The 288,358-nt window shown below is 43.2% G+C and overlaps 9 protein-coding genes, 1 long non-coding RNA gene and 1 pseudogene across 12 annotated transcripts; 8 read left to right on the top strand and 3 right to left on the bottom strand.

Moving 5' to 3' along the window:
- The first annotated feature begins 7,693 nt into the window (after positions 1-7,693).
- LOC124016377 (mitochondrial import receptor subunit TOM20 homolog) lies at positions 7,694-13,302 on the top strand. The gene is made up of 5 exons (XM_046331939.1): positions 7,694-8,010; positions 9,052-9,098; positions 9,699-9,780; positions 10,112-10,254; positions 12,415-13,302. The coding sequence occupies exons 1-5, from the start codon at positions 7,887-7,889 to the stop codon at positions 12,460-12,462; spliced, it is 444 nt and encodes a 147-aa protein (XP_046187895.1). The 5' UTR covers positions 7,694-7,886; the 3' UTR covers positions 12,463-13,302.
- A 6,274-nt stretch (positions 13,303-19,576) lies between these two features.
- On the top strand, positions 19,577-29,647 carry LOC124016339 (annotated as a pseudogene).
- A 25,585-nt stretch (positions 29,648-55,232) lies between these two features.
- On the top strand, positions 55,233-101,597 carry LOC124016498 (complement C3-like). 2 transcript variants are annotated; one of them, XM_046332067.1, is made up of 41 exons: positions 55,233-55,365; positions 58,658-58,853; positions 62,510-62,678; positions 63,158-63,228; positions 63,424-63,512; positions 63,602-63,684; positions 66,505-66,592; positions 66,759-66,861; positions 67,019-67,139; positions 67,246-67,361; positions 67,554-67,706; positions 67,840-68,049; positions 68,382-68,576; positions 68,817-68,972; positions 70,496-70,625; positions 73,445-73,513; positions 73,824-74,018; positions 74,197-74,314; positions 74,433-74,512; positions 74,594-74,733; positions 74,911-75,123; positions 76,357-76,417; positions 77,972-78,058; positions 78,430-78,633; positions 79,033-79,108; positions 79,702-79,861; positions 80,135-80,236; positions 80,423-80,573; positions 91,055-91,218; positions 91,479-91,637; positions 91,945-92,004; positions 92,338-92,428; positions 92,643-92,691; positions 92,865-92,952; positions 95,535-95,624; positions 95,756-95,861; positions 96,188-96,277; positions 96,699-96,782; positions 96,943-97,026; positions 98,128-98,263; positions 101,270-101,597. In XM_046332067.1, the coding sequence occupies exons 1-41, from the start codon at positions 55,295-55,297 to the stop codon at positions 101,418-101,420; spliced, it is 4,959 nt and encodes a 1,652-aa protein (XP_046188023.1). In that variant the 5' UTR covers positions 55,233-55,294; the 3' UTR covers positions 101,421-101,597. The 2 variants fall into 2 exon arrangements, 1 of the variants encoding a protein (XP_046188023.1); XR_006835357.1 differs by lacking the exons at positions 92,643-92,691; positions 92,865-92,952; positions 96,188-96,277; ... (2 more) ...; positions 98,128-98,263; positions 101,270-101,597.
- A 2,454-nt stretch (positions 101,598-104,051) lies between these two features.
- Positions 104,052-178,864, bottom strand: LOC124016387 (nidogen-1-like). Its single transcript, XM_046331949.1, has 20 exons — positions 178,553-178,864; positions 157,713-158,015; positions 157,060-157,292; positions 156,241-156,764; positions 150,264-150,404; positions 149,780-150,031; positions 147,652-147,852; positions 145,853-146,086; positions 139,249-139,386; positions 138,326-138,454; positions 137,832-137,975; positions 123,656-123,784; positions 120,835-121,071; positions 120,213-120,385; positions 119,149-119,275; positions 114,137-114,308; positions 112,214-112,371; positions 111,251-111,374; positions 109,065-109,177; positions 104,052-104,672 (listed from the first exon to the last, which is right to left on the bottom strand). Exons 1-20 carry the CDS (start codon positions 178,754-178,756, stop codon positions 104,554-104,556), a joined length of 3,855 nt encoding a protein of 1,284 aa, XP_046187905.1. The 5' UTR covers positions 178,757-178,864; the 3' UTR covers positions 104,052-104,553.
- A 16,874-nt stretch (positions 178,865-195,738) lies between these two features.
- LOC124016326 (cytochrome P450 2D14-like) lies at positions 195,739-200,979 on the top strand. Its single transcript, XM_046331880.1, has 9 exons — positions 195,739-196,008; positions 197,531-197,693; positions 197,942-198,094; positions 198,462-198,622; positions 198,916-199,089; positions 199,475-199,613; positions 199,807-199,994; positions 200,146-200,287; positions 200,435-200,979. Exons 1-9 carry the CDS (start codon positions 195,847-195,849, stop codon positions 200,650-200,652), a joined length of 1,500 nt encoding a protein of 499 aa, XP_046187836.1. The 5' UTR covers positions 195,739-195,846; the 3' UTR covers positions 200,653-200,979.
- Positions 200,980-202,380: 1,401 nt separating this feature from the next.
- LOC124016327 lies at positions 202,381-204,852 on the top strand. Its single transcript, XR_006835342.1, has 3 exons — positions 202,381-202,800; positions 203,209-203,609; positions 203,771-204,852. It is a non-coding gene; the product is annotated as an uncharacterized LOC124016327 (long non-coding RNA).
- Positions 204,853-220,984: 16,132 nt separating this feature from the next.
- LOC124015288 (G protein-coupled receptor 137Ba-like) lies at positions 220,985-227,913 on the top strand. Its single transcript, XM_046330427.1, has 7 exons — positions 220,985-221,737; positions 224,026-224,075; positions 224,183-224,405; positions 225,157-225,306; positions 225,486-225,614; positions 225,984-226,105; positions 226,868-227,913. The coding sequence occupies exons 1-7, from the start codon at positions 221,279-221,281 to the stop codon at positions 226,977-226,979; spliced, it is 1,245 nt and encodes a 414-aa protein (XP_046186383.1). The 5' UTR covers positions 220,985-221,278; the 3' UTR covers positions 226,980-227,913.
- Positions 227,914-228,355: 442 nt separating this feature from the next.
- LOC124015287 (ERO1-like protein beta) lies at positions 228,356-260,362 on the bottom strand. 2 transcript variants are annotated; one of them, XM_046330425.1, is made up of 16 exons: positions 259,836-260,362; positions 256,807-256,926; positions 252,281-252,364; positions 248,702-248,743; positions 241,137-241,219; positions 240,890-240,963; positions 239,869-239,989; positions 238,174-238,220; positions 237,629-237,643; positions 237,481-237,507; positions 236,496-236,588; positions 235,834-236,080; positions 235,431-235,500; positions 232,164-232,250; positions 230,996-231,129; positions 228,356-230,610 (listed from the first exon to the last, which is right to left on the bottom strand). In XM_046330425.1, the coding sequence occupies exons 1-16, from the start codon at positions 260,001-260,003 to the stop codon at positions 230,550-230,552; spliced, it is 1,473 nt and encodes a 490-aa protein (XP_046186381.1). In that variant the 5' UTR covers positions 260,004-260,362; the 3' UTR covers positions 228,356-230,549. The 2 variants fall into 2 exon arrangements, with proteins under 2 accessions (XP_046186381.1, XP_046186382.1); XM_046330426.1 differs by lacking the exon at positions 259,836-260,362 and adding an exon at positions 258,664-258,948.
- A 3,764-nt stretch (positions 260,363-264,126) lies between these two features.
- LOC124015336 (BTB/POZ domain-containing protein 3-like) lies at positions 264,127-267,963 on the top strand. Its single transcript, XM_046330520.1, is given in 5 exon segments — positions 264,127-265,386; positions 265,584-265,674; positions 265,981-266,099; positions 266,314-267,008; positions 267,011-267,963. Coding segments are annotated over 5 exon segments (1,389 nt in total). The 5' UTR covers positions 264,127-265,237; the 3' UTR covers positions 267,346-267,963.
- LOC124015337 (ESF1 homolog) lies at positions 267,784-278,794 on the bottom strand. Its single transcript, XM_046330521.1, is given in 14 exon segments — positions 267,784-268,901; positions 269,206-269,349; positions 269,502-269,587; positions 269,712-269,802; positions 269,879-270,006; positions 270,224-270,372; positions 270,613-270,788; positions 271,224-271,338; positions 272,860-273,012; positions 273,106-273,215; positions 273,330-273,362; positions 273,365-273,451; positions 273,571-273,896; positions 278,723-278,794. Coding segments are annotated over 13 exon segments (1,713 nt in total). The 5' UTR covers positions 273,781-273,896; positions 278,723-278,794; the 3' UTR covers positions 267,784-268,670.
- A 124-nt stretch (positions 278,795-278,918) lies between these two features.
- On the top strand, positions 278,919-288,039 carry LOC124015335 (arginine-hydroxylase NDUFAF5, mitochondrial-like). The gene is made up of 11 exons (XM_046330519.1): positions 278,919-279,495; positions 279,597-279,637; positions 279,774-279,837; positions 280,268-280,315; positions 280,530-280,633; positions 280,762-280,801; positions 281,001-281,198; positions 281,369-281,429; positions 281,606-281,689; positions 287,422-287,504; positions 287,591-288,039. The coding sequence occupies exons 1-11, from the start codon at positions 278,929-278,931 to the stop codon at positions 287,675-287,677; spliced, it is 1,377 nt and encodes a 458-aa protein (XP_046186475.1). The 5' UTR covers positions 278,919-278,928; the 3' UTR covers positions 287,678-288,039.
- The last annotated feature ends 319 nt before the right edge of the window (positions 288,040-288,358 follow it).

Below are 288,358 nucleotides of genomic sequence, written 5' to 3'. Positions count from 1 at the left end.
ACCTCGACTAACCGGTGTCCCCTCACATTGACTCTGTACTGGTACACCCTGTATATAGCCTCGCCATTGTTATTTTACTGCTGCTGTTTAATTATATTATACTTACATTTTTTATTTTACTTTTTACTTCTTAAAGCATGGTTGGTTAAGGGCTTGTAAGTAAGCATTTCATTGTCAGGTTTATACCTGTTGTATTCATGTGACAAGTAAAATTTTATTTTATTTTTGATATGATATGCATGTAAATATTAAATCCAACTATTTCCCAGAAATCTAAAAGCATTGGATTGATGGAGGCATGGGCTAGAGCAGGTGTATAAAACAAATGTGGCCCTGGGGGAGGTCATTGAGGTGAGGGGGGCCGCATTTAAAATGTATTATATTACCCTTACCGCCGGAAAAAATTGTCTATGCATCGCTTTTTTTCATTTTTGATGCTCCCTGACTGTCTAGCTTTCATTTTGATGACTGTTAGCAAACTAAACAGAGTGAAGAGTCTATAAAATGTTAGTCCATTATCTTTTCTACCCAGTTTTGAATCGGTTTTAGTCATTTCAATGTCGATTGAAACCCCCGCAAAGTAAAAACAAAAACAAAAAAACAGGGTATTTTACTCAAGCCAATCCCGGGATAGATTGAATGGGTTTACATTTTTCAAACATACATTCCATCTGAAATGCCCCTTCTTTTTTTTCTCCTCCCCGGACGGCGCACATGTGATGTGGGAATCGGTGGCCCGGTCATCTGGAATCCACCGAAGCTCCCCTTTAAGTCTGGGTTAACCACCAGAGCCCTCCTTTAATGCGATGGTAAATCATTGCCATGTGCTAACGGGAGGTCGGAGGGCACGGAAAATGTTAACTCACTTGAGGCGGCCATGAGGAAAGGATAGAGAGGTGGAGTGAGGGAGGGAGGGAGTGATAGGGGTGACTGTCTGAGAACTGTTTTGTGGAGGAGGGGATGTAAGTGGAAGGGGAATGAGGTTGAGGGGGCAGGGCTTTTCTGGGATGTAGAAGTCAACCAATGTAGAAGTCAACCAATGTAGAAGTCAACCAATATTGTGACAGTCAAATGAAAGGTGTCAAGATCAAAAGAGAGGCGGAGCAGTCCAATTGTTTGCTTTCTTTCTTTTGCGCACTCACTGGCTGGTGGTGCCCCTTTCAAAAAGGTCACTGTCCTAACCTTAAAGTAGGTCTACCTCCTTGGTATGTACTCTATACCTCTTAAGCTCTCTCTATTTTTCTTCTCCCACTTTTTCACAGGAGTGCCATTATGCTCCCATAAGGCCTCTTTTCTTTTCTTCCCCACTGATCCCGATAAATCCGGGAGGGAGGTTAGGGGGTCAGACTCCGACATTCCTGAGCCCCTGGTTAACCCCTCTTCTACCCCCCTCCCCCTACCACTTCATTGCTGCATATCCCAAGCTACAGTATGACTGGGATATTACACATGGTAGACATATACATTAATTTCTATTGGCCACATATGTAACCTGATGACCCATTTCTATCGGCCATAGGTGGACGCTATTGCTCACATATCACTCTGAATCGAATCATGTTTACACTATTCTGAATCATACTTATGGGTACGTTAAAAATGACCTTGCATGCTGAAGGGTGGGGGCGGGGGTGCATGACACGGCTCCGAAATATCCTTTTGCAACCTTATACTACAAACCAGTGGCGGATTTAGGATTTAGGTATAGGCGACATGGGCAGGTGACATGGGCAGCTGCCCAAATGGTGACATTTGCGCAATCGGTTTTCAATTGCTCATTTGCACGTCACGTCAATGATATCATGTCACCGTGTGGGACTGTGGGTCAATTAACCTTGTCGGAGTGGGCGCCCTGATTCTAGATTGTGAGCTGGGCAGGTCTGGGAAGGTCTCCCACTCAGAAGTACGAGATGGGGAGGGGGGGCGAGGGTAGGTTGACCTCAGGTCTCCCCACTGGAAGCCCGAGGTAGGGGGAGCAGGGGAGTCTATCAAATAGTGGACCTCTAACCTTATACAGTACCAATGCAGTTAATAAAATCAGTCACACTACGAAATACTGTGAATAATATATAGTTTCACAGACATATTGTAGCTTTTTTCTGGTTAGTTGCAAAATCGTTAAGAATAATATAAAACCAATCTGCACACCACCAAGGTGAATTGATTTAGTCTTGACAGTGTTGGGGGATGGGTAATGTTTTGATGCTCGAGTGCCAAATCAACACATTTGTTTCTTTTTGATATTTAGTGAGTCTAATTTTTGTATGTATTTTTATATTTATATAGTTTTAAATGTTATGATGAATTATTTGTGTTGTTCCAAATGTCTGCTTAGAAATTACAGTTAGTGCAGAATGATGCTTTTTTTTTGGTGGGGGGGGGGGGGGCTGAATTCCTGTCACCAGGAAATGGTAAGGTAAACAACATTATATGAACCCAAGCAATATGGCCGCTTCCGTCACTACACAGCCACAACCGTGTTTACATTTTTCCCCCTGCCACTGAATCCCACAGAAATAAAATGTGAAAAACAATTGCTGGGGAATCCAAACAACAGCTTGGCCTGTGTGTTGAGAAAGCCCAGAGGTCCGTCATCATTTCCTGAATAGAGCCCCTCTTTATAACACCCCTCTAGCACTCCTCCCCCTCCTTTCTCCTGGTACAGTGTGCTTAACTAAAGGCAGCGTGTCTGGCTACATCATTGACGACGGGAAACTCCGCTAAAAGCTCACAGACAACCTCATTAAGGTTGAGGAGTGCAGAGATTTGCTGCATGTCACTGCACGGTGGGTATCCCATGACGACGCTAAGGCCCACTCTGGTTTTAAATATTAATCTCCTGATCCGGCTGCTTGTTTGTTTAGTTTTACCCACCTCCAGGCAGGCTGGGACAAGCCACCTTTTCAACCAGACTGCTACCTGCCAAGCTACCCGGCACACTTCCTCCTCTTGTGCCCAAATTATCTCCTTTGTTTGATGCCTTCTCGACACATAGAGAAGGAGAACATTTGTGGACAAACAATTTGTGGATGTTGACCTATACTCAGTATTCTCACCACAAAGCAAAGCAGATCTGGCGGATGACCAAACAACAACAAAAATAATATGTTCAACCACTAAGACAAAAATAACACTCTCGCTACATCATATAGCGACAACACGATAGCTATACTTCAAAGACGAGTGGGACCTCCGAGGCCAATTGGTATGCTGAGAGAAGAGCCTCCATGTAAATGGATGTCTATCTCTTTCAAAGAGGGTCTAATCATCAGAGACATCTAAGGCGGAGGCGTCACACTGAGCTGCCATCCCCAGCCATCTGGACAGACAGCGGACGCTGCCAAGGCCTTCCTACGGGCGTGCTCGGCCTGGCAGCCGTGATGGCAGAGAGACGATATAGCTAGCTAGCTTGCTAACCAGGCTACAGCAGACAGGGACGCTATAGGTAGCTAGCACTACTAACCAGATGACGCAGAATAGGGCTAGGGGTAGATGTATGTTGCCACCCAAGAGCAGATCTAGGAACAACTTACCAGGACTCAATCTTTGATCTGACCATAGGAGATGGTTCTCTTAAGCATAGATCAGTGCTAACAAGAACTCTCTCCCTATAGCTCCTGCAGCATGCTGTTATGGAATTGAGAGCCAAGAAAACAAACAAACATACACAGATTAACACTGAAAGTAGGTTTATAGGTTGAGATGTGCCTGATGGCAATTCCCCAAGTGTAAGAATGTGTATTTTGTACTAAACTGCAGCAATGACAGAAAAACATCTGCTGTATACAATTAATACAATCCTGTAGAGTTAGCGATACTAACTTCCAAAGCCTTGTTTTGTCCACTCTTAAACTTGCCACTGGGCAAAAACGGGTTGAATCAACGTTGTTTTCAAGTCATTTCAATCAACAACAAAAAGTCATTGTGATGATGTTGAATGAAGATGGAAAACTGATTGGATTTGAAAAAAAGTCATCTACTTAAGGGAATTTCATATTTTTTTCCACCCAACTTTTGTTGATTTCATGGTTAGTTGACAACTCAACCAAATGTAAATCGAAACTAGACATTGAACTAACGTCTGTGCCCAGTGGGTTGTGTGTATTGATATAACTTATTCATAGAATACTACTTTTTTAGTGTCATTCACCCATTACTTCGGCTGAAAGTTATCTTGTGTGTGTTAGTGTTTGAGTGAGCGAGTGTGTGTGTGTGTGTGTGTGTGGTGGTGCTGTGAATGTTGTGCTGGAGCAGCAGCTACCCCTATTGACAGCTGAAGGGTGATGGACTGTCTGCCTCGGCTCAGCAACCTCTTCTCTCTCTCACCATGCCAAATAGAGGGAGCTATCTTCCACTCTTTTATCAAAAACCTCTATTCCCCCTTGGCTCCATAACAGCTCAAACCCTAAACTATGTCTCAAGTTCTACAACCAAATGATAATCCAGGAGCTAACTCAGAATATAAAGGTCATTCTAAAATGCTAAATAGCCTGACAGCTAACTCTTGGTCCTGGATCTAACTCGGCTAACTTTTGGAGATAAAATGGTAGCCAACTTTCACTGGCCAGAACTCTGTTGCACTCATATCCGCCCAGAGATTCCACTCACCCAGAAGGGTGGAGGGAAAGGGAAGGAAACTGGCTGGAGCTGTAGCCAGCCGCCTCCGCCAGCGCTTACTTTCCCCTTACTGAACCCAGAGGGAGGGAGTGGTGATTTCAACATGGAGGACTAGTTGGAGCACTGCAGGGAGGGAGAAATGGTTCACTTACAGCCGCCGATAAAAACCTCCACCGCCTATGCCGATGCCAAGAGCTGAAGAGAGAGCTAGCTAATGGGGTCCTGGGGCGCAACGCCATGCTAACACAAGTGGTCCTCTTTACCTCTCTCTCTCTCCCTTCCTTCCTTCCTCTCTCTCACTTTCCTTTCCTTTTCAGTCAGCCCTCTCTCCCCCATTCAGACAACCTAAACAGAAAAGTCTCTCTCTTCCCCACTTGGCTCAGAGAGTTGGCAAGCCTGCCATCCTCCCTCCTCCCTCCATTCCTGGTTCCACTATGTGTTTCTCCCTTGAAAACACATCTAATGACATAGCCTTTGGAATGGGGAGAGCACAGGGTTCATGGAAAATACAGGGTAGGCCTGCCATTTCCAGTTTTATGGGACGTTCCTGGGCCACGATTCAAAACGTTCTATATTTTATTCCAAGAGGATTTTTTTCAGTTCCTGTCTCCTGGCCTGTCTCTCTGCTGCTGGAGCCAGGGCTGCCAAGACACACAGAAAAGCAGCTGCAGCCAGGGTAAAAATAATTACTTCTCTGTTGGTCCCTGCAAGCTTTCCTTCACTGGAGCCCTTGTGCAAATCTCCACTCAAAAACACTTGCTTGGTGTGTGTGTGTGTGTCTGCCTTATTCAGCTGCTCTGAAATAAAAAATACATACAAATCCTGTCATGTTTGAACAGCTTTCTCTCCCCCTCTCGACAACCCCCACCCCTCCCCCCACAGCTTTCCCCCCCACAGCTTTCTCTCCCCCTCTCTTCGCCACTTTGGGGAATACCAACAGTGTTGCCATAGTTACCTCTCTGGTCTGAAACCATGGTAACAGTGGAGTACGTGCACCATTCCAAGGAAGATGACAGGGCAGGAGAGGATAAATGCTTTTGCACTCACATACGCAAGTCGCCGTGCCAGGTTTTACAGTAAATGTGCAGAGTCAGCATGGGTGTGAATGTCATATAGCTATGAGCTCACCGTGCAGCATCATGCACACTGATTGGATTAGGAGCCCAAGCATGCTAATTACCTAGCCTTTATGGAGCATGCTTAATTAATTGAATACTGCTATGTGCACAGTCAATAAAGGTCCACAGTGAGGCTCGTATTCTGCACAATAAGCAACTGCAGGGTGTCTCCTGTCTTACTGCCAACCTTAGCACACCCAGGAGAACAGTAAAAGTTATACCCATATAAATGGTTTTAAGAGAGATATGTAGGAATCAGTCGGTAAAGCATCCCCATTGGTTGGTTCTCTTTATAAACCCTAAAGTCTTACATAATTCTACTATGTGATTGACAGATAGTTTTGCAATAAGCATTATTTGTACAACATCCCTAAACATGTGTGTGTGTGTGTGTCATGGTCTTTCTGTCCAAACCTCCAACCCACATTGACATAAGGACATGAGATCTGTCTGAGTCCCAGCAAATGACAAGAGTACTTGTTTCCTAGGGAATTGCTACAGACATGTATAATGTGGCCTGGGGTGACGGCATGGATTAGGAGACCTCCGAACACACAAGCACTGGGATCACATACAGTAGGGCTTCCAAAGCAGCTTCCAGGAACGATTGAGTAATGGTAATAATAACCCACCGCCGCGAGACGATGAGCCTCTGGCTAAGCCGCGACACGTCAAGCCCGGGCACTGGCGGAGCTAGATGTCCCTGAGGGGTGAATTCTTTGCCAAACCCTCAGCCAGCTGCATGCCAGGTGCGAGCTGCTAAGCCACTGGCGAGAGAGACGACAGGGCAGATGGGTAATCCTCCTACCATGTAAATTGTTCACAGACAAGTGTACACATGCACGCACATACACACACATGCCAGTGGAGGCTGCTGAGGGAAGGACGGCTCACTCCATTCTGGCCATTATTATGAATCATCCTCCCCTCAGCAGCCTCCACTGATACATGCACACACACACGTATGTATGAAGAAGTACACATGCAATGCATGCTCACATACACACACACACATAGAGACATAAGTACGGGTATGAAGGTGTACACATGCTTGTTCAAACACACACTTGTACAAACACACATGCACGCACATAACCACACACCCACAGTTTAACTGGAAACCCCCTCAAAAGCACACACCCTCTTCCAAAATCCTGTCAACTGGCGACGTGTGGTCAATGACGCCAATCTCTGAGGTTCAGTTATTCCTTTAGTAAACTGTAACAACAACAACCAGCCACAGAAATGGTGCAGGGGTGCAGAACGACTCAGTTGCCATTTAAAGGCAAAGGTGCACGCAATACCAGACACAGTCTGGTGATGATATAATCCATGTAAGGATGTGCATGCCTGATGGTTTGTATTGCTGCAGGTCTGAGCATGTGCCCTCAGAAGCCTAATAGTCAAGGTGGTATATTTTTGCAGCTGCCTGGCTTTGCACATGTAATGCAGCTGACCATCTGTTCTGTTGAGCAGCACTTCTAGGGATTAGCTATCATCTGGGAGATGAAAAGTGCAAACTAAGGCCAGACAGGCATAGGAGCAACTGGCATCATTTTCGTAAATGAATTGGTCATAGTGAAAGCAAAATTGTACATGTTGTTTTACTAGTCTAAATGATTGTGCCACACCATGTAGCCTACTGTTCAATATTTCACTTGGCCATTGTTTGCTGCTGTGTAGTCTACCCCAGATTAGTCAAAATACCTATAGTCGCAGCTGAATTGTTTCTATTTTTCTTACTCTGGAGAAAATACTGTTTAATTGTATCAAATGTAATCATTAGCCTGCTGCTTCTTTTTTAAATGAATTGCTACTGCTCCCTTGTGGCACTTACATTTCAATGCGACCCAATACTACTTACATTGATTTAAAGAAATCCTAACCCCCCCCATCTGGGTTCAACATACAACAGTTTATATTCAATCAAATGCATACGCTATCGGAGATACCATGTGATTGGGAATTAAATGTGTATTATTTTCGATCAGGCGATCAATGCGGACACCCTAGCTGTCAACTAGTCAGCGGTCCTACTGGTCCTTTTTGCTGCGAACTTGCGACTGTGTGAGGTCATGTACCACCTTTGATATAAGCCAAAATTGAAATATTATCTTTCTTAACATAGAAATATCAACCATTTCGGAAGTGATGATGGGCGGTAAATCGAGCACGATAGCCGCCGGTGTTTGCGGGGCTCTGTTCGTTGGCTACTGCATCTACTTCGACAGGAAAAGACGGAGTGACCCCAACTTCAAGAACAGGCTGCGAGAACGTGAGTGTTGTCCACGTCTTTTGCAACCCGCTCCGGTCTCTGTTTGGGAGACCTGAGGTGCAACTAAATGCCCGAGCCAGGCCGAACTCGTTTAACTATTCCCAATTGGCGAAGTATAGAAGCTTGCATGTTTTACGTTAATGGTTGGTGCACTAGATCTGATTCATTGTCAGCGCACTGCTAACCCCCAAAGTCCTGCACCTAACTAGCGCATAGCAACTCAACTCTGTTCTCTTATAGTTAGCAGAGAAACGCTCAACTCTACCTCCTTTATCATGTATTAATGTACTTCCTACTCACTCACAACAAGCGTTCTGTTAAGTTGAATTCAGACATGGAAAGCTGCACCTACCCTGATTCATTCATTGATGGTGTGTTTTGAGCTGTTATGTAACCTAAAACCAACCATTCTAGGCTACTAGCCATATCAGACATAGAGCTTGCCAAGCAGCCAAAATCCATCTTTCATACTGTAGTCCAGCTACAATTGTAGTCTAGTTAATGTGGGACTGGAATGTGATCTGTATAGGATTTTTATTGTGACATGCTTCCATATGTGTATTCTAATCGGCTAGACTACAATTGTAGCTGGACTACAGTATGAAAGATGGATTTTGGCTGTCAGCTGGCCACAATGCTTTATACACCTGCTTTACTGCAATTGAATGAGCCATGTTCCTCTGTTAGCCTTTTTTAAATTTACCTTCCACTCTGGTAGTTAATCGCTCTATCAGAAAAAAAAGAACTAGGATTGTTTGGCTAGTTGTCACTTGCTATTTAGCAGCTACACAAGTATTTCCTGATTCTGACCTGGGTAAACCACTTTATCAAGGGAAGGTGTTTGGATTATTTTGGAGCTTTGTTCAAAGCCGAAGTTGTACTTCAGGGTGTCAATTGAGGATGTCAATGGGACTTCCTTACTGTTCCTAATCATAGTCTTGCATTGTAGGATTGCCTGAGAAACTAAGTTGTCTAAGTACAAACAGGAGCAATCCCCAAAGCTATTTATATTAACAGTGATTGTGTTTACCTCTGCCCCAGGGAGGAGAAATCAGGCGGCTGCAAAACAAGGGACAGGACTGTCAAAGGTGAGTAAAATCCCCTCAAGGTACTATGTCTATTCTTCCCCAATGGAACACACGTCTAAAGAAGTCATGTCTAGTACACTTCAGATGATGCCTTGTGGAAAATAATCTCCAATGACCTCAAGTGGAATAAACAGGATATCTTCACTGGCATGTATTGGGACACGGCAAGGTGATGGCTGGGTATGACTGATTTGAGGTCTGTAAAAGTGGTATCGAATTTCAGTCAACACAACTGTATCGCTCCCCAATGGAAACAGACCTACTTGACGACACTCTTCTCTCCAAAATCTGTTACTTAAGGCCCACATACTTGACTCGTACAATGATAGTTCTGTGCCGAACAAGCCATTGTTTTCCAATGGAGGAAGTGCAAACCCAGCAAGAACTGCTGTGCTGAGCTAGGCGGTGCGTTAAGAGTTCACTTAAATTGAACTCTTACCTTACACCTGACGAAGCCTCGGCGGATTGCCCCGACTCATGTGAATAGGCATTTTATTCTTCCTGGAGCATAGGCCATCGACAAGAGCTTTTCCACCTGTCTATGTTTTAGTTATTTCTTGACCAATGAAAAGAAAAGTGTGTGTTGTGGAACTCTTGCAGCTCCCAGACCTGAAGGATGCTGAGGCGGTTCAGAAGTTCTTCCTGGAGGAGATTCAGCTGGGAGAGGAGCTGTTGGCTCAAGGTAAACCAGTCTTGCTTACATTGACATCACTTAGGCTGTGTGTGACTCTCTATTCCCCATATAGGTCTGCTAGTGCACTTTTACCAAGCGATGACCCAATATAGTGCACAACTTTTTACCAAGCGATGACTGCATATTCCCCATATAGTGCACTACTTTGGACCAAAGCATTGACATCCTCCCTCACTACTTTCGACCAGTGCAATGACACCTTGTGCCCCATAATGCACTACCTAATTTACTTTTGACCAGAGTAACGACACTGTTCTTCATATAATGTACTGCTCGTTTTGTCAATCTGAACCTCTTTGCGCTTGGTATTCCGGTATAGGAGATTACGAGAACGGCATCGAGCACCTGACCAACGCCATCGCCGTGTGCGGCCAGCCCCAGCAACTTCTCCAGGTGCTGCAGCAGACTCTCCCTCCGCCAGTCTTCCAGATGCTACTCACCAAACTGCCCACCATCAGCCAGGTACAGTCCTTTTCTCTACTTCAAGGTCATTTAGCAAACACTCCTACCCTGGGCTGCTTACAGTAAGTGCATACAAGCAAGGAAGCTAATGTATCTAAAATATAGTCAGAACTGCAATCCTATTCAAAACTGAGCTTGTGTAACAACCCCAACACTAACCATCAGCCAGGTATAGTGCCTCTCATACATCTCAGGGTCATTTGCAGTTGCAGGTTCTGAAAAGTTATGTTGCGCTGTGCTATTAGCATAACCATTGCCACAATGTGTGCAACACAGTCTGCTACAGTTTTTGACCAAATAACTTTTTAGTGCCTGCATCTGCAGCGGGTATGCTTCTATTCAGAGCAATTTACAGTAAGTGTATTCAAGCAAGAAAGCTGAAACCAACTAGGGCTGGCCGATATGGCCTAAAAATTGTATCTTTATTTCTAAACATTGGTGAGTCACAATATACCTTGATTTTATTTTTTAAACATTTTCCCTAAGCTTTGTTGCACAGTTAGGTCAATACACCTCATTTCAAACAGTCAGCAATTATCTTAACTGAATTCAGTGCTTGTAAAATTATAACTAAGCTAAATATGATCTTTCCACAACCATAAGACTGACTAATAATTTAATTATTTGATTAATAGTTTAACCTACTTAAAAAATAATATATATAATTGATCTATCTTTCATGTCTGTCTATGAAATTGCATTTATTTATTTCTTACATATTTAACCAGAACCATGCACCATGACCAACTTCTTGTAGCAGGCATAATAGAACATTTAACATGGGTCTCGCAAAATCACTCCAGCACATTTACATTTACGTCATTTAGCAGACGCTCTTATCCAGAGCGACTTACAAACAAACCCACGTGCTAGTGAGTAGCCAGCTAATGTTTATTTCAAGTCTAAATAACTTTAATCTATTTGCTAGCCAACAAAGGTAGAACAGTTGAACTTATTTAGATATCGAAATCAAGTGGCCTACCTGGATAAACCAATGCTTATTTCTCAGAATGAGAATAAGTTGCCAATTCCTAATGTATTTTTATGCACATTTATAAAAACACAGACTACACAGCTAGCACACAAGTCTGTGGCTAAAATGCTGCTAGCGGTACTGCGCGTGACAGACTGAGCATGAATTTTCCACCATCATATTCATTGATACTCATTTTAGTAGGGTCTGCTCTGTACTACATTGAGAGTTGACCCATAGAAAGGTTAAGTTCTCGTCTATTTCAGTAAAAGTGTCTTAGCGTTTCGGTGTTCCTATGACTGGTTCTGTTGGACCAAACCTCAAATGCTGCAAACAGCGAGTTTTAACTTCCTCTATGACAACAAGCAGTTTCTTTCGTCTTTGTTGTGAGGGGCTTGGTGTCTGTGTGCTAGTGGGAAGGTGCACAAGGAGCGAAGGAGATGAGACCAAAAAGACGTAAGCTCATCAAAATAATATAAACTTAGATTCATGCGATACAGTCATCTGAACATTTAGGAAAAACAAATTTACATCTCGCCCAGCCCTAAAAACCAGTTGTATTATATGCTAGACAGAAGTACAATCTGATTTTAAAAAACAAAAAAATGGCCACGTGTTTAACAGATGTTATTGTGGGTGTAGCGAAATGCTTATATAAAAAATACTGCAACGTTGCCTAGGGGATAGAAGCACGGCTGCCCACTATCGGCACCATTTTTTTTTCAAGAATGAGTTTAGGTAACAAACATGTCTGAGACTGAAACACAGCTCATGACTTTGGTGGCGCTGTATGTGCCTCCAGGTACAGATCCAGCATACTGATTTCACCTATCAAACCTTGTCAAAAATTACAATGGTCTTTCTAACATGATGAAAGGCACCCACCACACTGTTTAACAATCTTCAGTCCTTTCAGGGGCTGTTGTCTCAACCATAGAGTAGGAGTGCTGATTTTAGTGCCAGTTTTTACCTTGAGTAAGAACATGGACAGAGGGGACCTGAGCCTGTATTCATAAAACATCTGAGTAGGAGAAGATGCTTTTTTAATATGGGCCCTGATCCTAGATCAGCATTTCTATTCTGACTCTTTTATGATTATGGCCCGAGATCAACAACGAAGTGGAAACTGGACACATTTTGCATGTTTATGGCTTTAGAATTTGATGTTATTTCCCTCTTCCCTGCAGCGTATTGTGAGCGCACAAGGTAGCTTGAATGAAGAGGACTTAGAATGAGGATCGTCGCTGGAAATTTCCCCTCGGAACCCTCCTATAACGGCGTGCCCCTAGATGCTGATCTTGGGTCAGTTTTGTATTTCCCCCACTAATCGTTAAGGTTAGGATTGGGGAGGGGAAGGTGATCCTAGATCGGTACCTAGGGGAAAGTTAATCCCGGTGCTCCTATAACCAATTTTTTTAGACAAGTCAGGATAAGAGGTTTTTTGGAGGGTATTGAACATTCTTTCGCTGATGTCCAAATGAAAGAAACATGAACCCGTCCCCCACACGTGTGTTACTATTGGTCGCATCAAATTACCATATCGTGATTTACGGCAACCAATCAAAAATGGCCATCGGACAGCATTTTTATTGGATTCATACGCAGTTAGAAAAATACATTGTTTTGCTTCTCTTAGTGGTCGGCCTCTGGAAGGTGTAGCAAAGCATTTCTCAGCATTTACAATATCATCCCTGCAACCACTCCCACATTTACACAGCTCTGGGACCATATGTATTAAGCGTCTTGAGTAGGAGTGCTGATCTAGGATCAGGTCCCCCCCCCTGCCCATGCATTCTTATACATTGTGATCTAAAAGGGAAATGGATCCTAAAAAAGCATTCCTACTTGATACATATAGCCCCTGTATTAAAACCTATTTCTACAAACTTCTTAGATCACATGTAGGAACAAGGAAATTGAACGACTGTCTCAATGTTGTTGCTTCATTGTATTTTAAGTTATTGTTTTGATTTCAGTCCGACATGCAGATACTTTAGAAAGTGGTTGAATGTTCTGTTAGGTCATTAAGAGGTTGTTCCTCTTTGTAAGAAATCAAAATAAAAAGGTAAATGACACTTGCTTCTAAAACTTTATTTAGTCTCTCAGATGTTAATGTCCTGAATAGTTAATGAATGTTTTCCCTACCTTTAGGTGGGACCATAGACGTACAGTTGGAAGTTTTTACATACCGTAGCCAAGTACATTTAAACGGTTTTTCACAATTCCTGACATTTTTTATCCTAGTAAAAATTCCCTGTCTTAGTCAGTTAGGATCACCACTTTATTTTAAGAATGTGAAATGTCAAAATAGTCTTCTTTCATAACATTCCCAGTGGGTCAGAAGTTTACATGCACTCAATTAGTATTTAGGAGCATTGCCTTAAACATTTTAAACTTGGGTCAAATGTTAGAGGTAGCTTTTCAACAGGCTTCCCACAATAAGTTGGGTGAATTTTGGCCCATTCCTCCTGACAGAGCTGGTGTAACGGAGTCAGGTTTGTAGGCCTCCTTGCTCGCACATGCCTTTTCAGTTCAGCCCACAAATCTTTTATAGGATTGAGGTCAGAGCTTTGTGATGGCCACTCCAATACCTTGACTTTGTTGTCCTTTGTAAGTCGCTCTGGATAAGAGCGTCTGCTAAATGACTTAAATGTAATGTAAATGTTAAGCCATTTTGCCACAACTTTGGAAGTATGCTTAGGGTCATTGTCCATATTGAAGACCCATTTGCGACCAATATTTAACTGATGTCTTGATGTTGCTTCAAATTATCCACATATTTTTCCTACCTCATGATGCCATCTATTTTGTGAAGTGCACCAGTCCCTCCTGCAGCAAAGCACCCTCACAACATGATGCTGCCACCCCTGTGCTTCACGGTTGGGATGAGGTTCTTTGGCTTGCAAGCCTCCCACTTTTTCCTCCAAACATAACGATGGTCATTATGGCCAAACAGTTGTATTACACCAGAGGACATTTCTCCAAAAAGTACAATCTTTGTCCCCATGTGCAGTTGGGGAAAGTTGGGGCGGCAGCGTAGCCTAGTGGTTAGAGCGTTGGACTAGTAACCGGAAGGTTGCGAGTTCAAACCCCCGAGCTGTCGTTCTGCCCCTGAACAGGCAGTTAACCAACCCACTGTTCCCAGGCCGTCATTGAAAATAAGAATATGTTCTTAACTGACTTGCCTGGTTAAATAAAGGTAAAATAAAAATTAAATTAAATAGTCTGGCTTTTTTTATGGCAGTTTTGGAGAAGTGCCTTCTTCCTTGCTGAGGGGCCTTTCAGGTTATGTTGATATAGGACTTTTACTGTACCTGCTTCCTCCAGCATCTTCAAGGTCCTTTGTTGTTCTGGGATTGATTTGCACTTTTTGCACCAAAGTACGTTCATCTCTAGGAGACCGAACGCGTCTCCTTCCTGAGTGGTATGACGGCTGCGTGGTCCCATGGTGTCTATACTTGCGTGCTATTGTTTGTACAGATGAACGTGGTACCTTCAGGTGTTTGGAAATTGCTCCCAAGGATGAACCAGACTTGTAGAGAGAGGTCTACAATTTTTTTGGAGGTCTTGGCTGATTTTCTTTTGAATTTCCCATGATGTCAAGGAAAGAGGCACAGAGTTTGAAGGTAGGCCTTGAAATACATCCACAGGTACACTTCCAATTGACTCAAATGATGATCAGAAGCTTCTAAAGCCACACACTTTTCTGGAATTTTCCAAGCTGTTTAAAGGTACAGTCAACTTTAGTGTATGTAAACTTCAGGCCCACTGGAATTGTGATACAGTGAAATAATCTCTAAAAAATGGAATACATTTTTTAAAAACAGAATTTCACTCAGTTGGCAAATACAGAAGATTCTAGCAAGGGTACAACGACTCAGGCCCTCAAGCTCTCTAGTCCTGTTGGTTTTTCCAGGTAATACCTCCCCATCATTTTGGAAAGGAAAGCTAAAATGTGTGTTTCTTAGTGGGGTAGGTAGGAACTCCGTTTCACATGATTTCAGAACCTTTTCTCTACTGAATATGGCCTTGGTTTCCTGGAAAACAAAAAGTCAGCTGGGCTGCAGCGTTAAAAGACCCGAGCTGTGCATCCTTGCCTTGGACTTATGGGCTTACCTTAGGAGCAGGAACAAAGAACAGTGTGTCAACTACTGGCGCAGCTTGGAACAATGCAGATAACGATCCGGAGCTGGATGTAGACTCCTTTGGAAACAAGCTGCCTGATACTGATCCCACTACATAGTCCAAGGACTGTTTGTGTAGACCATACAACGGAATGCCTACTTACAAGCCCTTAAACAATGCAGTTAAGAAAATACCTATAAAAAAAAGGTAAGAGATAAAAATATCAAAATTAAAGAGCAGCTGTAAATAACAATAGCGGGGCTATATACAGGGGGTACCGGTACAATGTCAATGTGCGGGGGCACTGTTGTCGAGGTAATATGTACATGTAGGTAGAGTTATTAAAGTGACTATGCACAGATAACAGAGTATCAGCACCGTTCCAGAGGGGGGGGCAATGTAATTAGTCCGGGTGGCCATTTGATTAGCTGTTCAGGAGTCTTATGGCTTGGGGGTAGAAACTATTTTGGCGTCTCTTGGTCCTAGACTTGGCACTCCGGTGCTGTGCGGTAGCAGAGAGACTCTATGACTAGGGTGGCTGGAGTCTGACAATCTTTAAGCGCCTTCCTCTGACACCGCCTGGTATAGATGTCCTGGATGGCAGGAAGCTTGGCCCCGGAGATGTACTGGGCCGTACACGCTACCCTCCGTAGTGCCTTGCGGTCAGAGGCCAAGCACTTGCCATACCAGGCAGTGATGCAACCCACCAGGATGCTCTCGATAGTGCAGCTGTAAAACCTTTTGAGGTTATGAGAACTCGTGCCAAATATTTTCAGTCTCCTGAGGGGGAATAGGTTTTGTCGTGCCCTCTTCACGACTGTCTTGGTGTGCTTGGACCATGTTTGTTGGTGATGTGGACACCAAGGAACTTGACGTTCTCAACCTGCTCCACTACAGCCCTGTTGATGAGAATGCTCGGTCCTCCTTTTTCTGTAGTCCACAATCAGCTCATTTGTCTTGATCACATTGAGGGAGAGGTTGTGCTTGCACCACACGGTCAGGTCTCTGATCTCTTACCTATAGGCTGTCTCATTCTTGTTGGTGATCAGGCTGTTGTCACTGTTGTCATCATCAAACTTAATGGTGTTGGGAGTCGTGCCTGGCCGTGCAGTCATGAGTGAACAGGGAGTACAGGAGGGGCCTAAACACGCAACCCTGAGGGTCCCACGTGTTGAGGATCAGCATTGCGGATGTGTTGTTACCTACCCTTACCACCTAGGGGTGGCCCATCAGGAAGTCCAGGATCCAGTTGCAGAGGGAGGTGTTCAGTCCCAGGGTCCTTAGCTTAGTGATGAGCTTTGTGGGCACTATGCTGTTGAAAGCTGAGATGTAGTCCATGAGCAGCATTCTCACAGATGTTCATTTTGTCCAGGTGTGAGAGGGCAGTGTGGCGTGCAATTGAGATTGCATCATCTGTGAATCTGTTGGTGTGGTATGCAAATTGGAGTGGGTCAAGGGTTTCTGGGATAATGGTGTTGATGTGAGCTATGACCAGCCTTTCAAAGCATTTCATGGCTACGGATGTGAGTGCTACGGGTCGGAAGTCATTTAGGCAGATTACCTTCATGTTCTTGGGCACAGGGACTATGGTGGTCTGCTTGAAACATGTTGGTATTACAGACTTCGACAGGGAGAGGTTGAAAACGTTAGTGAAGCCAGTTGGTCAGCGCATGCTCGGAGTACACATCCTGGTAATCCGTCTGGCCCTGTGGCCTTGTGAAGGTTGACCTGAAAGTCTTACTTACATCATCTAACTCACAAATAAGCACTCACATTGTCTGATGATGGGTATGAGAATAATCTAATACAGTGAATGGAGTACTTACCACGTCGCTCCACGGACCTCCCGATCGCGGCCGATTACGACAGAGCCTGGGTGCGAACCCAGAGTCTCTGGTGGCACAGCCCTTAACCACTGCTCCACCCGGGAGGCCCTAGTACGTGTAATATTTACACATGTAATATTTATTGCTACAAAGACAGCTTGCTGCTCTTGTGATGTCTTCATAAGCATTTCCTGAACCTCCAGAGGTAACACACTAAGGTAGGCTATCCAGTGTCAATGAGCTGCTAACCTAATTGTTTGCGAAAAAAACAGAAGCAATTTACTGAACAAAAATATAAACGCAACATGAAACAATTAACGTTTTCGCTGAGTTACAGTTCATATAAATGATATCAGTCAATTGAAATACATAAATTAGGCCCTACTCTACAGATTTCACGACTGAATACAGATATGCATCTGTTGGTCACAGGGGCGTGGATCAGAATACCAGTCTACATCCCGTGTGGCCTCGTAACACAACACATCTCCTTCGAATAGAGTTGATTAGGCTGTTAATTGTGGCCTGTGGAATGTTGTCCCACTCCTCTTAAAATAGCTGTGCTAAATATGACCTGGAGCACGCTGTCGTACACGTAGATCCAGAGCATCCCAAACATGTTAAATGGGTGACATGTCTGGTGAGTATGCAGGCCATGGAAGAACAGACATTTTCAGCTTCCAGGAAGTCTGTACGGAGCCTTACACTGTGAACACTGTTCACAATGTTGACATCAGCAAACTGCTCTCCCGCACGATGCCGTACACGTGGTCTGCGGTTGTGTGGCCGGTTGGATCTGCTGCCAAATTCTTTAAAACGACATTGAAGGTGGCTTATGGTAGAGATATTAACATTAAATTCTCTGGCAACAGCTCTGGATATTCCTGCAGTCAGCATGCCAATTGCAAGCTCCCTCAACCTGAGACATCTGTGGCATTGTATTGTAGCAAATCTGCACATTTTAGGGTGGCCTTTTATTGTCCCCAGCACAAGGTGCACCTGTGTCAAATCATATTATTGGTCACATACACATATTTAGCAGATGTTATTGTGGGTGTAGCGAAATGCTTGTTCCTAGCTCCAACAGTGCAGTAGTATAATAATTCACGTCAATATACACAAATCTAAAAAATAATGGAATTAAGAAATATATAAAATATTAGATTGAGCAATGTCAGTGGCTCATATGAGATGATTAAAGCAGTATGTAAACATTATTAAAGTGGCCATTGATTCCAAGTCTATATAGGGTAGCAGCCTCTTAGGAGCAGGGTTGCGTAACCGGGTGGAAGATGGCTAGTAATGGCTATTTAACAGGCTGATGGCCTTGAGATGGATGTTTTCAGTCTCTCGGTTCCAGCTTTGATGAACCTGTACTGACGTCGCCTTCTGGATGATAGCGGGGTGAACAGGCAGTGGCTCGGGTGGTTGTTGTCCTTGATGATCTTTCTGGCCTTCCTGTGACATCGGGTGCTGTAGATGTCCTGGTGGGCAGGTAGTTTGCCCCCGGTGATGCGTTGGGCAGACCACACACAGCACCCTCTGGAGAGACCTGTAGTTGCGGTCGGTGCAGTTGCCATACCAGGCGGTGATATAGCCCAACAGGATGCTCTCCATTGTGCATCTGTAAACGTTTGAGGGTTTTAGGGGCCAAGCAAAATTTCCTCAACCTCCTGAGGTTGATGAGGAGCTGTAGCGCCTTCTTCACCACACTGTCTGTGTGGGTGGACCATTTCAGATCATCAGTGATGTGTACGTCGAGGAACTTGAGGCTTTCCAACTTTCCGTTGATGTTGATAAGGTCATGCTCCCTCTGCTGTTTCCTGAAGTCCACGATCATCTCCTTTGTTTTGTTGAGGTTGCGTGAGAGGTTATTTTCCTGGCACCTCTCCCAAGGCCCTCACTTCCTCCCTGTAGGCTGTCTTGTCATTTTTGGTAATCAGGCCCACTACTGTTGGGTTGTCTGCTAACTTGATGATTGAGTTGGAGGTGTGCATGGCCATGTAGTCATGGGTGAACAGGGAGTACAGGAGGGGGCTGGGCACGCACCCTTGTGGGTCCCCTGTGTTGAGGATCAGCATCTGGGCTTGCAGCCTTGCGGGGGTTAATACGCTTAAATGTCTTACTCAAGTTGGCCACGGAGAAGGAGGGCCCACAGTCCTTGGGCGTCGGTGGCATCCTCAAAGCAGGCGAAAGTGTTTAGCTTGTCGGGAAGCAAGACGTCTGTGTCCGCGACGTGGTTGGTTTTCCTTTTGTAGTCGAGGATTGTCTGTAGACCCTGCCACATACTTCTGTGTAATGATCATGCTGTTTAATTATGTTCTTGATTGCCACACTTGTCAGGTGGATGGATTATTTTGGCAAAAGAGAAATGCTCAAAAGCAGGGATGTAAACAAATTTGTGCACAATATGAAATAAATACTTTTGTGCATATGGAACATTTCTGGGATCTTTTATTTCAGCTCATGAAACATTGGACCAACACTTTAGATGTTGCGTAAAAAAAATGTTACGTGTAATACAGTGTGCGTTTCCCAAACTACCTTGTATTTTCAACAATGTACAAATTGAACATAATTATTAACGTTAGATAGATGCGGATACTCGTGGAATGGCGACTAACCTCTCTCCAGAAAGTGTATTTTTCATGGTCAGTTCACGTCAATGTTCTCGATGGTCGATTCCAGCTGCTTTGAATGATGAGACAGTCTTATACAAACGTGCTTTTATCATGGAAATAATTCGTCAAATAATTTGTACTGGAAGTTATAATGAAAACATCTCATTAGAACTATGTGTTGATGCCCCAAAAAATGTTTTACTCCATGAAGATCTGTCCTTCACCTAATTATGTCCTACCATGCACAACGCAATTGTAAATTTTCCTAGCTATTACATATGGGTGGGCTTTCATCCAGTGATCTAAATATAGATGCATTGATTGTTACCTGGTTATAACGATGATGGCTATTTAAATAATGACACTAAAATAACGTTTTATTGCCGATAACTTAATCATTAATAATCTATCAAACTTGTACGGCAAACGTGTGCATCATCATATTCAGTTATTTCCAGTCGGGGTTTGTGAGCTGTGATTATTTATGCTGCTGCGAAATATGACAACAACTCTCTGATTAAGGTAACTTTCAAACACATATTTGGAAATAACATTATATCCATTCTGTGGACACGTGGTCCTCGTGTTTCATCGGCAGTGAAGATGTTTGTTGTAGCTAATCGCACTATAGTAGCCAATCAAATAAAGCTAAACAACATTGCAGTTTCTTGGGAGTTGACATGACAGCAAGTATTTTAGCTAGCTAACGTTATTACCTAATGCTTTCTTAAATAGCACTGTCAAAGTACAGCAAGTGAGTACAGAAGGCTTTACCTGTTCATTATTTTTCATTGCACATATATAGGTATACGTATACCCAACGTTATAGATTCAGTGAGTTCAATGAGAGTCCCTGGCCAGACACGACCCACCCACCATGGACGAGTGCCTTCCATCAGACGCAGTGGGCAGACGTGTGGCTTGTGACGGGGAGCGTGGCACGGTGCGGTTTGTTGGCACAGTACCACCAACTGCGGGTAAGCTATCTAGCTTACAGACGGCTTGGAATATCGATATAATAGGCAAAATAACACACGCGTTATCCACAGTGTGTGTGGCAGCACCGTTTGAGAGAAATGCACAATTATTCTTGGTCATGCACTATAACCAAGTACTTATTCAATGCCTGTACTTAGCAAGTCCTCTGTGCTTAGGGTTGTGGCTTGGTGTGGAGTGGGACAACCCTGATCGAGGCAAGCACAATGGAAGCCATGAAGGTGTCCACTACTTCACGTGCAGGTAAAATAAACCATATCTAGTATCTCCATGATGGTAGCATGACATAGGTGTCATCCTAATTACTGTTAACCCATATGTAAAATCTTCTGTAATTTGGTCAGCTGCGTGATTAATTTCTGTGCTCATTCGTGTTAGAAATTGAAATTCTGGCAAAAATGAAGTCTCCACCCTCCAAAAAGGAAACAGGAAACAGACTTTTGGTTTGGAACGTGGCCGTTATGTGTTTTTGCTGCTCTCAGACCAAGATTCTCTCCCCCTCCACTCCACCTAAGGCACCCGAAGGGAGGCTCTTTCGTCCGGCCCATGAAGGCCAGCTTCGGGGGTGGACTACCTGACGGCCATCAGGCGGCGTTACGAGATGGAGGTCCAGCAGGTCTTGGGAGAGGAGATCCAGATCTCCATGAGGACGGTGGAGATGGTGGGCTTCGAGGCCATCTCGGAGAAACAGAAGTAAGGGGACAACAAGGCTTTGGAGCCTGAGAGTGAGAGGGTATTTTTTTAGGCTTAATCTGATTTAGGGAATCTGTCCCAAAGTGGGCTTGTTTGTACAGTCAACTTCGTATGTACTGTTTGTAATACTTAAGGAGTATTGTTAAAGCATGCCACCTATACCAGAGGATGCCAGTATCAGGTCCCAAAAAGAGGTTTCTAACCTAAAGGCTATTCCCTGGTTAAATAAATAAATATTAAGTTAAGAATGTTATAAAAAGTAGGCTAATGCACTTTAATTGGGACTGTTGAACTGCACCACTCTCCAACAGATTTGCACTTCTGATGTGCAGTCATCTGTACTTATTCAGTGAAAAGCATTGTTATCATCTGTACTTCTCCACGGGGTGGAAAACCTCACTGATGTTGCACTGAGGTTGCGTGAGGTTTCCAGCCTGGGCCCTGCAAACGAAATCCAAAACACCACTCCCCGTATCCTTTCATTGCGTAGCTTTTAATTAGTTAATAAGTGCCCATGTCAAAAAAATACAACTATAGTTCATTTTAATTATTTATTTTTAAACCCATTTTTCTCCCAAATTTTGTGGTATCCAATTGTCTCATCGCTGCAACTCCCGTACGGACTCGGGAGAGGCGAAGGTCGAGAGCCGTGCTTCCTCTGAAACACAACCCAGCCAAGCTGTGCTGTTTCTTAACACAATGCCCGCTTAACCCAGAAGCTAGCCACACAGACGTGTCGGAGGAAACACCATACACCTGGCGACCCCGTCAGAGTGCAAGCGCCCGGCCCTCCACTGGAATCGCTAGAGCGCAATGGGACAAGGACATCTCTGCCGGCCAAACGCTCCCCTAACCCGGACAACGCTAGGCCAATTGTGCGCCGTCCCATGGGTCTCCCAGTCGCGTGACAGAGCCAGGATCCAGGCCACAGAGGCCTGCTGTGACAGAGCCAGGATCTCTAGTGGCACTGCTAGCAACTGCGATGCAGCGCCTTAGACCACTGCGCCACTCGGGAGGCCACAAAATGTTAATGTTAATAATACTTGAGTGCACTTCTCTGACCTGGACTTACTGTGATATGTAGCTACATTACACCATGTTTGTGTCCCAAATGGCACCCCTTTTCCCTATATAGTGCGCTACTTTTGACTAGGGCTCTGATCAAAAGTAGTGCACTTTAGTGAATGTGTGTGTTATTTGGGATACAGCCCCATGTCCTGTTAGTAAATGTACGGTCCACCCACCCAATTGATTTAGCTTGGGGGAAGCATTGATTGGACATTTACCTGATGGTGCGCTACTACTGCATCCTTAATGGTCACTGTCAGACGTGCTGATGTTGGACCTGTGTGGGAACCTCCTGTGCTGCTGGGACGACGTGATGGCCATCACGGAGCAGATGGAGGAACTCAAAGAGCTTCAGCTCAGGTAGATCACACTGAATAATGGTGTGTGTGTGTGTTTTTGTGCCCGACTTTTCTCAAACTCTGATCCCCTCACTGACGTGTCTCTCTCTCGTCCTCTGTCCCCTCAGCCACAACAGACTGCATGTGCCCTCCAACCCTACGGTGCGACCTCGGGCCTTCCCCTGCCTCAGGGTCCTCTCCCTCTCACCAACTGTGCCCTCACGTGGCCTCAGGTGACAGCCACCACCCTGTACCCTTCCCTTAGGCATTATGGGTCTCTTTCTCAATGCATATTTCCTCAATTCCTTGTATCCTCTATGCTTACATCCTCAAAACTCATTGGAGAAGAAGGTTGGAGGGAAAGAACCTTGGACCTTATCCACCTATATATGGTTGAGAAGGAGGCAAGGATTGAGGATGTGAGGATTGAGGAAAGATTCATTCAGATCAATCCCATCTGAAGAAAATCAAATTTTGCAGGCTGATTTTATTTTGAAAGGTGTTTTTATACCAGTTAATACGGTAATAGATCATTAAGTTGCAGTGCGCGATATGTTAATTAACGAGCTGGTGCAAACCTGTTGGAAGGCCTAATGAAATGAGAAAAACTTCTCTATATGCTGTCTCTTTATATTTATCTCCTCTCCCTTTGGTGTTGGTCTGTTAGCTGCTTGAGTGCCCCCCCCCCCCCATGTGGCCACTGCTGGAAGAGCTCTACGTCTCTGAGAATGACATAACTGAACTGCAGAGGTAAGGTTTTAGCCGTTTTGGGTCTCCCTTCCAATTTATTTTTTATTTTTTTCTAAAACAACATATAGAACTGACTTGTATTTCCGGCTCTTTCGCGCAGGCCAAACAATGTCTTACAGTCCTTGGCAGTTTTGGATCTCTCAACAAACCCTTTGGTTAATGGAACCGTACTGAGTATTGCTAAACTGCAGAGGTAAGAGCGAGCTTAACCCTACCGACACAGACACTTGTCTTATGACAAATGACACAGCCCTGTCGTTAGCTTCGACTTGTGCATTGACAGTTCTTGGGAGTACTTCACTTTCATGAGCAATAATCAACAAAACCTTTTTTGGGGATACATACTATCCTAGTAAATTAGTATTTCGTTATTTGCTTAACATTAGCATTTCAATGAATAAGCATTTATAACATTTATAATAACTTATGTAGCATTTATCATGGAATTTACAATAAAGTGTAACCTTTTTACATCCATGATTTTCATGAATTTCAGACTGGAGAATCTAAATACTGGTCTAAATCTAAAGACTGGTTTGTCGACCTTGAGGTTTGATGATGCACTGCCTGGTAAAGTTTACATCCACACTTCTTTTTTTTATTTTTATACTTTATATTTTTGTGTGTTTGTTATTGGAAGTCAAGTTGAATGAACATATCAGTCGAGATATTTGGTGAAGATGTCAGAGCATGCATATAGATATGTGTTTTGATGACCGGTATTTCACAATGTGTAAAACTGTAAGAGCGAAAGATCGTCATTTAGTATACTGGTATTTTTTTTAATGTCTTCTGAAGGTTGCAAAACAGCTATGTTTCCTGCCCTGAAAATTCTCACAGTCAATAGCAACAACATTTCAGAGGTGAATATTGTCTGTGAGTGGAGATGAAACGGTATGAACATTTCATATCACGATTGTGACAAATTATCACGGTTATCAGTATTATTATCACGGTATTGTTCAAATGTGCTGGAAATGTTCCAAAAGTACTGATACACACACACTGAAATCATTTCACCAAGTTTTATATTAAAAAGCAACAAACAACAAATAAAATTAGCAGCACTATGCACTTTGTGTACATAAGCATTAAAATAATAACATTAACATTAAAGATGACACCATGTGGCCATGAGAAGTAAAATTTTACCTCGTGCAGGTTTAAATGAACACAACCTCAAGTAAGCAAATCAAATGTGCATATAAAAGCAACACAAGTAAAGCAATGTGCATGTAAGAGCAATACAGCCATATGCAAACAAATCCAATGTGCAGGTGTTGACATTAAAATAACAACACACAATATATAAACCAATCAAGTGAACAGCACTGATTGTATGTCCGTTCTCTCCTTCATACAGAAATAAGGTGCTGCTGGCCTAACATCCTGTATGTATGCATCTTTGCTGACTTGAGAATGAAATGTAAAAATGTCAGCATATTTACTTTGTCCGGTTAAAGTAGTGATCTGTGAGGGGAGACAATGTGCCCACTGGCACTGAACACTCTCTGATTACACGCTGGTTGCTGGGATGCACAAAAGCTTCCTGGCAACCCTGTCAAGGTGAGACAGCTCTGATGCATGGCCCCTCCACCACACCAGTGGATCCTCTTCTGCTGGAATGGGTGGCAAAGACGGGTAGACCTTGATCTCTTCTTTTACTTTTGGGATGGTCGGAATCTGACCCCCTTTACCTCATCAAGGCAACAGATAGGTGATCTTTCTCAGCAACCCAGCCAGGCCTTTCCCCTCCGATGCCACTGTGGGGGTGGAGGTGCTGCTGGTGCTTTGTGGTTCTTCCCTGACTTGTGCAGCTGCCAGCTTCAAGGCCTCCTGGACACAGCTGTCAGTGTCAATTTTTGCAGCCTCAGGCTCATCTAAAAAGCTCATTTTGAAGCGTGGGTCAACGAAACAAACAATATATAATAATATAATAATATATGCCATTTCAAACCATGTGCATGACTCTCTCTTTGCCTTCTCTGTGTATCTGTTGTTAAACTTCTTCGGGATCGGTGTCCCTTCCACGGGACGGTTGAGCTAACGTAGGCTAATGCAATTAGCATGAGGTTGTAAGTAACAAGAACATTTCCCAGGACATAGACATATCTGATATTGGCAGTGTCTAATTTTGAACATGAAGTTATTAATAAACAAATTAGGCACATTTGGGCAGTCTTGATATAACATTTTAAACAGAAATAGTGGTTCATTGGATCAGTCTAAAATGTTGCACATACACCGCTGCCACCTAGTGGCCAACATCTAAATTGCACCTGGGCTGGAATAATACATTATGGCCTTTCGCTTGCATTTCAAAAATGGCACAAAAAAATACACAAAATAATGTTTGTTTTTTCCTTCTTTGTATTATCTTTTACCAGCTCAATTGTGGTGTTCTCCATTCTTTTCACATTTCCATAAACTTCAAAGTGATTCCTTTCAAATGGTATCAAGAATATGCATCTCCTTGCTTCTGGGCCTTAGCTACAGGCAGTTAGACTTGGGTATGTCACTTTAGGCAAAAATGAAAAAAAGGGTACGTTCTTCTCTCATTACCCTTTTCATCTCCTTTGTCAGGGATGGCTCTGTATCCTTTTCCACCAGAACATCATGGGTGATGTGGTCCAGGGTAGGCTTGATGGCTGACAGTGTCTCTGAGCAATTGCTCCATGACGCATGCCGGTATCCTTGGACATCAGTTGCCATGTTCCTCTTTCACCAGCCAGTGTCGCACAGACTGGCTGCTGTTGGCTAAAGAAACGCTCAAGCATCTTGTGTGTAGATCCCCTTCGGGTCACCACATCATGGATCAGAGCCTTCTGTGGCACGTTGAGGGCAGCTTGCTTTTCTCTCAGTTCTCTCCTTCTCTTCCGGCTCCGTGAGAAGCCTTGGATGAGATGACGGCACTCCTTGACTGCGGTGTCAACTCTTTGAATTGTCAGAGCCTTTGAGATGGCCAGGTTCAAATGATTGCCAAAGCACCCAAGCCACGGATCTGGGAACTCTTCAAAAGCCTTGATCATGTTTGTTGTGTTGTCTGTGGTTATGCAGACCAGGTCTTTCTTGTTGACCCCCCCCCCCCCCACTCTTCCAGCATATTCTCAAAAAACTCTCTGTTGTGAGCCGAGTGATCTTCTGGGAAGAACTGTTTTTCCAGGCAGTTTGATTCCAGTTGCCAGTCTGGGGTGATGTAATGGATAGTGAAGCTGATGTAGGGTTGAACCACCCCCTGCTTTCATTGGTCCAGAGGTCAGTAGTTGTAGCAAGCCATGTGCCTTGAGCCAAACTTTTTCCAACATCAGCTTTAACCTGGTTGTACAGGTTTGGGATTTCAGTCTTGGAAAATAATATTTGTGATGGCACTTTGTAGTGAGGCACAGCAACCGCCATCAGCCTCAGAAAGCCAGGCCTCTCAACAATTTGAAATGGCCTCATGTCCTTTGCAATGTAATAATGAAAGGGCTGCAGTGAGGTCTAGGGCATTTTTAAAAATGTGGATGCATAAGCAGCCTGCCTTTTTAAATGCTTGCTTCAGTGTCTGTGTCACAACTGTAGATGAGGGACCAGTAGCATCACTGGGTTTTTGCCTGCTGCACGCCCACTCTGTCAACAAGGGAATAGCAAATGTAGTGTTATTATTACTACATTATAATTATTATTATTCACCCTCTCTCACACACACACACACACACACACACACACACACACACACACACACACACACACACACACACACACACCACACACACACACACACACACACACACACACACACACACACACACACACACACACACACACACACACAACACACACAACCTCTCTCACACACACACACAACACTCACACACACACACACACACACACACACACACACACACACACACACACACACACACACACACACACACACACACACACACACACACACACACACACAGTCTGTCTTCTGTGTTGCATTTGCGTATATGCAAAGACCCCATGCACAATTGACATAAATACAGGAGTCTTGTATATGAGTCTATAGTGTTTTTCCTGTTGGAACACTTTTACAACCAAGTCGACGACTGCCGGATTTTAAATGAACAAAATGTTGTTTGGGTGACTAAACTACATAACACGGTGCAATGGACGAATAGTGTGCAGACACACGACGCATACAGCAGCAGAACAACTGGTAGTGTTTTTCCAAGAGTAGGTAACACTGAAATCTTCAGTTTACATTATTTACATGCTATTAGCAAGTTAGACAGACAAACCATGACATTCTCCCCCATTCCAAAGTCCCCACATCATGCATTGAGCTGAACGTTCACTTACCTTGCATTCGCTCTAAAGGGGCGGTGGTCACGAAGATGACTCAAGAGATTAAGCACTCTTGTAAAAACCAAAATACGACCACACTTCAGAGCTCTATCACTGCCTTCCGCCATGTTTTGACATAAAACTAAACGCACGTTGCATGCTGCGCCTGTGTCAGACTTGCTAACTTTGGTTGATGCGGGACAGTATTTACCGTGAGTTTTTCAAACCTCGGTTTTAATGATAATTCACATTTCAAATGGTCATCCTAACCGTCGGGGATTTTACCGTGGTTTATCGTGAAACCGTTAACCGTTTCATCCCGATCTGTGAGTAAGGTCTCTCTTCTAAGAGAGATTTTATTTTAATGAAATGTATCTCGATATATGAATGATGAATTACTAAACTAACGTTAGTCTGCAAAAAGTTAATACTTGTTCTGTAAAGATAGATAGTAGGGGGATGAATAAAAGTATTCGCATATAACTCAATCCTTTATCTCCCCTCTCTAAACCCTACACATACACTCCCTTGTGCTTACACACAAACACACTGACACTGCAATACATACAACGATAAAAATCACACATTCGCAGACATGCACTCTTACAATCTCATTCACTCACTGACACACTCATTGACACACACACTCAGTGGTCGGTAATAAACGAGCTAGAGAAGCTGCAGAGCCCCCCGCTGAGCCGGGAGAACCCCCTGCTGAGCAAGGAGAGGAACTCCGGCACAGCCATGCAGCTGCTCATCGCCAGGGTGGGCCCGGCTGAAGTCCCTCAACAGGGGGACGGTGAGGCCCGTCCTCCATTTAACAATACCGCGTGTTGATTAAGCTCCATTTTAATACACCCGGGTTTGAAAGACGGACACAGCTTACAGTCGATCCACACATGGCCGACATGCAATTTATACTGGTGCATTAATGGTCAGCCAATGCGCGCAAGCGTAAAGTGATCGCTGTGGTAGATCCAGCTATATGCCTCCATCCCAAATGAATGGAACAAATATGCACCTAAGAAAACCAGGAAATTAGACCGTGCTTACTGTATCTTAATTCGATATTTGAGGTGTATAGTAGCTGGGACGTGGTTTCATCTAGACATTGTGAAATGTACCTTTTTTAAAGCTATACATGTTTCCTTCTCGTATCTCCTCTTATGAATCCATCAGTGTTTGCGGATGCGCTTGCTGAAATCCTCCATTCTCTTTCCCTGTTAGCTGTAGGTCCTGCCTGAGGACAGGAGGGGGGCGGAGCTGGACTACTGCAAGATGTTCGGGCTAGAGTGGCTGGCATCCGGGGGACACCGAGACCCCCAGCAGAACCGCCCCAGTGCTGAATTCACCGCACAGCACCCCCGCTATCAGAGTCTCATACAGAGTGAGTCACGAGTGTTTACATTCCTCCCGAGGAATTCTTCCGTTTCCGTGGCATAACGTTTGGCCGGAGCAAGGAGTTTGGGTAGCCAGGCAACCGGATTGGAAGTTTAAGCGATATTCCGAAATCCATGAGATAAATGTACAGCACTAAAACCTGGACGAAAACACAGCGCAATATCTATTCAGCCAGAGGAGACCAATCGATGTAGGAGAAGGAAACACTTGGGTTGTGTTCATTTGGCACGAAACGAAAGAGAACTGTTCAAAACTAAGTGAAACGGGAAGAGAACATCTGAACTTGTCCAATAAGAGACCCTAGTGTCATGTGCCCCTTAGTGCACACTTGGGTTGTGTTCTATGTGAACAATTTGTGTATTTGTATTTATTAGGATTGTATCAACAGCTTACATCATAAATAAAACAATCGTGTAATAAACTATTACAAAATGACTCTTATTACTCTCATTCAATGAGGTACCGGGCAAATGAGAACTAAGCCCATGAGGGGTGGAGTTTCCCCATCCCTGAGCTATGATACCTTTCATAGCTTGGCCTTGAGTGAGTTAGCAGCAGTTAAGGTGGTGTCAAATTGACCTACAACTTTCCAGCAAATACAGCTCTGAATATGTGGCTATGATCCTACACTAGGGCTGACTCCAGTTTGGTCGATAGGCTGTTGGTCGACCAAGATGGGTTTTTTGTTGTTGTCGCAAATAGACCCCCCCCCTCCCATGCTTCATGAGACACCTGTATGATTCGTGCCCGTCTCAGTGGACTAATTCTTTGAGGAGGCCACAGGGATGCCCCGGTCCAAGAAGAAAGGGAGTGTGGCAGAGATGCACAAAGCACATCTCTGTCTAGAATGCGCTCTCTCCAACCATTTTGTGCACGTTCATTGTTTCATAACTTCATTGTGTGAATTGTTTGCCCTTTGATGTTAGTGTCTAATCGATTCCCCATTTACAGATCACCAGTAGTAGCCTACATTTACCATTAATTCCCATCATTTCTGATCTACAATGTTTCCTTAGTTTACTGTAATTTCTGTTGCATTCAATATATTATTTTTTTTACGTTTACCGTTCTCTATCAGAGTGGACACATTGTTTGCAGACCTCAACCTATACTACACTTGTAAGAAACACGTTTTGGTTTATTTAATTCCATATATGACTTTTGTCAATTTTATTGTCTTTTGTTTGGAGTGCTTCTGTCAATGTTAAGGATGCGCACCTGATTACGCATATAGAAGTAAGCCCACTAAAATATAAAAGGTTCCTGGAGGCACCTTTAGGGGTTCCTCAGATTGCCACACCGGTAGAACCCCTAAAGCTGCTTCCAGGAACCTTTTTAAACAGGTTCCTCAAATAACCTTATGTCCCATGTATTCTATTATTAATAATGATACAAATAACATTAAGTGGCAAACTTGTAAAGTCACAAATACATTTTATTGACTTTAAAAGTCACAGAAATATCCCTTGCAGACATCACAGGAATCTCTAGTCTCTCATATCTCGCACTACAGCCAAAGGTTTGCCATTCATACAATATTTGTTGATAATTTATCCCCTCGTCAATTCCCAGAAGGTGTCTGAATGAACAGCATTGTTCTTTTCACTGATGCTGCATACTCAATATTAGAAGGGACATGCATCCCCATGGAGATGTCTTCCTGCTCTTCAGTGAGTAGCTCCTCTCCATCCAGGAAGAGTTGGATGTGGCTCTCATCCGCAAAGGGTTTTCCCCTCTATTCTTATGGTAGATGATGGGAACTTTACACACTGGAAGAAGAATAAAAAATGTAAGTTACTGAAGTCATATTTCAAACAATAAGTTAATTGAGCACAGCATACCTTACACAGTACAACTAACTTGGCATGTATTTATTTGTCTGCTGGGAAATGCAAAGCTGGTCTGAGATGTACAGGCCACTTGGATTGTCTTTGAAGAGGTAGGGGAGGAGCAAAATGGCTGCATTGACCTTCACACCTTCAATTGGAGGGTGTTTAATAAAACATCTGGATTAGAATCAATAGATTTAGAACGGCTGCGTACTGTTAAGGGTACGTTTCACATGCAGTAAGAGTGGAGAGGAAAAAAAACAAACCTTAGTGAGCCTCCTCTGTGTGTGAGAGAAGTGCCGTCTTGTAGAGATTTGGCAACTCCACGGCCACACCCCTCTCCGTTTCTGCAATGACTTTGTCGACCATTGTGCCGAATCCTGACAGAACGTTCCTGTCCACATCCGTACTGAATTTGCTTCTTATCTCTGAGAACCTGAAAGTCACTTTGTTTATAATGCATCGTCAATGTATCTCGGATTCAGATTACAGTACTTGGCTATGTTACATTAGCTGTGCTTTGTGCCATTTATTTTTATTAGACTTTACAGTGGCTGACAAATGGAGTGCCGGGTACTGTTTTAAGATGTCCTTGGTGCCTTTGTTGTTTCATATATAGTTTCCGTTTTCAGTCCTTTTCATTTTGTCTTGTAGAGAACATATGTTTGTTATTTTTTTTGGCACTCCTGCATCTTTTCAACGTGGAACCTCCGACATGAAGGAATCCTCTCCGGTCTCGATATGAAACAAATCTAATATAAAATATTGATACATGCAATATCAAACGCAAAGTTCGCATTCACAAAGCATCTGAGTTCTGATCTAGGATCAGGTTCCCCCACCATTACAATATTATTTATGATCTTTAAAAAAAAAACGATCTGGGATCAGCGGTTCGACTGAATATGGGCCATTCTTTGTATGCAGATACCTTGGCTATTTTGGTCGGGGCTTTTTTTTCCCCCCTTGCCTCTTTTTCCCCCCTTGCCTCTCCAAACTTCTGCATTTCCTGTACTTGTGCAACTTGAGCAAGTGGCTGCCTTTCTTCTTTGTATTTATTCTTTATCAGGCCATGCCATGACTCCTTAAATAAATAAAAATACAATATAAATATAGGACAAAACATACATCACAATAAGAGAGACAACACTACATAAAGAAATACCTAAGTGTTAGAGGAAATTGTAGTTAAGATGATTAATTATGTATACATTATTGATTAGAACCATTTATTCTAATACTATTATGTTATGATATGAAAAGTAAAAGTTATTGGTTAAGCTGTTACTGAAAATATAAGCAGAACTAATTTGATTGTCTGTGCCTCTTGGGAAGGTCAAGGGGGAGAAAAAGCTTTTCAGACAAGATAAGAATGTTTGGGTTTTGTTCCATTGGTGAGAGAAAAGTATATATTTTAGACAGGTTGTAATGTCTGGTTTATGAGGGGAGTAGAAAGCATCTCCGGACCTAAACAAAAAAACAACGGGGCTATCTTGGGAAACTGATGATGTCATTTTGAGTTTATAACCTATGGAAATCTGTGTATGTAGTTAGTACTCTCTGGAATTAAACACTCTTTAACCTGGCTTTTAAGACTGGTCTCGATCTACTTCATGCATAATTAATGAACTTACAATTTATTAATGAATTAGAAATTAGTGTTAATTGGTTTTGGCAATTAAAGCATAAAGGAATTTAGAATTCCTCTATCACTAAGACAACAACATAGCAAGGTAGCAATACATGACAACACAGCATGGTAGCAACACAACATAACAACAACATGGTAGCAACACAACATGGTAGAAGCACATAACATGGTACAAACATTGTTGGGCACAGACAATAGCACAAAGCAGCCACAACTGTCAGTAAGAGTGTCCATGATTGAGTCTTTGAATGAAGAGATTGAGATAAAACTGTCCAGTATGAGTGTTTGTTTGCAGCTCGTTCCAGTCACTAGCTGCAGCGAACTGAAAAAAGGAGGGGACCCAGGGATGTGTGTGGTTTGGAGACAATTAACAGATTGTGACTGGCAGATTGCGTTTTGTATGTGGAGGATGAGTGCTGCAGTAGATATCTCAGATGGGGGGAGTGAGGCCTAAGAGGGTTTTATAAATAAGCATCAACCAGTGGGTCTTGCGACGGGTATACAGAGATGACGAGTTTACAAGGGAGTATAGAGTGCAGTGATGTGTCCTATAAGGAGCATTGGTGGCAAATCTGATGGCCGAATGTAAAGAACATCTAGCCTCTCGAGAGCACCCTTACCTGCCAATCTATAAATTATGTCTCCGTAATCTAGCATGAGTAGGATGGTCATCTGAATCAGGGTTAGTTTGGCAGCTGGGGTGAAAGGGGAGCAATTACAATAGAGTATTCTCAAGTCTAGATGTAACTTTAGCCTGCAGCTTTGATATGTGCTGAGAGAAGGACAGCGCACCATATAGCCATACTCCCAAGTACTTGTATGAGGTGACTACCTCAAGCTCGAAACCCTCACAGGTAGTAAACTCTCCACCTGTGGGATGAGGGGACTTCTTCTTACCAAACCACATTACCTTTGTTTTGGAGGTGTTCAGAACCAGGTTAAGGATGGAGAATTACATTTATTTATTCAGTTAAGAACAAATTATTATTTACAATGACGGCCTAGGAACAGTGGGTTAACTGCCTTGTTCAGGGGCAGAACGACAGATCTAGCAACCTTTCGGTTACTGGCCCAACGCTCGAACCACTAGGCTACCTGCCACTCCTGAAAGCTTGCTGGACACAAAGATAGCTTTGTTGTCGAGCATTTAACACAAACATCCAGGGAGGTGCCAGCTGAGTGTCATCTGTATATAAATGGATGAGAGAGCTTCCTACTGCCTGAGCTATGTTGTTGATGTAAATTGAGAAGAACGTGGGGCCTAGGATCGAGCCTTGGGGTACTCCCTTGGTGACAGGCAGTGGCTGGGACAGCAGATTTTCTGACTTAGCAAACTAGCCCAAAGACCCCTCAGCGACACCAATAATCCTTAGCCGCCCCACAGGAATGGAATGGTCTACCACATCAAACGCTTTGGCCAAGTCAATAAAAATACCAGCACCGTATTGCTTAGAATCAAGGGCAAAGATGACATCATTGGGGACCTTTATGGTTGCAGTGACACATCCACATCCTGAGCGGAAACCAGATTGCATAACCGAGAGAATACTATAGACATCAAGAAAGCCAGTCAGTTGATTATTGACAAGTTTTTCCAGCTTCCAGGAGTTGTGTACAAATCCTTGTGAAATGGGGCTGTGCATTATCATGCTGAAACATTACATTTAACATTTACATTTAAGTCATTTAGCAGACACTCTCATCCAGAGTGACTTACAAATTGGTGCATTCACCTTATGACATCCAGTGGAACAACCACTTTACAATAGTGCATCTAAATATTTTAAGGGGGGTTTAGAATTGAGAAGGATTACTTTATCCTATCCTAGGTATTCCTTAAAGAGGTGGGGTTTCAGGTGTCTCCGGAAGGTGGTGATTGACTCCGCTGTCCTGGCGTCGTGAGGGAGTTTGTTCCACCATTGGGGAGCCAGAGCATCAGCGTGGAACAGTTTTCACTGAGCTGAGTTTCCCCCAGGGAACTGTACTTCCTCAGTGGTAGGGAGGCGAGGAGCAGGCCAGAGGTCGATGAACGCAGTGCCCTTATTTGGGTGTAGGGCCTGATCAGAGCCTGGAGGTACTGAGGTGCCGTTCCCCTCACAGCTCCGTAGGCAAGCACCATGGTCTTGTAGCGGATGCGAGCTTCAACTGGAAGCCAGTGGAGAGAGCGGAGGAGTCTGGGGTGACGTGAGAGAACTTGGGAAGGTTGAACACTAGACGGGCTGAAGCGTTCTGGAACGTTGTGGGTGAGTTGTAGGGGTTTAATGGCACAGGCAGGGAGCCCAGCCAACAGCGAGTTGCAGTAATCCAGACGGGAGATGACAAGTGCCTGGATTATGAAACATGAGGTGATGGCGGCAGAGTGGCACGACAATGGCCTCAGGATCTCGTCACGGTATCTCGATAAAATGCAATTGTGTTCATTGTCCGTAGCTTATGCCGGCCCATACCATAACCCTACAACCACCATGGGGTACTCTGTTCACAACGTTGACATCAGCAAAATGCTCGCACACAACGCCATGCACGCTGTCTGCCATCTACCCGGGACAATTGGAACCCGGATTCATCCGTGAAGAGCACACTTCTTCAACATGCCAGTGGCCATCGAAGGTGAGCATTTGCCCACTGAAGTTGGTTACAGTATCAAACTGCAGTCAGGTCAAGACCCTGGCGAGGACGACGAGCACGCAGATTAACTTCGCTGAGATGGTTTCTTCTTCGGTTGTGCAAACCCACAATTTCATCAGCTGTCCAGGTGGCTGGTCTCAAACAATACTGCGGCTTATAGTAGAGAAATTAACATTCAATTCTCTGGCAAAAGCTCTGGTGGAAATTCCTGGTCAGGATAACAATCTTACACTCGCACAAAACGTGAGATATCTGTGGCATTGTGATGTGACAAAACTGCAAATTTTAGAGTAGCCTTTAGAGTAGCCAGCTCAATCTGTGTAATGATCATGCTGTTTAATAAGCTTATTGATATGCCACACCTGTCAGGTGGATATTCCATAATGATATTCAATAGGCTACATTTGTTGGTACAGACGATGAGAAATGATGACGTAATTTACTTTTGTACTGTTATCCAGCACCTAAGAAATGTGCACTACACCATGAATTGGAGGGGGATTGTAGTGTGTGTGTGTGTGTGTGTGTGTGTGTGTGTGTGTGTGTGTGTGTGTGTGTGTGTGTGTGTGTGTGTGTGTGTGTGTGTGTGTGTGTGTGTGTGTGTGTGTGTGTGTGTGTGTGTGTGTCCCATAAAATCCTCCTATTGTCCCGCATTTGGATATCTTAAATGTGGTCACTTAACTGCAATCAACCAATAGTATTAGTGTTTCCTGTGCAGAACCATGTTGTATCTGGCACCTGTCACATACAACTTTCCACCTGAGAACAGGGATCAATCTCTGCTTCCAACCTTTCCACTGTTTCTGCCATTTGCCTGTGTCCCTGTCTCGTTTCATTACTGTCTGAATACAGTGTAAAAACCACCTAAAAAAATGTTTAAAACAATTATTAGCATACTTAAAATTTCATCCCACAAGAAACTCAAAGAAAGTTGTCAAATGTTTAGTGTTCATTTAATGTTCAAAGCATCCTGAATACACTTGGGAAAAAAATAGTCGACCCTGGTTATAGGCCTAATACGTAGAATTGCAGGAAATGAGCTTTAAAACAATCAAATGTTCCTGGGAGAGGACCCCCAGTCCCCCTGTATAGGGGTTGTTGAAGGGGGCAATGAAATTCACATATCATACCTCACTTCAATCACTCCAAAAGTTGGCAGCCCTGATTTTGGTAGCCTTGTGAAACCAGGCTGACTGCTGCACTCACATTTCGTAACCGTTCATATGAGATCAGCAGACCTGGGTCAAATACATGTTTATTTTCTTGATTACCCAAGGTGTGTTTGATGTCACTGACTCCAGTGTGCTGGGTAAGCAACATTGCCTAAACAAACACTGATGTTTGCAGAGTGATAAGAGCTGCCGGGAATTTTGGTTTAAATGATCGATCAGTAATAATAACACAAAACACACTCTTACAAATCAGCTAAATCGCAAAACCTTCCCCAGGTATTGGTGGGTAGGAATGCTCAATCTTCTGTTAGGTCCAAAATTACAATGATTTGATTACAGCATTACCTCAAAAATGGAGGAGGCAGGTGGCAGTGGGAGGAAGTGGGTAGCTGGTCTGTCTGCCCAATATAAAGGATCAAAACTGGCAGAGGAACAAAAATGAGCCAAATAGGAATGTAAAACATTTTCATTTGAGAACCAGGATGTTGACAGCTGTGGCAAAATAACTTGGAAGAGATGTTTGATGTACCGAGTCCATGGCACAGGGTGTATGAGTTGATATATAGAAACAGGATTGTGTCGAGGCACGGATCTGGGGAAGGGTACCAAACAATGTCTGCAGCGTTGAAGGTCTCCAAGAACACAGTTGGCTCCATCATTCTTAAATGGAAGAAGATTGGAACCACGAAGACTCTTCCTAGAGCTGGCTGCCCGGCTAAATCTCTGAAACTGGAAACCCTTATCTCCCTCACTAGCTTTAAGCACCAACTGTCAGAGCATTTTACAGATTACTGCACCTAGCCCACCTATAATTTAGCCCAAACAACTACCTCTTTCCCAACTGTATTTAATTTATTTATTTATTTTGCTCCTTTGCACCCCATTATTTTTATGTCTACTTTGCACATTCTTCCATTGCAAAACTACCATTCCAGTGTTTTACTTGCTATATTGTATTTACTTTGCCACCATTGCCTTTTTTTTGCCTTTACCTCCCTTCTCACCTCATTTGCTCACATTGTATATAGACTTGTTTATACTGTATTATTGACTGTATGTTTGTTTTACTCCATGTGTAACTCTGTGTCGTTGTATCTGTCGAACTGCTTTGCTTTATCTTGGCCAGGTCGCAATTGTAAATGAGAACTTGTTCTCAACTTGCCTACCTGGTTAAATAAAGGTGAAATAAAAAAAATAAAAAAATAAAAATAAACTGAGCAATCTCTGTGGAGATGGGAGAACCTTCCAAAAGGACCTCTGTAAACACAGAGGTACATTTGGGAGAACCTTCCAAAAGGACCTCTGTAAACACAGAGGTACATTTGGGAGAACCTTCCAAAAGGACCTCTGTAAACACAGAGGTACATTTGGCAGAAATATCAACTATGAAGTTTTATGACGAATGTAGGCTACTGTTTTTGTAGCTGATTAGCTGACAAATTTGCTCTCATTCAGTACTATATGGTCCTCTTGTCTGACAAAAATACATACAGTTACACCTCTCTTTTAAGAATTATTTTTAGTATTTTTATCCAATTAGTAGTTACACAGTCTTGTAACTACAGACTCGGGATAGGCGAAAGTTGAGAGCTGTGCGTCCTCCAAAACACAACCCAGTCAAGCTGCTTCTTGACACAACACCCACTTAACCCAGAAGCACCAATGTGTAGGAGGCAACACTGCACACCTGGTGACCGTGTCAGTGTGCATTGCGCCCGGCCCGCCACAGGAGTCAATTGAGCGTGATGGGACAAGAACATCCTTGCCGGCCACACCCTTCCCTATTGCCTCAAATCCAATATCGCTGCCATAATACCATTTCATTCAAATTAAATCACGTGTAAATATCAATTTTGTACAACTCATAAAGACTGTTTTGGTGTTATTAATTTTTTATGATGCTAGAATATGCATATTATTGACACCTTATGATAGAAAACACTCTAAAGTTTCCAAAACTGTAAAAAATATTGTCTGTGAGTATAACAGAACTGATATTGTAGGCGCAAGCCTGAAAAAAATCCAATCCGGAAGTGACTCATCTTTTGAAAGCTCTGCATCCCTATTGAGCAGTGAATGGGCTATCAACCAGATTACTTTTTCTCCATATTCCCATAGCATTGTGATGTAGTTTTATGCATTTATGTTGAAGAATACCCGTAAGCGGCTACATTGCGCAAGTGGTCACCTGATAGCTCTCAGAGTGATTCTCACGTAAAATACAGAGGTAGCCATTATTCCAATCGGTCCTACTGAAAAATTGTCCCGGTGGACATATTATCGAATAGATATTTGAAAAACACCTTGAGGATTGATTATAAACAGCGTTTGCCATGTTTCTGTCAATATTATGGAGCAAATTTCGAATATTTTTTGGTGTTTTCGTGACTGCAATTTCCAGGAGATTTCTCAGCCAAACGTGAAGAACAAACGGAGCTATTTCACCTACAAAAATAATATTTTTGGAAAAAAGGAACATTGGCTATCTAACTGGGAGTCTGGTGAGTGGAAACATCCGAAGCTCATCAAAAGTAAACAATTTAATTTGATTGCTTTTCTGATTTCCGTGACCAAGTTACCTGCTGCTAGCTGGACAAAATGCTATGCGAGGCTATCGATAAACTTACAAAAATGCTTGTCTAGCTTTGGCTGTAAAGCATATTTTGAAAATCTGAGATGACAGGGTGATAAACAAAAGGCTAAGCTGTGTCTCATTGTATTTCACTTGTGATTTTCATGAATAGGAATATTTTCTGTCTGTTGCGTTATGCTAATTAGTGTCAGTCGATGATTACACTCCCGGACCCGGGATGGAGTCACTAGATGTTATTAAGTCAAAACTGTAACTGAACCACTCAGGAACATTCAATGTCATCTTGGTAAGCAACTCCATTGTATATATTGCCTAGTCTTTTAGGTTATTGTCCTGTGAAAGGGGAATTTGTCTCCTAGTGTGTAATGGAAACACTGGGAGTCAGGAAGCAGGTGCAGAAGGTGAGTGTAATGATAAGAATAAGGCAGAACAAAACAGGAGAAGCGTACTGAACGTGACCAAAACCAATACTGCCTGATGACTGAGCCTACCCAGGACTAAATAAAGGGAGAGTAATCAAGGTGATGACAGTAGGTCCAGGTGTGCGTAACAATGGGGAACAGGTGTGTGTGATGACGGTTGCCAGGACCGGTGGTTAGTAGATTGGCGAAGTCGAGCGCTGGAGCGTAGGAGGGACCTGATGGTATAGGCCAGGCCTGGGCAATTCCAGTCCACGGGGGTCTGATTGGTGTCACACTTTTCCCCCATCCTTAGCAAACACACCTGATTTATATTAATTTAATTTTTAACTGAAGGTCACGATTAGTTGATTATTGGAGTCAGGTGTGTTAGCTGGGGCTAGGGCAAAAGTGTGACACCTGTCAGGCCCCTAAGGACTGGAATTGCCCAGGCCTGGCATGGCGGTAGCCCCATCGATGTCCAGGCACGGACGGAACCAGCCAGGGGACCAGAAACCACAGGCCTGAAAAGGGAAACATGAAAAGAGGGTGAGATCTGGTAGTTGGGGGGGAGTTGTAATCGATGTGTTACCGGAGGACCTTGAAGGGCCCTACAAACCGGGGGGGGATCAGCTTCCGGCAGGGCAGGTGGAGCGGGAGGTTCCCTGGTGGAAAGCCAGACGTGATTACATTTACATACATTTAAGTCATTTAGCAGACGCTCTTATCCAGAGCGACTTACAAATTGGTGCATTCACCTTATGACATCCAGTGGGACAGTCACTTAACAATAGTGCATCTAAAACTTAAGGGGGGGTGAGAGGGATTACTTATCCTATCCTAGGTATTCCTTAAAGAGGTGGGGTTTCAGGTGTCTCCGGAAGGTGGTGATTGACTCCGCTGTCCTGGCGTCGTGAGGGAGTTTGTTCCACCATTGGGGGCCAGGGCAGCGAACAGTTTTGACTGGGCTGAGCGGGAGCTGTACTTCCTCAGTGGTAGGGAGGCGAGCAGGCCAGAGGTGGATGAACGCAGTGCCCTTGTTTGGGTGTAGGGCCTGATCAGAGCCTGGAGGTACTGAGGTGCCGTTCCCCTCACAGCTCCGTAGGCAAGCACCATGGTCTTGTAGCGGATGCGAGCTTCAACTGGAAGCCAGTGGAGAGAACGGAGGAGCGGGGTGACGTGAGAGAACTTGGGAAGGTTGAACACCAGACGGGCTGCGGCGTTCTGGATGAGTTGAAGGGGTTTAATGGCACAGGCAGGGAGCCCAGCCAACAGCGAGTTGCAGTAATCCAGACGGGAGATGACAAGTGCCTGGATTAGGACCTGCGCCGCTTCCTGTGTGAGGCAGGGTCGTACTCTGCAGATGTTGTAGAGCATGAACCTACAGGAACGGGCCACCGCCTTGATGTTGGTTGAGAACGACAGGGTGTTGTCCAGGATCATGCCAAGGTTCTTGGCGCTCTGGGAGGAGGACACAATGGAGTTGTCAACCGTGATGGCGAGATCATGGAACGGGCAGTCCTTCCCCGGGAGGAAGAGCAGCTCAGTCTTGCCGAGGTTCAGCTTGAGGTGGTGATCCGTCATCCACACTGATATGTCTGCCAGACATGCAGAGATGCGATTCGCCACCTGGTCGTCAGAAGGGGGAAAGGAGAAGATTAATTGTGTGTCGTCTGCATAGCAATGATAGGAGAGACCATGTGAGGTTATGACAGAGCCAAGTGACTTGGTGTATAGCGAGAATAGGAGAGGGCCAAGAACAGAGCCCTGGGGGACACCAGTGGTGAGAGCGCGTGGTGAGGAGACAGATTCTCGCCACGCCACCTGGTAGGAGCGACCTGTCAGGTAGGACGCAATCCAAGCGTGGGCCGCGCCGGAGATGCCCAACTCGGAGAGGGTGGAGAGGAGGATCTGATGGTTCACAGTATCGAAGGCAGCTGATAGATCTAGAAGGATGAGAGCAGAGGAGAGAGAGTTAGCTTTAGCAGTGCGGAGCGCCTCCGTGATACAGAGGAGAGCAGTCTCAGTTGAATGACTAGTCTTGAAACCTGACTGATTTGGATCAAGAAGGTCATTCAGAGAGAGATAGCGGGAGAGCTGGCCAAGGACGGCACGTTCAAGAGTTTTGGAGAGAAAAGAAAGAAGGGATACTGGTCTGTAATTGTTGACATCGGAGGGATCGAGTGTAGGTTTTTTCAGAAGGGGTGCAACTCTCGCTCTCTTGAAGACGGAAGGGACGTAGCCAGCGGTCAGGGATGAGTTGATGAGCGAGGTGAGGTAAGGGAGAAGGTCTCCGGAAATGGTCTGGAGAAGAGAGGAGGGGATAGGGTCAAGCGGGCAGGTTGTTGGGCGGCCGGCCGTCACAAGACGCGAGATTTCATCTGGAGAGAGAGGGGAGAAAGAGGTCAGAGCACAGGGTAGGGCAGTGTGAGCAGAACCAGCAGTGTCGTTTGACTTAGCAAACGAGGATCGGATGTCGTCGACCTTCTTTTCAAAATGGTTGACGAAGTCATCTGCAGAGAGGGAGGAGGGGGGGGAGGATGATTCAGGAGGGAGGAGAAGGTGGCAAAGAGCTTCCTAGGGTTAGAGGCAGATGCTTGGAATTTAGCGTGGTAGAAAGTGGCTTTAGCAGCAGAGACAGAGGAGGAAAATGTAGAGAGGAGGGAGTGAAAGGATGCCAGGTCCGCAGGGAGGCGAGTTTTCCTCCATTTCCGCTCGGCTGCCCGGAGCCCTGTTCTGTGAGCTCGCAATGAGTCATCGAGCCACGGAGCGGGAGGGGAGGACCGAGCCGGCCTGGAGGATAGGGGACATAGAGAGTCAAGGGATGCAGAGAGGGAGGAGAGGAGGGTTGAGGAGGCAGAATCAGGAGATAGGTGGGAGAAGGTTTGAGCGGAGGGAAGAGATGATAGGATGGAAGAGGAGAGAGTAGCGGGGGAGAGAGAGCGAAGGTTGGGACGGCGCGATACCATCCGAGTAGGGGCAGTGTGGGAGGTGTTGGATGAGAGCGAGAGGGAAAAGGATACAAGGCAGTGGTCGGAGACTTGGAGGGGAGTTGCAATGAGGTTAGTGGAAGAACAGCATCTAGTAAAGATGAGGTCGAGCGTATTGCCTGCCTTGTGAGTAGGGGGAAGGTGAGAGGGTGAGGTCAAAAGAGGAGAGGAGTGGAAAGAAGGAGGCAGAGAGGAAAGAGTCAAAGGTAGACGTGGGGAGGTTAAAGTCGCCCAGAACTGTGAGAGGTGAGCCGTCCTCAGGAAAGGAGCTTATCAAGGCATCAAGCTCATTGATGAACTCTCCGAGGAACCTGGAGGGCGATAAATGATAAGGATGTTAAGCTTGAAAGGGCTAGTAACTGTGACAGCATGGAATTCAAAGGAGGCGATAGACAGATGGGTAAGGGGAGAAAGAGAGAATGACCACTTGGGAGAGATGAGGATCCCGGTGCCACCACCCCGCTGACCAGAAGCTCTCGGGGTGTGCGAGAACACGTGGGCGGACGAAGAGAGAGCAATAGGAGTAGCAGTGTTGTCTGTGGTGATCCATGTTTCCGTCAGTGCCAAGAAGTCGAGGGACTGGAGGGAGGCATAGGCTGAGATGAACTCTGCCTTGTTGACCGCAGATTGGCAGTTCCAGAGGCTACCGGAGACCTGGAACTCCACGTGGGTCGTGCGCGCTGGGACCACCAGAGTAGGGTGGCCGCGGCCACGCGGTGAGGAGCGTTTGTATGGTCTGTGCAGAGAGGAGAGAACAGGGATAAACAGACACATAGTTGACAGGCTACAGAAGAGGCTACGCTAATGCAAAGGAGATTGGAATGACAAGTGGACTACACGTCTCGAATGTTCAGAAAGTTAAGCTACGTAGCAAGAATCTTATTGACTAAAATGATTAAAATGATACAGTACTGCTGAAGTAGGCCAGCTGGCAGTGGGTGCGTTGTTGACACTACACTAATCAAGTCGTTCCGTTGAGTGTAATAGTTTCTGCAGTGTTGCTATTCGGGGGCTAGCTGGCTAGCTAGCAGTGTTGTTTACGTTACGTTGCGTTAAAAGAACGACAATAGCTGGCTAGCGAACCTAGAAAATCGCTCTAGACTACACAATTATCTTTGATACAAAGACGGCTATGTAGCTAGCTAAGTAGCTAGCTACGATCAAACAAATCAAACCGTTGTACTGTAATGAAATGAAGTGAAAATGTGATACTACCTGATCTCGAGGACGGAACACGGGAGCCTCAATGAGGTAGCGGTCTGCCTGCTCCTTCTGGCAGTGGACGTGGGAAGCGTTCCAAACCTCCTATGCGCACCGGAACAGGGGCTTCAGTCTGGCTCGGGGTCCACGGGGCCAGGGCCGGCTGATATCACAGGACGCACTGGAAGGGAGTCAGCCCGGTGGAGGAGTGACAAAGTGAGTTCTGGGTGTACTCCCCCAGGGAAGGAACTGGGCAGTGACTCCTAAGGAACCTCTCCAGCTCCTGGTTGATACTCTCCACCTGCCCGTTGGATTGCCAACTTCACCACAAGGAGATCCTGGTCGCCAACGTCGTAGTTCCTCTCTGCAGGAGACTGTTTATTTGAGTAGTATGCACATGGATATATGTGGGTTACCTTGGCGTTGGGAATGGACAGCCCCCACTCCCACTTCTGAGGCGTCCACCTACACCACGAAGGACAGCGTAGAATCTGGTTGTTTCAGTAACGGGACGAAGGTCAAATGGCCCTTCAGTTGCATTAGCTGCAGCTGATCAGCTGCAGGACTCCACATCAACTCACGGGGACCGCCCTTGAGGAGAGAGGTGAGAGGCAATGGAACTGAAGTTTTTAAAGAAGCAGCGGTGGTAGAAGTTGACCTGACTGCCTCGAAATTCCTTTCATCCATAATCACTCCCTGCGGGCTGATCTGGCGTCCCAAACAGGAGACAGTGGCACTTCTCCACTTTCACATACAGGCAGTTTTCCAGGAGGCATCCCAGGACTTTGGATGTTGTAGACAGCTCTTTCACAAATGCCTGGAACACAGCATTGACTAATCCATAAGGCATCACCAAGTACTCGTAGTGCCGCTCCCGGATGAGGATCAGATTGTTGGCACCAGTTTAGAAAAAAAATGGGCCCTGCAAAGCTGTTCGACAGTGGCCGGCAACAATGGGAGAGAGTAGCGGTACTTGGTGGTGATGGAATTGAGTCCTCTTTAATTGATGCATGGACATAGACCTGCGTACTTCTTGGCCACAAAGAAGCCTTCCTATGCAGGGGAGTTGGATAGGCGGATGAAACCCTGTTGGAGAGCATCCTCGATGTACTCCTCCATGGCCTCATTTTCAGCCACCGACAGAGAGTAGACATGGCTGCGCAGAGCCTGCAAGCAGGTCGATGGAACAGTCCCAGGGGCGATGAGGAGGGAGACATGTAGCGTGGGTCTTAGAGAAAACCTCATGGGCTGGAGGGCAACCACATGACTCTCAACCGAGAGTTGAGAGTCATGGGAGACTGAGGATGAGTTTGTGTACGGATGCAATGATGAGGAGGAAGCGAAGGCTTTCTTGGTAGATGGGGCCCACGGTGAGTGTGAGTGGTGCTGTGATGTGCGTGATTGTGCCAGATCTCACTGGTTGATTATCCAGGGCTTGGACCGGAAGAGGAGAGTGAGTATGAGGTGATGTTCAGGGAGGAGGCGAGTGCCTGGTCGATGAAATTCCCCGCAGCCCGGGAGTCCACTAGGGCTGTCGAGACAACACATGAGGGACGGCCAGTCAGTGAAATGGAAATCAGGAATGGTATGGCGGAAAGCGATGATGATGTAATACTCACGCTTACCCTGGAAGATGGGTGATCACGGGGCCCGCCCCTCTGCCCCCGTGGACCTTGGGTTAGGACTCACCGGACACTGCTGAAGCTGATAACCCTCCTGTTCACAATAGGAACAGAGCCCCAGCTGTTTCCAGCGACGCCGCTCTGCAGTGGGGAGGTGTGTGGCCCCTACCTCCATGAATTCAGGCTCTGCCTCAGGACGGCGAAAGGAGGAGGGAGAGAGGCGAAGTGGGGCACTGACACTCCTGAAGAAGGTTGTCAAGGCAGATGGCCATCGCGACAAGCCTATCCAAGGAAAGGTTATCGGGCTCAGCACGCCAACCCTGTCTGGACCTCCTCACCCAGTCCACTTCGGAATAGGGAGTGGAGTGCCAGCTCATTCCATCCGCTGGAGGCTGCCACGGTAGGTGAGGGCATATTCCACAGCGGTCGTGGCACCCTCCCGGAGTGGGAGTAATCGTTTACCTCCCTATCTGCCCTCCAGTGGATGCTCGAAGACTACCCTTAACAGAGCCATGGACCGCTCGTATGAACCCAGCTCTTGTGCTTGGCTCTATTCCATTTCTAATGTATGGATTTCATGACTGGGAATACAGATATGTATCTGTTGGTCAATGATACCTTTTCAAAAAAGTTAGGGCCGTGGATCAGAAAACCAGTCAGTATTTGGTGTGACCACTATTTGCCTCATGCAGCATGATACAGTACATCTCCTTGGCATATAGTTGATCAGGCTTTTGATTGTGGCCTGTGGAATGTTGACCCACTCCTCTTCAATAGCTGTGCGAAGACGATGGATATGGTTGGGAACTGGAACACGATGACGTACACGTCGATCCAAAGCATCCCAAACTGGCTCAATGGGTGACATGTCTGGTGAGTATGCAGGCCATAGAAGAACTGGGACATTTTCAGCTTCCAGGAATTGTGTACAGATGTGACATGGGGCTGTGCATTATCATGATGAAACATGAGGGGATGGCGGTGGATGAATGGCACGACAATGGGTCTCAGGATCTCGTCATGGTATCTTTCATTTAAATTGCCTTCGATAAAATGCAATTGTCTTCGTTGACTGTAGCTTATGCCTGCCCATACCATAACCCGGTAATGGTATTTTTTTTAAATGCCGGTTATTTTTGGTTATTTTTTCTTAAATAAGCATGCCCCATTCAAGACATTTAGAACCAGGAACAGATATAGCCCTTGGTTCTCCCCAGACCTGACTGCCGTTAACCAACACAAAAACATCCTATGGCGTTCTGCATTAGCATCGAACAGCCCCCGTGATATGCAGCTGTTCAGGGAAGCTAGAAACCATTATACACAGGCAGTTAGAAAAGCCAAGGCTAGATTTTTCAAGCAGAAATTTGCTTCCTGCAACACTAAACCAAAAAGGTTCTGGAACACTGTAAAGTCCATGGAGAAGAAGAACACCTCCTCCCAGCTGCCTACTGCACTGAAGATAGGAAATACTGTCACCACTGATAAATCCACTATAATTGAGAATTTCAATAAGCATTTTTCTACGGCTGGCCATGCTTTCCACCTGGCTACTCCTACCCCGGTCAACAGCACTGCACCCCCCACAGCAACTCGCCCAAGCCTTCCCCATTTCTCCTTCTCCCAAATCCAGTCAGCGGATGTTCTGAAAGAGCTGCAAAATCTGGACCCCTACAAATCAGCCGGGCTAAACAATCTGGACCCTTTCTTTCTAAAATGATCTGCCGAAATTGTTGCCACCCCTATTACTAGCCTGTTCAACCTCTCTTTCGTATCGTCTGAGATTCCCAAAGATTGGTTAGCAGCTGCGGTCATCCCCCTCTTCAAAGGGGGGGGGACACTCTTGACCCAAATTGCTACAGACCTATATCTATCCTACCATGCCTTTCTAAGGTCTTCGAAAGCCAAGTCAATAAACAGATTACCGACCATTTCGAATCTCACCATACCTTCTCTGCTATGCAATCTGGTTTCAGAGCTGGTCATGGGTGCACCTCACCCACGCTCAAGGTCCTAAACGATATCTTAACCGCCATCGATAAAGAACATTACTGTGCAGCCGTATTCATTGATCTGGCCAAGGCTTTCGACTCTGTCAATCACCACATCCTCATCGGCAGACTCGACACCCTTGGTTTCTCAAATGATTGCCTTGCCTGGTTCACCAACTACTTCTCTGATAGAGTTCAGTGTGTCAAATCGGAGAGTCTGCTGTCCGGACCTCTGGCAGTCTCTATGGGGGTGCCACAGGGTTAAATACTTGGACCGACTCTCTTCTCTGTATCCATCAATGATGTCGCTCTTGCTGCTGGTGAGTCTCTGATCCACCTCTACGCAGACGACACCATTCTGTATACTTCTGTCCCTTCTGTGGACACTGTGTTAACAACCCTCCAGGCAAGCTTCAATGCCATACAACTCTCCTTCCGTGGCCTCCAATTGCTCTTAAATACAAGTAAAACTAAATGCATGCTCTTCAACCGATCGCTGCCCGCACCTGCCCGCCTGTCCAACATCACTACTCTGGACGGCTCTGACTTAGAATACGTGGACAACTACAAATACCTAGGTGTGTGGTTAGACTGTAAACTCTCCTTCCAGACCCACATCAAACTTCTCCAATCCAAAGTTAAATCTAGAATTGGCTTCCTATTTCGCAACAAAGCATCCTTCACTAATGCTGCCAAACATACCCTTGTAAAAAGTCTATCACAGTGCAATCCGTTTTGTCACCAAAGCCCCATATACTACCCACCATTGCGACCTGTACGCTCTCGTTGGCTCGCCCTCACTTCATACTCGTCGCCAAACCCACTGGCTCCATGTCATCTACAAGACCCTGCTAGGTAAAGTCCCCCCTTATCGCAACTCGCTGGTCACCATAGCATCACCCACCTGTTGCACGCGCTCCAGCAGGTATATCTCTCTGGTCACCCCCAAAACCAGTTCTTTCTTTAGCCGCCCCTCCTTCCAGTTCTCTGCTGCCAATGACTGGAACGAACTACAAAAATCCCTGAAACTGGAAACACTTATCTCCCTCACTAGCTTTAAGCACCAACTGTCAGAGCAGCTCACAGATTACTGCACCTCCCTTATCTCACCTCATTTGCTCACATTGTATATAGACTTGTTTATACTGTATTATTGACTGTATGTTTGTTTTACTCCATGTGTAACTCTGTGTCGTTGTATGTGTCGAACTGCTTTGCTTGATCTTGGCCAGGTCGAAATTGTAAATGAGAACTTGCTCTCTATTTAACCAGGTAGGCAAGTTAAGGTGAAATAAAAAATATTTAAAAATATTTAAAAAACACCAAAACTATGGAGCACCCCGAACTGAAGTTGGGTCAAGACCCTGGTGAGGACGACGAGCAAGCAGATGAGCTTCCCTGATAAGGTTTATGACAGTTTGTGTAGAAATTCTTTAGTTGTGCAAACCCATAGTTTCCCATAGGTGGCTCGTCTCGCAGGTGAAGAACCCGGATGTCAAGATCCTGGGCTGGTGTGGTTGCACTTCGTCTGCGGTTGTGAGGCCAAATTCTCTAAAATGACATGGTAGAGAAATTAACATTCAATTCTCTGGCAACAGCTCTGGTGGAGATTCCTGCAGCCAGCATGCCAATTGCATGCTCCCTCTAACCTTCAGACATCTGTGGCATTGTGATGTGACAAAACTGCACATTTTAGAGTGGCCTTTTATTGTCCCCAGCACAAGGTGCACCTGTGTAATGATCATGCTGTTTAATAATCTTCTTGATTTGCCACACCTGTCAGGTGGATGAATTATCTTGGCAAAGGAGAAATGCTCACTAACAGGGATTTGAGCACAACATTTGAGCGAAATAAGCTTTTGTGCGTATGAAAAAATCTTTGATTTCATAAAACATGGGACCAACACCTAAATGTTGCATTTATATTTTTGTTCAGTATTATTTGTAAACATTTCTAAAAACACAATTCCACTTTGACATTGAGTTATTGTATAGATCTGTGAAACAAAATATAAACGTAATAAATGTTTAATTCGTAATTGCAAGAGTGTGGGCAGAACAAATCAAATCCACAGACGAACCATTGACTGAAAAAAATGAGTTTCCAGTGTCTGAGCCCATTTGTTTTCATTAGAGCCGATTAGATTACAATAGCCACAACTTTTAAAAAACGTGTAACTGTTTGTACATTTGTCAGACAGAAGGACCATACAGCAGTGAATGAGAGCAAATTTGACATGGAAAGTTGTCTAGTAATCAAGTACCAAAAAGTAAAGCTTACATTCATCATAAATATTCATGATTTCACCTATTTTATGTTTCCAAGATAAAATTAGATATCTTAGGGCTATTTGTATATGTAGTGCATATGACTGACAACTTATATTCAAAATGAGCAATAGCAGAGCATGCGGTATTGGTTTACATTAGTTTGTGTGTCCCATCACCGCTCAACCCTGTAATTATTCTGCACTTTTAGGGGCGGGGGGGGGTGTGACAGTATCTATCAATTTAACCATTAAAACATTTCTACACAACCATCCATTTCTTAAATGGGAGACATTAGGGATGTGAAAAAAATGTTTTATTTTGTTATACCTCGAGTTGGATAATAAAAAAAAGAAATGGGGGCTCTGCCACTAGCCTTTCACATAACAAACACAGTTTTCAGAGAGAGATAAGAGCTGCTAGGAAATGTTGAAACAATCAGTAAACACACACACCAGCTAAATCAGAAAACATTAAAGTATTGGTGGGCAAGTAGGGCTCAATCATCTATTTGGTCAAAGTTAAGTACAAAAACCTACTTAGCCTAATGTTTTTCTTTTAAAGAGTCTCATTTGAGCTCCTTCACACATTCATTTAATTTATCTAGCCAACCAGTTTCCCAAGTCCAAGTCTTTTACAGTTTTTTTTTTTACAACTGCTTACACGTTTTCAAAACGGTCTCCTTTTTTCAAAACTACACACAATTCCCCAAACTGCACACACAAAATGCAAAATGCCTCACATCTCCTTCAAAATGTAACACTGCATTCAAAATGCCATAAACACATGTCAGAATGAAGCATTTGCATCAAATGGCAAACACTGCTTTCATAATAGTACATTTTTGGATATACCATTTAAACACTATTGTTCTAAATCTAAAGCTCTCTGGTCTTTCATAGGCTTATTTCAATACAATGTTCTACAGTGAAAGTAATCTGCTGAGAGGGGTAACAAGTACACTGTAAACACCAATGCAATGTAGAAACAGAAAATATTTATTAGGCCAAACATTACTGTTGTATACAGTAGCATACAACAAAACCATAAACATGCAAACCAAAAGTATATTCTTTAGAATACAGCAAAGAACACAATTGTACAGTAAAGAACACAATTGTGTGTGTAGGGGGGGGGGGGCAGTCACTAGTGCTAAGCTCATCTCTTCTCCGGCCTGGGTCTGGCCACAATACTTTGTCCACATCACAAGATACGTTTTCTCTTGCCAAACATCGAGGGAAGTATCTCCTAGCATGGCTTATCCAACCTTGGGCAGAGGCAAACCTCTATGTCCCCACATGCGTCCTCCATTGCCTGGAGAAGCGGCATGCTGGCATAGGGTTGGCGATCATACACTTTCCAGCGCCAGGCTGAGAAGAATTCCTCTATGGGATTTAGAAAAGGTGAATATGGGGGTAGGTACAAAACTACAATTTGTGGATGGGTGGCAAACCAGTTTTGGACCAGAACAGCCTGGTGAAAACTAACATTGTCCCATAAAACCACAAATCTAGCAGGCTCCTGATCTGGATCAGGGACAAGCATTGTGTAAATTGCATCCAGAAAAGTGAGCATATGGCCGGTGTTGTACGGACCCAGTGTGGCATTGTGATGGAGGACCCTGTTTTGAGTGATGGGAGCACACATAGTTATATTACCCCCACGCTGTCCAGGGACATTGGTAATTGCCCTCTGTCCTGGTTTTGGTAAGGTTGAAGCCAACCTCATCCACATAAATAAATTAATGGCGAATTACATGGGCATCCAGCTCCAATACTCTCTGTAACAGACAAAAGGATATACAGATGAGTAAATATGGTAAATATGGTATGTCTGAAGTACTGGAAGTAGTGTTGCATACATACCTCTACAAAGTCATGTCACATATTCTTGACTCTGACAGAGTTTCTCTCAAGTTGCACCTTGTAAAGTTGTTTCATCGTCACTCGGTGCCGTTGGAGGATGCGTTGTATGGTCGACAGGCTTACAGCATTGATGTCGTTACAGTTTCTCAGTCGCTTTGGTGCATTTTTCACATCATCCCTAACATGTGCAAAATAATAAGTGCATTTCTCCTAATTGTTTTTACAAACTGCAATATACAACAGGTATGTTTCTAAAGCTAGTACGTCACTAAAAATCCTTAGTACATCTCTCAAAAGTAAATATTCATGCCAATGATCATGTCAGTGTCATCAGAATGATAAGTCATGGAGTCATTGTTCACGAACAAGGTCGTCAAAATGTTTAGGCATGTTGTCAACGTAACTGTGTACTTTGACAGTATTACCTGATGTAAACTTAGGCTACAGTTTGGATGACAGTTAATGTATTGAAAATGCACAAGGATGCACTTCTATGGCATACATCAATTTCAACAGTACTATTTACATATTACTGTATGTGGGTTATTGATTGAAAGAGACTGGACAACCAAAGGGGCACAAAGGAGAAAAAAAACTAAATTAGAAAGAAACACAGGAAACCACAACATTGCCCGCAGCACTGTTGTGCTCTCTACACATCCAGACGTTCCGGTCTGTTGGCCCACATATTCTCATCCACGTCACACCGGATATTTTCCCTTCCAATGCAACGTGGAAAGAATCTTTTGGAATGCCTGATCCATCCTCTGCAGGCGTCTACTGTGATGTCCTCACATGCTGCATCCATTGCAGCCAGCAGGGTCATCTGTGTGTGTGGCTGACGATCGTACACCTTCCACCTCCATGCTGAAAAGAACTCCTCAATTGGGTTAAGGAATGGTGAATAAGGGGAGAGGAATTCTATGAGCATCCTCGGGTGGGTCACAAACCATTGCCTTATGATGTTTGATCGATGGAAACTCACATTATCACAAATGACCACATACTTTGGCAAATTCTCTCTAAACAGACCCCTCTCATCATCAGGGATGAGAGCCCTGTAGAGAGTCTCTAAAAGGTAGATGCTGGGTCTTGTATGGCCCTATAAGGGGGATATGGGTTAGGACACCATGCTCCGAAATAGCAGCACACATGGTGATATTTCCTCCCCGTTGGCCTGGCAAATCCACAGTAGCTCTGTGACCGATGATATTCCGACCCCGCCTTCTGCGTTTGGTCAGGTTGAAGCCAGCCTCATCCACGTATACAAAGTTGTGAGAGGGTTCACTTGATTCTAACTCCATTATACGCTATATCCCAGTTGAATTTGTTTTGGTAAGGAAGAGTGACGTAAAATGTACATATATTGTATGTTCCTTCCACAGCAATGGAAATGTGTGCAGTTTATGCATACTGTACTATGTATCACTATAAAATGTTGCTGTAAAGTAGTTACATAGATATATATTTTACCTGTACATACTGGTACCATAGCTCCTTAACTCTGTCCTCATTCATTTGGAATGGTACACGGTACAGCTGTTTCATACTCATCTGGTTTCTGGATGTGGATGGATGTTTTCAAAGACATCGTTGTCTTCTATAATGGTCCTTTGTATTTCCCCCGAGTCTCATTGTCACGCCCTGGTCTTAGTATTTTGTGTTTTCTATATTTATTTGGTCAGGCCAGGGTGTGACATGGGTTTATTTTGTGGTGTGTTTGTGTATTGGGGTTTTTCGTAGGTTTTGGGATTGTGGCTTAGTGGGGTGTTCTAGCAAAGTCTATGGTTGCCTGAGGCGGTTCTCAATCAGAGGCAGGTGATTGTCGTTGTCTCTGATTGGGAACCATATTTAGGCAGCCATATTCTTTGAGTGTTTCGTGGGTGATTGTTCCTGTGTTAGTTGTCACCAGATAGGCTGTATAGGTTTTCACATGCCGTTTGTTTTTGTATTGTTCGTGTATGTTTCTTCATTAAAGATGTATCGTAATAACCACGCTGCATTTTGGTCAGACTCTCCTTCAACGGAAGAAAGCCGTAACACTCATGGCGTTGTTTGCATGGACCATGGTGCAAATAGCCTCCTCCTGTTGAGGTGTGAAAAGGCGTCCTCTGCCACCGGTTTGAGGTAATCTTGCAGTCCTATGTGGGGAAAAATGCAGTGATGCATCGCACACTTTCACATAGACAAACTACGCGAACACACATTTTACTGTAAAACATACAGGTGGGTGCATGTAAGGTGCAGTATATATCGGTATAGAGTATATTTCTGTATGCTGTGAAATACAAGTGGACTACTGTAATATGAAGCATTGTAGGAAGTATACAGTATACTGCTTGTATACAGTAACAGTGGTGGACATACCTGTTCTCTCTTCAAAACGTTTGAACTATTGAGGACACGGTTGATCTCCCAATAGTCGGCTGCACCCTTCGACCCGCCTCAGCCATTGTAAGGCCATGATTGACAACATGGTCTACAATAGTGGCCCTTATGTCATCAGCTATGCGCCTATGTCCTCTTCTGCCTCTTCCTCCGGTTTGCCTTCCACCATGCATCCTTGCTCCTCTTCTTCCTCCTCTTGGCTGTTGACCCTGTTCGTTTCCTGGTCCATCCATTATAGCAAAATTGCAACTCTGTTGTGGTCTGTCTATATATGCTTGCCAATTGATTCTTCATGAGATGCACCTTTGAACAATTTAGACAACTGGTTGAACGAACACTTTACATTCCTTCATGAGTGAGGGTCAATTTCATCTGCATGATTCATCAATTCACATTTTGTACAAAAGGTCTAATAGAAATGTGTAAAACTATGCTTGACGACAAATAGTTCAACAATTTTGCATGTAACGGCTTATGCAAGGAACTAATGCCTAGATGTTTTGAGGGGTAAGACTATGCAGAGAATCATCTACTATATTTTGATCAACATGACATGAGCAATTGATAATGTGGAAAAAAGCTGACACTTGTACATTATCAATTGCAATTTGTTCAAAGGAATAAGAAATTGCTTTAATTATGTGCACAAGTGACTAGATTATTGTGCATATGTTGCACTGACTAAATAAAAAACTGTTTCAAAAGCATGTGTGTGTATCCGCAAATATTTCTGTGCATCTGAAGATTTTCTACAATTTGAACTATTTTAGTATTATGGCAAAGCATACTAAAGATGAGAGTGCTTTTCATTATGCCCAACAGTGTGTAGTTGGTTAGACAAAAATCTGGTAATATGAATGAAGTGTGTGCCATTTCGTGCAAACATTTGATTTTGATAATGCTATATGTAGTTTCGGTTGCAGTGCTTCATTTTGCAGGATCTATGAGGTATTTTGCAGTTTGGGTGTATGGTTTTGTGAACTGTGTTAAGTATTTTGATAAAACCAGCCTAGTTTGCAAAATTGTGTTTTAGCAATTGGGAAAAACTGTAACAGCAATAAATAAACTATTACACACAGTTAAGATTAAAAAAAGACTCAATGTCTCATTAATTAGGTGGCAGAAGTAAGGTTTAAGGGTGTCTTGTACTGTATCTCTCTGTTCCCGTAAATTCCAAATTCTGATAAGAACAAATACAGGGTGGGAGGGTGAACATGTGGTCTGGCACTCGTCCGAAAGGGGATGGTCAAAAGCAGAACGGAGTTATGGTCTGGGAAAATGCCACGATAAAAGCTTGAGCCTGGGTGAAGCAATTTAATTTGGGCTTGAATCAGACCCACGTTATGCTGGTGGAGCTAGTGTTGCTGGCCGCTGTGGCTCTGTCTCTCCCTCTCCTCTCCAATGGTGAAGTGCTGTGAGTACATCATGAATAAAATCGTTTTCAATGTGGTAGAACATTTGGTGCCACAATTCTAAAGGCAATTACATCAGCCATCATTCCTAGAATTGTCATGGTAAAACGTGTCATAGAAACATTGATGAATAATAAATATTACTTCTAAAAATTGTAGTATTAATAGATAGATTTCCATCCAATTGGAGACAGATTTTCATGCGAAATTCTAAAATCCGCTTAATGGACTTGTTGCGGATAAAATTGACTTTTTGTGGATAAAAATCAGGGTATAATGATGTAGCGCACACAAAATGTACTTTTTTGCTTAAGTTTTCATGTACAAAATCTAAATCTGAAGTTCAATATTTTTCCATTGCATTTTCAACAGTACCAATAGTTTTGTCACACAAACTCTTGCGCTAAATAGCAAATGTGCCAAAACAAGATTAGGCACATGTACTCTAGAGCAGTGGTTCTCAACTGATTTTGCCTGGGGACCCAAAATTGACAATGACAAATGAGTCACGACCCAATATTATGGACTGTTGTATTGCAGCTATATTTTGTAATGTTGTATTGCAGAGGCTTCACTTGCATAATATACTCTGGCTCTATTGGCTACCATTATGGTATAAAAGAAAGTCATTACACAGCCATATTAACTGAGAAAACATCAATTCAAGAGAATAAGCCATTTAATTAGGCAACCAGTTCAGGAGTGGGTGTAATAAATGATCAGATTCAGAATATGACATCGAAACCAGTCTAATTATGTTAATGAACAGTAACACATACCAGTGTTTAAAATGGAAAAAACAACAATCATTAGGATTTCGTAATCAGCAATTACCATATGAATAGCTTCACAACCTTGAAAAGGTGTACATTTTTAACCAGTTCAATAAAAACTAATATGAATGTCAGAGTTAATTAACATACTGAACAATAACTAATTTACCTGTTTATCTGTGCTTGACAAGATGCTGTTTAACAGTTTTTTTCAGTGTGTCGCTGTGTGCTTTGTTGATCAGATTCCAAATCTCGAAATTAGCATTGGGAAATATGTCAATCGTCCCGTTAGAAATATGATTTGCCCAAAGGGTAAGCTTCATCTTGAAGGCATCCACTTTGTCCCTCTGTTCAAATCGATTGTGCCCCCGTCCCTTGCGTTGACACTTTGAGCGAATTCAGATTCTAAAAAATATCCACCAGGTAGGCAAACTTTGTGAGCTTACTCCTCACAAACGAAATGCTCAGTCAGAGGTAACTTGTTCTCCGACAAAAAAACGAAGCAATCTCCGCTTGAAGTGGGTAAGTGTGGGGTGAGAATTGTTATTGTTTTGGTCAGTGAGTATGTGCAGCGTGAAAATGTAGCTAGCCATTTCATCACTGCGGAAGTGCTACACGGGGGGGTCGCGACCCCCCAAATTGAGAATCACTGCTCTAGCCAACAGCTCGCAGATACAGTGCGGGTAGGGTAGGCTAGTCTAGATGATGAGATTATTATGGATAAGAGCAATAATATTTTTATTTGTCATGATATCGCCAGAATAAGACCCTCAACATTTATTGGAATGGAGCATCAAGATCACTGTGCACTTTCACCACCCTGTGAAGTTCATTCTCATTTATTTCATCAGTAGCCCAGTAAACAGTATGGTTTTCTGAGTCATAGTGGGAGGACACCATATCTTCACGTGACTCCAAGTCTAGTACGATATGATGGTTTTATATCTATATTTGTTTATAAAGGCGTGTCCACCGCAATTTATCGTATAATATATATTTACTGACACAAAAAGACCACACCATGTCAAACAAACAAATGATCTGTTTGCATTTATAAAATTATACCGAAACTTCCTGTTTCCATCAGCTGTTGTGATTTTTTTATTTAATTTATTTAATTTATTTAAAAACTTTGGATGGAAACGTGATTTGTGCCATACAACTTGTTTACCAGTTACTGTGCATGCGTTGTGAATTTATTCATGTTTGTTTGCATGGCCACTGCAGGTACCATAATGTTATGACACACCAGTTACATTTGTATTTCCTGCAATTACACAAAGTACAATATTTTATCAAAAAGGAGGGGGGACATTCTTAAAGAGATTTTGTTCACTTTTTAAATCAAATGGAAAGTTCGGGATTTTACAACTTGATGTTAAGAGGATCATCACCCTAAAAGTAGTCTATGGGCCCGAAGAAACTGTAATCTATGGGTTCGTTGTCTTTAAACGACCTCTACAAACATCGTCTTTGTTTAACCTCCGTCTTGACCTCTGAATGCTCGGCTATGAAAAGCCAACTGACATTTACTCCTGAGGTGCTGACCTATTCCACCCTCTACAACCACTGATTATTATTTGACCCTGCTGGTCATCTAGGAACGTTTGAACATATTGAAGAACGATCTGGCTTTAATGGCCATGCACTCTTATAATCTCCACTTGACACAGCCAGAAGAGGACTGGCCACCCCTCAGAGCCAGGTTCCTCTAGGTTTCATCCTAGGTTCCCAACTTTTCTAGGGAGTGTTCCCTAGCTACTGTGCTTCTACATCTACATTTACTTCCTCTTTTGGGGTTTTAGGCTGGGTTCTGTGTAAGCACTTTGCGACATCTGCTGATGTAAAAAGGGCTTTATAAATACATTTGATTGATGGACAGTTGCGCCTATCAATGGCCAAATCAACTGAAATCAACTACATATTTGGTTGACAAAAAAAACATTCTGTTTATATGATTTTTTTAACTCAACGTTTGCATAGAGGGGTCAGTGAAGCATTAGCCTACTAGACATGCCAGAATGGCTGAATAAGTCTACTGGTTTGGAACCTTGTTCAGGGGTAATACATTTCTCAGCAGTTTACTACATTTTGCTATACTTTATGAATGGCGTGAGAAATGGGAACTAAAAATGGATTATTACACTGCTCCGAACACAGCATGTATCTGCAGACAGATTCCCCAAAAACACACACGCAGACAGATGCATGTACACATTGATCAGATGTCAGTCATTCCATAAACAAAAACGTCTAGCCTGTGATTCAGTGCAAGGTGTGTTATAGTATGGTGCACTAAAACAGCCAACAATATGCCTTTAAAAGGCATTTTTCCCAACGTTCGTGGAGATCACATTCATGGTAAACGCTGCCCATGTCAGGTCAACTGTAAATTTCCTTTAAAGTGTGTTATAGTGTGCTGTGGCGTGCCCTGAATTACATCCCGGGCTTAGTCAAGCACAAATCAATATTCCACCCTCCATATTTTGAATCATCCTTTCCCCTCTCTTCATCACTGCAGGTATGTCATGTCTGCTCCTAACCCTCTACGGGTGGGTAGCATGGAGAGGGTCTTTGTTGAAGCTCAAGGTTACTCAGGGGATGACCTCAATGTCCAAATCAAGGTGACGAACTTCCCTGCGCAAAATAAATTGCTTTACACCACAAGTGTGTCCCTGAATTCAGTGAACAAATACCAGGCTCTTAAGGACATTAAAGTAAGTCTTTATACATGTTTCCTCACATAAATTAAATGGCTTCAGAAAGAATTCACACCCCTCGACCTTTTACACCATAATATGTTAGACTGAATTTAAAATTGATGAAATGTAGATTTTTTTTGTCGTCACTGGCCTACACACAATACCCCAAAGTGGAATTATGTTTTTTGAAAAAACAGGTAAAAGCTGATATGTCTTGAGTCAATAAGTATTCAACCCCTTCCTTATGGCAAACCTAGAGTTTGAGAGTAAAAATAATAACATAATAAGTTGCAGCTGCAAAATTCACTTTTTGTCCTGAATACAAATTGTTATGTTTGGGGCAAATCCAATACAAGACATTACTGAGTACCACTCTCCATACTTTCAAGCATAGTGGTGTCTGCATCATGTTATGGGTATGCTTGTAATCATTAAGGACTTTTTCAGGATAAAAAGGAAACGGAATGTAGCTAAGCACAGGCATAATCCTAGAGGAAAACCTAGCTCGTCTTTGAACCTTTCTACACAGGTCTTCCGGTCCCTCTCTGCTACTGGACAGCTAAGCTGTTTACCAGTGTATACAACAAGAGTAAACAGAAATCCAACAGGCTTGTCCTTACTGGGGTCAGGTCAACGGCAATGTAATGTCTGTTAGGTTTATGTCCAGCCACCACCCAACCTCCAAACTAGTTATGTTCAGGTGTGTTCAATAAGGCTCATACCTTTCAGGGCCATCCTCTCCCCTGGCCAGCAGATGTAGCCAACGAGGCCATTGTCCATACCAGTCCAGAGCACAGGGCCTTCAAGTTCTGGAAGGCTTCTTCCGCTTTGTCAGTCCACCTGACCCCATTAGGCTGGGTCGTTTTTGGTCAGGTCTGTGAGTTGACAAGATACAATTGCATAGTTAGGAATGAACCTACGGTAATAGCTGGTTAGCCCCTCAAAGGTTTTTACCTGAGACTTGGTTTGGGGTCGTGGCTACTGTCGGATGGCTTGAACTTTCTTCTCGTGTGGTTTGACGTTGCACCTCCCGATGATAAAACCCAGGTATTCAGCTTCCTCAAGTCCCAGTCTGCATTTTTTTGCATTGGCGGTTAGACCTGCTCTGTGTAAAGCCTCCAAGACAGTGTTGAGCTGCTTCAGGGGAGATTTCCAGTTAGGGCTGGATGACACAATCATGTCATCCAAATATGCTGCCAAGTACTCACCCTACCCCTTAGTAAGATCCAGGGTGCTAATACAGTGGGGCAAAAAGGTATTTAGTCAGCCATCAATTGTACATGTTCTCCCACTTAAAAAGATGAGAGAGGCCTGTAATTTTCATCATAGGTACACTTCAACTATGACAGACAATTTTTTTTTTTTAATCCAGAAAATCACATTGTAGTATTTTTAATGAATTTATTTGCAAATGATGGTGTAAAATAAGTATTTGGTCACCTACAAACAAGCAAGATTTCTGGCGAGAGACCAGTAACTTCTTCTTTAAGAGGCTCCTCTGTCCTCCACTCGTTGCCTGTATTAATGGCACCTGTTTGAACTTGTTATCAGTATAAAAGACACCTGTCCACAACCTCAAACAGTCACACTCCAAACTCCACTATGGCCAAGACCAAAGAGCTGTCAAAGGACACCAGAAACAAAATTGTAGACCTGCACCAGGCTGGGAAGACTGAATCTGCAATAGGTAAGCATCTTGGTTTAAAGAAATGAACTGTAGGAGCAATTATTAGGAAATGGAAGACATACAAGACCACTGATAACCTCCTTCGATCTGGGGCTCCACGCAAAATTTCACCCCGTTGGGTCAAAACGATCACGAGAACGGTGAGCAAAAATCCCAGAACCACAAGGGGGTACCTAGTGAATGACCTGCAGAGAGCTGGGACCAAAGTAACAAAGCCTACCATCAGTAACACACTACGCCGCCAGGGACTCAAATCCTGCGGTGCCAGACGTGACCCCCTGCTTAAGCCAGTACATGTCCAGGCCCGTCTGAAGTTTGCTAGAGAGCATTTGGATGATCCAGAAGAAGATTGGGAGAATGCCATGTGGTCAGATTAAACCAAAATATAACTTTTTGGTAAAAACTCAACTCGTCGTGTTTGGAGGACAAAGAATGCTGAGTTGCATCCAAAGAACACCATACCTACTGTGAAGCATGGGGGTGGAAACATCATGCTTTGGGGCTGTTTTTCTGCAAAGGGACCAGGACGACTGATCCGTGTAAAGGAAAGAATGAATGGGGCCATGTATCGTGAGATTTTGAGAGAAAACCCCCTTCCATCAGCAAGGGCATTGAAGATGAAACGTGGCTGGGCCTTTCAGCATGAGAATGATCCCAAACACACCACCCGGGCAACGAAGGAGTGGCTTCGTAAGAAGCATTTCAAGGTCCTGGAGTGGCCTAGCCAGTCTCCCGATCTCAACCCCATAGAAAATCTTTGGAGGGAGTTGAAAGTCCGTGTTGCCCAGCAACAGCCCCAAAACATCACTGCTCTAGAGGAGATCTGCACGGAGGAATGGGCCAAAATACCAGCAACAATGTGTGAAAACCTTGTGAAGACTTACAGAAAATTTTTGACATCTGTCATTGCCAACAAAGGGTATATAACAAAGTAATGAGATAAACATTTGTTATTGAGCAAATACTTATTTCCCACCATAATTTGCAAATAAATTCACAAAAAATCCTACAATGTGATTTTCTGGATTTTTTTTCTTCTAATTTTGTCTGTCATAGTTGAAGTGTACCTATGATGAAAATTACAGGCCTCTCTCATCTTTTTAAGTGGGAGAACTTGCACAATTGGTGGCTGACTAAATACTTTTTTGCCCCACTGTATATCGGGTGTCCTTTGAGCCTTTCTACACAGGTCTTCCGGTCCCTCTCTGCTACCGGACAGCTACGCTGTTTACCGGCGTATCCAACAAAAGATAGAAACAGAAATCCAACAGGCTTGTCCTTACTGGGGTCAGTCTACGGCCAAGTAACGTCCGGTAGGTTCCTGTCCAGTTGGGCTCGATATCACTCCCAGTATTGGAAGGCCCTGCATGTCAGCTTCAGACCAAAAACAGATCTGGCCAAAGCTAGGTTAAAACAGTCACCACCCAACTTCCAATCTAATTTTTGGGGCTCCAGAGAGGCGCAGCGGTCTAAGGCACTGCGTGTCAGTGCTAGAGGCGTCATTACAGACACCCTGGTTTGAATCCAGGCTGTATCACAACCGTCTGTGATTGGGCGGTGTTCGGGTTTGGCCGGTGTAGGCCGTCATTGTAAATAAGAATTTGTTCTTAACTGACTTGCCTAGTTAAATAAAGGTTACATTTACAAGGCTCTTTACCCTTCCAGGCCATCCTCTCTCCTGGCCAGCAGATGTAGGCAACGAGCAGGAAAATACCGACCTTCACACGCCCACCCTCTAAGCTCCATCACATTCTAAAAACATGTTTTCACTTTGCCATTATGGGATATTATGTGTAGATGGGTGAGAAAAATATATATTTAGTCCATTTTGAATTCAGGCTGTAACACAAAATGTAGAATAAGTCAAGGGGTATGAATACTCTCTGAAGGGTCTGTATCTTCATATAAGTTATTAATTTCACAATTTTACCTATGGTTGTGAACTGTGCACAAAAAATCACTTGTGTTTTCTCCAACTTGTCAGATCCCAGGGGGACCTGACTTCTTTGATGAGGACTACACAGGGAGCCAGTATGTGAACCTGTATGCTCAGTTCCCAAGCCACAAGCTTGAGAAAGTAGTCCTGGTCTCCTTTCAAACCGGCTACATATTTATACAAATGGACAAAACCATTTACACGCCGGAAAGTACAGGTATGGCTGAGCCCACTGACCTAAAGACTTCGAATTAGCATCGCTCAGCAACCACCTATGCTTGGTGGCGGACTGGGACCAGAAATCGGCCGTGGTATTCCTAACACACCGGCCCGTTTTTTTTTTTCTTGGGGCCCCCATTATTAGCCAGATAATGATAATTTAGTGCAAAAAAAAGACAAGTTAAATGCCAGATGGCCAGTCTGCCCCTGTGAATCAATTTGATTAATTTGGGGTCGGGTCGAAACTCACATGAAACATGCATGGACATTTAGCTAGCTAGCTGGGAGATAAACATTGGGGTGTTACTTTACCTGAAATGCATGTGGTCCTTTTTTGTACCAGATCTTTGTAGAATTTTGATCTGCAGTCAAAATCGTGTTTCTCTACTTAATCCACAGATAAAAAGGTGTTACTCTATAAAAACCTAACATCTTAAACTACATTCTTAGTGTATTAATTCAGTAATATTGTTTCAGTTAAATACAGAGTCTTCAGCTTAAACTCCGGTTTAGAGCCTGTAACAGATAGCATCAATGTGGAAATTATGGTAAGTAAGTAGTCCTCACAATAAATGTAACTGCATTGACAATGCTTCCTTAGATGCATATGGCCAGTTGCCAAAATCGTTTTTTTTCTGACATTGCTCATGTTTACAACTGTCAGTCTTGCGTAGTAACAGATTAATTATCTGTGATCCATTTATGTTAGTCTTTCACATTTCATGTATATTATTTATTTATAGAACCCTGATGGAATCACCTTACTGCAGGAAGATTTCAAACCAGATGACGGGATGACATCTAGAGTCTTCCCTGTCCCAGAAATCACCAGGTTTTTTTGTGCTATTCAATCATCCTAACACACTTATCAGGAAAACGTTTACCTGTGAACTCTTCTGCTCTCATTCTCTTTTTATATAGATTTGGAAACTGGAAAGTGGTGGCCAAGTTTAAGAATAGCCCACATAAGAACTTCACTGCAGATTTCGAGGTGAAAGAATATGGTAAGAAGGGTATTGGTTTGGGTGGCCTTTTATTAAAAGGACAATTACGCCACTTTTCAACCTCATATTCATTTCCAGTCTCCATATGTGAAAATGACACGTTTCTATGATCTGTGGTTAAAAAGATAAGAAAATAATGTTCCTAAAAAATGCTTCTCTATGACATAATAGGGTAGGATTAAAAGTAAGAAAAACAGTGATTTTCAAAACCTGTTTCTAGCCAGAGGGAGGTTATTTTCTTTCTCCCCACATCACTGAAAATATCATAATGATTGAAAATCACTTTAAAAAAAAAATGTTTTAATCTCTGATGATGTCATTGGGAATATTTTTCTTTTGTTTGTTCTTTCTATAAAACATAGAAATGCACCGTTTTCAATGAGATGAAAAGAGGTGGAATTGGCCTTTTAAGAACAGGCCTCGCTTGTCTAGGACGGAGTGTTTGTACAGTGTTTGTACAGAGTAAATAGGGCCTATGTAAACTACATGAACTGAACAAAAATATAAACCAACATGCAACAATTTAAAAGATTTTACTGAGTTACAATTCATATAAGGAAATCAGTCAATTGATATAAATATATTTGGCCCTAATCTATGGATTTCACATGACTGGGAATGCTGATACAGTGCATTCGGAAAGTATTCAGACCACTTGACTTTTTCCACATTTTGTTACGTTACAGCCTTATTCTAAAATTGATTCAATCGTTTTTTTCCCTCATCAATCTACACCCAATACCCCATAATGACGAAGGAAAAACAGGGTTTTAGAAACTATGGAGCTCTGTCAGAGTGACCATAGGGTTCTTGGTCACCTCCCTGACCAAGGCCCTTCTCCCTCGATTGCTCAGTTTGGCCAGGCGGCCAGGTATAGGAAGAGTCTTGGTGGTTCCAAACTTCTTCCATTTAAGAATGATGGAGGCCACTGTGTTCTTGGGGAACTTACATGCTGCAGAAATAGATGTAGACAGGTGGGTGCCTTTCCAAATCATTTCCAATCAATTGAATTTACCACAGGTGGACTCCAATCAAATTGTAAAAACATCTCAAGTATGATCAATGGAAACACGTACCTGAGCAAAATTTCGAGTCTAAGGTATTTCTGTTTTTATTTTAAATACATTTACAAAAATGTCTAAAAAACTTTTCGCTTTGTCATTATGGAGTATTGTGTGTAGGTTAAGGCTGTAAAGCAACAAAATGTAGAAAAAGTCAAGGGGTCTGAATACTTTCCGAATGCACTGTAAGCATCTGGTGGTCACAGATACCTTCAAAAAAAGTTTGGTGCGTGGATCAGAAAACCAGTCCGTATCTGGTGTGACCAACATTTGCCTCATGCAGCGCGACACATCTCCTTTGTATATAGTTGATCAGGCTGTTGATTGGAATGTTGTCCCACTCCTCTTCAAAGGCTGTGCGAAGTTGCTGGATATTGGCGGAACTGGAACACGCTGTCGTACACGTCAATCCAGAGCATCCCAAACAATTTGTGACATTGAGCATAGAAGAACTTGGACATTTCAGCTTCCATGAATTGTGTACAGATCCTTGTGTACAAGTCACTTTGTTCACAATGTTAACATCAGCAAACCACTCCACAACGCCATACACGCTGTCAGCCATCTACCAGGTACAATTGAAACTGGGATTCATCCGTGAAGAGTACACTTCTTCAGCGTGCCAGTGGCCATGGAAGGTGAGCATTTCCCCACTGAAGTCGGTCACAACGCCAAACTGCAGTCAGTGCAGGATCCTGGTGAGGACGATGAGAATGCAGAGGATTTTCCGTGAGACGGTTTCTGACAGTTTGTGCAGAAATTCTTCAGCAAATCCATAGGTTCATCAGCTATGTGGGTGGATGGTGTTCTAACAAACAGAGTGAAAAACTAACGGACAACTAGTCAAAGCTCAACCCAAGTTTATTCACCCACTTGGGCAAACAGCTGAAAAGACATGTTTACACAGGAACATATATTTATACCCTCCTTCTAGGCGGAGTCTGTTGCTAGGCAGGAATTTAAGTGGTGACTGTTCCTTCTCATTTCATCTGACCTGACCTTGGCCCACATTCCTCACTCCTCCCTAATCCACGGCTATACAACTTTATCAGTGACTGAAACCAGACTGTTACTCTTTGCCTCTCTCCATAGGATACATGAGATTTGACAAAAACAAAATGTAAGCAATAGGAGATCAGGAGCAGGAGACAGACAATGCCATAGCTATTCTCACGGCAGTCGCTGTATGGACAGAATGTAAACTTTCTGCACTCCCCTTTCTCACTCAGTAGATTTCTATACACCCAGTTCTAACATGGTAACATAAGGATATTTTAAGTTAGAATCCAACACTTAAGCTGGGTGTGAAGGTCCTGGGGTTGGCTTGGTTACATGTGGTCTGCAGTTGTGAGGCCGGTTGGACGTACTACAAACTAATCTGAAATTACGTTGGAGGCCGCTTATGGTAGAGAAATGAACATTAAATTCTCTGGCAACAGCTCTGGTGGACATTCCTGCAGTGCAACGCTCCCTCACAACCTGAGACATCTGTGTTGTGTAACAAAACTGCACATTTTAGTGACCTTTTATTGTCCCCAGCAAAGGCTTTTTGATATGCGGATGGATTATTTGACAATGGAGAAATGCTCACTAACATGGATGTAAACACATTTTTTGAACAACATTTTAGAGAAATATGGTGAGTTTGGAAATTTTTTAGGATCTTTTATTTCAGGTCATGAAACAAGAAACCAACCATTTACACGTTGCGTTTATATTTTTGTTCAGTAAATTCATTCATAACTGACTTCCTATCTAGTTCTACCCAGCTTTGAAGTCAAATTGACAGTGAGCAAGTCCTTCTTCTACGTTGACGATGATGAGCTAACGGTCAACATTAATGCCAGGTTGGAGCCATTGTAGAATGTCAAAATATATTTATAGTTGTTATTTCCATGGTAACTATTGCTAAAATTGCTACTTAACATTTCATGTCATTTATAGTACTCCTCTATCTGTTTCCCTCCCCCTGAATTCTCTGTGGTGATATTGCTGTATGGTTTGTGTCGGAAGGTACCTGTTTGAGGAGCCTGTGAAAGGAGTTTGTTTTGTGGTGTTCGGGGTGATCCAAGGAGTTGACAGGACGAGTTTTCCTGGCTCTCTCCAGAGAGTGGAGGTTTGTGCATGTAATATGGGAGGGAGTATATTTGGATGATACACATACGGGTATTCACAAACATTCACCATGGGCAGTCTATATTTGATTAGCTCTATAGCTCGAATAACACAAGTCTGACAGATGGACATCTTGGCTTTGTTTCTTTCAAATGCAGCTCAAGGAAGGAGTGGGCAAAGCGGTACTGAAGAGACAGCACATTAAAACAACTTTTACAGACATCAATAAGCTTTTGCATGAATCCCTATACATATCAGTCAATGTGCTAACAGACACGGGTAAGCAGAGGCTGTAAGTTGTGGTACGTGCATACGTTTGCATCGTTTGAAGTGTGCGTTTGTGTTCAGTCTCAGAACAGGGAAGGTGTTGGTTTTAATCCCTCAGGGAGTGAGATGGTGAAAGCAGAGAAGAAGGGAATCTTCATAGTCAAGTCGCCGTATAGCATTCACTTCAAGAAGACCCCGCCGTACTTCAAACCAGGAATGCCGTATGACGTCTCGGTACATTTAAGAACAGTCAATCACTGTGTTCTACATGAACTCAATCACTATGCTATTCCAAAGTGTTGCCCAGTTATTTTAACCAGTGAACCCACCTGGTAACTGTGGTCAAAGGGTAGGATGATATATTGGGCTTACACTGTCTTTCCTACCTATTGGTCTAATTGTACCTCTTTCCATTTGTACTATTAGGTGTATGTGACCAATCCAGACGATTCTCCAGCCAAAGATATCGATGTGGAGGTTTTACAAAAAGACCAAATAGTGCTGGGGAAGACCCATGACAATGGTATTGCCAAAATAACCATTAACACGAGAGCGGGGGATTCTGAGCTGCCAATCACGGCAAGTTCAAAACTAAAACTTCTCTAAGCCGCAATCCAATTATGTGTGCATGTCTGTTTTGGCTTTTTGTTCTGTATCAATCACAGTGTTGACGCCTTGTAGTCGTTCATGTTGTTACTCTATTTCCACACAGGTGAAAACCAAAGTCGATGGACTTGGGGATGAGAGGCAGGGCACACAGAAGATGACTGCCAAACCCTATCAAACAAAAAGCAATTCACAGAACTACATTCACATACACATCCATTCTGCAGATGTCAAAATCAAGGATCAACTCAAAGTAGACCTAAGCCTCGGCAGCAGTCCCTCGGCCCAAAATAACAATCATGAGATAACCTTCCTGGTGTGTACCGGTCAACTTTAACCACATAGACTTGTGTATTTTACCTAGCTGGGGTGCATTGGTTGGCAACATTACAGGGTAAAACTGCTACATGGTGTTTATTTATTGTATTCAAGTGTGGTATGTAAACCAATATATCTATATTTTTTGTTGTTTTTGAAAAAACGTAAAAGCACAGAGGTGCTGCTTTGAGGAAGGAACAATAACCCTGGGTCTTGTTCCTTACTTAAACCATGAACTCACTGACTCCACCCATCCCTGGTTGGTAATTTATTCCCTTAGTGCCAGTTTGTCATCCCCATAGGGACAGTTATCGGTCTCTGTGTTCACAGATCTTGAGCAAGGGACAGCTCATCAACTCCCAAAAGATAGAGTGGAATAAGGGACAGGGACTGATGTCGCTGCCTCTGATGGTGAACAAGGATATGATCCCCTCCTTCCGGGTCGTGGCGTATTACCACGTGGGCCAGAATGAGGTTGTGTCTGACTCTGTGTGGATCGACGTCAAGGACACGTGCATGGGATTGGTAAGAATGTTGCCTTACTGTGCAGAGCCCATCGTCTAGTGGTAACACTGTGCTCTAGTCACATCTACCACTCTCCACCAGAGAGCGGGGTTCAACCTGTGTCCACCCTTTCTACTGTTATACCCATGTTCCTGTCTCCCCCTCTTAAAAATGGTTCCTTACTGTGTTGGTATTTCAGTGTGAGGTGTTGCATTCAGGACTTCTCAAACATGACCTCCGTCTTTGTGTGCCATACTGTAGCTAAACGTGAAGGATGTCCGACATCCTGGTAGTTATGCACCTCAGAAAAGAGTCACCCTGTCTATCATTGGTGATCCAGGGGCCAAGGTGGGACTTGTGGCCGTGGATAAGGGGGTCTACGTCCTGAATGACAAAAGACGACTTACTCAGACTAAGGTGAATAACTGCAGACTGAACTTTCCCTACTTCAGCCAGCTAATTAATGATACTCTTTGAGCTTTGTCATCTAAATTATGCATAATTGTTCACTTATTGATGTTAGTCCATACCTACCGTGGTATCTGAAATTATTGACACGCTTGAAACAGATGAGCAATATTGACTGTATAAAATAAATACTGAGCTATATTGCATGCCAAAACATTTTTTTTATACTAACACAATTGCTCAGAGAAAGAGAGTTTGTTTAAACAAGTAACAAAAATTAGGCAGGGGTCAAAATTATAGACACCCCTAAAGATTCTTATAAATAAAGCAGTCAAAAGTTTAGTGTTTGGGCCTATATTCCTAGCACGCAATGACTACAGTACATCAACCTTGTGACTCTACAAACTTGTTGGATGAATTTGCAGTTCGTTTTGGTTTTGTAAATAGTATACAGATAATACAGATAATCCTGAATGATTTGTGAATGATGATGATGAGAGGGTCAAAGATTATACCCCCCCAAGACATGCTAATCTCGCCTGTTATTGGAACTTCAAAAGCAAGCTTGATGTAGTCATTGTGTACTAGCAATAGGGGACCAAATACTAAACCCGTTTATTCGTAAGAATCTTTAGGGGTGTCGATAATTTTGACCCCTACCTTATCTAGATGAAGAAGAAAAAAGATGTTAAACAATATTTATTTCGCAGGGAAATGTATTAAATTAATATAATTTCCCAATTTTTTGGAGGATAGAATATTTTATTTATTTATTTTACACATTTTTATTGCTCATCTTTATCAATGGTGTTAATCATTTCAGACCCCCACTGAATGTATTTCATGTGGGTATAAAAAAAAAGTGACGTGTTTTTTTAAATGTAATCTTTCAAGTGTATTTTTATTTTTAAAGGCCATGTGGGTATTTAACATAATTGTACTCGGGAAACTGGTTGGTTTGATAAATCAAATTAATGTGCGAGAGAATTCAACTTGGAGAATCTTTATAAAACAATATGATAAATAGATTTTTGATAGATGCAACATTTTCATTTGTACTCTTTTTTTGTAAACTTTTTTGTAAACTTTGACCATACAGAAGATTGCACCCTACTTGCCCACCAACACTTGGGAATGTTTTGGGACTTAGCTGATTTGTCAGTGTGTTTTTGGTTTTACTGTCCTTGTGCGGACCAGAAGTCCACAAAGATAGTAAGTGGGGGAATTTTTGCCGGTCCCCACAAGGAAAAGGCTATTTTAGGTTTAGAGGTCAGGTTTAGGGGTTAGTTTTAGGGTTGGGTTAGGGGAAATAGGGTTTTGAATGGGAATCAATTGTCTTGTCCCCACAAGGATAGTAAAGTGTGTGTGTGTGTGTGTGTGTGTGTGTGTGTGTGTGTGTGTGTGTGTGTGTGTGTGTGTGTGTGTGTGTGTGTGTGTGTGTGTGTGTGTGTGTGTGTGTGTGTGTGTGTGTGTGTGTGTGTGTGTGTGTGTGTGTGTGTGTGTACTGGGTATGTGCATGCATCCATCCTTAGATCTGGGACATAATAGAGAAACATGACACAGGCTGCACTGCAGGGAGTGGAAAAGACAGTATGGGGGTTTTCTACGATGCTGGGCTGGTGTTTGCATTCAACACTGCAAAGGGCACCCCTCAGAGGACAGGTATGTGACATAAGGGCTCTACATAAAAGCTGCAATACACATTCAGGCCTGTCTAGTCTTGCGTGGCCATGCCTGCCTAGTCTCTCGTTCACTTGACTATTGGAAGTCAGGCAAACTTCACGTATGGATTTCTAGTTTGAATGGGAATGGTCAAAGTCAATTGCATTCAGCGCTCGGATTTGATTGCCTCAGTAAAGGCATTTTGTGTATTTTTTAAAATTGTTTTGTCCGTGTCTCTGTTTAAGTAGCCTATGCAACATTTGTTGTGTATCTTATGCATGCTAGCTTGTGTCGTGGAAATTTCCTCTATTTACCAAATCGTGGGAGCAAACCATACACACAAGTCAGAGTTAGTTATAAAACTTCATCTTTAATTATATGAGCTCTATCACAATCCTGTGACGCTCAGATAAATTCAGTGTCTCTCAGTGAATTCTCTGAGAGCCCCCTTACAATGCAACTGAGTTCCTTTTAATAGCAAAGACACACATAGTCAGACAGCATAGACATAATTCATCATTCAGCTTTGTCTCCTTTCCCAAACCCCAGAACCATAAACCAAATCCTCCATATCAACAGGCATATATCAAATTGTCATTTAGATACAACCAACTCAAAATACATCCAAACCTGGACAAGCTCACGGAGAGGAGAGTGAGGCTATAGGTTAAGATAAAAGCAACATTAGAGGGAGCATAGAATGATTCCAGACACTGCAACCCTCCTTTCCTCACTGGGAAAGGTAGGGAGTAGAAGATATGTTTACACATGATGACACTTTGACCTCTCCCCTCTCTGTGGCCCATGCAACTTAGTTTTGACATAGAACAGATAACTGCAACCTCGCCACAGTATTATACAAAAATACCATTCTGATTAGAAATAACTTACACACATTTGATGAATATTAAACATCTTACATATGTTACCAACAAATTTTGAATCTTCCCTAATGTTTGTTGCTTGTTATTTTGTTACTCAATGTCTCTTTGGAATGGCACCCATGCAAAATACTTGATTGGTTTGATAGAGGTTTGATAGAGGCATTACCCACTGGGCACAAACTGGCTGAATCAACATTGTTTCAACATAATTTGTCAATGTATTGTGAAGTTGAATCATCAACATAAACTGTTGTTTTGAGGATGAAATTTCAACCACAGGATTGTCCTTTGTTAACCAAAGGTCAACATAGACAAACCTTTGAATTTGTACCTTTAAAACAACGTCAGATCTTCAACGTTATATCCACTATCAGAAGAAAAACTACAGGCTGGGCCGCACCTCCAACTGGAGAATTGATCTATCAAAAGCTACCCGTTGGTCTCCCATCCAGAGTTTTAACCAAGGCCTGCTTAGCTATGACACATGTGTACACAGGTACACATTTTTTGTTCTGCCCCTGAGCAAGGCAGTTAACCCACTGTTTCCCGGGTGCCAATGAAGTGGATGACAATTAAGGCAGCCCCCCACACCTCTCTGATTCAGAGGGTTTGGTTAAATGCGGAAGACACATTTCAGTTGAATGCATTCAGTTGTACCCCCTTTCCCTTCCCTACGATATTTGTATTACCAATATTATTACCAATATATTTCCTATTACCAATATGCTATGGTGAGAATGATTATTGAAAAATCTCAACCTAAAAACGAAATGGATACACTGCTGCTATCGATTTTGGCCATATACCACAGCCCCTCTGGCCTTATTTCTTAAATAGACAATTCATGTTGTAGGTCTACTGTTTCAAGCTCTGGTTGATTTCAAATGTAATGGTATTTAGTGATAATGAATTGGGTTTGGTTGTCAACGCTGTGTCTTCTGCTTGGTAGTTCCATCTGTGCCACTGAATTAGTCTGGCTTTAATTCCAGTTTGGCTACAAAAAAAGCTACATTGATTGCAAATATATTATAGACATTGTTAATGTTGTAAATGACTATTGTAGTTGGAAACGGCTAATTTTTAATGGAATATCTACATAGGCGTACAGAGGCCCATTATCAGCAACCATCACTCCTGTGTTCCAATGGCACGTTGTGTTAGCTAATCCAAGTTTATAATTCTAAAAGGCTAATTGATCATTAGAAAACCCTTCTGCAATTAAGTTAGCACAGCTGAAAACTGTTGTCTGATTAAAGAAGCAATAAAACGGTCCTTCTTTATACTAGTTGAGTATCTGGAGCATCAGCATTTGTGGGTTTTATTATAGGCTCAAAATGGCCAGAAACAAAGAGCTTTCTTCTGAAACTCGTCAGTCTATTCTTGTTCTGCGATAGGAAGGCTATTCCATACGAGAAATTGCAAAGAAACTGAAGATCTCATACAACGCTGTGTACTACTCCCTTCACAGAACAGCACAAACTGGCCCTAACCAGAATAGAAAGAGGAGTGGGAGGCCCCGGTGCACAACTGAGCAAGAAGACAAGTACATTAAAGTGTCCAGTTTGAGAAATAGACACCTCACAAGTACTCAACTGGCAGCTTCATTAAATAGTACCCGCAAAACACCAGTCTCAACATCAACAATGAAGAGGCGATTGTGTTCTTTTGCCCATCTTCATCTTTTATTTTTATTGGCCAGTCTGAGATATTACTTTTTATTTGTAACTCTGCAAAGAAGTCCCATGTATTATTACTTAACTTGTAAATACACTAAAATAAATATTTTAGCCAGGTATCAGCTGGTGTATCATATATTACTTCACCAGAGTATCTTCATTCTCAATGTAGAGTTTGGTTGATGTAGGCTTAATAGATTTGTCCTTAATATTGTCTTGGCAAGTTTTGTCCATCAGTCTTCTTCTTTGTGTGCTTTAGTCTCCAGCTGCCCTGTCAACTCACGGAGACGACGAGCCGTGACTGTAAATGATGTCGGAACCACACTGGGTAGGACAAGAGTTTCTCTGCTTGTGATGCCTGATCATAAAACTGGATGTTTTTGTTTTGACTATGTACTGTATGTATCCATGTACATATGTATTTATTTATTAGTAGAACTTAGTACTACTTTCTTACCAAACAGACATCTGTTGTAAGGATGTCAAATAGTGTTTTATTGTTTATGTTTTCAATCTCTGGGAATGAGAACGAATTTTGAAATAGGAAGACTGCTGTCCTGAATGGTCACTAAACAAACTTCAAGTGACTCTTACTGCTGGGTTTCCCAAAGCTTTTAATGCATTTCTCTCTGTCCTAGCGAGCCAGTACACAGGCCTGGAGAGAGAGTGCTGCATTGACGGTATGAGGAAGAACATTCTAGATTACACGTGCGAGCGGCGTGCCCAATACATCAGCGATGGAACAGAGTGTGTGGGAGCCTTCCTGAAATGTTGTAGAGAAATGGTCGCCAAAGGCGAAGAGGCCAAGATTGACCAGCTCACACTAGCCCGCAGTGAGTAAAACAACTGTGGTGGACTGGAATTGTCAATTCTAAAATTGCACACTATGGAAATCGAGAGGGATAAACAAAACCAGAATGTGAATGTTAAAGTATTCTGGTATTCCCTTCTGTGTAAAAGGGAAATACATTCACAGTGATGGGAACTGTCTGACTTGTCACTCTTTGTAAGGCGAGGAAGAGGATGACCGTTTCGAAGGTTTTGACAAAATCAAGTCCCGTTCCTTCTTCCCTGAGAGTTGGCTATGGAATGAGGAGAGTTTGCCACAGTGTCCTAAAGATGAGGAGTGGTAAGAGCAGAATTGAGTGAGATCGTTCAATGCACTACAGTAAAATGTGTTCTTATGCATATCCCTTTTCCCATGTAAATAAAATCCGACTTATCTTCTCTCTCTTTTTGCCATTTAGTGCTATACAGAAAACAATTGACTTACCAGATTCCATCACCAGCTGGCAGATCACTGCTATTGGCCTGTCCAAAACACATGGTACGGTCATGTATTTGTGCCCCTCTTTCTATATTGGTGGCTACACTTTCTACATCTTATGGCAACTCTCTTGCTCAATAGGAATCTGTGTGTCTGAACCCCTTACGCTGGTTGTTCGTAAGAACTTCTTCCTTGATCTGAAGCTGCCCTACTCTGCCGTACGCAATGAGCAGCTGGAAATCAAAGCCATTCTTCACAACTACATGGACGACACTATAACCGTAAGCTTATTGTCATTTAAAAGCAGGCACGCAACCCAGCCCAAATATTTCATTCTAAAATCAGTATGACGCCTGATTATTATTATGATAATTACTATTATTATACCATTCAGTGTGTTTTTTATCTGATCAGATGCATGATGATGTGACAACATCACCTCTCCACCCTAATGGCAGGTCCGTGTAGAACTGAGGGAGACATCAGACGTGTGCAGCTCTGCTAGCAAGAAGGGGAAGTATGTTGTTACTGTTATGGTGGACCCCAGGTCCACACGAAGTGTCCCCTTTGTCATCATCCCCATGATGTTGGGCCTCCATACCATTGAGGTGAAGGCCTCCGTCCGAGATTGGGGTGGTCAAGACGGTGTTAAGAAGGAGCTACGTGTGGTGGTAAGGCAAACCGTTGCATCTTGACAGATCTATCTAGTAACTACCCTGAGGATGATATGGAATTTATATATGAACATGTGTCGATCAGTGTGAATCTGATTGATTGAATCATAAATTCCAGTCCTCAACAAATGAGGGCTACCACTTTACAGTTATGCTAAGAGGTAACACCTGGAGAAGAGTGGAAGGGGCTCAAACAATTTGAGATGAGGTGCCACATTTTTTTTTATATCCAATTATAACCAATAAGGCGGGGGGGGGGGGTCACAGAGTCACCGGGCCAACATAGAGAAGGGGCCATTGCCCTTCACAGAAACATTCTGTAGTCAATGTAGCTGTTTCCAAATGACTAAGTTATCGAAAACAAGATTTTGACTTATTAAGAATGTGACCTTTCCCAACCTATCCAAGGTACAGGTTGTCAATATTTGATGCCATCCATGTACCCAGCCGTCCAACTACACTGTAACCAATAAGGCGTCAAACTTAAAATAATTAGTGTTGCTGGAAAAGAGGAAAGTGGACTGGTATCAATTCTCAAATCAAGATGTTCTGGTACCTTGAAGTCACCTGTCTTTATGATAAGATGAACAGGAAGCATTTGCTTGATGCTCTCAATATCTGACACAATGGGTTTGCCTGTCCAGGCACTTGTGAATCTTCAGTTATGTGTAGAAGAGTGGGAAGTTGGACATACATGAACTGCCAAGTGGTGCTGCATCTTAATTCACTATAGCTTAACCCGGAAGCCAGCCGCACCATTTAACTCACAACCAAGGTCAGATTGCAGATGCCTGATCCACCACAAAGACACGCTAGAGTGCAATGAGCCAAGGAAAGCCCTCCAGCCAAACCCTCCCCTAACCCGGTCGGCACTGGGCCAATTATGTGCCGCCTCATATGGAGCTCCCGACCGGCTGTCACACAGCCTGGCATCGAACCCCAGACTGTAGTGGTGCCTCACCACTATGATGAAATGTGGCAGTTCTTGACCCTTGTGGTGGATGTTGATCCTTGAATATTTGGTAACTGGAAAGCCTTGCTATTTAACAATGATTCCAGAATTTTCCCATAAAAAGTAGGCCTATTTGCTGTACAAGTAAATACTTTATCGAGCCTTTTGGATAACCTAGGCCACCAGGTGAATTGTTGTATTCAAGCAAAAAACCTATATGTTGAGTTGATAAATAAGCATAAGAGCAAATTACAGTGTTTTCATTCTAACAATGACAGGCCGAAGGGGTGCGGAGTTCGCTTCAGGTGAAGAATGTGGAACTGGATCCTGCCAGACATGGTGAGTGTATGGCAACATATACAGATGTAAATGATTTATAGTTCCAGTGACAGTGTTGCCATTCGTTTAAAAAAAATTAACAGTTGTATTTAACTTTTATTTAACTAGGCAAGTCAGTTAAGAACAAATTCTTATTTATAATGATGGCCTACCAAAAGGCCTTGTGGGGACGGGAGCTGGGGTAATAAAAAAATGTAAATATATATATATATATATAGGACAACACACACATCACAACAAGAGAGACAACACAACACTAGATAAAGAGAAACCTAAGACTGTCGTGTCTTTGGCTATGCTGGATTAAGTGGATTAAGCTGGGCTATCGTAAATACAGTCTCTTATGCATTCTAAATTACCGCCCATTTGGAAAAGGAAAATGCAATAAATATTTACTCTGAGCTGCGCTTCAGTAGGTTGGTGGTAGATGGAAGGCCGTGTTGCCAAACCATGACCTTTGAAGAATGTATCTGGTTGTCAATTCGTTGTAGTAACGTCATTGGATAGACGGGATACTCTGTCTGTTCCTTCCTAAACCTTGTTGCATCTGCTGTTGCTAACTCAACGGCTAGGAGGTATCACTTGTGTAGTGAATAAGAGTTTAAAGTTCATACCATTCGCAACCAAAGCTCACGCTGTTGTTGGCTTCGTTCTGTAGTTATTATCTGAACCATTCTGACATAGGACCGTCGTACCTCACATCGTTGGAACAGCTGGTTATATTGTCGTCAAGACTTTATATAGGAAGGGAGAAAAGGGGTGTGTTTCATAGTTTACAACCTATGTCTCTTCACGTGGGCGGGCCACTGAGTGAGCAGCCCTATCTTATGAAAACCCACATCTCACATTTTAGAAGCTAAAATCACATTTCATCCCATCACAAATAATTTCATATTCAAACATTTAAATTGAACAACAATTCCATGTGGTTCCGATATCTCTGATGTGTAGACACAATGTCTCAGATGACAACCAAACTGACATCATATTCATTAAGTACCACCGCATATGTTCAATTGGTCGGATTACCAGAATATAGTTCATTTCCCCCCACCTTCTGATGTTCCCAGAATCTCTATGTTAATCAAGAGTTTTGCAAATGTAACATCAGTAGGGTAGAGAGAGGAAAAGGGGGGAAAGAGGTATTTATGACTCTCATAAACCTAACCCCCAGGCCAACATCATGACACAACATAGCAACACATGACAACACAGCATGGTAGGAACACAACATGACAACAACATGGTAGCAACACAACATGGCAGCAGCACAAAAACACGTACCGAAACATGGTACAAACATTATTGGGCACAGACAAGAGCACAAAGGGCAAGAAGGTAGAGACAACAATACATCCCGCAAAGCAGCCAAAACTGTCGGTAAGAGTGTCCATGATTGAGTCTTTGCACTAATGAGTGTCATGATGGTTGATAATATACATTTAATATGCAAGCCATATTGTATGGCTTTACCCATAAGTGAGAATGAATGGTTAAAACTCCTAAAACTGTTTGCTCTCTCTTTCTTTCTCTGTCTTTGTCTCTGGTTAAAAGGGGGGACTGATATTGTGCATGTTGGGAGTGGTGCACTGACTGACCAGGTTCCAAATACACTTGCCAGGACACACATAAGTGTGACAGGTGAGACGGAATGATCTGACATACATGCACCATTTAGAAATGTTCTGCGGATACGTGTTGACAACATTAGTTGAATTAGCTAGAGTTGCTCACTAGTCTCGTCTGGATTCACAAAGCTATAGGACCGCCATGGCTATTAACATCGTCCATAGAAAAAAAAAACATTGTGTGATGCTTTGGAGGCTTAGTGTAGGGATAAGCCGCGATCAGTAATAATACTGTTATTACTGCTCCGTGGTAATTCTTTATCATCTATGTCACGAAAATGTCTTTGTCATTTTGTCACTGACCATTGACTGAGTCATATTCCAGTTCTGATTATGTTTTACTGTCTGCATTTACCTTTGAATGGGCTGTATGCAACTTGTCAGGTCAGCAGTTGGCCCGGACGATAGAGGCTGCCATCAGTGGTTCACCCCTGGGTGACCTCCTTCAGCAACCAAGTGGCTGCGGGGAGCAGAACATGATGAAGATGACTTTACCTCTCATCGCCACACTTTACCTGGACGAGACCAAACAGTGGGATAAGGTGGGGTTAGAACGCAGAAAGGAAGCAATCAACTTCATTAAAATGGGTGAGAAGCTTTAGAATTCCACTTTTGAGGTTTGCACAACTCCCAGAGAGTATGGCATTGATTGGAGCATTTGCAGTAAAAGTTAAAAGTGGATTTGGTTAGCAACCACACATAAAGCAAGTTAGAATTATTTTGTTTAAAGCTTGAACAGACCAGGGGTGGGTTTCCAAAAGCCTTTGTAGCTAATTTGGTACTTTGTCTCTCAACAATGAGTGAGGTAGTGGTAAAAAAATAAATGTGCGGAAACGCTGATCGCTGAATAAAGTAACACTCCCTAACATGTTAGCTACAAATGCTTTGGGTGTGATCAGCACCCTCAGCACAAATTCTTTGTTATCATCAGCACAAATACGGCTTTGATTATCTCCATGGTTCCTGGTTTTCTTTTGTTATATCAAGGCTATGAGCAGGAAATGGCCTATCGGGAACCAGATGGATCATATGCTACCTTTCCTAAAGAGCGTAGTGGTACCTGGTGAGCTAAACCTTCCCCCACTCCCACACAAATGTTCTCTATATCCTCCAAAGTTCCACAATACCAGGGACACAACATTAGATGTACAACAAATGGGCCTAGGTCTACTGTATGTTAAAACAACAGTCTGCGATTGGTACATCATTTAACAAATGAATAGATGATTGACATAGCCATTGATGCTTTAAGAATATAACAACTGTCTTACCCCCATCAGAACCCAAAATATAAGCACATTTTTATTTCATTATTTGTAAACAATGTTACTGTTTTTTGATCTCATGAATGTCCTTGCATCTATAGCTCTATCTGTCATTTCTTTGAGTGGTTACAGTTCCTCAGCCCCAATCCCTCAGCTGTCTACCAAAACAAGTGTCACGGCAGCCGTGTTGTTCTTTCTTCTTCTTCGAATCGCAGACTGCAACTTTAACTGAATTGTATCTGTTGACTTACGCCAATAAGACCTTGTAATGGTGAAACAAAGAAGCACGTAACACTTTGAGGAATAGCAAAGGAAGACGATTTATACATTTACATTTTGTTCATGGCAGGGCATGTGATACGTAGGCCTAAATATCATCCTTTCCATCTAGGCTCACAGCTTATGTTGTGAAGGTATTTGCCATGGCAAACCCGTTCGTCGTTATTTCGAGAGATGTCCTGTGCAGTGCAGTCAAGTGGCTTGTCATGGAAAGACAGCGGCCAAATGGAATTTTTGAAGAATCTGGCAAAATCCTGACCCCCAGCATGATGGTACTGTATGGGTTTTTGTGCCAAATTGATTTTCTAAAACAAATGATATCAATGGCAGTAGGCCTACATCTCACCCCTGTCTTACAATACATGTAGCCGAACAAGAATTATAATAATATTCCTCTGTTGTAATTTTGTTTCTGAGTCTTATTTAATCAAAATCTTTGGAGTTTTCATGGAAAGGTTCTTAAACCAATTCAGGGGTACATTCTTGCAGAGAATTAGACAAGAAAACTGACATACCATTTCTGTCTTGTATTTGCTTATCTACAGGGAGATGTACTGGGGAAAGACGTGGACGACACACTGACAGCATTTGTGCTCATAGCCATGCAGGAAGCACACACATTTTGCACAGATTACGATGGTATCAGTGTAAGTGAAATGTACACAATCTAATTTCCTATTACTTCTTTCATAAACATGTTTTCTATGGTCATGCATAGTCGAACAACAATGGCAGTTTTTTAAAGAAGTCTATGGAATTGTTTTTGGTTGCCTTTTTCCTCTGATACTTCAAGAAGTTCGCAACTGCCTCGCTTTTTCTTTCTCTCTCTCCAGGAGCTACCAGGCAGCATGAAAAAGGCTATGCAATACCTGGAATCTCGAAATCAATACCTGACCAACCCCTATTCAGTGGCCATGACCTCATATGCCCTGGCTAACGAGGGCAAGCTCAACAAGGATATCCTGTTCAAATACTCATCGACAGGTAACCTTCAGTTTCATGAAACTCAATTGCTGACTCATACAGTGGGGCAAAAAAAGTATTTAGTTAGCCACCAATTGTGCAAGTTCTCCCACTTAAAAAGATGAGAGAGGCCTGTATTTTTCATCATATGTACACTTCAACTATGACAGACAAAATGAGGGGAAAAAATCAAGGAAATCACATTGTAGGATTTTTAATGAATTTATTTGCAAATTATGGTGGAAAATAAGTATTTGGTTAATAACAAAAGTTTATCTCAATACTTTGTTATATACCCTTTGTTGGCAATGACAGAGGTCAATCTTTTTTGCCCCACTGTATAGCCCAGTGCTCTTGACATCTAAAAAGGTTAATTTTGCCAGTGTAGCAGATGTGTTTTTGTACACTTCTTTTGTTATCAATAAAGAATGTAGGGCTGTCCCCGACTAAACAAATCTTTGTCGACCGAGAGTCATCCTGTTCTTTTGACCAATCGATTGGTCTAAATGTTTAAACAACTTTTTCCGTATAGACAGACACACCCTATGTGTTTGAATAAAATCAACTACATATGCACTGAGATTGACTGATGATTTAAGCGCATTGTTTGATTAAATAATGAAGACAAGAAAGAGCCCGATGGTCACACTGGGTTAAAAAAAATGACAGTGACTGGCGTACGTTGTCTCACTCTCCTCCCTACTGCAGTGAAAAGGCACTACAGCACAGCAAGTGCTTATTATGCTGTCCGAGCTGAAGTTGCAACTATCATTTCAGCCATTTAGTTTCATACTTATGTTATCGAAATCCCTAATTTGTTTAGGAAAAACATTCTCTATTTCCTCAACCCTTGCGCTCTTTACGTGAAACATGTAAGCATTGCATGCATGTGAACAATAGGGCCTGACCTGAAGCTTATCATATTCACATCAATAAATTGGTTATAAAAAACTCTGAACACAGTAACACGTGACAGCAAAATGGATGTGGAGGACGTGAAAAAGAAACTTGACATGGGCGTATGTTTACTGGTTGCTCAGGAGGGAAAGGGGAAGTCATATCTGTGGAAGACACCGTTGTGGAAACTACTGGAGATCAAGAAAAAGGAGGGTATAGGAGCAAGGGTTGGGTAATTATTATGTGTGCCAAAAAAACAAAAACAAAAACATATTTAACCAAACATCAGCTCTGTCTATTAATGGACACTGTGTTTATACAGTATTTTCTGTAATATCTTTGAAGGAACTGTCTGTAAAATAATGGAAATTGTATCAATATTTCTTTTGCCAATACATGTTCTGTTTTTATATGGATATGTTGTTAAAATAGTAATCCCCTCCATGTATATACAAAGTTATTTTTAATCTCTCCCTGTAAATCTATGGTAAGTACTGTATGTTGAAAAATTGCAAATGTACATAAATTAACAGAAACTATTATTTTAAAGAAACTGTTAAATTATCATTCAGAAATATTTATTTTTGCAAAAGAACAAACGATACATTCCTCAATACAACAAATAAATGCAATAATATAAACACTTAATGTACAATAGCATTGTGTAAAGTACAAATTGTTGTTGTCTATATTGGAAAAAGAGAGAAAAGGTTATGAAAGTTTTTTTCAAATTCATAGTTATGAGCAATTAGTGCTCTTTGTGGTCAGTTTTGATAATGATAAAAATCACGGTTTTCACATTAAATACACTTTGCATTATGTTATGAATATGGGTCCAAATACTTATCTTTTAGTACTTTAATACACAAGTGAATTTGTCCCAATACTTTTGGTCCCCTAAAATGTGGGAGAAAAAAAGGGTCATCCGATATGGAAGAAAATATGGAAGAAAATACCCTCACATTAAAGCTGACCTCCAGTCATTGTATAATTTCAAATCCAAACCTTTGGAGTATAGCACCAAAACAAAAAAAATGTGTAACTTTCCCAACAATTACGGAGGGCACTGTAGTTGGCGACCTCATCCTGTACCAGTGAGGGGCGTGAATACTAATAAATTGGAGTGAATGGGAGTAATAAGTCAACTTTGGTCAGTATTCTACTTGAAATAGTTGGAAAAATAAATCGTATCCCGTTTCAATGACATTCTTTCCACTTCTGTCTTCCAAAGAGCAGGGATATTTCTCTATGATCTCTTTAGCATCTTGCTGCCCCTTTCCTCTTCCTGGGCCTGGACTCTTTGCTCAGTTGATCATCACTGAAAATGAGAACCATCTCTCTTCTTAGTGATTTGCTTGATCTCTTTTTTTCTTCCATTGCAAGAGTGAGGTTAGAGGGTAGTTTGTGCCAAGGAATTGTGAACACCTCACTGGATAGGCAACTGGGACCTATCAATGTTGGAGGCTATGACAAAACTGGTTGAGAGGGCTAGGGGGCAGCATCACCACATCACCAAAAACAAATCATGAGCAATGGCAGACATAACAGAAATAGTTCAGTTTATTGATTAACTGACTTTTGAGCGCATGTTAAGATCATTCATATTCTTCCATTTGAAAAAGTCTTTAATATATAGAATTCATACCAGGATTGATATTTATAATGTGCACAATACAAAACTGACAATGGACAGAAGTAAATCTGTTATCTATCAACTCAGCAAAAAAAGAAACGTTCTCTCACTGTCAATTGCATTTTTGTCCAGCAAACTTAGCACATGTAAATATTTGTATGGACAATTTTCTATTTTTTATTTCACCTTTATTAAACTAGGTAGGCCAGTTGAGAACAAGTGCTCATTTACAGCTGCGAGGATAAAGCAAAGCAGTGCGACAAAAACAACACAGAGTTACATGTGGGATAAACAAACGTACAGTCAATGACACAATAGAAAGATCTAAATACAGTGTGTGTAAATGTAGTAAGATTAGGGAGGTAAGGCAACAAATAGGCCACAGTGGCAAAATACTGACAATTTAGCATTAACACGGGAGTGATAGATGATGTGTATAACATTTTCTTTTACCTTTATTTTACTAGGCAAGTCAGTTAAGACATTTTTTTTATTTTCAATGACGGCCTAGGAACGGTGGGTTAACTGCCTGTTCAGGGGCAGAACGACAGATCTGTACCTTGTCAGCTCAGGGATTTGAACTTGCAACCTTTTGGTTACTAGTCCAACGCTCTAACCACTAGGCTACCCTGCCGCCCCAACATAACAAGATTCACATAAACTGAACAAGATCCACAGACATGCTACTAACACAAATTGAATATTGTGTCCCTGAACAAAGGTGGGTCAAAATCAAAAGGAACCGTCAGTATCTGGTGTGGCCACCAGCTGCATTAAGTACTGCAGTGCATCTCCTCCTCATGGAGTGCACCAGATTTGCCAGTTCTTGCTGTGAGATGTCACCCTCTCTTCCACCAAGGCACCTGCAAGTTCCTGGAAATGTCTAGGGGGAATGGCTCTAGCCCTCACCCTCCGATCCAACAGGTCCCAGATGTGCTCAATGGGATTGAGATCCGGGCTCTTTGCTGGCCATGGCAGAAAACGGACATTCCTGTCTTGCAGGAAATCACTCACAGAATGAGCAGAATGGCTGGTGGCATTGTCATGCTGTAGGGTCATGTCAGGATGAGCCTGCAGGAAGGGTACCACATGAGGGAGGAGGATGTCTTCCCTGTAATGCACAGTGTTGAGATTGCCTGCAATGACAACAAGCTCAGTCCGATGAGGCTGTGACACACCGCCCCAGACCCTGGGCATCTTTCTTTTGGTGTTTTTCAGAATCAGTAGAAAGGCCTCTTTAGTGTCCAAAGTTTTCATGACTGTGACCTTAATTGCCTACCGTCTGTAAGCTGTTAGTGTCTTAACCACCGTTCCACAGGTGCATGCTCATTACTTATTGAACAAACATGGAAACAGTGTTTAAACCCTTTACAATGAAGATCTGTGAAGTTATTTGGATTTTTATGAATTATCTTAGAAAAATAGGGTCCTGAAAAAGGACGTTTCTTTTTTTGCTGAGTTTATATAGGTCACAACATATCATTTTAAAAACATTATATTTACATTTACATTTACATTTAAGTCATTTAGCAGACGCTCTTATCTATATACTGTATACATTGAGTGTACCGAACAATTCGTCAGGGCATGGACTCTACAAGGTGTCGAAAGTGTTCCACGGGGGTTGCTGGCCCATGTCGACTCGAATGCTTCAGGTTGTCTGGATGTCCTTTGGGTGATGGACCATTCTTGATACACACGGGAAACTGTTGAGCGTGAAAAACCCAACAGCATTGCAGTTCTTGTCACATAGGTGAACAGGTGATATTTGAGTGGCATCCCACTGTTTGTGATGTCTGGAGACATGGGAGCAGAACGATGACTTTACATTAAAAGTCTTTGAGCATCCTTAAAGGGCCAGGTTATGTTCAGACCTTCTTGTATGTGGGAACTCAAGTGAGATTACAAGTCCTTTCAAATGTACAAATTCTCTGCTGCAGAAATCCCATGAACTTTTCAACTGTACACACATTTCAGATTAAAGTTTGCTGTGCCCTTCTGTCAAGGTAAATTCTAGACATGTGAACAGTGTAGGAATTGAATGAAGAAGCCCTTCCAAAATTGGAATAACCACATGGAAAACTAAAAACTTCCATATGCACAAAAAGCTTACTTCTCTCAAATGTTCTGCTCAATTTTGCATTTCTCCTTTGCCAAGATAATCCATCCACCTGACAGATGTGGCATGTCAAGAAGTTGATTAAACAGCATAATTATTACACAGGTGCCCCTTGTGCTGGGGACAATAAAAGGCCACTCTAAAATGTGCACTTTGTCACAGATGTCTCAAGTTTTGAGGGAGCGTGCAATTACATTTACATTTTACATTTAAGTCATTTAGCAGACGCTCTTATCCAGAGCGACTTACAAATTGGTGCATTCACCTTATGACATCCAGTGGAACAGCCACTTTACAATAGTGCATCTAAATATTTTAAGGGGGGGGGGTGAGAAGGATTACTTTATCCTATCCTAGGTATTCCTTAAAGAGGTGGGGTTTCAGGTGTCTCCGGAAGGTGGTGATTGACTCCGCTGTCCTGGTGTCGTGAGGGAGTTTGTTCCACCATTGGGGAGCCAGAGCAGCGAACAGTTTTGACTGGGCTGAGCGGGAACTGAACTTCCTCAGTGGTAGGGAGGCGAGCAGGCCAGAGGTGGATGAACGCAGTGCCCTTATTTGGGTGTAGGGCCTGATCAGAGCCTGGAGGTACTGAGGTGCCGTTCCCCTCACAGCTCCGTAGGCAAGCACCATGGTCTTGTAGTGGATGCGAGCTTCAACTGGAAGCCAGTGGAGAGAGCGGAGGAGCGGGGTGACGTGAGAGAACTTGGGAAGGTTGAACACTAGACGGGCTGCGGCGTTCTGGATGAGTTGTAGGGGTTTAATGGCACAGGCAGGGAGCCCAGCCAACAGCGAGTTGCAGTAATCCAGACGGGAGAGGCAGTGTGAGGCAGGGTCGTACTCTGCGGATGTTGTAGAGCATGAACCTATAGGAACGGGCCACCGCCTTGATGTTAGTTGAGAACGACAGGGTGTTGTCCAGGATCACGCCAAGGTTCTTAGCGCTCTGGGAGGAGGACACAATGGAGTTGTCAACCGTGATGGCGAGATCATGGAACGGGCAGTCCTTCCCCGGGAGGAATAGTAGCTCCGTCTTGCCGAAGTTCAGCTTGAGGTGGTGATCCGTCATCCACACTGCATAGCAATGATAGGAGAGACCATGTGAGGTTATGACAGAGCCAAGTGACTTGGTGTATAGCGAGAATAGGAGAGGGCCTAGAACAGAGCCCTGGGGGACACCAGTGGTGAGAGCGCGTGGCATGCTGACTGCAGGAATGTCCCCCAGAGTGGTTTCCAGATAATTTAATGTTTATTTCTCAACCATAAACTGCCTCCTATGTCATTTTAGAGATGACTGCAGACCATGTGTATGGTGTTGTGTGGGCTAGCAGGTTGCTGATGTCAACATTGTGAACAGAGAGCCCCATGGTGGCAGTGGGGTTATGGTATGGGCAGGTATAAGCTACGGGCAAAGAACAGAATTGCATTTTATCGATGGCAATTTGAATGCACAGAAATACCGTGATGAGATCCTGAGGCCCATATATTTTTTTAAGGTATCTGTGGCAAACAGATGCATATCTGTATCCCCAGTCATGTGAAATCCATAGATTAAAGCCTAATTCATTCATTTAAATTCACTGATTTCTTCAAATGAACTGTAACTCAGTAAAAATCTAAAATGTTTGTTCAGTATCCTAATTTAGCTGGCAGGACAGCATCCACGTTAGATAGCTAGCAAATGCAAAATGTCCTCATATGGGAATTTATTAATTCACTCATTACTACGCAGGGCTTTGAGATGCATTATAGCCAGGGCTGGGTTTCCCAAAAGCATAACGTTAATATTTTGTCTATTTAGTTTGAATTGAATTAAGATGATCTTATGTTTTTGAGAAACCTAGACCAGAACGTTAAAACTAAATTTGCTAAAATAGCTAGCCCAACGTTAATTCAGTGCCAAGTGACAGCGTTTACCGTCCGACCCTGGCTGTAGCCAGCTAGCCAACGTTACCCAATGATCAAATATTATTGTAATGTTAGTAGTTAACTTAGCTAACACACCAGCAGTAACAAATGTATGATATCCAGCAGATCTATCGTATAGTTAACTTATACAGCTAAGTCATTAAAATTGTTCATGATGGAGGTGCTCATCTTTGATAATTTCAAGAACATGTCAAAACTGAATTAACTAAAGTTAGCTAGCCTAGCTAGTTAGCTAGCTAACGTTAGCTAGCCATCCAGGCAATAACACAATTATATTACAGAGATAGGTTGTATACCACAACATTACTTTCCAGCAGCTATCGTTAAAAAAAGTTTCGCTAGATGTTTAACTACATTTTAATTTCAATGCACAACTTTGTATTGTACTAACATTAGCTAGCTACAGCACATCATCAGGCAGCTAATCTGCCATCAACGATGGAGATATGTTACGCTAAAATATAATTAACGATATGTCCAGTAGCTGTCATAAAATATATACCCTAAATTGTTTACCACAGAGCTCAAATCAATAAATTTTTTATTTGTCACATACACATGGTTAGCAGATGTTAATGCGAGTGTAGCGAAATGCTTGTGCTTCTAGTTCTGACAATGCAATAATAACCAAGGAGTAATCTAACCTAACAATTCCACAACTACTACGTGTAAAGGGATAAAGAATATGTACATAAAGATATACGAATGAGTGATGGTACAGAAGGCAAGATGCAGTAGATGGCATCGAGTACAGTATATACATATGAGATGAGTAATGTAGGGTATATAAACATAAGTGGCATAGTTTAAAGTGGCTAGTGGTACATGTATTACATAAAGATGGCAAGATGCAGTAGATGATATAGAGTACAGTATATACATATGAGATGAGTAATGTAGGGTATGTAAACATTATATTAAGTGGCATTGTTTAAAGTGGCTAGTGATACATTTTTTACATAAATTTCCATTATTAAAGTGAGCTGGAGTTGAGTCAGTATGTTGGCAGTAGCCACTCAATGTTAGTGGTGGCTGTTTAACAGTCTGAAGGCCTTGGGATAGAAGCTGTTTTCAGTCTCTCGGTCCCTGCTTTGATGCACCTGTACTGACCTCTCCATCTGTATGATAGCGGGGTGAACAGGCAGTGGCTCGGGTGGTTTTGTCCTTGATGGTCTTTATATGGCCTTCCTGTGACATCGGGTGGTGTAGGTGTCCTGGAGGGCAGGTAGTTTGCCACCGGTGATGCGTTGTGCAGACTACCCTCTGGAGAGCCTTACGGTTGTGGGCGGAGCAGTTGCTGTACCAGGCGGTGATACAGCCCGACAGGATGCTGTCGATTGTGCATCTGTAGAAGTTTGTGAGTGCTTTTGATGACAAGCCAATTTTCTTAAGCCTCCTGAGGTGGAAGAGGCGCTACTGCGCCTTCTTCACAACGCTGTCTGTGTGGGTGGACCAATTCTGTTTGTCCGTGATGTGTACGCCGAGGAACTTAAAACTTACTACCCTCTCCACTACTGTCCCGTCAATGTGGTGTTCCCTCTGCTGTTTCCTGAAGTCTACGATGATATGATCCTTTGTTTTGTTGACGTTGAGTGTGAGGTTATTTTCACCACACTCCGAGGGCCCTCACCTCCTGTAGGCCGTCTCGTCGTTATTGGTAATCAAGCCTACCACTGTAGTATCGTCTGCAAATTTGATGATTGAGTTGGAGGCGTGCATGGCCACACAGTTGTGGGTGAACAGGGAGTACAGGAGAGGGCTCAGAACGCACCCTTGTGGGGCCCCAGTGTTGAGGATCAGTGGGGTGGAGAGTTTGTTACCTACCCTCACCACCTGGGGGCGGCCCGTCAGGAAGTCCAGTACCCAGTTGCACAGGGCGGGGTCAAGACCCAAGGTCTCGAGCTTGATGACGAGTTTGGAGGGTACTATGGTGTTAAATGCTGAGCTGTAGTCGATGAACAGCGTTCTCACATAGGTATTCCTCTTGTCCAGATGGGTTAGGGCAGTGTGCAGTGTGGTTGCGATTGTATCGTCTGTGGAGCTATTGGGGCGGTAAGCAAATTTGAGTGGGTCTAGGGTGTCAGGTAGGGTGGAGGTGATATGGTCCTTGACTAGTCTCTCAAAGCACTTCCTGATGACAGAAGTCATACCTTAAGCTTTCTTGGGAACAGGAACAATGGTGGCCCTCTTGAAACATGTGGGAACAGCAGACTGGGATAAGGATTGATTGAATATGTCCTTAAACACACCAGCCAGCTGGTTTGCGCATGCTCTGAGGATGCGGCTGGGGATGCCGTCTGGGCCTGCAGCCTTGCGAGGGTTAACACGTTTAAATGTTTTACTCACATCGCCCGCAGTGAAGGAGAGTCCTCATGTTTTGGTAGTGGGCCGTGTCAGTGGCACTGTATTGTCCTCAAAGCAAGCAAAGAAGTTATTTAGTCTGTCTGGGAGACATCCTGGTCTGCGACGGGGCTGGTTTTCTTTTTGTAATCCGTGATTGACTGTAGACCCTGCCACATACCTCTTGTGTCTGAGCCGTTGAATTGCAACTCTACTTTGTCTCTATACTGACGTTTAGCTTGTTTGATTGCCTTGGGGAGGGAATAGCTACACTGTTTGTATTCGGTCATGTTTCCGGTCACCTTGCCCTGGTTAAAAGCAGTGGTTCGCGCTTTCAGTTTCGCGCGAATGCTGCCATCAATCCACGGTTTCTGGTTTGGGAATGTTTTAATAGACGCTGTGGGTATGACATCGCCGATGCACTTTCTCACCGAATCAGCTTATTCCTCAATGTTGTTGTTGGACGCAATGCGGAACATATCCCAATCCACGTGATCAAAGCAGTCTTGAAGCGTGGAATCAGCAAACCAGCAATGAATGCCAGCAATGAATGCAGCCTCAGGATATGTGGTTTCCAGTTTACATAGAGTCAAATAAAGTTTGTTCAGGGCCATCGATGTGGCTGCTTGGGGGGGAATATATATGGCTGTGATTATAATCTAAGAGAATTCTCTTGGTAGATAATGCGGTCGACATTTGATTGTGAGGAATTCTAAGTCAGGTGAACAGAAGGACTTGAGTTCCTGTATGTTGTTATGATCACACCACGTCTCGTTAATCATAAGGCATACCCCCCCGACCCTCTTCTTACCAGAAAGATGCTTGTTTCTATCGGCGCGATGCGTGAAGAAACCAGCTGGCTGCAGCGACTCCGATAGCGTCTCTCGAGTGATCAATGTTCCCATGAAGCAAAGAACGTTCCAGTCTCTAATGTCTCTCTGGAATGCTACCCTTGCTCGGAATTGATCAACCTTGTTGTCAAGAGACTGGACATTGGCGAGTAGTATGCTAGGGAGTGGTGCGCGATGTGCCCATCTCCGGAGCCTGACCAGAAGACCACTTCGTTTTCCCCTTTTACGGCGACGTTGTTTAGGTTTGCCGGCTGGGATCCGATCCATTGTCCTGGGTGGAAGGCAAAACACAGAATCCGCTTCGGGAAAGTCATATTCCTGGTCGTAATGATGGTGAGTTAACGTTGCTCTTATATTCAGTAGTTCCTCCTGACTGTATGTAATGAAACTTAAGATTACCTGGGGTACCAATGTAAGAAATAACACGTAAAAAAAAAAAAATACTGCATAGTTTCCTAGGAACGCGAAGCGAGGCGGCCATCTCTGTCGGCGCCGGAAGTCATTCCGGAGCTGTTCAATTTTCAAGGCAAAACTTTTCCCGAAAACAAAGGTTGGCACATGGCAGATGTCTCTGTAGTGATGCTGCCTGATACCCAACAGGCAAAACGTGTTTGGTTAAATCCGTAAATGACCTGTAAGCGGTTATACAGAACATTTCTGTTGGGAAAATGCAGAAGATTGTCCATTAAAATGACAGATATTCTTTATAGTGTATGTTTGTGTGTTTCCCCCACAGACCGGACCCACTGGCCTGTTCCAGGCAAAAACTGGTTCACATTGGAGGCCACAGCTTATGCCCTGTTAGCCCTGGTGAAGGCCGGTGCCTATGAGGAGGCTGGTTCCATCGTCAGATGGCTCAACAGGCTGGGGTTTAAAGGTGGAGGGGAATCATACACTCAGGTAACAAGTAACATCAAACATCCAACCAGGGCAAACAAGCTGCCTATCTAACCTTGGCTAAGTAGGGCTACTGTCAATATCATATAATTTGAAACAGGCTGCATCAAGGTCATACAACTTTATAACACAATATTGGTAATATGATGTGTGTTGGAGAAAGCTGCATTTAGGATACAGAAAATACAACACTCAAAATTCAAGAGCCACATATGACACTTTGTACACTTTCTTACCTCCTGCTTCTGTTTCTTCCAAAATAGGCCACTATCATGGTGTTCCAGGCTGTGGCAGAATACAAGATGAAAGCAGGAAAAGTAAAAGACATTGATCTGAATGTGGACATTGATATCGCAGGGAGATCTCAAGTCATCAAGTGGTCATTTAACAAACGTAGCGCCTTACTCACACGCACCGACAAGGTAAGGACGTATGCACACAGAAGCCCCTTTGTAACACGTTAGAAGTGGATGGACCTATTGTCAATGAGCGCAGAACAACACAACCTGAATCACCCCTCTGGGTCAAAATGTTGCAGGTGTGAAAATGGTTCCCAGAGGAAAGGAGCAAGGCAACCTGCATCACAGAGGGGGAAGGAGAAATGTGTGTTAGAGGAAGCAAAATTAGAGAATAGTTGATCACAGCCATATGTAATAAGGACTACAACAGTGGATGTATGCTATGTTGTCTGTTAGGCAGGTCTTAAATTCAAGTTTTCATTCTGTTTAGGTCATGCTGCATGAGAACTTCACAGTAACAGCCACAGGAACTGGTCATGGGGGATTATTGGTAAGAAGCATGCCACTTTTTCTTACAAGGCCTTAATTCCAGGAGAGACAATGGCATTTAGTCTGCCGACAAATGGGTAATGATGCATCATTTTATGGGGGCGGGGGCTATCCCTCTGCCCATCCTTCCTTACCCCAAATCTAGCCTCAGGTACCCAGGCTTTGCTCAAGTCGACAGTTCCCTGTTTTCTTTCCCACACAATAGTCACACACAATGAACTGAATTTAAATGAGTCGAATTAGCGTGAAGACAATATTTGATGACATTCAAATGAAATGAGTACCTAAGGCTAACCACGTAACACCAACCCTCTCCTTGCCTATCCGTGTCAAGGTTACAACCGTATACTATGCCATGCCCAAGGAGAAGAACCAAGACTGCAAAATATTTTCGCTTAATGTGGAACTAATAAAACAGGATACAGGTAGGCTACTTGTCATGGCTATTGTATTTGAACTTGTTTCCACTCCACAGTGATAATTCAGGTTTGTTTTGTCTTGTTTTATTTAATTGAAATGCGTAAGAGCTAATAGTGGCAGATTTACGTTCTGTGGTTGTTGCAAGACTGAAGTTGCCCCACTGTGTATGATGTCATATTGCTAAATCTACCTTCAAAATGACATTTCTTGTTTTTGAAGTTTCACTCAAAGAAGCTACAGAGACATATAAGCTCTACATTGACGTGTTGTAAGTAAAAGAAAAACCTGATTACTCGGGGTATACTGTAATCACCTTCATACCTTGCCATAGGCCAATATTGTTATATCTGATTCTTATCTAGTGAGGAATAGGAAATACTTGCGAAAATGAAATCAATTCAAATCAAGTCTTGCTTATGGACACTCCCATTCTCTCCTAAGGTTTAACTCTGACAGAAATGCCACCATGACAATTTTAGACATCAGCTTGCTGACTGGCTTTGTAGTTGACTTTGAGGATCTGAAACAGGTGAGTGATCAATGTTGATATAGCAGATGGCTTACGGTGCATCGTTACTACCTTTCTGAGACCTAGAAGTACTGTTGCCCTGGCCTGGATCCAGAAAACGCATTGGCATGTACTGGGTCAGTAGTATTGACAAGAGGTCAACCAATTATGATTTTTCAACGCCGATACTGATATCGATTATTGGAGGACCAAAAAAAGCCGATACCGATTAATCGGACTATTTTTATTCATATATTTGTAATAATGATAAATACAACAATACTGAATGAACACTTTTATTTTAATATAATAAATAAGATCAATTTAGTCTCAAATAAATAATGAAACATGTTAAATATGATTTAAATACTGCAAAAACACAGTTGGAGAAGAAATTAAAAGTGCAATATGTGTCATGTAAGAAAGCTAACGTTTAAGTTCCTTGCTCAGAACATGAGAACATGTGAAAGCTGGTGGTTCTTTTTAACATGAGTCTTCAATATTCCCAGTTAAGAGGTTTTAGATTGTAGTTATTATAGGAATTAAAGGACTATTTCTCTCTATACCATTTGTATTTCATATACCTTTGACTGTTGGATGTTCTTATAGGCATTATAGTATCGCCAGCCTAATCTCAGGATTTGATAGGCTTGAAGTCATAAACAGCGCTGTGCTTCAAGCATTGCGAAGAGCTGCTGGCAAACACAGGAAAGTGCTGTTTGAATGAATGCTTACGAGCCTGCTGCTGCCTACCACCGCTCAGTCAGACTGCTCTATCAAATATCAAATCATAGACTTAATTACAATAAACACACAGAAATACGAGCCTTAGGTCATTAATATGGTCAAATCCGGAAACGATCATTTAGAAAACAAAACGTTTATTCTTTCAGTGAAATATGGAACGGTTCGGTATTTTATAGAATGGGTGGCAAACCCTAAGTCTAAATATTGCTGTTACATTGCACAACCTTCAATGTTATGTCATAATTATGTCAAATTCAGGCAAATTAATTACGGTCTTTGTTAGGAAGAAATGGTTGCATATACTGTTGCATATAACCTGACTCTGCTTGCACTGAACGCAAGAGAAGGGACACAATTTCCCTAGTTAATATTGCCTGCTAACATGAATTTATTTGAACTAAATATGCAGGTTTAAAACAATATACTTGTGTATTGATTTTAAGAAAGGCATTGATGTTTATGGTGAGGTACATTGGTGCAACGATTGTGCTTTTTTCACGAATGCACTTTTGTTAAATCATCATCCGTTTGGCGAAGTAGGCTGTGATTCGATGATAAATTAACAGGCACCGCATTGATTATATTCAACACAGGACAAGCTAGTTAAACTAGTAATATCATCAACCATGTGTAGTTAACTGGTGATTATGTTAAAACTGATTGTTTTTTATAAGATAAGTTTAATGCTTGCTAGCAACTTACCTTGGCTCCTTGCTGCACTCACGTAACAGGTTGTCAGCCTGCCACGCAGTCTCCTCATGGATTGCAATGTAATCGGCCATAATCGGCATCCCAAAATGCTGATTACAGATTGTTATGAAAACTTTAAATCGGCCCTAATTAATCGGCCGTGCCGATTTAATCGGTCAACCTCTAGTGTTGACCTCTAGTGTTGACTTCTTGCAGATCTCCTAGAATGCCTGGAGTCAAGGCTGTTTCTCCTGGAATCATTGGATGTCAGAGAGGGATCACAGTGTTCCCTTTGGCTGGGCAATTTCGGTTATACATACCTAGCAAAACAGCTTGCAGATGTGCGGTCTTAATTTGATCCCTGTGCTATCGCAGTGAAATGCAAATTGTGCTGTATTTGAGGTTTAAAAAGGCTTCTAAAGTTTCCACAAATTAGACTTGATTTGCCCTAACGAAAAATGTATCAACCCCTACAAAAATGTTCAGTAGTTATAATCCACATGCTAATACAAATGTCTTGTTGCTACAGGATTATCTTCCTGCTGTGAGAAACATGGTCAAATTAAGATAGCAGATCTGTATGTACTCTTACCCTTAATAGTCTTTCATTAGCCTAATTGTCATATTTCCCTGTAAAATCAATTGGGTCCATACTTGCGAACATAAAAAACAAGTTTTTGTTAATGATTAATCAACAGCCGAATAAAATTGTTGACGTAGTGGCACGTGATCAAAGGCTACACGTTAGCTGTTCGCATTACATAACCTGTCAAATTCCATATTAGCGAATTAAAATCATTGACGTAGTTGGACGCGAGAGAACACTTTTCCTTAACAGCAGTCAAACAGCACCGTTTGCCAATCAGTTACTTTTTAGTGTACCAATTTTTAACTGGACGAGTCGCTAAAATTGTTTGTTGTTTCACGTGATAGAACGCTACATTGTAGTTGGTCCCATCAGATAACTTGGCACATGTTCGCCCTATGCTAACCTCACCAATGTGAGCTCTGGTGTAGTTATGGCAATACTCTTAATCCCTCAACCTGGATGAACACTTCTTAGCACAGCATTGCCAAACACAGTTTTTCTTCATTTCAGATTTTTTTTGTGGATAATACAATAAACATTAATGGTTCAAAGTTCACTCTTGTGTTTTTGCTTGCAGTTGTCAACCGGGAGGGAAAAGTACATTCAGAAGTTTGAAATGGACCAAAAGTTGTCTGAGAGGGGCTCCCTCATCATCTATCTTGACCAGGTATCTGTTTGTGACTGCATGCCACACTGGTATTGAAATGACTTTCTTCTGCTCAGTGACAGTGACATGTTTACAATGACGTAAGTTAATTGTATTATTCAACTTTCACTATATCTCCGGTATCAATTAAGGTATCTTTTAAACTACCAGACAAAGTGGCGTTCAGAATACACAAGGTACAAGATGTAGGTCTGCTTCAACCTGCCGGGGTCACCGTTTATGAATACTATGCTCAAGGTATGCTTTATTTGAGAGGTGAGATGAACCAGACCTGGTTTAAATAGAATGTACCTTTCTATAAAATACTTAACCTGTGCTTGATTCAGCTTGTCTGGTGGAATGGAGCCAATGGAATATTCCCAAAAGTATAAACCCTGCCCATCTGGTATTCCAGGGAGGCTCAATCAAACACTCAAAGTATTTGAAATAAAATGAAAAACTAGTTGAACCCAGGTCTGATATAAGCACAAATACTCACATGTACCTCGTAGACTACAATGCATTCACTAGAAATGCCAATACACAGAAGAAATTGTTTTGAATAGGGACTTTTGTCATTTTAGAGAACCGCTGTGTGAAGTTCTACCACCCATTGAAGAAGGATGGAACCCTGAACCGGCTTTGTCAAGATGATGTGTGCCGTTGTGCTGAAGGTACCGTGCCTCGGTGACCAAATTGCTGCCAAAAAGTAGTTGCAGTTCTAGGATCAGCTTACTCTACTCTGATCCTTTTACCATCATCCATTCAATGTTCAGGAAAAACCTAAATGTTGTGTTCCATTTTCACATCGAATGATCATTTTGCCTGTACAATGATATGTTAATGTTGCCTGGGAACCAGTCTGTTTCTGTCATCTTTCAACTCCTTGCGACTCCTTGTCATGCCAAACAATGACACGGAGTACAATGCCATGTTTGGCAATGACACAGAGTACAAAGAGTGGAATGTACGCACAAAACATGTTCTGAATTTTAGCCTAATGTTAATATTCTGAATGCCAAAGTAATACTGTCCTCACTACATAGATTGTCTGGTTACTTTGAAATGTTCATACACATGACCTTTCTTTCATAGAGAGCTGTAGCTACCAGAAGAAACTTGGAGACGTGAGTGAAATAAAATTGTTGGACAAAGCCTGCGAAGCTCGTATGGATTATGGTAAGTCTGTTGAGGCAGACAATTGCGTTCAGTAGTATGACACAAAGTGCTTTGCAATGGGACCATTTGTGTTTTATCCCTACTGGACACAACACAGGTTTTTATTAAATTGAACAAAATGATATGTTAATTTATTCATATGACTGTCTTTTTTTCACAGTTTTCAAAGCCTCCGTGGTCAATGCAACACTGGAGTCCTACACCGACACATACCTCATGGAAATAAAAATGATTATTAAAGAAGGTAGGATAAGTCCTTAATGTTTAGTCCGGAGTTCCCAAACGAGAATCATTCACTGCTGGATTATAATGGAGTAGGACTATGTGTATAATCAGTGGCAGTTGATTTTTTTTTTTACATTTTCAAATGCTCCTCTCACTTCAACACAAATGTGTCATTCCGCAAATAGAATGCCTATCATTGGGTAGTGTAATTTGTCAAAAATATATATTTTGAATTTTTCACCTAATTTTCACATTCTGATCAAATTCATTAAAAACATGTTTCCCAATCTCAAGAGGTTTATTTAAAAGAAGTTACTATAGTGACAGGGTTGATCATAACAGTGTTGACGATTTCATCTTGAATCAACCATAACTTCCCTTCTGACAGGGGAAATGGAAGCTTGTAGTGTGCAACAGAGAGGGGCAATTGAATGCAAGCTTAATACAAATATTTCACTTGTTAAAATATTTCTAGCCTTCCTATCGATGAGTAACAGGGTTGACTTGTTATGTTTAATGTGCTCAGTTTTCCACAATTAAACACCAGAAAACGGCCAGCTCACCTGCTTGTACATTTTGATTTGACTATTAAATGTTCAATGTTTCTTTAGCAAAAACTGAGGGACAACTGTTAATGAATCACTAATCACATGAAATAAGTAAATATCTTCAGAAATGACTTTACCAAAGTAACAAAGTAAATAGGGCTTCACAATGATGGTGAAAACTTGTGAAAATCTTGGGGTTATGTGGGTTAAAATTTTCCAGAGAAGTTGACATGATGTGGGACATGCCAAAATGGGGATTTTCAGAGAAAAAAATCACTTACTTGAATAAAAACAGACAGCTATTGGAATTTTTTAACATGGTTTAGTTAGAGCATATATGTTTGTGGTCCAACTGGTAAATCAACTGTTTTATCAACATTTACACGCATAATGTCTGAAGTATATAAAAGGCAATCTATTTGTGAAGTTACCCAAATATTCCCTAGAAACACTATGGTTTTGCACACAAATGCAAATGTTTTTTGTTTTGCAAGCCACTCTTTTTTTCCAGAAAGTTTCAAACCAAAGTTCTTTACAAATGAGATCAACGTTAATGTTTCATTTCTCTTTAGGCACTGACCGTGTGTTAGAAGGGGGAAAACGCTTGTTCCTGGCCCACCCCTCCTGTAGAGAGGCACTAGATCTGAAAGAAGGCCAGAGCTACCTGCTCATTGGAGACACTGCAGATCTAATCCAGAGTGGTCACGGGTAAGAAATGTCTCATCATTGCATTACGCTCGTTTCAAAAGGGTTTTGAAGAGAAATCTTGCCCAAGGCTCATATTTTTTCAAAAAGCAACTTTCATGAACATATGTTTTTTAATCGAAAACCAGACATTTTAGGCTCAGTTATAGTGATACGCATCTATTCTGGTCTTCAGTTTGACCGTTCGTTGCAAAAGTGATATGTTTTGGTATTTTAGTAGTAAATCTAGCTATTTTCGCCCCTAGCGGTATCAATGAAATCATAATGTAAAGGCACCTTGAGAAGGTGCCTCTACGTCATTTCAAGGGAGGGGTTCTGTATGAAATACACTCCCTTCTAGATGTGCTGGGTGGTTCCACCTGAAGTCTTACTATAAAAGCAGGTGAAAGCCTGCCTTATTTGGAAATGATCTTGGTAAGTGGAGTGTGCCAATATATTTAGCATGATGCTACGTTGACTAGACTACTGATGTTACACAAAATTCAAAAGTAAGTAAGGTGCATTTCCCCATATGGACATAAATTCTATGTTTTTGCTTACCGTTTCATACACATCTATGCATTTGACAAAAAATATGTAAACTATGAGGATAATACATTCATAGTTGTAGCTACATCCTAAGAAGAAATAGATGACAATGGTGGTTATGTGAACGTGTATTTTTTCCCAACCACTGACTGATTGGTGGTGTGGTCTGCTAAAACATTTGGCTCATACTGTTGTTGAATGGTTGTGAGTTCTAGTCAATATGTATAAACCCTGGATGACCAACAGGGGGCGCTGTAATAATAATAAATAATAATATATGCCATTTAGCGGACGCTTTTATCCAAAGCGACTTACAGTCATGTGTGCATACATTCTACGTATGGGTGGTCCCGGGAATCGAACCCACTACCCTGGCGTTACAAGCACCATGCTCTACCAACTGAGCTACAGAAGGATTCAGATTCCTGATTAACCTTTCAAGTGTAGATCAGATGTAGATCTGTAGATCAGATTACAGTTTTTTTCCAACTGCTTTACACAAGTTTTCAAAACGGTCTCCTTTTTTTCAAAACTCTACACACAATTCCCAAAACTGCACACACAAAATGCAAAATGCCTCACATCTCCTTCAAAATGTAACACTGCATTCAAAATGCCATAAACACATGTCAGAATGAAGCATTTGCATCAAATGGCAAACACTGCTTTCATAATAGTACATTTTTGGATATACCATGTAAACACTGTTGTTTTAAATCTAAAGCTCTCTGGTCTTTCATAGGCTTATTTCAATACAATGTTCTACAGTGAAAGTAATCTGCTGAGAGGGGTAACACGTACACTGTAAACACCAATGCAATGTAGAAACAAAAAATATTAATTAGGCCAAACATTACTGTTGTATACAGTAGCATACAACAAAACCATAAACATATGTGGGGGGGGGGGATCACCAGTGCTAAGCTACGCTTCAGCTCTTCTCTGGCCTGAGTCTGGTCACAATACTTCGTCCACATCACAGGATACGTTTTCTCTTGCCAAACAGCGAGGGAAGTATCTCCTAGCATGGCGTATCCAACCTTGGACAGAGGAAACCTCTATGTCCCCACATAGACCATATTTAGAATTGCAGTCTCTTGTACATCTGTAAACAAGCGTCCTCGTCCTCCATGATGTCTTTGCCTTTCCACTCTGTACAGAATTCAAACACAGTATGTGTTCAGCATAGGAACTGTAAACAATGTACAAAATGTAGTACAGCATGATAACCAACCTTATTCATTCAATGCAGTGCAGTAAATGGATGGCTTAGAGTTACAAATGTTTATGCAATACTATGCAGTCGTACATATTTTACAGTACATTACTGCAATGCTAAAATAGTCATTAGATAGTTGCATACCTGTTCTCATTTCTGAAGGTTCGAATTATGGACGCCACTGTAAATCGACTCAAGTTGGGCTGGACTCCCAGTCCAGCCTCTCTCATGGTCAAACCATGGTTGATCACATGATCAACAAGTTTTGCCTCTCCTTCCTTCCTTCTTCTTTGCCCTCGTCCTCGTCCTCTCCTCTCCTCTCCCTCCTACTCCTCTTGCTCTCTGTCCATTGTTGGCATCCATTGTTCAAAACAGGTAATCTGACCTTTGACCTATTTATAGGCCTATACTACAGTAAAGCAGTGATTGGTTAGTGATCAGTTAAGCTATTAGTGTTTGCACATGTGAGGAGTGTGTGTGTGACCTGGTGAATAAGTGTAGCATTTTGATTGGTTGTGTTTGGAAAAGGAAAGCAAGTCACTTCCTGTTCGATTTTTGTGTTTTAGGTAGATAATTGTGTGTTGTGTTTTGAAAAAAGTGTTTTATGCAATTGACAACTGAGTCAAATGCTGAGAAATAGCTTATGGTTTTGGATATTTGGTGTGAAGTTTTGCACTTTGAGTGAGAGGTTTCAAAAATCGTGTGACATGAAAAGATTTTGTGTGTAAGCAGTTGGAAAAAACTGTAAACAAACAATGGAATGCAGTATCAGCTTTAAAGGAGTAGTTCAGTATTTACAACTTGATGTTAGATGGTTCTTCAACCTTAAAGCAGTCTATGGGCCAGGAAAAACTGTAATAAATGGTTGTTTTTTCATTAAACAGCCATTACAAACTAACTTTAGCCACCGCTAGCTAACAATCAATGGAAGTGATGAGGGGGGATGTGAATGGCCAAATCACCTTTAAGTAACGTCAAGCCAAATATGGAGTTATTCATTGATTTTGGTGATTTTGGAGAAAACATTTTTTTACATTCTCACATGCCCCCATCACTTTCAATGATTTTTATGCTAGCAGTGGCTCAAGTTTGTAGTGGCTGTTTCAATAAAACTTAACCATGGATTACAGTTTCTCCTGGCCCATAGACTACTTTCATCCTTGAAGTAAAAGCTATAAATGAGCTATTTTATTAACTGTAACTATATTTCCATCACACTACTAGACCGCAAACCCTGCTAAGAGCTATGTCTTTGTTTCTAGATTCGACTATGTATTGGGTGAGCGGACATGGATCGAATACTGGCCCACAAGTGATGAGTGCAATATGCATGGTCAGGAAAATACCAGGAAAAGATGTTTGGAAATCTATGACTTTGTTCACGAAATGCAAAGCGAAGGATGTGTACACTAGAGTGAACATGTGTTATCCTGTTCTTTTCATTTGACAGTCATTTTATTCCTTGCACAAGAATGTCTTTGTACCAAACGTAGCCTAAATTAGCACTATTACTTGTCAATTAAAATGCTTTTGTTTGTTGTACTGGAAGATGCTTGCAAAAAACATGAATAAAGATGTTTGTCCAATTTTCTTGGTTGACACCAGTCTGGGTCAGGGGTTAAACCAGGACATCCATGTCCCTACCTGTCTATACTATACCAGAGGGAACATGTGTTATTCTGTTGTTTTCATTTGACACAGTCATTCTTTTTTCCTTGCACAAGAATGTCTTTGTACCAAATGTAGCCTAAATTAGCACTATACTTGTCAATTAAAATGCTTTTGTTTGTTTCAATCCCCTGTCGAGTCAGACCAAAGTGGGGCCGATGCCACTGCTTTGCACTCAGAATTAATGAATTTATGGTCCAGCCCTTTGATTGACTAGCATTCTGTCGATAGGTGTACTTGTACATCAAGCTGCCTCACGCTAAAGACACAGGAGATGGGTTTCTGCCCTATTGGCTGTTCTGGCTCAGACAAGGCTTACTTACTTAGGCTGTGGCCAGAGATGTTGCATTCGCCACAGTTCATTTTGAGATCTTTTAGAAATATAATGCATATACAAATGACAATGTGTGAATTCACAAACCACAAACTGTTATTAACGTTACTGTATGCCTTCAAAAAAGACAAATAGCTTCCTGATAACTGACATGTTACCGTACTGACAAGAACAAAAGACAATGTACACCAAACTTGTAAAAAAAATATTAAAAAACGTTTAATAGGACAGCTGTACAGATTGTAAATGTCCTATTTTTCCCACAGTCGCCGCACAGCTGCACACACAGTACATGCGTTAACCTTATGTAACACTCCTATGGTGGGCTGTCAACCCTCTTATGGGGAGAATGAGGTCATCAAAAGGCACTGGGCCAACTTCTCTCCAGATAGGCTTGTGGCAGTCAAACACCAACAACCTGGCGTTATGCCCAACGATCTGTACACCTTCACAGTAGTAATCAGCTATAACTGTTCATCAAGCGCACCACTGGAAAGGTGTACTTCAGATAATAGGTCTACAGTTGAAGTCAGAAATGTACATACATTTAGGTTGGAGTCATTAAAACTAGTTTTCAACTACTCCACAAATGTTTTGTTAACAAACTGTAGTCTTGGCAAGTCGGTTAGGACATCTACTTTGTGCAAGACACAAATAATTTTTCCAACAATTGTTTACAGACAGATTATTTCACTTGTAATTCACTGTATCACAATTTCAAAGTTTGCATACACTAAGTTGACTGTGCCTTTAAACAGCTTGGAAAATTCCAGAAAATGATGTCATGGCTTTAGAAGCTTCTGACATCATTTGAGTCATTTGGAGGTGTACTTGTGGATGTATTTCAAGGCCTACCTTCCAACTCACAGCCCCTTTGCTTGACATCATGGGAAAATAATGGGAAAATCAAAAGAAATCAGCCAAGACCTTGGAAAATTGTAGACCTCTACAAGTCTGGTTCATACTTGGGAGCAATTTCCAAAACCCTGAAGGTACCACGTTCTTCTGTACAAACAATAGTACGCAATTATAAACACCATGGGACCGAGCAGCCGCCATACCGCTCAGGAAGGAGACGCGGTGTCTCCTAGAGATGAACATACTTTGGTGCGAAAAGTGCAAATCAATCCCAGAACAACAGAAAAGGACCTTTTGAAGATGCTGGAGGAAACAGGTACCAAAGTATCTATATCCACAGTAAAACTAGTGTTATATCGACAAAGGCCGCTCAGCAAGGAAGAAGCCACTGCTCCAAAACCACCATGAAAAAGCCAGACTACGGTTTGCAACTGCACATGGGGACAAATATTGTACTTTTTGGAGAAATGTCCTCTGGTCTAATGAAACAGAAATAGAACTGTTTGGCCATAATGACTATCGTTATGTTTGGAGGAAAAATGGGGAGGCTTGCAAGCCGAAGAACACCATCCCAACTGTGAAGCACGGGGGTGGCAGCATCATGTTGTGGGGGTGTTGTGCTGCAGGGGGAACAGGTGCACAAAATAGATGGCTTCATGAGGAAGGAAAATTATGCGGATATATTAAAGCAACATCTCAAGACATCAGTCTTGACATCAGTTAAAGCATGGTCGCAAATGGGTCTTCCAAATGGACAATGACTCCAAGCATACTTCCAAAGTTGTGGCAAAGTGGCTTAGGGACAACAAGCCAAGGTATTGGAGTGGCCATCACAAAGGCCTGACCTCAATCCCATAGAAAATTTGTGGGGAAAACGGAAAAAGCGTGTGTGAGCAAGGAGGCCTATAAAACCTGACTCAGTTACACAAGCTATGTCAAGAGGAATGGGCCAAAATTCACCCAACTTATTGTTGGAAGCTTGTGGAAGGCTCCCCGAAACGTTTGACCCAAGTTCAGCAATTTAAAGGCAATGCTACCAAATACTAACTGAGTTTTTGTCAACTTCTGACCCACTGGGAATGTGATGAAAGAAATCAATTCTGAAATAAATCATTCTCTCTACTATTATTCTGACATTTCACATTCCTAAAATAAAGTGGTGATCCTAACTGACCTAAAATAGGGAATTTTTACTCAGATTAAATGTCAGGAATTGTGAGTTTAAATGTATTTGGCTAAAGTGTATGTAAACTTCTGACTTCAACTGTATATTTCAGGTATTTATTTACAATACAAAAAAATACAATGTGACTTTTTATCAAATAAATGGATCATAAAATAATGCCAAAATAATTTGTGAGGTTTCAAATACACACAGTAACAACGTCAAAGGACTAGATAGGTGGACGCAATAGGATAGCAACTCCACCTAACCAACCAGAGAACTACAGTAGAGATCCCTATCATATCCTTACAAACTACCCAATCCTCTTAGATCTGCCAGAGGGAAATCAACAAGGAACTGAGCAAGAGAGGCCTAGCGATCTGAATGGATTTGGGCCACAGAGCAACAGGCAGCCGGATGCAGCTTATCATTCTTCCTCTAAAGAGGAAAGTTGGAAGGCACACGTGTCACAACTCCTTTTGTTCAGTTAGCAGGAGAATCTACTGATCTCTCTTCAGTCCTCACAACTTCCTCTCTACACAGCTTCCGTCCACCACGTCTGGGCACCGGCAGGTGAAGCCGCCGCGGCGAGGTAGACAAAGGTGTGAACAGCCTCCGTTGTTCGAGCAGTAGTTATATGCTGTGGAAGACATTTGGATAACATTACCATCATTTACAGGAGTTTCTAGCCATTTGGCACAATTGTACTTTAAATTGTACTTTGATATCAAATGCACACTACATGTGGTCTGAATAAGAATAAGAGCAAACCCCACCAAAAGCAGCAGTAGGGATATTCACAGTGCTATAACAACATACACAGCTACATACTCGTACACTAAAAACTGTTTAATTGATAACATGTGACATTTCATACACACAAAAAAACATTCACTGTATGCTCTAGGAGTGTTTCAGACACCCAGAGTACTTTGAAAAAGACTGTCAGAACAGATTTACACTGTTCTTGGTCCTGCGGTCTTGATTATGCAGTAATGTAAACCAGACTGAGAGCTCTATTATTAAAACCTCTACAGGATCGGTGGGTCCCCATCAGGACTGTTGAGCTAACATAGGCTAATGTGCTTATCATGAGGTTGTACGTAACAAGAACATTTCCCAGGACATAATCTTTCTGCCAATATCAGATATGTCTAACAAGAATTTAAGCTAACTGCACTGTCCAATTTACAGTAGCTATTACAGTGAAATAATACCATGCTATTGTTTGAGAGTGCACAGTTATGAACTTGAAATGTATTAATAAACCAATTAGGCACATTTAGGCAGTCTTTATACATCTTTTTTTTAAACAGAAATGCAATGGTTCTTTGGATCAGCCTAAAATGTTGCACATACGCTGTTGCCATCTTGTGGCCAAAATCTAAATTGCGTCTCGGCTGGAATAATACATTATGGCCTTTCCCTTGCATTTCAAAAATGATGGTAAAATACATATATATATATGTTTTATCAGATCTAATGTGTTACATTCTCCTACATGAATTGAACATTTCCATAAACTTCAAAGTGTTTCCTTTAAAAATGGTTTCAAGAATATGCATATCCATGCTTCAGGTTCTAAAGCATGAAGCAGCTAGATTAGGGTATGTCATTTTAGGCAAAAATTGAAAAAAAGGGTCCGATCCTTTAAAGAAAGAAAATGAAATAAAAATAGAAATATAACAAATAATTAAAGAGCAACAATAAAATAACAGTAGCGAGGCTATACACAGGGGGTTCCGGTACAATGTGCGGGGGCACCGGTTATTCAAGGTAATTGAGTAATATGTACAGTTGAAGTCGGAAGTTTACATACACTTAGGTTGGAGTCATTAAAACTCGTTTTTCAACCATTCCAAAAATGTCTTGTTAAGAAACTATAGTTATGGCAAGTCGGTTAGGACATCTACTTTGTGCATGAGACAAGTCATTTTTCCAACAATTGTTTATAGTGCAAATCATTCCCAGAACAACAGCAAAGGACCTTGTGAAGATGCTGGAGGAAACAGGTACAAAGGAATCTATATCCACAGTAAAACGAGTCCTCTATCAACATAACCTGAAAGGCCGCTCAGCAAGGAAGAAGCTACTGCTCCAAAACCACTATTTTTTTCCAGACTTTTTGGAGAAATGTTCTCTGGTCTAATGAAACAAAAATAGAACTAACTGAGTATATGTAAACTTCTGACCCACTGGGAATGTGATGATAGAAATAAATGGCCATCGTTATGTTTGGAGGAAAAAGGAGGAGGTTTGCAAGCAGAAGAACACCATCCCAACCGTGAAGTACGGGGGTGGCAGCATCATGTTGTGGGGGTGCTTTGCTGCAGGAGGGACTGGTGCACTTCACAAAATAGATTGCATCATGAGGAGGAAAATTATGTGGATATATTGACAACATCTGAAGAAATTAGTCAGGAAGTCGTCAAAAGCTTGGTCGCAAATGGGTCTTCCAAATGGACAATCCAATAGAACATTTGTGGGCAGAACTGACAAAGCGTGTGCGAGCAAGGAGGCCTACAAACCTGACTCAGTTACAGCAGCTCTGTCAGGAGGAAGGGGCACAAATTCACCCAATTTATTGTGGGACGCTTGTGGAAGGCTACCCAAAACGTTTGACCCACATTAAACAATTTAAAGGCAATGCTACCAAATACTAACTGAGTATATGTAAACTTCTGACCCACTGGGAATGTGATGATAGAAATAAAAGTTTAAATAAATAATTCTCTACTATTATTCTGACATTTCACATTCATAAAATAAAGTGGTGATCCTAACTCAACTAAGACAGGGAATTTTTACTCGGATTAAATGTCAGAAATGGTGAAAAACTGAGTTTAAATGTATATGGCTAAGGTGTATGTAAACTTCAAACTTCAACTGTATATTTCAGGTATTTATTTACAAATTATTTTGGCATTATTTTCTTATCCATTTGATAAAAAGTCACAATGTATTTTTTTTGTAATGTAAATACAGCTTGCAGCTGTGCTTCCCTTCGTAGTCCATAATAGTTTGTAAGCCCTAACCCTAACCCAACCATTTGTACCTCTGCATTAGCTTTAATGTAAGGCAGGGACTGCTGTATGTCTAAACCTATAACCCCTTGAATCCAAATTTTAAAAAGACTGTCTTGATAAATGGTTAAAAGCAGTTGGCTGGCGGTTCACCATCCTAAAGCCTTTAATCACATAACATCGGGCATCATTTTTCTTTTTCAACATCGGCCGTCATTTCACGACAATTCTGCATGTTGAATGGCCACCGTTCGTCGACACTCATTAGGCGATCTACAGCACATAGCCAACTATACTATAAGTACTTACTATACCACTCATACTGTACACAAATTAAGGCCAGAAAGTGAGAACAGATCCCCATGGTGGATGGGATCAGACCAGATAAATCCAGAGGGAGCCCAGATGTATGAACATGGCAGACGGTGCACATTCCGCCCGACCCGAGTAATTGCATCCAGACCATGTGAGGATATATATGTAGGAGGGGGGGGGAAATCGGGCGGTTGCTGAATAAAGTGAACCTCTGCATAGCCAGCTGTAACGTTACAATTATGAGACTCTCAGCTGTATCCATGTACAGCTGCGTATTTAAAGCTATGTATCCAACTTGACTAATTCTGCTTCAGTGCTATATAACTAGTCTAGAACCACAACCGTTAGAGTTGGGATCAATTCCATGGAATAGAATTGAACATAAATTCAGATCACGTGCGTGTGTGTTTATTGTATAGACCTACACCAGTGGTCACAAACCAGTCGATCGCCAAACATTTCTGGAGAAAAGCCGATGATAAAGGCATAAAGGGTCCCTTTTTTGTGTGTTGCGCTGTTGGCGGCAGGTGCACTTGATTCAGAAGCCCTGCGCACCGGGATAGAAAAGTGTTCCTATTTTGAACCATTTCATTTGTCTGAAAAGGCAAACTGCCTACCCTGTGGACCAGGAGATCTCTGGCGAAATTGAGTGTGCCGACTGCGTTGGCCAATTGGATAGCTCACATCACTGTGTCTACCTACAGCTTCCACGACCCTAGCCTATGAGAGGTTTCATGACTTTTAAAACCATGACCAGAGAGACTGTCAAATAACACAGCAAAGAGCGGCTGTTTTTATGAGTGAGTTCACGTCTTGAGTTTTATTCGGCACTGTTAACACTGTTTGTATTCAACACTGTTACAAAACATACGTGCTTCTCTCTACTTCCACTCGCACAGTAGCTGCAATGAGTGAGTAGCCAGGTGTATCGATAGCCCTGCGTTTTGATTACTATTAGCAGCTTGTCGTGTCTGTTTTAATATCAAGGAGTATTTCACTTTCTCGGGTCATAGGAAAAACAGGAATTTGTGCCTGAGGCAGATGCAGTGCGACTCGAGTTTCGCCATCAGGTGGAAGACTGTCCCGAACTGAACATTTTTTATTTGACCCGCCATCCAACTCGGAAACGCTGGTCTCTTTTTCTAGATCTTTCCGACCTGATGTTCACCGATGTCATAATAGGACCTTTTCTCCCCCCAGAGTTACCAGTCTTGAAAGCATTATGACCATCAGATGCAGGTACCTATAATCAGTCCAGCGAATGATTTACATTTATGCTCAGCTGTGCCTTGCAAGCGCTACACCAACTGATCTATTTTATTATCAAAGCTTGGGTTTTGAAATATAATATGGTCTGAGAATAACAATATTGACAGGCCAGGCATATAGCAAATATGCTGTGATAATGTATTAGGACTACTGCATAAACCTCATTCCTACAGAACTGTTTTTATTAGGTTAATGTTATATTTTTTAAGTCATGTTTTTTTTAAATCAGAGTGGTGGATCTCGGCTTGCTTTCGACTACGAAAGTGATCTTGACTCAGTCTAGGTCAGTGGTCACCGACCTTTTCTATCTCCAAATGGTACCCTATTCCTTATATAGTGTACTTATTTTGACCAGAGCCTATAGGGTGCCATGTGGGATGCAAACCAAGGCTATTGAGAGAGTGAGGAAGTGTGAGAAGGCTTACCTTGTGGGCATTGAGTTGGGGTCGTGGCAATGCCGTACACTCGTGAACGCTTCTGTGGCAGAAACTCGTCCGTCTCTCTGTCCGTTGTGCGGTCCACGGCTACCACCGCCTCCCTGGCAACAGCAAACGACATTATCAGAGCATTTTCTAAACATTCGGTGGGCCCCCTCGGGACCACACGCCAACGTTTGAGCCATGCCCAGTGCTATAAAGTACTAAAGAAATAATACTTTAAAGCTGTACATTTTTGGGGGTATCTGTACAATACTTTACTAATCATATTTGACAACTTTTACTTCACTACATTCCTAAAGAAAATTATCTACTTTTACTCCATACATTTCCCTGTCACCCAAAAAGAATTGTTACTTTTTGAATTGTTAGCAGGACAGAAAAGTAGTCCAATTCGCACACTTATCAAGAGAACATCCCTGGTCATCTCTACTGCCTCTGATCTGGCAGACTCACTCAACACAAATGCTTAGTTTGTAAATGCTGTCTGAGTGTTGGAGTGATCCCCTGGTAATCTGTAAAGAAAAAAGAAAATGGTGCCGTCTAGTTTGCTTAATATAAGGAATTTGAAATAATTTATACTTCTACTTTTACTTTTGATACTTAAGTATAATTAAAACCAAATACCTTTAGATTTTTACTTAAGTAGTATTTTACTGGCCAACTTACTTTTACTTGACTCATTTTCTATTGATAAATCCGCCCCTTTTTTTTCCATTTTTGCCTAAAATTACGTACCCAAATCTAACTGCCTGTAGCTCAGGCCCTGAAGCAAGGATATGCATATTCCTGGTACTAATTTGAAAGGAAACCCTTTGAAGTTTGTGGAAATGTTAAAGGGATGTAGGATAATATAACACAATAGATCTGGTAAAAAATAATACAAAGGAAGAAAAAAAACATTCTTCTTACCATCATCTTTGAAATGCAAGAGAAAGGCCAAAATGTATTATTCCAGCCCAGGTGGAATTTAGATTTTGGCCACTAGATGGCAGCAGTGCATGTGTAAAGTTTTAGGCTGATCCATTGAATTTATGTTCAAAATGTTGTATCAAGACTGCCCAAATGTGCCTAATTTGTTTATTAATAACTTTTAATGTTCAAAATTAGGCACTCTCTTCAGACAATAGCATTGTATTCTTCCACTGTAATAGCTACTGTAAATTGGACAGTGCAGTTAGGTTAACAAGAATTTAAGCTTCCTGCCAATATCAGATATGTCTATGTCCTGGGAAATTCTCTTGTTACTTACAACCTCATGCTAATCGCATTAGCCTACGTTAGCTCAACCGTCCCGTGGAAGGGAAACCGATCCCGAATAAGTTTTAAGGTATATTTACTTTTACTCAAGTATGACAATTGAAAGAGAGCATACACCTCATACTCATAACTTTGAAGTCGACTACCATTCTAATGAAGGCTCTTACTCTATTGACTGCCGTGAAAAAATACATTCTACATGACAATAATCCTTTCGATCATTCATTGCCATGGTTTTTGATTTATTTTCATGAATCTTTTGAAAATGGGCAATATACTGACCTGATGTATACAAATCTGAGCATTTTAAGTAATGGGAAATGGATGCATGCTCATGAAATAGGTGTGTATGAATGAATTAATTAATTAAACAAATCAAATTGTATTCGTCATGTACACAGCTTACAGCAGGTATGAAAGGTTATTATGACACATCATTAAATATCTTTAGGCAAAAATTACAGACAGTAGACGACAATTAGCAAATTAGAACTAAAATTATTGATATATAATTTATTTTTATATGATTTAAATTAGAAGCCTATAGTTCTAGACCTACTGTATTTCTATTTTAATGCAGTCATGTTTTAATTTGAAGCACCTTCACTTGTTTGTAACAATTGCAAAGACATTGGCGACTTTGCATTTCTGGTCAACTTCATTCTGCAGTTATCGTCAGTCACAGAGAGACAGATAGGCCTGAACATCTTGATTCTATGTATAGCAGAGATTGTATGTGTATAGTGGGATAATCTACAGAAGGGCAGTCTGTAAATAACAAGCATTTTCAAGAGCAACTTTAGTAACAATAGTTTTGGGAAACATCTTGGAGATTTAACGATGCTCCTACCAATGTTCAAACGATGAATTTAGCCTTAAGATGCTTTTGGGAAACCGGTCCCAGGTCATCATACCTTCTCCAGTCAGTGTAGTAAAGGTTCCTCCCATGGGATACGATGGCGAAAGGATACTGAATCCCCTCCACAATAGTCCTACGGTTCCTACTGTTGGGGTCCATACACTGTACCTTACGAGTACCTGTAAAAATCATTTTTTTAAACATGCAGCAGTCAAACCAACATCCCTGCTGTGAGCAACAGTGGTGTAAAGTACTTAAGTAAAAATACATTAAAAAGTACACTTAAGTAGTTTTTTGGGGTATCTGTCCTTTACTTTACTATTTACATTTTTGACAACTTTTACTTCACTACATTCCTAAAGAAAATAATGTACTTTTTACTCCATACATTTTCCCTGCTACCCAAAAGTACTCATTAAATTGTGAATGCTTCGCACAGGGAAATGGTCCAATATATGCAAGAAAACATCCCTGGTCATCTCTTATGCCTCTGATCTGGCGGACTCACTAAACACACATGCTTCATTGGTAAATTATGTCTGAGTGTTGGCCATCCAAAAATTAAAAATAATATAGTGCCGTCTGGTTTGCTTAATATAAGGAATTTTAAATTATTTATACTTTAACTTTTTTTACTCAAGTGGGTGACTTTCACTTTTACTTGAGTCATTTTCTATTAAGGTATCCTTACTTTTACTCAAGTATGACAATACAGTACTTTATCCACCACTGGCTAGCACCATGCTCCAACTAACTGAGTCATCTGAACTGTCTCAGTGCAGTGGGATTTTCCCATGGATTGCTACATAGCGTTGTGGGCTCACAATATCAATAGTGTTAGCATGTTTAGTGTAGCGTCTTCACCTGCATCAATAGGGTTAGCATGTTTAGCATAGCTTCTTACTAGCATCACTAGTGTTAGCATGTTTAGCACACCTTCTTAACAGCATCAATAGTGTAAGCATGTTTAACAAAGCTTTTTACAGATTGTGTCTGCATGTTTAGCGTAGCCTCTTACCAGCGTCGGCCCAGCACAGTTGCTGGCTCTCAGGGTCGTATGTCAGGCCGTTTGGCAGCCCCAGGTCGTCCTTAACCAAGACTGTCCTGTCGGTTCCATCCATGTTGGACATCTCGATCTTGGGCCCGTCTCTGTTCCAGTCTGCCCAGTAGAGTCGTCTGGACAACAAGCCATAGAAAACATGTTCCTGTCACAATGCTTAGAACCATATTTTTAAACCAACAGCTTTAACAAGGAACACAGCACCAGTGATTTGTGTTGTCAACCCTACGTCAAATCTACAGTGGGGCAAAAAAGTATTTGCACCAATTGTGCAAGTTCTCCCACTTAAAAAGATGAGAGAGGCCTGTAATTTTCCTCATAGGTACACTTCAACTATGACAGACAAAATGAGCATTTTTTTCCCAGAAAATCACATTGTAGGATTCTTAATGAATTAATTTGCAAATTATGTTGGAAAATAAGTATTTGGTCAATAACAAAAGTTTATCTCAATACTTTGTTATATACCCTTTGTTGGCAATGACAGAGGTCAAATGTTTTCTGTAAGTCTTCACAAGGTTTTCACACACTGTTGCTGGTATTTTGCTTCATTCCTCCATGCAGATCTTCTCTAGAGAAGTGATGTTTTGGGGCTGTTGCTGGGCAACACAGACTTTCAACTCCCTCCAAAGATTTTCTATGGGGTTGAGATCTGGAGACTGGCTAGGCCACTCCAGGACCTTGAAATGCTTCTTACAAAGCCACTCCTTCGTTGCCCGGGCGGTGTGTTTGGGATCAGTCGTCATGGTCCCTTTGCAGAAAAACAGCCCCAAAGCATGATGTTTCCACCCCCATGCTTCACAGTAGATATGGTGTTCTTTGGATGTAACTCAGCATTCTTTGTCCTCCAAACACGACAAGTTGAGTTTTTACCAAAAAGTTATATTTTGGTTTAATCTGACCACATGACATTCTCCCAATCTTCTTCTGGATCATCCAAATGCTCTCTAGCAAACTTCAGACGGGCCTGGACATGTACTGGCTTAAGCAGGAGGACACGTCTGGCACTGCAGGATTTGAGTCCCTGACGGCGTAGTGTGTTACTGATGGTAGGCTTTGTTACTTTGGTCCCAGCTCTCTGCAGGTCATTCACTAGGTCCCCCGTATGGTTCTGGGATTCTTGCTCACCGTTCTTGTGATCATTTTGACCCCACGGCGTGGAGCCCCAGATCGAGGGAGATTATCAGTGGTCTTGTATGTCTTCCATTTCCTAATAATTGCTCCCACAGTTGATTTCTTCAAACCAAGCTGCTTACCTATTGCAGATTCAGTCTTTCCAGCCTGGTGCACGTCTACAATTTTGTTTCTGGTGTCCTTTGACAGCTCTTTGGTCTTGGCCATAGTGGAGTTTGGAGTGTGACTGTTTGAGGTTGTGGACAGGTGTCTTTTATACTGATAACAAGTTCAACCAGGTGCCATTAATACAGGCAACGAGTGGAGGACAGAGGAGCCTCTTAAAGAAGAAGTTACAGGTCTGTGAGAGCCAGAAATCTTGCTTGTTTGTAGGTGACCAAATATCTATTTTCCACCATAATTTGCAAATAAATTCATAAAAAATCCTACAATGTGATTTTCTGGATCTTTATTTCTCATTTTGTCTGTCATAGTTGAAGTGTACCTATGATGAAAATGACAGGCCTCTCTCATCTTTTTAAGTGGGAGCACTTTCACAATTGGTGGCTGACTAAATACTTTTTTGCCCCACTGTACCTACGTGCTATCTAAACCATGAAAAGGGTAACCTGACAGATTCGCTAGCAAAATCATTCAAGGCCTTAGCGGTTAAGGACAATATATATTCAGCACAAAGAATTAACTGCTTATTTAATCGCAAATTTGCATTAAAGGAATCAAAGTCAGACATTGTCCAAAGACACGTACCCATAAGAGGGGTCAGCGACGATGGGCCGGGGGTTGACCAGGTCGGTGTTGAAGAGGACACGGCGCTGGCTTCCGTCCAGTTTGGCCACCTCAATCCTGTCCTTCATGGAGTCCGTCCAGAACATTAGCCGGGCCAGGTGGTCGATAGCCAAACCCTCTGGGCTCTCCAGGTCTGAGGAAGAGAAAAGGAGGATATCGTTACGCCTAGTTCAGACAGAAACTACAGATTTTGTATGAGGGTTATCAGGGATGGAATTTAAGGATTTTGAGCACTGGCCCGCCAGGCAAATAGACCGCAATTCCTACAAGCCCGGGTCCAAAATCTGTGGGACATTTAAGAAGAAAAACATCACTAGCCAGCGAGCTAGTTGGGCACATTTTCTACAAGCCCGATATGAAAAATACTATCCTTAGGTTAGCTTTATTTCCATCCCTGGGAGTTATACACTACATGACCAAAAGTATGTGGACACTTGCTCGTCGAACATCTCATTCCAAAATCATGGACATTAATATGGCGTTGGTGCCCCCATTGCTGCTTTAAAAGACTCCACTGTTCTGGGAAGGCTTTCCACTAGATTTTGGAACATTGCTTGCTTCCGTTCTGCCACAAGAGGATTAGTGAGGTTGGGCACTGATGTTGGGTGATTAGAGCTGGCTCGCAGTTGGCGTTCCAATTCATCCCAAAGCCATTCGATGGGGTTGAGTTCAGGGCTCTGTGCAGGCCAGTCAAGTTCTTCCACACCGATCTCAAAAAATCTTTTCATGGACCTTTTTTTCACCTTTATTTCACCAGGTATGCCAGTTGGGAACAAGTTCTTATTTACAACTGCGACCTGGCCAAGATAAAGCAAAGTAGTGTGACAAAAACAACAACACAGAGTTACATATAAATAAACATACAGTCGATAACACAAAATAAAAGAAAAATAGAAAAATCTATGTACAGTGTGTGCAAATGTAGAAGAGTAGGGAGGTAGGCAATAAATAGGCCCTAGAGGCAAAAATAATTGCAATTTAGCATTAAAACTGGAGTGATAGATGTGCAGATAATGCTATGCAAGTAGAGATACTGTGGTGCAACAAGAGCAAGAGGGTAAGTAATAATATGGGGAAGAGGTAGTTGGGTGTGCTATTTACAGATTGGCTTTGTACAGGTACAGTGATCGGTAAGCTGCTCAGACAGCTGATGCTTAAAGTTAGAGAGGGAGATATAAGACTCCAGCTTCAGAGATTTTTGCAATTCGTTCCAGTCAGCAGAGAACTGTAAGGAAAGGCGGACAAAGGAAGTGTTGGCTTTGGGGATGACCAGTGCAATATACCTGCTGGAGCGCGTGCTACGGGTGGGTGTTGCTATGGTGACCAGTGAGCTGAGATAAGGTGGGGCTTTACCTAGCAAAGACTTATAGATGACCTGGAGCCAGTGAGTTTGGTGACGGATATGTAGTGAGGGCCAGCCAATGAGAGCATACAGGTCGCAGTGGTGGGTGGTATATGGGGCTTTGGTGATAAAACGGATGGCACTGTGATAGACTGCATCCCGTTTGCAGAGTAGAGTGTTGGGGGAAATAGGAAGATGATTCTAGATTTATTTTTGGATTGGAGATGTTTAATGTGAGTCTGGAAGGAGAGTTTACAGTCTAACCAGACACCTTAGGTATTTGTAGTTGTCCACATATTCTAGGTCAGAACCGTCCAGAGTAGTTATGCTAGTCAGGCGGGAGGGTGTGGGCAGTTGAAGAGCTGCACTTGGTTATACTAGTATTTAGATTTACTAGCACCATTCTCTGTGCATGGGGGCATTGTCATGCTGAAACAGGAAAGGGCCTTCCCCAAACTTTGCCACAAAGTTGGAAGCACAGAATCGTCTAGCATGTCCTTGTATGCTTCACTGGAACTAAGGGGCCTAGCCTGAACCATGAAAAACAGCCCCAGACCATTATTCCTCCTCCACCAAACTTTACAGTTGGCACTATGCATCCAGGCGGGTATTCGTCCATCAGGACTGCCAGATGGTGAAAAATGATTCCTCACTCCAGAGAATGCATTTTCACTGCTCCAGAGTCCAATGGCGGCGAGCTTTACACCACTCCAGCCGACGCTTGGCATTGCGCATGGTGATCTTAGGCTTGTATGCAGCTGCTCGGCCATGGAAACCAATTTATTGAAGGTCCTTAAAGAACATTTATTGTGCTGACGTTGCTTCCAGAGGCAGTTTGGAACTCGGAAGTGAGTGTTACATGCAATGTGTTTCAGCACTTGGCGTTCCCGTTCTGTGTGCTTGTGTGGCCTACCGCTTTGAAGCTTAGCCATTGTTGACCGGGGCAGCTCTAGCATGGCAGACATTTAACTTACTTGTTGGAAAGCAGTGGTGTAAAGTACTTAAGGAAAAATAATTTAAAGTACTACTTAAGTAATTTTTTGAGGTATCTGTACTTTACTATGTATATTTTTGACTACTTACTTTTACTTCACTACATTCCTTAAGAAAATATTGTACTTTTTACTCCATACATTTCCCTTGACACCCAAAAATACTCGTTACATTTGAATGCTTAGCAGGACAGGAAAATAGTCAAATTCACGCACTTATCAACCGAACGTCTCTGGTCATCCCTACTGCTTCTGATCTGGCGGACACACTGAACCAACGTGCTTCGTTTGTAAATTATGTCTGAATGTTGGAGTGTGTCTGTGGCTTTCTGTAAATTTAAAAAACAAGAAAATGGTGCCATCTGGTTTGCTCAATATAAGGAATTTGAAATGATTTATACTTCTACTTTTGATACTTAAGTATATTTTAAACCAAATACTTTTATACTTTTACTCAAGTAGAATTTTACTGGGTGACTTTTACTTTTACTTGAGTCATTTTCTATTAAGGTATCTTTAACTTTACTCAAGTATGATAGTTGGGTACTTTTTCCACCACTGTTGGAAAGGTGGCATCCTATGATGGTGCCACATTGAAAGTCACTTAGCTCTTCAGTAATGCCATTCTACTGGCAATGTTTGTCTATGGAAATTGCATGGCCGTGTGCCCGATTTTATACACCTGTCAGCAACGGGTGTGGATGAAATAGCCAAATTGAATTGGTGCCCACATACTGGTGCCCACATACCACCAGTGCCGGCACCACGCACCAGGCCTATAGTGCGCCTCGGCAGTCCAGTTCGCCCTGTTCCTTCTCCCCGCACATGCCCCGAGGTGCGTGTCTCCAAGCCCGGTACCACCAGTGCCGGCACCACGCACCAGGCCTATAGTGCGCCTCAGCAGTCCAGTACGCCCTGTTCCTCCTCCCTGCACTCGCCCTGAGGTGCGTGTCCTCGGCCCAGAACCACCAGTGCCGGCACCACGCATCAGGCCTACAGTGCGCCTTGCCAGTCCAGAGCGTCCGGCAACAGTACCCAGTCCAGAGCGTCCGGCAACAGTACCCAGTCCAGAGCGTCTGGCTACAGTACCCAGTCCAGAGTGTCTGGCTACAGTACCCAGTCCAGAGTGTCTGGCTACAGTACCCAGTCCAGAGTGTCTGGCTACAGTACCCAGTCCAGAGTGTCTGGCTACAGTACCCAGTCCAGAGCGTCCGGCAACAGTCTACAGACCGGAACCCCCTACGACGGGCCACAGATCGGAACCTCCTATGTCAGGTCGCAGTCCGGAACCTACCACGACGGGTCGCAGTCCGGAACCTACCACGACGGGTCGCAGTCTGGAGTCTACCACGACGGGTCGCAGTCTGGAGTCTACCACGACGGGTCGCAGTCTGGAGTCTACCACGACGGGTCGCAGTCTGGAGTCTACCACGACGGGTCGCAGTCTGGAACCTACCACGACGGGTCGCAGTCTGGAACCTACCACGACGGGTCGCAGTCTGGAACCTACCACGACGGGTCGCAGTCTGGAACCTACCACGACGGGTCGCAGTCGGGATCCGCCAGAGTCTCCCTCCAGTCGGGATCCGCCAGAGTCTCCCTCCAGTCGGGATCCGCCAGAGTCTCCCTCCAGTCGGGATCCGCCAGAGTCTCCCTCCAGTCGGGATCCGCCAGAGTCTCCCTCCAGTCGGGAGCCGCCAGAGTCTCCCTCCAGTCGGGAGCCGCCAGAGTCTCCCTCCAGTCGGGAGCCGCCAGAGTCTCCCTCCAGTCGGGAGCCGCCAGAGTCTCCCTCCAGTCGGGAGCCGCCAGAGTCTCCCTCCAGTCGGGAGCCGCCAGAGTCTCCCTCCAGTCGGGAGCCGCCAGAGTCTCCCTCCAGTCGGGAGCCGCCAGAGTCTCCCTCCAGTCGGGAGCCGCCAGAGTCTCCCTCCAGTCGGGAGCCGCCAGAGTCTCCCTCCAGTCGGGAGCCGCCAGAGTCTCCCTCCAGTCGGGAGCCGCCAGAGTCTCCCTCCAGTCGGGAGCCGCCAGAGTCTCCCTCCAGTCGGGAACCGCCAGAGCCGTCAGCCAGCCAGGAGCCGCCAGTGTGTACTTCATGTTTTTTTTCATGTATCATTAAAAGGATGTATTCACATCACACTGCGCTTTGGTCTCCTCACTACGACGTTCGTGACAGTACATTGAAAGACTACCAAGACAATGGAGCAAAATCCGTCATTTGTCCGTGTTGTTTCACACGTCAAAAGATGAAATTGATAGAACTTTTGTTTTTTGTTTACACATTATACTATATTTCATGAATAAGTCTTTATAAAGGCACACATAAGTAAATTATGAGAAATCCATGAGAAATGAAATATGAGAAATGAAAAGTTAACTTATCATTCTTGATGCGTTTCATGGACCAGGCTAGCTAGGTTTGAGCTGATCTCAGACCAGTGTACCGCTCACCTGTTGTGACGAGAGAGATTGTGTCTCCTCCCTACAGACTGGCCTGAGACCTGTGTACTAAAGCGGTTGTGACGAGAGAAATGGTGTCTTTTCCCTACAGGCTGACCTCAGACCTGTGAACAGCTCACCTTTTTGTAACGAGAGAGATGGTGTCTCCTCCCTCCAGGCTGACCTGAGACCTGTGTACTGCTCACCTGTTGTGATGAGAGAGATGGTGTCTCCTCCCTCTAGGCTGGCCTTGCTGATGGAGGGCCCTGTGATGTCTGTCCAGTACACCATCTTCTCCACACAGTCGTAGGCCACAGCGATCGCCACTCTGTCCTGGGAGCAACACATAGAGACAGAGGGTTTTATTGATTTATGGTTTATTTAGATCGGGACAGATACAAAACACATTGACACGTTGAATAGACCAATTATCCAATACACTTTGCACCATAGTAGTGTGTAGCTGGCCTGGTACAAAAAAAAAAATCCTTGTGTTTTCCCTTCTTAACTGCTAATTGGAAACCATTCTAGCGTCAGAATATAGGATGTCACACACACACTCAATGGAGCCCCTGTTTACACCAAGAGTACATTGCAGTAATGTTATAAATGTTGTTTTTTTTAAATCAAGATTGTCAAATTTATGTTGCAAGCAGAACAGGAATTACTTTAATAGTGTTAATATCTCGCCCCACTCATTTCAGATGGGGTTCAACCAAATGCCATAAGAAATACACAATGTTACATTACATTTCAAAATGGCAGAATGCGGTTAGCCAAACAATTGAAGCATTTATGGGGAATCCCTCTGCTCTGCCAGACCATTCCACGCTAGTGAGAAGAAAGAAGAAAAGCCTGAGGACGAGTATGGATGGCCGACTCACACAATCAGGAGATTGTTCAAGTGGCATTTGTTACATTCCACGACACCCATCAACGCACTCTCAGTCCGGCTAAAGGAAACATCTGACATGCGTTGAATGAAACCTCTTTTCATTCAACCTGCGACTGGGGGTCTCACCATCTGGTGAGCGGCCATCTTGACAAGGCGTGGTAGGCCAGGGCTTACAGAGGAGTCAGTTACTGACAGAGTGAATCACTCACTCGAGAAGAGAGTGAGTGAGTGAGTGAGTGAGTCAATAAGTAACTTCCCACAGTGCTTGTAGCAAGTGATGTGCAGTGCTTGACTGAATGACTGACTAACAAACTGACTGGCTGTCTGACTGAGATAATGTGAGGTGAGTTGAGGGGCGTCAATGTGGAGCCTCACAGGCAGGTGCAGCAGGGCTTTGGCCTCCCCTTTGTTCATGCTGTATCCGTCCAGGGGGATTTGCTCGATCTTCCCGCTCTGGGCAAAGAGCAGGTGGGTCCCTGGGGCCACAGGAGAGACATCCGGCCTGGTGGTGGGTCCGATCGGGGGAGGAATAACTCCCCGGTCAATACCTGTCAAGGAAGGACAACTGAAGTTACATTGTCATTTCCCACTGGGCACAGACGTCCTATCAACGTCTAGTTTTGATTTGCATATGTTTGAGTTTTCAACTAAACTAAATTTAAATGTGAAATCAACAAAACGTTCCACCATGCCATTGAATTTAGGTTCAAAGTTACTTTACTTTGATTACTTTTTGCAAATCCAATCAGTTTTTCACGTTGATTTAATGTCATCACATATAACTTTTTTGTTGAAATGACGTGGAAACAATGTTAATTCAACTAGTATGTGCCCAGTGGGTTCCTAATGTATTTTTATTTAGCATGCGGGTGCAAATGTTGAGTGTAATTGAATAGACATGAGTGCTATGAGTGCATGAATATGTTGAATATGAATATTAAAGGTACAAGCCAAGGATGACCAATCGCCCCCTCCGTCTTTTGAGGCAGTCACTCACACAAAGGTCTTTGGCCGGGGCCAGTTCTAGTGTTGGGGACCTCCTGACCATTGCCGTCCACACACCAGCACTGCCCAATGCTACCGTGGCACTGGGTGGGCTCGTAGGCACCATGCTGGTCGCAGGTAGGAACGTACTGACTGACGGCGGGGCGTGGGCGGAAGAAGGAAAACGAGCCTGTGTCGGAGGAGACCTGGATGCTTTCTCTGTCTCGCTCGCACTGCGTCTTCTCATGCTCTGGAATAAAAACAGAAAGATGACATGAGAGAAGTAATGAAATAAATAGAGGAAATTAAGAAAATAAAAATGATCCTACATGTCTTTTAGAAAGGTTTCTAAGAAATTGCTCTTTCTTTTTAAAAAGCGCTGTATAGCTTTGGTTTTAATATAATCTCCTTACTGTGACATGGCACATGGCAGTTCAAAACTAAAGTTACTTGCCCACTACTAATGTGGATAACATGGAATAAGGAGAGAGCCGATGAGCATATGATGTAAATGTAGAATCATTTTTGCAGTCACGTAAATCAGACATAGGGGACACGGTGACATCTGGAATATAGTGTCTCGCTGAAAGACTTCTTCCCAGGGTATCTGTCCGGTTAACCACAGACTAGTCATAACAATCTCAAACAGCCGCAACATACAATCTGCGCCTTGCACAACGTCTGGCCGCAGCAATCAACAAAAGCCACCAAAAAAAGACAACTAGTCAACGATGGGAACGGTTGTCTCAGAGGAGGCAAAGATCAACGCAGTCTTTGTCAGATGGCCGTCAACTGTCGAGATGCGAGGAAGACAACCAGGACAACTCTCGCAGGGTCCAGATGCTACAGTGTATACTACAAGTACAAGTTCAGACAAAGGAGGACAAAATGATGCCCCCTTTTCAGACGGGTTGTACAAAATATGACAAAACTGTGGAGGCAGAGGAGAAAAGGCTATAATTAGCGTGGTGGAGTACATACATGCAGTTGACACCTGGATTGGACTTGGAACAAAGAGGCAACAGCTGAGAAAGATGCCAACTCGCAAACAACCCAAGGTACATGACATGAAAGCTGCAGCCTATAGAAAATAATGGAACACTTGAATACATATACCCTAAATTCCCAAACATAAAGTGGTGAGTTGAATCAAAAAGAAAATGTATTGGTTGTTAAGTCAGTAGGGGCAAGTGATACTTTTTCCTAGTACTTCAGTTGTTGTTGTTTATTAAATGTTTAAATTCCTGGTTGTAACTCCAGGGCATCTTTATCTTTATGTTCAACTAAATTGGACTATTGACCCTGGCCAAAAGCAGTGCAATATATAGGCTATTAGGGACGCAACCCAGGAGTCTGTATTCAGGAGTGTGGCTCTATTCCAGCACATCCATGTGACATGTTCCAGGCCTTTGGCCCTAATTGCATGGAGAATGAGTAGCTATGTTGGTCTTTCTCGGTGGGGATTGTATGTTATCAACACCAACCTCCCTTTCCATTCCTGTATCCTCCCTACACAGGAAGGCTGCACAGTGTCAAATGTCAACCTTTAAATGTCATTCAAAGGGGTGAGGGAAGAGGGGGACATGTGGTCAAGGCACACCAGAAACCAACAGATACTCAGTTCAGAGTGAGTTTCAGAATCCCGAAGCAAACGCATACACACACACACCCTTCATCCATCCTCCCTCCCCCTAACAGTTCCATATTTTAGCACGCAGTCTCATAGAGTCCTACATCAGTCTTATGGAAGTACACTCTGTTCCCGGCCTTCGCCTCCACGTTCTACCATGCTGGGAGCGTTCCATGATTAAATCACTTTCTATTGGGTCCAGGCGATGTCACAACACTAACTTAGCGAACAGACCTCCATTAGTAAAAATGCACTGTATATACTGTTAAGTCCACTATGGCTGGTGTTGACGTTCAATATAAACAGTTTGTCTCTGGTATGTTATGCTTTCCTTTGATGACAAATCTGTCTCGCTCCGCCACCTGGACTCTCCCCCTCCCTCTCCCTCTAAACCAAACTATACAGTTAGGAGCGTCACGTGTTCCAACTGTCGGCACTAAGACAGAAGAAGTATAACTAAGGCGAATCCTAACATTTTGAGGGGAAGAAGATGGCTGATCAGAGCTCAAACTATACCCATTGAATGTACAGTATTGACATACTTCCGGGACATAGCCATATCATTTAAAGGTTCCTTCTGAATGCATGCATCTTGCCTTCCCTTGCACATTTTAGACTACACTGCCTCTGGCTGCTGTTTTACTTATAAGTAATCAGTAGCCTTGTCTGAGACAAAATGGCCCATAGGGTAGGAGCCTATATCCTGTTTCTGCAGCATGAGGCAGCTTAATGTACACACCCTGTCCATTTCCTTAAAGGGCCAATCTGCACATCACAACTTGTAAATGTCTCATGAACTTATTTCAACTGCCGTACCCCATCAGAACCCAAGATATCAGCTTATTTTACTCCAATGATTGTAAACATTGTAATTGTAAACAAACAATGTATATCTTTAAAACATAGGTAAAACTATAATTTGGATGTCATGGAAGGTCAGTTCTTGCATCCAATAGCTCCATCTATACATTTGAGAATGGTTACATTTCTCCAGTCCTATCCCTGAGCTATTTACCAAAACATTGGCCGGGTGTCAACTTTGTTATTGTTTTGAACTGCAGATTCACCCATTTTTAGAGTTGTTGGTATGACTTGACCAGGGATCAAACTTCTGTTTGGTTCCAAATGAAGAAGAACTCCTCTTATACAACTTGGGGTTTGAAAATGTGATTTATTTACACCAAAAAGCACAGGGGTTACCTACCCGGGGAGCCAGGGGTACACTGGAAGCCGTCACCATGGAAACCGGGGTGGCACTGACAGGTGAAGGAGCCCTGAGAGTTATAACAGACGGCGTCCCGGTGACAGCGACCTTGCTCACACTCGTCAATGTCTGTGTGTGAAACAACAGTCAATGAGAAACAATAGGGACACAGATGCTAAGTTCAACTGAAAATAAGGTATCAACATATTTAAATATATAGCTGAAATATACAGTCAATAGGAATGTGAATATGAAATCCTGCAATGGAAATATACAGAAAAATACACATTCATATGTATTGGTATTGCACTAAGCCTTTAAAAAGTATCTAAATCTGAAACATACATTCATGACATGTCACATCCTGTGTTATATAGGGAAAGAAACATCATTATTTCGATAATAAAAACACATTGTGAAGTTTAGCGTTCGATAGGGACAAAGAGACCATTCTTTGGATACAACTTGGATGTAACACACCCAACTCACTACCCCGACCTCTGAAGTATATCTCTAAGGCCAACAAATGAAAAAGGAGTTCTCCAAATTCTACAAGGACATATGGAAATTCCTACAGCTTTCGTTTGGTGGCGGGCCAAGTCATGTTGGACGAGGGAAAATAAGAAATACAGGGATGGATGCATGAATAAAACGCATGACCAATGAGCTCCCCAGCTGTAGGGCCGGGTTGTGTTTGGCATTTCCTGTCCAGGTGCACACATTTCCTCTCGCAGGGGCCTCCGTGTGGGTGCATTACAACGAGAAGGACTCAGAGGGTTCAATCTAGAGAGACCCAGTGGAGAGTTTAGAGAGAAGACATGGTCTGTTTTTTTTTAAAGCTGAAGGGTTTGTGTGTTTCTGTGGTGTCTGGGGGGGTTCTGAGAAAAGCAAAAGACAGCTTTATTTGTCATGTTGGACAGTAAAGTACACTATTCGAATATGGCCTAGTAACTAGACAAGTTCTACAAAGGCAAGTCTAGACATATCTGAAGTAGCCAATGGGGAGGGGGGTCATACTCAGACAATCAGAGAAGGGACATATTATTGTGGCCCTGGTAGCACAAAATAATCAAAGGTTTGACTGCGCAGAGATGCTTGGGGAAATGGTCACAACGGTGGACCACCGTGTGTGTGTTTCAGGGGAAGGGGGTGTATCTGATCTCCATCACCTAGGACTTGACAATGGTTAATCAAATCTCCCCTTTTTGCTCAATTTTGCATGCCTTCTCAAACAGACGCAACTGTATATGCGTTTCGTAAATCATGTCCTTTCTTGAGTTGGGATCAGGGAAGGAGCAACTGTTGAGCATCTGAGCTTATGGTTATTTGTGGGGGAAAGGGGTTTAGTGAGTGAGTGAGTGTGTGTGTGTGTCCATATGTTGCTAGGGGGTAATGATGTAAGGGACAATATAAGATTAATCACAATAATGGATTGCTAAAATAATAATTGCTTCCCAAAAATGAAAATTTTGTAATGGCAATCCTGGTTATAGGTAACAATCCTGGTTATAGGTAACAGTCCTGGTTATAGGTAACAGTCCTGGTTATAGGTAACAGTCCTGGTTATAGGTAACAGTCCTGGTTATAGGTAACAGTCCTGGTTATAGGTAACAATCCTGGTTATAGGTAACAATCCTTTGCATGAACTGCCTACATTATTACGCATGTTATTTGTTAATTATGGAAATTAAGATACGCTGGATTTTATATATATATATATATTTCAATAGCAATATATAATGCAAATTGAGGTGAGGGCAATGGAAATACTTTTGGCGGTTGATCCGTTTCTGTTCTGTGGGTGGCACTGTGTGCTCTTTTCCAAGGATGACCCCCTGGATGGGATCCAGGGGTCAGGGGTGGTCTGCCGATCATTGAGATGACAACCCACCTTGGGATGGGGAGGGCTTTTAGCAGGTGGGAATAGTGGGGAACAATTGGAGGTTTACTTAGTAGCAATGCAAATATCATGGTATAGCTATATGGACACTCAATCATCATGTTACTTTTCAATGGTGAGTTTACAAACATATGATAAATAGATTTTAAACTTGTATCTCACTATGGTAAATGGTGAAAAACGTATAGCCAGCTATAATTGTAATGGCTTAGTAGATAATGAGAAAAGATCAAGATCATCAGTATTTACCTGGCTAAAAGAGAAGGAATATAATATACACTGCTCAAAAAAATAAAGGGAACACTTAAACAACACAATGTAACTCCAAGTCAATCACACTTCTGTTTAATCAAACTGTCCACTCAGAAGCAACACTGATTGACAATAAATTTCACATGCTGTTGTGCAAATGGAATAGACAACAGGTGGAAATTATAGGCAATTAGCAAGACACCCCCAATAAAGGAGTGGTTCTGCAGGTGGTGACCAGGCCACTTCTCAGTTCCTATGCTTCCTGGCTAATGTTTTGGTCACTTTTGAATGCTGGCGGTGCTTTCACTCTAGTGGTAGCATGAGACGGAGTCTAGAACCCACACAAGTAGCTCAGGTAGTGCAGCTCATCCAGGATGGAACATCAATGCGAGCTGTGGCAGGAAGGTTTGCTGTGTCTGTCAGCGTAGTGTCCAGAGCATGGATGCGCTACCAGGAGACAGGCCAGTACATCAGGAGACGTGGAGGAGGCCGTAGGAGGGCAACAACCCAGCAGCAGGACCGCTACCTCCGCCTTTGTGCAAGGAGGAGCAGGAGGAGCACTGCCAGAGCCCTGCAAAATGACCTCCAGCAGGCCACATCTGCTCAAACGGTCAGAAACAGACTCCATGAGGGTGGTATGAGTGCCCGACGTCCACAGGTGGGGGTTATGCTTACAGCCTTACAGGTTTGGCATTTGCCAGAGAACACCAAGATTGACAAATTTGCCACTGGCACCCTGTGCTCATCACAGATGAAAGCAGGTTCACACTGAGCACGTGACAGACGTGACAGAGTCTGGAGACGCCGTGGAGAACGTTCTGCTGCCTGCAACATCCTCCAGCATGACCGGTTTGGTGGAGGTTCAGTCGTGGTGTGGGGTGGCATTTCTTTGGGGGGCCGCACAGCCCTCCATGTGCTCGCCAGAGGTAGCCTGACTGCCATTAGGTACCGAGATGAGATCCTCAGACACCTTGTGAGATCATATGCTGGTGCGGTTGGCCCTGTGTTCAATGCTAGACCTCATGTGGCTGGAGTGTGTCAGCAGTTCCTGCAAGAGGAAGGCATTGATGCTATGGACTGTCCCGCCCATTCCCCAGACCTGAATCCAATTGAGCACATCTGGGACATCATGGGGCGGCAGGGTAGCCTAGTGGTTAGAGCATTGGACTAGCAACTGGAAGGTTGCAAGTTCAAACCCCTGAGCTGACAAGGTACAAATCTGTCGTTCTGCCCCCGAACAGGCAGTTAACCCACTGTTCCTAGGCTGTCATTGAAAATAATAATTTGTTCTTAACTGACTTGCCTGGGTAAAGGTAAAATAAAATGTTTCGCTCCATCCACCAATTGCATCACAGACTGTCCAGGAGTTGGCGGATGCTTTAGTCCAGGTCTGGGAGGAGATCCCTCAGGAGACCATCCGCCACCTCATCAGGAGCATGCCCAGGCATTGTAGGGAGGTCATACAGGCACGTGGAGGCCACACACACTACTGAGCCTCATTTTGACTTGTTTTAAGGACATTACATCAAAGTTGGATCAGCCTGTAGTGTAGTTTTCCACTTTAATTTTGAGTGTGACTCCAAATCCAGACCTCCATGGGTTGATACATTTGATTTCCATTGATCATTTTTGTGTGATTTTGTTGTCAGCACATTCAACTATGTAAAGAAAAAAGTATTTAATAAGAATATTTCATTAATTCAGATCTAGGATGTGTTATTTTAGTGTTCCCTTTATTTTTTGAGCAGTGTATCTTGTTTACAGGAAACTCATTCAAAATTTCAAATGAAGTTGTGTGGAAAAAGGACTGGGGGGGGCGAAATGTATTTCTCCCATGGGCAAAGTAATTAAAAAGGGGTGATGAAATTAATTTACAGTAATTTGAAACCGAATATGTAAATTGTCCAAACAGATAGATGGATGATTTTAAATATGTTATTTGACCATAAACAGATATGGCTCATTAACCTATACGGTCCAAATATTGATGATCCACGCTTCTTTGAAAATATATATAATGATTTATCAACTCTATAAGCAAAATGAGACTATTATTATGGCGAGAGATAATAATACGGTTTTAAATACCTCTATGGGCCGTAAAGGAAATCCCACTACAAACTATCACCTGCATGCACATAAGGAAATCACAAATGTCATGGAAATATTGGAACTCGTGGATATATGGAGGCTTAAATATCCTGACTTGGTGATATATACATGGTGGAGGCTCAATGAAGCTAGTCGTCTTGACTACATTCTTATCTCATTCTCTCTGGCACCAAACGTTTAAAATGTGTTGTTAGGGGACAGAATGCGGTCAGACCATCAAATAATTGGCTTATACTATATATTACTTACAGAATTTACATGTGAGCGAGGATATTGGAAATTTTATCAAACCCTATTGGTGGTAACTTGTTTTTAATTAGGACAGAACAATGAATAAAGTTGACATACACTCAATTAGTATTTGGTAGCGTTGCCTTTAAATTGTTTAACTTGGGTCAAATGTTTCGGGTAGCCTTCCACAAGCTTCCCACAATAAGTTGGGTGAATCTTGGCCCATTCCTCCTGACAGAGCTGGTTTAACTGAGTCAGGTTTGTAAGGCCTCCTTGCTCGCACAAGCTTTTTCAGTTCAGCCCACACATTTCTATAGGATTGAGGTCAGGGATTTGTTGACTTTGTTGTCCCTAAGCCATTTTTCCACAACTTTGGAAGTATGCTTAGGGTCATTGTCCATTTGGAAGACCCATTTGAGAGAAATCTTTAACTTGATGTCTTGAGATGTTTCTTCAATATATCCACGTAATTTTCCTGCCTCATGATGCCATCTATTTTGTGAAATGCACCAGTCCCTCCTGCAGCAAAGCACCCCCACAACATGATGCTGCCACCCCCGTGCTTCACGGTTGGGATGGTGTTCTTCGGCCTGCAAGCATCCCCCTTTTTCCTCCAAACATAATGATGGTCATTATGGCCAAACGGTTCCATTTCTGTTTCATTAGACCAGAGGACAATTCTCCAAAAAGTACGATCTTTGTCCCCATGTGCAGTTGCAAACCGTAGTCTGGGTTTTTTATGGCGGTTTTGGAGCAGTGGCTTCTTCCTTGCCTTTCAGGTTATGTCGATATAGGACTCGTTTTACTGTGGATAGATACTTTTGCACCCGTTTCCTCCAGCATCTTCACAAGGTCCTTTGCTGTTGTTCTGGGATTGATTTGCACTTTTTTTGCACCAAAGTACGTTCATCTCTAGGAAACAGAACGCATCTCCTTCCTAATACTTGCATACTATTGTTTGTACAGATGAATGTGGTACCTTCGGGTGTTTGGAAACTGCTCCCAAGGATGAACCAGACTTGTGGAGGTCTACAATTTTTTTGAGGTCTTGGCTGATTTCTTTAGATTTTCCCATGATGTCAAGCAAAGAGGCACTGGGTTTCAAGGTAGGACTTGAAATACATCCACAGGTACACCTCCAATTGACTCAAATTATGTCAATTAGCCTATCAGAAGCTTCTAAAGCCATGACATTATTTTCTGGAATTTTCCAAGCTGTTTAATGGCACAGTCAACTTAGTGTATGTAAACTTCTGAACCACAGGAATTCTGATACAGTGAATTATAAGTGAAATAACCTGTCTGGAAACAATTGTTGGAAAAATGACTTGTGCCATGCACAAAGTAGATGTCCTAACCGACTTGCCAAAGCTATAGTTTGTTAACAAGAAATGTGTGGAGTGGTTGAAAAATTAGTTTTAATGACTCCAACCTAAGTGTATGTAAACCCTCGGACTTCAACTGGAGGTACAGCTAATTCCCTTATCGTGTGGCACACTTTTAAATGTGCCTATAGAGGCCATGCAATTCAGTACTCATCTCTAAAACAAAATAAATGTAGGTCAAAAGAGTCCATATTAACAAAGGAAATGGAAGGACTAACAGTACAGATAGATAGCAATAAAAACTGTACCATGGAGGCTCATAATAAGTTATTGGGAAAAACAAAAATAAATGGAGGAACTTATTCAAGAAAGATCAAGTGTAATATATTATTTAAAAAATCAAGCGAACTGGATGGAATATGGTGAAAATTCACCAAATTATTTAATCTTCAACATAGAAATGCTACCAAAAATAATTTACTGAAACTTGTTACAAATGACCGAGTCACCCACAACTCACCAAACAATATTTTGAAAGAGGAAGTAAAGTACTTTAAGCATATGTTTTAGTTTCAGTCTCCTACATCTCTACTAACCAAAGTTAATTGTATGATTTAAAAATATATATAATGTAAAATTAACAGCTGTACAGAAAAACTCACGTGAAGGCCAAATTACAGAGGAAGAACTTCTTGATTCAATTAAAGTGTTTTAATCTGGGAAAACTCCAGGGTTAGATGGCATTCCAGTGGAGGTATACCAAACATTTTTTGATATACTCAGAGGAATGTTTTTAGCATGTTTTAACCACTCCTATATAAATGGTAGATTATCAGACACTAAACAAGAAGGTCTGATTCATTATTACTGAAACAGGATCCAAGTGGTAAATATAAAGATCCAGTCCATTTAAAAAATTGGAGGCCTCTTACACTTCAGTGTTGTGAAGCAAATTTTTGGCCAAAATGCATAGCGCATAGAATTAAGAAGGTATTGTCGGATTATAATTAATCCTAATCAGAAAGTTTTTTTTACATGATCGATACATTGGAGATAATGTAAGACAAGTACTGAAAACAATAGAACACTAAGAAATATCTGGGAAACCAGGCCTGGTATTCATATCTGACTTTGAAAAAGCATTTGATAAAGTACGATTGGAGTTTTATATATAAATGCCTAAAATATTTCAATTTTGGAGAATCTCTTATAAAACAGGATTAAGGTTATGTATAGTAACCCCAGCTGTAAAATAGTAAATAATGGCTACTTCTCAGAAAGTTTTAAACTGTCAAGAGGAATAAAACAAGGTTGTCTACTATCGGCATAACTATTTATTATTGCCATTGAAATGTTAGCTGTTAAAATCAGATCCAACAATAATATCAAGGGATTAGAAATCTAGGGCTGAAAAACAAAGGTGTGATTGTACGCTGATGATTCATGGTTTCTTTTAAATCCACAATTTGGATCACTCCACATCCTCATAGAGGATGTAGATACTATTTCTAACCTCTGGATTACAACCAAATTATGATAAGCGTACTAAACTCAGCAAAAAAATAAATGTCCCTTTCAGGACCATGACTTTCAAAGCTAATTCGTAAAAAAAACAAATAATTTCACAGATCTTCATTGTAAAGGGTTTAAATCAATCAATCAAATGTATTTAGAAAGCCCTCCTTTCATCAGCTGATGTCACAACGTGCTGTACAGAAACCCAGCATAAAACCCCAAACAGCAAGCAATGCAGGTGTAGAAGCACGGTGGCTAGGAATTACTCCCTAGAAAGGCCAGAACCTAGGAAGAAACCGGGCTATGAGGGGTGGCCAGTCCTCTTCTGGTTGTGCCAGAACACTGACAGAGTGTTCTAAACACTGTTTCCCATGCTTGTTCAATGAACCATAAACAATTAATGAACATGCACCTGTGGAACAGCTTACAGACGGTAGGCAATTAAGGTCACAGTTATGAAAACTTAGGACACTAAAGAGGCCTTTCTACTGACTGAAAAACACCAAAAGAAAGACGCCTAGCCACCGCACTCCTACACCTGAACGTGCCTTAGACATGCGGCATGAGGACTACAGATGTGGCCAGGGTAATAAATTACAATGTCCGTACTGTGAGATGCCTAAGACAGCGCTACAGGGAGACAGGACGGACAGCTGATCGTCCTCGCAGTGGCAGACCACGTGTAACAGCACTTGCACAGGATCGGTACATCTGAACATCACACCTGCGGCACAGGTACAGGATGGCAACAACAACTGCCCGAGTTACATCAGGAACGCACACTCTATCAGTGCTCAGACTGTCCGCAATAGGCTGAGAGAGGCTGGACTGAATTAGCGTTACACCGAGGCCTGTACTCTGAAGCGGGATCGATTTGGAGCTGGATGGTCCGTCACGGTCTGGGGTGGTGTGTCTCAGCATCATTGGACTGAGCTTGTTGTCATTGCAGGAAATCTCAACGCTGTGCATTACAGGGAAGACATCCTCCTCCCTCATGTGGTACCCTTCCTGCAGGCTCATCCTGCCATGACCCTCCAGCATGACAATGCCACCAGCCATACTGCTTGTTCTGTGTGTGATTTCCTGCAAGACAGGATTGTCAGTGGTCTGCCATGGCCAGTGAAGAGCCCAAATCTCAATCCCATTGAGCATGTCTGGGACCTGTTGGATCAGAGGGTGAGGGCTAGGGCCATTCCCCCCAGAAATGTCCCGGAACCTTGGTGGAAGAGTGGGGTAACATCTCACAGCAAGAACTGGCAAATCTGGTGCAGTCCATGAGGAGGAGATGCGCTGCAGTACTTAATGCAGCTGGTGGCCACACCAGATACTGACTGTTACAGTAGATTTTTAAAGATTTTGTTTTACCTTTATTTAACTAGGCAAGTCAGTTAAGAACAAATTTTTATTTTCAATGACGGGGGCAGAACGACAGTTTTATACCTTGTCAGCTCGGGGAATTGAACTTGCAACCTTTCGGTTACTAGTCCAACGCTCTAACCACTAGGCTACCCTGCCGCCCCTGACCCCCCCCCCCCCCCTTTGGTAGGGACACATTATTCAATTCCTTTTAGTAACATGTCTGTGGAACTTGTTCAGTTTATGTCTGAGTTGTTGAATGTTCATACAAATATTTACACATGCAGAAAATAAACGCAGTAGACAGTGAGAGGATGTTACTTTTTTTGCTAAGTTTATATGTATACAGTACCAGTCAAAAGTTTAGACACATACTCATTCAAGGGTTTTTCTTTATTTGTACTATTTTCTACATCTACATAATGTAAAATAACACATATGGAATCATGTAGTAACCAAAAAAGTGTTAATCAAAATATATGTAACGTGTACACAGAGTCAGGAAGCAAGTACAGGGAGTGAATTTAATAATAAATAATACATTGAACAAAACAAGAAACACGAACAGAAACAATAACGCCTAGGGAAAGAACCAAAGGGAATTACATATATACGGGAGGTAATCAGGCAGTCCAAGTGAATCTGATGAGGTGCTTATGCGCATAACGATGGTGAGAGGTGTGCTTAATAATGAGCAGCCTGGTGACCTCAAGTGCCGGAGAGGGAGTATACGTGACAGTACCCCCTCCCTGACGCGTGGCTCCAGTCGCAGGATGCCGACCAGAGGGATAATCCTGGGGACCAGCCGATCGCCTGAGGCATGGGAGCCTGTCGAGCCGGCTGAGGCTTGTCGAGCAGGCTGAGGCATGGGAGACAGACAAGCTGGCTGAGGCATGGGAGCATGACGAGCCAGCTGAGGCATAGGAGCCTGACGAGCCAGCTGAGGCATAGGAGCCTGCTGAGCAAACCAAGTTTTGGGAGCCTGTGGCGCCAGCTGAGGCATTGGAGCCTGACGAGCTGGCTGAGGCATTCTCAGTAGACTCGGCAACGGACAGTTGCTGGGGAAACCGAGTCTTGTAAACCTGACGAGCCGGCTGAGACATGGAAGCCTGAAGAGCCAGCTGAGGCATCCCCGGTTGCTCCGGTAGCGGCACCCGGACCCGACGTCACCTACACTAACAAAATACAAACAATACTTCCCTTTGGTGAGACGCTATTCTGTAACGTGTACACGAGTTCAGGGAGTGAATTTAATAAGAAATAATACTTAGAACAAAACAAGAAACAAGAATAGCGTGGCGACCTCAAGTGCCGGAGAGGGAGTATATGTGACAATATATGTCACGTTCTGACCCTAGTTCTTTTGTTATGTCTTTGTTTTAGTATGGTCAGGGCGTGAGTTGGGTGGGTTGTCTATGTTCTTCTTTCTATGATTTGGTATTTCTGTGTTTGGCCTGGTATGGTTCTCAATCAGAGGCAGCTGTCAATCGTTGTCCCTGATTGAGAACCATACATAGGTAGCCTGTTTTCTATTGTGTTTTGTGGGTGGTTGTATCCTGTGTTGGTGTTTTCACCATACTGTTTCGGTTGTTTGTTTGTACTTTTGTTATTTTGTTCAGTGTTCTGTTGATTTATTAAATATATCATTATGGACACTTACCACTCTGCACATTGGTCTGATCCTTGCTACTCCTCCTCTGAAGAAGAGGAATTCCGTTACAATATATTATATATTTGAGATTCTTCAAAGCAGCCACCCTTTGCCTTGATGACATCTTTGCACACTCTTGGCATTCTCTCAACTAGCTTTGCTACAGAATGGACTTACAGATTTCCACCGGTCTAGTGGTTTCTTCTTCTTATTGGTGACCTATGGTAGTGGTTTCTTTATAGCAATTCGACCATGAAGGCCTGATTCACGCAGTCACCTCTTAACAGTTGATGTTGAGATATGTCTGTTACTTGAACTCTGTGAGGAGTTTATTTGGGATGCAAATTCTTAGGATGGTAACTCTAATGAACTTATCCCCTGCAGCATAGGTAACTCTGAGTCTTCCTTTCCTGTGGCGGTCCTCATTGACTAACCTTCATGTCTTAAAGTAATGATGGGCTGTCATTCCTCTTTGCTTATTTATTTCATAATATGAACTTGGTCTTTTACCAAATAGGGCTATCTTCTGAATACCAACCCGACCTTGTCACAACACAATTGATTGGCTCAAACGCATTAAGAAGGAAAGAAATTCCACAAATTAACTTTTAACAAAGCACACCTGTTAATTGAAATGCATTCCAGGTGACAATCTCATGAAGCTAGTTGAGAGAATGTCAAAAGTGTGCAAAACTGTCATCAAGGCAAAAGGTGGCTACTTTGAAGAATCTTAAATATAAAATGTATTTTGATTTGTTTAACACTTTTTTGGTTACTACACGATTCCATATGTGTTATTTCATATTTCTGATGTCTTCACTATTATTCTACAATATAGAAGATAGAAAAATAAAGAAAAACCATGCATGGTACTGTATATGTATGTATGTATGGGTATATATATGTATATTTATATGTATGTGTATAAATACAGTTGAAGTTGGAAGTTTACATACACTTAGGTTGGAGTCATGAAAACTCGTTTTTCAACCACTCCACACATTTCTTGTTAACAAACTATAGTTTGGCAAGTCAGTTAGGACGGTTAGGACTACTTTATGCATGACACAAGTCATTTTTCCAACAATTGTTTACAGACAGATTATTTCACTTATAATTCACTGTATCACAATTCCAGTGGGTCAGAAGTTTACATACACTAAGTTGACTTTAAACAGCTTGGAAAATTCCCAAGAATGAAGTCATAGCTTTAGAAGCTTCTGAAAGCTAATTGACATCATTTGAGTTAATTGACATAATTTGTGTCAGTTGGAGGTGTATCTGTGGATGTATTTCAAGGCCTACCTTCAAACTCAGGGCCTCTTTGCTTGACATCATGGGAAAATCAAAAGAAATCAGCCAAGACTTCAGAAAAAACTGTAGACCTCCACAAGTCTGGTTCATCCTTGAGAGCAATTTCCAAACGCCTGAGGGTACCACGTTCCATGGGACCACGCAGCCGTCATACCGCTCAGGAAGGAAACAATGTCCGTCTCCTAGAGATGAACGTACTTTGGTGCGAAAAGTGCAAATCAATCCCAGAACAACTGCAAAGGACCTTGTGAAGATGCTGGAGGAAACGGGTACAAAAGTATCTATATCCACAGTAAAAAGGAGTCCTATATCGACATAACCTGAAAGGCCGCTCAGCAAGGAAGAAGCCACTGCTCCAAAACCGCCATAAAAAAGCTAGACTATGGTTTGCAACTGCACATGGGGACAAAGATCATACTTTTTGGAGAAATGTCCTCTGGTCTGGTGAAACAAAAAAATAACTGTTGGCCATAATGACCATCGTTATGTTTGGAGGAAAGAGGGGGAGGCTTGCAAGCCGAAGAACACCATCCCAACCGTGAAGCACGGGGGTGGCAGCATCATGTTGTGGGGGTGCTTTGCTGCAAGAGAGACTGGTGCATTTCACAAAATAGCTGACATCATGAGGAGGAAAAATATGTGGATATATTGAAGCAACATCTCAAGACATTAGTTAGGAAGTTAAAGCTTGGTCACAAATGGGTTTTCAAATGGACAATGACCCCAAGCATACTTCCAAAGTTGTGGCAAAATGGCTTAAGGACAACAAAGTCAAGGTATTGGAGTGGCCATCACAAAGCCCTGACCTCAATCCCATAGAAGATGTGTGGGTAGAAGTGAAAAAGCTTGTGCGAGCAAGGAGGTCGACAAACCTGACTCAGTTACACCAGCCCTGTCAGGAGGAATAGGTCAAAATTCACCCAACTTATTCTGGGAAGCTTGTGGAAGGGTACCCGAAACGTTTCACCCATGTTAAACAATTTAATGGCAATGCTACCAAATACTAATTGAGTGTATGTAAACTTCGGACCCACTGGGAATGTGATGAAAGAAATAAAAGCTGAAAGAAATAATTATTTCAACTATTATTCTGACATTTCACATTCTTAAAATAAAGTGGTGTTCCTAACTGACCTAAGACAGGGAATTTTTACTCGGATTAAATGTCAGGAATTGTGAAAAACTGAGTTTAAATGTATTTGGCTAAGGTGTATGTAAACTTCCGACTTCAACTGTACATATATTTACAAAAAAAATATATGGGGGATTGGAAATGAAGCAGACAATAACGTTGACGGAAGCTACAATCTGCAATATTATTTACCCCCTAAAATAATTATCACAAATAAATAAAACATGTAAAAAAGGTCTAGACATATCACCTGATGACAAATAAATATTGTTGCTGTGAGTGAGTTCAGATCATTTAAGTCATTTCATTAGTAAAGATTTTAAAAAGTGCTTCAACCTCAGAGAACACCATGCACATGCACGCACACACACACGCAGCACGCACACACTGCACACACATTTGTACAACTAACCTTGTGGGGACACACAATTCAGTCCCATTCAAAATCTTATTTTCCTTAACCCCTAACCCTAACATGCTGACCAGACCAGACACGTCGCGTGCGTTGCAAATTAATGTACATATGCACGTTATTCAACCATTACACCCACACTGCCCACGGGTGTCAGCGAGCGTCTGTGTGGCCATGCGCTACAATAGAAGTTCTATTTGTGACGATCATCACGCTGCAAGTTGGCCTCTCCCATCTCCTGATAGGTTTTTTAGGAGCATACTGTATACCCACATGGGTGATTGAAAGATGAATTGAGGTCCACACTCCGGAAGGTTGTAGTAATACTGTGAAGTTGGTTCCCAACCGCCATATTAAGTCCAAAATAAGAAGAAGAAGCCTGAAGGAAAGAGGAGAGATGACGAGAAACTAATTCGGTTTACCGTTTTATCTGTGGATTAATTGTCGGAGTTGAGGACCTTGTGCATTTCAGGTAAAATAAAAACCCAATGTTTATATCCCAGGACAAATGAGCTAGCAACAGCAAGCTAGCTAAATTGCCATAAACGTTAAATGCATTTCGACCTGTCCCCAAATTAATATAATTAGTTCAGAGTTTGTTTTGATATTTTAATCTTCGTGTCCTGATCGTGTCTGGTGTGCGCGCGAGTGGTTTGGTCAGCATGTAAACCTAACCCTAACGTCTAACCCTAATTCTAACCCCAACACTAATCCGCCGAAAAATAGCATTTGACACCTTGTGGGGACCAACAAAATTCCCAGTAGGTCAAGTTTTGGACTTCTGGTTCCCACGAGAATAGTCAAAACGCACGCACACACACACACACACACACACACACACACACACACACACACACACACACACAGCTTGCTGTTTGGGGTTTTAGGCTGGGTTTCTGTACAGCACTTTGATATATCAGCTGATGTAAGAAGGGCTATATAAATACATTTGATTTGATTTAAAGTGTCACCCTACCCTGGCAAGTATAACCATCACCCACGAATCCGGACAGACAGGAGCAGATATAGGCAGACGCCCCCGTGTAGCTACAACGTGCCCTCTCTGGGATGTCGCAGTTATTGGTACCCCTCTGGCAGTGGTCTATTGGACGGTCCACTTCTACAAAGGATAGGTGGGAAAGGGAGAGGCAGATTTTAGACTTGGTGGAGACAGAAATACCCTGAATCCGTTGTTTGATGAAAATAAAATTGTAAAAAGGAGTAACAAATGTGAGACATTTCTCAGTAGAAGGTTTGATAGACTAAAGAAAAACAACAGATTAATAGGCTGAAAATAGCATAGAAACGCTCTTAAATTTGAGTTTAAGATTAATATATAGATGATATGAAACAATCTGTAAAAGGTTACTGTATTTAGAGTGTGTATTAAGTTAAGCAACAGAGTTATATTGGGGGTCATCCAAACAAAGAACAACACAGCTGCGAACACGCTTTTTCAGCACTACATACCGACGCAGCTCTTGCCATCGCTGGCGAACTGGAAACCGTCCCCACACTCGCAGCGGAATGTTCCCGGTTGGTTGTTGCATATGGCGTGAGAACCACAGATCTCGAGCATCTCTCTGCACTCGTCAATGTCTACAAAATGAGCACAGTCAATTCAATTCAACTTAACTCAATTCAAACAACTGTATTTGTCCCATAAGGGCAATTCTGTTGCACCAGATTAACGTTCACTGCAAGTCATATCAACAGCCATAATAATAATGACATTATTTCATTGCATATTTGGAATACATTATTTAATGTGATCATTTGTAGTGTATGTAATAATATACTGTACATTACAGTATATTAATAATATGAATTATTAGTGGGGCATTTCTGATGACATTGCTTGTTTTCCTATGCTTACAGTCTGTCTCAGTCCTGTAATACTTGTTTCTCTCTTTGGGCAGACTTGCCCTTTACTGATGTAAAGCGTCTATGAGTTCTTAGAAAGTGCAAAATAAGCCAAATGTAATATCATCACCACTACTATGAAGATGCCATCTTACCAATATTACCTGATTTATGAAGATCAGTTATGAAAGGTAATGTGCTGTTTTCACACCAAATGTACAGATCTAGGATCAGCTCGCCCAATCCTTAGTGGGAAAATTGCTAAACTGACCGAAGATCAATGTCTAGGGAAACTTCACTTTCAGTCCTATTACAGCTACAATTGGTATGCTCTGCTACTGAAATTGTTTAAGGAAATTGGTAGTAGTCTTTATTTCAAAGAATCCCCATGAAACCGATATGTTTATTAGATAATAAAGTAAATATGTAAAATAAAGTATAACCCAAACTTCAATAGACTATTCCCCATGTCCCTTATGCATCAGCTGGTGTAGGTTCAAGCTGATATGTATAGTGTGCAGGGCCCCTACCATAGCATTGACGTCCGTCCCCAGTGAAACCAGTGGAACACTCGCAGGTGAACTGGATGCCTTCTTGGGGTCTGCAGGCAGCGTTGGTGTCGCAGCCGTGTCTGCCGGTGAAACATGGGTTCTGCTCTGGTGGGCCACCTGTCAATCAAAACAAACGTCCATTCTCTTGAGGGGCAGCAATGGGATCCGTCTTCGTGGGTGATGCCATCAATGCCTAGTTCAGGGTTAGTTCTGATGTTATAGCTAGAATTTAAGCGTAAAAGTTGCAGTAAACATGGTAGGGACCGATTGGTTGGACAAACAGCAATTCAGTTAAAGGCTACATGTCGTCCTTCAGTAAAGGCTTTTGTGTGGCTGTTTTCAGATGATGGATTTTGTAAATCAAGGGATCAGGGGAGTTCTACTTTGGAGTTACTTTAATCTTTGGATACTTCAGTCTGAAAAGCCACAGTATAGTACTACAACCTGAAATGAATAGATTCCTATTAACCCTCACGTTAGTTATTGTTGGAAATGGCTTACGCTGTGGAATATCTGGACAATATGTTGTGACATCACACGCACAAACACACGCACACACAATGTCTCAGTTTTGTAGACACAGGCATGTAAGACACCTCTCCTGGCTGTTAGAAGGGACATGCAGACCGCTTATCAGACAGCTGCTTATTAGGATGGGGGGGCTCCTCCAGTCCCCATTGCATCCTCACAGGAAACTCGGCACAGAAGTTACACTTTTGCCAATAAACTCCAGCTGAGTCAAGTTTGCTTGCATAACCTACCCCTGGCCCCCAGACCGCCACCCCCGGCCATCCCCTAATGTACCTTTACCCCTCTCCTGGTGCCTTCCTCTTGCCCTCCCCCACTCTCCCCCTTCTTCTCACACCTCCTACCTGCAGTAAATAACTTTGTGTGAACTGAAGCACGGCCCCTTGTTTACCTTAGCCGTTAACCTTTACCCTGTCAAGGATTTGGGTGTCTTTGAAAGGCCAGCTGAGGAAATACGACAACACAAGGTTTTGGTTTACCTACAGATCATGTTACTCAACAGATAATTACTATTCTTTTGGCTTGACATTCCATACTGTGTATAGTCAGGAATTCAAATGTTTCTTGTATGTAATACGATGGTCCATTGAGACAACAAATGAGTGGTAACAACCCCCCCCCCCCACCCCCAGATGTCTAAAGAAGACACACGTATGAGTAGAGTCAGAAGAATTTGTTGGGAAAATGTATACTGTTCCAATTGCAGGTCCTGATCCTAATCTCTTAGAACCAGCTGTCCTGTAAACACCAGCAAGAATCATTAGGAACCACGGGTGTCTTTGGCTTTCCCGTTTGACATCAATATGTGTCATAATAATAATGCGAATAATAATACAATTCTTCCAGTGAAGGAAGGTTTTTTGCATTTCCATTTCCATACCCCACACCACACTCACACACAGCATCATCCACCAGTCACAAAATAAGAACACTTTCATACACTCCCCATTACACACATTTGACCAATCAATCGTCTTTACATCTTCAGCATAGGAATCACTACAAACACGTTGTATGATCTCTTAAACACTATTTTAGGCCCCGCCTTTGGAACCTTGGCTTTTCTGGATACAGCTATTTTATCGTGGTCACTACATCCAATGGGTGTGGATGCACCTTGAGCACAAAGTTCTGCAGCATTACAAAGAGATGATCAATACACACGTGGATGATATACAGTAGTTTCTGTACGGTTTGTAAACAACCCTGGTAGCTTGATTAATAACCTGAAGCAGATTACAGGCATTGGTTACAGTAAGCAGTTTCTTCTTGAGTGGACAACTTGATGAAAACCTACATTTTTTGTAGGTCACCCGGAAAATAGTTAACATATACGCTATCAAGCATTGCACACATATTATCCGGATAATGTTAGCACTTGGTGTCCAATAGCAGCACCCTAAAAGAAGAGGCTCTAGATGAGGTGGGTGAAATTGCAAACATGATACTTGAACAACTTTAGGCAAGACATCCTCTCTGGGCTTCACTGGAATTTGGCTCTGAACATACAGTGCATTCAGAAAGTATTCAGACACCTTGACTTTTTCCACATTTTGTTACGTTACCCCTCGTAAAAATCCCTCATCAATCTACACACAATACCACATAATGACAAAGCAAAAACATGTTGATAGATTTGTTTGAAAATGTATTTAAAAAAATGAAATATTACATTTACATAAGTATTCAGACCCTTTACTCAGTACTTTGTTGAAGCACCTTTGGCAGCGATTACAGCCTTGAGTCTTCTTGGGTATGGCGCTACAATTTTGGCACACCTATATTTAGGGATTTTCTGCCATGCTATTTTCAGGTCTCCCGAGATATTCGATCAGGTTCAAGTCCGGACTCTGGCTGGGCCACTCAAAGACATTCAGAGGCTTGTCCTGAAGCCTCTCCTGCATTGTCTTAGCTGTGTGCTTAGGATCGTTGTCCTGTTGGGAGGTGAACATTTGTCACCGTCTGAGGTCCTGAGTGCTTGGAGCAGGTTTTAATCAAGGATCTCTCTGTACTTTGATCTGTTCATCTTTCGATCCTGACTAGTTTCCCAGTCCCTACTGCTGAAAAACATCCCCACAGCATGATGCTTCCACCACAGTGCTTCACCGTAGGGATGATGCCAGGTTTCCTCCAGGCGTGGCAAAATAATTAAATCTTGGTTTCATCAGACCAGAGAATTTTGTTTCTCATGGTCTGAGAGTCCTTTAGGTGCCTTTTGGCAAACTCCAAGCGGGCCATTTACTGAGAAGTGGCTTCCATCTGCCCAATCTACCATAAAGGCCTGATTGGTGGAGTGCTGCAGAGATGGTTGTCCTTCTGGAAGGTTCTCCCATCTCCACAGAGGAACTCTGGAGCTCTGACAGAGGTCATTTGGGTTCTTGGTCACCTCCCTGATGTTTTGCTACCCTTCCACAGATCTGTGCCTGAACACAATCCTGTCTAGGAGCTCTACGGACAATTCCTTCGACCTCATGGCTTGGTTTTTGCCCTGACATGCACTGTCAACTGTGGAATCTTATATAGACAGTTGTGTGCCATTCCAAATAATATCCAATCTCAAGGATGATCAATGGAAACATAATGCACCTGAGCTTAGTTTTGAGTCTCATAGCAAAGGGTCTGAATACTTATGAAAATAAAGTTATGTTTTTTGTTTTAATACATTTACAAACATTTATAAACTTGTTTTCACTTTGTCATTATTGGGTATTGTACATAGATTGATGAGGAAAACATTTAAATCTCTTAGAATAAGGCTGTAACATAACATAATGTTAATATCCCTGTATTGCTACTGCTGTGTTGAAACATGAATTAACTTAGTCTAATTGTCTAATTGATGACTAATATACACCATATAAACAAAAGTATGTGGATTCTCCTTCAAATTAGTGGATTTGGGTGTTTCAGCCACACCAGACTTTCAACCTGGCACAGTCTGTCACGCCCTGACCTTAGATATCTCTGTTTTTCTATGTATTTTGGTTAGGTCAGGGTGTGACTACGGTGGGTACACAAGTTTTGTATGTCTAGGGTTTTTGTATGTCTAGGGTTTTTGTATGTCTAGGGTTTTTGTATGTCTAGGGTTTTTGTATGTCAAGGGGTGTTGAATGTCTATGATGGCCTGATATGGTTCCCAATCAGACAGCTGTTTATCGTCGTCTCTGATTGGGGATCATATTTAGGTAGCCATATTCCCCATTTGTGTTGTGGGATCTTGTCTACGTATAGTTGCCTTAGTGCACATCAGTAGCTTCACGTTTCGTTTGTGCTTTTTTTGTTTATGAGTCTCATCATTACGAAGATCGTGACAGAAGATCCCACCAACAAAGGACCAAGCAGCGTGCCCAGGAGGAGGAGAATCCTGGACTTGGGAAGAGATCCTGGATGGGAAGCGATCCTGGAATTGGGAGGAAATCCTGGCAGGACAAGATCGCCTTCCTTGGCAGGAGTCACCTAGGAGCATGAGAGGACAGCAACGACGTCGGGGAGGTAGGCCACAGAAACCCCAAGAAATGTTTTGGGTGGGGGCACATGGAGAAGTCTGCGGAGACGAGGAGTGAACCAGAGCCAGGCTGGGAGAAGAAGGAGAATTCGGAGGAGAGAGAAATGGGGGAGTTTTTTGAGTTGGTGGAGGACGCACAGATTTGGAATAAAGGAACGTGTCGTCAGTTTGGTGCCACCTGAGTCAGCTCGCCATACTCGTCCTGAAATGTGTGTTAAAGTTCCCGGAACAATTGATGCCGGCTATACACACCAGGTCTCCAGTGCACCTTCACAACCCAGTGCGTCCTGTGCCAACTCCTCGCACTCTCCCTCAAGTGCGTGTCCCCAGTCAGGTCCGTCCTGTTCCTCTTCCCTGCACTAAGGTGCGTGTCATCAGCCCGGTGCCACCTGTACCGGTCCCACGCATCAGACCTCCAGTGCGCATCCACAGTCCAGAAAGTCCTGTGCCTCTTCCCCGCACTCACCCTGAGGTGCTTGTCATCAGTCCGGTGCCACCGGACTGTCCAGAACTTCCGGTGACAGTTCCCAGTCCAGAACTTCCGGCAACAGTTCCCAGTCCAGAACATCCGGCAACAGTTCCCAGTCCCAGTTTTGAATGTCTAGGGGTGTTGTATGTCTAGGGTTTTTGTACGTCTATGTTGGCCTGATATGGTTCCCAATCAGAGACAGCTGTTTATCGTTGTCTGTGATTGGGGATCATATTTAGGTAGTCATTTTCCTCATTTGTGTTGTGGGATCTTGTCTAGTTGCCTTGGTGCACATCAGTGAAGGAGGCTTTGTTGCGAAATAGAAAGCCGATTCTACGTTTGATTTTGGATTGGAGATGTCTAATATGAGTCTGGAAGGATAGTTTACAGGCTAGCCAGATACCTAGGTATTTGTAGTTGTCCACATATTCTAGGTCAGAACCGTCCATGGTAATGATGCTAGTCAGGCGGACAGGTACGGACAGCGAACGGTTGAAAAGCATGCATTTGGTTTTACTAGCGTTTAAGAGCAGTTGGAGGCCACGGAAGGAGTGTTGTATGACATTGAAGCTCATTTGGAGGTTAGTTAACACAGTGTCCAAAGTAGGGCCAGATGTATACAGAATGATGTCGTCTGCGTAGAGAGCAAGAGCGACATCATTGATGTATACAGAGAAAAGAGTCGGCCCGAGAATTGAACCCTGTGGTACCCCCATAGAGACTGCCAGAGGTCCGGACAACAGGCCCTCCGATTTGACACACTGAACTCTGTCTGTGAAGTAGTTGGTGCACCAGGTGAGGTAGTCATTTGAGAAACCAAGACTATTGAGTCTGCCGATAAGAATATGGTGAGTGACAGAGTCGAAAGCCTTGGCCAGGTCGATGAAGACGGCTGCACAGTACTGTCTTTTATCGATAGCGGTTATGATAGCGTTTGGTACCTTGAGCGTGGCTGAGGTGCACCCGGATTGCACAGCGGAGAAGGTACGGCGGGATTCGAAATGGTCAGTGATCTGATTATTAACATGTCTTTCGAAGACTTTAGAGGCCGGGCAGGATGGATATAGGTCTGTAACAGCTTGGGTCTAGAGTGTCACCCCCTTTCAATAGGGGAATGACCGCGGCAGCTTTCCCAATCTTTAGGGATCTCGGACGATACAAAAGAGAGATTGAACAGGCTTGTAATAGGGGTTGCAACAATGGCGGCTAGTTTTATCAAGAGAGGGCCCAGATTGTCTAGCCCAGCTGATTTGTACGGGTCCAGGTTTTGCAGCTCTTTCAGAACACCTGCTATCTGGATTTTGGTGAAGGAGACACTGGGGAGGCTCGGGCAAGTAGCTGCGGGGGGGGGGGGGCTGTTGGCCGGGGGGCTGTTGGCCGGGGTAGCGAGGAGGAAAGCATGGCCAGCCGTAGAGAAATGCTTATTTAAATGTTTGATTATTATGGATTTCGCGGTGGTGACCATGTTATCTAGACTCCGTGCAATGGGCAGCTGGGAGGAGGTGCTCTTGTTCGCCATGGACTTTACAGTGTCGCAAAACTTTTTGGAGTTAGAGCTACAGGATGCAAATTTCTGTTTGAAAAAGCTAGCCTTTGCTTTCCTGACTGACTGCGTGTATTGGTTCCTGACTTCCCTGGACAGTTGCATATCGCGGGGACTATTCAATGCTATTGCAGTCCGCCACAGGATGTTTTTTTTGTGCTAGGTCAAGGGCAGTCAGGTCTGGAGTGAACCAAGGGCTATTTCTGTTCTTAGTTCTACATTTTTTGAAAGGGGCATGCTTATTTAAGATGGCGAGGAAAATACTTTTAAAGAACAACAAGGTTGAGTTCCTTGATGATTTATATAGCGGGAAAGTTAGCAGAAAGGTAGCAGAACATTAGCACAACTAAAGCTGAAGATGATCATTATCTACATGATAGGCTATACTCACTGAGGATGGGCCCAATCCTCTTAGCAGAGGGTTACCAGAACATTAGCAGAACGTGAACACAACTAGCAGAACATAAGCACAAGGTTAGCATAACATTATAGGAGAACATGAACAAAGATTAGCAGTAACACAAGGGGTTCTACTCACTGTGGATGGAGCCGATCTTGTTGCTCATAGCGTAGCGGATCAGCTGGTTGCCCAAGTCGTACATGACGAAGATCTGGTCGACGCTGAGCTGCTGGGTAGACTGCACGGCCCTGACCTCCTCGTCATTGGGACAGCTCTGGTAGGTGATGGTCTGACGCCACTGGTAGGCCTTGGTCTGGACACTGCCATCCGGTAGGCTGACAGTGTAGTCGCGGTTGGAGGAGGAGGTGATCACTGAAGAAAATAGGGAAAATGGAGTGTTACTACATTGAACATCCATATACAGTTGGTATCATAAGTATTCACCACCCTTGGCTGTTTTTCACATTTTGTTGCGTTACAAAGTGGGATTTGATTTTGATTTGATTTAGAATTGATTTAAATAGATTTCATTTAGAATTTTTGTCATTGATCTGGACAAAATAGTCCGTAATGTCAAAGTGAAAAGAAAATGTAACACATTTTTTCCAATTAATACAACTAGAATATAGTTGTTGCATTAGTTCAGGAGTCAAATTTGGCTTAACAAATCACATTGTATGAAATAATACGGGTTGACATTAATATTTTACATACAATATCTGTAAGGTCCCTCAGTCAAGTGCTGAATTTCAAGCACAGATTCAACTACAAAGACCAGAGAGCTTTTTCAAAGCCTTTATAAAGAAGGGAAGTGTTGGTAGATGGGTAACAATAACAAGTCAGACATTGAATATCTCTTTAAGCATGGTCTAGTAATAAGCATGCTGTGGATGATGTACAGAACCACCCAGACACATCAAAGATACAGTCATCCTTCTGAACTGAGCTGCAGGACTGGAAGGAAAATACGCAGGGATTTCACCATGAGGTCATTTGTGATTATAAATGGCTGTGATTGGAGAAAACTGAGGATGGAGCAACAACATTGTAGTGACTCCACAATAATGACCTAAATTAAGAATAAAAATGTGCAGAATTTATACAGAATAGTCTAAAACATGTATCCTGTATGCAACCAGGCAATACAATACTACTGCAATAAAAGCATGCATAGGAATATACTTTTTGGCCTAAACAGAAAGTCTTATATTTGGGGTTAATCCAACACAACACATCACTGAGTAATTGCCTCCTTATTGTCAAGCATAGTGGTGGCTGCATCATGGTATGGGTATTTTTGAGGCAAAGACTGGGGAGTTTTCAGGATAAATAGAAACGGGATGGAGCTAGTCAGATGTAAAATCCTAGAGGAAAACCTGGTTCCTTCTGCTTTCCAACAAACACTGGGAGAGGAATTCACCTTTCAGCAGGACAACAACCTAAAACACAAGGCAAAATCTACACTGGAGTTGACTTAAATTTGCTTGACCATCTATGGCAAGACTTAAATATTTCCGTCTAGCCATGATCCCTAACACCTTGATAGAGCTTGAATAATTGTTTTAATAATAATGGTCAAATATTACACAATCCAGGTGTGCCGAGTTCTTAGAGAAGTTATCAAGAAGACTCACAGCTGTAATTGCTGCCAAAAGTGTTTCTAAGACAATGTGTTTCATGAAAAGAATAGGAAAGACTACTATCTGGTTGCACGTAAGAGCACTTTGATTAATAACAACATTGGGATTAATGCTGACCTTTCTTATGTGATTAGATGTACTACAAACTGTGATAGTGTCGAGTTCCAGGGTTAGTGTCAATTCCATTTAAATTCAGGAGATCAAAATAATTTTAGTTTACTTCCTGAATTGACTCAATTGAAATGGAATAGACCCCAAGTCTGCATTCCAAGTTATATTGGTGTGGTCGTGACTTACGGTTGCTGCCATACTGGTAGATCTCCTTGTAGGGGTCGATCTGCACAGTGGAGCCGCGTGGGACCTCAGGGAGACGGCCCTCCAGCTCGGTGCTCACCACCAGGTGGTCGTGCTCGTCGATGCCCTTGAACTCCTGCTTGATGGTCAGCCTCTCGTTGCCCGGTAAGAAGGTGACCTCGGCCTGCCTGGAGAACACGCCACCTGGAGGGGGAGCGGGGGGGGGTTCAGGGTGGTTGTGGGGTTGAGGTTGTTTGTGTGCGAGCAGAGATGGGGGTGGGAGAAGGAATGAGAGAGACAACCAAACCTCACAACCAATCCTCTTCAGCTCCTGAGCACAAATCTAGGATCATCTTGCCTTGCCCAAAAGCTAACCTCAACCATTATGTGATGAAACACAAAACCTAGCCGTACCTAAGATCGCAAGTTCATTCTGCATCCCCACCCATACCCTTGAGTGTATCCCCCCACTTTTAGTTCTCCCTGGAGCCAACAACATTACACATTAAAGGGGAATATTTTGAAAGAAGTGAAGCCAGCTGGAAGCAATGAGCTTGAGAAACATTTTGAGGCCGAAAAGCAGAAAGATTAACCAAAAACGAGAACACAGAACAAATTCCCCATAATTTTCCCCATCATCGTTCTACCTACAAATATTGTCCTAGTGGAAGATTAGAGCGGAGTTCAACATGTTGAGGAACTTTTCAAAAAGGGAAAGATAGTCCTAATCACTTGGCACAATTCACTCAAACGTCCACGTATACCACTCAAAAGGCCAGTAGAGAATCTACTTTCCCTGAGCAAAGAGATTGGCAGTGTCCGAATATCCTTACTTGCATTCTAAATAGAAGGCATTTTGGGTATGCAACAAAAAAAAGATTTATAATACATATGTGAAATGTCCAAAATGTTGTATGCTTTAAATGCCAGGATGTCATACTCATTTCAGCTTTTAATCTAGTAGAATTCGCTGCATACTATTGAGGAATAGAATCGTCTTTCGAGACCAATGTGTGTTTGACAACAGCTGATAATCAGCCGAGGGGACACGCTCTACCAAAATGAGCGAATGGCGGGAATCAACGCAATTGTGCATTAGATGACACATTCTCAGTATGGATGAGCCTAGTATGCTACTTTACTGCATTTGTTTTTACTAAACAGTACATTCTTAACAGTATGTAGTACTTCCAGTTGAAGCTCGCATCCGCTACAAGACCATGGTGCTTGCCTACGGAGCTGTGAGGGGAACGGCACCTCAGTACCTCCAGGCTCTGATCAGGCCCTACACCCAAACAAGGGCACTGCGTTCATCCACCTCTGGCCTGCTCGCCTCCCTACCACTGAGGAAGTACAGTTCCCGCTCAGCCCAGTCAAAACTGTTCGCTGCTCTGGCCCCCCAAAGGTGGAACAAACTCCCTCACGACGCCAGGACAGCGGAGTCAATCACCACCTTCCGGAGACACCTGAAACCCCGCCTCTTTAAGGAATACCTAGGATAGGATAAGTAATCCCTCTCACCCCCCCCCCTTTAAGATTTAGATGCACTATTGTAAAGTGACTGTTCCACTGGATGTCATAAGGTGAATGCACCAATTTGTAAGTCGCTCTGGATAAGAGCGTCTGCTAAATGACTTAAATGTAATGTGAATGAACTATTAGTACACAGTATGCCATTTAGGTAAGTAAGGCAGATTTTGGACATAGCCTCTGAATATTAAAAAAATCTGTCATTCAAAGAGAGCAAATAAATCAAGCTTAACTTGAATAAATGTTGACCTAATCATCAATGCCACAGCGGTCATTCACACCTGTCTTTGAAGAACATCTCATTAGACCACAACAAAGACCCAAGCCCCAGGTACCTTTGCTACAATGGAGGGAGAAGCTAAACCAAATGCTACCCAACACACATGAGAAAAGCGTAATGTATTCAAATCATCTGCTGCCTTTTTAATGACACTATGGCACTTTCTCAACTGTTTTTCCTTGATTTGTTATGAACCAAGAAAGCGAGGAATCCCTTTTGTGATTCACCCAAATGTGAGCTCTTACCTTAAAACAATTCTTAATGACACAACAATGTGCAAGATTGACACAATGTGCAAGATCATCGTCAAACAGCTCTTACCGATGATGCTGAAGCCGTTCTCATAGCCGGGCTGCTCCAGAGCGAAGGCCCAGCCGATGACCCCTCCCAGGGAAGACAGGGGCTGAAGGGAGGGTCCCAGGCCGGCCGGGATGGTACTGATGGCCACGTAGGCGCGCCCATCGTTGGCCACCACGTACGAGTGCAGGTCGTTGTTGGAAAGCTCCAGCGGCGAGGGCGTGTTGCCCACAAACACCCGGCCATTCACTTTGCCGTTCATCCGCTGGGGCTTACCTGCGTGTGGAATGTGAGGAAACTAACTTCATTCGATTTGAATTCATGCAACTTTAAATGTAACTGATGTGTTACTGTGTGTCAAGCATTATCAGGTTTTCAATTTCTTTATAAAATATTGAATCATTCATATACTTTATATCACATATTTCATTATAATGAAGGAAGCAGGCTAGCCCTAACCCTTATTATGCAAATACTGTATGTACTTTGGGTATGGGGTTACTCCTACCTTCAGCCACACAATCCTTGCCATTGCCATAGAAACCAGGCCTACATTGGCAGCAGTAGCCATTGGTGTAGTCCTTACAGTCGGCGAAGGACGAGCACTTCTGCCTGTTACTGGCGCATGTCTCAGAATTGTACGCAAACACTGCCAAAAAGAAGACAAACCACATTCTTAGAAAAATAACAATTTAGAAAAAAAAGGTGCTATCTAGAAACTAAAAGGGATATCCAGCTGTCCCCATAGGAGAAACCTTTGAAGAACTCTACATGGAACGCAAAAGGATTCTACTGGGAACCAAAAAGAGTTCTACCTAGAATCAATAAGGATTATCCAATGGGGACTGTCAAAGAACCCTTTTGGGAACCCTTTTTTTCTAAGAGTGTAATTTCATTGTAGTTCTTGTTTGCTACAAAATACTTTGATAGGCCGGTTAAACAAAGCAGCATGGCTCAAAACAAAGAAGCTCAAAACAAACCAGCACGCCTTGCCCTAACTGCACACACAGAACTAACATCAACAACATGCATGATAGTTTTTCATGGTTGTACGCAAAAAGAAGACTAACTACATTCCGTTTGATTTTATGCGTTGTTTGTAACTTATTTTTGAAAACTTATTTGGTAGTAATGTTATTGCTACTGTCTCTTATGACCAAAAATAACTTCTGGACATCAGAACTGGGATTTACTCACCACCAACTGGAAGAAGCTATTTCCTTTAACGAGTCAGGCGAGAAAAATATACTGCTCTCCGGGGAACAGGCCCAGATCCCCGTCATTTGCGTGTAGAAAAGACGGAGGAAAAGAGGAGGCAGATCGGGCTGCCTTTTGAAAATCCGTAGGCGAGTGAGTAAATTCCCACTGCAATCAATTCTACTTGCTAACATGCAATAATTGGAAAATGTCCAACGATTACGATTATCCGACCAACGGGACATTAAGAACTGTAACATCTTCTGTTTCACCGAGTCGTGGCTGAACAACGACACGGATAATATAGAGCTGGAGGGATTTTCAAAGCACCGGCAGAACAGAGAAGCTACGTCTGGTAAGACGAGGGGTGGGAGTGTGTGTCTTTTTGTCAATAACAGCTGGTGCGGGATGTCTAATATTAAAGAAGTCTCGAGGTATTGCTTGCATGAGGTAGAGTACCTTATGATAAGCTGTGGACCACACTATCTACCAAGAGAGTTTAACTATATTATTCATAGCCGTCTATTTACCACCACAGACCGAAGCTGGCACTCACTCAACCAACTCTATAAGGCCATAAGTAAACAAAAACAAATGCTCACCCAGAAGCAGCGCTCCTAGTGGCCGGGGCTTTGAATGCAGGCAAACTTAAATCAGTTTTAACACATTTTTACCAGGATGTCACATGTGCAACCAGGGGAACAAATTCTAGACCACCTTTACTACACACACACAGAGATTCATACAAAGCTCTCCCCCGCCCTCCATTTGGCAAATCTGACCATAATTCTATCCTCCTGAATCCTGATTACAAGCCAAAACTAAAGCAGGAAGTACCAGTGACTCGCTCAATACGGAAGTGGTCAGATGACGTGGATGCTACGCTACAGGACTGTATTGCTAGCACAGACTGGAATATGTTCCGGTATTCTTCCAATCGCATTGAGGAGTACACCACACCGCTCTAACCACAAGGCAGGGTAGCCTAGTGGTTAGAGCGTTGGACTAGTAACCGGAAGGTTGCAAGTTCAAATCCCCGAGCTGACAAGGTACAAATCTGCCGTTCTGCCCCTGAACAGGCAGTTAACCCACTGTTCCTAGGCCGTCATTGAAAATAAGAATTTGTTCTTAACTGACTTGCCTAGTAAAATAAATAAAAAGAAAATCACTGGCTTCATCAATAAGTGCATCGATGACGTTGTGACTGTACATACATATCCCAACCAGAAGCCAGGATTAGAGGCAATATCAGCACTGAGCTAAAGGGTAGAGCTGCCGCTTTCAAGGAGAGGGACTCCAACCTGGAAGCTTATAAAAGATCCTGCTATGCCTTCCGACGAACCATCAAACAGGTGTAACGGATGTGAAACGGCTAGCTTAGTTAGCGGTGTGCGCTAAATAGCGTTTCAATCGGTTACATCACTTGCTCTGAGACCTTGAAGTAGTAGTTCCCCTTGCTCTGCAGGGGCTGCGGCTTTTGTGGAGTGATGGGTAACGATGCTTCGTGGGTGACTGTTGTTGATGTGTGCAGAGGGTCCCTGGTTCGCGCGAGGGGACGGTTTAAAATTATTCTGTTACATTGATGCTGTTGACCCGGATTACTGGTTGCTGCGGAAAAAGGAGGAAGGTCAAAAGGGGGGTGAGTGTAACGGATGTGAAACGGCTAGCTTAGTTAGCGGTGTGCGCTAAATAGCGTTTCAATCGGTTACGTCACTTGCTCTGAGACCTTGAAGTAGTAGTTCCCCTTGCTCTGCAGGGGCCGCGGCTTTTGTGGAGCGATGGGTAACGATGCTTCGAGAGTGACTGTTGTTGATGTGTGCAGAGGGTCCCTGGTTCGCGCCCGGGTATGGGCGAGGGGACGGTTTAAAATTAAACTGTTACACAGGCAAAGTGTAGATACAGGACTAAGATCGAATCGTACTACGCTGGCTCCAACGCTCGTCGGATGTGACCTTTAAACAGGTCAACATTCACAAGGCTGCAGGGCCAGATGGATTACCAGGACGTGTACTCCAAGCATGCGCTGACCAACTGGCAAGTGTCTTCACTGACAATTTCAACCTCTCCCTGACTAAGTCTGTAATACCTACATATTTCAAGCAGACCACCATAGTCCCTGTGCCCAAGGAAGCGAAGGAAACTTGCCTAAATGATTACTGCCCCATAGCACTCACGTCAGTAGCCATGAAGTGCTTTGAAAGGCTGTTCATGGCTCACATCAACAGCATCCCCCCAGATACCCTAGACCCACTCCGATTCGCGTATCGCCGCAACAGATCCACAGATGTCCCAATCTCAATCGCACTCCACACTGCCCTTTTCCACATGGACAAAAGGAACACCTATGTGAGAATGCTGTTCAACACCATAGAGCCACCAAAGCTCATCACTAAGCTAAGGACCCCAGGACTAAACACCTCCCTCTGCAACTGGATCCTGGACTTCCTGACGGGCCTCCCTCAGGTGGTAAGTGTAGGCAACAACACGTCTGCCACGCTGATCCTCAACACTGGGGCCCCTCTGGGGTGTGTACTTAGTCCCCTCCTGTGCTCCCTGTTCACCCACGACTGCGTGCCCAAACACGACTCCAACAATATCATTACGTTTTCTGACGACACAACAGTGGTAGGCCTGATCACCGACAACGATGAGACAGACTATAGGGAGGAGGTCAGAGAACTGTCAGTGTGGTGCCAGGACAACAACCTCTCCCTAAATGTGAGCAAGTCAAAGGAACTGATCGTGGACTATAGGAAATGGCGGGCCGAACAGGTCTCCATTTACATCAGTGGGGCTGTAGTGGAGCGGGGCGAGAGTTTCAAGTTCCTTGGTGTCCACATCACCAATGATCTATCATGGTCCAAACACACCAAGACAGTAGTGAAGAGGGCATGACAAACCTTTTCCTCCTCAGGAAATTGAAAAGATTTGGCATGGGTCCCCAGATCCTCAAAAAGTTCTACAGCTGCACCATTGAGAGCATCCTGACCGGGTGCATCAGCTCCTCTTATGGCAACTGCTTGGCATCTGACCGTAAGGCACTACAGAGGGTAGTGCGTACGGCCCAGTACATCAACACGACCTACACTACCACTCTACAGTTAGGGATCACTTAGAATGCTAGCATCTCGGAGTCGCCTCTTCACTGTTGACGTTGAGACTGGTGTTTTGCGGGTATTATTTAATGAAGCTACCAATTGAGAACTTGTGAAGCGTCTGTTTCTCAAACTAGATACTCTAATGTACTTGTCCTCTTGCTCAGTTGTGCATTGGGGCCTCCCACTCCTCTTTCTATTCTGGTGAGAGTCAGTATGCGCTGTTCTGTGAATGGAGTAGTACACAGCATTGTACGAGATCTTCAGTTTATTGGCAATGTCTTGCATGTAATAGCCTTCTTTTGTCATAACAAGAATATATTGACGAGTTTCAGAAGAAAGTTCTTTGTTTCTGAACATTGAGCCTGTAATCGAACCCACAAACGCTGATGCTCTAGATACTCAACAAGTCTAAAGAAGGCCAGTTTTATTGCTTCTTTCATCAGAACAACTGTTTTCAGCTGTGTTAACATAATTGCAAAAGGTTTTTCTAATGATCAATTAGTCTTTTAATGTGATAAATTTGGATTAGCTAACACAACATGCCATGCCATTGGAACACAGAGTGATGGTTGATGATAATGGGCCAATGTACATCTATGTAGATATTCCATAAAAAATCTGCCGTTTCCAGCTACAATAGTCATTTACAACATTAACAATGTCTACACTGTATTTCTGATCAATTGATGTTATTTTAATGGACCAAAAATTTGCTTCTCTTTCAAAAACCAAGACATTTCTAAGTGACCCCAAACTTTTGGAAGGTAGTGCATAAAATAGATGGTGTCAGAGGAAAGCCCATAAAATTGTCAGAGATGCCAGTTACCCAACTCATAGACTGTTTTATCTGCTACCACACGGCAAGCGGTACCGGAGTGCCAAGTCTAGAACCAAAAGGCTCCTTCTACCCCCAAGCCATAAGACTGCTAAACAATTAATCAAATGGCCAATGGACTATTACATTGACCCCCCCACCCACCCCCCCCATTTATTTTGTACACTGCTGCTACTCGCTGTTCATTATCTATGCAGAGTCACTTCACCCCTACCTACAAATGACCTCTAACCTGTACCCCCGCACACTGACTCGGTACCAGTACCCCCCCGTATTTAGCATCATTATTGTTATGTTATTGTGTTACTTTTAATTATTTTTTACTTTAGTTTATTTGGTAAATATTTTCTTAACCCTTCTTGAACTGCACTGTTTGGTTAAGGGCTTGCAAGTAAGCATTTCACGGTAAGGTCTACACTTGATGTATTTGGCGCATGTGACAAATAAAGTTTGATTTGATTTGGTTGATGAGAAATTGGCTTCTTCTCTTGTCTGTTTAAGAAACGTGTGTGTTGAAAATGCCAAACTAATCGTAAAATCTATTTACATACACTTCAAACGGAAATACCTTATTTACACAAGTATTCAGACCCTTTGCTATGAGACTCGAAAATGAGCCCAGGTGCATCCTGTTTATGTTGATCATCCTTGAGAGGTTTCTAAAACTTGACTGGAGTCCACGTGTGGTAAATTCAATTGATGGGATATGATTTGGAAAAATACACAGCCCAGCTACCCTGAGCCGACCCAGCAAAAACCAAACCATGATTTCGACGGAAATGTCCGTAGAGCTCCAAGACAGTATTGTGTCGAGGCACATATCTGGGGAAGGGTACAAAACAATTCTGCAGCATTGAAGGTCCCCAAGACCACAGTGGCCTCCATCATTCTTAAATGGAAGAAGTTTGGAACCAAGACTCTTCCTAGAGCTGGCCGCCCGACCAAACTGAACAATCGGGGGAGAAGGGCCTTGGTAAGGGAGGTGACCAAGAACCCGATGGTCACTCTGACAGAGCTCCAGCGTTCCTCTGTGGAGATGGGAGAACCTTCGAGAATGACAACCATCTCTGCAGCACTCCACCAATCAGGCCTTTATGGTAGAGTGGCCAGACGGAAGCCATTCCTCAGTAAAATGAGTGCTGTTGTTCTTGTCTATAACTGTTCGGTACTTTGTCATGTATTTGTATGTTTTATGTGGACCCCAGGAAGAGTAGCTGCTGCATGTGCAGTAGCTAATGGGGATCCTAATAAACTATTCTAAACCAATGTTTCTGTCATGGCAATATTGACTAATATTCTATTCCCAGTCACAATTTTCAGACACAGATTCAATTGGTGTTTCTTTCATGGCTTACCGTCAACATCAAGGTCATCATCTTCATCCACGACCACCACCTGTGGGGTTTGAGGCTCGTAGTGCGGTGGCTGCGGCTGGGCCGGCTGGACAGGCTCAGGGTATCTGGGCTGGTCCGGCTCAGGGTATCTGGGCTCGGTCGGCTCAAGGTAGCTGGGCTGGGTCGGCTCAGGGTAGCTGGGCTGGGTCGGCTCAGGGTAGCTGGGCTGGGTCGGCTCAGAGTAGCTGGGCTGGGGCGGCTCAGGGACAACAGGGTATCTGGGCTGGTACTGGACCGGGTGGACAGTTGGGGGCAGCTCTTGTTCAGGTGTCTCCTCTTCCTCCTCGTGCTCATAGGGAGGGAATTCAATCTCCTGTTGTTCTCCAGTGTTTCTGGGTGGAAACTCTGGCACGGACTCCATCTGCCCACCTGCCATGCCCTCCTCTGGGGACAGGTTGGTGACCTGGCCTGGGATAATGGAGTAGAAGATCGGGGAGGTGCCGATCTCATACACCCACACACCACGCCTGCCTGAGTTTGTCTCCCTAGCGGAAGACCGAAAGGATCATTATGAGACCTATCTCTATGAAGAAGCTTTATGCATATGTCAGGTTATTGTAATCATTACATAATTACCATAATGAAATGTAACTATGCAAATACCAGATCAAATCATAATGACAGAAACCTAACCAATTTTTCTATGAACAACACTTACTAAGCCTATGTAAAGTTATTGGAGCATCTGGAAGCACACTATAGAAATCCAACCAATCAACTAACCAATCAACCACCCCAACGAACCCACCAACCAGCCCACCCACCAACCAATCAACTTACTCTGAGAGCTGTCTGACGGACGTCTCGTTGTCGGTGGAAATGCGGTAGTAGGGCCCCGGGCTGCTGCTCCAGTTGAACCAGCCCTTGACCCGGCCCTTGATGAAGCCGGTGTGGACTGGCTCGCTCTGGCCCGCCACAGGCGTGGAGCTGTACTGCAGCCCCTCCCTGGGGTAGAACAAGATGGCGTAGGAGGCGGACTCCATGGATGCCACCACCAGCTGGAACGTGTTTCTCTACATGGTAAAAAGAAAAGATAGAAACTGAGTCCTAGCACCCTATTACTTCTTTAGTGCACTACCTTTGAGTTTGGCTTGGTAGAGGGAACTAAATATGTAACAAAAACAATCTATGTAGTCCACCACAAAAATTGAAAACAGGTAACACAGTTGGAAAGATTATGTAACCATGAGTAACATCACTCTAATTATAATGTACCTCCATACCTGTAACTACATTGTACAATGTATGGGTTTTAGGCAACTTCACATTGGGTGGACAGAAAATATGGTCTCAAATTATAATATCAAGTGCTGTCCATATCAATGTGGCATTAAAACAAGTTTATCAACTGTTCAGTATATCCAATGACATATTTTAAAAGACAGAAAATGAATATGACCCTATCTAGGCCAAGCGATGAGGGTCGTCCTTACCTTTCTGTCGAGCCCATCTCCTCGACCAGGCACGCCGTGGGCCGCCACGTTCTCCCATGTGATGATTAAGGCGTGGGTGGGCTTGATCTCATCGTCCTGAGGGAATGCCTGGTTGATGTGGTCAGTGGTCCGAAGAAGCACGGAGGGTCTGCTGTCCTGTCGGTAGTACACCTTCCCCACTCCGTCGCTGTTGTCCAGATCTCCGAGGAAAACCGCTATCATTCTGAAGCTGGCAGGCATCTTTCCCAGGTACTCATACTCCACCTGAGGTTCTTCTACTGACAGAAAACCATTGGTGTTGATCTGGGATTGGATGATCACAAGTGTGTTATTATCAGCAAAGACATGGATGCAAATTTCTCTGCAGAAGTTTCTGCAAATTCAACATTTTCTCATAACGCCAAAGTTAAATATAGCCTAGAGTTCAAATAGGATTTTGGATATTGATATTTTTGAACCACAGTGTGGTTGAGGTCACAATTGTCAATATGCATGATACAATTGGAGATCCTGTCACTTTTTACCCCAAAACTGCTGGGAATGACTGGCTGTGGGGTTCAGAAAGTAAATTTTATCATGATGACTTCAACTAGAATTTAAATCTTAGGAATTTTAAGAGAACCCTATCCTGCTGCAAAGTAAATATCCAGATTTACTGCACAGTCAGGGTCCTCGTGAAAATAGTTGTAAATCTTAACATGCCATGACCCCTCCTTCACATTATAGTTAAGGCCTCCCCCCCCCCCCCCCCCGGGGAACATGGGGAGCTCTCTCCCCCTATTGTGAAAGATGTGTGAGGTTCCCCCTACTGATCTAAGATCAGTATATTCTAGAGCAGACCTTCTCAATATGATATGGTTCCCCTACTGATCTAGGAACAGTTCAACCTGGACAAGGCCTGACTGCTTTATTTATACACTACATGACCAAAAGTATGTGGACACCTGATTGTTGAACATCTCATTCCAAAATCATAGGCATTAATATGGAGTTGGTCCCCCCCTTTGCTGATATAACAGAATCCACTCTTAGGGGAAGGCTTTCTACTAGATGTTGGAACATTGCTGCAGTTTCCAGTCAGTCACAAGAGCATTAGTGAGGTCGGGTACTGATATTGGGCGATTAGGCCTGGCTCACAGTCGGCATTCCAATTCATCCCAAAGGTGTTCGATGCTGTTGAGGTCAGGTCTCATTGCAGGCCAGTCAAGTTCTTCCAAACCGATCTCAACAAACCATTTCTGTATGGACCTTGCTTTGTGCACAGGGCATTGTCATGCTGAAACAGGAAAGTGTTACCACAAAGTTGGAAGCACAGAATCGTTTAGAATGTCATTGTATGCTGTAACATTCTAAACGTATGCCTTCACTGGAACTAAGGGGCCTAGCCCGATCCATGAAAAACAGCCCCAGACCATTATTCCTCCTCCACCAAACTTTACATTTTGGTGCCATCGGGCAGGTAGCGTTCTCCTGGCATCCATGAAACTCAGATTCTTCCTTTGGACTGCCAGATGTGGAAGCATTATTCATTACTCCAGAGAATGCATTTCCACTGGTCCAGACTCCCAATGGCGGCGGGCTTTACACCACTCCAGCCAAGGCTTGGCATTGTGCATGGTGATCTAAGGTTTGTGTCTGGCTGCTTGGCCATGGAAACCCATTTCATGAAGTGTCCAACTAACAGTGATTGTGCTGATGTTGCTTCCAGAGGCAGTTTGGAACTTGGTAGTGAGTGTTGCGACCGAAGACAATCGATTTTTACGCTCTACGTGCTTCATCACTCGACAGTCCCGCTCTGTGAGCTTGTGTGGCCTATCGCTTAATTTCCACTTCACAATAACAGCACTTACAGTTGACCGGGGTAGCTCTGGCAGAATTTTTACAAACTGACTTGTGCCACGTTCAAAGTCACTGAGCTCTTCAGTAAGGATAATGTAGTGCCGATGTTTGTCTCTGGAGATTGTATGGCTCTGTGCTCGATTTTATACACCTGTCAGCAATGGGTGTGGCTGAAATAGCCAAATCCTCCAATTTGAAGGGTTGTCCACATACTTCTTTCCCACATTTTGATACATTACAGCCTTATTCTAAAATTGATTGAATAAAAACATTACCTCAATCTACAAACAATACCCCTTATTGATGAAGCGAAAACAGATTTTTTGAAAATGTTTGCAAACATATAAAAAACGTAAAACAGAAATACCTTATTTACAAAAGGATTCAGAACTTTTGCTACGAGACTCGAAATTCAGCTCAGGTGCATCCTGTTTTCATTGATCAACCTTGAGATGTTTCTACAACTTGGAGTCCACCTGTGGTAAATTAAATTAATTGGACGTGATGTGGAAAGGAACACACCTGTCTATATAAGGTCCCACAGTTGGCAATACATCAGAGCAACAAAAAAAACAAGCCATGAGGTTGAAGGAATTATCCGTAGAGCTCTGTGACGGGGTTGTGTCGAGGCACAGATCTGGGGAAAAAATGTTTGCAGCATTGAAAGTCCCCAAGAACACAGTGGCCTCCATCATTCTTAAATTGAAGAAGTTTGGAACTACCAAGAGCTGGCCGCCTGGCCAAACTGAGCCATCAGGAAAGAAGGGCCTTGGTCAGGGAGGTGACCAAGAACCCGATGGTCACTCTTAACAGAGCTCCAGAGTTCCTCTGTGGAGACGGGAGAAACTTCCAGAAGGATAACGATCTCTGCAGCACTCCAGCAATCAGGCCTTTATGGTAGAGTGGCCAGATGGAAGTCACTCCTCAGTAAAATACACATGACAGTCCACTTGGAGTTTGCCAAAAGGCACCTAAAGGACTCTCAGACCACGAGAAACAAGATTCTCTGGTCTGATGAAACCAATATTGAACTCTTTGGCCTGAATGCCAAGCGTCATGTCTGGAGTAAACCAGCATCATGTTGTGGGGATGTTTTTCAGCGGCAAGGACTGAGCAACTAGTTAAGATCGAGGGAAAGATGAACAGAGAAAAGTACAGAGATCCTTGATGAAAACCTGCTCCAGAGCGCTCAGGATCTCAGACTGCGGTGAAGGTTCACCTTCCAACAGGACAACAACCCTAAGCACACAGCTAAGACAATGCAGGAGTGGCTTCGGGACAAGTCTCTGAATGTGCTTGAGGGGCCCAGCAGAAGCCCGGACTTGAACCTGATCAAACATCTCTTGAGAGACCTGAAAATAGCTGTGCAGCAATGCTCCCCATCCAACCTGACAGAGCTTGAGCGGATCTGCAGAGAGGAATGGGAGAAACTCCAAATACAGGTGTGCCAAGCTTGTAGCAACATACCCAAGAAGACTCGAGGCTGTAATCGCTGCCAAAGGTGCTTCAACAAAGTACTGAGTAAAGAGTCTGAATACTTAAGTAAATGTGATATTTCAGTTGTTTTTTTATACATTGGCAACAAAAAAAATGTTTTTGTTTTGTCATTATGAGGAATTGTTTATAAATTGATGAGGGAAAAAAATAAGATTTAGAATAAGGTTGTAATGTGGAAAATTCAACGGGTCTATATACGTTCTGAACGCACTGTAGTGTAGTCAAATCATAATAAACAACAGAGAAGAAAAACTGGTCTAAGGTCAGTGCTTGGGAATTTCCTCCTATACTGTGAAATATGGATATGAGTCATTGACCTATATTGTATTGTGATACACTGAGTATACCAAACATTAGGAACACCTTCTTACTATTGATTTGAACTGCAAAAACAGTAAATACTGTAGTATTTATTGTCGTATACTATAATATTTACAGTTAACTATAGTATATTTTTTTATATACTATAGTAATTAATGTCGTTTTTGCAGACTGTACTATAATGTCATATTTGCGGAAATTGCTGTAGTACAGTGTCTTCAGAAAATATTCACAACCCTTGACTTTTTACAGTTGTGTTACAACCTGTATTTAAAATAGATGTTGTGTTACTGGCCTACACACAATACTCCATAATGTCAAAGTGGAATTATGTTTTAATCGATTTTTACAAATTAATAAAAAATTATACCTGAAATATCTTGAGTCAATAAGTATTCAACCCCTTTGATATAGCAAACCTAAATAAGTTCAGGAGTAAAAATGAGCTTAACAAGTCACACAATTGTCACGTTCTGACTATAGTTCTTTTGTGTTTTCTTTGTTTTAGTGTTCGTCAGGACGTGAGCTGAGTGGGCATTCTATGTTGTGTGTCTAGTTTTTCCATTTCTATGTTTGGCCTGATATGGTTCTCAATCAGAGGCAGGTGTTAGTCATTGTCTCTGATTGGGAACCATATTTAGGTAGCCTGTTTTGTGTTGGGTTTGTGGTGGGGGTTGTTTCCTGTCTTCTGTCTTTGTGTCTATGCACCAGATAGGACTGTTTTGATTTTTCACAGTTGTTGTTTTGGAATTTTGTAGTGTTCACGTTTATGGTCTTTATTAAACATGTTGAACTCTAACCACGCTGCGCTTTGGTCCGATCCTTCGTCCACAGAAGAAAACCGTTACAATAATAAGTTGCATGGACTCACTGTGTAAAATAATACTGTTTAACATGATTTTTGAAAGACTACCTTATCTCTGTACCCCTCACATACAATTATCTGTATGGTCCCTCAGTCGAGCAGTGAATTTCAAACACAGATTCAACCACAAAGACCAAGGAGGTTTTCCAGTGCCTTGCAAAGAAGGGCACCTGTTGGTAGATGGGTAAAAAAAGCAAACACTGAATATCCCTTTAAGAATGCTGAAGTTATTAATTACACTTTGGTTGGTGTATCAATACATAACAAAGATACAGGCGTCCTTCTTAACTCAGTTGCCGGAGACAAAGGAAACTGCTCAGGGATTTCACCACAAGGCCAATGTTGACTTTAAAACAGTCAGAGTTCAATGGCTGTGATAGGAGAAAACTGAGAATGGATCAACATCATTGTACTGTAGTTGTTCCACAACACTAACCTAAATGACAGAGTGAAAAGAAGGAAGCCTGTACACAAAAAATATTCCAAAATGTGCATCCTGTTTCCAATAAGATCTTTTGCATCTTTATATCCTGAATAAGAAGTGTTATGTTTGGGGCAAATCCAATACAACACATCACTGTGTACCACTCTTCATATTTTCAAGAATGGTGGTGGCTGTATCAATGTTACGGGTACACTTGTCATCTGCAAGGACTAGGGATTTGTTTTGGGATAAAAAAAATAAACAGAATAGAGCTAAGCAAAGGCAAAATCCTAGACGAAAACCTGGTTCAGTCTGCTTTCCAACAGACTTCACGAGACAAATTCTCCTTTCAGCAGGACAATAACCTAAAACACAAGGCCAAATCTACACTGGAGTTGCTTAAAAAAGACAACATTGAATTTTCCTGAGAGGCCTAGTTACCGTTTTGACTTAAATCAGTTTGAAAATCTATGGCAAGACTTGAAAATGTCTGTCTAGCAATGATCAACAACCAACTTGACAGAGCTTGAAGAATAAAAAAAAAAAATGTGCAGACAATATTGCACAATCCAGGTGTGCAATGCTCTTACCCAGAAATATATTTTTCCTTTTTTTTCCTTTTTCCTTTTCTACTTTGACATTACAGACTATTTTGTGTAGATTGTATTAATTCCACCTTGTAACACAACCAAATTATAAAGTATAGACCATATATTGTGTTCCCTACAGGTTATTGGAAAGAGCAGACGCTCCGAACTATCCGTTCAGAACCCAGTCTTACCTACAGGTTATGGGAATTGTGCTCATTTAGTATTTCTCCAGTAAGTTTCCTGAAGGAGAAAGCCTCACTTGTCAAAGATAATAAAACATGAGCACAATTCCCATAACCTGTAGGGAACACAATATATGGTCTATACTTTATACCAGCCAACAAAGCAATACGCCTTGGTCGCATCGGCACTTCGCTCCGCAGGTAGTATAACTTTTTCATTACATTTCATTACATTTCATTATAGTACAACGGTTTGATTTGTCTAATCTTAGCAATTTCTTCTTAGCTAGCTACATAGCCGTCTTTGTATCAAAGATAATTGCGTAATTATCGTATTTCGTCGTCCTAACGTAGTCTTCACTGCTCTGCCCAGCAGCTAGCCAGCTAGCAAACGCCCACCGATTAGCAGCACTGTAGAAACTATTACACTCAACTGAACGACTTGATTAGTGTAGTGTTAGCTAGCTACATAGCTGTCTTTGCTGTCTTCGTATCCAAGATAATTGTGTAGTTTAGAGTGTGTAGTCTTAGAGCGATTATCTTAATTTACCGAGGTTAGCTAGCCAGCTATTTGTCGTCCTTAACGTAGGAGACTCTCCTAGCTAGCCAACAGCTAGCCAACAGCTAGCCAACAGCTAGCCAACGTCTACCGAATAGGACTCAACAACCCGGTCGCATTCACAGGTAGTATCACATTTTCATTTCATTACAGTACAACGGTTTGATTTGTTTGATCGTAGCTAGCTACATAGCTAGCTACATAGCCGTCTTTGTATCAAAGATAATTGTGTAGTCTAGAGCGATTTTCTAGGTTAGCTAGCCAGCTATTCGTTCTGCTGCTATTCGGGGGCTAGCCAGCTATTCGTTCTTTTAATGCAACGTAACGTAAACAACACTGCTAGCTAGCCAGCTAGCCCCCGAATAGCAGCACTGTCGAAACTATTACACTCAACGGAACGGCTTGATTAGTGTAGTGTCAACAACGCAGCCACTGCCAGCTAGCCTACAAAGTCAACAACGCAGCCACTGCCAGCTAGCCTACTTCAGCAGTACTGTATCATTTTAATAATTTTAGTCAATAAGATTCTTGCTACGTAAGCTTAACTTTCTGAACATTCGAGACGTGTAGTCCACTTGTCATTCCAATCTCCTTTGCATTAGCGTAGCCTCTTCTGTAGCCTGTCAACTACGTGTCTGTCTATCCCTGTTCTCTCCTCTCTGCACAGACCATACAAACGCTCCACACCGCGTGGCCGCGGCCACCCTAACCTGGTGGTCCCAGCGCGCACGACCCACGTGGAGTTCCAGGTCTCCGGTAGCCGCTGGAACTGCCGATCTGCGGCCAACAAGGCAGAGTTCATCTCAGCCTATGCCTCCCTCCAGTCCCTCGACTTCTTGGCACTGACGGAAACATGGATCACCACAGACAACACTGCTACTCCTACTGCTCTCTCTTCGTCCGCCCACGTGTTCTCGCACACCCCGAGAGCTTCTGGTCAGCGGGGTGGTGGCACCGGGATCCTCATCTCTCCCAAGTGGTCATTCTCTCTTTCTCCCCTTACCCATCTGTCTATCGCCTCCTTTGAATTCCATGCTGTCACAGTTACCAGCCCTTTCAAGCTTAACATCCTTATCATTTATCGCCCTCCAGGTTCCCTCGGAGAGTTCATCAATGAGCTTGATGCCTTGATAAGCTCCTTTCCTGACGACGGCTCACCTCTCACAGTTCTGGGCGACTTTAACCTCCCCACGTCTACCTTTGACTCATTCCTCTCTGCCTCCTTCTTTCCACTCCTCTCCTCTTTTGACCTCACCCTCTCACCTTCCCCCCTACTCACAAGGCAGGCAATACGCTCGACCTCATCTTTACTAGATGCTGTTCTTCCACTAACCTCATTGCAACTCCCCTCCAAGTCTCCGACCACTACCTTGTATCCTTTTCCCTCTCGCTCTCATCCAACACCTCCCACACTGCCCCTACTCGGATGGTATCGCGCCGTCCCAACCTTCGCTCTCTCTCCCCCGCTACTCTCTCCTCTTCCATCCTATCATCTCTTCCCTCTGCTCAAACCTTCTCCAACCTATCTCCTGATTCTGCCTCCTCAACCCTCCTCTCCTCCCTTTCTGCATCCTTTGACTCTCTATGTCCCCTATCCTCCAGGCCAGCTCGGTCCTCCCCTCCCGCTCCGTGGCTCGACGACTCATTGCGAGCTCACAGAACAGGGCTCCGGGCAGCCGAGCGGAAATGGAGGAAAACTCGCCTCCCTGCGGACCTGGCATTCTTTCACTCCCTCCTCTCTACATTTTCCTCCTCTGTCTCTGCTGCTAAAGCCATTTTCTACCACTCTAAATTCCAAGCATCTGCCTCTAACCCTAGGAAGCTCTTTGCCACCTTCTCCTCCCTCCTGAATCCTCCTCCCCCTCCCCCCTCCTCCCTCTCTGCAGATGACTTCGTCAACCATTTTGAAAAGAAGGTCGACGACATCCGATCCTCGTTTGCTAAGTCAAACGGCACCGCTGGTTCTGCTCACACTGCCCTACCCTGTGCTCTGACCTCTTTCTCCCCTCTCTCTCCAGATGAAATCTCGCGTCTTGTGACGGCCGGCCGCCCAACAACCTGCCCGCTTGACCCTATCCCCTCCTCTCTTCTCCAGACCATTTCCGGAGACCTTCTCCCTTACCTCACCTCGCTCATCAACTCATCACTGACCGCTGGCTACGTCCCTTCCGTCTTCAAGAGAGCGAGAGTTGCACCCCTTCTGAAAAAACCTACACTCGATCCCTCCGATGTCAACAACTACAGACCAGTATCCCTTCTTTCTTTTCTCTCCAAAACTCTTGAACGTGCCGTCCTTGGCCAGCTCTCCCGCTATCTCTCTCTGAATGACCTTCTTGATCCAAATCAGTCAGGTTTCAAGACTAGTCATTCAACTGAGACTGCTCTTCTCTGTATCACGGAGGCGCTCCGCACTGCTAAAGCTAACTCTCTCTCCTCTGCTCTCATCCTTCTAGACCTATCGGCTGCCTTCGATACTGTGAACCATCAGATCCTCCTCTCCACCCTCTCCGAGTTGGGCATCTCCGGCGCGGCCCACGCTTGGATTGCGTCCTACCTGACAGGTCGCTCCTACCAGGTGGCGTGGCGAGAATCTGTCTCCTCAGCACGCGCTCTCACCACTGGTGTCCCCCAGGGCTCTGTTCTAGGCCCTCTCCTATTCTCGCTATACACCAAGTCACTTGGCTCTGTCATAACCTCACATGGTCTCTCCTATCATTGCTATGCAGACGACACACAACTAATCTTCTCCTTTCCCCCTTCTGATGACCAGGTGGCGAATCGCATCTCTGCATGTCTGGCAGACATATCAGTGTGGATGACGGATCACCACCTCAAGCTGAACTTCGGCAAGACGGAGCTGCTCTTCCTCCCGGGGAAGGACTGCCCGTTCCATGATCTCGCCATCACGGTTGACAACTCCATTGTGTCCTCCTCCCAGAGCGCTAAGAACCTTGGCGTGATCCTGGACAACACCCTGTTGTTCTCAACTAACATCAAGGCGGTGGCCCGTTCCTGTAGGTTCATGCTCTACAACATCCGCAGAGTACGACCCTGCCTCACACAGGAAGCGGCGCAGGTCCTAATCCAGGCACTTGTCATCTCCCGTCTGGATTACTGCAACTCGCTGTTGGCTGGGCTCCCTGCCTGTGCCATTAAACCCCTACAACTCATCCAGAACGCCGCAGCCCGTCTGGTGTTCAACCTTCCCTAGTTCTCTCACGTCACCCCGCTCCTCCGCTCTCTCCACTGGCTTCCAGTTGAAGCTTGCATCCGCTACAAGACCATGGTGCTTGCCTACGGAGCTGTGAGGGGAACGGCACCTCAGTACCTCCAGGCTCTGATCAGGCCCTACACCCAAACAAGGGCACTGCGTTCATCCACCTCTGGCCTGCTCGTCTCCCTACCATTGAGGAAGTACAGTTCCCGCTCAGCCCAGTCAAAACTGTTCGCTGCTCTGGCCCCCCAATGGTGGAACAAACTCCCTCACGACGCCAGGACAGCGGAGTCAATCACCACCTTCCGGAGACACCTGAAACCCCACCTCTTTAAGGAATACCTAGGATAGGATAAGTAATCCTTCCCACCCCCCTTTAAGATTTAGAGGCACTATTGTAAAGTGACTGTTCCACTGGATGTCATAAGGTGAATGCACCAATTTGTAAGTCGCTCTGGATAAGAGCGTCTGCTAAATGACTTAAAATGTAAATGTTAAATGTCATGTATTTACATCCACTGTATTTAGCCTAAAGGCAAATAGTTCAAATAGAATTTGAAATCTTTCAAATAGTTTAGCTGTCCTTTAAAAATCTTCCAAATCCTTTATCTGTGCTTGACTGAGCTTGACTGACACAATGGAACCAATTGATGTCTCCAAAGTGCACATGGCAGGTGCAAGCAAACAACACATAGTTCTTGACAGATTTTGAATACTTGATAGCAGTTCAAGCTGGAATTACTTGTGAATTCGTTTTTGTTTTCATCTGGAGAAAACGGACGGATAACAACTACTGTTGAATAAAAGTGTTTGCTAAATACCATATATTAATATTATTAGCTGGCAATAGACTTTGGTTTGGACCAAAGGAGAATCTAGACTACAGTACTACATCTGGTTCAGGCTCTCACACTCAGCCCTTGGCCCCTTTCTCTAAACGACAACTCATCCAAAAGGAACACACGAATGACAAAAGCATCTGGGTGAATAGCCGCCCTCACAGCAGGTATTTGCAGGAGTCACTTGGCTGCATTGTGACAAGTCAGGGGCTATCAGAATTTGTCCTAAAGTCCTCCAGGGAGGAAGCCCTTCTAAAGCCAAAGCAGCACGTAGGCATTACCAATATCATTTTAGGAGACCCTTTCCACAAACCAAAATTAAGCCAATCCTGGATTTTGAATTCCTGCTCAACGGAGAATCTGACAGTCTTAATCTGGATAGGTGGGCTTTAAAAAAATGCTTTTTAGTCCAGGAATATAGGTTTACTCTTTGTCTGGAAAAGCGGACCCAAGAGAGTCCAGTGAAGTTCAATGCTGTAAAGTTATCTTTGAGAACGCTTTCATGAGAGGTAGGAACAGCATATTGGTTACATCATACAGACGCCTGGGATACTAATTATCACTTGAGGGGAAAGAAAAGCAGAGAGAGACAGAGAGAGGGGGGGGGGTGAGAAGACGAACCAAGCACTTGCTTTTTAGATAAAGAGAGAGAAAGTGAGAAAACGAACCAAGCAGTCTTGCCTCCTGTCCAACTTTCCAGACGTGTTAGTCTAATAATGGCATTGTTCGTTTAAATAAGGCGCACTTTAACCTGTTTAGGACGGGGTTCCGCCAACAGCCAATGAAATTGCAGGACGCCAAATACAAATCTAGAATAAATATAATAAATCAAATTTCTCAAACAAGTATTAAGCACCATTTTAAAAGATAACATTCTCGTTAATCCAGCCACAGTGTCTGATTTCAAAAACGAAAGCTTCACAAACGATTATGTTAGGTTACCACCAACTCACAGAAAAAGCCAGCCATTTTTCCAGCCAAAGAGAGGAGTCACACAAAGCACAAATAGAGATCAAATGAATCACTAACCTTTGATGATCTTCATCAGATGACACTCATAGGACTTTGTTACACAATACATGTATGTTTTTTGATAAAGTTCATATTTATATTTTTTAAATCATTTTACATTTGCATGTTACGTTCAGTAGTTCTAAAACATGCGGTGATTGTGCAGAGAGCCACATGAATTCACAGAAATACTAGCATAATAAATATGCACTTACGTTTGATGATCTTCATCAGAATGCACTCCCAGGAATCACAGTTCCACAAAAAAAATGCTTGTTTTGTTCGATAATGTCCATCATTTATGTCCATTTATGTCCAAATAGCTTCTTTTGTAAACAAATCCAAAAGCGCGTTCTGGTCCAGTCGGACGAAAAGTTCAAAAGGTTATATTACAGGTCGCATAAACTTGTCAAACTAAGTATAGAATCAATCTTTAGGATGCTTTTATCATAAATGTTCAATAATGTTCCAACCAGAGAATTCCATTTTCTGTAGAAAAGCAATCGAACAAGAGGTACCTCTCATGACAAACATGACTGAGAAAGAGAAAGTCAAACAGCTCTCATCCGGCCCCCCCTTCACAGGAACAGCCTGAAACAATGTTCTAAAGACTGTTGACATCTAGTGGAAGCCTTAGGAAGTGCAAAATAACACATATCCCACTGTGTATTCGATAGGTATGAGTTCAAAAACGACAAACCTCAGATTTCCCACTTCCTGTTTGGATTTTTTCTCATTTCTCAGGTTTTTGCCTTCGATATGAGTTCTGTTATACTCACAGACATCATTCAAACGGTTTTAGAAACTTCAGAGTGTTTTCTATCCAAAAGAAATAATAATATGCATATATTAGCATCGGGGACTGAGTAGGAGGCAGTTTACTCTGGGAACTCTATTCATCCAAAAGTGAAAATGCTGCCCCCTATCCCAAAGAAGTTTTAACATACACTGAGTGCACCAAACATGAAAAACACCTCTTTCCATGACATACACATTTGCAGGTGAATCCAGGTGAAAGCTATGATCCCTTATTGATGTCACTTGTTAAAGTTTAGGTCGGAAGTTTACCTACACCTGAGCAAAATAGATTTAAATTATTTTTTACAATTCCTAACATTTAATACTAGTAAAAATTCCCTGTCTTAGGTCAGTTAGGATCACCACTTTATTTTAAGAATGTGAAATGTCAGAATAATAGTAGAGAGAATGATTTATTTCAGCTTTTATGTCTTTCATCACATTCCCAGTGGGTCAGAAGTTTACATACACTCAATTAGTATTTGGTAGCATTGCCTTGAAATTGTTTAATGTGGGTCAAACATTTTTCCCAGGCTTCCCACAATTAATTGGGTGAATTTTGGCCCATTCCTCCTGACAGAGCTGGTGTAACTGAGTCAGGTTTGTAGGCCTCCTTGCTCGCACATGCTTTTTCAGTTCTGCCCACAAATGTTCTATAGGATTGAGGTCAGGGCTTTGTGATGGCCACTCCAATACCTTGACTTTGTTGTCCATCTTTGGAAGCATGCATGGGGTCATTGTCCATTTGGAAGACCCATTTGTGACCAAGCTTTAACTTCCTGACTGATGTCTTGAGATGTTGCTTCAATATATCCACAATTCTTATTCCTCATGATGTCATTTATTTTGTGAAATGCACCCGTCCCTCCTACAGCAAAGACATGATGCTGCCACCCCCGTGCTTCACGGTTGGGATGGAGTTCTTCGGCGTGCAAGCCTCCGCCTTTTTCCTTCAAACATAATGATGGTCATTATGGCCAAACAGTTCTATTTTTGTTTCATCAGACCAGAGGACATTTCTACAAAAAGTACGATCTTTGTCCCCGTGGTGCCGTTGCTAACAGTAGTCTGGCTTTTTAATGGCGGTTTTGGAGCAGTGGCTTCTTCCAAGCGGCCTTTCAGATTATGTCGACATTGAACTTAACAAGTAATTAGTGGAGTGGTTGATAAACGAGTTTTAATGTCTCCAACCTAAGTGTATGTAAACTTTCGACTACAACTGTAAATCCACTTAAATCAGTGTAGATGAAGGGGAGGAGACAGGTTCAGCCTTGAGACAATCGAGACATGGATTGTGTACAGTTGTGGCCAAAAGGTTTGAGAATGACACAAATTTAAATGTTCATAAAGTCTGCTGCCTCAGTGTCTTTAGATAGTTTTGTCAGATGTTACTATGGAATACTGAAGTATAATTACTAGCATTTCATGAGTGTCAAAGGCTTTTATTGACAATTACATGAAGTTGATGCAAAGAGTCAATATTTACAGTGTTGACCCTTCTTTTTCAAGACCTCTGCAATCCGCCCTGGCATGCTGTCAATTAACTTCTGGGCCACATCCCAACTGATGGCAGCCCAGTCTTGCATAATCAATGCTTGGAGTTTGTCAGAATTTGTGGGGTTTTGTTTGTCCACCTGCCTCTTGAAAATTGACCACAAGTTCTCAATGGGATTAAGGTCTGGGGAGTTTTCTTGTCATGGACCCAAAATATTGATGTTTTGTTCGTTATCACTTTTGCCTTATGGCAAGGTGCTCCATCATGCTGGAAAAGGCATTGTTTGTCACCAAACTGTTCCTGGATGGTTGGGAGAAGTTGCTCTCGGAGGATGTGTTGGTACCATTCATACCATGGCTATGTTCTTAGGCAAAATTGTGAGTGAGCCCACTCCCTTGGCTGAGAAGCAACCCCACACATGAATGGTCTCAGGATACTTTACTGTTGGCATGACACAGGACTTATGGTAGCGCTCATCATGTCTTCTCCGAAATAGCTCTTTTCCGGATGCCCCAAACAATAGGAAAGGGGTTTCATCAGAGAAAATTACTTTTCCCCAGTCCTCAGCAGTCCAATCCCTGTATCTTTTGAAGAATATCAGTCTGTCCCTGATGTTTTTCCTGGAGAAGTGGCTTCTTTGCTGCCCTTCTTGACACCAGGCCATTCTCCAAAAGTCTTCGCCTCACTGTGAGTGCAGATGCACTCACACCTGCCTGCTGCCATTCCTGAGCAAGATCTGTACCGGTGGTGCCCCGATCCCGCAGCTGAATCAACTTTAGGAGACGGTTCTGGCACTTGCTGGACTTTCCTGGGCACCCTGGAGCCTTCTTCACAACAATTGAACCGCTCTCCTTGAAGTTCATGATGATCCGATAAATGGTTGATTTAGGTGCAATCTTACTGGCAACAATATCCTTGCCTGTGAAGTCCTTTTTGTGCAAAGCAATGATGATGGCACGTGTTTCCTTGCAGGTAACCATGGATGACAGAGGAAGAACAATGATTCCAAGCACCACTCTCCTTTTGAAGCTCCCAGTCTGTTATTCAAACTCAATCATCATGACAGAGTGATCTCCAGCCTTGTCCTCGTCAACACCCACACCTGTGTTAACGAGAGAATCACTGACAGGATGTCAGCTGGTCCTTTTGTCTCAGTTCACTGGTCACGATGGCAACACCCATCCGTAGCACGCGCTCCAACAGGTGTATCTTACTGATCATCCCTAAAGCCAACACCTCATTTGGCCGCCTTTCGTTCCAGTTCTCTGCTGCCTGTGACTGGAACGAATTGCAAAAATCGCTGAAGTTGGAGACTTTTATCTCCCTCACCAACTTCAAACATCTGCTATCTGAGCAGCTAAACGGTCGCTGCAGCTGTACATAGTCTATCGGTAAATAGCCCACCCATTTTTACCTACCTCATCCCCATACTGTTTTTATTTATTTACTTTTCTGCTCTTTTGCACACCAATATCTCTACCTGTACATGACCATCTGATCACTTATCACTCCAGTGTCCTCATGCCTTTTGCACACAATTGTATATAGACTCCCCTTTTTTTCTACTATGTTATTGACTTGTTAATTGTTTACTCCATGTGTAACTCTGTGTTGTCTGTTCACACTGTTATGCTTTATCTTGGCCAGGTCGCAGTTGCAAATGAGAACTTGTTCTCAAGTAGCCTACCTGGTTAAATAAAGGTGAAATAAAAAAATAAATACAAAATTATGGCAGGGCTGCAATTCAGTGGAAATGTTTTTGGGGATTCAGTTAATTTGCATGGTAAAGGGGGACTTTGCAATGAATTTCAATTCATTTGATCACTCTTCATAACATTCTGGAGTATGTGCAAATTGCCATCATACAAACTGAGGCAGCAGACTTTGTGAAAATGCATATTTGTGTCATTCTCAAAACTTTTGGCCACGACTGTATGTGTGCCATTCAGAGAGTGAATCGACAACACAAAAAATGTAAATGCCTTTGAACGAGGTATGGTAGTAGGTGCCAGGCGCACCAGTTTGTGTCAAGAACTGCAACTCTGCTAGATTTTTCATGCTCAACAGTTTCCCGTGTGTATCAAAAACCGTGGGAATCATTGGAGTCAACTTGGGCCAGCATCCCTGTGGAACGCTTTAGACACCCTATAGAGTCCACGCCCAGATGAATTGAGGCTGATCTGAGGGCAAAAGGGGGGGTGCAACTCAATATTAGGAAGGTGTTCTTAATGTTTTGTACACTCAGTGTTCAGTATGATCTGTATGTTACAGAACTGTACATTTTTTCTAAAGATAACATTATGTAGTTCGTCAGAAGTTCACTGAGTTAGAGAATCAACATTGACCATCTCAATGCACTTTAACATCCAGAATATAACAAGTCGCAAAATACCAAAGTATTTTTTTCTTCTTCCTGAACAAACACACTAATGGACAAATCCACTCTTCTCCCACTCTTACAGAGCACTGAAAGAATTCAACACCCTGACCCCCAACTCACACACACACATCCACCCTCTACCCCTCTGCCAACCTCTAAACATTCCCTCCCGGAGTGTGTGTTTATGTGAGTGTGTCGGGGGCAATTTCAAAGACAGCTGCTGGGACTGCTGGAAAGGCACCGACTAGAGCAACACAGCCTCGACCTGCACACCAGAGGAGGGGGAGAGGGAAAGAGGGAGAGAAGGATGGAGGTAGGGGTGGCTCTCGGCATCTGCTGAAGCTCTACAGACCGTGATTGAGAGTGAAGGGGAAATCCCACATGCACAAGGGGTGTGGGAGCAGAGTTTGGTGGGAGGAAAGCAGACTTTAGAACTCGTTGCTTAAGCTTATAGATGACACGCAACACAACGCGACGGTGAAGGGCAGCAGGAAGACGACACTCTGATATATCTTAAACAAACTCACACCAATGACCGTACAACATTTGCAAAACTTTTTCTTCTTCCATTTGCTGTCGCGCATTGAAACATTTTGGGGAATTTTGTGGGTGTTTTAGTAAGAAATTACATCAAAACTGAACAGAAAGAAAATGCAATATATATATATATATATATATACACACACACAACCGGTCAAAGGTTTTAGAACACCTACTCTTTCTTTATTTTTTTTAACTATTTTCTACATTGTAGAATAATAGTGAAGATGTCAAAACTATGAAATAACACGTGGAATCATGTAGTAACTAAAAAAAAGTGTTAAACAAATCGAAATATGTTTTATCTTTGATATTCTTCAAAGAGCCACCCTTTGCCTTGATGACAGCTTTGCACACTCTTGGCATTCTCTCAACCAGCTTCACCTGGAATGCTTTTCCAACAGTCTTGAAGTAGTTCCCACATATGCTAAGCTCGTTGGCTGCTTTTCCTTCACTCTGCGGTCCGACTCCTCCCAAACCATCTCAATTTTGTTGAGGTCGGGGGATTGTGGAGGCCAGGTCATCTGATGTAGCACAAAATCAAAAAAATCAAAGTGGAAAACCACATACAGGCTGATCCAACTTTGATGTAATGTCCTTAAAACAAGTCAAAATGAGGCTCAGTAGTGTGTGTGGCCTCCACGTGCCTGCATGACCTCCCTACAATGCCTGGGCATGCTCCTGATGAGGTGGCGGATGGTCTCCTGAGGGATCTCCTCCCAGACCTGGACTAAAGCATCCGCCAACTCCTGGACAGTCTGTGGTGCAACGTGGCGTTGGTGGATGGAGTGAGACATGATGTCCCAGATGTGCTCAATTGGATTCAGGTCTGGGGAACGGGCGGACCAGTCCATAGCATCAATGCCTTCCTCTTGCAGGAACTGCTGGCACACTCCAGCCACATGAGGTCTAGCATTGTCTTGCAGTAGGAGGAACCCAGGGCCAACCACACCTGCATATGGTCTCACAAGGGGTCTGAGGATCTCATCTCGGTACCTAATGGCAGTCAGGCTACCTCTGGCGAGCACATGGAGGACTGTGCGGCCCCCCAAAGAAATGCCACCCCACACCATGACTGACCCACCGCCAAACCGGTCATGCTGGAGGATGTTGCAGGCAGCAGAACGTTCTCCACGGCGTCTAAAAGACTGTCACATGTGCTCAGTGTGAACCTGCTTTCATCTGTGAAGAGCACAGGGCGCCAGTGGCGAATTTGCCAATCTTGGTGTTCTCTGGCAAATGAAAAACGTCCTGCACGGTGTTGGGCTGTAAGCACAACCCCCACCTGTGGGCGTCGGACCCTCATACCACCCTCATGGAGTCTGTTTCTGACCGTTTGAGCAGACACATGCACATTTGTGGCCTGTTGGAGGTCATTTTGCAGGGCTCTGGCAGTGCTCCTTGTGTGATGCCTTGGTGGGAGGGAGGGAGGGAGGGAGGGAGGGAGGGAGGGGGAGGGAGGGAGGGAGGGAGGGAGGGAGGGAGGGAGGGAGGGGGAGGGAGGGAGGGAGGGAGGGAGGGAGGGAGGGAGGGAGGGAGGGAGGGAGGGGTTGGGCTTGTACTGTTCTTATTCTCATATTTGAAAATCTATAAATACTTTTTTTTAAGACTAAAATGTAAATGTACAACGAACAGTAAGACTTCATGAAAAAAATGTGATCAATGTGATTTTCCCTTCTGCAATTCCATTTAAGTACAATGTTGCCCTGATTGCATCCAGCCCTTTGTGTCATTCTGCAATTAGTGGGTGGTATATTATCTGGCTAATCTGGTTGGAAGGGGTTCAAGTAGCACTGGGAATATGACTAAATTCCAGGATGTCACTTATTGGGAGGGGAGGAAGCTGTTCTGGACAGATAAATGCAGCCTTTTTTCAGGAAACTTTGTATGGAATATGTTTGTATGGAATAAAGTTTGTATGGAATATGTCGTTTTAGGGGAGTTTAAGTCAACAAAAACAAAAGAGATGTGATAGATGTGGTGAGAAGTGAGAACAACCACAAGCGTGTTGGAATCTCTTGGTTTAGAAAAGAGGATATTTGCATAGAAGAACAATCTGAGCAGTTGAATGGTCTCAAATGACAGAATGTTAACTGACTTAGCTATGTAATGACAAAAAAAAACTTGAAATGCAGAGACAAATTCCCTGCTAATATCCCTAAACAATGACAAACACTGCACAATGTTTTTTATTTAGGGTAGAGAAAAATAATCTTCAGTCAAATCAAGTCAAGTCAATATGATAAGCATCAGGATTGGCTATCAATTGGATTTGAGCTCGCATACAGCATGAAACACACTGAGAATCTCACTGCCGATAGACTGCCGATAGGTAGGCCTACTTATCAAAGTGGGAGGCCGTTCCTTCTCTTGCTAGAACAAAAGCGGTACCTGCTGTGTGCTGCCACGGTAGTGACAAACCTACAGATTATACTTGTAGAATCGCAATGCTTGTCAGTGGCCAACAACTTGACTTTGAGCCAATCAAAGAGCACGAACCCCCATGTGGGGGAGCCTACAAAAAGATGAAAAATAGGGCATTTTCTCAGTACGTCCAGGGATGAGCCAGTCGCACTTCATATGCAATGTAGGCTAGCGAAGCGCATAGACACAATGCATACAACACTAAATACTTCCTCCAAGCTTGCTAACCACTGTAGCTAGTATTGACCTTATAATTATATCACAATGGATTAGCTAGTTTCCATGAAACAGCTGTCTGTGTTAGCTGCCATGTTAGTGCAGTGTCCTTAGCTAGCTAGCTATGTTGTACTAGCTAGCGTATATGCTAACATTAGCTAGCCACCTAAACATTTTGCTATGGACTGGCACTGGCAGGATAGAATTATGGAGAGTGAATTAAATCGTTTCTTCATCACGTTGCAAGGTACTGTAGTTATCTAGCTGTCCCATCTGACTAGTATTTAGTTTAGTTAATTAGGATCCCCATTAGCTACTGCAAATACATCAGCTACTCTTCCTGGGGCCACATAAAATGTACAAATACATGACAATGTACAAAACAGTATTTAGACAATAACAACATAGTATCAAAAAGGACTTTCTACAAAATAGCAACATTAGCGAAGATACAGTAGCTTCGAATCTAGGCCATAAGCAATACACACGGATATGCATTGCCAAACAACACTACTGCCACCTTCTGGTTTGGAGTATTTTAGCAAGGCTGAGTCGCTGACACCTTCCAAGGTCTTTGCTGTGTGAACACAAAAGAGATTGACTGCCTCTTTGGAGATAAATCACACAATAGACCTGCTGTGTGGGGAACTCATCAGTTCTCTGTGCCGTCTGGTTTTTTTATCCAACAAAAGGCAGGTCACATCACAGACAAAGCTTTCTTATGGGGCACAGGGATGAGCTTACCTGGGGTTAATGTTTTGTCAATTCACAACAATGGGGCTCAGCGCTTTTTAACAAACAGACTAGTCATTGTTTGGGTTAATTAAACCTTACACTACACCGTATAATGCAGTAGATACATCAGAGAGAGAGAGAGAGAGAGAGAGAGAGAGAGAGAGAGAGAGAGAGAGAGAGAGAGAGAGAGAGAGAGAGAGAGAGAGAGAGAGAGAGAGAGAGAGAGAGAGAGAGAGAGAGAGAGAGAGAGAGAGAGAGAGAGAGAGAGAGAGAGAGAGAGAGAGAGAGAGAGAGAGAGAGAGAGAGAGATTTGGGGATAACAATTGCCAATGTGACATTTTGGGCAACTTTCAGGTGCTTGGGATGATATGAAACATTCTAAACTAAATACATATGTGGACCAATGAATGTATCATTCTCTATCAATCATCATCACATGATTTGTTGGTATGTGATATTCTACAGTATAAGGAGGCACAGAGCCACGTTTATGAAGGTGGGTGTTGATAGCCTTATCAGTCACATAACGAATTGACTGACATTCCAAACCCTCCCAGCAACATTCCACATGGCCTTTCATCACCCCAATTCATGGCATTTGAGTAATTTATGCTAATTGATTATCATCAAAGAGTACTTTACTTTGTGAACAGATTTTCAATGATGTGATTGTGGCATATGCATGAGGTGGTTAACTAATTGAGAACATAGCTAACAAAACAATTACATTCTATCTTTCATGGATAAAATCGCCTATCACAATGAATCCATAGGAAGGGCAACAGACAACGTGCATGTGAATATCATAATTGATGGCTGTGCATTTTTTCCATTGATATATTTTGCAGCTATTCTCGTGCATAATTAAGCTACTATTTGCGCATGTGCATATAAAACATCATTCTACTCACATAAACAGTGTCATATGTGCCATCGAAGAAGAACATTGACTGATTCAAAATAAGTTGTTGAGTTTGGTCGGTCCCTTGCTCCAACAGTTGGTCTCCAGCTTGCTCTCCATAATCAAACATGTCGCGTTTGCTCAAACCGTTCACTGATAACGCAATGGCAAAAATAGTTGCCCATCCTAACCAACCTCGTTGATGAAGATCCATATTTAAATACGTCTATGCCCAGAACTTTTATTAGTTTTGACCTATAGGCTTGACTACACAGTTTGCCAAAGCGGTTCCGATGCGGCGTACACCTCAGGGCGCACAATAACGGAATGAATCGGCAGTAGTAAAAGCCCATATAAAGGGAGGGTGGAGTTGGAGAAGGCGGAGAAATAGGCATGGGACACTTGCGCGGGATTGCCTGCCTCACATACCGCTTTCCATTCTTCACAATCATGCATTTGTCCGGACGGTTTAACCTTCTCTCTTCTAGATATACTAGATAACATAACCATGAAAAAGTAGATTTAAGTCCCTTTGTCTTTACTCGCAGTCTTTCACCAAACAAACGGAACCTTGTTTTTTCATGAATTGATAACCACATATTTAAGCAATTTATGAGGGATGATTTTGGGTGCAGAATTACAGATCATTATATATAAAAAATCATTCTGTAATGTTTGTCCAACAACATACTGGTGGTTAAACAGTTTTAAATGTGTAATTTACCAAACTACAGCAACTACAGCGGCAGGTAGCCTAGATGTTAAGCGCGTTGGGCCGGTAACCTAAAGATTGCTGCTTCGAATCCCCGAGCCGTCTGGGTGAAATATCTGTCGATGAGCGCTTGAGCAAGACACTTAACCCTAATTACTCCTGTGAATCGCTCTGGAGAAGAGAGTCCGCGGAATATTGAAATGTTAACAACAACACTGTTGAGTAGAGCGTCATGCCAATATATTTAACAGCAGAAAAGTGTTGCCTGTGTTCACCTTCAACCCACATTTTGTTCCAAGTTAAGTAACAGATTGTGAACAATTGCAAACGGTTGCAAAATAACTATATAATATGTGGGCAACATATTGTAGTGTTGCAATGGCAGGTCGCCATTTTCTTTTTCCAAACCAGATGAACTAGTTAAGCAAATTAATAACAAAGGAGAGAAAATATGAAGGTACTAGAAACATATTTTATTGCTTGTAATTGCCTTATTTTTGTTACTTTCTTTTCCATTCGAAGACACTGCCACCTGCTGTCTGAAATGTGATGTCAAAGAGTCTTTAACAATCCATTTGAATGAATGAGGAGCATTTCATCATCTCTTTTTGTGTGTGATGTATTTGCTTTTTTGATTGAAATGAAACTACATGCACCTGTTTTACACATGCAGTTACTACATTCAGAGGTAGTGTTGTACCACCCTCTCTATTCCTATCAGGGCCTGGTCAGTTTGATGTACAGTGCAGGCTTTACTGACAGATGTTTACTTATTCAAATATTTAAGAAAATATCTATGATGCAGCCATCATCAAGAGGCATTCGTGTGTGTGTGTGTGTGTGTGTGTGTGTGTGTGTGTGTGTGTGTGTGTGTGTGTGTGTGTGTGTGTGTGTGTGTGTGTGTGTGTGTGTGTGTGTGTGTGTGTGTGTGTGTGTGTGTGTGTGTGTGTGTGTGTGTGTGTGTGTGTGTGTGTGTGTGTGTGCCAGGGTTGGAGTCAATTCCTTTTCAATTCTCTCAATTTAGGAAGTAAACTGACCTTCCACTTCCCGTTCCAATATTCCTCAATGCCTCGTTTAAAATCAATTGTTTTAATGGAAACTGGGATTTCAGCTTACTTTCTGATTTGACTGAATTGAAATGGAATTGACCCCAACCCTGATGTGGGCATATGAATGAGTGAATATCAGTGACTATGCTCCCTCCTTTTTCTTGCAATCTGGGGTCTCCTACTTCACTCTGGCTATATGCTCTTTGCAGCTGCTGCCAAACCCCTTCTGACATATCAGCGGGCCTCTAGCTGCTGCTTCAGTTTAGTCCTCTTGGACTTTCTCAGTTCCTGATTGAGAATATCCCTCAGCAGCCTCCAGGAAAGGTACGCAGACACCGGCCTCCACATGTTGCATATATTTAGCTCGGGGAATGACAGTTGAGGTCTCTTGAGCTGGCTCACTTCCTGATTGACGGAATGACTATACGCTCCCATGTCAGGGGGCAGCAAAGGTACCCAGAAACCTGACTGGCATTGGCACTGGCCTCCACAGCACTCTGGGACAGGTCTGGACACTGCAAGGCCTGCTTGGTCAACTTGGGGCCTGACAGCCTTCTGAGATGAGCCTTGACAACCAACCTTCTTCAGGATCATCCTGATTGCAGAGGCGTTTCTGGGGTCGGCACACAGGATGCACTCCCAGAGGACTTTGGACTTGCACCGGTCAGCGGCTCTGACTTTGGAGCCAAGAGATTGGGTCTGTGTTCAGGCTGTTGGAGACCAAACACTTGACCTGTAGGCCACTGTCACTATGAAAACTGGGGTTCTCCTCAGAGTTGAATCCTATGTACTGCAGTGCAGTTCTCTAGGCCCTCTACTCTTTTCTATTTGTACCAATGACTTGCCACTGGCATTAAACAAAGCATGTGTCCATGTATTCTGATGATTCAACCATATACGCATCAGATACCATAGCTAATGAAGTCGCCAAAACCCTTAAGAGTTGCAGTCTGTTTGGGTGGCCAGTAGTAAACTGTAGTAAACTGATCCATCTCATCTCTAAAACTAAGAGCATTGTATTTGGTACAAATCAAGTTCTAGACATCAGCTGAATCTGGTAATGAATGGTGTGGCTGTTGAACAAGTTGGGACTAAACTAATTGGTGTTACCTTAACTGTCATGGTCAAAACATATAGTCAATGGTTGAAAAAAATGGGGAGAGGTCTGTCACAAAGAGATACTCTGCTTTTTTGACACCACACAAAGCAGGTCCTGCAGGCACTAATTTGAGCTTATCTTTATTGTCCAGTTATATGGCCAAGTGTTGCAAAAAAAAGAAAAGTGGCACATCTTGCTCTTCATTGTGATCAAAGGGCTAATATTAATACTATGCATGCCAGTCTCTCTTGGCTGAGAGTTAAGGAAGGACTGACTACATCACTTGTTACTATCAGAAACATGAACGTGTTGGAAATTCAAAATTGTTTACATAGTCAACTTACACACCGCACTGACAGACACACCCCCCCAGGGGTCTTTTCACAGTCCCCAGGTCCAGAACAAATACAAGGAAACATATAGTATTATACAGAACCATGAGTGGAACTCCCTTACATCTTACAGTGGGGCAAAAAAAGTATTTAGTCAGCCACCAATTGTGCAAGTTCTCCCACTTAAAAAGAGGTACACTTCAACTATGACAGACAAAATGAGAAAAAAAATCCAGAAAATCACATTGTAAGATTTTTTATGAATTTATTTGCAAATTATGGTGGAAAATAAGTATTTGGTCAATAACAAAAGTTTATCTCAATACTTTGTTATATACCCTTTGTTGGCAATGACAGAGGTCAAACGTTTTCTGTAAGTCTTCACAAGGTTTTCACACACTGTTGCTGGTATTTTGGTCCATTCCTCCATGCAGATCTCCTCTTGGGGAGCAGTGATGTTTTGGGGCTGTTGCTGGGCAACACGGACTTTCAACTCCCTCCGAAGATTTTCTATGGGGTTGAGATCTGGAGACTGGCTAGGCCACTCCAGGACCTTGAAATGCTTCTTACGAAGCCACTCCTTCGTTGCCCGGGCGGTGTGTTTGGGATCATTGTCATGCTGAAAGACCCAGCCACGTTTCATCTTCAATGCCCTTGCTGATGGAAGGAGGTTTTCACTCAAAATCTCACGATACATGGCCCCATTCAGAAGCTAATCAGAAGCTAGTTAGCTTCTTTACTGGCTAATCGTTAGTATTCAGCTAACCACGGTTTGTGATCATCAGCTATCCTTTAGCTCGAAAACCTATCGCCAGTTTTGTACGGCGCGGCTCGGACCGGAACATACCGGACCTATTTTTCTCTCCCTGGATTTCTACCGCTAACTCTGGACTTCTGTATACTTCTGGCCCTTCTTTGGACACTGTGTTAACAACCCTCCAGGCAAGCTTCAATGCCATACAACTCTCCTTCCGTGGCCTCCAATTGCTCTTAAATACAAGTCAAACTAAATGCATGCTCTTCAACCGATCGCTACCTGCACCTGCCCGCCTGTCCAACATCACTGCTCTGGACGGCTCTGACTTAGAATACGTGGACAACTACAAATACTTAGGTGTCTGGTTAGACTGTAAACTCTCCTTCCAGACCCATATCAAACATCTCCAATCCAAAGTTAAATCTAGAATTGGCTTCCTATTTCGCAACAAAGCATCCTTCACTCATGCTGCCAAACATACCCTTGTAAAACTGACCATCCTACCAATCCTCGACTTTGGCGATGTCATTTACAAAATAGCCTCCAATACCCTACTCAACAAATTGGATGCAGTCTATCACAGTGCAATCCGTTTTGTCACCAAAGCCCCATATACTAACCACCATTGCGACCTGTACGCTCTCGTTGGCTCGCCCTCACTTCATACTCGTCGCCAAACCCACTGGCTCCATGTCATCTACAAGACCCTGCTAGATAAAGTCCCCCCTTATCTCAGCTCACTGGTCACCATAGCATCTCCCACCTGTAGCACACGCTCCAGCAGGTATATCTCTCTAGTCACCCCCAAAACAAATTCTTTCTTTGGCCGCCTCTCCTTCCAGTTCTCTGCTGCCAATGACTGGAACGAACTACAAAAATCTCTGAAACTGGAAACACTTATCTCCCTCACTAGCTTTAAGCACCAACTGTCAGAGCAGCTCACAGATTACTGCACCTGTACATAGCCCACCTATAATTTAGCCCAAACAACTACCTCTTTCCCTACAGTATTCAATTAATTAATTAATTTTGCTCCTTTGCACCCCATTATTTGTATTTCTACCTTGCACATTCTTCCATTGCAAATCTACCATTCCAGTGTTTTACTTGCTATATTGTATTTACTTTGCCACCATTGCCTTTTTTGCCTTTATCTCCCTTATCTCACCTCATTTGCTCACATCGTATATAGACTTGTTTATACTGTATTATTGACTGTATGTTTGTTTTACTCCATGTGTAACTCTGTGTCGTTGTATGTGTCGAACTGCTTTGCTTTATCTTGGCCAGGTCGCAATTGTAAATGAGAACTTGTTCTCAACTTGCTTACCTGGTTAAATAAAGGTGAAATAAAATAAAATAAATTCATTCTTTCCTTTACACAGATCAGTTGTCCTGGTCCCTTTGCAGAAAAACAGCCCCAAAGCATGATGTTTCCACCCCCCTGCTTCACAGTAGGTATGGTGTTCTTTGTCCTCCAAACACGACGAGTTGAATTTTTACCAAAATGTTATATTTTGGTTTCATCTGACCTTCTCCCAATCTTCTTCTGGATCATCCAAATGCTCTCTTGCAAACTTCAGACGGGCCTGGACATATACTGGCTTAAGCAGGGGGACACGTCTGGCACTGCAGGATTTGAGTCCCTGGCGGCGTAGTGTGTTACTGATGGTAGACTTTGTTACCAGCTCTCTGCAGGTCATTCACTAGGTCCCCCCATGTGGTTCTGGGATTTTTTCTCACTGTTCTTGTGATCATTTTGACCCCACGGGGTGAGATCTTGCGTGGAGCCCCAGATCGAGGGAGATTATCAGTGGTCTTGTATGTCTTCCATTTCCTAATAATTGCTCCCACAGTTGATTTCTTCAAACCAAGCTGCTTACCTATTGCAGATTCAGTCTTCCCAGCCTGGTGCAGGTCTACAATTTTGTTTCTGGTGTCCTTTGACAGCTCTTTGGTCTTGGCCATAGTGCAGTTTGGAGTGTGACTGTTTGAGGTTGTGGACAGGTGTCTTTTATACTGATAACAATGTCAAAAAGGTGCCATTAATACCAGGTAATGAATGGAGGACAGAGGAGCCTCTTAAAGAAGAAGTTACAGGTCTGAGAGACAGAAATCTTTCTTGTTTGTAGGTGACCAAATACTTATTTTCCACCATAATTTGCAAATACATTCATTAAAAATCCTACAATGTGATTTTCTGGATTTGTTTCTCATTTTGTCTGTCATAGTTGAAGTGTACCTATGATGATAATTACAGGCCTCTCTCATCATTTTAAGTGGGAGAACTTGCACAATTGGTGGCTGAGTAAATACTTTTTTGCCGCACTGTATATAGTGCAAGTGAACAGCATACCTGGTTTAAAAAAACCAAATAAAGCAACATATGGTACAATGCCTCTCCCCCATGTGACCTACTTGTGGCAGTTTCGGCGACTTGATCAGGGTTTACACAAACACACACCGCCAGTCGACAGTAATGGTTAATACGGTTTATTATTTTAAATCGGGTACCGGCAACTCAAACAAACAAACAAATCCATCTTCACCAGTCAAAGATCCTCCACTCTTGGTCTTTGGGGTTCAGGCCTTGCTAAAATCTTCAGTTCCTTTATTCCAGTATTCCAGTAAACCTCCTTCTCCTTCTCCTTCTCCTCCTCCTTCTTCTCCTTCTCCTCCTTCTCCTTCTCCTTCTCCTCCTTCTCCTTCTCCTCCTCTTCTTCTTCTCCTCCTCCTCCGCCGCCTCCTCCTCCGCCACCTCCTCCTCGTTCACCTGCCGGGGTTAAAGGAAAGACAAAGAATGCATACACAGGGCGCAGTTAAGTAGAGGCTCCGATTGGTTTCAATCTGCTGTTTAGCCTCTAATTACAACTGGAGACAGGTGTGGCTGTTCTGCTGTAGTCTGGCAGTTTCCCCTGAGCTGTCCATGGTCCTGCCCCTGGGGAATACTTCCCATTGCTGTCCATGGTCCTGGCAGCCAGAAAACACAGAAACCTCACAGGCACATACCGACCATCCACCATACAACCCCTGAAACAGTATGTAATGACATGTATGTGTAACTGATAGATGCACACACACACACACTACATGTTCATGTTTGTATATAAATTGTAAAGTATTTTGTCTGTAATGTATTTTTCGATACGTGTCGGACCCCAGTAAGACTAGCTGTTGTCATTGGCATCGGCTAATCGGCTAAATCAAATCAAATCTATGGTTGCCTCTGCACCCCCATCCAGAAAAAGAATATTTGTCTTTGAATGGATACCTGAATAAGACATATAATTTTGAGTTTACAAGCTAGTGTAATGTACACTATTTCAAATTCATGAAGATATACCCTTACCCAGATGGTAAGGGTAGGTAACAACACATCCGCCACGCTGATCCTCAACACGGGGGCCCCTCAGGGATGCGTGCTCAGTCTCCTCCTGTACTCCCTGTTCACTCATGACTGCTTGGCCAGGCACGACTGCAACACCATCATCAAGTTTACAGATGACACAACAAATGCTAGGCCTGATCACCGACACTGATGAGACAGCCAATAGGGAGGAGGTCAGAGAGAGACCTGACCGTGTGGTGCCAGGACAAAAACCTCTCCCTCAACGAGATCAAGACAAAGAAGATGATTGTGGCCTACAGGAAAAGGAGGACCCCCATTCTCATCGACGGGGCTGAAGTGGAGCAGGTTGAGAGCTTCAAGTTCCTTGGTCTCTACATCACCAACAAACTATCATGGTCCAAACACACTAAGACAGTCTGAAGAGGGCATGACAGGAGACAGAAAGGATTAGTCATGGGTCCTCAGATTCTCAAAAGGTTCTACAGCTGTACCATTGAGAGCATGACTGGTTGCATCACTGCCTGGTATGGCAGCTGCTCAGCCTCTGACCGCAAGGCACTACAGAGGGTAGTGCATATGGCCCAGTACATCACTGAAGCCAAGCTTCCTGCCATCCAGGACCTCTATACCAGGCGGTGTCAGAGGAATTTCCAGATGCCTGAAGGTACCACGTTCATCTGTGAAAACAATAGTACGCAAGTATAAACACCATGGGACCACACAGCTGTCATACCGCTCAGGAAGGAGAAGCGTTCTATATCCTAGATATGAACGTACTTTGGTGTGAAAAGTGCAAATCAATCCCAGAACAGCAAAGGAACTTGTGAAGATGCTGGAGGAAACAGGTACAAATGTATCTATATCCACAGTAAACCGAGTCCTATATTGACATAACCTGAAAGGCCGCTCAGCAAGGAAGAAGCCACTGCTCCAAAACCGCCATTAAAAAAACAGACTACTGTTTGCAACTGCACACGGGGACAAAGATCATACTTTTTGGAGAAATGTCCTCTGGTCTGATGAAACAAAAATAGAACTGTTTGGCCATAATGACCATCGTTATGTTTGAAGGAAAAAGGGGGAGGCTTGCACGCTAAAGAACACCATCCCAACCGTGAAGCACGGGTGGCAGCATCATGTTGTGGGGGTGCTTTGCTGCAGGAGGGGCTGGTGCACTTCACAAAATAGATGGCATCATGAGGGAGGAAAATTATGTGGATATATTGAAGCAACATCTCCAGATATCAGACAGGAAGTAAAAGCTTGGTCGCAAATGGATTTTCCAAATGGACAATGACCCCAAGCATACTTCCAAAGTTGTGGCAAAATGGCCTAAGGACAACAAAGTCAAGGTATTAGAGTGGCCATCACAAAGCCCTGACCTAAATCCTATAGAGAATGTGTGGGTAGAACTGAAAATGTCACGTTCTGACCTTAGTTCTTTTGTTATGGCTTTGTTTTAGTATGGTCAGGGCGTGAGTTGGGTGGGTTGTCTATGTTTGTTTTTCTATGAGTTGGTATTTCTGTGTTTGGCCTGGTATGGTTCTTGTAATGCTCCGGGTGTCGTGGGTGTGGAGTCAAATGCAGGAGACAGAGTTCAATGCTGTGCGTCTTTTACTTGCACCAACGCACCACAGGGTGCTCACAAAAGTAACGTTCCCAAACACAGGGGAAAAAGTACAATGGAAAAAATCACGACTAGGCACTAAACACGTACCTCTACAACAGAGCCGAAGGTTACAATGAAATAATCCCGCACAACAACCAGGCGGGCCGGCTGTCTAATAAAGACAAACTAATTAAACATGAACAGGTGCTACCACTAAACATACAAGGAGGGGGAGGAAAAACAATCAGTGGCAGCTAATAGGCCGGTGATGACGATTAGGTTCTTTCGTCCCTCTCTCAGCGCCACCCGCCCCTATTCCCCTAATCAAGGGGAAACACCCTTAGAGTCAGTCGGACTCGTTCCGTGACAGTACTGTGATTGTGTATCCCCTGACGAGCAGGTGTCTGAGTCTGTCTGGTTCGGCTCCCGCAGCACCTGCTGTTCAAGATCGAGTCTCCAGACACCGTTTTTTTTGTTTGTATCGAGGTTAAAGCCCCGGAGGACCTCTTTGCAGGGAGATCCGGATGGAGGCGATGGAAATCCCTCAACATGGATGGATCCAAGATGTCCCCCACCGGTACCCAGCACCTCTCCTCCGGACCGTACCCCTCCCAGTCCACGAGGTACTGCAGGCCCCTCACCCGGCGTCTTGAGTCCAGAATGGCCCGGATCGTGTACGCCGGGGTCCCCTCGATGTCCAGAGGGGGGGAGGGACCTCCGGTACCTCACTGTCCTGCAGGGGACCAGCTACCACCGGCCTGAGGAGAGACACATGAAACGAGGGGTTAATACGATAATAGGAAGGGAGTTGTAATCGATAACACACCTCATTTATTCTCCTCAGGACTTTAAAGGGCCCTACACACTGCGGACCCAGCTTCCGGCAGGGCAAGCGGAGAGGTAGGTTTCGGGTCGAGAGCCAGACCCTGTCCCCCGGTACAAACACGGGGGCCTCACTGCGGTGGCGGTCAGCACTCCTCTTCTGCCGTCCACTCGCTTGTCGTAGAGATTCCTGCACGGCCCTCCAGGTCTCCTTGTAGCGCTGTACCCATTCCTCCACCGCAGGAGCCTCGGTCTGGCTCGGATGCGTGCCAGGACCGGCTGGTACCCCAACACACACTGAAAAGGGGACACGTTAGTAGAGGAGTGGCGTAGTGAGTTCTGAGCCATTTCAGCCCAGGGAATGTATCGTGCCCACTCCCTGGCCGATCCTGGCAATACGACCGCAGAAACCTACCCACCTCCTGGTTCATTCTCTCCACCTGCCCATTACTCTCGGGTGATAACCGGAGATCAGGCTGACAGAGACCCCCATCCGCTTAGCGTTCCATGAACGCTCCGTTCTCCATACCCAAGACGTGAATTGGGGGCCCCGATCAGAAACGATGTCCTCCGGCACCCCGTAGTGCCGAAAGACATGGGTAAATAATGCCTCCGCAGTCTGCAGGGCTGTAGGGATACCGGGCAACGGGAGGAGACGGCAGGACTTAGAAAACCGATCCACAATCACTAGAACCGCGGTGTTCCCCTGAGACGGCGGAAGATCGGTCAGGAAATCTATGGACAGATGTGACCATGGCCGCTGTGGAATGGGGAGGGGTTGTAGCTTCCCTCTAGGAAGGTGCCTAGGAGCCTTACTCTGAGCGCACACTGAGCAAGAGGAGACATAACCCTTAACGTCCTTAACCAACGTAGGCCACCAATACCTCCCCTGAAGGCTCCCCACTGTCCTCGTCACCCCAGGGTGACCCGAGGAGGGTAGGACGTGAGCCCACCGAATCAGTTTGTCCCGAACACCAAGCGGCACGTACCTTCGCCCCGCTGGACACTGAGGAGGCGCGGGTTCAGCCCGTAACGCCCGCTCGATGTCCGAGTCCACCTCCCATACCACTGGGGCTACCAGCTTTGAGGCGGGAAGGATGGGAGTAGGTTCGGTGGACCCAACCTCGGTGTCGTAAAGGCGGGACAGTGCGTCAGCCTTCACGTTCTGGGAGCCCGGTCTATAAGACAAAGTAAACCGGAACCGGGTGAAGAATATGGCCCACCTTGCCTGACGTGGGTTAAGTCTCCTAGCTGACCGAATATACTCCAGATTCTGGTGGTCGGTCCAGATGAGAAAAGGGTGCTTAGCCCCCTCAAGCCAGTGTCTCCACACCTTCAGAGCTCTAACCACCGCTAGCAACTCCCGGTCCCCCACATCATAGTTACGCTCCGCTGGGCTGAGCTTCCTTGAGAAGAAAGCGCAGGGGCGGAGTTTTGGTGGCATACCCAAGCGCTGTGATAGCACGGCACCCACCCCAGCCTCGGACGCGTCCACCTCCACTATGAATGCTAGAGAGGGGTCCGGATGCGCCAACACGGGCGCATCAGTGAACAGCGCCTTCATCTTGTTGAATGCTCTGTCCGCCTCTGCTGACCACTGCAACCGCACTGGGCCCCCCCTTCAGCAGTGAGGTAATGGGAGCCGCTATCTGGCCAAAACCCCGGATAAACCGGTTTTCCACTCGTCTCCCTTCCGAATACGCACCAGACTATACGCGCTCCTGAGATCCAGTTTTGTGAAGAACTGCGCACCGTGGAACGATTCCACCGCCGTAGCGATGAGAGGTAGAGGGTAACTATACCCCACTGTGATGGCGTTTAGACCTCTATAATCGATACAGGGACGCAAACCTCCCTCCTTTTTCCTTACAAAAAAGAAACTCGAGGAGACGGGTGAAATGGAGGGCCAAATGTACCCCTGTCTCAGCGACTCCGTGACATATGTCTCCATTGTCAACGTTTCCTCCTGGGACAGCGGGTACACGTGACTCTTGGGAAGCGCAGCGTCCACCTGGAGATCTATCGCACAATCCCTTCCCGGTCGATAAGGTGGTAATTTAGTCGCTTTCACTTTACTGAAAGCGATTGCCAAATCGGCATACTCGGGGGGAATGCACACCGTGGAACCCTGGTCTGGACTCTCCACCGACGTGGCACCGATGGAAACTCCCAAACACCTTCCAGAACACTCCTCTGACCACCCCTGGAGAACCCCCTGTCTCCACGAAATCTTAGGATTGTGCCGGGCCAGCCAGGCAGTCCCCAGCACCACTGGAAACGCAGGCGAATCAATTAAAAAAAAAACTGATACGCTCCCTATGATTCCCCTGCGTCACCATGTCCAGTGGGACCGTGGTCTCCCTGACCATCCCTGACCCTAATGGCCGGCTATCTAGGGAGTGCACGGGGAAAGGAGAATCTATCGGCACCAGCGGAACCCCTAACTTAAGGGCGAGTCCGCGATCCATAAAGTTCCCAGCTGCGCCTGAATCGACTAGCGCCCTATGCTGGGAAGAGGGAAAAAAGTGAAGGAAAGAGATTAAGACAAACATGTGGCCAACAAGGGGTTCTGGGTGAGTTTGATGCTGACTCACCTGGGGTGACCGAGAAGCGTTCCGCCTGCCATCTCTACTCCCAGACGGACCCCCCCAGCACCGATCAGACGTGTGCCCTCTCCGACCACAGTTGGTGCAGGGAAGGCCTCCTCCTCCGGTACCCCTCGGCATAGCCCCTCCCAACTCCATGGGAATGGGAGCGGAGGGGCTGGGTGGTGGAACGCACAGAACCCTCTCTGAACGCCCGCGGGCAGCCAGCAGATTATCCAGTCGAATGGACATGTCGATCAGCTGATCCAGTGACAGAGTGGTGTCCCGACACGCTAACTCCCGGCGGACGTCCTCTCGGAGACTACACCTGTAGTGGTCCATAAGGGCCCTGTCGTTCCACCCAGATCCGGCTGCCAAGGTCCGGAACTCCAGCGCGTAATCCTGGGCGCTCCTCTTCTCTTGCCTGAGATGAAATAGTCGTTCTCCCACCGCTCGGCCGTCTAGAGGGTGATCAAACACGGCACGGAAGCGGCAGGAAAACTCTGTGTAGTGCTCCCGCGCTGAGTCTGGGCCATTCCAGACTGCGTTCGCCCACTCCAGAGCACGACCCGTGAGGCACTCACCCTCTCTGCTCCTGAGGGAGTGGGTCTGATGGTGGCCAGGTATAGCTCCAGCTGAAGCAGAAACCCCTGGCAACCCGCCGCCGCTCCATCATAAGCCCTCGGTAGCGTCAGACGGAGGGTGCTGGAGTCGGGAGATGGGGTGTCCGGAACCGTGGGTGCCGAAGGTGGAGAGAGGAGACCACTCCTCTCCCATCTTTCCATTCCCTCCATCACTTGATCCATCGCGGATCCGATCCGATGGAGGACGGTGGTGTGGTGGAGAACCCGTTCCTCCATCAATGGGAGAGGGTTGGCTGCTGCTCCTGCTGACTCCATCAATCTTATAGGTGCGGGATTCTGTAATGCTCCGGGTGTCGTGGGTGTGGAGTCAAATGCAGGAGACAGAGTTCAATGCTGTGCGTCTTTTACTAGCACCAACGCACCACAGGGTGCTCACAAAAGTAACGTTCCCAAACACAGGGGAAAAAGTACAATGGAAAAAATCACGACTAGGCACTAAACACGTACCTCTACAACAGAGCCGAAGGTTACAATGAAATAATCCCGCACAACAACCAGGCGGGCCGGCTGTCTAATAAAGACAAACTAATTAAACATGAACAGGTGCTACCACTAAACATACAAGGAGGGGGAGGAAAAACAATCAGTGGCAGCTAATAGGCCGGTGATGACGACCGCCGAGCGCCACCCGCCCGGGAAGGGGAAACACCCTCGGTCGAACTCATGACAGTTCTCAATCAGAGGCAGCTGTCATTCGTTGTCCGTGATTGAGAAACATACGACTCCGTGAACCACCCTTGAGTTGTGGGTGATTATTTTCTGTTGAGTGTTTGCATTCTGCACCAGACAGAACTGTTTCGGTTTCGTTCGTTCATTTTGTTGTTTTCGTTTAGTGTTAAATTTCTTTATTAAAAATAAGGACACTTACCACCCTGCGTATTGGTCCCCACAGACAACCGTTACAGAAAAAGTGTGTGCGAGCAAGGAGGCCTACAAACCTGACTCAGTTATACCAGCTCATTCTGGAGGAATGGGCCAAAATTCACCCAACTTATTGTGGGAAGCTTGTGGAAGGCTACCCGAAACGTTTGACCCAAGTTAAACAATTTAAAGGCAACACTACCAAACACTAATTGAGTGTATGTAAACTTCTGACCCACTGGGAATGTGATGAAAGAAATAAAAGCTGAAATAAATCATTCTGTCTACTATTATTCTGACATTTCACATTCTTAAAATAAAGTGGTGATCCTAACTGACCTAAGACAGGGAACTTTTACTAGGATTAAATGTCAGGAATTGTGAAAAACTGAGTTTAAATGTATTTGGCTAAGGTGTATGTAAACTTCCGACTTCAACTGTACATGTACATATTACCTCAATTACCTCGAATAACTGGTGCCCCCGCACATTGACTCTGTACAGGTACTCCCTGTATATAGCTTCTCTATTGTTGTTTCACTGATGTTACTTTTATTTTTTATTTTTTACTTATCCATTTTTTTTATTTAACACTTTTTCTTAATCTTATTAAAGAATTATTGGTTAAGGTCTTGTAAGTAAGCAATTCACTGTAAGGTCTACACCTGTTGTATTCGGCACATCTTTATTTGAAAAAACAACTCACATTGTCCATTGTATGTAGTTCTGTCCTTGAGCTTTTCTTGTCTATTGATGTTCTGTATTATGTCATGTTTCATGTTTTGTGTAGACCCCAGGAAGAGTAGCTGCTGCTGTTGCAACAGCTAATGGTGATCCTTTTCAAGCCACTACCGGCCTGAGGAGAGACACATTGAACGAGGGGTTAATACGGTAATCGGGGGAAGCTGTAACCGATAACTAACCTCGTTCAGTCACCTCAGGACTTTAAATGGCCCCGCAAACCGCTGCCCCAGCCTCTGGCAGGGCTGGCGGTGGGGCAAATTTTGGGTCGAGAGCCATACCCGGTGGAGGTGAACATGGGAGGCGTCCCAGGTCTCCTCCGCACGCCTGAACCAGTCGTCCACCACAGGAGCCTCGGTCTGACTCTGATGCCAAGGCGCCAGAACCGGCTGGTACCCCAGTACGCACTGGAAGGGCGAGAGGTTAGTGGAGGAGTGGCGGAGCGAGTTCTGAGCCATCTCGGCCCAGGGCACGAACGCCGCCTACTCCCCCGGCCGGTCCTGACAATAAGACCGCAGAAACCTACCCACATCCTGGTTCACTCTCTCCACCTGCCCATTACTCTCGGGGTGAAAACCCGAGGTAAGGCTGATCGAGACCCCCGACGTTCCATGAACGCCCTCCAGACCCTCAAAGTGAACTGGGGACCCCGATCAGACACTATATCCTCAGGCACTCCGTAGTGCCGGAAGACGTGTGTAAAAAAGGCCTCCGCAGTCTGTAGTGCCGTAGGGAGACCGGGCAGAGGGAGGAGACGGCAGGACTTGGAAAAACGGTCCACAACAACCAGGATCGTGGTGTTACCCTGTGAGGGAGGAAGAAGATCGGTGAGGAAATCGACCAACAGATGCGACCAAGGCTGTTGTGGAACGGGTAAGGGTTACTTCTGGGCAGGTGCCTACGAGCCTTACACCATGTGCACACCGAGAAGGAGGAAGTATGGGGGAAGGATACATGGGCCGTTCCTCTGTGTCATACAGCCGGGACAGTGCGTCTGCCTTAACATTCTGGGAACCTGGTCTGAAAGAAAGGTAAAAAACGGGTAAAAAACATGGCCCACCTTGCCTGATGAGGATTCAGTCTCCTCGCTGCCCGGATGTACTCCAGGTTGCGGTGGTCAGTTCAGATGAGAAAAGGGTGTTGAGCCCCCTCAAGCCAATGGCTCTACACCTTCAACGCCTTCACCACAGCCAACAGCTCCCGGTCCCCCACATCATAGTTTCGTTCCACCGGGCTGAGCTTTGTGGAGAAGAAGGCACATGGGCGGAGCTTCGGTGGCGTACCCGAGCGCTGAGAGAGCACGGCTCCAATCCCAGCCTCGGACGCGTCCACCTCCACCGTGAACGCCAAAGAGGGATCCGGTTGTGCCAGCACGGGAGCCGAGGTAAACAGAGCCCTTAGGTGACCAAAAGCCCTGTCCGTCTCAGCCAACCACTGCAAACGCACCGGGCCCCCCTTCAGCAGTGAGGTAATGGGAGCCGCTACCTGACCAAAACCCAGGATAAACCTCCGATAGTAATTGGCAAACCCTAAAAAAGGCTGCACCTCCTTTGCCGTGGTGGGAGTCAGCCAATTACGCACGGCTGAAATGTAGTCACTCTCCCCATTGACATTTGAAAGTTTGAAAAATTAATGTAAAATCGGGTGAGATGAAAATTGACAAACTAAATGGTGTGCCATGTGTAGGCCCACTGAGGCCCACATTCTGAACCTTGTTTGAAGTCAGTAGGTCACATGACCAAGGAGCTATTGAAATTTAAAATTTGGAAAAATTAATGTAAAATCATGTGTCATGAAAATATAGAAGGGTAGTCAGTGTACATTCTGAACCTTGTTTGAAGTCAGTATGTCACACACTTCTGGGGCGGCAGGGTAGCCTAGTGGTTAGAGCGTTGGACTAGTAACCGGAAGGTTGCAAGTTCAAATCCCCGAGCTGACAAGGTCGTTCTGCCCCTGAACAGGCAGTTAATTGTTCCTAGGCCGTCATTGAAAATAAGAATTAGTTCTTAACTGACTTGCCTAGTTAAATAAAGGTAATAAAATAGATGACCAAAAAGCTACACAGAAAGTCAGAAAAATTCATGTAAAAAAGTTGACAAACCAAAGGTGTGCAATATAGAAGGGTAGTCAGTGGACATTCTGAACCTTGTTTGAGTCAAGTAGGTAACATGACCAAGGAGCTATTGACATTCAAATGTAAAAAAAAAAGGTTGTACTTTGTTTACGCTCCATAACTAATTCAACTAGGACTACAAAATGCTGCTCACATTTCCACGTTTATTAGCTTTGGAAACCGAATTAATATATCCAAATCGTGAAAATAAGACGTGTGCAATTTTTCCAACATCCTGACACTTATTTGGAGCCTGTGGCTCAAGTGGTTTGAAAGCTGTTGAGGTTTGAAAGCGCGAATATCCGTCAAATATCCAATTTGAAACTGGCTTTACCTCATATTGGGCGGCAAATAAACCCCCAGTTCCAATACCAAATCAAACAAAAAATATTATCAAGTCCTGAATCAAGGCTGTAAACCTACAAGTCTCCCATAGGCAGACAGGTTACCTCCCACATTGACTGTTGCCATAGATCTGTGAACTTAGAGTCAGCAAATATCCCTCTCATAAACCCTTGTTGACTAGTGTTCAAAACAAAGTCCACAATTTGTGTGGGTGGCAACCGGCGTCTTTAAATCAGCCAGCTTTAAATCGTGAAGTAGCCTATGCAATTCCTGAAGCCCAGTTGCGATGCTTGGGTCGGTGGTGTTGTTGTGGCTCTTTATCCTCCTTCTATTCTTCTTCATCAGGGTCCGCCGACTTAAAAACTTTCCACCAGGACCCCGTCCCCTGCCCATCCTTGGCAACCTGCTACAGCTGGATCCTGTCAACCCCCTCAAAGACCTGGAAGGGGTAAAGTAGGCTAGACTTTGTAGGCTAGAGTTAGACCAACTCTCGCTAGACCTGCTACGATTACGCTGCTGGAAATAACGTTTTTTTTGTGACGCTAATATTTTGGATATAGCTTTCTTCAAGCAACTCGTAATATAGGTCGACGGATTCCTATTATTCTGTATAATAAATCCAAGTCGCTCCATTTAGTATGTATGATATGTTACGTTTCGTATGGTGTGTGTATTATGGATGACCATCACCTATTTCGTATGATATGTTACGGATTATATTTTGTATTATATGTTATGAATTTGCAAAAATGAACAATATGTTGTGAATTTGTCTATTTGTATGTTGTCTATTTATATGGGCACAGCACTGTTCATGACAAAAAAAACTGTTCACACCCCTCTTGTTGGTGGAGAGGATTTTGCAGGTTTAAAGCTTATTTCCTGCAATTCTACAAATTTTGTCATGGGGTGCAAAGAAAATGTTGCCGTTTTAAAGCTACATTTCTTGCAATTCTATACAGTTTCCCATGTCGAATGTGTATTCATGTGATATTTGAGTGAAAAAAATTACAAGAAAATCTATGGGACTGTAACAACCTTCAAGACTAAATTTAAATCTGGACAGGGTTCTTAAAAATAAGACACGTTTTGGAACCACTGCCTTAAGTAACCATCTGTCTTTTGTAACCATACCAGAGGTAACATCATACTAATTTGAGAGTCCCGGATCTACATTTACTATGTTACGTCTAGTCTATGAGACCAGTCTGACTGAATGGGTATTAAATGTGATGTAGGCTAAAGTTTAAGGACAACAGATACAATAGTTGATTCATGCCACAATTGGACAAAAGAATGCTCAACAAGGTTGGAATGTCATAACACAATTTCAACAAAAGACAATGATTGATTAATTTGACAATAAGCAGAAATAATAAGTGGCACAGTGGTCTAAGGCACTGCATCTCAGTGCAAGAGGTGTCACTGCAGTCCCTGGTTCGAATCCAGGCTGCATCACATCCATTCTGATTGGGAGTCCCTTAGGGCGGCCCAGTGTCATCTGGGTTTGGCTGGGGTAGGCTGTCATTGTAAATAAGAATTTGTTCTTACCTAGTGAAAATTGTGGATAAAAACCATGCTTTCTGTTATTTCTAAACTGTAACATTCTATGGGATTTGTAAACAAGGAAAAAATATTGAATTTTAAAAAAGGGCAAAACTTTATTATCCTTTATTACACTAACAACACCGTATGTGTATTCATGTTCTGAATAAGGTTGAGCTATTTTGTTATTACACATAAAGAAAGGAAACCAGGGACTCAATGTTTAATATCAGAGTGCTACACAACTTGTAAAGGGAGAAATAATAGTAGTCAGCCAAGAGTTACTCCTGTTAAACACTCCCAAAACGCACGACTGAAAGCTTATCCATCAACCCTTGCGTGCTTAAATAACATTTCAAAAGAAAAGTTCCCCATTATATTCTCACAATAAATACTCCCGCTGTCCCTCTCTTTCTGTGCTTCAGCTGAAGAGGCGCTATGGTAACGTGTTCAGTCTGTACATCGGCTCACGGCCTGCAGTGGTTCTGAATGGCCTGGAGGTGGTTCGTGAGGCACTGGTGACACGCGCAGCGGATTATGCTGGACGACCAACCCATATGATGGTCAGCCACCTCTTCAAAAGCAAAGGTAGAACTTTCTCAACCCCTTTTATAATATGTATTATAATAAGGGAACTATGTGTGTGTATGTGCCACTGGCAGTATCTGAGCCCTGGTCTCCCACAGGAGAAACCAACGTCTTAAGAATTAGCCCAATAGGAAATCCCCCCCCGGGCTGAGGGTGACACTGATTTTAAAGTCGCAGGCATGAGACCGTGAGTCCGACCCACTTACGCTCCGTGTGTGTTTGTTTGTATGTGTGTGTGTGCCGATCAGGGATCGTCATGGCCAATTATGGCTCCAGCTGGAGGGACCACCGGCGCTTTGCACTGACCACGCTGAAAAACTTTGGTCTGGGCAAACGCTCCATGGAAGAGCGCATCCTGGAGGAGGTGTCCCACATCTGCACTGAGCTGGAGAGCAGTGCTGGTACAGTCTCACACACACAACGTCCTAGTAATCACAGTCATCACTGTAGATATTCATGTCATTATCAGCGCTTAGTATCCACCCCAAAGCTCCTCCAAATACTGTATCAAACCATTACACTATTAACCCCTTGTTGTTGTAACAAACTTCCATAAACCACACAAACTTCACAGAAATAAGATACTCTCAGTAATACTCCCAGTATGACTATATTTACTATACTTCTTTAAACATTAGGTATAAAGACTGTGGGGATTGTTACTTTATCTATCCTGTCAGTGTGTTCAATTCAGTAGCTCTGTGATCGTTGTTCTTACCTTGTCCGTGTGTATTGCCTCGTGTGGTGATCGTTGCTGTGCCCTGGTAGGCGGTTCGATGGATCCTCAGCACCTCTTCCATCTGGCTGCGTCTAACATCATCTGCTCACTGATTTTTGGAGAGAGGTTTGAATATGACGACCCGGTCATCCTCACCCTCATCCAGAGATTAGAGGAGTTTACCAAGGAAGCTATTGGACCTTGGGCCATGGTACAGTCTAAGCCCTCCGTGCTTACTGAAAAAGTGTTCCAAAATGGTTCTTCGGCTGTCCCCAGGTAGAACCCTTTTGGTTTCCAGATAGAACCTTCTGTGGAAAGGGTTCTACACTGAACCCAAAAGTGTTCTCCAATGGGGACAGCGAAAATAATCCATTTAGATTCTAGATGGAAACTTTTTTTTATAAGAGTTACATGATCATCACTGACCTCTCTGTGCTAGACATGACACGCTGATCCACATTCCCCTCTGTTTTACCTCCATTTCCTCCCATCTATCTTTTGTAGCTCTATGAAATCATACCAGTCTTGAGGCCCCTCCCTTTGCCATTCAGGAACGTTTTCCACAAATTTGATCAAATGAAAGAACATATCAAGAAGGTTGTGACCAAGCACAAACATTCAAGGGTCGCAGGAGAGCCCAGAGACCTCCTTGACTGCTACCTGGACCAGATTGACAAGGTAGGAGAACAATAGAAGTATGGTTCTAGAAGTAAAATAAAGAAGATAAGACATAAAGTAAGTAGCCTTGTACAAGTAAGCCTGAATGGTCCATAGGGCAGGTGCCTATCTCCTGTTTCTGTAGCATTAAGAAGCTTGATGTAGAAGTACACCCCTGAATAGGACACTAGTCTGTTGCAGGACTTTACACTGAATCCATTTGCCAATCAGAGAGGCATTGGGTCCCATTTTTAGTCTTTGGAATGACTTCCGTGAACGGGGCAAACATTTCCATTGGGCTGGTAGAAAAGGAGGACATACTCTACAGGATGGAGCAGGGTGGAATGCAGAATTTAATGTAGATGCCTTTGGTGTCTGCGTGCGTGTATGTGTTTGTGTGTTTCAGACAGCTGATGGAGGCTCCACATTTAATGATGCTCAGATGGTGTTTCTACTACTTGACCTGTTCATTGCTGGGACAGACACGACTTCCAACACCCTCCGCTCTGCCATGCTATACCTGATGACCAACCAGCATGTACAGGGTGAGGAAATACATACACAACACACACACTGGCAGACATTTCATTCAATTCGATGGCGCTTGTAGACAATGGTTCCGCATTCACGGTAAACGATGCATATGTTGGCTAAATAGGAAATTAGCTGTAAATATTAAACATCCTACAAAACTTGATCGGATGGAAAACCCGGCCAAAGAGTGTGTGTTTGTCCCAGATCGCTGTCACCGAGAGATCGCCGAGGTTCTTGAGGGACGTGCAGACGCTTCGTTTGAGGACAGACATGCCATGCCGTATGTTCAAGCCACGATCCACGAGGCACAGCGCATGAGTGACACCGTTCCTCTTAGCGTGTTCCATACTACCTGCAGCAACACACAAATAAACAGCTACCAGCTGCCCCAGGTGAGCATTACCATGACGACTGATACGCTGCCTGTTGTTGACCTTAGAACTATAAAGGTCGCCTGGGCTAGAGGGAGTGATGTCATGATGGGTGCTGTGTCAGTCTTTAGTGTACCTCTCCACCGCACCCTTAATCCCTCATCTGTTCCAGGGCACTATGGTGATTCCTAACCTGTCTTCAGTGCTGCATGAAGAGGGCCAGTGGAAATTCCCTCACGAGTTCAACCCTGAAAACTTCCTCAACGAGGTCGGAGAGTTTGTGAAACCAGAAGCCTTTCTGCCATTCTCTGCAGGTGCCTTTTTGCCAAATGCGTCAATATCTATGGCTTATAAATTATACTAAGACAGGATAATAATGTTGACCTAAAATGCCATATGCATGCATATGAAGGTATGAGTGAAGTGTTGTTCTCATTGATAGCCGTGTGTGTGTTCCCTAGGATCTCGTGTGTGTCTGGGGGAGGGGTTAGCACGTATGGAGCTCTTCCTGGTTCTAGTGACATTGCTTCGGCGTTACCGATTCGTCTGGCCTGAGGATGGAGGTGTGCCAGATTTCAGCCTCATCTTTGGTGGGACACAGTCTCCAAAGCCCTACCGCCTTGGAGTGCGCCTGAGGAGCAGCGAGGAGCTACCCACAGTCTCCACAAGAGAGATCTAGTTCTGTCAGACAGCTATAGATCTTATTCTGTAACAATTCAACTTCATTTCAGTAATTCATCCGATGAGTCGTTTTTCAACAATGTGTAACCCACCATTTAATGCCTTATAATCTGTGTCAGCTTCTGTGAGGATCAGATATTGGAATGATCATTCAAACTAGATCTTTCAGCATGCTTGCATGTATTTTGTAATCCATACCATTGTTAAAACTATTGGTTTTGTGTTTATGTTAATTACAACGAATTGTATTTTCTTATCAAGTTTTCTTGAGTAAAATAATAATTACTAAAACCATGTGATTTGGATTAAAAATGTGAACCTCTGAGTTTATGTCCTCCCTTCCCCTTACCTGCATCTGTAACTCTTATGATTGAGGTTGAATCTCCAGAACCCCCAAAAATGTTGACGAAAAATGCAGACGAACGTTTCGTGCAGATAGTTATTGTTATTTGCCTTCTAGATGCTGAACATTTTTATATAAAATTGTTTCTTAAAGCTTCTAAATGCTTTCGCCTTTACCAAACTGATTATTGCTCTCAGATCAATAATAACCACTCAGATTTTAAGTAATTTATGGAGGGACCTCTATAGTCTCCTCTCCAGAAAGATCCATGAAGAAATCTCTCCTCGGCACTGGGGGCGTTTGAGTGGCCTGCTTTTCAAAGTTTGTGCATTATGGGGATAAAAATTGGAGACTTTCGCCTACATGTTGACTGCATGAACATTAAAACAGCCATGTGATCAAAGATCATGAAGTTCCAACTACAGTCTACTTACATTTTCTGCAGTTGCTCCTCACCAGCCGCAACTTGCAGCTATCTCCTGTTTTGTTTTGGTTTGACCCACGTACTTTGGTGCGAAAAGTACAAATCAACCCCAGAACATCAGCAAAGGACCTTGTGAAGATGCTAGAGGAAACAGGTACAAAAGTATCTATATCCACAGTAAAACAAGTCCTATATCGACATAACCTGAAAGGCCGCTCAGCAAGGAAGAAGCCACTGCTCCAAAACTGACATAAAAAAAGACAGACTACCATTTGCAACTGGGGACAAAGATCGTACTTTTTGGAGAAATGTCGTCTGGTCTGATGAAACAAAAGTAGAACTGTTTGGCCATCATGACCATCGTTATGTTTGGAGGAAAAAGGTGGATGCTTGCAAGCCGAAGAACACCATCCCAACCATGAAGCACGGGGGTGGCAGCATCATGTTGTGGGGTTGCTTTGCTGCAGGAGGGACTGGTGCACTTCACAAAATAGATGGCACCACGAGGAGGAAAATTATGTGGATATATTGAAGCAACATCTCAAGACATCAGTCAGGAAGTTGAAGCTTGGTCACAAATGGGTCTTCCAAACGGACAATGACCCCAAGCATACTTCCAAAGTTGTGGCAAAATGGCTTAAGGACAGCAAAGTCAAGGTATTGGAGTGGCCATCACAAAGCCCTGACCTCAGTCCCATAGAACATTTGTGGGCAGAACTGAAAAAGTGTGTGCGAGCAAGGAGGCCTACAAGCCTGACTCAGTTACACCAGCTCCGTCAGGAAGAATGGGCCAAAATTCACCCAACTTATTGTGGAAGACTACCTGAAAAGTTTGACCAAAGTTAAACAATTTAAAGGCAAACCAAATTCTAATTGAGTGTATGTAAACTTCTGACCCACTGGGAATGTAATGAAAGAAATAGAAGCTGGAAAAAAATAATTCTCTACTATTATTCTGACATTTCACATTCTTAAAGTAAAATGGTGATTCTAACTGACAGGGAATTGTTACTAGCATTAAATGTCAGGAATTGTGAAACTGAGTTTAAATGTATTTGGTTAAGGTGTATGTAAGCTTCCAAATTCAACTGTATTTGCTTTTATATAGGAACATATTGTTAAATAGAAATAAATAATTTAAGATAGATTTTTAGATTGATTTTATATTGACATTGCTAGCTATTGATTTACCTCAGCCAGAGAGTTTGATTTAAACTAATGTTATCTAGCAAGCTAACTGTTATTGTAGCTGCTTTCTGTTTGTATTTTCTGTTTGATTATCTTTTATCTTTCCAACCAGGCGAAGTACTACGAAGGCACCACTGATCTCGACAAGAGACGCAACATTCATGGGGGAGCAGAGAAATTCACAATTCAGGGTACAGTTGAGCAGTTCATTTGCATTAACTTACTGTTACTGTTATATCACTGGAAGGATTTATGTACGGTCATTTTCCATCTAGCTTACGTTATTTGCTCATCTACACGTCACTAGTTATACATTTAGTTATATGTCTGTCAAATTGACGTATGTTAACCCTGATCAATCAAATGGATAGGTCTAAGCAATTATGGTAACTCCAACTGGCCTTATATAGGTGTCTTCGCTAGACAGAGAGAGACACATACAGAAAGAGAGTGAGGAAGAAAGTGAGAAAGAAAGTGACAGGGAGAGAAAGGTGGGAAGAGAGTGAAAGACGGAGAGAGATGGAGAGTGAGAGAAAGACAGCAGTGCAACTTGACTTAGCCTTTAGTATTTCAATGACTCTTGTCTTCCAACTTGTTAGGCAATCACATATACCTACAGGGGAAGGCTGCACAGCCGCACAGGAGGTTCATTTTCGCTAAGGAGGAAAAGGAGGCGGCGCTGACAGATGCATGCTGGACATTACGGAGTGAAGCGCATGATTGCCAAAATCAGCCTACGCTTCTTCTGGCGTGGGATTGTCAAGGATGTGGACAGCTGGGAAAGTCAAATAACCTTTTGTTTATCAATCACAAGCTATTATGTCTGAAATGATTATGAATTCGATGAATGTCATATCAGAGTGCACACAGTGTTTCAATGTGTCACTTTGTGTTTATAGGTCAGTACCTGTCTAACCTGACAGAAGTTTGAGAGGGTGAAGACTGTGGCTCCGGAGTTGAAGCCCATCAAAGTTGTTTCACCATGGCTGGCACATGATCGGTGAGTGTGTCACGATTTAAATTTTGCATTGATAAATTGTTTTTTAAATGGTTACTTTATTTGACCCCCCAGAAGATGTAAGAGAGGTATTTGTAATAATATGAAATATATATGTTTGCATATTTCTGTTATCAATCACGCTGAGACTGAACATCAACCAGGCACAGGATAAGCAGAAGGAGAGCTACCAGAGGAGAATCAAGAAGGGGACCAGGTGCTTCGACATCCGTGCAAATGACTTGGTTTGGAAGAAGGATGAAAGGAAGGCGAGACCTGGGAAATCTCGTTGCTCTTTCGCTCCTAGCTGGGGTCAACATCCGCTAAGGTGAATATAAAAAATCTCAGAAAACTATTTGAATTTGCACCCCAAATATCCAGAAACTAGTTATAGTTTTCCTAACACCTGGGTGGAAGCCAACGATATTCTCCAGTTGGAGCAGTTGGACGGTCGACCACTGAAAGCCCTGACGCCCTACACTTCGGTGAAGCCCGTGAGACAAAGTATGCTAAGCTGTGGTTGACTTTTGAGAAAGCAAGAAATGTTAGTTATGCTGAGCTCATAAAAATGTACATCTTCAATTTACCTCTCCAAATGACTTTCGGGCTGTCAACCGCCCAAGCCACCCAGGAGGTATCCAATCCACCAGAGCCAGTAAGTTCGGATCAGTCTGATTCTCTGTGCTCTGAGTCGGAAGGGGACCAGCTTAAGGTAGGCTATACTTTCAAAAACGGTTGAAAAGTGTATATCTCCTCTTCATAACACTGTACTAATCCATCAAATGTTCTCACAAGTGGCTTGCGTCGGACTGGAGGAACAGGGACAGGTAAGTCCAGTCACTGGACAAGACGACACGAGTGAGGTGTTCTCATCACTTTTGTCTCATGTTTTCCCCACCCTTGTTTTCACTGTTTGGCCGGCTCCCCACCTCACTGTATCTTGTGGTAAATTGTATGTTATTGTAAATAACCCTAATAACCAGTTGTAACATTGTTTTTAATTTGTATAAAGATGTGTTTTCTTGCAGACATTGGCTGTGAAGTTGGTAAGTATGCAGCACATGTCTTTTATTCCAAGTAAATGTATTCATTGCAAGTAACATTTTCAATTGACAGTCAATTTGACAGTTCAGTTGCCCAGTTCCTTACCACATCCTTCGAGCGTCAGAGCCGGTGTAGTACGATTCAATCTTAATCCTGTATAGACGCTTTGCTTGTTTGATGGTTCATCTGAGGGCATAGCGGGATTTCTTATAAGCATCCAGATTAGTCTCCCGCTCCTTGAAAGTGGCAGCTCTAGCCTTTAGCTCAATGCGGATGTTGCCTGTAATCCTTGGCTTCTGGTTGGGATATGTACGTACAGCCACTGTGGGGATGACTTCATCAATGCACTTATTGATGAAGATGATGACTGAGGTGGTGTATTCCCCAATGCCATTGGATGTGCTAGCAAAACAGTCCTTTAGTGTAGCATCCGCGTCATCTGACCACTTCCGTATTGAGCGAGTCATTGGTACCTCCTGCTTTAGTTTTTGCTTGTAAGCAGGAATGAGGAGGATAGAATTATGGCCTATATACCAAATGGAGGGTGGGGGAGAGCTTTGTATGCATATCTGTGTGTGGAATAAAGGTGGTCTAGGATTTTTTCCCCCCCTGGTTGCACTAATAAAAATTTGGTAAAACTGATTTAAGTTTGTCTGCATTAAAGTCCCCGGCCACTAGGAGCATTTTCTTGTTTGCTTATGGCCTTATAGAGCTGGTTGAGAGCGGTCTCAGTGCCAGCTTCATTTTGTGGTGGTAAATAGACAGTTATGAATAATACAGATGAGAACTCTCTTGGTAGATAATGTGGTCTGCAGCTTATCATGAGGTACTCTACCTCAGGCAAGCAATACCTCGAGACTTCTTTAATATTAGACATTGCGCCCAAGCTGTTATTGACAAAAAGACACACACCCACAACCCTTGTCTTACCAGAGGTAGCGCCTCTGTTCAGCCGGTGCATGGAAAATCCCGCTAGCTTTATGTTGTCCGTATCTTCGTTCAGCCACGTCTTAGGGAAACATAATATGTTACAGTTTTTAATGTCCTGTTGGTAGGATCATCTTAAAAGTATGTCATCAATTTTATTTTCCAATTATTGCACGTTTGCAAGAAGAATGGAAAGATTTGGGAGTTTACTCGCTCACATCCGAATTCTCAGAAAGATCCCCGATCTGCGCCCCCTTTTCTGGCGTATTTTCTTCACGCAAAAGGCATGGATTTGGACCTTTTCCAGTGAAAGCAGGATATCCTTCTCGTCGGACTCATTAAAGTAAAACGTTCCTTCCAGTCCATGGTGAGTAATCGCTTTTCTGATGTCCAGAAGATATTTTCGGACATAAGAGACGGTTGCAGCAACATTATGTAGAGCATGGCGCTTGTAACGCCAGGGTAGTGGGTTCGATTCCCGGGACCACCCATACGTAGAATGTATGCACACATGACTGTAAGTCGCTTTGGATAAAAGCGTCTGCTAAATGGCATTTATTATTATTATTATGTACACAATAAGTTAAAAAACAAGTTACACAAAATACCCCCAAAAATAACAAAATAGCACAATTGTTTGGGAGAATGTAAAACGTCAGCCATGTTCTTCAGCATAATTTCAAGTTCAATGCTAGAGTTTTGGGTTCAATTCCCACCGGGGACCAGTAGAAACATTTATGTACTGACTGCTGTAAATTGCTCTGGATAAGAGCATCTACTAAAATATAAAAGGAATGAATAGACCATTTCAATTTACACGTAGAAATCAATTGCATTTGCAAAGTATTTCAAGAAACTGGAAAACATATCAAGCAGGTATTTTCATATTCCACAAGTATTATCATATTAACTTTTGTACAGATAATAATCAGACTCAAGATACAAATGCTGTTAAACACTAACCTATGCCTCCGGAGTGGCGCAGAGGACTATAAGACTTTGCATCGCAGTGCTAGAGGCATCACTACAGATCCGGGTTCAATCCCGGGCTGTGTCGCAGCTGGCCGTGACCGGGAGACCCATGAGATGGTGTACACTTGGCCCAGTGTCATCCAGGTTAGGGGATGGTTTGGCCGGCTGGGATGTCCTTGTCCCATCATGCTCTAGCAACTCCTTGTTGCAGCCAGGTGCGTGCATGCTGACTTCGGTCGCCAGCTGTATTATATTTCCCCGACACAGTGGTGCTTCTGGGTTAAGCGAGCAGTGTGTCAAGAAGCAGTGCGGCTTGGCAGGTTGTGTTTCGGTGGACACATGGCTCTGGACCTTCCCATGTTCGTACTGGAGTTGCAGCGACGGGACAAGACTGTAACTACCAATTGGATATCACGAAAAAGGTGGTAAAAATAATACATTTAGGATACATTTTTTTCACAAAAGTAGTACACTTTTACTAGTCCATTTTTTTCTGCATTGGAGAGATTTGTGCCACTGACTTAATATAAGGGCACAAGGCAGATGGTTGAGCAAAAGGCAGGTCGGGGACAGGCAAGAGTTCATAAACCAGGTCAGAGTCCCAACAGTACCAGGGGACAGGCAGGCTCGAGGACAGGCAGAGTGGTCAGGCAGGTGGATTCGGCGTCAGGGCAGGCAAGGGTCAAAACCAGGAGGGCTAGGAATAAACAGAGACTGAGAAAAATAGGAGCTAGGAGAAAAGCTGGTTGACTTTGCAAAAAAATACTTACTGGCACAGAGACAGGAAACACAGGGTTAAATACACCAGGGACAATCACAAAGACAGGTGACACTTAGTCTGGCTTTAATTTCAGTTTGACTACAAATGAATTATTGATATGCTGGATTCAAAACTCCATCTCAACCAAGATCTAAGGTAAAGAATGGGATTAAGCCAGTGGCTCAGATGCAAATATCCAAGCACATCTTCTTTAAATGTTGATAGTTGGTTGCGTTGTCAACCAAACAGCATTCTATATTACTTTTGTAATACAATAAAGACTAAAGTTAAGCCTATCTTACAAATTAATGTAACAGTATTTATTTAACCTTGAAATTAGTAACACATCCATGGCCACATTTTGAGGTTATCGTTACTAAATGTCTTATGCAATCATAGAAAATGTGCAAGCTCAAGATGGCATTCAAAGGTTGCAGGTCTGTGGAGTTCTTCACAATTGTTATAATAATCTGTGCGAACAGTACTACTCACTTGCACTATGTACTTTGAATGTTATCTCAACTGCAATCCAGGTCATTTGGTTGTGCAATAACATGAAGCACAGTGATAACACGGTAAATTGTTGTATAAATACAAAATATTTGAAATTGTATTCCCATTTCAACATTGTTGTGCTTTTAAACGGTTGAAAGCACAATAATAACACATTTAGATGAGAACTAAACCAAAAATCAGACACTGTTTTTCCATTGGAATGTGATTGTGCTAAACCAAAAATCAGACACTGTTTTTCCATTGGAATGTGATTGTGCTTTTAGATGGTTGAAAGCATAGTGATAACACATTGGGAATTCAACAAACTCCTGTCTATGTTTTTGACTGGGTGAATAAAAGTTGAAATCTCATCGATCAACGTCTCAACCAAATACTACCTACGTTTCCACGGTGAAGTTGTGGGCCCAGTGAGTAGCACCTGAACAGTGTCGGCAGTCAATCTCTTTTGTGTTGACACAGCAGAGATCTTGAAGTCATCAGCCACTCCAAACCAGAAGGTGGCAGTAGCGTGGTTTGATACAGTCATGTCTGCTCCTCCCCTCCGGAGTACAACTTCGCCAGAGTACTAACCATTATTCTTGTGTCTCGGCGCACTGCCTTATGTTAGTGTTGTGTTCTTGGTTTTGTTGTTTTATTAAAACATTTCACCTGCACCTGCTTCAATTCACCGCTCCGTCATTACAGTTAGCAAGCTGTTCTAAAAGCATTTAGTGCTACATTGTGCTGCACTGACCACCCCATTTGTTTCATATGAAGTGTGTGTGACCGCCTTGCTCAGTAATCGCTAAGTAACGAATAAGATGGGTTTGATAATGTGCACTAACAAAAAATCCTTCTTCCAGCACAAAACTCCATAGCTAGATGTAAAGTCTTTCTCTAGAAAAAAAAATGGATTATGCAGCTTTATTGTTTTAGAACAATTAGATTAGGCCGGGAAAAAAATGCCCTGGTCTTTCCTTTTCAATTGTCACTTGTCAGCTCCCCCACATAAATGTTCGAGCTCTCTGATTGGTTCAAAGTCAAGTTGTTGGCCACTGCCAATTCTACAAGTAGAAACGGTAGGTTCGTCGGTACCAGGTCAGTACACAGCAAGTAGTCATTTCTTCTAGCAAGAGAAGGGAACAGCTCCTTACTGTAATAAGTACCTATCGGCAGGGCCGGCATTATGGGTGGGCCTTAGGGGCCTGGACGGGCCTCAGGGGCCTGGCCCGTCTTACCTTAACTCATTGCTGTCCTAATAAAATATTTGACTTTTGATCATTTATTTGACCGAGCCGTGCGCCAACAGAAAGACGCATCCATCTCAGATAAAGTATCCGAGCGAGCAAAACAGCGACCCTTTGTCTCAGTATGCGTATGCCCATGTATCTGATGTTGTCTGGAAAAATAGTATGACATGCAAATGTATTTGTTTATTTGGATCCCCATTGGACAAACCTTCTATACTCCATTGTCCAGACAGCATCAGATACATGGGCTACACATAGTAAGAAAGAGGTTTGCTGTTTCGCTCACTGGGATGCTTTCTCCGGTGAGATTGTTACGGAAGTCCAGAGAGGACGTGAATAAAACATTTTTAAAAATCCCTCATTATGTTCAGATGCACGATAACCACATCATCGAGGAGCCCTGTGGCTGCTTTGGTTGTAATGACCTCGTGGGGCGGGGCATTTAATGCCTGACGGGCAGCTCTATCTCCCAGGCTGCGTGCCGCCCCTAATACCACAGCCATGGCTAGTCTTGTGAACTAGCTAGTTAGCTAGGTAGTCTTGTTAGCTAGCTAGCAAGCTAGCTTGCTATCTCTGCTGGTTGTTAGCTTGCATAACTGATATGTGTATAATTCGGAAAGTATTCAGACACCTTGACTTTTTCCACATTTTGTCACGCTACAAGCTTGGCATAGCTGTATTTGGGGAGTTTCTCCCATTCTTCTCTGCAGATCTGTGCCTCGTCACAATCCTGTCTCGGAGCTCAATCCTGTCTCGGAGTATTTGGAAAACCAACCTCATGGCTTGGTTTTTGTTTTGACATGCACTGTGGGATCAGCTGTGGGACCTTATATAGACGGGTGTGTGGCTTTCCAAATACTTTTCTGTCAATTGAATTTACCGCAGGTGGACTCCAAACAAGTTGTAGAAATATCTTAAGGATGATCAATGGAAACAGGATGCACCTGAGCTCAATTTAGTAGTTAATAGTTATGTAAATAAGGTATTTATGTTTTAGTTTTTGTATTAATTAGCAAAAATGTCTAATGTCGCTTTGTCATTATGGGATATTGTGTGTAGATTGATGAGAGAAAAAAAATATTTCATCAATTTTAGAATACGACTGTTACATAACAAAATATGGAAAAAGGGAAGGGGTCTGAATACTTTCCGAATGCACTGTAGGTAGGTAAATGGTGGTTTCTTTCCTTCTCTCTCTCTGGCAGTGGCGCAAATGATGAATACTGTAGGCTTGTGTGCAGAGGCCCGTCGATCGGTTGGACCAAATCCGACGTAACAAGAACAGCCACAGACAAAAAAAAACTCTAGGAGGGGTTACTAGAAACGGCTGTCCCTCAAAACAGTTTGTTATGGGCTTGGGGCCCATGTACGACACACTTGAACTCGTCCTGCAGTCTGAGTGCTTAGCTTACAGAAATGGACCACCTCTATTGCGTATGCAGACAAACTGATCCACCGCATGAACCTTATCATCACCCCAACGAGATCTAGGATCCAAATTCACTGCGTGTCTGCCTTGTAGTTCATCAAACTCCACGAACCCCCTCTTGCACAGTGGATTTCAGAACGATATGTGACCATTTGGTTCCGGTGCTGTCCTTTCAGCACCATGATTCTGAGGGTGCTTTAAAATCACCCTCATCAAGTTCTGTTGCCTACGCCTAATAGTCCAAATCATCACTTATTATTATTATTATTACAAATAGAAGATTGCCTGTTCTCACAATGGTGCTGGTTTAGTAAATGAAGAATAAAGCTGAATCAATGTTTCGCAAGATCACATAATGATTCATTCATATATACATAACATAATACAATAGAGTTCAGGTGGCACTTCGCGCTTCAGCAAACAAAGGAAAGGAGGGGTGCTCAACATCAAGGGCAAAAATCACAAGAATGGTTTACAAAGAAAATCATCCAAAAGGACTAATTCGAGGTAAAGAGGAGTTGGAACACTCAACAGAAAAGGCAGAGATTGGTTTCTTATTGCTCACTTTTAATCCATTGTACAGGATGTGGACAGGTGACTGACGTTTCGACATCAGGCTGATGTCTTCCTCAGTGACCTGACTATTGCGCTTAAATCTTATTTATAGCCTAGTGGCGGCTCATTGAGACACAACAAAATAAAAAAATCATAACGATAATATATTTCAAGGTAAATGGCAAATTATAGTGCATAATAAAAAGAGAAGAAAATCAATCAATCAAATATATTTATAAAGCCCTTTTATCATCAGCAGCTGACACAAAGTGCTTATACAGAACCCCAGCCTAAAACCCCAAACAATGCAGGAAGAACCTTAGAGAGAAACCAGGCTCTGAGGGATGGCCAGTTCTCTTCTGGCTGTGCCGGGTGGAGATTATAAGAGTACATTTACATTACATTTACATTTAAGTCATTTAGCAGACGCTCTTATCCACAGCGACTTACAAATTGGTGCATTCACCTTATGCCATCCAGTAGAACAGTCACTTTACAATAGTGCATCTAAATCTTAAATGGGGGGGGTGAGAAGGATTACTTATCCTATCCTAGGTATTCCTTAAAGAGGTGGGGTTTCAGGTGTCTCCGGAAGGTGGTGATTGACTCCGCTGTCCTGGCGTCGTGAGGGAGTTTGTTCCACCATTGTGGGGCCAGAGCAGCGAACAGTTTTGACTGGGCTGAGCGGGAACTGTACTTCCTCAGTGGTAGGGAGGCGAGCAGGCCAGAGGTGGATGAACGCAGTGCCCTTGTTTGGTTGTAGGGCCTGATCAGAGCCTGGAGGTACTGAGGTGCCGTTCCCCTCACAGCTCCGTAGGCAAGCACCATGGTCTTGTAGCGGATGCGAGCTTCAACTGGAAGCCAGTGGAGAGAGCGGAGGAGCGGGGTGACGTGAGAGAACTTGGGAAGGTTGAACACCAGACGGGCTGCGGCGTTCTGGATGAGTTGTAGGGGTTTAATGGCACAGGCAGGGAGCCCAGCCAACAGCGAGTTGAGACGGGAGATGACAAGTGCCTGGATTAGGACCTGCGCCGCTTCCTGTGTGAGGCAGGGTCGTACTCTGCGGATGTTGTAGAGCATGAACCTACAGGAACGGGCCACCGCCTTGATGTTAGTTGAGAACGACAGGGTGTTGTCCAGGATCACGCCAAGGTTCTTAGCGCTCTGGGAGGAGGACACAATGGAGTTGTCAACCGTGATGGCGAGATCATGGAACGGGCAGTCCTTCCCCGGGAGGAAGAGCAGCTCCGTCTTGCCGAGGTTCAGCTTGAGGTGGTGATCCGTCATCCACACTGATATGTCTGCCAGACATGCAGAGATGCGATTCGCCACCTGGTCATCAGAAGGGGGAAAGGAGAAGATTAATTGTGTGTCGTCTGCATAGCAATGATAGGAGAGACCATGTGAGGTTATGACAGAGAGAATTGACTTGGTGTATAGCGAGAATAGGAGAGGGCCTAGAACAGAGCCCTGGGGGACACCAGTGGTGAGAGCGCGTGGTGAGGAGACAGATTCTCGCCACGCCACCTGGTAGGAGCGACCTGTCAGGTAGGACGCAATCCAAGCGTGGGCCGCGCCGGAGATGCCCAACTCGGAGAGGGTGGAGAGGAGGATCTGATGGTTCACAGTATCGAAGGCAGCCGATAGGTCTAGAAGGATGAGAGCAGAGGAGAGAGAGTTAGCTTTAGCAGTGCGGAGCACCTCCGTGATACAGAGAAGAGCAGTCTCAGTTGAATGACTAGTCTTGAAACCTGACTGATTTGGATCAAGAAGGTCATTCAGAGAGAGATAGCGGGAGAGCTGGCCAAGGACGGCACGTTCAAGAGTTTTGGAGAGAAAAGAAAGAAGGGATACTGGTCTGTAGATGTTGACATCGGAGGGATCGAGTGTAGGTTTTTTCAGAAGGGGTGCAACTCTCGCTCTCTTGAAGACGGAAGGGACGTAGCCAGCGGTCAGGGGTGAGTTGATGAGCGAGGTGAGGTAAGGGAGAAGGTCTCCGGAAATGGTCTGGAGAAGAGAGGAGGGGATAGGGTCAAGCGGGCAGGTTGTTGGGCGGCCGGCCGGCACAAGACGCGAGATTTCATCTGGAGAGAGAGGGGAGAAAGAGGTCAGAGCACAGGGTAGGGCAGTGTGAGCAGAACCAGCGGTGCCGTTTGACTTAGCAAACGAGGATCGGATGTCGTCGACCTTCTTTTCAAAATGGTTGACGAAGTCATCTGCAGAGAGGGAGGAGGGGGGAGGGGGAGGAGGATTCGGGAGGGAGGAGAAGGTGGCAAAGAGCTTCCTAGGGTTAGAGGCAGATGCTTGGAATTTAGAGTGGTAGAAAATGGCTTTAGCAGCAGAGACAGAGGAGGAAAATGTAGAGAGGAGGGAGTGAAAGGATGCCAGGTCCGCAGGGAGGCGAGTTTTCCTCCATTTCCGCTCGGCTGCCCGGAGCCCTGTTCTGTGAGCTCGCAATGAGTCGTCGAGCCACAGGGCGGGAGGGGAGGACCGAGCCGGCCTGGAGGATAGGGGACATAGAGAGTCAAAGGATGCAGAAAGGGAGGAGAGGAGGGTTGAGGAGGCAGAATCAGGAGATAGGTTGGAGAAGGTTTGAGCAGAGGGAAGAGATGATAGGATGGAAGAGGAGAGAGTAGCGGGGGAGAGAGAGCGAAGGTTGGGACGGCGCGATACCATCCGAGTAGGGGCAGTGTGGGAGGTGTTGGATGAGAGCGAGAGGGAAAAGGATACAAGGTAGTGGTCGGAGACTTGGAGGGGAGTTGCAATGAGGTTAGTGGAAGAACAGTATCTAGTAAAGATGAGGTTGAGCGTATTGCCTGCCTTGTGAGTAGGGGGGGAAGGTGAGAGGGTGAGGTCAAAAGAGGAGAGGAGTGGAAAGAAGGAGGCAGAGAGGAATGAGTCAAAGGTAGACGTGGGGAGGTTAAAGTCGCCCAGCACTGTGAGAGGTGAGCCGTCCTCAGGAAAGGAGCTTATCAAGGCATCAAGCTCATTGATGAACTCTCCGAGGGAACCTGGAGGGTGATAAATGATAAGGATGTTAAGCTTGAAAGGGCTGGTAACTGTGACAGCATGGAATTCAAAGGAGGCGATAGACAGATGGGTAAGGGGAGAAAGAGAGAATGACCACTTGGGAGAGATGAGGATCCCGGTGCCACCACCCCGCTGACCAGAAGCTCTCGGGGTGTGCGAGAACACGTGGGCGGACGAAGAGAGAGCAGTAGGAGTAGCAGTGTTGTCTGTGGTGATCCATGTTTCCGTCAGTGCCAAGAAGTCGAGGGACTGGAGGGAGGCATAGGCTGAGATGAACTCTGCCTTGTTGGCCGCAGATCGGCAGTTCCAGAGGCTACCGGAGACCTGGAACTCCACGTGGGTCGTGCGCGCTGGGAATAGGATGGCCGCGGCCACGCGGTGTGGAGCGTTTGTATGGTCTATGCAGAGAGGAGAGAACAGGGATAGACAGACACATAGTTGACAGGCTACGGAAGAGGCTACGCTAATGCAAAGGAGATTGGAATGACAAGTGGACTACACGTCTCGAATGTTCAGGAAGTTAAGTTTACGTAGCAAGAATCTTATTGACTAAAATGATTAAAATGATACAGTGATGCTGAAGTAGGCTAGCTGGCAGTGGCTGCGTTGTTGACACTACACTAATCAAGTCGTTCCGTTGAGTGTAATAGTTTCTACAGTGCTGCTATTCGGGGGCCAGCTGGCTAGCTAGCAGTGTTGATTACGTTACGTTGCGTTAAAAGAACGACAATAGCTGGCTAGCTAACCTAGAAAATCGCTCTAGACTACACAATTATCTTTGATACAAAGACGGCTATGTAGCTAGCTATGTAGCTAGCTACGATCAAACAAATCAAACCGTTGTACTGTAATGTAATGAAATGAAAATGTGATACTACCTGTGGAGCGAAGCGGAATGCGACCGGGTTGTTGAGTTCTATTCGGTAGATGTTGGCTAGCTGTTGGCTAGCTAGCAGAGTCTCCTACGTTAAGGACGACAAATAGCTGGCTAGCTAACCTCGGTAAATTAAGATAATCACTCTAAGACTACACACTCTAAACTACACAATTATCTTGGATACGAAGACAGCAAAGACAGCTATGTAGCTAGCTAACACTACACTAATCAAGTCGTTCAGTTGAGTGTAATAGTTACTACAGTGCTGCTAATCGGTGGGCGTTTGCTAGCTGCTGGGCAAATAGCAGTGTAGACTACGTTAGGACGACGAAATATGATAATTATGCAATTATCTTTGATACAAAGACGGCTATGTAGCTAGCTAAGAAGAAATTGCTAAGATTAGACAAATCAAACCGTTGTACTATAATGAAATGTGAGCTGGCTAGCTAACATTGCTAGCTGGCTAGCTGCTGGGCAAATAGCAGTGAAGACTACGTTAGGACGACGAAATACGATAATTATGCAATTATCTTTGATACAAAGATGGCTATGTAGCTAGCTAAGAAGAAATTGCTAAGATTAGACAAATCAAACCGTTGTACTATAATGAAATGTAATGAAAAAGTTATACTACCTGCGGAGCGAAGTGCCGATGCGACCGCTCGCTCCAACCCGGAAGTAGTACATGGCCATTAAGGCCAAATCGTTCTTCAAGATGTTTAAATGTTCATAGATGACCAGCAGAGTCAAATAATTATGACACGGGTTGTAGAGGGTGTTTCGATAATCAAGTGGCCATGTCAAAATATACATAGACACAATCCAGAGACACAGAAAATACTGTAGCATAGTAGGCTTATAATACAGTTGAAGTCTGAAGTTCTTGTTAACAAACTATAGTTTTGGGAAGTGGGTTAGGACATCTACTTTGTGCATGACAAGTAATTTTTCCAACAATTCCAAAAAAAAGCCAGACTACGGTTTGCAACTACACATGTTGTACTTTTTGGAGAAATGTCCTCTGGTCTGATGAAAAATGGGAGGCTTGCAAGCCGAAGAACAACGTCCTAACCATGAAACATAAAGGGGTGGCAGCATCATGTTGTGGGGGTGCTTTGCTGCAGGAGGGACTGGTGCACTTCACAAAATAGATGGTATCAAGAGGAGGAAAATTATGTGGATATATCAAAGCAACATCTCAAGACATCAGTTGAAGCTTGGTCACAAATGGGTCTTCCAAATGGACAATGACCCCAAGCATACTTCCAAAGTTGTGGCAAAATGGCTTAAGGACAACAAAGTCAAGGTATTGGAGTGGCCATCACAAAGCCCTGGCATCAATCCCATAGACAATGTGTGGGCAGAACTGAAAAATCATGTGCAAAGAATGTGCAAGCAAGGAGGCCTACAAACCTGACTCAGTTACAGCAGCTCTGTCAGGAGGAATAGGACACAATTCACCCAACTTATTGTGGGAAGCTTGTGGAAGGCTACCCGAAACGTTTGACCCAAGTTAAACAGTTTAAAGGCAACGCTACCAAATACTAATTGAGTGTATGTAACAGGAGGAATAGGACAAAATTCACCCAACTTATTGTGGGAAGCTTGTGGAAGGCTACCCGAAACGTTTGACCCAAGTTAAACAGTTTAAAGGCAACGCTACCAAATACTAATTGAGTGTATGTAAACTTCTGACCCACTGGGAATGTTGTGAAAGAAATAGAAGCTGAAATAAATACTTCTCTCAACTATTACTCTTTATCACATACTTAAAATGAAGTGGTGGTCCTAACTGTATGTTATAACAAAAGCACATCCTCAGTCATTTCTTATCTGAAGCTGAAAAGTCCAAAACAATTATCATCATGCGGCCAATGCTCAATAGTGCACAAAATACAGTGTACAAAATATTGAGTTGCACCCCATTATGCCCTCAGAACAGCCTCAATTCGTTGAGGCATGGACTCGACATGGTGTCAAAAACATTCCACAGGGATGCTGGCCCATGTTGACTCCAATGCTTCCTACAATTGTGTCAAGTTTTCTGGATCTCCTTTGGGTGGTGGACAATTCTTGATGCACAAAGGGAAACTGTTGAGAGTGAAAAACACGGCAGCGTTTCAGTTCTTGACACACTTAAGCGGTGCGCCTGGCACCTACTACCATACCCCGTTCAAAGGCACTTAAATATTTTGTCTTGCTCTTTCACCCTCTGAATGGCACAGATACAATCCCTGCCTCAAAATGGCGCCGGAAGAAATGGCAGCAGTTTTACGGCCGCCCAACCAATTGTGCTATTATGTGGGGTTTTTTCCACGTTATTTGTTTATTTTGTACATAATGTTTCTGCAACCGTATCTTACGGCAGAGAAGAGTTTCTGGATATCAGGACAGCGATCACTCACCTCGGATTAGACAAAGATTTTTTCTACAACAGAGACAACGCACAACACATTCTCCAAACAACCCACAGGACCGACATCCCCGCTATTTGCAAGAGGAAACGACGCAGGTACAGAGGTCAAAGAGCCGGATGCCTGGTCAGGGCCCGGAGAAGGCGACTGGGAAAGCTGCCGTTACCGTCAATACAACTCGCCAAAGTGCAATCATTGGACAATAAATTAGACGAGGTATGATCACGAATATGGCATATTTGTAAACAACAGCTGGTGCACGAAATCTAAGGAAGTATCTAGATTTTGCTCGCCTGAAGTAGAGTATATTGTCATAAATTGCAGGCCACACTACTTGCCTAGAGAGTTTTCAGCTATACTTTTCGTGGCTGTTAATTTACCACCACAGACAGATGCTGGCACTAAGACCGCACTCAGTCAGCTGTATAAGGAAATAAGCAAACAGGAAACCACTCACCCAGAGGCGGCGCTCCTAGTGGCCGGAGACTTTAATGCAGGGAAACTTAAATCAGTTCTACCAAATTTCTATCAACATGTTAAATGTGCAACCAGAGGGAAAACAATTATAGATCACCTATACTCCACACACAGAGACACGTACAAAGCTCTCCCTCGCCCTCCATTTGGAAAATCCGACCACAACTCTATCCTCCTGATTCCTGCTTACAAGCTAAAATGAAAGCAGGAAGCACCAGTGACTCGGCCTATAAAAAAAGTGGTCAGATAAAGAAGATGCTAAACTACAGGAGTGTTTTGCTATCACAGACTGGAACATGTTCCGGGATTCTTCCGGTGGCATTGAGGAGTACACCACATCAGTCACTGGCTTTATCAATAAGTGCATTGAGGACGTCGTCCCCACTGTGACGGTACGTTCATACCCCAACCAGAAGCCATGGATTACAGGCAACATTCGCACTGAACTAAAGGGTAGAGCTGCCACTTTCAAGGCGCGGGACTCTAACCCGGAAGCTTACAAGAAATCCTGCTATGCCCTGCGACGAACCATCAAACAGGCAAAGCGTCAATACAGGGCTAAGATTGAATCACACTACACCGGCTCCGACGCTCGTCTTATGTGGCAGGGCTTGCAAACTATTACAGACTACAACGGGAAGCACAGCTGCGAGCTGCCCAGTGACACGAGCCTACCAGATGAGCTAAATTACTTCTATGCTCGCTTTGAGGCAAGCAACACTGAGGCATGCATGAGAGAATCAGCTGTTCCGGATGACTGTGTGATCACGCTCTCCGTAGACGACGTGAGTAAGACCTTTAAACAGGTCAACATACACAAGGCTGCGGGGCCAGACGGATTACAAGGTTGTGTGCTCCGGGCATGTGCTGAACAACTGGCAGGTGTCTTCACTGACATTTTCAACATGTCCCTGATTGAGTCTGTAATACCAACATGTTTCAAGCAGACCACCATAGTCCCTGTGCCGAAGAACACAAAGGCAACCTGTCTAAATGACTACAGACCCGTAGCACTCACGTCCGTAGCCATGAAGTGCTTTGAAACGTTTGTAATGGCTCACATCAACACCATTATTGCAGAAACCCTAGACCCACTCCAATTTGCATACCGCCCAAACAGATCCACAGATGCTGCAATCTCTGTTGCACTCCACACTGCCCTTTCCCACCTGGACAAAAGGAACACTTATGTGAGAATGCTATTCATTGACTACAGCTCAGCGTTCAATACTATAGTACCCTCAAAGCTCATCACTAAGCTAAGGATCCTGGGATTAAACACCTCCCTCTGCAACTGGATCCTGGACTTCCTGACGGGCCGCCCCCAGGTGGTGAGGGTAGGTAGCAACACATCTGCCACGCTGATCCTCAACACTGGAGCGCCACAGGGGTGCGTGCTCAGTCCCCTCCTGTACCCCCTGCTCACCCACAATTGCATGGCCAGGCACAACTCCAACACCATCATTAAGTTTGCAGACGACACAACAGTGGTAGGCCTGATCACAGACAATGACGAGACAGCCTATAGGGAGGAGGTCAGAGACCTGGCCATGTGGTGCCAGAATAACAAACTATCCCTCAACGTAACCAAGACTAAGGAGATAATTGTGGACTACAGGAAAGGGAGGACTGAGCACACCCCCATTCTCATGGGGCTGTAGTGGAGCAGGTTGAGAGCTTCAAGTTCCTCGGTGTCCACATCAACAACAAACTATCATGGTCCAAACACACCAAGACAGTCGTGAAGAGGGCACGACAATGCCTATTCCCCCTCAGGAAACTAGAAAGATTTGGCATGGGTCCTGAGATCCTCAAAAGGTTCTACAGCTGCAACATCGAGAGCATCCTGACTGTTTGCATGACTGCCTGGTACGGCAATTGCTCGGCCTCTGGCCGCCAGGCACTACAGAGTATAGTGCGTATGGCCCAGGACATCACTGGGGCTAAGCTGCCTGCCATCCAGGACCTCTATACCAGGCGGTGTCAGAGGAAGGTCCTAAAAATTGTCAACGACCCCAGCCACCCCAGTCATAGACTGTTCTCTCTACTTCCGCATGGCAAGCGGTACTGGAGTGCCAAGGACAAAAAGGCTTCTCAACAGTTTTTACCCCCAAGCCATAAGACTCCTGAACAGATAATCAAATGGCTACCTGGACTATTTGCATTGTATGCCCCCCCCGCAAACCCTCTTTTTACGTTGCTGCTACTCTCTGTTAATCATATATGCATAGTCACTTTAGCTATACATTCATGTACATACTACCTCAATTGGGCCGACCAACCAGTGCTCCTGCACGTTCGCTAACTGGGCTATCTGCATTGTGTCCCGCCACCCGCCAACCCCTCTTTTACGCTACTGCTACTCTCTGTTCATCATATATGCATAGTCACTTTAACCATATCTACATGTACATACTACCTCAATCAGCCTGACTAGCCGTTGTCTGTATGTAGCCTCACTACTTTTATAGCCTCGCTACTGTATATAGCCTGTCTTTTTACTGTTTTTATTTATTTACTTACCTATTGTTCACCTAACACCTTTTTTACACTATTGTTTAGAGCCTGTAAGTAAGCATTTCACTGTAACACCTGTTGTGTTCGGCGCACGTGACAAATAAACTTTGATTTGATTTGTCTCGAGGCTTAAACATCCTTCTTTAACCAGTCTCCTCCCCTTCATCGATACTGATTGAAGTAGATTTAACAGGTGATATCAATAAGGGATCATATCATAGCTTTCACCTGTATTCACATGGTCAGTCTATGTCATGTTTTGTACACTCGGTGTATAATAGAATTGTGGGTATATTTGTGGACAAAATTCTTACACAACCAAATGGTTAACTGACATATTCTAAAGCACCCACCATCACTGATACATCCATTACAGAACCTTCAGTGTGGATGGAGGAAATAAGAAATTAGGAGGGGGAAAATGGGGGAGGGGCGACAGAAAGACAGCTGGCACAGACTGCATGATGATGCTGTCTATGACGAAAGAGGGGGATGGGAGCAGATGACAGGTCCCTCCAGCACGTAGTCTAAGGTACAGTCAGTGCACCTATCCCTCGCTCCCTCCCACCTCTCTCTCGCGCTCTCTTTTTCTCGATCCATCTGTACCCTCCCTCCATCCTCTTCAAATGCATCACAGCCTCCTGCCGAGCCCTCGGCCACTGAAACACTCCGAGCCACGGTCATGTGACATCAGCCTCCAACCACTCTCCAAGGAGCACCGGCAAAAAGAGGGGAGTGTCTCTTTTCCCCCTCTCCTCCCTCCTTTGTCTCCCTCCCTCTCACTGAGTCAGACAGCAGGGTTGTGTGTCTGAAGCAAAGGCTCCATGGAGGGGAGATATCGTCTCTACCAGCGATACATTGCCTGAGAGAGACAGAAGAAAAAAGGATTCCCTTCTTTCTCTCCCTCGTTGAGGAACAGAGGATGAATGGAGAAGCGATGGACATGTCCCTGGAGTCATCATCCCCGGTGGTGGAGCAAGGCACCGTCGGGGGGGTGTCAGCGGCACCAGAACCGGCATCCACAGCAGCAGCCGGTAACGGCTCCCTGCCTCCTCCGCCCACCATGGCCCCGGCCATCCCGCCCTACGTCAAGCTTGGCCTCACCGTGGCCTACACTGTCTTCTACTCCCTCCTCTTTGCCTTCATCTATGCCCAGCTGTGGCTGGTGCTCCGATACCGCCACAAGCGCTTCAGCTACCAGACGGCATTCCTCTTCCTGTGTCTGCTGTGGGCCGCGCTGCGCGCCCTCCTCTTCTCCTTCTACTTCCGCGACTGCGTCACGGCCAACGCGCTGGGTCCCTTCACCTTCTGGCTGCTCTACTGCTTCCCCGTCTGCCTGCAGTTCTTCACGCTAAGCCTCATGAACCTCTACTGCGCCCAGGTGAGGGTGGGCTACCAGGGGCCACATTGAGGGAATGGGGGGTCTCAGGGGGCCACAAGGCCCAATCTGCCCTTTTTTTCAGTCTCAGTGTCTAGGTAGTAGTTCAGAGTATTAATATGAATATACATTGATGTGTGAGTGTTGTGTACACAGAATAGCTGTGGCCTGGAATTTCTGATTTTGCTGAAATGGTGGCATCCCCAATAAGGGGGATGTACAATCCTATGGGGAAATCTTCCCTAGAAGAGGTAAGTGGTAGGGGGGTGTGAAGGCAGTGGGGTGGAGGGTAAAGGTATGAAGGCCCGGCAAAGGAAGATTAGTCACGTTTTCCTTATTTAATAGCTTAGCACAGCCACCTCATTGTGCAATGTGCACACAGCATTTAGCAATTATATATTCATACAACTAGTTATTTACAATATATCATAGCGGGCATCGTGGTGAGGTGTGGGCAGTACAGGTCAGACAAGAAGTCATGCTGCTTTTAGATACACTGAACAAAAATATAAAACGCAACATGCAACAATTTGAAAGATTTGACTGAGTTACAGTTCATTTAAGGAAATCAGTCAAATGAAGTAAATTCAGTGGGCCCTAATCTATGGATTTCACATGACTGGGAGTATATATATATCTGTTGGTCACAAATTCCTTTAAAAAAAAGGGACGTGGATGAGAAAACCAGTCTAGTATGACCTCATGCACTGCGACACATCTTCTTCACATAGAGTTGATCAGGCTGTTGATTGTGGCATGTGGATATTGCCCCACTCCTCTTCGATGGCTGTGCAAAGTTGCTGGATATTGGCGGGAACTGGAAACGCTGTCGTATACGTTAGTCCAGAGCATCCCAAACATGCTCAATGGGTGACATGTCTGGTGAGTATGCAGGCCAAGGAAGAGCTGGGGTCATTTTCAGCTTTCAGGAATTGTGTACAGATCCTTGGGACATGGGGCCATCCATGCATTATCATGCTGAAACAGGAGGTGATCGTGGCGGATGAATGGCACGACAATGGGCCTCAGGATCTCGTCAGTGGCCTCAGGATCTCGTCTGTGCATTCAAATTGCCATTGATAAAATGCAATTGTGTTCGTTGTTCGTAGCTTATGCCTGCCCATACCATATCCCCACTGCCACCATAGGGCACTCTGTTCACAACTTTGACATCAGCAATCTATTCGCCCACAAGACGTCTGCCATCTGCACGGTACAGTTGAAACCGGGATTGATCCATGGAGAGCACGTGGTCTTCATGGACTTTACACGTGGTCTGCGGTTGTGAGGCAGATTGGATGTATGGCCAAATTCTCTAAAATGACATTGGAGGCGGCTTATGGTATTATTCAATTCTCTGGCAACAGCTCAGGTGGACATTCCTATAGTCAGCATGCCAACCGCACGCTGTGTTGTTTGACAAAACTGCATAGTTGAGAGTGCTCTATTTATTGTCGACAGCACAAGGTGCACAAGTGTAATTATGAAGCTGTTTAATCAGCTTCTTGATATGCCACACCTGTCAGGTGGATGGATTATCTTGGCAAAGGAGAAATGCTCACTAACATGGAGTAAGCAAATTTGTCCACAAAATTTGAGAGAAAAATGCTTTTCGTGCTAAAGATTTCTGGTATCTTTTATTTCAGCTCATGAAACCAACACTTTAGAATGTTGTGTTTATATTTTTGTTCAGTACAGATGATGAATCATTATCAGAGGCACGTAATTAAATGAGATTTTTTTCACATCAGCAGTTGTCCCAAAGTGCTTTACAGTTACCCGGCTTAGACCCTAAAGAGCAAGCAAAGCAGAAGCGAAAGCACAGGACAGGAAAAACTCTCTAGGAGGAAGGAAACCTAAAGAGGAACCCAGCTCAAAAGGGGTGGCCCACAATAGAGACTTACACAGCCGTTGCCTGCAGACGCCAGCAATCACACACTTGTTTGACATCCTCATGCCCACTGCTCTGTATAGAGAGCAATAATACATCTATTGGCAGCATTTGTCTCCCTTCACACATGACTATTAAAGATAATACAGTAGGGCCTCGCTTGTCTGCTGTTAACATCACGTCATGGTTTTAACTGATAAGAGGTTTGTCTACATGGCGAAAAAGGGGTCCAATTTGTTTGTATTTCTTCGGGATCCCTTCAAATGTATCTAATCTGGAGACAGAATTCATTCATGAACTGGTTCTTCAGCTGAGCGGCCACGTTGTTGATTGTTTGTTGTTGTTTTCTTGGGGGAAAATGTCCAAAGTGTAACTTGCTTTCTGATGTCACCCAAAACAGGTTTACTTCAAGGCAAAGTCCAAGTATACCCCAGAGCTCCTTAAATACAAGTAAGTGGACTGGGTTTACCCCTCTCTTCCTGTCCACATACAGGACCCTCACACATTTCAAAGGCTGTAACTAGGGCCCAGAAATTTCCATATCTTTCCTTCCATAGGCTCCCCCTCTATCTGGTCTTCTTGGCGGTCAGTTTTCTCTTCCTGGTGGTCAACCTGGCCTGTGCCCTGCTGGTTAAGATGACCGCCACCGAGGTCAAGACCATTGTCCTGGTCAGAGTCACCATCAACGATACGCTCTTTGTGCTCTGTGCCATCTCGCTGTCCGTCTGCCTTTACAAGGTGGCTAAGATGTCCCTGGCCAGCATATACCTCGAGTCCAAGGTAGGACCTCAGAACTTGTAGATCAGGGGCTGTATGTATCAAGCACCTCAGAGTAGGATTGCTGATCGAGGATCAGGTCTTGCCTGTCCATGCGATCCTAAATCAGCGCTCCTTCAATTGATAAATACAGCCTGACTTCCATTAAGATTGACTAAGTCTGCTTCATGCTTTTCTGAAAGTAGGACACAAAGTTTACTATTTTATTTAACGTCTTTGTGTATATTTTGGAGGTGGGAAAATGTGTGAACTCGGTAGCACTAAACGGTGAACCCTCCGTAAATACTAATGCTGATTGGTATCACGTTTCAGGGAAGACCCAGATGCAGACAGTGTCGAAGTAACAAAGGTTTATTACTAGAACAGGGGTCAGGCAAAATGACAGGTCAAGGGCAGGCAGAGGTCGGTATTCCAGATCAGAGTGCAAACCGTACAGAACGGCAGGCAGAGGTCAATAATCCAGTGAGATGGGACAAGGTACAGAATTGCAGGCAGGCTCAGGGTCAGGGCAGGCAGAATGGTCAAAACCGGGGGAAACTAGAAACAGACAGGAGCGAGAGAAAAACGCTGGTAGGCTTGACAAACAAAACGAACTGGCAACAGACAAAGGACATAGGTATAAATACACTGGGGATAATGGGGAAGATGGGTGACACCCGGAGGTGGGTGGAGACAAGCACAAAGACAGGTGAAACAGATCAGGGTGTGACAGAAAATAGTTCATCACCATGACCTCCCTCGCCATTGGTTGCAGGGAACGTCGGTGTGTCAGGTGACATTGATTGGCGTCCTGGTGGTTCTGCTGTACGCATCACGGGCCTGCTACAACTTGGTGGTGCTGGCTCTGACCGACATTGAGACCATCAACTCATTCGACTACGACTGGTACAACGTGTCTGACCAGGTAAGGATGACACGCTATCCCAGACACAGAATTAGGGAGAGAAGAGAGCGACAAAGAGAGAGAGAGACAGAGAGAAAAGAGAAAGTGACAGACACAAAACACAGCCTAACACCAACGATCCACAAATGAGGATCATCTGGAGGGATAAACACACAAATGCACACTCTCTCTCTGTGCAGGCTGACTTGAGGTCCACTCTGGGGGACGCTGGTTACATCGTGTTCGGGGTGATCCTCTTTGTCTGGGAACTGCTGCCAACCTCCCTGGTGGTTTTCTTCTTCAGGGTCCGCAGGCTGCCACAGGACAGGGTGAGTGTGTGCTCCGGTGACGAGGAGAAGCTTGGAAATGTTTGAATGATTTGTAAAAACACTTTCATTTAACCAGCCCGCTGTTTACCAGCTAGTTAGTTGTTTCAACAGTAAATACCTAATAATTGCATTGCACTTACACTTCGGTTTCATTGAGATTCATTGAAGCTAGCATCACTATTTAAGCTAATACCATTTGACTCCAGTTAGTTACCAATTGTGTTCAATTCTGAGATAAGTACCAGAAAGTGTCCGTTGCTACCACATAGTTTCTTAGTGAAAACACCAGGTAAGTACCAGCTTAAACTGGGCTCTTAAATAAAGCGTTACCGATTTCTTTATCTTATTCGGTACGCTCTGTCTTTGCAGAGTGGATCAGGGATCCCAAACCACGTGCTCTCTTCCAGAGGTTACTTCTTTGACAACCCCCGTCGGTACGACAGCGACGATGACCTGGCGTGGAGCATCCCTCCTCAGAACAACTCAGCAAGGTACAGTAGTGTCAAGACGGGTATAGGTTACTTTCAAGTATGTTTTAGATTTAAAAGATATACTGAAAGATAACTACACTGAACCAAAATATAAACAACATGTAAAGGGTTGGTTTCATGAACTGAAATAAAAGATCTCAGAAATGTTCTATTCGCACCAAAACCTTATTTCTCTCAAATGTTGTGCACAAATTTGTTTACATCCCTGTTAGTGAGCATTTCTCCTTTGCCAAGATAATCCATCCACTTGACAGGTGTGTCATCTCAAGAAGCTGACTAAACAGCATGATCATTACACAGGTTCACCTTTTGCTGGGAGAATTGAATGTTAATTTCTATACCATAAGCCGCCTCTAATGTTGTTTTAGAGAATTTGGCAGTATGTCCAACAGGCCTCATAAATGCAGACCATGTGTGTGGCGATGGGGTTATGGTATGGGCAGGCATAAGCTACAGAAAACAAACACAATTGCATTTTATCGATGGCAATTTGAATGCACAAAAATGCTTTGAGATCCTGGAGGTCTATTGTGAGGCCCATTGTTTTTTTAAAAAGGTTATCAGTGAAAAACCGATGCATATCTGTATTCCCAGTCATGTGAAATCCTTAGAGATTGGGGCTTAAGGAATTTATTTCAATTGACCGATTTCCTCATGAATTGTAACTCAGTAAAATTTATGAAATTGTTGCATGTTGCGTTTATATTTTTTGTTCAGTATAATAATAGTAACTCAAAGATTTGTTTATCTTTTGTGCCATAGCCTAGTTACAGACTGCTACGACTGGGGCAGCCGCAACAGCAGTTTCACTGTACAAACGGGGACGGACGAACAACGGTTGGCACCGGTGACGGGAGAGCTCCATCCATACTGAGACTTAACAAGTCCAGGGTAGGGGGTCAATTCCATTTCAATTCATTCAAATTCAGAATTTTCCAAATTGAAAAGCAAAAAAAATGGTATTGACCCTAACTCTGAACCAGTCCACACTGCACTGTACAGCACCGCAATGCACTTTGTAAACTTTGACACTTCTTGACAGCATCTGTATTTTGTCCATCATCAGCCACCATATTGCATTAGTCACTTAGTGATAATGTAGACCAGTGGTTCCAAAACTATTTCACTCGGGGCCCCCCTTCCATCATTGGGGAACATCCCGTTAGCCGACATGGGCTAGTTGATCTGGACATTTCTGACAAGTTATAAAATAGCGCTAAGGTATTCAATGACTGACATGACAAGAGGAAAACTGATGATACACTACTCAAAATTGTGTCTTGTGCATTCTACTATAACAACTTTCAAAAGTAAGTTGAAAGTCAGACTGAGTTCCTTAAAAAAAAAAAAAAAATGTTTTTTTAAAACTCTGCATCCCCCTATCGACCACCCCACAGTTTGGGAACCAGCTAGACATTGTAGAAAGTCATCTAGAAAACCTGTGAAATAAACCCATATTATAAGCTAGCACTAAGTCATGCACAAACATATACATCAAGGTAGTTGACCTTAGACACTATCAATATACTAAAGCCTGTATAGAACAATGACACAAATAAACAAAATCATGTCATATCTATATCCACAGTAAATATGACTATGAACATACATTAATTTATTGGCGGTGTGATGGTGAAAAAGATGGATTCTATATTTCTAACAGGAAGTTTTTAATGTAATGGAGAAAGTTTCACTGATCAGATGCTCTATTTATTTGTCTGCTTTTCTGTCTGTGGATGTATCGTGATCGGTATTGACACATAACCATGAATAAAAGGACATTTGGGGTGTGACACTCAATGTGAGGAGATCCTACTGTTCTTGATTTAGTCACTAGATGAAACTGAATTGTACCCCAACATTGTCTACAATTTACTTTATGATAGGAAAGGTCAGAACAAGTCCCAATAACAGAACCCTTTTCATGGTTTATTGGTAAAAATGACTTACAAATATTAAATTAAGCGTATGGAGCAGGTGTATTCACATTTTACCTTACGAGGTCCAGAGCCTGCTGGTTTTCTATTCTACCTGAATTAATTGCACCCACTTAGTGTCCCAGGTCTAACTCAGTCCCTGATTAAGGGGGAACAATGAAAAAACCCACAGTGGAACTGGTTTTGAGGTCCCGAGTTGAGTTTGAGAGGTATATAGTATACCTTTCTGTTACGGTGAGGTCAAATAGTATTGTTCTGAAAGTGTTTATACATAATGGATCATGGTAAAAATCTGAAAAAGATGCATAAAAAGTTTTGAATGACAACCAGAAATATTTATTCCTCTGTTCAAATAAATATAATCAAACAAGAATACACAGCAATACAGGTGCAACTAATTATATAATCATACAGCTTTGAAAAAAGTTCTGTCATTTTCCTTTTACAAATAGTACAGCTTTCTGGGTATTCTGAATATGTTAAAGGCAGAGATAGGAGAACGCAGAAGAGCGTGGAGATCATTGGAGACAAAATGGTGAATTTCATCCAAGAAAGCAGGCTCAAGCTTTTTAAGAAAAATGTCAAAACAATTTTTTGGAACTTTTAAGGCAGACAAGTGGATTGCACAGGACGTTCTGGGGTTTTAGAAAGCATGCGAGGCCCAGACAGACACACACGCTTTTCCTCTAAGATAAAATATTATCTTGTCTATTTCCTTCATTTTAAGCAAAGGAACAGCTTGTTCAATCTCCGTAGCATTCACATTCACATTCACGACGACATTAGCGTTGCTCTTTATGTTAGCATAAGCGTTAGCTAGCTAGCACTTGACTCAAATCCTACTTACTGGACCCCATGTCTACATTTGTTTGAGATTTTCTTTTACAAAAATGTGATACAAAGTACTACCCAGGTATTGTCTGGCTACCAATAGTTTGATCTTTACACATAAGGCAAACCTCACTTGCAACATTTTCTAACCAATGTTACCGAAGGGGTTGATGATGCACAAACTAAAAACTTATATGGTGGAAAAACTCCAAATGTGCTTTGACATGATAGAAAAGAAAAAAGGCAACAGAAAATCTTTGGTCCACATGGTGAAATACCTACTTCAGACAGAAATCAAACATGTAGTGTGTGGAACGTTAGGGCTGTTTTCCTAAAGAAGTTAAACACGCTTCATGTTATGTTTCCTTGCCACGATACTAACGAGAATCGCCATACTGATATCGTCCCAGTCCTGAAGGGCATGACAGTATAAAAAGGTTGTGTGACGTTAAATGCCATTACGTGTATCCATTTTGAATCGATTTACATGGCAAGCTCACCAAGTCACCCCAGTGAACTTGACCATCACGGGGGAACAAACCCCCACTGCTTGTTTCGAGTTGCTTCTTGTCACACCATTGGCTACATTCTCCATTATACTTTAACAGTACTCTTCTCCAACATGGCAGCTTCACAGCATGACAGCTTATTTAAGTGAACTATGAAACAAATACTGGCGTGGCTTTTCATTGCCATGGAAACACCTCTTACACATTTGGGATTGCCATCACCCTGGCTCGTCTCGACTTTCATAAAACCAATAAAATAAGAATAAAACACCAGGAACCGTTCTGCCACCAAATAGAATAGGTATGAGAAAAGTAAATGCAAGCGTATCGTGGCCAACAGATACCCAATCTGTAAATTGTTCTTTTTTTTCACATTTAAATGAGGCTTTATATAATATGATGCGCAGAAAGACTGGATTGCCAAATGGAGATGTTAAAACACCCCTTAAACAGCACAGTTAAATGCACAGACAAAAGCAAAAGCAGACATAGTCGCTCACATAGGCGTTCTTTCAACCGATGCACTAACTCACACAGAGAAAAAGGTTACACCTCTAGGATAGGAAAAAGCAGCTGCGCTTATCAAGTTTATGCTCGTAAAAGTACGGAATGAATTCTAGTTCTCGTTATCCCTAGTTCTCGTTATCATTTAGCTGCAACTGGCGATCAACGACAAACAAGTATTCTCACACACACACACACACACACACACACACACACACACACACACACACACACACACACACACACACACACACACACACACACACACACACACACACACACACACACACACACACACACACACACACACACCTTCAATAACACACTCGCACAGACACACACCCACACTCACTCAAGGATGGGTTTAGCTCACAACCAATATGCCTGACATAGTGTACACTTTCATCCACAAAAGTAGTAACAATGAAAGGAAACAGAGGTACAGATTTCTCAGACTTAAGAGTGTCGTTGCTCTCTGGAAAGGAAGAGGAGAGAAGGAGAGTTGTACATAGAGGAAGAAGGAAGGAGGAGGGGATGGGGGTTCAGTGTCGATCCTGAAGTCCCTGAACTTGATCTTATTCTGGGGAGGAATAAGACTATTGCAGTTCCCTCTGGGTTGGCTCCACCTGGTGGCCGGGAGGTGGTAGTGCTGTTGGGGGGGTGTTACCTCTTCTCCTTCAGCAAGGCGCGGAAACTATGGAGCTGGTGGATGCTTGTGGAGAGCCTAGGGGGAGAAACAGAGAAGGGGGAGGAGTTGGGGAGAGAAAGAGATTGTGAAACTATTTATGACAATGTATGCAATATTTACTAAATGTATGTCATGCTAATAGTAATTTGAAATTGTGAGACAGAGAAAGAGCGAGTGAGAACGAGTTTGATGCTAACATTACTTGAATCACCGGTCATGAGGCCAACTGTGTTCATTACGCACCAAAGGGAACAAAAGGGACTGAAACGGAAGGACTACCTGGATTTGTCCAGCATGAAATGGTCATTTTCATTTTCCGTTTTAAAACGTTTTCCAATTGTGTGCTCTAATGAACACCACCCATTTACCAAAGCAGTAGTATCAACCATAAAGACACAATGTGTATAAAAGTGGTATTAACCTCCCAAAGCCATTGAGCAAGGCCACTATCTCCTGGCGTGTCAGCTGGAAACCCTTAGAGGGGCTGTGTTCCGGCAGGTTCTTGATCTCCTTCTCAGAGAAGAGGATCTTCAACGCCGTGCCCAGCCCTTGGGTCTGCAATGGGAGGGTTGGGGGAGCCATGGGTTAATCATGTGAGAAAGCCTGAGATCTCACACACGCCAATCCATGATCCCATGTGGTTTATTGGCAACAAGGTTTCATGAGCGTATAATTTAAATGTTTCTCAATCCTGGTCCTGCACACTTTTGATTAAACTAATCAACTCATCATCAAGCCTTTGATTAGCGGAATCAGGTGTGTTATTGTTAGGGCAAAAACAAAAATGTTCCCTGAGTCCCCAGGACCAGGACTGGAAAACACTGACCTAAGGGCCGAAATCGCAGCAGTTTGGTGGCACCTTAATTGGGGAGGACAGTTTTGTGGTAATGACTGGAACGGAATAAGAGAAAAGGCAACAAATACATCAAACACATGGTTTCCAGGTGTTTTATGCCATTCTATTTGCGCCATTCCGGTCATTATTATGCGTCGTGGCTTGTGGCTAAAACATTGTCACCCCATAAACCACATGGGAGCGTGGATTTCAATGTGCGGAGTGGAGTCTCTTTTTACCTTATGAAAATATTTGATATCCAGCAAATGCTCAGAAACATTGGATGTGGATACTGGTATGTAATATTTAAATGCATCATCAGATCGAACATTGTCCCACGATATAGGGTACAATTCCATATCGTTTCTTCCTCTTGACTGTACTCAAAATCCATTGGTTTTGGTTATTCTCCTAAGGGTATTGTTACTGCTTATAAATGGTGCCCCTGTGTTATGTGCCGGGATCCATTTGAAATCAGAGAAGTATTCTTTTAGTTCAATCTTCATACATCAAGAATTTAAGATATATTTTCTACAGTATGTATTAAACTGAAGGAAGTTGCACTGTAATTTGCAAATTAACTAAATAACACTGATATGCAGAGAAATGAAAAATTGTCTGACCACATCGACAAATAGCACTGCCTGCCCACTTATTGCATAACAGCTAACTACTGCACAGCAAAACGGGTAACTATCGCTAAAAATAACCACGTGTCCACAGGAGGCAGGACAAGAGTCCCAAAATGGCATACCTGTAGCTTCCCCCAGAGTCGACATTTACTGCAGCCCACACAGTCCATGATCCGGGAAATGTTTTTAAAATGTAGCCGGAATTCTTCCTGGGAAAACAGGGAGAGAGAGAGAGGCGGGAATGTTTCAGGCTTTGCTTCCTGTGGGGGTACGAGTTAGGCTCAATGTGGATAAATAGCCTGCAAACACCTGCATTCATTCAGTATAATTTGAACAGATTTAGTCAATCAGTGCGGCTGAGGAATCAAACACACATACACTCGCACCAAGTCAGTTGTCATTAGCTTTTAGCTTAGCTATTATGACTTCATGTCAGCCTTAGAAGATGGCGCTGGAGGGGATGGCTGCCTTTTTATGGGCTCTTAAACAACATTGCTATTTGTTTGTAACTTATTTTGTACATAATGTTGCTGCTACAGTCTCTTATGACCGAAAAGAGCTTCTGGACATCAGAACAGCGATTACTCACCTTGAACTGGGCAAATAATTTTTCTTGAATGAGTCAGACGAGAGGGATTTACTCCACACACCTGAACAGGCCCTCATCCCTATCATTCACAGGAGAAAGAGACTAAGGAGATCGGGGTGCCTTGTGAGGATCTGGCAACGAGCGGCTAATCTGCCTTTGCCATCGGTACTATTGGCCAACGTACAATCACTGGATAATAAAGTGGACAAACTACAAGCATGTATATCCTACCAACAGGATATTAAAAACAAATATCTTACGTTCCACCGAGCCGTTGTTGAACGACAACATGAATAACATACAGCTGACGGGTTATACACTGTATCGGCAGGATAGAACAGCAGCCTCTGGTAAGACAAGGGGTGGCGGTCTAAGTATATTTGTAAACAACAGCTGGTGCACAATATCTAAGGAAGTTTCAAGGTTTTGCTGAGGTAGAGTATCTCATGATGTACACCACACCATCTGCCAAGAGAGTTAATCTATATTCTTTGTAGCCCTCTATTTACTAAGACAGCACTCAATGGGCTGTATACGGCCATAATCAAACAGGAAAATTCTCATCCAGAGATGGCGCTCCAAGTGGCTGGGGACTTTAATGCAGGGAAACTTAAATCCGTTCTACCTTATTTCTACCAGCATGTCACATGTGCAACCAGAGGAAAAACAACTTATAACCCAAAAGCTTATAAGAAATCACGCTATGCCCTCCGACGAGCCATCAAACAGGCAAAGCATCAATACAGGACTAAGATCGAATTGTACAACACTGGCTCCAACACTCGTCGGATGTGGCAGGGCTTGCAAACTATTACAGACTACAAAGGGAAGCACAGCCAAGAGCTGCCCAGTGACACAAGCCTACCAGATGAGCAAAATTAATTATATGCTCGCTTCGAGGCAACTAACACTGAAACATGGATGAGAGCATCAGCTGTTCCGGACAACTGTGTGATTACGCTCTCCGCAGCCGATGTAAGTAAGACCTTTAAACAGATCAACATTCATAAGGTAGCAGGGCCAGACGGATTACCAGGACGTGTACTCCGGCAATGCGCTGAAAAACTGGCAAGTGTCTTCACTGACATTTTCAACCTCTCCCTGTCTAAGTCCGTAATACCAACATGTTTCAAGCAGACCACCATAGTCCCTGTCCCCAAGAACACTAAGGTAACCTGCCTAAATGACTACTGATCCGTAGCACTCACATTTGTAGCTCTGAAGTGCTTTGAAAGGCTGGTCATGGCTCACAAACATTATTATCGCAGAAACCCTAAAACTACTCCAATTTGCATACCGCCCCAACAGATGACACAATCTCTATTGCACTCCACACTGCCCTTTCACACCTGGATAAAAGGAACACCTATGTGAGAATGTTATTCTTCGACTACAGCTCAGCATTCAACACCATAGTGCCCTCAAAGCTCATCACTAAGTTAACGACCCTGGCACTAAACACATCTCTCTGCAACTGGATCCTGAACTTCCTGACGGGCCGCCCCCAGGTGGTAAGGGTACACATCCGCCACGCTGATCCTCAACACAAGGGCCCCTCAGGGGTGCGTGCTCAGTCCCCTCCTGTACTCCTTGTTCACTCATGACTGCACAGCCAGGCACGACTCAAGCACCATAATTAAGTTTGCCGAAGACACAACAGTGTTAGGCCTGATCAACGACAACGACAAGACAGCCTATAGGGAGGAGGTCAGAGACCTGGCCGTGTGGTGCCAGGACAACAACCTCTCCCTCAACATGATCAAGACAAAGGAGGACCGAGCACGCCCCCATTCGCATCGACAGGGCTGTAGAGGAGCAGGCTGAGAGCTTCAAGTTCCTTGGTGTTCACATCACCAACAAACTAGCATGGTCCAAGCACTCATGAAGAGGGCATGACAAAACCTATTCCCCCCTCAGGAGACTGAAAAGATTTGGCATGGGTTCTCAGATCCTAAAGGCCCTAAAAATTGTCAAAGACTCCAGCCACCCTAGTCATAAACTGTTCTCTCTGCTACCGCACAGCAAATGGTACCGGAGTGCCAAGTCTAGGTCCAAGAGGCTTCTAAACAGCTTTTACCACCAAGCCATAAGACTCCTGAACATCTAATCAAATGGCTACCCAGACTATTTGCATTGCCCCCCCCCCCCCCACCCCCTCTTTTACACTGCTGCTACTCTCTGTTATTATCTATGCAAAGTCACATTAATAACTCTACCTACATGTACATATTATCCCAACTACCTCTACTAACTGGTTTCCCTGCACTCTTGACTCTGTACCGGTACCCACTGTATATAGCCTCGCTATTGTTATTTTACTGCTGCTCTTGAATTATTTGTTACTTTTATTAAAACTTTTTGGAGGTCTTTTTCTTAAAACTGCATTGTTGGTTAAGTAAGTAAGCATGTCACTAAGGTTGTATTCAGCGCATGTGACAAATACAAATGTATTTGATTGTAAATGTACAATATGTAGGCCTACTTGCCCATATCTTGGAAGTGTCAAGTCAAGTTCCATGGACGCATCAAAATCATTACACAGTGTATAAAACCACTGTCTGTTGACCGAATACTGGCCCATTTGATTAGCCACTCGTGCAGTGAGCTAGCACAAAAATCTGCATAGACACATCTGCTCTCCACAGTCCAAATAGACCCACTGTACAAGACCCACTGTACAAAGCTATGCTAGGGACCAAACCATTGAGATAGGGGTCAAACCTATTCTAGGACTGGGCTTATGGCACATATCAGCATGTTAGTACTAACAGTGAAATGAAAGTGAGATGTGTGGACTCACCTTCAACGTTTTTGCTTCAATCTTCTGCCCAGCAAACATGGACTTCTCGTCAAAGTGCATTGGGAAAGCTCTGGGAGACGAGAACAGGCAGTTATTTCGAAGCCAAGACAATATCCCCTCTAATTCACAATCAAAACCGACCACCTGAACTGAAACTCATGGTCTCATTGAAGCCTTAGAGTTCAGTAGCGCGAATGATCCTTAAGACCTCAATTGGTATTGTGGCCTGGTTGTTCTAGCTGTAATGCTCTACAGTGTTGGCATAGGTTTGAATCTAGCCTACTGCCTTTTGACACAACCTCTCTCTATCATTCTTCACAGTCACCCTCCTCTCTCACTATCTCTTCTATAAATAGAAAAAAAATCACTTAAAAAAAATATATGTTAAAAAAAATGTACTAACTTGGTCTCGTTGAAGAACTGCAGCAATAACTCTTTGGAGGCTTGGTCCTCTTGACGGTCGCCCGTGTACAGGTTGACGAAGGCTCGATCGAAGTAGGGCGCCACCTTGGAGAGGGCACGCAGCTCGATCAGGTAGAGAAAGTAGAGGTTCTTAAGGCGGCGTGTGCCCTCGCCCTTGGTCTCAGCCGGGTCGAAGCGCTGGCGGAACTCCTGCACATTGGGGCCCCACAGGGACTTGCCCCAGTCCTCTGACGAGAACAGAGAGAGTGAATAGTGAGGGTTACATAGACGTTGACACGACTGATGACGTTGGGGTGAAAAACTGGGACCACTGATTTAGAAACCTTTATGAACTGATGTAACGAAGAAGTAAACACACATTGAATCAATTATAGAATGATAAAACAGACCCATATGAAAGTATTCCAATACAAGAACACTTACAAAAGTAGAGTAAATATATAGAAAATGCTAAATTGGTTTTACACAAACACCAATACTCCACACACATTACTACACCCACCACCCAAATTGCCATGGTTCGTCATGCAAATTGTCATGACTCGAGGGGCTTCTTCTATTCTAAGAATTATAATTCTATGACCATATAACGCTGGTGACTGTTTTGACATCTATAGAGAGGAAGTGGTTTGTTTTTCCTACCGGCCAATAGGTACTCTGCACACAGGTGGATGTTTATGCTGCTGTGGAGACCAGATATGAGCCGGTAGAACACCCTCTTCTCCAAACACAGACCTAGAGGGGAGGAAGGGTTGAAAAGGAGAGCGAGAAAGAGTATGTAGAGGAGTGATGGGAAGAGAGAGGGGGGAGGGAGAGGGTGAGAGAAAGAGAGGAGAAAACAAGAAAGCTTGAGATACGCACACACGCACATTCCTAGTTCAGAAATAGTCTGCCATCACTGTGTGTGTGTGTGTCGACGACTCAACGCATTTGAGTGACTAGAGTCCCCTCTCTTGGTCCAGTAAGTGTGTCTGCACATCACGGGACATTCACAACAAAGGGTTATTTCATAGTCTTCTCTATACTAGAGCCAAGGAATGGAACTGTGTATGGTTTCTTTGTAGCCCACCCAAAGAAGTTTCCACCACTATTGTGTGCCTGAACAAAAACACCTTAATGAAGGCATACAAAGAGGGTGCTTTTTTTGGGCATCCTTTTCCCTATATAGTGCACTACTGTTGACCAGAGTCCCCCAAATGTAGTGCAGCACTACATAGAGAATAGGTTGCCATTTGGGACGCACAGGACGCAACCTGAGAGATGTTGAAAACCCATTATACAAGAAAAAAAGGTTGGAGAGAGTCTCGGCTGAATTGGTTTGGATGCGAGTGGCTGTTCTGAGTGGTGTGGTTAAGGGGCATTCGACGATGACATGTAACATTCAAGTGATTCTGAAATGGACTAAATAACAAATAACTAAAATAATCCCATTCTAGTGGAATTCATTTAGAAGTTTCTACTTGTCCTGTGGCGTCCCATAAAGGGAAATGACTATAAAGTGTAACAGTGCTGAACAAAGATGTGCCAATGCTTCATTCCAAAATATATTGTGTGTTTAAAGTGAAAATAATGCTAATTTGAAGAGATTTTAAACAAATCATTTGATGAAAAAAAAAAAAAAAGTTACCTTCCAGCCAGTTGTAAAAGCCTTCGCCTGCACGGATACAAGACGACAACAGGCCTTGTGTCAGTTTGCATTCATGAAAGCATATTATAAATAGTAATAAATCTATGTATCAATATACATAGATTAACATGCATAGATTCCAACTTACCATCATCATCTCCTCCTATGGGAATGAAAAAAAACACAAAAGGGAGAGGAGGACAAAGGCATGTTACACAGGCACTGTAGGCTATTAATATTACACATGCATGAGGACGCGCATGCACGCACACACACACACACACACACACACACAAACCCACACTGACTTCTGGAAGGGAACACTGTACAGTATTTACTTAGAAATAACTCAAGTAACACTACAAGGAAAACATGAACAAAAGCCATGCTATCATTATTACCATCAATGATCTAGTACCAGCAGGTAAGCTGATAGAGAGGACATGATCTATTACACAGAAGCTGAATATGCACACACACACATCTCTGGAAATTATTCTGGAAAACTAGCAATAAATAATTGGTTATTACAAATATAACAACTATTATTATAACCTAATAGTGAAATGAAAGCATGGCAAACGTAAAACAAAACTAGCTGTTGGCTTCAGATTGTAAAACACCCTGAGAAGGAAAATGGAGACAAGACAATCCATAATGGTGAAGGCCGTACGCTAGAAGAGCATCCCTTACCTCTGGGCGGAACCAGTGGGTTAAGGGGCCGGTACACTGATCTGGGCCTGCAAACCACAAACAATGGACAATCAGACACTATACTCTATGGATTTATCAAAATGACATACAGTCAGGTCCATAATTATTGGCACACTTGGTTCGATCCCGGGCTGTATCACAACCGGTCGTGATCGGGAGTCCCATAGGGCGGCGCACAATTGGCCCAGCATCGTCCTGGTTAGGGTTTTGCCGGTGTAGGCAGTCATTGTGAATACGAATTTGTTCTTACAAGCAAAAATGAGCAAAAACAACACTATAAAATTACATATATACTGAGCTATATTCTTTGTTAAAAAAAAGTAAAATTATATTATTTTATACTAACACAGTTGATGATTGGCATGCCTGTTTTTAATAGTATAGCACCCTCTCCTTGCAAGGATAACGGCACTGAACGTTTCTCTAAAAATGCTTTGAGATTGGAGAAAGCGTTGGGAGGAATCTTAGACCATTCCTCCATACAGAATCTTTAAAGATCATTCTCCTGCTCTTATGGACTGCCATCTTCAACTCAAAGCACAGGATTTCATTGGGGTTCAAGTCTGGAGGCAGATGGCCATTACAAAATGTGGCCATTACAAAATGTTGATTCTGTGGTCAAGTAACCATTTCCTTGTAGATTTTGATTAGTGCTTGGGTTTATAATCTTGCTGGAAAATCCCTCAAATGGATTATAAGACTATAAACCCAACCAGGTTTTTTTGGCACAAATGTCAGAGTAAAGTTGGTAAAGTTCATGATGCCGTTGACCTTAAAAAGGGTATCAGGACCAGTGGAAGCAAAACAGCCCCATAACATCAACAATACACCACCAAATTTTACCATAGGTATGAGGTACTTTATTACATACGCGTCCCTTTTTTGATGCCAAACACCCAGCACTGGGGTGCGTGGCCAAAGAGCTCTATTTTCATGTCATCTGACCATAGCTCCGCCTAAGAGTTCGATAAAAGGCATTGTGACTTGGATTGGAACCGGTGCTATGGTCAAATTACATAAAAATAGAGCTCTTTGGCCACACACTAGTGGTGGTTTTGGAAAACAGAAGCATGTGCAGAAAAGTACCTTGTACCTGCAGTAAAATATGGCGGTGGATCTTTGATGAAGACATGCCAATAATTATGGACCTGACTGTACATCAGACCATCGTAGAGAGGGAAGAAGCTGAAATATTTCAGCTAGCTACAGATTAGGGAACATGTCGCTTATGTGGTGTGTGTGAGTGGGCTGTGCACGAGTAGGCATGGGAGAGATTTAGTTCATCTGTGTGTAATTCAGGGGCACGTTTACAAAAAAAAAGTATTTTATTTTTATTTATTTTTTACCTTTATTTAACTAGGCAAGTCAGTTAAGAACAAATTCTTATTTTCAATGATGGCCTAGGAACAGTGGGTTAACTGACTGTTCAGGAGCAGAACAGCAGATTTGTACCTTGTCAGCTCGGGGATTTGAACTTGCAACCTTTTGGTTACTAGTCCAATGCTCTAAACACTAGGCTACCTGCCGCCCCGAGGCTATGTTCTGTCCCCGAACAAGGCAGTTAACCCACTGTTCCTAGGCCATCATTAAAAAATAGGAATTCTGACTTTCCTAGTAAAATAAAGGTAAAATGTACAAAAAAATGTACAAAAGTTGATTTTGTGTGTGTCTCACTTGAAGCAGTTCTCCTCATAGATGCTGTTCCACACTCTCCACGCTGAGGGGCCCTTGTAGCCAGTGTAGCGCTCCGGGTTTAGGAGCAGGTCCACATAGTCTGCATCTGGTGACGTCTCATCTGACAAAAGGTGTGAGAAAGAATGAGAGAACATTGGGATGAATGGATAGATGAATCCCTTTCACTATTGCGATACACCTTATCAAATGTATCTTGTCAATGTTAAAGGGGTATTTGTTAAAGGGACATTTCACACATTTGCACACACTGTATACAGATTTTCTATTGTGTTATTGACTGTACGTTTGTTTGTCCCACGTGTAACTGTGCTTTTGTCGCACTGCTTTGCTTTATCTTGGCCAGGTCGCAGTTGTAAATGAGAACTTGTTCTCAACTGGCCTACCTGGTTAAAGAAAGGTGAATTATTTTAATTTTATTTTAATATAAAAGTTTGTCAGATGTTTTCACACCTCGAAAGTGACTGTCAAAGACCAAAATGCATTACTGCCCTGCTACACTACATGCACATTATTTGCAGACCATGAGAAGCTCCTATTATGTAAGAAGCGTGGCTTCACGAGGGTCTCACATTGGTGAACGTATAATCTCAGACACTCAGAAATAAAATATTTTGCAATTCCACAGACAATTGAGTCAGATGCTCGATGATGTTCTGGGGGGAGACGTGTCAGAAGATATTCTAACGACACTAGCAAAGTCTCCACCTCTCTAAAGCGTATAATTAAGCGTATAATTAAATACTTGAGCGTATAATTAAGCTCTGGTTAAAGTTTCAAGATTCATCACATAGATTCATCGCGAGAACAATTTATAAAAGTGGTTCTTGCACACTGGACTAAAGTTCTTCTTCCAGTGTAGCAGGTAAAAACATACTGTTTCTGCAACTCCCCACTCTAGCGCCAATGCTAGAAGAAATACACCAGCCTCAATCTCATATGAATGGAAAAGATAGGCACCGTCTAAAAAGAGCATTGAAGTGGAAGAACAGTGGGCCTTTACCATCCAGCTCACAGAAGTGGTCCTGTGCGTCATCGTGCCGGGCCCAGTCCTCAAAGGCCTCTTTACTATAGTTACTATAGGAGAGAGGGGGGCAAAAGTAATACAGCAACCAAAAGCATCGGACAAAGCTTTCATTCATCTGAAATAACCACTATATTTTGGAGTGTTGGTTTAGTGGTTTCTTATCAAAGCTTATGCCCATGTATGTATGAGGCCTTTTAGGGACGTAGCATGCGTGTGCTCTTACCTCAGGGTGCTGTTAATTGCCCCCAGGTCTTGGGCTTGTTCACAATCTACTATGTCTGTGTTGGCGTTGGCCACCTGGGAATACTGGCCACAAGGATAAAAAGAGAAAAGAGCATTAGCTAGATAAAATAAGCTAACTTTGAAGTAAAAATGGGTAGCCTAAGAAAAATGCTTCATATGGGTAGTTCAATTTGATTTCAATCACTTTTTGATGGCACCCCCTGTGATTTGAACAAAACTTTCCATACATATTTGCCCATGGTTTACTTTTTGGACCTGAATTCCAAAACAGATTAAGGTGCTCAAAGTTTAACCATTTCGCATGCTCTCACTACTGGTGTCCCCAAGGGCTCAGTTCTAGGCCCCCTCCTCTTTTCTCTCTATACACCAAGTAACTCGGTTCTATCATATCCTCTTATGGTCTCCCCTATCATTGTTATGCAGGTAACACACAACTACTTTTCTCATTCCTCCCTTCTGACACCCAGGTGGCGACACACATCTCTGCCTGCCTGGCATATTTTGGATGTCAGTTTGGATGTTAGCCCACCCCCTCAAGCTCGACAAGACAGAGCTGCGCATCCTCCCGGGGAAAGCCTGACCGCTCCAAGACTACTCAATCACGGTCGACAATGGCACCCCAATGGTGGAACCAGCTTCCCCTGGATGCTAGGAGAGCAGAATCCCTGCCCATCTTCCATCTGAAACCATACCTCTTCAAACAGTATCAGAAATAAGACATCTCAGTCTTACCCCCCCACTTGTCTTTTCCTACTAGCACCGACTTTGCTGTGAAAGTCTAAGGAAATGTACTTACGACGACTGTGAAAAAAAGCAGCGCATGAGTTTCAAGTTTGGGGAAGATCATTTTCACCATAAAAATGCACCTTTATAATACAAGCTTAATTGCGTTACATGCATAATCGCATTTGCGGTCACTTTCGATGACGGTGTTTTGCGCTAATGGAACATTCATGCTTATAGCCTACTACCATGTGCGCAATATAATGTGAAGAAACAGCATAATAGTTTATCAACATTTTAAGCTAAATCTGTTGTTGCGTCAGCCACATTGTATAAAAAAGGTGTTTTGATGCTAGTGGTTGTATTAATCTGTGATCGGTCGCATCCCACAACTGTCCCAGACTATGTATGGAATATTTATTTCTGGAATAGGTCAACTTTTGTACCATGGGGGACAGTAGATTGACATAGGATAGTGCTTTTGCTGTTCGTTAGGCCTACTCATCTTGTTGGCTGACAAAGTAAATGTGGATTCTTTTTCCCATTATGCACCTCGGAATTGGATAAGGACAAGCATATGCGTCTCCGATAAGTCCATCTTCGTTTGTAGCCTGTGAGAAAGACCTGATGGCGTGACGGAGAGCCATGTGAGTGAGAGGGCTTCCACACTCAGTGACAAGGGCACAAAGCAGCACTCCGGGTCGCAAGGGTAGCCTAGTGGTTAGAGCGTTGGACTAGTAACCGGAAGGTTGCAAGTTCAAACCCCCGAGCTGACAAGGTACAAATCTGTCGTTCTGCCCCTGAACCGGCAGTTAACCCACTGTTCCGAGGCCGTCATTGAAAATAAGAATTTGTTCTTAACTGACTTGCCTGGTTAAATAAAGGCAAAATAAATAAATAAATAAAAAAGGCATGGATTAAGTTAGGGTGCATTACGGCCCAGCCGTGAAATTCGAGACATTATCAAGTGGGTGTCAAATTGGGAATGAGAGACTAATTGGAGTGTGTACAGCCTACACAAAAAAAAACAAGGCAGAGTTCATGTCAAGCTAATTTTTTCCCAATCATCATTAGAATCCAATCATTAGAATCCAATGTATTAAAAATTGAAACATGTAGCCCAACGTTTGTAGTACAACTAAATTTACATTAATAACTCTAAATTAAGTATATAGGAGTACCTATTTATTTGTTAACCGCTCAACATATAAATAGCTGCATGTGCGCACTCTCTCAAATCATTTGAAGACAATATTTATATTTTATTTAGCTTTGTTCAATTGTATTCTTCATACTGTAAAATAATGCTAAATTAACTAGTGTAGCCCACAGCCATTTGGCATAGCCATATCAGGGCCTGACATAAGGACAACTCAAGAGTAAGCTATTCTCTTCATATCATGCATCTTCAGACCTGTCCAAAATAAATAAATTGATTTATTGTGAAGGTGTAGGCTATATTACATGGATTTATTAGAAGCCAGGAGATGCTAAATGTGTATTTGTTAATTAACAGTCAATTACCGTGAGACCTACGGATATTTGCTTGACAATCACCGGCCGACGAAATGTCATGCCTGCCACAGCCCTAGGGGTCAGACATGTCTACGGAGCTCAGGTGAATTTGACAGTATATTAACAATATCAGTGAATGATACAAAGTTAAATATTGAATTGATGGGTAGACCTACAGTACCTACAGGACAGCAGCTTAAGTTTAAGGTTACAGTCTGGGATCTGGGAATAATGGTCATTTCAATTATTCAACCATTGATTATATTCTTGGATAATATAATGCATGAATGGACACCAAGGTAATTCTGTAATACCTCATTTTAGGAGGATCAGATGGTGACAGGGGTATCAGCAGGGTCAGGCAGCCAGGGAAGACCCATCTGAGATGGAGGTGAGGTGCATTTTTGCAATTGCAACACTTTATTCTCTCTGTGCAGCAAACACTGGACCAGCCAGATGCTATTTTAAGGCAGTCTGACAAACGTCCAAAGTTGATTTCAAACTGTATCAAGGCTTTTTCCCAATGACACAAAACATCTAAAACAAAAATGTGAGGAAGACCTGGTAGAAGCTATTGATGATGATGAATGGATACAGATATATTTGAATGCCCAGTCATGTTCATATCATCTCAGACATCAATTACTGCAGTTTAAGGCCATTCACAGAACGTACTATATGCCAGTGAAACTGAATTACATGCACTCGGAAATGTCATTCCTCTGCTGGAGGTGTACAACACAAAAGGAGACATATTTGCATATGTTATGGTATTTTACTTAACCTTTTATTTAACTTTATTTAACAAGTCAGTTAAGAACAAATTATTACTTAAGATGACATGATGGCCTACACCGGCCAAACCCGGATGACGCTGCACCGCACTATGGGACTCCCTAGCATTTGTAGCGGCAAAGAAATGCATTGCCATTAATTGGGAGGTTAGTTATCCTACCACAATGGCAAGTTACAGTGCATTTGGAAAGTATTCTAACGGCTTGACTTTTTCCACATTGTGTTAAGTTACAGCCTTATTCTGAAAGGGATTAAATATTTTTGTCCTCATCAATCTACACACAATCCACAGGAACGACAAAGTGAAAAAAGTTTGGGACATTTTTGCTAATTTATTAAAAATAACATAAATACCGTATTTACATAAGTATTCAGACCCTTGCTATGAGACTCGAAATTGAGCTCAGGTGCATCCTGTTTCCATGAATCATCCTTGAGATGTTTCTACAATTTGATTGGATTCCACCTATAGTAAATTCAATTGATTGGACATGATTTGGAAAGGCACACCTGTCTATTTAAGTCCCACAGTTGACACTGCATGTCAGAAACCAAGCCATGAGGTCGAAGGAATTGTCTGTAGAGCTCCGAGACAGGATTGTGTCAGAGCACAGATCTGGGTAAGGGTACCAAAAAATGTCTGCAGCATTGAAGGTCCCCATGAACACAGTGGCCTCCATCATTCTTAAAAGTTTGGAACTACCAAGACTCTTCCTAGAGCTGGCCACCTGGTCAAACTGAGCAATCAGGGGAGAAGGGCCTTGGTCAGGGAGGTGACCATGCAGGCGGCTAGGGCTGGCTGGTCGGTCTGATAGGATGTCTTAATAAAGAAATCAAAAGTATTTTTTCAAGTTGTCCATATGTTAGGTGCAACACAATATTTATTATTGAATTACATCTGATCTAGTTCCGTCTTACTAATCACTTAAACATATTTAATAATCATCTCTTACCTAGCTTGATGACTGTGGGCATTTTTGCTTACTTTTTTATCTAAATAGAGACGGCATATTGAATTGTGTACACAGAAATGAGCTTTAGGTTGTATACCCCCACTTCTAAAACTAAAGTGGCAACCCTGTATGCAACAAACTGTGAGTAGCGTTTGAGTTACTTGTATAGTTTAGGTCAGAAAATGTACAAAATATTTGCAATGCGCTTGTTATTATTTTGTTAGCATTCTTCATGAGGATCCCTTAGTACTTGTTAGCACACTGGTAAGTGACGGGTTTTGGCCTTTAAATGGTATTACTTTTTAAATAAATACCTGCAGTTAACTTGTCCACTAGGTAATAGATAAAGAAGATCGCGTTCATAATTTCGCTTCGTTAGATCATTTTTCATCATTATGAAGCTTACCGGTACTAGTTTCCCAAAACAGCGGTTTGAGCCAGTCACATGTGTTTGTTTACAAAGAAGCACAACCAACAAAATGGGTGAGTCACTGCTGCAGCGCAACTTAAGTGAGGTGATCAAGTTACACTTGTAAATTTACTACTAATGTTTGCCAGCTATATATCCGGTTTAAACGGGATATTTTGTCAGGACAAGATGCTAGAATATGCATATAATTGACAGCTTTGGATAGAAAACACTCTAACATTTCCAAAACTGTAAAGATATTGTCTGTGAGTATAACAGAACTGATGTTGCAGGCGAAAGCCTGAGAAAAATCCAATCCGGAAGTGCCCCATATTTTGAAAGCACTGCGTGCCAATGAGTCATTTACATTTACATTTAAGTCATTTAGCAGACGCTCTTATCCAGAGCGACTTACAAATTGGTGCATTCACCTTATGACATCCAGTGGAACAGTCACTTTACAATAGTGCATCTAAATCTTAAAGGGGGGGGTGAGAGGGATTACTTATCCTATCCTAGAGTCCCCATTGAGCTGTTAATGTGCTATGAACCAGCTTACGCTTTCTACGTATTCCCCAAGGTGTCTACAGCATTGTGACGTAGTTTTACGCATTTATGTTGAAGAATACCCGTAGGGGGCTACATTGCGCAAGTGGTCACATGATGCTCCTGGAGAAAATCTCGCGTAAAGTACAGACAGAGGTAGCCATTATTCCAATCGCTTCTACTGTGGATATATTATCGACTAGATATTTGAAAAACACCTTGAGGATTGATTCTAAACAACGTTTGCCATGTTTCTGTCGATATAATGGAGCTAATTTGGAATATTTCAGCGTTGGCGTGACTGCAATTTCCGGTCGATTTCTCAGCCAAACGTGAAGAACAAACAAAGCTATTTCGCCTACAAAAATAATCTTTGGGGAAAAAATGAACTTTGGCTATCTACCTGGGAGTCTCGTGAGTGAAAACATCCGAAGTTCATCAAAGGTAAACCATTTAATTTGATTGCTTTTCTGATTTTCGTGACAAGGTTGCCTGCTGCTAGCAAAGCATAATGCTATGCTAGGCTATCGATAAACTTACACAAATGTTTGTCTAGCTTTGGCTGTAAAGCATATTTAGAAAATCTGAGATGACAGGGTGATTAACAAAAGGCTAAGCTGTGTTCCAATATATTTCACTTGTGATTTTCATGAAAAATAATATTTTCTAGGAAGATTTATGTCCGTTGCGTTATGCTAATTAGTGTCAGATGATGACAACGGTCCTGTTCACGGGATGGGATGTCACTAGAGGTTAAGATCCCGGCTGCCTAATTTTTGTTTTGTGCATGCTGCCAACTGTGTTTTGAGATACTTGCATAACTTTATGAGCTGGGTTGTCTGTCCTAGTAGTAAATGTTTACATGCGTTCATTAGCATTTACCTAGCATCCACTATAAGAATTCCGTAGTACTTGCTAGCATTCTGGTAAGTGATGTTTTTTGGGCTCTTTTTGTACATTTGAAGAAGAAAAAATTCATAGTGCCCCTTATGTGCACTACCGGTAATACCGTATATCCCAGGATGGCACAAGCACGGTGTGAAGGTATGAAAATCTGGATACTGCTCAACCCTAGGACATTAAAATTTAGCTGGTACATCATTTAAATGTTAATTGAATTGAAATGTATACTTCCAATTACTACCACAAAGATGGCCACCAATCCACCCACCATCAAAAGTCCATTTAAATGGGAATGTCTACTCTATTATCTATATTTCTATGAGTTCAATAGGTTTCCAATAGAACATTGACAGTATAATTTAAAACTGATATTCTTATTTAAGTCTCTGATGTGTGGACCTCCAACCATCCTTGTGCTACCATTTATTTGAAAGTTGACATTTCAATTGTATTCCCATTTTAAATAATTTATCACCCAAAACATGACACTCAACCTGTATTCAAGAACATGCTGTGGCGGGCACAACACAAACACCTCAGATTATGTAAAATCGGGTCTAAGATACAACATATAGGTTAAAATAAATGTGTATATCATTGTCAAGAAATAATACAATAGTTTGACAACCCTGTTTATAAGCGTTTAATTATATCAAACTCAACCTTTTATCTTTTCCAGTGATGAAGACATGGATGTCTCATGGTAGGGAGGGGTATGCAACATGGGTCATCTTTGAGCACCATTATCTCCTAAATGTTTTGGCATTCAAGTCCAAAAAGCTACTTTCTGACCACTTCGACCATGGACAAATATGTATTCAAAGTTTTGTTAAAATCAAAAGGGATGCAGTCAAAAGGTGATTGAAATCAAATGGAACAACCCATCTTTGTTATCAATTAGGCTAGGCTAAATCCATCATAAAGGGCTCCCTACTCTGTATACTTCAACTCGAGCTCTGCACACACTGCCTGCAATAGGATTAATCTTTTTAAATGGAAAGTCAGTCAAGAACAAAATACCAGAGGGGCTAAAAAAAATGGTTAAGCTAACGCCACGAAGCATAAAAAGCAAAATAAACAACTCTGATGTGCAGTCAGCTAATGTTTCTTCATGACCTCACACACAAGCACCTGCTGTGCTTTGTCCTATGGCATGGCCACGTCGCCAACCACATAGCGTCTCTAGCCAGCACATGCCCCCTTTGTGCCTTCGGCTGTGGGAGAGAATCACCACAGCGCTAACTGCGAATTTAATCTGCCTTTTGCCTCACACGTCTCCAGAAGCACACTTAGTGCTAACCCCTAACACTGGGGGTGATGTGGCAAAAATCCTCACACAACAGACCACACAACAAAGGAACCAGAGGCCTCGGGAGGTCAAGCCAGATGAGCTGTCTGGCTAAACGCTGTTGGTCGAAAATCTGTGAGATGTGGCTGATTTACCCCCCCAACTATAATACATTCTTCCAACCATACAATTACACAATATAATCTGTTTAATTTACTCCTTTGCCCTAATTCTTTTAAAACATAGTAAATACACTCCTGTTTCTTTGCCATATTGCATGAAAATTGAGAGTGCATATGGTACATTCTCTTTCCTTTCATTTTAATGTGTTTGTAGAGTGTGTGTTGTATTCATTACAGTTGAATGACTGTTGAGTGAATGCAGTCTGTCTATCTGGGGAGAGAACGCCTTACCCTATTGTAGTTTCCAGACTTTATTCCCACTGGAATCTTGCTCTGTAAACAAACACACACAAAGGGGACATCACTGTCAACAATGCAGAACGCAGGTCAGAGGCTAAGCTATAATTAACAGAAAACACAGATTAGAATACAAAGACTCGGGAAACACTATATTAACAATTGTAAATTAACCCACTAGGGTTAATTTGCCCATAGCCCTGGTCTCTTCTTGTAGGCCTAGATCTAAAAAAAAATAAAAAAAATAGATGGATTAGCAATATTCCAAGATGGCGTAGCAGTGCAGACGTTGTTTGTCATTCTCTTGTGTAAATATTGTATTTTTCGTCTTTTTTGTATATATTTTAAATCTCTTCTTCCTTTTAAAAATTAAATATACCTTCCGGCAACCCGCCTCACCCAATGTCATACGGATCTGCTATTTTTAGACCTTATTGCTAGAACCTCCATCAGAAGCAGCCTTTACCTTTAGCACAGCCAGCAGCCGCTTTTAGCCTGGATAATACTTGCCAGCCTGCACAGCGCGTTATCAACCCTGAGCATATCGGATTGTTTTTCTCCACTAAAACACCGGATTCCTGCCGTAAGCCCTGGACCATTACTCCTGATCGTTGCAGCTAGCTAGCTACCACCACCGAGTGGCCCAGCCCCAAAGCTAGCCTTGAGCCAGGTCCATCTCCAGGCCTGCTCAGTGGACCCTATGATCACTCGGCTACACAGCTGATGCCTCCCGGACTCTTCACTAACACGACTAGAATCAACTACACCACCGGATTCTTGCCGTAAGCTCTGGACCTTTGCATCGGATCATCGCTGCTACCGAGTGGCTATAGTGGCTAACGCCCTTGTCCCAAAGCTAGCACCAGTTAGCCGCGAGCATCTCCCAGCTAGCAAACAAAATTTCTCCAGCTACAATACCTCTTTTGCCAAATGGCCTGGACCCTTTGTTGACAGAGACCCCGCCGTTCCATCACGACTGGTCTGCCGAAGTAATTGCATCCGTTGTGCCCTCAACCGGCCTTTGCCGGACGTCGGAGCAGGCGCTTCTACTAGCCCCAACCTGCTAACTTTTTTTTAACGCCGTGTCTCCCTCCCGCTTGCTAGCGTAGTAACGACTACCTAGCGGCTTCCCTGTTTCATCTATTGCTGTTCACTGGACCCTATGATCACTTGGCTACATAGCTGATGCCTGCTGGACTGTTCATTAATCACGGTACTCCATTTTTGTTTATCTGTTGGCCTTGAACCCAGGCCCTGTGTGTAGTTAACTGACCCTCTGCCCATTCAGCGCCATTTTACCTGTTGTTGTTGTCTTAGCTGATTAGCTGTCGTCTTACCCGTTGTTGACTTAGCTAGCTCTCCCAATCAACACCTGTGATTGCTTTATGCATCTTTTTATGTCTCTCTCTAATGCCTTGTATACTGTTGTTTAGGATAGTTATCATTGTTTTAGTTCACTGCGGAGCCCCTAGTCCCACTCAACATCTGACATGTTGGCTGGATTCACAACAAGTCTAGCTTTAATTTGCTATCTTGCATGTGTGATTTCATGAAAGTTAGATTTTTATGGTAATTTATTTGAATTTGGCGCTCTGCATTTTCACTGAGGTTAAAGTCATTTCCTCATCATCTTAAATAATGCCCCTTTCAACAAATGTAGAACTAAGAACAGATATAGCCCTTTGTTCACTCCAGACCTGACTGCCCTCGAATAGCACAAAAACACCCTGTGGCATATTCGTCGCCAGACCCACTGGCTCCAGGTCATCTATAAGTCCTTGCTAGGTAAAGCTCCGCCTAGCATCTAATAGTCCCCGCGATATGCAACTTTTCAGGGAAGTCAGGAACCAATACACGCAGTCAGTTAGGAAAGCCACGCTCAAGGTACTAAACGATATAACTGCCATCGATAAAAGACAGTACTGTGCAGCAGTCTTCATCAACCTGCCAAGGCTTTCGACTCTGTCAATGACCGTATTCTTATCGGCAGACTCAGCCTTGGATTCTCAAATGACTGCCTTCTCTGGTTCACCGACTACTTCTGAGACAGAGTTCAGTGTGTCAAATCAGAAGGCCTATTATCCGGACCTCTGGCAGTCTCTATGGGGGCACCACAGAGTTCAATTCTCGGGCCAACTCTTTTCTCTGTATATATCAATGATGTCGCTCTTGCTGCGGGCGATTCCCTGATCCACCTCTATGCAGACGACACCATTCTGTATACATCTGGCCCTTCTTTGGACACTGTGTTAACAAACCTCCAAACGTGCTTCAATGCCATACAACACTCCTTCCGTGGCCTCCAACTGCTCTTAAACTCTAGTAAAACTAAATGCATGATTTTCAACCGATCGCTGCCCGCACCTACCCACCCGACTAGCATCCCTACTCTGGATGGTTCTGACTTAGAATATGTGGACAACTACAAATACCTAGGTGTCTGGCTAGACTGTAAACTCTCATTCCAGATATTAAACATCTCCAAAACTAAATCTAGAATCAGCTTCCTATTTCACAACAAAGCTTCCTTCACTCACGCTGCCAAATATACCCTCGTAAAACTGACTACCCTACCGATTCTCGACATTGGCCATGTCATTTACAAAATAGCCTCCAACACTCTACTCAGCAAACTAGATGTAGTCTATCACAGGGCCATCCGTTGTGTCACCTAAGCCCCATATACTACCCACTACTGCAACCTGTATGCTCTAGTCGGCTGGCCCTCGCTACATATTCGTTGCCAGACCCACTGGCTCCAGGTCATCATAAGTCCTTGCTAGATGCTAGGTAAAGCTCTGCCTTATCTCAGCTCACTGGTCACCATAACAACACCCACCCGTAGCAAGCGCTCCAGCAGGTACATCTCATTTCCTTCCAGTTCTCTGCTGCCAATGACTGGAACGAATAGCAAAAAAATAAAAAATATATATATATTTTTTTTTAAATCGCTGAAGTTGGAAACTCCCTCACTAACTTTAAGCATCAGCTATCTGAGCAGCTTACCGATCGCTGCAGCTGTACACAGCCCATCTGTAAATAGCCCATCCAATCTACCTACCTCATCCCCATATTGTTTTTATTTACTTTTTTGCACACCAGTATTTCTACTTTCACATCATCATCTGCACATCCATCACTCCAGTGTTAAATTGCTAAATTGTAATTACTTCGCTACTATGGCTTATTTATTGCCTTACCTCCTCACACCATTTGCACACACTGTATATAGACTTTTTCTATTGTGTTATTGACTGTATGTTTGTTTATTCCATGTGTAACTGTGTTGTTGATTGTGTCGCACTGCTTTGCTTTATCTTGGTCAGGTCGCAGTTGTAAATGAGAACTTGTTCTCAACTGGCCAACCTGGTTAAATAAAGGTGAAATAAATGTTTTAAAAATAAAAAATATATAGCAATAATAGCACCACCTTGTTGTAGCCCACGTGGAATTTTCACCAAATTTCCAATACTTATTTAACCATTTCAGACCTACAGGTAGTGCCTGTGGTTAATTAATACTAGGAGTCGATATGGAGACCAAAGTAGATTATTGTGGGTCGGTTGAACTGACCTCTGGGCAGGGCTCCACTTGGCAGTCCTTGATGGAGCAGTGGCTATCGTCGGCCCAGAAGGGACAGGGCCTATTCAGGTTGACCTGTGGAGAAGAAAAGGGAAGAGTTGAGATGGCATGGTATATGCTATGAAAGTGACTACGTCACACAGAGATGTGACGTGTTGGAGACAGGCAAGACAGAACAACTAGGCTAAATTCACTCAAATAATGTCAAAATCTGATTCAGATTCTCTTTCCATTGAAGCATTTCAGGGACGAGCTCCGCCGAAAACACCACGGGGCCTTGTTGTTGCTGGTGACCTCTTTGCTAGTCGTGCTCGTCATTGGATACGTCAACCTCATTCGAAGGCGACAGTATGAGGAGAATACCTGATAATCATAAAGGTGGCACACTGATTTTGTGGGGTCAAAATGTTGCTCAGTCAATGGGATGGTGACTAGTAGAGCAGCAGCTTACTGATCAGTTGTAGACAGAAACTTAATCGGAATATCACACTAGGGGCCAGATGAGTATTCTGAAAATATTAATGATGTTCCTATGAGTCTATTCTTCCTTTTCAGAGTTCCTGATTGGATGTTCACAGTGGGAAAAGGGCAATACACTGCCTTTAGAATGAGATGGCTTGGTGTGTATGAATGGCGTATGAATGGCGTATGAACGCAACAGCTGGACTCACATTGAGCGACTTAAAAAAAACTGCCTTTGTGATAAGATTAACTACACTAGGGTAGGGGGAAGCGATCTGATTTTTTTGTTGAAAAGCGTGCCCAAATTAAACTGCCTGCTACTCAGGCCCAGAAGGTAGGATATGCATATAATTAGTAGATTTGGATAGAAAACACTCTAAAGTTTCCAAAACTGTTAAAATAATGTCTGTGAGTATACCAGAACTGATATGGCAAGTTGAAAACCTGACGAAAATCCAACTAGAAAGTGCTATTATTTTGAAAGGTTGTTTTTCCATTGAAAGACTTAGGACCCATAAAGACTTAGGGCCCAGTTCACAAGCTCTATGGCTTCCTCAACATGTGACCAGTTTTTAGGCATTGTTTCAGGCTTTTACTCTGAAAAACGAGGGAGATATAGCACTTTCAATCAGTGGCCAGTGGTCATTTCTATTCATCAGCCATGCGTCTGATCGTAAACGCGCCTTTATTGTTTCTCCTTTCCTATTGACGAAGCTTTTGTCCGGTTTAAATAGTATTGATTGTTTATGACAAAAACAACCAGAGGATTGATTTTAAACATCATTTGGCATGTTTCTACTCATTTTTATTGTACTTTTTTTGGACTTTTCGTCTGGAATTAGTGCACGCACCTTCTGCATTTGGATTACTGGACAAAACGCGAACAAAAAATGAGTTTTTTGGTCATAAAGAGGGACATTATCGAACAAAACGAACATTTGTCTAACATGGAGACCTGGGAGTGCCACCAGATGAAGTTGAAAGGTACGTGACTAATTTGAATGCTATTTCTGAATTTTGTGACACCTCTCCTTGTTTGGAAAATGACTGTATAGGTTTCTGTGGCTAGGAGCTGACCTAACATAAATCGCAAAGTGTGCTTTTTCCATAAAGCATTTTTGAAATCTGACTCAGCGGTTGGATTAAGGAGAAGTTTATCTATAATTCCATGCTTAACACTTGTATCGTTTATCAATGTTTATGATGAGTATTTCTGTTATTTGATGTGGCTCTCTGCACTTTCACTGGATGGTTGTTTGAGACAATGCATTTCTGACCATAATGCACCAATGTAAACACAATTAATCTTCTCCTTTCCCCCTTCTGATGACCAGGTGGCGAATCGCATCTCTGCATGTCTGGCAGACATATCAGTGTGGATGACGGATCACCACCTCAAGCTGAACTTCGGCAAGACGGAGCTGCTCTTCCTCCCAGGGAAGGACTGCCCGTTCCATGATCTCGCCATCACGGTTGACAACTCCATTGTGTCCTCCTCCCAGAGCGCTAAGAACCTTGGCGTGATCCTGGACAACACCCTGTCGTTCTCAACTAACATCAAGGCGGTGGCCCGTTCCTGTAGGTTCATGCTCTACAACATCCGCAGAGTACGTCCCTGCCTCACACAGGAAGCGGCGCAGGTCCTAATCCAGGCACTTGTCATCTCCCGTCTGGATTACTGCAACTCGCTGTTGGCTGGGCTCCCTGCCTGTGCCATTAAACCCCTACAACTCATCCAGAACGCCGCAGCCCGTCTAGTGTTCAACCTTCCCAAGTTCTCTCACGTCACCCCGCTCCTCCGCTCTCTCCACTGGCTTCCAGTTGAAGCTCGCATCCGCTACAAGACCATGGTGCTTGCCTACGGAGCTGTGAGGGGAACGGCACCTCAGTACCTCCAGGCTCTGATCAGGCCCTACACCCAAATAAGGGCACTGCGTTCATCCACCTCTGGCCTGCTCGCCTCCCTACCACTGAGGAAGTACAGTTCCCGCTCAGCCCAGTCAAAACTGTTCGCTGCTCTGGCTCCCCAATGGTGGAACAAACTCCCTCACGACGCCAGGACAGCGGAGTCAATCACCACCTTCCGGAGACACCTGAAACCCCACCTCTTTAAGGAATACTTAGGATAGGATAAAGTAATCCTTCTCACCCCCCCCCCTTAAAATATTTAGATGCACTATTGTAAAGTGGCTGTTCCACTGGATGTCATAAGGTGAATGCACCAATTTGTAAGTCGCTCTGGATAAGAGCGTCTGCTAAATGACTTAAATGTAAATGTAATGTAAACTGAGATTTTTGGATATAACTTTATCGAACAAAACATACATGTATTGTGTAACATGAAGTCCTATGGGTGCCATCTGATGAAGATCATCAAAGGTTAGTGATTAATTTTCACTTTCTGCTTTTTGTGACTCCTCTCTTTGGCTGGAAAAATGGCTGTGTTTTTCTGTGACTAGGTACTGACCTAACATAATCGTTTGCTGTGCTTTCGCAGTAAAGCCTTTTTGAAATCGGACACTGTGGTTGGATTTACAAGAAGATTATCTTTAAAATGGTGGATAATACTTGTATGTTTGAGGAATTTTTATTATGGGGTCTGTTGTTTTGAATTTGGAGCACTGCAATTTCATTGGCTGTTGTCGCGGTGGGATGCTAGCGTACTAGAGAGGTCAAGTGACTCAAATGGGCCTAAATGTTTCTTATGGATTCTAGGTGTCGAGAAAGCGTTTGAGCAGTTATACAAATGTAACAGGGTGAGTGCTGTTATCAGAGAGAATGATATCATATTTGCATCAGGTTCTACAAATGGGCAACTTGTAAAACTGTCTAGGGATGCAAAAGAGGATGATTGGGAAAGACGGATGACTAGAGGTTTGTCACCACTGGACTGGACCTACTGTATTTCCCTATAAGATTCAGTTACATCAACACGGTGATGTCATCCTCGTGCACTCTTTCTAATACCTAGGTTCCAGTATGAGGAGCATCTAATTTTCACACTTAATGTACCTGACAAGTATCACATAAAATAATTATAATGTAAGGTATATGTGTTTCTGCTGTAACTAGGGCCCAAGCAAGTTTTGCAATAGAAAATGTTTAGCAACGAAAACAAGCCTTTCTTATAGAAGGGTTGGCTGGCAACATCACAAAAATGATGCTCAAGCATCAATGAGGCAGAAGGCTGTGTGGGGTTATGATTCTGACAGCTAGCAACAATGACAAGAAGCTGCAATGTGGGGAATCGTAGGTGGCTCATTTTTAGCTCGTTGCGATGTTGTTTTGACTCATGTCATGCCTACGCTAATATGGTTAAAAATTAGCCAGCTAGATGACCAACAACTGTAACGATTTATTTGAGACACGACAAGTACTCATTTATAAACGTTTTCAACAATCTAAGTTAACCCGGTCTGTTTTGCACCATAGTTGCGCACGCGTCGGTTTAGTTGCTAAACAACCAACCCTATTGGACAAGTTCAGGTTAGTCCCATCTTATTTTGGCCCGTTTGCATCCATTTGGTTCCTAGTGAATACACCCATGGACATTATAACGTAAATAGGAGTAGCACAATTAACTTTTTCTTCAAGAATGTCTATTCGCTGTCAATTTACAGTCAACCCTGAAGCAGACCTATTCCAACTAGAACAGTAGTCCCAGGTGGAGACATCCAAAGCAGTGAATACACAACAGAGCAGCGTCAACAAACTCTATGGGGTAGGCTGGAAAACATTTGCTCGGCCTATTAGTTTTAGATTAGCAAGGAACGGAATTGGGGAGGGACCCTTTATAAGCACTAAGTACTACGGGTTAAGGGCCATTGAAGCTCAAACAAAGGTATAGTTAAAATAATTACAAACTCATTTGAAAATACAGGTTGTCAATTAGCGTAAATCCACAGTAGTAGGATTGTTTATTGAGGGATTACCTTTAGGACACTTTTTAAGCTATAGTGCAAAGACAAAAGCAAAACCTTACGGTCTGATGATGTTAAAGGACATTTCTACTGCTCCTCATACTCTACTGCTGGGTCCTACTATTTAGTACTTACCCTGTAGTACCTGAAGTAGTCTCTCTCGGTCAGCTTCTGAATGTGGGGGTAGATTTTGAAGTTGTTGAAGACATCAATGCTCTCGATGTCACAGAAGCAGTCATCCAAGACGCCTGTCAACTGAGGGAAACAACCGGAAAACGCCTTAAGAATTATGGGTGTACACCAGTGTTCATTTTGTCAACAAAATTAGTGACTAAAATATTTTGTCAAACACTTATTTTTCAGTGGCAATTGACTACACTATAACTGACTAAATAGACCCAAGAAAAACAATAACTAAACAAAAAAATATTGTTAATTTCAGTTGGCTAAAATGAGACAAGACTAAATTATCTCTGTGGCTAAAACCAGACTACTAAGTGGCCTGGACAAGATATTTTGGAGAGATTGAAATCTTTTCAGTGATAAACACAATCAATATTAACAGTACAGATGCACAGTGGGAAGGACCCGCCACACAAGCCTAGCCTACATCAGATGGTGAGCTGTGGGGGAAAAAGTGACGGGTGTGGGCAGGTTAGGCAGACAGGCTCCGCTCAATCGCCGCCGCTGATTATACACATCGCGCAGGTGACTCTTTTGCTTCCCTGTAGCTAACCAGTCGCCATCAGATACCCTATGCCTCGTTAAGAAACACAAGCTGCTTTACAAAATTAAAAACAATTGCAGAATTACGTTTGACAGTAAAACAAGTCTAGCTTGTTTCTAGCCATTACTGTTCAAAAGATATGATCCACAACAGCCGCACTATGTTCTATCGTGCATTGGCGGGCCATATTTTACATTCATAAAGCATATCACGGGCCATTTTAAAACTAGGCTAATTGCAGACCGGACCGTTAACCATGTGTTTAGGCTACACCTTGTTGGGATAACATTCTGCTCGGAAGCAACGCTGACTTATCAAAGTGGCTATCGGAAGGTCTAATTAAGCCCTACACCCTCCATAATATTCCCTCCCTCAGCTTTGGGACACTTTGGTGCAAATGGAGGGCCAGGGGCAAGAGGAAGATATTAAATACAGACAAAGAAAGAGAGGGGGGAGACAGCGAGATAGACAGAAATGAGTGCAAAAGCTGGCCTGCAAATCTTAACTTCCTCTTACACATATTTACCCTTGACATAAAATTGCCATATACTCTTTCAACACAGACACTTTCAGACATGAGAGCTGGAAGCCAGATAAAAGACCACTTCCTGGCGCTCGAACAACACAAAACACTTTTGTGACAAATTTCGTCACAACTGCCGGTTGAGGTTGTTGACCAAAATTAGGTTACCAAAACGTTTGCCATTCTCCCTTCACCTTTCATGCATCTGATACCTGCGGACAAACGGCTTAATTCTCCCATGCATAATGAAACAGACAGCTGCTTTGTGAAAGAAAAACTGCGTTGCTCTGGTCCAGCAGGCACTCAATCCTTTCCACAGACCCAATCAATGCAAATGGTGCCATAGAAAATATTTTAGCATATAAACTTGTTTCATGAGTATATTGTAATTACAGCCATATGAAAAGGTATGTGTGTCACTGTCAACAGACAAAGCAGAGAGACGGTATTTTATAAGAACAAGTTGCACAAGACTGCATGTTGCAAGAATTCTATGAAATTAATGGCTTAGCACTCCGTAGACCATTCAGGCACTTTCACATCAGTGGTTGTGTGTCATGATCTGGAGAAAACTGAGTAGCCTATCTAACCAGCTGTTACTGACAATTAGTTTCACAAACTGGCTACAAGCAGCAGAAAGACATTTCTCTTTCAGTTTATTCTGTGTCATTTTGACAATATTTCAGAAAAAGCCAACACAAGCATCATATAGCCCACTGATGGAAACAACCATATATCTGACCTCTGAGTGTAGCTGTCCAGAGAATGTGATGGGAAGCAGTGAAGCCGTCCATAAGTAACAAAGTCCTCTGAACATGCCGGTGAATTCAAAACCTTCGAGTGGTTTCCCTGGTTGTTTATTAAAAATATAGTTTCATTTGCCTATTTCTCTGAGGAGCTGCTATCTTTAACAGCAGTTTTAAATTACACAACTAAAGACCAGTCTTTTATGTCCCTAAAGGGACAGCTGAAGTCTACTTCAATGGACAGGTCAGAGTTGATGGGATGACTCTGACTTAACCTGGGGATGAGCTGTTATTTCAGACTTATTTTTCCTCGTGCATAATTCTCGGGCCCAGGCCTCGCCTCCAAACAAGATATGTCAGCAACTGTCAAACTTAGTCCCGCCTCTATACTTGACATGTGTAGTCTTCACTTCGGTTCAAGGACGATTAAAGCAAGTATTACTCACGGAAGAGAACACTACATCTCCCACAACCTAATTGGCCAATCAGACGACACCACGTCTCGGTCTTCTCATATTACTAATGCAAGTGCAATTTGTTAGAATGCAATAAAGGCACGTGCCACAGTATAAAAAAATACAGACACTTATTGATTCGGATTGTAATATGTGAGTCAAGTCAGCCGTCGATCACATACACAACCACTCAACTCAGTAACTAACTTCTTTCAAAAGTTGGCATGAATGACAAACATCAAGAAAACATACCCAGCAATATAACATTGCACGACATAGGCCTACAAACACATTCGGTGAATTAAGATCAGATATTCGCATGATACGGGCAAGTTCGATTATGACAGTCGTTTTGAGATGCGCACAAGTGTCAAATTACAATGTACAGCAATAACAATAAACACTCAGTGTTGACTTCAGGAAATAGCTGGCCACGAGTATCTTTAACCACCCATTTTAATAATTATTTTGACAAGTCAGTGTGTATCGATGTGCAAGGCAAAATAAACCACATGATTAATGTATACATGTTATGCCTTGCTGTCCATAAAGTTGGATAAGGCAACGGATGGGCGCCAGCAAGCAATGTGGGTATGATGACGTCAAATAACATGACAGTAGAAAACGCTAGAATAATGTTCCTCCAACGTAGTCATTTAGCCTTCATAAACGGACATTGATATTGCAATATATTGTAAATTGTAAGTACTTACGTGACAAAAACAGCTCTGGTCTTGACTGTCAGGAGCATCTTTGGAAGAATATTGGTTGTTGTACGTTTCGGTTTTGACTCTGTTGTGAAACCAAACCAGAACAAAGTCCCCAAATAACAACCACAACAAAACCAGAAGTCCTGCGGATTGTATCGTGTTTTTTATCATCACTGATGCAAATGCAACTCGCCACGAAAGACTAAAACAAAGAAAAGTTTTTGAAATGTAAATGTCTAGTTGGCAGGCTAGCTAATGATGTGCTACTAGCTAGCTTAGTGGTGCGCACTAGCAACAACAACAGCGGAGAAAAGCTGTCGTAATGAAACTGCTGGATAAATGAGGCTCCAACCAAAGCTGACAGCTGTACGACTGTATCCTCAGAAGTAACTTCTGAAAATGTCTTTAGTATCATCAGTAGTCGTTATAAATAATATTCACAACGCCGAAAATACCAAGTTTGCCATAAAAAAAAAACAGTTGTCGAACCAAGACGATTGAATCGGGTACGGAAAGCAAAGAGGTACAGTGGAAATGTTTTTACTGCGTGTTTTACATTCTGTGTGAATGGGAAACGTATTCATGTGACTTGTTATAAATTGCCTAATGAAAATGCACTGTAATTTGTGGCAGTGTCATTTCTGCAGCCCTAGCTGATGTATTGTCTGCATAGGCTTTTATTTTTACATAATTTTAAAAAATATTTTAAAAAATATTTTCTCTAGTTAGGTTTTCCTTAGGCCCTAAGCTTTAAAACATTGTCAGTGATGATTTGCACTGAGTTGGAGGAGGCTGGCCAAAGAGCAATCTCGAGATCTCGGCATCAGACCCTCTTGGGGAAAAGCTGATTGGCTGCAAGTCTGTTTGGTGAAAGGAGGAAGATGCTGATCCCTTCTCAGAGAGTGGAGACTCTTCCTGGTCCTTTGCCATTTTTCCGAGGTGTGAGTAAGGAGGTTATCACTCTGAAGGAAAAAGGAGTTCCTGTAAAGCGATCTATAGCACTATGGGGAGGAAGGTCTCCAGCAGAAGCCAGTCCAGGTCAGCCTCCCCCTGTCCAACCAGCTCGTCACAGAGGACACTCTGCTTGTGGCTGAAGTGGAGGACCACGGTGATGCAGATGAAAAGGAGATTGACTTAAAGCTCTCGGGCTGCCAGGCTTTCTCCACTGCAAAGCCAAAGTTCTCTGCCTGGAAGAGGTTCCGCAACTACCTGAGGAAGAAGATGAGATCTTCCTCAGAGCAGACCACCCAAGGTGGAGGACCAGGACTGGCTGCTGGATGCCTTACTGGCAGTTGTTTAAACTGTTAAACTGTTCTGCAAGAGCAAATAAAATACCATTATTTTTGCCTTGCACATATTAAAAATAAAAATAAAGAAATTGGAATGTTGCTTTGACATTAGTTAAGATAAGACATAGATACAGTAGTTAAGTTATAGAGTTCAGCAGGTATTTATCACACACAAACCATAAAAAGGAAAAACCAACACAAAAAAAACATAAAATAAAAACCAAGGAGAAAATATCAACATAAAATTCTTATTATTATATTATTATTATTATTATTATTAAAAATTCCATAGTCAATTACTAACTAGCTTCAGATACCCATAGACTTCCAGTCATTGCACTAACAATAGTTAGTTAGCATTGACTCAGGAAACGGACCTCTAACTTCCTTCATACTGGAAACAGAGACATACAAATGGTATATACAAATGGAGTTCATCTGACTCTTGGGAATGAGATACAGGGCATCATGGGCAGAGGCAGTGTTGTGTTCGAGACCGATTCAAGACCAAGAACGGTGAAAATCAAGTCCGAGTTAAGACCAGAAAAAATGTGAGTCCAATTCAAGACCATGATTGTCATTTTGTCAAATCACCACCATAATAAGAGTTCAAAATGTCCAGTATTTCTGTGTTCATATTTAAAAACAACATATGGATTCTTTATACATTCAGATGTTAAAAAATGCATGCTGAGGGAATAGAGCCACTCAAGAAATTATTACTAACTCAAACACAGTGGGGAACAATGGGCCTTCTATGCCTTCAGAGAAGGGTTAAGGATTTATAAAATAATGATTATAATAATATAATAATGATAATTATATTATTATTTTCAATGATGCTCTGATTTAATCTCTTCAGTTTTTGTAGGAATGGAAAGAGTTAACACTGACACGAGAGAGACTTCCTGACAAAATGTGAAAAATATCAAACAATTAGAGAGTGTAATTTCCCCAAATTTGAAACCCTTATTCAAGGTTTCAAAGACCTCTCTAATGAGAGTAGGCTACCCGTCCTGTTGGGGGAGGACGCAGAGAGCTGTGGGTTGGCAGCGCACTACATTGCTGCCTGCTATAGGTTGAGGGACAGTGTCTGACAGACCAATCAACCCGCCTGCACATGTCTTCTACTGTATGCTTATTGTTATTGTTCCGTTGACAATTTTGATTCTCATTTTTTCTTTCATATTGTAAATATCCAAAATAAGCTTTGGCAATATGTACATTGTTATGTCATGCCAATAAATCAAATTGAATTTAATTTAATTGAGAGGGTAAAAGAAAAAGGTCCAATCTGGATTTTTCTTTTTTGGTCTCTAGGGAGATAAATCTAGCTACCTAAGTCAGCCATTGGCTAGGCCATCAGAAGCTAGATAAAAGCATCTGCCATTTAACTGTATTAGAGCAACATTCTGGTGTGACAGTGGAATCAACCAATCACATTTTGACTGAGTAAATAAAACCGAATACAAACATCTGTTTTGTCCAGGACTGGAGTCTACACAGACAGCACACTATTGCCAATCAGAGCTACAGTAGACCTGTCTACAAACCAGCCATTTGCCACATGGGCCTGCCATCATTAATTTTGAACTGTGTGTTATAGGCAGTTGCAACAGTGTGACTTTAGATAATTAGAAGGAATTTGCCAGAAGCCACAAATTATACCTGAATGGATTTCTGCAAATGTGTAAATACCACGGGAGTCCTCTTACATTTGGGAACTTTACAGTCCTATTGATCAAACAATGATGACAAGGTAGGCTCTCTCTCCCTCAGTTATGCACAACAAGATCAACAAATAATGCAAGCCAGAGCAAGATGAGCTAAAATCTAACAAAGGAACATTAGATAAACCCTCTTAAACTTTTTGAGCTAGTTGGCCATCCAAATTACACTGATAAATGGAGAACTGTAGCCTCCTCATCCTTCTGCAGCTTGCCTGTGTAACGGAAGTGAAACGGCTAGCTTGGTTAGCGGTGCGCGCTAAATAGCGTTTCAATCAGTGACGTCACTTGCTCTGAAACCTTGAAGTAGTAGTTCCCCTTGCTCTGCAAGGGCTGCGGCTTTTGTGGAGCAATGGGTAACGATGCTTCTGGGTGTCAGTTGTTGATGTGTGCAGAGGGTCCCTGGTTCGTGCCCGGGTATGGGCGAGGGGACGGTCTAAAGTTATACTGTTACACCTGCCAATGCATGCTTGTCCCAAGAAAGCACCCACGCTAATTTTTAACCTCTTATAAAGTTGATTTTGTAGCATAAACTGGGAATTGTATATTTTTGAATGATATTATGATTGTCTGTTTGTTTCATATCTTTAAAGTAGTTAAAACGCTGTAAGTACCACTTTAAACTTTAGGTTACCGGTTACAATGTTTTTTGCAATGGGATGTAATAGATGTTAAGAGAAAAAAATGGTTTAAACCACATCAATGTGATTTGATGGGCCTGTCAGGGCCTGGTTTCTCTGTGGGTGGGCCTCTCCACCCAGGCCCATCCATGTCTCCGCCCTGATGACAATTGCGCATCACAAATAGACTACTAACCAACATTTCGGACTAAACTTTTTCAATACCTGGTTTGCATAGCCATTGTTGCCTTAGTTAGCATTTACTGGTAGATAACATGAACTGAAACGTCTTTCTTACCCTACCAGTCGAGAGCTGCACACTTGCTGCCTGCAGATTGATTATATTCCGCTGAACTAGACTATGGGAATATATTTCACGCGCTTTGCGATTGTGTAGGCTACTTTGTGCATGATTTCACAATTGTACTACGTAAATGGTCAATCGTATACCTCCATGCTACTTTGATACGCATCAGTAGGGATTAAGAAGTGAGCATAAGCAATGACCACTGAAAAAATGTGGGTGTACGGCTCCAGGGCTCCCGAGTGGCGCATCGGTCTAAAGCACTGCAGACCCTGGTTCGATTCCAGGCTATATCACAACCGGCCGTGATTGGGCGGCGCACAATATAGCCCAGCGTCGTCCGTTTTTAGGGTTTGGCCGTCATTGTAAATAAGAATTTGTTCTTAACTGACTTGCCTCGTTAAATAACAAATATATACCTGCGTATACCCTCCAATAGATTGGTGCGCTGGTATTACGGTTGCTGTCCTTTCCGAACCTCGAACCTGTCACACACTGAAGGCCTATAGGTTCGCCACTGCGCAAACATGTCTGTATTAGATTTAAAGGCTTTTAAGATGTTCATGTTTCAAGAAAGGAGTATGTAAATTGGGCCTGGCGAAATTATGAGGCCTCACTGTCCGAGACTAAATGTATCCGACACGGAGCCAGTCAATATGTGGTCTCAAGACGACAACACTGGGCAGAGGCAGTAGAAACACTCGCATACACTGTCACATTTATTTTTGAAATAACTTCAATACCTACACAAAAATATTTAATTGACTTGAATATTGTTCTTTATCAATATCACAAAAATTAACAATAGTTTTTAAAGGATTCATGTTCAGCATTCTACAAAGAAAAAACAGGAGTACAGCCCTCCTTCGCCCGTAGTGTGGTGGTATAAATTTGTATGACACCTAAACAGTAGTGCCTGGCAGATGTGTAATTGTGTACACTCGAGTTGTGTGTAGCAAGCTAGCTAGCTACTTGGATGTGGAAACGTTTCATACAATCGTCGGGCGCCCACGTTACGATTGGTGATCGGTACTAGACGTCAAATGCGACCGTTAAGAGGATAGCTAGCTACCTTTCCCGGTTTTGCCAAATTCAACAAACAAGCGTTCATTAGCCACTTCCTGTATCACATCTGGCCGGTTTTGACCGCAGTCCAGCAGTTAGCTAGCGTTAGCAAACTAGCTACAAGTAGCTATCTAGCTAATACGTCTAAAATTAAGCGAGGATTTAAACAACTTTAATTCTAGAATATAGCTAGATGTTTTGTCGTGTGTATTTTTGCATGTATTGTAAGACTACCTTGCGTACTATTTAACGTTAGAACGTTGTTGCAGTGGCTAGCTTTTTTTAGTCCTTTCCAGTGTCGGCCACGATCGTCACATAAAGGCAGTTTTAAAAGATTGCCCCAACAATCGCAGCCTCATCCTGCCATGAGATCACCCTAACAATAAATAGTGGGGTGAAGATGGCTGCAGAGCTCTTTTCCACCAAGAAGCTGGGCCCGGCAACCTCAACCAACACAGTTGTGCAGCAATACCAGCAGCAGAACCGGAATAACAACAACACCATTCACAGCTGCAACTGGCAAGGGCTCTATCCTACCATCCGAGAGAGGTAGGTGACCCTAGTAAGCAGTAGTTAAACTGGGAATCTAATGCCTTTTGAGGAGAGACGATGTGTATGTTTTAATAGATTTAAAATGACCAAAAAAATCAATTTATTGGGTGTACCAGCTCATACGTGCAGATACTAAAGTCTGAATGTGATGCCATCGACACTGTTTGCTAATCATATGACTCATGCTTTCACAGGAATTCAGTCATGTTCAACAATGAGTTGATGGCAGATGTTCACTTTGTCGTTGGCCCCCCAGGAGGGACTCAGCAAGTACCTGGGCACAAGGTAATGTCACCTTTAAACCTATCCAATGTATGTGAGTAATTAACCGAGCAAGACCAAGCACAACATGTAGACACATTTATCTGTTGCATCTGCTAAATGACAAAATGTAAAATAAAATGCAATAGGCTGATATTTCTCCACACCCGCCTCTTTATGCTAAATCCTTTTGCAAATCTCTACATTTCTTACATAATTCATGTGTAAATGTATATTCTCTCCACCTTCTGTCCCTTATCCGTCCTCCCACTATAACTTGCTCCTATTCTTTCTCTCATGTGACTCCCTATCTTCCATGTTGTCCCTCAGTATGTGCTGGCTGTGGGGAGTTCTGTGTTCCACGCCATGTTTTACGGTGAACTGGCAGAGGACAAGGAAGAGATCCGTATCCCTGATGTGGAGCCTCCCTCGTTCCTAGCCATGCTGAAGTAAGTGGCCGGCGCCTCCTGACGTCTCATTAGATGCAGTCCGAGTGTTCATTGTACATTTCAGAATGTTGTATTCAGGTTAGAATGTCTTCCTTTGACTAGTCAGCAGACAATGCAAGGGCATGTGGAATTATAAAGTTAGCCTTCCCATAAATGAGAAGTTGAAGTGAACTTGTCGAGCCCTCATCTGACTCTCCCCACTCTGTTCTGGCAGGTACATCTACTGCGACGAGATCGACCTGTGTGCCGACACGGTCCTGGCTACTCTATACGCCGCCAAGAAGTACATTGTGCCCCACCTGGCTCGGGCCTGCGTCAACTTCCTGGAGACGAGCCTGAGTGCCAAGAACGCTTGTGTGCTGCTATCCCAGAGCTGCCTGTTTGAGGAGCCCGACCTAATGCAGCGCTGCTGGGAGGTGATCGACGCCCAAGCCGAGCTGGCGCTGCGCTCCGAGGGCTTCACAGACATAGACTCAGTGACCCTGGAGAGTATCCTGCGCCGCGAGACGCTCAACGCCAAGGAGATGGTGGTGTTCGAGGCGGCATTGAGCTGGGCCGAAGCCGAATGCCAGCGCCAGGACCTGACGCCCACCATTGAGAACAAACGGCTGGCGCTGGGCAAGGCCATCTACCTAATCCGCATCCCCACCATGACGTTGGATGACTTTGCCAACGGTGCGGCACAGTCGGGTGTGCTGACTCTCAACGAGACCAATGACATCTTCCTGTGGTACACGGCCGCCAAGAAGCCTGAGCTGCTGTTCGCCAGCAAGCCGCGCAAGGGCCTGGCGCCACAGCGTTGCCACCGCTTCCAGTCGTGCGCCTACCGGAGCAACCAGTGGCGCTACCGGGGCCGTTGCGACAGCATCCAGTTCGCCGTGGACAAGCGAGTGTTCATCGCCGGCTTCGGCTGTACGGCTCCAGCTGTGGCTCAGCAGAGTACAGCGCCAAGATTGAACTCAAAAGGCAGGGCGTGCCGCTGGGCCAGAGCCTCATCAAGTACTTTTCAGACGGCTCCAGCAGCACATTCCCAGTGTGGTTTGAATACCCTGTGCAGATCGAGCCCGACACATTCTACACGGCCAGCGTAGTGCTGGACGGCAACGAGCTCAGCTACTTTGGCCAGGAGGGCATGACTGAGGTGCAGTGTGGCAAGGTCACCTTCCAGTTCCAGTGCTCTTCAGACAGCACCAACGGGACAGGTGTGCAGGGGGGGCAAATCCCTGAGCTCATCTTTTACGCTTGAGGTGTCGAGCGTGAAGGAAACGTAACACTACTTCTTTGCGGTCACAGTAAACGCACCCCTCCGGATGTTCAGAAAGCATCATCTTTTAACTATGGCTTTAAAAGTGTACCTGGTTTGGAAAAAACAAACATCCAATTTAGTTCAATATTCAATTGCCTTATGAGTATGCTGGACTTAGTGTTGGACTGGGTTGAAGTGACCAAAAATGTTCTTATTTTAAATGAAGGATAGGCATTTGTTCACATTTAACTGTTTACTCATTTGTTTTACTGTTCTCGTTTAACAAGATTATTAGTATGTTGTAGGTAGCTTTTCTGTTGTTGTTTTTACTTCAAACATTCATATAATTCTAAGGAAAACACCAACTTCAATATAGGATATTTCAACCTGTGCAAAAATCGACGTTGATGTAGAGGATACTTGGAGTATAATCAAATATTTTTGTACTTTGTAACTTGATAAATAGTTTAAACATTTTTGATGGTGCAATTTCTAAGATTTTGTATTGTTACCTCCAAGTTTCCCCTTGGGTTTTCTGTGAGATTAATAAACTGAGAATAGAAATCAAACGGAAATGTAAACCTGTGCTGAGGTTTAAGATACTTGATGTATGTTGCTGTCTCAGTGTCGGCCCTTGTATGTATATAGCTAACTTTTGTTTGCACTACTATTGTTCCTCTTTTCAAATGGGACTGCCTTTTTGTACCTTGCTTCCTTGTATACACTTTATTTTTGACCTTGTTTTCTCTGAAAATCAGTATAAAGTGTCACCGTGCTGTGAGTTTGACAGTGTCAATGGACCTATGAATGTGTACTGTTGTTGAATATCAAAAATAAAATGAACCAGTTCTGTAAAATTGTGTGAAGTGTCTTAATATAAGTATTTTTAAGGGCTCAGACTGGGGCTATAGAGCAGGTTTGTATAATTTAGAGCATTTGTAAAAAATACTATTCAGAGATCCATGAAACCACCAGTTACTGTTGGCAATCCCCCACACAAGTGTCTCAATGTTAATTAGCATATTACACATTCAAACTATCTTCAACTTCGTGTTCCTGATTAGGCCTCTTGTAGAGTGATAGTTCAAAATAAAAGTGGGCAAGGCTTGTCTCAGGCCTCTCTCACACACACCAACAGTCGCTTCAACACAAAGAGATAGCGTAAGGCTGCAGTCTATAGCTTTTCACCCAGAAACGTAGTCCCCAATAGTCCAGTTAGAAAGGCCTACATTGTCTCCTGTTTCTTTCGTGATTGAAACTGCTCTGTTTTGTTCTTAATAGACTTGATAAGCATGGATAGTCCGGGGTCCATTTTCTTGGTGGCTTCAGCCACTGGCAATTGTTTCCTGTATCTTTGCTCCCACTACCTGTGTGGGCGGGGCCTGTGAGCTCCTGAGCGCCTTGTCCTGGTCGCGCTGGCACTCCTCCCTGAGGCGCTGCTTCTCGACCTGGATGCTCTGGGTGGCCTTGGTCCTCTTGTAGCCCGGGTCGGACGGGTCCAAGTTGTAGAGGTGGGAGGTAAACATGGCCTGGAAACGAGGGTCCTTCACGTCCACCTGTCAGTCAGAGAGAAGGGATTGGGGGGGGTTGAGATTTCATTGAAGTCTACAAAAAAGCCTTGACCGTAAAACAAATTGTGCCACAGAAAAATGGTACGCAAAGTTGTATGTGTACCAATTCCACTTTATTCCAGGTCATTTAACCTAAATCCCATATCATTATCAATGTGTATTCATGAAGCTTCTGATTTGACACTTTTACGAAATCATTCATTGATGTCAATGGGAAACAATGGTAGGAAACAAGTCAAAATACAAGCTATGTCTTTGCCATGAAAAGAAACCAAAAGGTTGCTCCGACCTGGAAGTCATCCTCCTCCAGACTCGTGTTGTCCTTCTTCAGAAGCTTCTTCCTCTTCTTTTTGCTCAGGTTCTGCTCGTCTACGATCTTGTCGTAGTTGAAGTGTTTGTGCTTGTCGTCGTCCATGAGCAGGGCCATCTCAGCCTGTGGGTTCATTTTGATGAGCTTACTCACAAACCGTGTCAAGACATCTTCTCACAAAATGTAATGTGCAGAGTTCTGAATACCAGTAACAGTATTAAGTTCATTCCATTAGTGTAAAATAATCCTTTCAACAACACGTCATTGACACCTACCTTTTGTTTCTCCAACTCCTCCTCCTCTTCAGGTGTCCTCTCCTCCACCTTTTTGTTTTTCTTGCTCTTTGCTTTCTTTTTCAGATCTGGGAGATTAGGAAAAAAACAAGTCATGGTCAAATCATTCAGAAAAGCATATTGTGATACGTTTTACTGGTACACTTGAGTAAATGTGGCAACTGATTGAGTATGATTCATGACACAACTCACCTGTAGAACCAAGCTCTTCAGCAAAGATGGGGTCATCAAAGTCAACGTCTGGAGGAAGCGCATCGTCACCGAGGTCCGAATCATCAGATTCCTGAAGGAAAGAAAAGTCTGTCACTCTCCAGTACAGTGTGTGTGAGACTTAACAATCTTTAATCTAGTGATCTCACCTGCTTTCCTTTGGTCAACTTCTGCTTTTTCTTGTCCCTTTTCTTCTCAATGAACTCTTCCCAGGGTGTCAGCTTGTCCTTTCCTTCTAGCTTCTTCTTCACCAACTGTTCAGTTGTCTTCTTCAGTCCTGAGGTGAGGAAGATGGTGGCATTATGAGGCTGCTTAGTGGTTGGTTGTGCCATCTAAATGCAATTTGTACTGACAAAAGTCAGTCACACTAGCCGACAGAAGGAAAAAGTCATTCTGACATACGGGGAAAAGTCGCACAGCCATAATGGAAAGTTGCACTACTGACAATGAAAAATTCGATCTGACACAGGGAAAAAAATATATTTTGGCCCAACCTGGCACCCATGTGATCTCCATCTCCATGCCCTTGTCCTCCTCCTTCTTCTTGTCTTACTCCTGGATGCTCTTCAGCATCTCTCTATATGCTTGCCACTGCTCTGCTTCCCTTTCCTGGCCTCCTTCTCCACCTCCTTGCTGGCCTCTTCTGGCTGTTTAACTAGGTGACCAAAGGGGAGATAAAAGTCAATGCAACAAACATATGCAATATACATAAAAACAAGTTAAATAACATCTCTCCTTTAAATTACAGTAATAGTGATTTTCCCCAGGGGCCATAATCTACCAGCACAAAGAAAAATAACCTTTAAGTGAGGTTTTGTTCTTCAGGTATACAGTTAGAAAGGTATTCTATAAAAGCAAATAAAAATCACTTCAATCACTTCACTTTTTCTTCTTACCCTCTGGAAGCTCCTCTTCCTTCTCCACTCCATCCTCATCATCATCGTCGCTGGAGGAGGCCAGGTAGGCGTTAAAATCCATCTGCAGCAGCTCGTCCTTGTTGAACTTCCTGTTCATGGCAGTGACACGCTCGTGGTCTGTCTCGTCCCAGGTCAACTCCACCTGGGGTGGAAAACACACAATAAGTCAGAAATGTAAACATCCTGAAATAACTATAGAGTCCTTTCTCAAGTAAATAAGCTGATAGGTCTTGTGGGAAATGTACGAGATCCCAAAATTCTGCAAAAAAAAAAAGATCTACTAATTTCAATCTGAACAATTCATACTTATTTATTCTGAACAAAAATATAAAACGCAACATGTAAAGTGTTGGTCCCATGTTTCATGAGCTGAAAAAAAAGATCCCAGAAATGTTCCATACGCACAAAAAAGCTTATTTCACTAACATTTTTGGCACAAATTTGTTTACATACTTGTTAGTGAGCATTTCTACTTTGCCAAGATAATCCATCCACCTGACACGTGGTAAGCCTGGGACCGACCATGGAGGAATTAATGCTATGACCATAGGAGTTTATAAGACGAAGTGTGCCTAACCTTTGACGTGGCTGATGCTGTGGAGGTGAAGAGCTTGGGGGTGTAGGCAGACAGGTCCACGTCTGTGGCCAAGTCCTTTGGCTCCTCGTCAAACGTCACATCATCAGGGATAAACCTGTTCCCACAGAAGGGAGGAGGGACAACCACAACAGTTAGCATGGGAGTATAGCATCCTAATGTTTAGAATGAACCAGCAGCACAGATAATGGTATCATGCTAAGTAGTTAGCATGTGCAATACCTTGATGTACGATGATATACTGGCAATATATTAAACAAGGATGAGATTCATCACTATGTATTAGAGGTCAACCGATTAATCTTAATGGCCGATTAATTAGGGCCAATTTCAAGTTTTCATAACAATCGAAAATCTGTATTTTTGGACACCAATTTGGCCGAACATTTTTTTTACACCTTTATTTAATCTTTATTTAATTAGGCAAGTCAGTTAAGAACACATTCTTATTTTCAATGATGGCCTAGGAACGGTGGTTTAACTGCCTCGTTCAGGGGCAGAATGACAGATTTTTACCTTGTCAGCTCGGGGGATTCAATCTTGCAACCTTACAGTTAACTAGTCCAACGCTCTAACCACCTGATTACATTGTACTCCACGAGGAGCCTGCCTGTTACACGAATGCAGTAAGCCAAGGTAAGTTGCTAGCTAGTATTAAACATATCTTATAAAAAAACAAATCAATCAAAATACAAGCTATTTCTTTGCCATGAAAAGAAACCAAAAGGTTGCTCCGACCTGGAAGTCGTCCTCCTCCAGACTCGTGTTGTCCTTCTTCAGAAGCTTCTTCCTCTTCTTTTTGCTCAGGTTCTGCTCGTCTACGATCTTGTCGTAGTTGAAGTGTTTGTGCTTGTCGTCGTCCTCGTCGTCCATGAGCAAGTCTCACTCGGTCTGAGACTTGGAGTAGTTGTTCCCCTTGCTCTATATGGGTAATGCTGCTTCGAGGGTGGCTGTTGTCGATGTGTTCCTGGTTCGAGCCCAGGTAGGAGCGAGGAGAGAAATGGAAGCTAATACTGTCACACTGGCAATACTAAAGTGCCTATAAGAACATCCAATAGTCAAAGGTTAATGAAATACAAATGGTATAGAGGGAAATAGTCCTATAATTCCTATAATAACTAACAGCTTTCATATGTTCTCATGTTCTGAGCAAGAAACTTAAACTTTAGCTTTCTTACATGGCACATATTGCACTTTTACTTTCTTCACCAACACTTTGTTTTTGCATTATTTAAACCAAATTTAACATGTTTCATTATTTATTTGAGGCTAAATTGATTTTATTTATGTATTATATTAAGTTAAAATAAGTGTTCAATTCAGTATTGTTATAATTGTCATTATTACAAATAAAAACAATGTAAAAATAGTCTGATTAATCGGTATCGGCTTTTTTTGGTCCTCCAATAATCGGTATCGGTCGACCTCTACTATGTATGCTATTATTTTATTATATGTATTGATAAGGTGTTGTGTACATCCACCTCTCTTTTGAGGACATCTCCATTACCATGCTTTACGTTATCAAGTTATACAGTACATTCTATTACACTTTAATTGAACACATTTTCCTCCAGTGTACACTTCAGTATAAATGAGTGTCTGTCTATTTCCTCACCGGAGGTCCAGGATAGAGCAGCTGCTCTCGTACTCAAAACTGTCACACTCCTGGTAGATTTTAGCGGCTGTGTCGAGCGATTCGCACTCCACCACCGCATAGTAGTACTTTAGCCGCTTGAACTGGTAGTCCCGCATCTTCTCTCTGTAAATCCTACAATACACACACACACCAATTCTCTGGTTCATTTTTGGTTGAACAATACAGGGAGGATAGGGAAGTGTTAATGGGGAAGCTAGATCATACTTGTCCTCCTCTGTGTCTTTGTCCGGATCCTCCGGCAGGGCCATCAGCTCCAGGGGACCCTGGGTCTGTTCCTGCTGAACCCGTTCCTTCCCAAACTCTGAGGGGTAGATCTAAACAAACACACAGTGTTAAACATACACAACATTTGTGACTTGGTCTGGGGAAGCAGTGTCACATCTATCATAATTGAGTGACAGCCAGCAGACAAATTAATGGAGCCTTACCTTCACAGAGAGCACAACCCCTCCTTTACACGTTTAGCCTTGAAGGAGTTAAACAGAGCCAGCAGGTCCTTGGCTTTCATCCGGTCCCAATCCATGATACACACGGCAAACCTTTGGGTTACCTGTTGTAGAAAAAAACGACAACATTGGAACATGCAATTTCTTATGCCATTTTAGATGATGAAAGGAAATGAGTAGAAGAAGTCCCTCTGGACAATTGAGACACAGCCTTAGAATTCACCTCCTCGCTCCGCGGCGCGTCCTTGCACAGCTCGCCCCAGTCGTGCTGGATCTCCTCCTCCTCGCGTTTCAAGATGGCCTCCAAGTCATCATCGTCGTCCTCGTCCAAGCTGGTCTCCACATTGCCTTTCCCCCTGGCCAGATCTGGCCCGCTGCCGTCACTGTCCTCGTCTAACTCTGAACCGGACTCGTCCTCGGAGCCGCTCTCCATGTCACTCTCCACATCTGCTTCATCTTCGTCATCCTCACTGCCGTCTGAGATGCTGGCCGCCTGGTCCACATTGTCCCCCTCAATGTGAGGCACCTTGTCATCTTCCTCTTCGCCATCTGTAAAAACAGCATGTATTGATGGCAGCAACAAACTTAAAAACAATGCATAGATTGTATGAGCATATACTGTATATAAAAATAAGGTGTTTCTGTTTTGTTTTTTATACATTCGCAACAATTTCTGAAAACCTGTTTTCACTTTGTCATTATGGGGAATTTTATGTAGATTGATGAGGATTTTTTTATTTAATCCATTTTAAGAATACGGCTGTAACGTAACAAAATGTGGAAAAGGGGAAGGGGTGTGAATACTTTCCGAATTAACTGTATAAAGTCTCCACTTGGCTGCAGCAGCAGCAGCTTTGCTAGGACTGAGCAAGCAGGTCAAAGGAAAAACCATCATCATCATCTCTAGAGCTATATCTTAATGCAGGTCTTCAATCCAACTCATCGCCCAATGTTAATAAAATAAAATTGTACTGACTACGCACACTCACAGGACTATACATACTCACACTCCAACACACATACTTTATTTGCTCACACAAACATAACACGCACACACCTTCATACCGACTCACATACAATCATCATATACGCTGCTTCTGCTACTCTGTTAGTGATATATCCTGATGCCTAGTCCCCTTATATCTATACATAAACCCTTTTCTAGTACACGACAGATGTGCGCGGCAGCCATCGCCATCTGCTCCCACTCAACATAAGCTAAGATTTACGTATTCTTAACAAAAATAACTTTTTGGGGTTCTCATACTCTTAAAATTATGTTTTCATTCTTGCATGAACATTCACTAAGATTATATTTGGTTGTGATCTTTGGAAAATAACAATTTGGGATGCAGCAGTTGTTTGCTAGAATGCTAAGGCTCATTGATATAGGCTGTAGCAACAGCTAGCCAAAGAGCCATTTTACTAGTTGAAGTCTTTTTTAAAAAGTATAATGCAGTTGATTTGCGATGATGACACAAACATTGTATTAAGCGGGACGTTCATACAAGCCTTATAAAATCCAATTACAATCCAAAAGTAGTGTGAAATGCACTCATAAGCAACATGTAAATAGAGTTTATTTTGCTGGTGTTCAATAAGAGCTCCCCCTTGTTCTGCCACCAACTTGCGCGCATCGTCCTCCTGTGGCAATGTTTGTAAACACAGAAAAAGATCTATATCTACCCCTGGACATTGTAAATATGGTATTGGCACTTACCCTGTATATATATATATATATATTACTTTCTTGTACTCTTCTTCTTGTTTCCTGTGTGCTTTTGTTCTACTTTACTTTATAGTGCAACTGATAATGATTAGTGCATTGTTGGGAAAGAGCTTTCAAGAAAGGCATTTCACTGTACTTGTGCACGTGACAATACAACTTGAAACATTTGTTTTTAACGCATTTGCTTTAGCAGGGGCCCGGAGGTGTAATTGATGTTATGGGTCATAAGGTCATACAATAAGGTCCCCTCTTCTACTCTACCCTCCTCACACAGTCTGACTCCTTTGATAGGCTGGTCTCCTTTAGGTCCACTCTTTATGGACTGTGAATCTTTTCCTTTCTTCAGAGGCTTTTTGGGCTCATCTACTACCTTATCCTCTCCTTATCCTCTCCTTATCCTCGATCATACTTGTCGTAACAACCAAGAACAGCCTACCTCACATGTAAGCTTATTGGAGCAATTATTGTGCTCAGTACTCAATTCTGATTATGCAGATCTGTTGATGTCCAAACTGAACTGAATAGAAGTATTCAATATTGCAGATCAGAAGCTAGCAATGCATTCTACCGCTATCTACTTTTGAAGCGCATAAATGTTACATCTCTAGCGAGCTACTCTAACTACAGTAAGAGGTGGTAGATTTGCTCCAGTCTATTGATATCCACCAAAAAATATATGAAAGTAACTAGCTAGGGACAATTCCATGGTAACAGAATTATGCAGAGTCTCCTATTTTTCACTTTAAAGTGTATGCTAAACAAAAAACATTGATTTCAAAGCATAAACTATGCACAATGACTACTTTGAACAATTTACACAATAAAAAAATAAAAACATTTACTGAAAACATTTTGCAGATGCAAAATTTGGTAACAGAATTGCATTAAAATCTTCCTCAGTTTTATTCTGTTACCAAACTTTGAATCTACACAGTTGTTCTTGTAAAATGTTCAGTGGAAATTATTAAAAGTTGTCCTTGTGCACAGAGTTATATGATTTGTTAAACTTTAAAAATCAAATGGTTTTTGTTTGGTATACATTTTGAAGTGAAAAATATATACCAAAGTCTCAATGTAATTCTGTTACCATGGAATTGCTCCTCGGTCACTGTTAAACTCAAGCCACAGAGGGCTGAGGGTCTGCTGGTTTTTGCACCTCCCTGTACTTGATTGATGAATTAAGGTAATTGTTTAGTAAAGAACATTAGCAAAAACCATCAGACCCTAGATTAGATGAGTTTATTAGTCACGTGCACAGGGTCGCAGATGTAATTGCAGGGTATAGTGAAATTCTTAAGCTCCGAGCTCCAACAGTGCAGGTCAAAATGAGAAGAGAATGAAATAATAAAAGTAATAAACACATATTTAAAACTTTAACAATGATAAGCCCATAGAATGAGTTTAACACCCCCATAGAGATAGATAGAGGACTCATCTTTCTATCTGTGCCACTATATAGGGTGTTCACCCATAAAATGATTGATTCAATCAATGTTTATATAAAAGTGTCCATTCAATAGAAAATTGTCAGAAAAACAAGTCATGTTTCTACCATATATGGTTCCAAAGTTACAGATGACTTTCTCAGAGAATTTAGCATGTTTAGAGTGAATGGAATGTTATCACAGGCATGATCAAAAAGTTGTCACTGCTCAATAGAACTCTGTGGCGCTGCGCCGTGGCAGAACGGCACTAATTTCAAACGTCAACTCACAAGCTAACTAGTGGCTGCAGGTTCGTGAGTGTAAACATGGTTCTTTTAAACAAAATCCACTGAATACAAAACTAAGTAGGGACTAAATATATATTTATTTACAAAGCAAGAAGACTGAATTTCAAAATCCACCCTCCACAACAACAATCTGTTCCCGTTTTCATTGTGTATTTCTGAGTCTTTCCCTTTAAAATCGCCATAGAAACAGCCCCTCTCAACATAGATTGATCCCGGTGATAGACAATGAAAGCCAAGGATCTGGAGGAGAAAATATATTAAGTTGACTTTGATTTGTCCAACCAGTGGAAATACCTGCAAAAAGTACCACCTCACAACACCAAATATGGAAGAGATTACAACCAAGCGTGGCACAGTCTACACTAGCAACGGTCACAGCATATTAACATTCTTATTTGATCAACAAGTATATTAAGGTTATAATATTGTAGCAAGCAATCAAATCAAATGTGCCGAATACAACCTTACAGCGAAATGCTTACAAGCCCTTAACCAACAATGCGGTTAAGAAAAATAAGTGTAAAAGTATTTACTATAATAAACTGAAGTAAAAAAACTAATAACATAAAAATGAATTAAAGAGAAACAATAGAATAACAGCAGCAAGCCTATATACAGGGACAACCGGTACTGAGTCAATGTGTGGGGGCACAGGTTAGTCGAGGTAATTGAGAGAATATGTACATGTAGGTAGAGGTAAAATGACTATGCATACATAATAAATGTGGGTGGGGGGGACAATGCAAATAGTCCGGGTAGCCATTTTATTGTCTGTTCAGGAGTCTCACAGCTTGGGGGGCAGAATCTGTTAAGGAGCCGTTTAGACCTAGACTTGGCGCTCCAGTACCGTTTCCAGTACGGTGGCAGAGAGAACTGTCTATGACTAGGACGGCTGGGGTCTGGCAATTTTTAAGGCCTTCCTCTGACACCACCTGGTACAGAAGTCCTGGATGGCAGGAAGCTTGGCCCCAGTGATGTACTGGGCCATACGCATTAGCCTCTGTAGTGCCTTGCAGTCAGAGCCCGAGCAATTGTAATAATGATTAATGACATAGGGCAAAGAAAACCACATTTTGACATTCATTTCGTACAACCTATTGAATTGCCTCGTTTTTCTCTACATTGTACAGCAGCAAGTGAACGCCCTACATTATAGCATCTGTGACAGAGCCATTGTAACATGTTTTATTTAACTAAGCTAGTCAGTTAAGGACACATTTTTATTTACAATGACGGCCTACCTGGGAACAGTGGGTTAACTGCCTTGTTCAGGAGCATGAACGATTTTTTACCTTGTCAGCTCAGGGATTTGATCCAGCAACCTTTACAGTTACTGGCCCAATGCTCTAACCACTAGGCTACCTGCCACCCCATTGTGGTCATCTCAACTTTAAAAAGGTCAAATTTCTTCTTCACGATTGGCTGATCTCTTCCGATGACGCAGTTGAACATGCCTCCAACCGGATCATCAGGAGGGATCAGCCAATGAAGTTGGAAGTCCCACCCAGTTGACTACATTAAAATGGTGGAAGCCCTCAACGGTGCTTCCCATGCTGAAAATGACCTTTTGGCCACTAGAGGCCTCTATCATTCTTTATGTGCACTACAGGGACTGTAGTGACGCAACTTGCACTGAGATGCAGTGCCTTAGACCGCTGCGCCACTCGGGACATAAACTAATTCCTACTCACCACAGTGCAATATTGCATACTATTCTAACAAGTGAGTGTGTTATTGCATGGGTTAGTAAGCAAGCTAAAACGTTCGATACATGAGTCAGACATGTAAACAAACACTTGAGGAGGGCCATTCCAAGAGCTGCAGTTAGCATAAAGTACACGGTTCAAAGTGTAAACGGATAAATATTTGGCAGAGATAAAGCGTGCAAAAATATTTTGGTGAATAGAGACTTACCAAAACAACTTTTCCGATTAAATTGTACCGCTATCCACGTGTTCTCCCAACATGCACCACTTTCGTGACCTTTTTCTTGTCCCACCCCTTTTTGCATACGGCAAGCCAGGCAGTACAAAACCACAATTCAGTACACATTCAATACATCATGTATTCAAATTCAATAAATACATTTACCAATATAAATGTGTCATTTGAGCTTTAAAATGAAATCCGCACGATATGCATTAGCCTTTACAACAAGAAGAGGCGGTAAAGCGAGTGAACAGACTGAAATCCAGTTCCACATTTTCTATCAAACGAGGAAAAAACAGTTCCATGTTTTATGTTTGTCCACTGTGTCGAGGTCATTCAATGTGGATGACTGGAAGAACACACCAAACTTGTATTTGTTATGCAATGGTTTGATACATATTAGCGCGTTAGTCGGTAAACAATTTGTAAAAATGAACAATGCAATAGGTAGTCGTTTTCTCAATGGTAGTTGTATCTGCCGGAGAGTCTTGAAAAAAGGCAGCGTTAGATTGCTGGTCCCTCAACAACATGATGCAGCTTATTCGCAAAGAAATGTCATGACAGCTCATTCAATGTTTCCACCGGTGAGAGAGTTCTCTTCTAAAATTCGGTGTTCTCAATGGACTGAAATTCAGAGGCAGTTGTCAGGCAGGGCTGGAGGTACAATGAATGTATTTGACAGGACTATGAAGAGGAGACAGAAGAAATGGGCTGCGTCGCTACAAGACAGTGACAAATATGACTATCTGAGAGATGAGGTATACTGTAGCTGTATTTGTATGATATATTTAGTCTTATCCTAGCTCTCTTTTATCCAAGGAAATGTATGTGTTCTGGTACTGTTCATATTCATTTGCAGGTTGGAAGCAGAGTTGCAGACAGGGTCTATGACATTGCAAGGTAAGGCAACAGAAGTTGTGATGCATAGACTTTGTATGAAAATTGTCACATTCATGGCACTGTTGTTGAAATTAAAGTTTATATTTTTGCATGTGAGGGTGTGCATTTTGCTGACATTTTGGACTTATTTTCACAGGACATTTCCTTTGGCGTTGGACATTGGCTGTGGGAAAAGTCACATTGCTGAGCATTTGCACAAGGTAGCCTTCAATGGTTGTTCATAAACAGGCGGGGAGCATTTTAAACAATAACAGCATTCCCCACACGTTTTGGTAGAAAGTTGGAGGCTGTAGAAATTTAACCACTCAAATTCATAGACAAAGCTAAGCTATATCCATGATATCAAAATTATAGTTGTAACCATGTTTTAAGGCTATATCATGTTTGTTTACATTTACTTTGTTGACAAACATTATAGTAAAATAAGCTTTTAAATGTTTTGGGTTCTGATGGGGTACAACAGAACAAAGCTTATGAGGCATTTATTAGCTATATTCGTCAAGAATCAATGGGCACATAACATACATTTATAAGTCCAAAATTGATGTAGATTGTCCCTGTAAGGTAGGGAAAACATCAACTCACAAGATGTATGGCTTTCTGAATATTGAATTGTGCTTCCATTTTCAGGAAGTAGTTGAGCAGCTCTTCTTAACTGATATCTCAGAAAAGTCTTTGGTGAGTTATATCCAATTAAATTACTAATAGGAATTATAATATGTCATTCTGTTAGAACACCCACAGTCTAAGTGGAATGATTGTGTTTATGAGCAGAGACCACTAACTATAGATCAATAGATGGATGGAATATCCTGACAAATCAGAGGCATGTTATGGAGGGACTTCTGTTTTTTCCTCTTCTGGATGATCTAACGCTTTTCTCGCTCCTCAGAGAAGCACAAGACGAAGTGAGATCCCTACCTGCTGTGTCATGGCCGATGAAGAGTTTCTACCCTTTAAAGAAAACACATTTGATCTGGTGGTCAGCAGCTTGAGGTGATTTGGCCCTGTAGATGATTCTGACACAATATTCGATTTGAGCCCTACCAGTCATATTCCCCAGGGTTTAGTATGGCTTGTTTGCAACACAAAATTATCTAGTACTGTATGTTTCTCCTGTTTAGCCTACACTGGATCAATGATCTCCCTGGAGCCTTGAGACAGGTAACTGACAGCCTCATATTATTCTTTTTTACATCTGTACTTTGTCTATTGCCGGCTGTTTTTCCAAATACGTTACATTCTTATAACATCTTAGTCACGCATAGGATCATAGTCACGCATAGGATTCAGGATTACAACAATCCTGGTTCTTCCGTCTGTATCACTGTGCTGTCATTATAATCCCTCTCCCTTCCCAAAGATCAACCAGGTCCTGAAGCCAGATGGGGTGTTCATTGGGGCCATGGTGGGCGGGGAGACCCTGTATGAGCTGCGCTGCTCCCTGCAGCTGGCTGAGCTCGAGCGGGAAGGGGGGTTCTCCCCCCACGTGTCCCCCTACACGGCCGTCACAGACCTGGGCAACTTGCTGGGCCAGGCAGGCTTCAGTATGCTGACAGTGGTGAGGCCTTGGGTGTCCATAGCCATAGATTTACAATATAGTCTAATATGAGTGTTCTATTTAATTATGTGGTTCTGGCTGTGAATCTAGCGATTAGCTAGAAATGATAATGATGCCGCAATATTTGTGTTTGAGGCAAGCGATTTATATTACACTTTTTTTTCTGTTAGGACATTGATGAAATTCAAGTGCACTATCCTGGAATACTTGAGGTCATGAGTGACCTGCAAGGTAGGCCTACTGTGTACCACAGTTATACTGTTGTAGATCTGTGCTTTTTGTTCATACTGAGTTTTTATAGTTTAATTGTTTCTATTCATCTTCTCATAGGTATAGGCTCATAGGACAGGCAGTTGAATAATGTGTAGTGCCTGAATGCTGAGTTTACCATTGTCTCAACTCTCCAGGAATGGGGGAGAGCAACTGCGCTTGGAACAGGAAGTCCATGTTGCACAGAGACACCATTTTAGCTGCAGCTGCAATCTACCAAGGTGAGCTACATAGTAGATAAATACATATTTGAAATTAAACCATCTTATACTATTATTATCATCCATACATACTGTTCCGGGCTGGCAGCATTCTGGATCATTGCTACTCTAACTTCCGCGATGCATACAAAGCCCTCCCTCACCTTCCTTTCGGCAAATCTGACCATGATTCCATTTTGTTGCTCCCAGCCTATAGACAGAAACTAAAACAAGAAACACCCGTGCTTAGGTCTGTTCAACGCTGGTCCAACCAATCGGATTCCACACTTCAAGATTGCTTCAATCACGTGGACTGGGAAATGATACAGGACTGATGGTAGCACTCGCCTTGTCTTCTCTGGACAAGCTTTTTTCCGGATACCTCAAACAATTGTAAAGAGGATTCATCAGAGAAAATTATTTTACCCCAGTCCTCAGCAGTCCAATCCCTGTACCTTTCTCAGAATATCAGTCTGTCCATGATGTTTTTCCTGGAGAGAAGTGGCTTCTTTGCTGCCCTTCTTGACACCCGGCCATCCTCCAAAATACTTTGCCTCACTGTGCGTGCAGATGCATTCACACCTGCCTGCTGCCATTCCCGAGCAAGCTCTGTACTGGTGGTGCCCCAATCCCGCAGCTGAAGCAACTTTAGGAGACGGTCCTGGCACTTGCTGGACTTTCTTGGGCGCCCTGAAGCCTTTTTCACAACATTTGAACCGCTCTCCTTAAAGTTCTTGATGATCCAATAAATGGTTGATTTAGGTGCAATCTTACTGGCAGCAATATCCTTGCCTGTGAAGTCCTTTTTGTGCAAAGCAATGATGACAGCATGTGTTTCCTTGCAGGTAACCATGTTTGACAGAGGAAGAACAATGATTCCAAGCACCACCCTCTTTTTGAAGCTTCCAGTCTGTTATTCTTAACTTGTCCTCATCAACATTAACACCTGTGTTAACAAGAGAATCACTGACATGATGTCAGCTGGTCCTTTTGTGGCAGGGCTGAAATGCAGTGGAAATGTTTTAGGGATTCAGTTCATTTGGATGGCAAAGAGGGACTTTGCAATTCATCTGATCACTTATATATATATATATATATACTTAATGACATTCTGGAGTATATGCAAATTATCATCATACAAACTGAGGCAGCAGACTGAAAATTAATATTTGTCATTCTCAAAACTTTTGGCCACGACTGTATACGCTGATTCAGTGAGCGAGTTTGAGTAAGTGCATCGGAGATGTACCCACGGTGACTATTAAAACCTTCCCCAACCAGAAACCGTGGATTGATGGCAGCATTCGCGCAAAACTGAAAGCGCAAACCACTGCTTTTAATCATGGCAAGGCGACCGGAAACATGACCGAATACAAACAGTGTAGCTATTCCCTCCGCAAGGCAAACAAGCATCAGTATAGAGACAAAGTAGAGTCGCAATTCAACGGCTCAGACACAAGACGTATGTGGCAGTGTCTACAGTCAATCACAAATTACAAAAAGAAAACTAGCCCCGTCGCGGACTTGGACGTCTTGCTCCCAGACACATTAAACAAATTCTTTGCTCGCTTTGAGGACAATACAGTGCCACTGACACAGCCCTCTACCAGATCCTGCGGGCTCTCCTTCACCACGGCGAACGTGAGTAAAACGTTTAAACGTGTTAACCCTCACAAGGTTGCAGGCCCAGACGGCATCCCTAGCCGCATCCTCAGAGCATGCGCAGACCAGCTGGCTGGTGTGTTTATGGACATATTCAATCAATCCCTATCCCAGTCTGCTGTTCCCACATGCTTCAAGAGGGCCACCATTTTTCCTGTTCCCAAGAAACCTAAGGTAACTGAGCTAAATGACTATCGCCCCGTAGCACTCACTTCCGTCATCATGAAGTGCTTTGAGAGACTAGTCAAGGATCATATCACCTCCACCCTACCTGACACGCTAGACACACTCCAATTTGCTTACCGACCCAATAGGTCCACAGATGACGCAATCACACTGCCCTAATCCATCTGGACAAGAGGAATACCTATGTAAGAATGCTGTTCGATTACAGCTCAGCATTTGACACCATACCACCCTCCAAACTCGTCACTAAGCTCAAGATCCTGGGTCTCGACCCCACCCTGTGTAACTGGGTCCTGGACTTTGACGGGCCGTCCCCCAGGTGGTGAAGGTAGAAAACATCTCCACCCCGCTGATCCTCAACACTGGGGCCCCACAATGGTGCGTTCTCAGCCCTCTCCTGTACTCCCTGTTCATCCATGACAGCGTGGCCATGCACGCATCCAACTCAATCATTAAGTTTGCAGATGACACTACAGTGGTAGGCTTGATTACCAAAAACAACGAGACTGCCTACAGGGTGCGCCGCTGGGCCAATTGTTTACCGCCCTATGGCCGGTTGTGACACAGCCTGGGATCAAACCCGGGTCTGTAGTGATGCCTCAAGCACTGCGATGCTGTACCTTAGACCACTGTGCCACTCGGGAGGGCTGTTCATCTTTCCCTCGATCCTGACTAGACTCCCAGTCCCTGCCACTGAAAAACATCCCCACAGCATGATGCTGTCACTACCATGCTTCACCGTAGGCATGGTGCCAGGTTTCCTCCAGACGCAATGCTTGACATTCAGGCCAAAGAGTTCAATCTTGGTTTTATCAGACCAGAGAATCTTGTTTCTCATGGTTTGAGAGTCTTCAGGTGCCTTTAGGCAAACTCCAAGTGGACTGTCATGTGCCTTTTACTGAGGAGTAGCTTCCTTCTGGCCACTCTACCATAAAGGCCTGATTGGTGGAGTGCTGCAGAGATTATCCTTCTGGAAGGTTCTCCCAGCTCCACAGAGGAACTCTGGAGCTCTGTCAGAGTGACCATCGGGTTCTTGGTCACCTCGGGTTCTTGGTCACCTTGGCCAGCCAGCCAGGTCCAGGAAAAGTCTTGGTGGTTCCAAACTTCTTCCATTTAAGAATGATGGAGGCCAATGTGTTCTTGGACCTTCAATCCTGCAGAAATGTTTTGGTTCCCTTCCCCAGATCTGTGCCTCGGCACAATCCTATCTCGGAGCTCTACGGACAATTCCTTCAACCTCATAGCTTTGTTTTTGCTCTGACATGCACTGTCAACTGTGGGACCTTATATAGACAGGTGTGTGCCTTTCCAAATCATACCCAATCAATTTAATTTACCACAGGTGGAGTCCAATCAAGTTGTACAAATATTTAAAGGATAATCAATGAACACAGGATGCACCTGAGCTCAATTTTGAGTCTCATAGCAAAGGGTCTGAATACTTATGTAAATAAGGAATTTCACTTTATGTATAATGTACAAAAATGTATAAAATCCTGTTTTCACTTTGTCATTATGGGGTATTGTATGTAGATTGGAGTTTACTTTTTTTTTAAATACATTTTAGAACAAGGCTGTAATGAAACAATATATGGAAAAGGGAAGGTTTCTGAATACTTCCCGAATGCACTGATTTTATATATATCAAACACTACATGACCAAAAGTATGTGGACACCCTTAAAATTAGTGCATTAGGCTTTTTCGGCCACACCCGTTGCTGACTGGTGTATAAAATCGAGCACACCGCCATGCAATCTCCATAGACAAACATTGGCAGTAGAATGGCCCGTACTTAAGAGCTCTGTGACTTTCACGTCATAGGATGCCACCTTTCCAACAAGTCAGTCCGTCACATTTCTGCCCTGCTAGAGCTGTCCCCAACAACTGTAAGTGCTGATATTGTGAAGTGGAAACGTCTAGAAGCAACAACTGCTCTGCCGCGAAGTGATAGGACACAAGCTCTCAATGGGACCACAGAGTGCATAAACGCTCACAGCGAATTGGATTCTGGAACAGTTGAAATGCGTTCTCTGTAGTGATAAATCACGCTTCACCATCTGGTAGTTTGACGGATGAATCTGGGTTTGGTGGATGCCAGGGAAACGCCAACTGCCTGAATGCATAGTGCCAACTGTAAAGTTTGGTGGAGGAGGAATACTGGTCTGGGCTGTTTTTCATGGTTCGGGCTAGACCCCTTAGTTCCAGTGAAAGGAAATCTGAACGCTACAGCATACAGTGACATTCTAGACAATTCTTTCCAAATTTGTGGCAACAGTTCGGGGAAGGTCCTTTCTTGTTTCAGCATGATAATGCGCCCATGCACAACGCGAGGTCCATACAGAAGTGATATATCGCCCTGACCTCAACCACCTTTGGGATGAATTGGAACACCAACTGCAAGCCAGGATCGCCCAACATCAGTGCCCGATCTCGGTAATGCGCTTGTGGCTGAATGGAAGCAAATCCTCGCAGCAATGTTCCAACATCTAGTTGAAGTCGGAAGTTTGCCTACACCTTAGCCAAATACATTTAAACTCGGTTTTTCTCAATTCCTGACATTTAATCCTTCAAGTGGATCACCACTTTATTTTAAGAATGTGAAATATCAGAATAATCGTAGAGAATGATCTATTTCAGCTTTTATTTCTTTCATCACATTCCCAGTAGGTCAGAAGTTTACATACACTCAATTAGTATTTGGTAGCGTTGCCTTTAAATTGTTGAACTTGGTTCAAACATTTCAAGTAGCCTTCCACAAGCTTTCCACAAAAAGTTGGGTGAATTTTGGCCTCCTTGCTCGCACACGCATTTTCAGTTCTGCCCACAGATTTTCTATAGGATTGAGGTCAGGGCTTTGTGATGACTATTCCAATACCTTAACTCTGTTGTCCTTAAGCCATTTTACAACAACTTTGGAAATATGCTTGGAGTCATTGTCCATTTGGAAGACCCATTTGCGACCAAGCTTTAACTTCCTGACTGATGTCTTGAGATGTTTCTTCAATATATCCACATAATATTCCGGGCTCGTGAAGTGTAAATAAAATGAAGACGTTGAAATGAATTATGCCTACTCGAATTTGCCTATTTTCATCACCATGAGCTGTCCATTTCCGATTAATAGTGCCCAGGCTGCTGCTTCAAATTTCAGCACCACGATGTAGGTTACTCGTACCTGGCTTATTGTGAGGGCGATAACTCTGATAAATAGGCCGACATTATGGGCAAGAAACATTTTATTTTTAATAAAGTGAATTCAGTTGAACTCCGGTTCTCATATTATATACACCTTCCCAGCAGCTCTCTGTTTCTGTGCTTTTCGAGCATGCTCTTCATAGCCTATAGGCTATGGATTATTTGATTGAGACCGTACTAAATAGCCTGTAGGCGCACTTGATATTGCACACCCAGCAGAGAATCAGAGATGAGGAGTGACATCGGGCACACGTCGATATATATCCTAATACTCCACTGATTCTAAAACCCTGAGAAATATTGACATTTCATCAATTACATTACCCTCCCCTGGACTAGTAAAAAAATAATTTAAAAAAACTAAACCCTCCCCTTGACTGAAATTGAAAAGGCATGCCCCCTCCCCCATTGTCCTCTAGGTACCCATTCTGTACATTTCTATCCATCCCCAAGCAGAAGTAACTGTTATCAAACTTCTGCTTTATAAGTGATCACCAACTCTGGTCCTGGAAAGCTACTGGGTGTAGTGTTTGCTCCAGCCCAGCACAAACACACCTGATTCAACACATCTCGAGCAGATGAGTCGGGTGTGTTTAGCGCAGGCTTGGAACAAAACCATGCACAATCAGCAGCTCTCCAGTGCCAGTTGTAAACCCAGCCTGTCCCCTGCTTTAGATGCTGATACTCTATTTGATTGATTTCCCTCAGAGATGTATGGGAGTGAGAATGGGTCTGTTCCTGCAACATTTGAGATCCTCTACATGATTGGTTGGAAGCCTCACGACTCACAGGTGTGTGATCTTCGCAAATGACATTTGCAGAAATATAATGTAAATGACAATGGTGAAGATGTTGAATGCTGTTTTGTTCTTGGCAGGCGAAACCAGCTAGAAGAGGCTCTGCGAATGTGTCTTTTGGGGACCTCTCGAAGATCGGCCAGCCATCAACTAAAGACAAGTCGTAGAAAAAAAAACATCTGCAGCCATTGCATAAAGAACATTAAAGTATGGGGTAAGTTCCCCAATGAAGGTATTGGCGAACGACTAAAGTAGATCGGTGACTGGTTCCCAAGAGAAGTCCACTCAATGACATGTCACTTTTTCACTGATACTAATCAACACAGATTCAGTGTAAGCCAGACAGTGATTGAGAAAGGCTACAACTGTGTTTTAAGTGACTGATATACATGCTGTATGACAGATTTATTTTCTCACCCATTAATAGCAAATGCATACATGTCTACATTACATTTATTATTTAGTGTCTTGTGCTCCTGTCTTACCATGCTTCATGTTCTTAAAATAAATGCAATGACATAAATCTCCACTTTGTCTGAACTGTATGTATACTGTTTATACAGTATTTACATCTGGAGGTAATGCTGTTTGTCAGAAGTGGAATTCAAAATATTGGACTCGTGCCAATCCCACCACTGGTGTGTGTGGTCAAAGAGCTCTATTTTCATGTCATCTGACCATGGCACCGCCTGGAGTTTGATAAAGGGCATTGGTATTTGGACCAGCGAGAGCATCCTGCCCCGTTGCAGCACAGCCTGGTATGGCAACTTCTGGGCATCCGACTGTAAGGCGCTACAGAGAGTAGTGTGTACAGCCTAGTACATCACTGGGGCCAAGCTTCCTGCCAT

Source organism: Oncorhynchus gorbuscha, linkage group LG26 (assembly GCF_021184085.1).
Source record: "Oncorhynchus gorbuscha isolate QuinsamMale2020 ecotype Even-year linkage group LG26, OgorEven_v1.0, whole genome shotgun sequence".
Taxonomy (NCBI): domain Eukaryota; kingdom Metazoa; phylum Chordata; class Actinopteri; order Salmoniformes; family Salmonidae; genus Oncorhynchus; species Oncorhynchus gorbuscha.
Note: the sequence above shows the minus strand (reverse complement) of the source record. Positions and strands in the feature narration are given on the sequence as shown.

Coding starts and splice junctions, on each gene's coding strand:
- LOC124016377 (XM_046331939.1), top strand. CDS start 7,887: ATGATGGGCGGTAAATCGAGCACGATAGCCGCCGGTGTTTGCGGGGCT. Junction 9,099..9,698: donor AAGGGACAGGACTGTCAAAG/GTGAGTAAAATC, acceptor GAACTCTTGCAG/CTCCCAGACCTGAAGGATGC. Junction 9,781..10,111: donor AGAGGAGCTGTTGGCTCAAG/GTAAACCAGTCT, acceptor ATTCCGGTATAG/GAGATTACGAGAACGGCATC.
- LOC124016498 (XM_046332067.1), top strand. CDS start 55,295: ATGCTGGTGGAGCTAGTGTTGCTGGCCGCTGTGGCTCTGTCTCTCCCT. Junction 92,005..92,337: donor CTGGTCATGGGGGATTATTG/GTAAGAAGCATG, acceptor ATCCGTGTCAAG/GTTACAACCGTATACTATGC. Junction 92,429..92,642: donor ACTAATAAAACAGGATACAG/GTAGGCTACTTG, acceptor TTGTTTTTGAAG/TTTCACTCAAAGAAGCTACA.
- LOC124016387 (XM_046331949.1), bottom strand. CDS start 178,756: ATGGATCTTCATCAACGAGGTTGGTTAGGATGGGCAACTATTTTTGCC. Junction 158,016..178,552: donor GCACATATGACACTGTTTAT/GTGAGTAGAATG, acceptor ATCCAATCCCAG/ATCAACACCAATGGTTTTCT. Junction 146,087..147,651: donor CTACCAGTATGGCAGCAACC/GTAAGTCACGAC, acceptor TATTTTCTTCAG/TGATCACCTCCTCCTCCAAC.
- LOC124016326 (XM_046331880.1), top strand. CDS start 195,847: ATGCTTGGGTCGGTGGTGTTGTTGTGGCTCTTTATCCTCCTTCTATTC. Junction 199,995..200,145: donor ACAGCTACCAGCTGCCCCAG/GTGAGCATTACC, acceptor CATCTGTTCCAG/GGCACTATGGTGATTCCTAA. Junction 200,288..200,434: donor CTTTCTGCCATTCTCTGCAG/GTGCCTTTTTGC, acceptor TGTGTTCCCTAG/GATCTCGTGTGTGTCTGGGG.
- LOC124015288 (XM_046330427.1), top strand. CDS start 221,279: ATGAATGGAGAAGCGATGGACATGTCCCTGGAGTCATCATCCCCGGTG. Junction 224,406..225,156: donor GCATATACCTCGAGTCCAAG/GTAGGACCTCAG, acceptor CATTGGTTGCAG/GGAACGTCGGTGTGTCAGGT. Junction 225,307..225,485: donor GGTACAACGTGTCTGACCAG/GTAAGGATGACA, acceptor CTCTCTGTGCAG/GCTGACTTGAGGTCCACTCT.
- LOC124015287 (XM_046330425.1), bottom strand. CDS start 260,003: ATGATAAAAAACACGATACAATCCGCAGGACTTCTGGTTTTGTTGTGG. Junction 252,365..256,806: donor ACTACTTCAGGTACTACAGG/GTAAGTACTAAA, acceptor TCTTCTCCACAG/GTCAACCTGAATAGGCCCTG. Junction 236,589..237,480: donor CTTTTACAACTGGCTGGAAG/GTAACTTTTTTT, acceptor CCTCCCCTCTAG/GTCTGTGTTTGGAGAAGAGG.
- LOC124015335 (XM_046330519.1), top strand. CDS start 278,929: ATGAAATCCGCACGATATGCATTAGCCTTTACAACAAGAAGAGGCGGT. Junction 279,638..279,773: donor AGGGTCTATGACATTGCAAG/GTAAGGCAACAG, acceptor TTATTTTCACAG/GACATTTCCTTTGGCGTTGG. Junction 280,634..280,761: donor CTGGTGGTCAGCAGCTTGAG/GTGATTTGGCCC, acceptor TCTCCTGTTTAG/CCTACACTGGATCAATGATC.